This window comes from Falco biarmicus, chromosome 13, assembly GCF_023638135.1.
Source record: "Falco biarmicus isolate bFalBia1 chromosome 13, bFalBia1.pri, whole genome shotgun sequence".
Classification (NCBI taxonomy): domain Eukaryota; kingdom Metazoa; phylum Chordata; class Aves; order Falconiformes; family Falconidae; genus Falco; species Falco biarmicus.
This window is the reverse complement of record NC_079300.1, coordinates 29,613,808-29,855,761: the sequence shown is the minus strand read 5'-3', so window position 1 is coordinate 29,855,761 and position 241,954 is coordinate 29,613,808. Positions and strand designations below refer to the sequence as shown.

The window sequence follows — 241,954 nt, the reverse complement described above, 5'->3', positions numbered from 1 at the left end:
AAGGAGTTCTGTTGGCAGTTTTTACATTGGTCCGGTAGGCAGCTGCAAGGCACCACAAAAGTTGTTCTACCTGCTTTCTGGGCTGAGGTGGGGAATCGCTGAATTTTGGACTCGGCTGGTGACAAAATGTTCCAAACACACCCCATGCACAACTCCACCGGGGAAGGTGCCAGAAAGGAGTTCTCTTGGTAATTCTTACACTACCCCGGTAGGCATCTGCAAGGCCCCACAAAAGTTGTTCTACCTGCTTTCTGGGCTGAGGTGGGGAATCGCTGAATTTTGGACACGGCTGGTGACAAAATGTTCCAAACACACCCCATGCACAACTCCACCGGGGAAGGTGCCAGAAACGAGTTCTGTTGTTAGTTTTTACAATACCCCGGTAGGCATCTGAAAGGCACCATAAAATTTGTTCTACCTGCTTTCTGGGCTGAGATGGGGAAACGATGAATTTTAGAGTCGGCCGGTGACAAAATGCTCCAAACACACCCCATGCACAACTCCACCGGGGAAGGTGCCAGAAACGAGTTCTGTTGGCTGTTTTTACACTACCCCGGTAGGCATCTGAAAGGCACCATAAAATTTGTTCTACCTGCTTTCTGGGCTGAGATGGGAAACGATGAATTTTTGACTCGGCTGGTGACAAAATGCTCCAAACACACCCCATGCACACCTCCACCGGGGAAGGTGCCAGAAAGGAGTTCTCTTGGTAATTCTTCCACTACCCCGGTAGGCAGCTGCAAGGCACCACAAAAGTTTTTCTACCTGCTTTCTGGGCTGAGATGGGGAATGACTGAATTTTGGACTCGGCTGGTGACAAAATGTTCCAAACACACCCCATGCACAACTCCACCGGGGAAGGTGCCAGAAAGGAGTTCTGTTGGCAGTTTTTACATTGGTCCGGTAGGCAGCTGCAAGGCACCACAAAAGTTGTTCTACCTGCTTTCTGGGCTGAGATGGGAAACGATGAATTTTGGACTCGGCTGGTGACAAAATGCTCCAAACACACCCCATGCACCCCTCCACCGGGGAAGGTGCCAGAAAGGAGTTCTCTTGGTAATTCTTACACTACCCCGGTAGGCAGCTGCAAGGCACCACAAAAGTTGTTCTACCTGCTTTCTGGGCTGAGATGGGGAAACGATGAATTTTAGAGTCGGCCGGTGACAAAATGCTCCAAACACACCCCATGCGCAGCTCCACCAGGGAAGGTGCCAGAAAGGAGTTCTGTTGGCAGTTTTTACATTGGTCCGGTAGGCAGCTGCAAGGCACCACAAAAGTTGTTCTACCTGCTTTCTGGGCTGAGGTGGGGAATCGCTGAATTTTGGACTCGGCTGGTGACAAAATGTTCCAAACACACCCCATGCACAACTCCACCGGGGAAGGTGCCAGAAACGAGTTCTGTTGTTAGTTTTTACAATACCCCGGTAGGCATCTGAAAGGCACCATAAAATTTGTTCTACCTGCTTTCTGGGCTGAGATGGGGAAACGATGAATTTTAGAGTCGGCCGGTGACAAAATGCTCCAAACACACCCCATGCACAACTCCACCAGGGAAGGTGCCAGAAACGAGTTCTGTTGGCAGTTTTTACAATACCCCGGTAGGCATCTGAAAGGCACCATAAAATTTGTTCTACCTGCTTTCTGGGCTGAGATGGGAAACGATGAATTTTGGACTCGGCCGGTGACAAAATGCTCCAAACACACCCCATGCACACCTCCACCAGGGAAGGTGCCAGAAAGGAGTTCTCTTGGTAATTCTTCCACTACCCCGGTAGGCAGCTGCAAGGCACCACAAAAGTTGTTCTACCTGCTTTCTGGGCTGAGATGGGGAATGACTAAATTTTGGACTCGGCTGGTGACAAAATGTTCCAAACACACCCCATGCACAACTCCACCGGGGAAGGTGCCAGAAAGGAGTTCTGTTGGTAGTTTTTACACTACCCTGGTAGGCAGCTGAAAGGCACCATAAAAGTTGTTCTACCTGCTTTCTGGGCTGAGATGGGGAAACGATGAATTTTAGAGACGGCCGGTGACAAAATGCTCCAAACACACCCCATGCGCAGCTCCACCAGGGAAGGTGCCAGAAAGGAGTTCTTTTGGCAGTTTTTACATTGGTCCGGTAGGCAGCTGCAAGGCACCACAAAAGTTGTTCTACCTGCTTTCTGGGCTGAGGTGGGGAATCGCTGAATTTTGGACTCGGCTGATGACAAAATGTTCCAAACACACCCCATGCACAACTCCACCGGGGAAGGTGCCAGAAACGAGTTCTGTTGTTAGTTTTTACAATACCCCGGTAGGCATCTGAAAGGCACCATAAAATTTGTTCTACCTGCTTTCTGGGCTGAGATGGGGAAACGATGAATTTTAGAGTCGGCCGGTGACAAAATGCTCCAAACACACCCCATGCACAACTCCACCGGGGAAGGTGCCAGAAACGAGTTCTGTTGGCTGTTTTTACACTACCCCGGTAGGCATCTGAAAGGCACCATAAAATTTGTTCTACCTGCTTTCTGGGCTGAGATGGGAAACGATGAATTTTTGACTCGGCTGGTGACAAAATGCTCCAAACACACCCCATGCACACCTCCACCGGGGAAGGTGCCAGAAAGGAGTTCTCTTGGTAATTCTTCCACTACCCCGGTAGGCAGCTGCAAGGCACCACAAAAGTTTTTCTACCTGCTTTCTGGGCTGAGATGGGGAATGACTGAATTTTGGACTCGGCTGGTGACAAAATGTTCCAAACACACCCCATGCACAACTCCACCGGGGAAGGTGCCAGAAAGGAGTTCTGTTGGCAGTTTTTACATTGGTCCGGTAGGCAGCTGCAAGGCACCACAAAAGTTGTTCTACCTGCTTTCTGGGCTGAGATGGGAAACGATGAATTTTGGACTCGGCTGGTGACAAAATGCTCCAAACACACCCCATGCACCCCTCCACCGGGGAAGGTGCCAGAAAGGAGTTCTCTTGGTAATTCTTACACTACCCCGGTAGGCAGCTGCAAGGCACCACAAAAGTTGTTCTACCTGCTTTCTGGGCTGAGATGGGGAAACGATGAATTTTAGAGTCGGCCGGTGACAAAATGCTCCAAACACACCCCATGCGCAGCTCCACCAGGGAAGGTGCCAGAAAGGAGTTCTGTTGGCAGTTTTTACATTGGTCCGGTAGGCAGCTGCAAGGCACCACAAAAGTTGTTCTACCTGCTTTCTGGGCTGAGGTGGGGAATCGCTGAATTTTGGACTCGGCTGGTGACAAAATGTTCCAAACACACCCCATGCACAACTCCACCGGGGAAGGTGCCAGAAACGAGTTCTGTTGTTAGTTTTTACAATACCCCGGTAGGCATCTGAAAGGCACCATAAAATTTGTTCTACCTGCTTTCTGGGCTGAGATGGGGAAACGATGAATTTTAGAGTCGGCCGGTGACAAAATGCTCCAAACACACCCCATGCACAACTCCACCAGGGAAGGTGCCAGAAACGAGTTCTGTTGGCAGTTTTTACAATACCCCGGTAGGCATCTGAAAGGCACCATAAAATTTGTTCTACCTGCTTTCTGGGCTGAGATGGGAAACGATGAATTTTGGACTCGGCCGGTGACAAAATGCTCCAAACACACCCCATGCACACCTCCACCAGGGAAGGTGCCAGAAAGGAGTTCTCTTGGTAATTCTTCCACTACCCCGGTAGGCAGCTGCAAGGCACCACAAAAGTTGTTCTACCTGCTTTCTGGGCTGAGATGGGGAATGACTAAATTTTGGACTCGGCTGGTGACAAAATGTTCCAAACACACCCCATGCACAACTCCACCGGGGAAGGTGCCAGAAAGGAGTTCTGTTGGTAGTTTTTACACTACCCTGGTAGGCAGCTGAAAGGCACCATAAAAGTTGTTCTACCTGCTTTCTGGGCTGAGATGGGGAAACGATGAATTTTAGAGACGGCCGGTGACAAAATGCTCCAAACACACCCCATGCGCAGCTCCACCAGGGAAGGTGCCAGAAAGGAGTTCTGTTGGCAGTTTTTACATTGGTCCGGTAGGCAGCTGCAAGGCACCACAAAAGTTGTTCTACCTGCTTTCTGGGCTGAGGTGGGGAATCGCTGAATTTTGGACTCGGCTGATGACAAAATGTTCCAAACACACCCCATGCACAACTCCACCGGGGAAGGTGCCAGAAACGAGTTCTGTTGTTAGTTTCTACACTACCCCGGTAGGCATCTGAAAGGCACCACGAAAGTTGTTCTACCTGCTTTCTGGGCTGAGATGGGGAAACGATGAATTTTAGAGTCGGCCGGTGACAAAATGCTCCAAACACACCCCATGCACAACTCCACCGGGGAAGGTGCCAGAAACGAGTTCTGTTGTTAGTTTTTACATTGGTCCGGTAGGCAGCTGCAAGGCACCACAAAAGTTGTTCTACCTGCTTTCTGGGCTGAGGTGGGGAATCGCTGAATTTTGGACTCGGCTGGTGACAAAATGTTCCAAAAACACCCCATGCACAACTCCACCGGGGAACGCGCCAGAAACGAGTTCTGTTGTTAGTTCTTACAGTGCCCCGGTAGGCATCTGAAAGGCACCATAAAATTTGTTCTACCTGCTTTCTGGGCTGAGATGGGAAACGCTGAATTTTAGAGTCGGCCGGTGACAAAATGCTCCAAACACACCCCATGCGCAGCTCCACCAGGGAAGGTGCCAGAAAGGAGTTCTCTTGGTAATTCTTCCACTACCCCGGTAGGCAGCTGCAAGGCACCACAAAACTTGTTCTACCTGCTTTCTGGGCTGAGATGGGGAATGACTAAATTTTGGACTCGGCTGGTGACAAAATGTTCCAAACACACCCCATGCACAACTCCACCGGGGAAGGTGCCAGAAACGAGTTCTGTTGGCTGTTTTTACACTGGTCCGGTAGGCAGCTGCAAGGCACCACAAAAGTTGTTCTACCTGCTTTCTGGGCTGAGGTGGGGAATCGCTGAATTTTGGACTCGGCTGATGACAAAATGTTCCAAACACACCCCATGCACAACTCCACCGGGGAAGGTGCCAGAAACGAGTTCTGTTGTTAGTTTCTACACTACCCCGGTAGGCATCTGAAAGGCACCACGAAAGTTGTTCTACCTGCTTTCTGGGCTGAGATGGGGAAACGATGAATTTTAGAGTCAGCCGGTGACAAAATGCTCCAAACACACCCCATGCGCAGCTCCACCAGGGAGGGTGCCAGAAAGGAGTTCTGTTGGCAGTTTTTACATTGGTCCGGTAGGCAGCTGCAAGGCACCACAAAAGTTGTTCTACCTGCTTTCTGGGCTGAGGTGGGGAATCGCTGAATTTTGGACTCGGCTGGTGACAAAATGTTCCAAACACACCCCATGCACAACTCCACCGGGGAAGGTGCCAGAAACGAGTTCTCTTGGTAATTCTTACACTACCCCGGTAGGCATCTGCAAGGCACCACAAAAGTTGTTCTACCTGCTTTCTGGGCTGAGGTGGGGAATCGCTGAATTTTGGACTCGGCTGGTGACAAAATGTTCCAAACACACCCCATGCACAACTCCACCGGGGAACGCGCCAGAAACGAGTTCTGTTGTTAGTTCTTACAGTGCCCCGGTAGGCATCTGAAAGGTACCATAAAATTTGTTCTACCTGCTTTCTGGGCTGAGATGGGGAAACAATGAATTTTAGAGTCGGCCGGTGACAAAATGCTCCAAACACACCCCATGTGCAGCTCCACCAGGGAAGGTGCCAGAAAGGAGTTCTGTTGGCAGTTTTTACATTGGTCCGGTAGGCAGCTGCAAGGCACCACAAAAGTTGTTCTACCTGCTTTCTGGGCTGAGGTGGGGAATCGCTGAATTTTGGACTCGGCTGGTGACAAAATGTTCCAAACACACCTCATGCACAACTCCACCAGGGAAGGTGCCAGAAAGGAGTTCTTTTGGTAGTTTTTACACTACCCCGGTAGGCATCTGAAAGGCACCACAAAAGTTGTTCTACCTGCTTTCTGGGCTGAGATGGGGAATCGCTGAATTTTGGACTCGGCTGGTGACAAAATGTTCCAAACACACCCCATGCACAACTCCACCGGGGAAGGTGCCAAAAATAAGTACTGTTGGTAGTTTTTACACTACCCTGGTAGGCAGCTGAAAGGCACCACAAAAGTTGTTCTACCTGCTTTCTGGGCTGAGATGGGGAATGGCTGAATTTTGGTGTCGGCTGGTGACAAAATGTTCCAAACACACCCCATGCACAATTCCACCGGGGAAGGTGCCTGAAACGAGTTCTCTTGGTAGTTTTTACACTAACCCGTTAGGCAGCTGAAAGGCACCACAAAACTTGTTCTACCTGCTTTCTGGGCTGAGATGGGGAACAGCTGACTTTTGGAGTCGGCTGGTTACAAAGTGTTCCAAACACACCCATGCACAACTCCACTAGGGAAGTTGCCAGAAAGGAGTTCTGTTGGTGGTTTTTACAGTGCCCCAGTAGCCAGATGAAAGACACCACAAAAGTTGTTCTACCTGCTTTCTGAGCTGAGATGGGGAACCGCTAAATTTTGGAGTCGGCTGGTGACAAAATGTTCCAAACACACCCCATGCACAACTCCTCCGCGGAAGGTGCCAGAAACGAGTTCTGTTGGCAGTTTTTAAACTACCCCGGTAGCCAGATGAAAGACACCACAAAACTTGTTCTACCTGCCATGTGGGCTGAGATGGGGAACCACTGAATTTTGGACTCGGCTGGTGACAAAATGTTCCAAACACACCCCATGCACAACTCCACCGGGGAAGGTGCCAGAAAGGATTTCTGTTCGCTGCTTTATAGTGCCCTGGGAGCCTGATGAAAGGCACCACAAAAGTTGTTCTACCTGCTTTCTGGGCTGAGATGGGGAAACGCTGACTTTTGTAGTCGGCTGGTGACAAAATGTTCCAAACACACCCCATGCACAACTCCACCGGGGAAGGTGCCAGGCAGGAGTTCTGTTGGTAGTTTTTACATTGGTCCAGTAGGCAGCTGCAAGGCACCACAAAAGTTGTTCTACCTGCTTTCTGGGCTGAGATGGGGAACCACTGAATTTTGGACTCGGCTGGTGACAAAATGTTCCAAACACACCCCTTGCACAACTCCACCGGGGAAGGTGCCAGAAAGGAGTTCTCTTGGTAATTCTTACACTGCCACGGTAGGCAGCTGAAAGGCACCACAAAACTTGTTCTACCTGCTTTCTGGGCTGAGATGGGGAACTGAAGACTTTGGAGTCGGCTGGTGACAAAATGTTCCAAACACACCCCATGCACAACTCCACCGGGGAAGGTGCCAGAAACGAGTTCTGTTGTTAGTTTTTACACTACCCCGGTAGGCAGCTGAAAGGCACCACAAAACTTGTTCTACCTGCTTTCTGGGCTGAGATGGGGAACCGCTGACTTTTGGACACGGCTCGTGACAAAATGTTCCAAAAACAGCCCATGCACAACTCCACCGGGGAAGGTGCCAGAAAGGAGTTCTGTTGGCCGTTGTTACATTGGTCCAGTAGGCAGCTTCAAGGCACCACAAAAGTTGTTCTACCTGCTTTCTGGGCTGAGATGGGGAATCGCTGAATTTTGGACTCGGCTGGTGACAAAATGTTCCAAACACACCCCATGCACAACTCCACCGGGGAAGGTGCCAAGAAAGTATTCTGTTGGTAGTTCTCACAATGCCCCAGTAGCCAGTGTAAAGACACAACAACAGTTGGGCTACCTTCTCTCTCGGGTGAGATGAGGAACTGACGACTTTGGAGTCGGTTGGTTACAAAATGTTCCAAGGCACACCCCATGCAAAACTCCACCGGGGAAGGTGCCAGAAAGGAGTTCTGTTGGTAGTTCTTACACTGCCCCCGTAGCCAGTGGAACGATACCACAAAAGTTGGGCTACCTTCTCTCTGGGCTGAGATGGGGAAACGCTGAATTTTGGACTCGGCTGGTGACAAAATGTTCCAAACACACCCCATGCACAACTCCACCAGGGAAGGTGCCAGAAAGGAGTTCTGTTGGTAGTTTTTACACTACCCCAGCAGCCAGTGTAAAGACACCACAAAAGTTGTTCTACCTGCTGTCTGGGCTGAGATTGGGAACCGCTGAATTTTGGACTCGGCTGGAGACAAACTGTTCCTAACCCCTCCGACGGGCTCGGTGGCAGCCTTGCATGGTCCCCACCCCTGCCTTCACCCAGCAGGGCATCCACTGGACACCCCAACAGGCTCCATGCCTGCCTAGTAGGGCCCCCCTTAACCACCACGACCCGGCAGCACAGCCACCAAACTCCCCCTTCAGGCTCGGTGCCACCCTAGCAGGGACCCCCACCACCGCCCTGACCCGGCAAAGGCAGCCACCAAATCCCCCCAACAGGCTCAATGGCAGCCTAGCGTGGCCTCCACTTCCGCCCTTATCTGGCAGGACAGCCCCCAAACCCCCCCGACGGGCTCGGTGCCTGACAAGCCGGGCCCCCCACCGCCACCCTCACCCAGCAGGGCAGCCACCAAACCCCACGACGGGCTCAATGCCGGCCTAGCCAGGCCCCCCATCCCCACCATGACCCAGCAGGGCAGCCACCAAACGCCCCCGATGGGCTCAATGCCGGCCTAGCAAGGACCCGCACCCCTGCCCCGACCTGGCAGGGCAGCCACCAAACCCCCCCAACAGGCTCGATGCTGGCCTAGCAGGGCCCCCGACCGCTGCCCTCACCCGGCAGGTCAGCCACAGAACTCCCAGAGAGGCTCAATGCCGCCCTAGCAGGGACCCCCACCCCCAGCCTCACCCGGTAGGGCAGCCATAGAACCACCCCGACAAGCTCGATGCTGGCCTAGCAGGGCCCACCACCACCCTCACCCGGCAGGGCAGCCACCCAACCCCCTTGAGGAGCTCGATATAAGCCTAGCGGGGCCCCTGACCACTGACCTCACCTGGCAAGGCAGTTGCCAAACCACCCGGACGGGCTCAATGGCGGCCTAGCGGGGCCCTCCACCACTGCCCTGACCCGGCAGGGCAGCCCACATACCCCCCCGATGGACTCGATACCGTCCTAACGGGGCTCCCCACTGCTGCCCTCAACCCAAAGGGTAGCCCCCAAACCCCCCCGTCAGGCTCGGTGCCCGCCTACCCGGGCCCCCCACCGCTGCCCTGACCCAGCAAGACCGCCACTGAACCCCCCCGACATGCGGCAAATGAAGAGACGGGATGCAGCTTGATGCAAGCAAGTTGTCGGTTTATTAGTGATTTTCTTACAATTATATACGTTTCTACCTTCTACATATTACACACTGATTGGTTAAATCTTAAGCGTAAAAAACACTGATTGGTTAGTATTTAAGGCACACCGTTAAAACAATAGGAACTTATTAGTTTACCTTGACATAGCAACAATTTCTATTCCAAAATTAGGGGGTTTCTTTCTACGCGGCTTTCTTGATTAACGAAGTACCCCCGACAGCCTTGATGCCGCCCTCGCGAGGCTCCCCACTGCCACCCTCACCCTGCAGGGAAGCCACCGAGCCCCGCCGATGGCCTTGATGCCGGCCTAGTGGGGACCCCCACCCGCTGTCCTCACCCGGCAGGGCAACCACCGAACCCCCCTGACGGGCTCGAGGCCAGCCTAGCAAAGCACCACACCCCCGCTCTGACCTGGCAGGGCAGCCACCGAACCCCCGCAACAGGCTCAATGCCAGCCTAGCAAAACCCCCACCCCTGCCCTGACTTGGCACGGAACCCACCAAACCCCCCGACGTGCAGCGAATGAAGAGACGGAACCCACCAAACCCCCCGACGTGCGGCGAATGAAGAGACGGGACGCAGCTTGATGCAAGCAAATGTCAATTTATTGTACAGAAGCACGAGTTTATATACACTTTCAGAAGCTGCATGTTTTAAACAGATTGCTTCTTGAAGCTAAGAATTACATACTAGGCAATCCCTGATTGGTGGTTAACTACCAGCAATTAACAGCAAGGTGTTACCTTTCCTTGGCGCCATCCGTCCCCCACTCCCCTGTGCTCTGTAAACACGTCTCATCATGTTAATTGTTGTCTAGACAAGCTCGAGCACATTCCCCTCAGCTAACTGATTGCCATGCATGGTCCTAGTTTCCAGACCGCTCCTGCACCGACAGGCTCGATGCAGGCCGAGCAGGGCCCCCCACCCCCGCCCTCACCCAGCAGGGCAGCCACCGAACACCATGACGGGCTCGATGCCGGCCTAGCAGGGACTGCCACCCCCGACCTCACCCAGCAGGGCAGCCACCGAACCCCCCGACGGGCTCGATGCCAGCCTAGCAAGGCCCCACACTCCCAACCTCACCTGGTAAGGCAGCCATCAAACCCCCCGACGGGCTCAATGCCAGCCTAGCAAGGCTCCCCACCCCCACCCTCACCCGGCAGGTCAGCCACTGAAACTCCCGATGGGCTTGATGCAGGCCTAGCAAGGCCCCCCACCCCAGCCCACACCTGGCAGAGCAGCCACCGAACTCCCCAACGGGCTCGATGCTAGACTTGTGGGGCACCCCACCCCTGCCCTCACCCAGCAGGGCAGCCACCTAACCCCCCGACGGGCTCGATGCCAGCCAAGCATGGGCCACCCCCCCCTCCACCCTTCACCCAGCAGGGCAGCCACTCAGGAAGTGCCGCGGTGGCCCGGGGGATCTGGTGGCTCCACCAGTGGTGAGACTGTGGTGGGGTGGAAGGTAGACAGGTCACCGGGTGCCGGGTTCCCTTTTGCCCTCTTATGCGTCTCGGGATAGACTGGTGGTCCGGTGGCATGCGGAGGGCAGCGTCCCTCTTTCGAGGCACAGCTCCCTCCACGTGCCTTCCTGTCCTCTGCGGAGGTAGACCTGGCCTTCGCCTCTGCCACCTACCGCTGCCGAGTAGACCTGGCCTCTGCCTCTGGCCACGTGCCACCCCCCACCCCCACCCTTTACCGGTGGCACGGACAGGAGGGCATTGGTCTCAGCCGCCCCGCCCGGCATCCCGGGAGGCTCCCTGGCAAACGAAAGAGCCCAACGGGGCCTTACCGCCGCAGGGGCGAGGGGCGGGGTGGCAAATGGAGAGGTGGGCCGGGTGCCCGATCAGGAACGGCCTGGTCTTACCTACCTGCCGCGGGGGGGAGCGTATAGCCTCTGAGCCGCACGAGAGCGATGAGCAGGTAGCCGAGCTGAGCAGGGCAGAGGAGAGGGCATGCCGCCCAAGTCCCGTTCCACGGGGCGATTGCCATCGAGGACAGAAGGGACTGCGGCGGCAACAAAGGACCTCCAGTCATTCGTGCGCATTGGGAACGGGTGCCCCATTTGCTCCAGTTCGACTGCCCGAAGGCGGGGCTTTCTTGGACCCGTTTCTTGATGGCCAGCGAGGCTGACTGAGGCCCTCCTCGTCTACCGGCTCCGTCCGTCCCTCCGTCCGTCAGTTCCAGGCTCACCCAGCTTCCCCGGTGGAGTTGGGCATGGGGTGTGCAAAAGTCAGCGGTTCCCCATCTCAGCCTGGGAAGCACGTCGCCCAACTTTTGTGGTGCCTTTCAGCTGCCTACCGGGGCAGTGTGAGAACTACCAACAGAAATCCTTCCTGGCACCTCTCTGGTCGAGCTGTACATGGCATGTTCCCAACCCTTACCCTGACCATGACCCTAAACCTAACCCTGACCCTAACTCTAAACCTAACCCTAATGCTGACCCCGACCTTAACCCTAACCCTGATCTTAACCTTAAACCTAACTCTAACCCTAACATTAAAACCTAACCCAAAGAAACCCTAAACATAACCCTAACCCTAAAACATAACTTAAAGAAACCATAACCCTAGCCCCAACCCCAACCCTAAACCTAACCCTAACAAACTTAACACTAACCCTAATGCTAACCCTGACCCTTACCCTAACATTAACCCTAACCCTAAACCCCCTAACGCTAACCCTAAGAGGCTAACCCTAAGAGGCTAACCCGAACCCTCTAACATGAACCCTAACCCGAACCCTAACACCAAACTCAAACTCTAGCTCTACCCCGACCCTAAAACCCCGACCCTAACACCCCGACCCTAACCCTAAAACCCTAACCCTAACCCTGACTCTAACCCTAAAACCCTAACCCTAACCCTGACTCTAACCCTAAAACCCTAACCCTGACTCTAACCCTAAAACCCTAACCCTGACTCTAACCCTAAAACCCTAACCCTGACTCTAACCCTAAAACCCTAACCCTGACTCTAACCCTAAAACCCTAACCCTGACTCTAACCCTAAAACCCTAACCCTGACTCTAACCCTAAAACCCTAACCCTGACTCTAACCCTAAAACCCTAACCCTGACTCTAACCCTAAAACCCTAACCCTGACTCTAACCCTAACCCAAACCCTAAACCCGAACCTTGACTCTAACCCAAACCCTAACCCCCTCACCCCCAACCCAAGCCTAACCCTAACCCTGACTCTAACCCTAACCCTCACCCCCAAACCCTAACCCCTAGCCCTAACCCAAGCCTAACCCTAACAACCCTAACCCTAAGAGGCTAACCCTAACTAACAAACTCAAACTCTAGCTCTAGCTCTACCCCAACCCCAACCCTAACAGGCTAACACTAAAACCCTAACCCCGACCCGAACACTAAAACCCTGACCCCAAACCCCTGACCCCAACCAGCTAAAAATAACCCTAAACCCTATTCTGAACCCTAACCCTCTAACCCTCACCCTAACCCTGGCCCTAACCATGACCCTGACCCTAACAAGCATCTAACCCTAACCCCTAAAAACACAACCCCTAACCCTAACAGGCTAATCCTAAACCCTAACCCCTAAACCCAACCCTAAACCCTAATCCCAACCCCTAACCCCAACCCTGACCCCCAACCCTTAACCCCTAACCCCGACCCCCAGTCTAACCCCTGAGTCTAACCCCTAACCCCCAAACCCCGAGTGTAACCCCCAACCCGAGTCTGACCCCTAACCCTCAAGTCTCACCCCCAACCCCACCCCCTAACCCTCACCCTACCCCTACCACTAGGAAGAACCCTAACCCTAGGAACCCCCTAAACCCTAACCCTAACGCCCCTTCCTTCCTTCCCCCTACAGCCCCTAAAAGCCCCTTACTTAACCCTAAACCCCCTTACTTAACCCTAAAACCCTAAACCCCCTAAAAAACATAAACCCTAAATCCCCTAAATCCTAAAGACCCTTAAACTAGAAATCCTAAATAACCTAAACCCTAAAACCCGTAAACAACCTAAACCCTAAATACCCTAAACATCCTTAAACCTAAAAATCCTAAAACCTAAACACTAAAAAAACTGCACAACTGAAACCTTTAAAACACTAAGCCATAAATATAAACCCTACAACCCTAAACAACTTAAACCCTAATACCCTTAACCCTCTTTTAACCCTAAAAAAACCCAAACCCCTAAACCCTAAAACCTCTTAACACCCTTAAACTAAACTCTAAATCCTAAACAACTTAAACCTTAAAACCCCTAAACAACTTAAACCCTAAAAACCCTTAACATCGTTAAACCTATAACCCCTAATTCTAAAACAACCTAAACCCCTAAACCCTAAAATCCCTAAAAACTCTACCCCCCCTAAATCATAATAACCCTAAACAACCTAAACTCTGAAAACCCCTAACATATTAAAACCCTAAAAACTAAAAACCCTTAAACCCCTAAAACCCCTAAACATCCTTAACCCTAAAACCAATAAAAAACCCATAGCCATAAACCCCGTAAATCCTAGAGACCCTTAACCCTAAGAGCCCTAAACGGGCTAAACCCTAAACAACCTAAACCCTCAAAACCCTAAACAACCTCAACCCTCAAAACCCTAAACAACCTCAAACCCTTAAAAAAAACCCTCCCCCTGCCCCCCCAATCCCCCCTCCCCCCACCCTAACCCCCCACCAACCCCAAGACAGGATCTAACTCTAAAAAACCCTAACCCTAAGACAGGATCTAACCCTAACCCTAAAGCTAAGATAGGATCTAACCCTAACCGGACCCTAACCCTAAACCTAAGAAAGGATCTTAACACAGGACTCTACCCCCCAACCCTAACCTCTAACCCGAACCCCAACCCAAACCTCTAAACCCTAAACACCCCAAACCCACTGAAACCCAAACTCCCTATAACCCCTAGAAACCCAATCCCCCTAAGCCACCTAAAACCTAAAGTGCCCTAATAACCACAACGCTAACCCCAAACTTACCTGAGTTGGGGGCTTCTTTTACCCATTCACAGCCAACAATATAAATTACACAGACACAAAAGCGGAAAATAGCTTTTATTCACTTGGTTTTGCATTCATACAGATATTAATACAATACACATGTACAAAAGAATTCACCTACAAGACCCTCATTCAGGCAGAAGAACAGATAAGTGAGGCAACGCACCTCATCAGTCCTACCACAGGTCAGCTACAGCGATGAAGAATGATACCTATTCCAGTTGCCCCAATACGGTACCATCCACCAGATGCGCAGGTGCTGGGGAGCCCCTCTTGCAGCGAGGATTTGGAGAGCCTCTCCCGGCAACGGCCAAGTGCTGCGCAGGGCGTCCCCTCATAGCTGAGGTCTCCAAAGTCACTGCAAGAGGGTCCAGCTTTTGTGCTACGGAACAAACAAGCTTACCTCATTGCAAATGTGGAAACATCTGGTTTCGCTTGCCTCTCAGATCCCGCCAAAGCCTGGCCAGGGCTCACAGAAGACCTGAGGGAGTTTCCTTTATCTACTGCATTTTCACCACCCGGTTCCAAATGGGGCCAAACAGCTGGATCCACGGCCTTGGCCACCCGCCACAAAACAAGAAAGGATGTGCTACCTCTTTCCTCATGATTCTAGTTTAGCTAAACTACACACTTTGCGCTAAGGATCATTCATAGGACGCCAAGGACCATGCACATTTTGCTACAGATCCAATACTAAATAAATATACATACACACACCCCTCTGTGTTTTAGGGCCTTACCTTACCACAATTAGGGCCCGCACTGTGTTTCAGTACTTCAACTTCCCTCAGATAGGGCCTACACCAAGTTGTCGGGCCACTGCAGAGTTTTTGCCCAGAAAAACTTACCTTATTTATGGCCTTTGCTGCATTTAGGATTTAAACATACCTCATTTAAGGCCCTCGTCAAGATTTATGACCAAACCATGTTTCGGGACTTCAACTTCCCTGCGTTAGGGCCTGCGCTGAGTTTTCAGGCCTCCGCTGAGTCTTCGGCCAGAAACTTGAAATATTTATGGCTTTTGCAGCATTTTAGGGCCTAAACATACCTCATTTAAGACCCTCATTGAGTTTCAGGGCCTAAACTTACCACAATAAGGGCCACGGGGGGTTTCAGGACTTCAACTTCCCTCCGTTAGGGCCCGCATTGAGTTTTCAGGGCCTCCCCTGAGTTTTTGGTCAGAAAAACTTACCTTATTTATGGCCTTTGCTTCGTTTTAGGATTTAAAATTACCTCATTTAAGGCCCTTGTTGAGATAGACGGCCTAAACTAACCTCTGTTAGGGCCTGCGCATTGTTTCAGGACTTCCGACTCCCTCCGTTAGGGCCTGCACTGAGTTTTCAGCCTTCACTGAGGTTTTGGCCACAAAAAAACGTAACTCCAGCTCCCACAGACACCTCACTGCCCCCCTCCGCAACATCTCCATGCCCAGCCCAAGACCTTCCCAGCACCCACTCTTCCAGAACTCCCCTCATCTTACAAGAGTCCCCCAGACATCTTCCTGCCCATCCACCATCTCCCAGGGCCTACCCAGATGTAATGCTCACTGCCCCACTCCCCAGAACATCTTCTGCCTGCCCACCTTTCCCCCCTGCCAGACACTTCACCCAGATCCACCCCTGCTACACCCTCCAACACCCAAAAATGTCTTAGAAGAGACCCCCTGGACATCTCACCCCACCAAGGCCCTCCCAAGTCTCTCTCCAACATTTCCACAGCTTCCCCCCCGCCCCCAGTGCTTCCCTAGCACCCACCCCCTGCTTCCCGCTGCCTGGACTCCTACCCAGCCCCACGAGGAGAATTCACGTTTCCCAGCCCTACACCCCTCCATAAATACCCCTTGCAGCCCACCCAGATGTTTCCATGACCCCCACTCCTGCATACCTTCACAGCCCCCACACAACATCCACACATATGCCCACACACACAAAGGGCTTCCCAACACATCTCCCAACCAGACCCATATGAGGCAGGCTCACCCTCACTGCCATGTCCACCGCACCACTGGAACGAGCCTTTAGTCATCGACCGCCCCAGGGCTGCAAAAGACATCTGGTGCCCTGGCAGTACCACGTAGCAGCAGCAGCACCCACCTCCACAGCTGAAAGCAGGGCAAGAGGCAGCAAGACCCCAACCAGGACTGCCACACCACTCACCTACTCATCAGCCAAGGTCTGCAGCACCGACTTTTATTTGCCAGGTGGCTGCAGGGGCGGGGCTGCCAGGGCGGGGCCACTCAGGCCATGGGGTGTGGCTGGGCCAGGCCATTTCGGGCCACAGGCAAAGCTATACACAATACCAGATAGAATACCAGAGACACCGCTTTTTATATCAAAATCCTTTTCATTTTCTATCAATGGATACTAGTTTTCAGTATGCATAAAAGGAGAGGCTTTTTCTTTATTTCAACCCTTCACACCCATACCTACAGTTTTTAAAAATGCTTTAAAGCCACCCACAAACTGCTGCAGCTACTGCTGCAGCTACTGCCAAAATTTCCTACCAAGCACCTGATGAGTAACAAGACTAATAACACTCTCCACAGGCGCTGCACAGGCAGGACCCTCGGTCAGTCCTACATGACCGGTTGCTTCAGCAGCACTGCGCAACATGCTGGGAGGGATGCGAGGCCACTCCGTGAGCAGCACCGAGGGCCACCAGTGGCAGCGGGGGCTACGTAACTGCTTGCCACGCCGGGAACAGGGAAGTGAGACAGATGCCCACTTACCTCCTCTGCTCCCGAGGGGAGGGGCTCCACCTCCACAAACCGCATCCTTTCCTGGGTCCCCACTGGCCTCCGACCTTCCAGCTCCTCAGCAGTGGAAAGCAGCAGCTGGAAAATACGCACCATGGGCTACAGGAGGCAGCTGGCTGGGCTGAGGGGGATCACTGTGCTGCAGACTCCACCACCTCATTGAGCCAAGGGCAGCTAAGATGGGACACAGGCACACACCAAGTATGGGGACACCCGTGCCATTAGATGAGTGTGGGTCCAAGACCCCCTGCGGATGAGACACAAGGTGCAGGTGGAGCCCATGTCACACCAGCAGGTGGGCTCGGACCCACCAGCTTGAACAAGGAAGCTTTCATGTGTCAAGGGCTGTTTTTTCTGCACGAAGCCCCCCAGCTGGTCTCAAAGTGAGGTTGCCAAAAAGCAGGGATTGGGGCTTTGGGAACAACAGACTCACCCTTCAGACCCCATCAAAACTATCCAGATTCTGCAAAACCTCCCACATTTCACTCATGTCAAGTATTCCGGGCTCACAACTGCCCGTCTTGCCAGAAATCCCGCAGGTCCACAAAGCTCACTGCTGCCCCAGGAGCCATCAGGATCCACCCCAAGCCCGGAAAACCCCACTGCTCACCTCAGAGCTGTGGGCTGATCCAACAAAAACCTTCCTGATGTCCAGCTGGTCAAAGCTGAAGCGGAGCTGGGGCCCTGTGCCGCTCCCTTTGATGCGCAGGGGCAGCCTGGTCTCATGGCCTGGGGAGAGATTGCCATGTCAGTACCAGAATTCCTTCGGTTCGCCTGGATTTTCCAGGCAGCCTCAGAGCCAGTCCCTGACTCCGGGGGGCTGGGTGGCACCAGCACTAGATGCTCCGCGAGAAGATACAGGACCCCTCTCTTCCCTCAGGAGATATACTTTGGGGCTGGCTTCTCATTTCTAACTGAGCCCTTGGGCTGCTTTATAACTTAGCAATCACTTTGCACCCTGAAAAAGATATGCTGCGAATAAAACACGATTTCGGAATTCCTTCCCATGCACTTAGATGAGCTTTGAAATCCGTTCAGTGAAGGCACAAAGCTCACAAAACAGAACCGAAGATAAAAATCTGCTGTCTGTATCGCTGCCATCGGAGATGACCGCACAGGAGCTGAGAAGGAAGAGCCCAAGCAAGGCCCAGCAGCCGGCTGACAGCGGCACCCTAGCAGCCAGCTGAACCTTGAGCAGTTACCATGTCAATAAAAAGCTGTTTCGCGGCCTTTGTATCAGTCAGCTTGGAGCAGTAAGGAAGGAATCGAAGCAGCTGGGTTAGTGCTCTCAGCACCCTCCAGAACAGGAGCTTGGCTGCTGGGGACCACGGGCCTCGCACCTCCTTCCTCTTAGATGGGGAAAATCATTTCCCTGGATGGAAATCTGACAGGGACCTCCCGCTCTTGAAAACCACCTTAAGCAGCACCACACCGACGGAGAGGAAGGACAAGGTAACCTGAACCACGGAGCTTGCTGCAAGCATTCCCTGCCCCGTGCCAGCACAGCAAAGCCATCACGTCTCTAAAGGCAAAGGTGGCATAACTCGGTGGGTCAGTGATAACTGCTCCCAGCAAAAGACGTGACAGCACTTCTGTAAGCCAGGAGGAGCACAAAGCTTGTCTAGCAGACTGCTCGAACTGTGCTTCCTGGGGAGGGTGCTCACCCTGCTGAGTACAGCGAGCCCTGTACAACACTTCGCAGATGCAGCATAGACTTTGAGCCACAAAGTGACAGGTCCCACGCAGGGAGAGCAGCACACGCCTGGTACTTTCACAGACACTCTGCGCTCAGCAGGGCTCAGCCACCTACGGTCTGGCAGCGCCTGGAGAGCGGGAGGTGACCCAGGGGCAGGGAGCACGTTTCACTCAGCTCCTACTGCCTCAGGAGCCTGACAGTGCATCCATGGAATAAAGACTCATCTTGCAGGTCTACAGGGGCTTAGTGCTCATCCACCAAAGCTCTTCTGCGGTGTAGCTCTCTGGCCTTTACAAACACCTTGCAGCAGAGCAAATGCCTGGTATGAAAGCTTATCCCCTCACTGCTTTGGCTGCTCTGCGATCAGTGGTCAGAGCCAGGCATCCTAAGCCCTGGCTCTGCACAGACCAGCTGGAAGCCACAGGGAGAGCAGGAAGGTGCCGGCACTGCCCTGCTGACCACCGGCCCTTCCTAGCAAGTCCACGGGGACCAAGTGGGCTGGAAGAGTATTTGTGCCCTGCCTTTGCGGTGGGTGGCAGGAGGAGGAGAAAGGAGCCGTACCTGAGATGTCGCAGTAGACTGTTTGTTGGTAGACTCAGGCTTCTCGGGGTTTGAAGATCACATTAATTTCAATTGAAGAATTTGGCCACACATCTCCCTCCTAAAACAGAAGCAGACAACAAACCATTTATCCTCAAACATTATATTTCTTGTTTTCAACCACAGCCCTGTAAGCCTTTATTTAGAGCATCAATGAAGAGCAAGGAGCAAACAGAACTTATCCAAATTTGTAAGACTTTGGAAGCAGCTGCAAAAAAATGTCACTCCCTTACCTTTACTAGCACCTGGTAAAGGCTTTTTTTTTTTTTTTTCCCCCTTAATTAGGGTTCTAATAAAGGAACGAAACTGGCTGGCTTCAGCAAATCAAGCATTTCTTCAGAAGTACCAGCTGATCTAAGGACAAGGCACCTCCAACCTTTCCCTTACATCCCTGTGTCACTATGGTCATGGGAATGTTTTACCCAGATCAGAAGAGAGTCAGCAAGTCAAAGGGATTTTTCCACTCTTCGTTACAAACGTGCTGCCTCTTATACCCTCAACCTGTACGTGCATGTAACTCTTTAATGGACTCTGGTGAGTCAGGGCACTCGGCACCAAGCAGAACAAGCCCTCCTGCCTGGGGAGCAGTGAAGACCAGGCTCCTCCTGCCCTGTGCCACCAGCACTGAGCCAGCTCGCAGGCTCTTCCAGCTGATGGATGACCTGAGAAGGGAGCTGAGAGTCAGATGCAGCCCGGTTGTCTCTGCAAGGCAGAGGCTCAAACAAGAAGAGATGGCATTTGCTTACAGCTCCACACCTACTGCAACAAGCAAGCTCTTTTCCTTGCCAGGCTCTTGCTCCGGGATTTAAGTCCGGCCCATGCTACCAGTGTGTGTGCAACCGCTGCTTCCTCAGGGTCTTCGTTCTCTCCCCCTCTCTCAGAGTCCTGGCACTGGTGCTCAGTCCCAGGGAGCCTCGTCATGTGTTTTCAGAGACATCCCTGGCTTCTAAAGGCTCTTGCTTCTTGCGACTGGTTTCAACAAAGGCACCACTGACATCCCCTCAGTCCCCAGCACTACAAATGCTTCTTCATTCATTTGTTGGCATAAATATATGCATCTCTGACAACCATAATAATACTTTAAAGCAATGAAAAAATCAGCTTATAGAAGACCACAAAAAGAACAGTTATTTTTCTATGCACAAAGCGAGGCTTTGATTCTGCTTGCTGCTGGGTATTCTCCGTACTTTGTCCAGAAGAATCTTTAACTGACTGGAGCCTCCAGCGCTGCTGCAGCATAAATATTAAACAACTATAATACTTCCCATCAACTTAGCACATAGAGCTCAGAGGCCAGTCCCCACAAAAATTAAAGAACTATGACATGCTGAGTTACTGGGCTGCAGCTATAATAATTCCCTAATGCACAGCGTGCTCAGAGGGAAGAACAGGTAGAGAGAACTGTTTCCAACTCCAACAAACCAAGCGTAAGAACAGAGAAGAAAGAATAAAGTCACCTGGATTTTTCTCAAAACCTAGAGAAAACACTTCGCCAGATCAAACGGACTTTGTGTTTCTATCCAGCAAGCAACTGGAGGAAGATGAAGCATTACTATATGATAACACACTCACTTGAGGAAGCAAACTAGGGACACCAGCCTGCAACTCACAGTCAGCATACAAGATACCAGATCCCTCGGGTCCCACTGGGATGCTGCACGGACTCACAAGCATCCAGAGAGTAATCTTGAATTTACAGGAATAAAGCAGCCTTTGGGGTGCTGCTCCGAACAACATAAGCTCTGCTACGACACCTGGAGCTTGCCTAAGCCAAGCCACTGAGAAGAAACACTCAGATGACAGATGTCCCTGGCTTGGCTAATTAGAGTCTAATAACTCACGAGTGCTCCTCACCCAGCTGCTCGCTGTATGTTTAACAGACTGAATTCAGTGGTCTCACCCTGGGCAGACAGTCCCTGGGGATGGGGCGGGGGTACATTAGGCAGCTGCTTGCATTTGCTTCCAGCCTGACAGCTGTAGCTGAACACACACCTCAGCTCACCGGCATTCTGCGCTCCTTAAAGGGCGCTGCGTGGGCTGAGCTGCCCAGTGTGCCCTTAGCTGCTGGGGTCCTCTGCCCAGAGAGCTGCTGACAGCCCTCACTTGGCTCCTGCGTGGCAAACAGTGCCTTGCCAGGCTTACCAGCACCACTCGCCACATAAACCATCGCTGCTGCTGTGCTGAGGAAGGACGTTAATGAAATGCTGAGAGCGGTGACGATGCTTGAGGTCTTCATCTTAGAGGGGCACAAAGCGGGGAAGGAGAGCGCATCCTGAGTCTTCAAACCAAAACACTGGGGTGCAGTAAAAGGGAGAGAAGTTCAGCAATGAGTGGAAATGAGCTGAGCCCACTTTCAGAACAGCCACCCAGATCACTCCAAGGGAAAGTCTCCATTTGCTCTGTAGAGCCTCACAGGCCAAACTGGAGAGAAAGTATTTGAATGAGACAGGACAGGACCAGCGAGGCTGCGGGTGAAACCTATACCAGGATTCGATGTAGTTCTACCATCAGGCTTACGAGGGCTGAGCACAGGCAGATCACCGCAGCAGGCAGCTGACAGCTCGTGCTGGCTGTCAGACAGACGATGCCTGCCACAAACCCAGCATCCAGTTTGCTGGGACCACTGTTTCTTGCAAGACTTTGGGATCCACCTGAAAAAGCAGACTCGAACTTTGCACCACGTCATCTTGTAGCACAACACGTGCTGCTCTAAAGCAGAGTTTGTACAAACAAGAACGAGGTCTCATAGAGCCAAGTCATTCCTGGGAAACTCAGAAAGCATCCCTCCTTCCACTGAGGCCAGAAAACAAGCTTCTTGCAGCCTAAGGCAGCAATATCAGTCTTTCAGGTCAACTATCTAACAAAGTACTCTTTTGCTGCTTGTTTCTGCTGGATCACAAGCCAGTGGTACTCACTGGTCTACTTCATGTGCCGCCATCAGATCTATTGGCCCTGTGGACGCTTCGGTGCAGTTTGGTTATTACTCAGAGGCTGACAGAGGCAATACATCTCCCGTTAATGGAAGCAAGCTGTTCTGATCCGATATCAGAAGTTGATATCGGGGACGGTTCTTAAACAATCCCAAGAGCGAGATTAAGGCACAAACGAGGCCAGATGCCGTACAACCTTACAAGTTTTATTCTCTACAACAACTGATGCTTGCGATAGGACAGAGAGGAAGAGAAAGTCAGAATCCCTAAGCAAGAGAACGAGAGAGGCGCATCTATTCACCACCACCAACAGGACTCCAGCAATGTTTTGTCTCGGCGCAGTTGTCCAAGTCCCAGACTCTGTGGAGGTGAGCGAGCGGGTGGAGCAGGTGGAGTCGGTGAAGCCTGTGGAGTCCTCTGAGCCGCTGAGCACCGGAGTGAGCGGAGCCCCAGCAGTTATAGGTTTCAGTCCACACCATTTCCCTGAAAAACCGCCCAGTTCTCTGAAATAGTTTAGCTCGCACCATTTTCACCCGCACGCCCAGGTGTTACCGTGCTGGCTCCACAGCCCCAGTTCCGCTGGGCCACACATCTCCAGCAGCAGCTGTCCCATCTGAGGCTCTTTCTCACCAACAACAGGATGTTGTGGTCACAAAGTAGGTAAAAAAAGTCCCTTCTGCTCGGCAACAGGAAAATGGTGGTCGTGAAACAGTGATGTTGAGACAATTTTATTTTCTGTCCTTACACACAAGCGTAAAACAATTCATAAGCAAAAATGAAGCTAAGCAGGAAAGGAAGAAAATTAAAAAGAACCGTTGGCCTGATGAATATGTACCTGCCAACAACAGCGCACTTTTCCAGCTGAGTGAGTTTAGCTGACTTTGGGATTCGATGAACTCCAAGGCCAGCACATCTGTGACAGAAATACAGCCGACACTGTGATCTTACCCCCACTTTTTTGGAGCACAGTAACAGCAATACATCGTGGAGCAGGGATAGGGACAGACTTGACAGGGCAGCGAACCTTGGGAGGTGGGGCAGAGCCAGAAGGCAGGGACAAGAGCGGGAGATGACAAACAGCCCATGCCTGATGCTGGTGACAGCTCTGTCTTGCTACAAGCTGCACCCGCATCGCCTGCCCTGCTCTAGTCACTGCCAGTCGAGCTTTGGGTGAACAGGACTAGGACGGCAAATGCAGGAGCGGGCTGCAAACTAGGACCATGCATGGCAATCAGTTAGCTGAGGGGAATGTGCTCGAGCTTGTCTAGACAACAATTAACATGATGAGGCATGTTTACAGAGCACAGGGGAGTGGGAGACGGATGGCGCCAAGGAAAGGTAACACCTTGCTGTTAATTGATGGTAGTTAACCACCAATCAGGGATTGCCTAGTATGTAATTCTTAGCTTAAAGAACCAATCTGTTTAAAGCACGCAGCTTCTGAAAACATATATAAACTCATGATTGTGTACAATAAATCGACATTTGCTTGCATCAAGCTGCGTCCCGTCTCTTCATTCGCCACAGGCAAACTGCCCCATTCCCCCATGAAGCTCTGGCAGCCAGATAGACTGATACTCGGTGTGCCCGAGCCCCTAACGTGACTTGCAGAGCAACGATCCCGACTGCAGCAGTGAATACACCCGGTGAGACATTGCAATGACAGCAGGGAGGGGGGAATACAGAACTTCATAAAAATCAGTATTTCAGTAAATTCCAATTCCCTGTTTTACTGCATATAGTAACGGAGGCACAGCAAGGCTCTGACCCACTGCAGAGTCCACCTAGGCTCCTGCGGTACTTCCAGTGCTCCTCTCAGGGCAGCAAAAGCCTTCCAGGAGCTCCTCGGGGGCAGGGCAGCACTCTGGGGTCCAGTTTCTCCAAGGAGGTCCCAGCATACAGAAGGAATCTTCAAGGCCTCAATGCCCAAAGTGCCCAGGAGAGAGGCAGGAGGATTCACACTTACAAACTGGATACACCTAGCCTGGATCATCCACCAGGAACCTCAGGCTACAAAGCCTGCATTACCCTTGAATGCAGAAGCTGAACATCCCAGGTTCTCCACCAACCTGGGACATCCAACTCCTGCATCAAAGGCAGGCAACGAGGATACTCCTCCTCCCCAGAGGAACCTGAACACCTTTGGTAGCCCTCACACCACACCACTGGTATGCCAGCCCCGGCAGCGCATGGCTACGTGCTATCTCGTAGCCCAGAGAGCAGCCTCTGTCTAAGCCCTGGGCTCTCTGCAGACACTAAGCCTGAGACCCAGGGAGCAATCCCTTCCAGTCTTTGCAGCTTCATCCACCTGGTTGGGGACTGCAATGCCCAGACTTATCCTGTTCTCAGGTGACAACTCCTCTCCTGCTTCAGCAGCCTTTCTCTCCCCAAGCTGGGACCTGTCCACATGAAACCCCTGGTCCCCAGCAGTCCCTACGCATCTAATGGACACCATGAGATGGATCCTGGCAGAGCCAGCAGTGATGCCCTGCCTGCTGCTGGGTGCCAGGGCTTATGCCCAGCAGGACATCTCACGTCAGCTCCTGGAAAGAAAACCAAGCCTGCCTTCAGCTTTGCAGAAGACTACTGTAAACCAGCTCAAACGAAGGCAAGGTCCTGTCAGAGCTGGCTACCCCAGCCAGGGCTCACTCTCCAAGGCTCCCTCTGCTTGCAGGCAAGTGGGCACAACAGGGAGGAGAGCAACATCAGGGCTTTGCAATCTGCTCCGGCTGCCTGTGGGTCTCCACATGGGATATGAGACATCGCCTGTGACACAAAGCCCAAGTTGTCCTGGCCTCCTGTTCCTGCATCACCGCTGCTGTCAGAAGGAAAACTGGAGCTGGGTCAGCACCCACATGGCATTTGTCTGACACCAGAATGTAATCCTGACTCAAGATGAACCCAAACCAAACACCGAAATGTGAACTTCCACTGCATCAAAAAAATACAGCTTCAGCAAGAACCTGGAAGAACACTGCGAGTGTAAATCTTCAAACAGCGAGGGAGTGGCGATGGGTCCCTGCAGGTGTTATTCAGAGTGGCCGAGGCCCCGGCAGGATGATCTCCCCAACACCACCAAGACAAGACCACAGTGATTGCTGCAGCGTTGCTGGGATCTCTCTGTACACTGTATAATTAACCTGTCTGGGAGGGAGCCCAGAGCTCTGGGCCAATGTCATTTCGTACTTGTAAAGCCTCAACAAGACAAGGGTGCAGCACACAACCCTCCCTTGCCAGGGATGATGTCCTGCCCCGCTCCAGGAAGCCAGCCAGTGATGCAAGAAGATCCTAGCCAAGGTATCTGAGGAAACAAGCCTACGGACAAGCAACAAACCCGATCCTTTCACATGCATCAGCACAGCTCTCTGCAACAATCCTAATGCAGCGTTACTGCTGGAGCCTCGCATTCATATCCTCACTCCCAAGAAAACCTGCACCAGCAGTTAGTAGACTCAGATCTCTCGAGCTCCTGACATGAAATCACCATTCTGCAGGATTCAATGTATTTGGACAGAAACTCTGGGCAGGACATCCACAGTCAGCTTCCCTGTATTGTCAGTGAAGCTTTAAGCCAGACTGTTCAACTCCAAAAGGGGAGGGCAAGAAGAAATCATGTCACACATTATTCCACTATTCTGTGGCTACAATAAATTCTTTAAGTACGTAACTATTCCGGGAAACTTTTGTCCTTTCTCCCTTCATTACTGCTGTATGTCAGACTATAAAACTAGAAAATATTGTGAGTTTTTCTCCTGGGAAATTAAAATAGGCTGTAGAAAAGGTTCCTCACATTCCTGCTACCCCACAGAGAAGAAAGAACTGCTGACTAAAAAGGATACGCCTCATCAGCCACCCTTGCAGGCTACTGCTACCTGTGTGTGCCAGCCCTGGGACATGGCAGGAGCCAGCAGTCTGCCCAGGCTAGCATGTTCTCCGTAAGATGGCAGTTGAGTCAGAGCATGGAAAACCACCGTAGATGCTCACCAGGACAGAAATGCAACTATGCAGTGCTGTGAACATGATATTGCAACACTTTGGGCTTAATGTCGGCCTCAGACAGGCTGCAACTGGCAGGTGGCATAAAATACAGGTGGTGGATGTACGATGATCCAGCACAAAAACTCCTGCTGTTGTGCCCTGGCTTTGCTGCAGCATAAGGCAACGTGATACAGGAGGGGAGGGCACACCATGACTCACCGCTACAGAAGTGATCTCGATGCAAGAGCCCAACCATAAATAGATGCAGATCCTATTTCCCCTCCCTCAGCCCCTCAATAATGAGAATCTGTTCAATCTCCACCAGCCTGAACAGGAAAAAGCTGGTCTTGAAAAGTGGGGCACCACCAACTGTCGGCCTGCTTTGTTTTGTGGAGGGACGAAGGTCCATGGAAAGGAAATCACTGCTCAAAGCAGACCAAAAAACCCAAAGACAGAGCTGGCAACATGAGTACTGAAGTGACTCCCCAAAGTGCATCCCGTTAGTTCAGGGCACTTAGGGAAAAGGCTACGCCAAAGCCAACATCTGCCGCCTCCTATAAATAACCGAGCCCACCGCGAGCGGTGGGATGGACCACAGCTTCCACTGGAGAGGGCGCCTTCTGCCAAAACCCAAAGCATCTGCAGTCCCCTCTCATTTGGGTGGGGACCAGCTGGGCTCCCCAGCTGAGGTGGAGGTTTGCAGGAACAAACATCGCTGTTGCCTCCTGGCCCAATCCCTAGACCAACAGCAGTAGCAGTTTCATAACCTGGACATCCAGAAGACCACCTCCATCAGCTCAGAGCTGACACATGGCATGGAGGAGTCGCTACCAGGCGATGACAGGACAGTGACAACTTGTCAAGGTGAGAGCAATGGTAACAAATCCTTGTCCTCCCTTTCCTCTGGTTTCCATTTCCAAGGAGTCAGCTCCCATATGTCTGTACTGTGACTTACAGCTAAGCTGTGGTGGGGAAGGTGCAGCAAAAAGCAAGGACTTTGGCCTTTGGTAGCCACCTGGGCTTCTACCACAGCTGCTTCTGCTGATATACCATGTGTCTTTGCAAAAATAAATCAAATCGGAGAGGCGCTCAGAAAGCCAGACTTACAGAACAGCTTGTCTCCCACAGGCTTGGAGGACTGCTCAAAACGTTCATGGTCACATGCTAATTCCAAGATCACTGCCTCCTCTTTTTTGTTATTATTTTCATCCGCAAGTTAACCCCATACAGGCTGAAATAACCCGCTGCAGCTTCCACAGACAGCAACACCTGGCAGCTACCGGCCCACTTACACAGCAAAGCCGCTGCACAAACCCTGCAAAGCCACCTGCCCAAAGAGCCTTTCCAAGGCTATCATCCCTCCAGCGGCCTCCTAACCTCTGGGAACCTCCAGCCACTTGTTCCAAGGGTTTGATTCTTTCTATAGGGTGCTCCCAGGGTGATAGGTGAGAAGAGCAGCAGCCGCTTTTGGCCAGAAGGTCCGAAGCAGCAAGGTCCCAGCTCTGGCAGGGCCCCTCCAGCAGATTTACACGGCGCTGCCAGAAGGGGCCTGTCCAAGCTAAAAGTTACGGGGCTGTCACGGGGGAGAAGGTTGTGGAAGTCAGCGGCAGTGCATTTTTAGATTTTACACTTGATAAAGAGGAAAAAATACTAACATTTGATGTGAAGACACCCATGTGCCGGGGGGAAGACAGCAAAACTCTGAATGTGAAACTCATTGTTCCATAAATCATGGAATTAATGGAAATCAGAAGATTGATAATGCTGGACAGGACAGAAGGGGAGAGACTCCTGCAGTAGCCCACTTACACTCAGTCCTAGAGCAAACTATAACATCAACACAGCCATTTAGGAAAGGTTTCCACTCAAGGCATGAGGACAGGCTACACTCTGGGTCTATACAGCGCTACGTGGAGCACCAGGACTCAGTGGGCAGCCAGGCTGCTGGACCTCACCCTAATGCACTTCAGGAGCCCAAGAGCAGGTTAAGCTCGTTATGGAGGTATAGTTGGCTGTACTGGAGCAGGAGCCCTCGGACACGCTCCAAAACCAGCTGACACACTGCAGGATGCTCTTAATGTTCAGCTGATCAGCTCCCACTCCCTGCTACAGCCCTGCTGCTCTGACACAGGCTCTTGGTCACATCACACTGCTCTCAGCTGCGGCAATGTGAAACTGCAGCTGTGCTGACATGGGGGGCTCTCAGCCTTGTATGGGCTACAGGAGTAACCAAGAAGAGAACATGATCCCCTTCCTTAAAAATAAATAATACAAAAATAGTTTCACCTGTTTTACAAGAAAGAAGAGTCTAAGATTATTCTAGGGTTTGCTCCAAGATAAGAAGGGATTTTACACTGCTCAGACAGCAGGCATTCATCATCTCAGACCATGCAAATACTCAGAATCAGGGCTGTAGTTAATTGAAGGACATGAGGTTTTGTTTGCATAAATACAAAAGTAAAAAGTTTTCTCTAAGTGTGCAACAGAACTCAAAAAAGTCTGTTTAAACCCACCAGCCTTGCGTGCAGGCTCACAGACGACGCTGGGAGGGAGATTCAGACACAGTCTAAATCCAGATTATATGAAGGGATTGGTCTTGCCGCAATTAAACTTGGGCTGAACTTTGCCTCCTTTCCGTAGAGGACCTTATCATTCTTCAGTATGTGAACTAATACTCATGGCTAATCCCCATATGCTACGTGTAAGGCGTGCCCTTATATATAATCATCGATACCGCGGAACACTGTAAGGACACTTAGGAAGTGCCCTTAATTTATAGCCCTTGCAGCAGAGCTCAGCTTTAGGCAGGCTCTCAATGCCTGCCCAGAGCTCGCAGTTTAGAAATGCTTTTTGCAACAATCTCTCCCAGCCTCACTAGAAACCTCATGTCTTCCCTCTCAGCACATCAAGATGCTGATGCGGGGATCTGCCAAGTGACCTCATTCAGGGAGGAGGAGGAGGAGGAAGGGAGGTTCTCAGCTATCAGTTACCACCGGCTCAATGGCAAAAATATCGGAGAAAAGCATAGAGTCTTCTTGCACCTTTGCCCTCTGGTTTTGGAAGGCACGGGAGAGAAGGGCAAGGCGTTCTCGGAGCGTGGGGTCCACCGCGCACTGCTCAAGAAAAGAATTCCTCTCATTCTCCTCCTGCTTCTGCAGCCTGTGACAGCGCCTGCAGCCACAGGGAGACACAAACCAAGCAGATAATTTAATGAAGATATTTGCAGAGACTGTTATGTAAGCGCAGGAGCAGCAACGCACTGGGGGAGAAACAGCAGCAGCAGCTCAGCAAGGGGCTGACCCCAAGCCACGGGGTCCCAAGCAGATCAGGTTATCCTCCTGCGCTGGCACGGCAGGTACTTTTACACCACACTCACAAGCTAAGAAAAGGGTTTTGAAAGCTAGCAGCCCTCAGGAGAGCCTCCTGGCTCAAAGCTACTGCCACGACTAATGGACAACCCACCAACACCCCTCACATGGCTTTGCCGCCCGTAGAGGTGCTCGGGGGAAACGGATGAAGATGAAGGAGCACACACTGCAGTGCTTCACTGGGAAGCAGAGAAGCAGCCGGGCTTCAGCTGCAGGTTACCAGCATCACTTGTTTATCTTCCCTTTTGCACCGGCAGGGATAAGCAAACTCTGGCTGCTCCGTTGCCTACACTGCCATCCAGCAGAGGATCCCAGAGCACTTGCAAAGCAAACTAAGTGAAATTAATGGGTTTAGGTGCATGAAGACAGAGGCCCCGAGAGCTGAAGGGACTTTGCCTGGCATTGAAACAGAGCAAGGTCTTAAAAAGATTAGTCAGGATGAGTTTGGTACAGTGCTCTGGGTGATGCTCTCTTTGTGTTGAGATAAGATAGAGATGGCACCGCCTGTTCCCTCCCACTGACTAAAGTAAAGTACCCTGAATAATTTGAAAAGGTGAAGGAATGTACTCTGAATAATTAGAAAAGGTTCCACTGAGGATGTTAAAAGTAAACCGCGAGTCAGGAGATCACTGAACAAAGAAAGCTGAAAGGTTTACTTCACCTAGATCCCGCCTATTATGAATAGAATTATAGATGTTGAAATCAAATGAATATGTATGTAAAGATGTTGTAACCTCTCACAAAAACTGTATAAATTACCCAACTTTTCACTGAAAACTTCGGAGCTAGTTTGTCCAGTGCAAATCAGTAGCTCCCCAGCGTTGCACGAAATAAATACCTTTGCTGCCTAAAGACAAAATTAGTCTCTGAGCTGTTACTCTGTGCCGTTTTGGCATCAGCATCAGCCAATAAAGAAGTCAGCACCAGCACCTCTGAATCCAAACCCTTACATCCAGCCTTGAACCACTTCATCTTTTTCCTCTTTTTGGCCTTCTCCACAGAGCTTTGACACAGGTCATCTCTCCCTACTTGGTAGTTGTAGCAGCGATCATTGCAGCGTTGAAAGCTCACAACCAAGAGGTGAGAAGGGAACACTGCTGCAGAGCACTTGCTTCCCAGCTGGCACGTTGCTGTGCCCCCTTCACGCTCCAGTCCCCTGGCCACCAAGAACCAGCAGGAGATGAGGGGAAGGCTCCGTACACAGAAAATCGAGGCAACATGCTATAAACAGGACAGCAGTCACCACCCAGCTGAATTCCAATACAGTAAGAAAGGAAACACAGTCACAGACGTTACTAGCGGCACACAGACAGAGCCTCCGGCAGATGCTGTCACCGGTGCCAAAAATACTTTCTTTGGCTTGCTCCCCGTGGAGTGTCGTGGGAAATGTTTCTCCATGGCTGACCTACAGCGTTGTGCATGAGGAGGGCTTCCAGCCACCGACATGAGCAACCCTCAACTCAGCCTTCATCAACAGACAAGAATTCCACCACTACATTCCAGAAAGTCCTGCAGGAGGGAGACAGAACAAACCCCTGGGTAGACCTTGTGATGATCCACATCTTTCTGGGTGACAGTCAAGCACAGGCTGCTGCACTGCCTCCTCCCATTGTCAAAGTCCTCTCTGCTCTGAGACCTCAAACGCTTCTCCAACAGCAGCACAGTGGCCTCGGAGCTATGACCACCCCTAAGACTGCAAGTAAGGAAGAACAAAGTGCCCTGGGCACAGTAGAGAACACAAGCTGGCATGAGATCAAGCATCATTGCAAAAAAATTGGGGAAATACGTTAACTGTGGGGAAAGCTGGTTGCTTCTGAGGGGAGAGAGGATCACTCAGGGTCCCGTCTGAGACAGGCAGGTGCGGAGAGATGCGAAAAGAATGGTGCAGGGAAGTACCAAGAGAAGGTCATGAGATTTTTTCCTTTAGCACACTGAGCTTGCACCAAAGTCACACACTGTGTAATTAAAAACAGAGAACAGTGGAAAACTAGTTTTGGCCTTCAAGGCATTTCTGACCTAATTACATTGAACTTTATTTGCTCAGAAGCCCATAAAAAGTGCTCCAGTTTAAGGCAGTTTCCTGATCAGCTGTGGGTTCAGACTAACTCCTATACACCTACAGCCGTCCAACTCTGAAAAGTCACATAAGGACCCCCTACATCACCCCAGCTTTGAAGTGTCACTTCCAGTGCCTTCCCCTGGGCTAGAAGCATTTCCTTGCTGCCCCAAACGGAATTTCAAAGCTTCAGAGACACCCTTTGGAGAGCCTGCCCCACCTCTCAGCACCGTGAAGACACAGGTGCTGAAGCCCAAAGGCACTTCCAAGCCCTGTGCTGCCCTGCCTTCCCTGCAGAACCCTCCACCTCCAAACTCTCCCCAGCCCCGGAGCAGGGGCAGGGATACCTCATTGTGCTGGAAGCCGGGACAGCGCGAGGCAATTCAGCATCCTACAGCCGGATGGCCTCAACTTTCGAGGCCAGCAAAGCACCCTGCCCTGCGCATTACTGCAGAGGAAGGCTGAAGAAGGTTGCCATCCCACCAAAGCTGGAGGGGAAGAAACTGCAGTGAATATCACAACAGGTACGCTGCCTGCAGCTATTAGGTGCTACCGCTCAATGCCGTCCCAGGTAAGGAGTGCCGACACTTTCCTCAGCCTCACAGACCCCTGCGAGCCCAGGGACCTGGCCTCACTGATTTAGGGCTCCCACAGATGGGAATTTGCTCTCCGAGGAAATGCAGTCATTGCAATCAACCTTTCCTTCCCAAAACATCAGCTGGAATGTGGATGGAACTGGAATGGGAAGCACCGAGCTCCATTACCCTGAAACCCTGATACTGTGGATGCTTTATTTGTCCTATACCATCCCAAAAAGCACCAAAATCCCTCTGAGGCCGTACGGTAGTTTTACCCCTGGGCAGTGTGTCTTACTGAAAGGAATCTTCCCAACGAACTTCAGCTTCTCCTGATCCTCCTCTTCTTGAGTAACAAAAGCCTTCCACTGGAAGTGGGCTATGATTTTACTCTGGTTGTGGATGACCACGGATCTGTGGTTTGACAGCATGATGTAGGTCTTCCCAACTGCCAAGGAGTTCGTGTCTAGCCTGATGTTGACATCTTCAGCCGCCCCATGAAGGCTTGTGTGAGTATCTTCACCTAGAACAAAGCAAAAGGGAGATATTGCTCACCGCCCTTGCTGACGGGAGTACAAGGAACGGAGGAAGCCACAGGGAACAGAAGTGTCACAGCTTTTAGCTGTATGAGCAGTTCCACAGATCAATGCATTTATTGCATCCCGAGAGCTGCATGTGTACAGCATGGGGACGTCCTGGGCACCACCTTAAAGCACCTTAGTTCTGGGTGGGCTTGTAGAGATTTATCCCTAAGGCGACACTACCTAAAAAAACAGACTTTTTCAGATGTGCCCAGGTAGCCTTTGGGTCGCCATCCCACCCGGGTCACAGGGAATTCTGCATCCAAGTCATTCAGGTGACTCCGAGGAGGCCCACCTCAGTCACGGCTTGCCCAGAGTCTCCTGCAAGCATGCCATCAGGGTTGTGTCTCTCCTGATCCCTTGTTGCCAACATGCCAAGATGCCTGGGGCATGCAGGCAGAAAAGGGAGGTAAAAAGAAACAGGCAAAGTGACAGCCCACGACAGGATGGGATGCAGATGAGAACTTCACTGTCTTGGAGCAGCAGCATCCTCACTTGCTGTGGGTCTGCGAAGATGTCAGACTGAGACCGGTGGGACACAGCCCACACCAACCTGCCCATCACAGCCCTGCAAGCCCATTTCTTCTGCCTGGAGCCTGCTGGTGCCTATGCCTGAGCGTGCAAGTCTACACCGAGTATTCCCAAGCTGTCCCACAACCCGAGCGAGCACACCTTTGCTTTCCACCTCAGACCGAGCTGAAGAGGAGAGCGCCACTGGCTATGCATGGCAGTCAATTAACGCCTGGAGTCTTGCTGGAGCACCTGCCAGCACTTCACCCTCCAGAAGTAACCCCCACCAAAGCGCCCTCATTGCCAAGAGCTTCCAAACCTTCATTCTTCCCAACCAAGCAACTCCCGGGAGTCAACTAAGCTCAAACTTGAGCGCCGAGCCTACTCTGCCTGTTGCAGGTGAGGGTCTCCCAGGTGAGGAGCAAACCACAAACATGAGACATCCTCCATCGAAATGGCACTTCTGTGGAGCGTGTTTAAAGCCTCAGAGCCAGCCCCAGCTGAGAAGGGCAGCGACCTGGCCACCCCTGGAGAGCATCCCCCTGCCGAGGCAGAGGCTTCTCCTCGCTGCACGGGTTACAGCAAGGCAGCCAGGGGATGGACCTGCCTTTCCAAGGCTGCCATGCAACAGCACAGGGGGATAGCTGGCTGCCTACTGGATGGACTCCTTAAACCCTAAGCCAGACACAATCCAGCAGAATCACAGTCGTGCCGGCAAAAAGAGCCCCCCCTCTCTTGGAGGGAGGTTGGGGAACGACTCACCCTTCAAACAGATCTCTAGAGCCATTCCTTCATCTCCACACATGGAGAGTTCAGCCTTCGTGCCTGTATAACCTCAACTTCTCTGCTCTTAAGGGAGCAGAGGAGGAGTGGGAGGGATTTGTGGCCAGAGATGAGTTATGTTGCGAGAAACAGCAACGTTTCCAATGACTGGACAGCCTGCTTTCTATAACAGACAACTTAGCATACAAAAATAACCGAGGTTCAGAAGCGTTACAGAGGCAGGTGTGCTTTATAAGCACTGCCTTCCCCCTCCACTGAATCCTCGGTGTACGCTGGCAAGCAGAGGAAGCAGGACCCAAGAAATGGGAGACATGCACAGTGCTTCAAGCATGCACAGCTCCGGTTCATAAAAACATGACCTCATGCTCTACGAGACAACAAACTACTGCAAAATAAACTCCACAAAAACTATCATGATCTCACTGTCTAAACCCATGGCCACGTGGGTCTTGAAATAATGAGTATAGTTCTGATCTTAAAAACCAAGCCGAAGCCTTTGACATTTAATCATTCTTTCTGCCCTTCTCCAAAGTACAGAGCAGCTTCCATATGAAGACTGAACAGGATTCCTCAACCTAGAAATCACAGAAGAGATAGGTAGGTTTGTAAAAGCACGAATGGCCTGGGAAAATGTGAACAAGGGAAAATTTGTCACCATTTGTCATAAAACAGGAACCCAAGGGCCTGAAATAGTATTAGTCAGAAATTACAGAAGTGTAGTAGTAGCACTTTCCCAAGGAATGAATATTCCTTCCTTTGGAACGTACTGCCATAGGAGCCTACAGAAGCTCATAGCTACAAACCCACAAAGCAACTGGACAAAGGCTTGGAAGGTAAAACCATCAGAAGTGATTAAACAAAGATGAGAATAAAGCCTCTAGCACAGAAAAAATGCTAACTCCAGGGCCCACGAGGCAGAAAGCATATGCACTGCCTGTTCTACATGCTTTGCTAAGCATCCCCTACTGCTGCTCTCCTGGAGAGGAACCGGGGACACAGACACACTTATGCTCCCAGCTGACACCAGCGTCCCCCAGGGAGAGACCAGCACGAAGCCACACAGAACAAGGGCACACTCAGCCTTTGCCCCTTACCTGCTCACTTGAAGCACCAAAACATGCAGAGGTTTCAAAAGAAAAGGGTTTAGAAGGAGTCTGCAAAGCAAGTTTAATGTTCTGCTTTGAAGGATGCAGAGCGTGGGCACCATGCAGTGTCCAGCACTTACCTGTGTCGTAGTGAACTGTCAGGGGTCTGGAATAATCACCCGTCTTCTGTGGGTGGAAGTCCACTGTTACTTGCACGGCATCACCAATCCCAAGAGTCCCAGCAGAGGGATCGACAGAGAAAGGGCTGCAACACAGAGAGGCACATCAGGATTATTGTGGGAGATTTGGGGACTATGCTCCTTTGGCTGTCTCGTTCACTCCAGCTCACCTGCGCAAGCAAGAAGCAAACAAACCACAGTCAGCAGAAGAAAAAGAGAACAGACAGCATCAGAAACTGAGCCACCGACTCGACTCCTGAAGAGCTCCAGCCCTCAGAACATCCTATGCTATAAAATAACCTCGTCTCCCCCATACCCTGCATCGAGTTTTCTGCAGCAAGGCTCAAGAGTCTGACTGCTAGCGATACGATCAGAGGAGGGTTTTTGAAGAGCACGGAGATGGTGAGGGTTATTTGCATGCACAGCTTGACAGGGACTTCCTCAGGAATCTGTCTTTTCCTGCCACCTATACACCTCAAGAGATATAAATGTCAAGGCAATGCTTGTCCCAGTGAGATTGCAGCTCGGAAATCAGACAGGGAGAAGATAATTTCTTCTTGAAGACCAGAGAATAACTGGAGTTTAATTTGCAGAATTCATCTTTCTTTTTTTTTCTTTTTTTTTTTTTACCTTGAAAGCATCCTGGTTTTGCCTAAGAAAGAGCACATTTTATCAGCGTTTTAGTGAAAGCTGCTCTAAGCAAAGAAAAATCGAGTGCAAAGGCACATTAGAGTGATACAATAACAAGGAAACAAGACACAAAAGGAGTATCCCATTTACAGCCTGAACAATTAAATCTCTAGCTAAATGAAGCACCATCAACAGGAGCATATTGAGGCAAGTTTAACAGGAGGTTTTCGGTGTATTCACAGGCGATGCAATCTGGGGCTCCGGGTTGTAATCCAAGCTTGGTAACTGTTTGCTTGGCCCACTGGAGGAATTCTGTGCAATGTGTTGGAAATAATTATGAAAAGGTGTTGGTGTACTTTGGATTTAACACAAGCAATTATGATTTGTGGCCAGGTAAACAGCTCTCGGTTGACAGACATATAATTCAGTCTTTTAACGCTTAGGGAAAAGTCAGATGCAACATGCTTCTGCACAACAGCAGCTGAGCTTTGTGGCTCCTGTACAGCCCCACTTAGAAAACAAAAGTTACTGGCTTTAGTGCTTTGCTGGTGGTCAATTTGTCACCTCAGAAACACCTTCTGGAGAGTTTTACAGTGATTAGGGAATGCAGCACACAAAAATAATGAGAAAAACTGGAGCCATGCATGAGCTGAGCTTCATTCATGGAAGCAGTGACAGCTGATGAAATTGCTGGAGCTCCTGCTCATTAAGGAGATATTGCTGCAATTAGGGGCCTGACCTGCTCCCATGACAACAGCAAGAACATCGGCAGTGACTAATGGAGAAGCACTGGGCCTGCATTGTTTACATACTGGACCTGAGACACCTGGGAGGGAGGAGGAAAGCCAAGGCGCCGCCAGCCTCAGAACCGGACTGCTCTACATGGCCCTACACCTGCACTGGGGGTTGTGCCTGCTTATACTGGGCAAGGCTCTGATGGTGCTTGGCTGGCATCACCGCCTGCTGGGGGAAAGGCACAGAAAAATTCCCCCCACCCTTTTTTTTTTTTTTTTTTTTTTAAACCAGAAACATTGCCAAAACAGAAAAGCTGCTGGTTAAGGGCCACACTTCAGCACTACCTCCCATCCCGTCCCCTTCCTACTCTGTCCCCATGTCTGCATACCCCTGCCCTCAGATAGCTGGGATGGGAATAACACTCCCGAGGATGACTTCAGGGGATGCCTAAGAAAGAAGGTATTTTCCCATCTTCAAATTACCAGAGAAGAGGATCCCACCAAGGTCAGGACTCATTCTCAGGACTGAGAAACAGAGCACAAGTCAGACACTGCCACCTCCTGCCTCCCACCCCACGCTGTACCCATGGGACAACTTTGTTACTGCTGTCGCAGGAGCTTCATATCCATCACGTAAACCTGGTTCTCCAAGACCCAGAGGGATGTAAGCTCCATGCTTAAACTGAACTCTGAATTTCAGTCCACATCACTAAGCTGTTCCCTGCAGCCTACAGATAAGAGATGCTAAGGAAACGTCTCTGACAAATGAAAACCACTGCCAAGAGATGAAGCTGGCAGGCTAAACTCTGTCCTTCTCTCCATTAATTGTGAGCTGTTCTTTAAGATAATTCTTGTCCTGTTAGAGAATCACTACTGCTCCTGAAAAAACAGGAAAGATAAGGTTTGGAGGTTTTTTAACAGCTTCTTTTCTGACATCCTTTTTAACTATGTCCATTTGTATGTTTGCTTTGTTGTACAACATCTAAACTGTCACAGGTCCAGATCTCCCAATGGTGCCTTGCAATCCCCAGCTTGTATAAACTCATCTAGCCGCACCAGCCTGAGGGAGACCTTCCCACCAGAACCTGCTGAGATCTTGCCCGTTACTGCCCTGCAGAAAGGGAGCAACACCAGACTAGTAAGCAATTTCATACAGATCTGTTCTGACATTTACATCTTGCTTGCTTTCACCAGGCATCAGCTCCCCATCCTGACAGCTGGGCAAAAGTTAAGTCCCATGAGGACACCACCAGCAAAATACTCCTGACAAGTCAGAAACACAACTGACAAGTGAACAAAGCTGACAGTTCTGTGGCTCAGGCTCTCCAACCACCACTCTGCCTTCTCTCCTGCAACCATACATTTTAGTCAGTGCAGTGTGCACGGAGGCTGCAACATACTTCAAGTCCCGTGGTATGCTTCTCTTCTAAAACCCAAGAAATTTTTAGTCCACTGGTGTCTTAATTTGCATTACAAAATCATGCGAGTTTCTGAGAATTTATTTCATTACAAGTTGCCTCCAACCCCAAGACAGACAGTAAAATTACCAGTGATTGCATTGCCTCATCTGTCAGCTAAGGCCTATTGCAGGAAAAAAACTAAAGGTCATTTAATCTTGGCATACATTATTTTTTAGTAATGGTATAAAAGCCAAAGTCAAGCACCGTAACCATTCCAGTAAACACAGTCTGTTAGGTCAAAGCATCCAAGACTCCACCCCTGTACCAGAAACATCCTGCACAGAGTCAGCAGCATCTCACAAGCTCTCTCTTTCCCTCTTTCCCTGCACCTCGGCTCTGTTGTCCTGTCCTTGTACATCCTGTGGCAACTCTCCAATCCCACACCTCGATGTTGTATATGGGTACTACAGGGGGCTCCTAGCACTGCACCTTGTAGCATCATTTCCTGAGCTTTCAGAGCCTGATGGGACATTCCTTAATGTATCTTCTCAGACGGATTCTCTCTGACCCCATAGCACAGCATAGCACAGGGTCTGTAACGTCAGGAAAAGGCAGTGCTGTGCTGAATCTGGTTCCAGACACCATTTTCAACTGAAATTTACTGGAATGACATTTATCTCCCTGAATGCCATGGAGAAGAAACTCGTTATCCAGCCTTAACAATGAGAATGACAGGAAGAGACTTTCTATATTTATACTAGTACTATTTTTTATTACTAAGCTGTGCAGGGAAGAGCTGGGTATGGACATGCACAGGGAGGGCAGGCACAAAGCCAAGCTGCATAATGGGGAGTGCTTTGGTGTTGGGGGGGTTTTTCCCCCTTTATGAAACAGGGGTCAAAACAGGGCCATGTTTTCTGGTAGATACCACAGCAAGGGAGAGCTCTGAACAAGCAACAGTAGAACGATGCTGAATTGGCCCTGTGGATTCACTTGAGAGCTCTGCCTTGCAGCGAAACACACCACAGAAAAAGCCCTTAGATAAAGGAGTAAGAGGCAAGGAATGTCATCGTGAAGCGATTCCATGCAAGAGCAGAGCTCTCAGAACTGACCAAGAGGAAAGGTTAGCATTGGAGATGGGCTGGGAAATGCACTGAAGGTGGCAGGTAGGTTATGCTTGATTCCATAGTGAAGGGAATCTTGAGAAAGGAGGCAGAGAGAAGTGACAGGAGCAGCACACAGGACTAGGAAACAGTGGCACCTGCAGCTGGCTTGCAAAGGGGCAAGAGCCTGAATTTGCTCAGGCCATAAGACAGAAGTTTCAGTTGTGCCGAGGACACAGAGGTCAGCTGATGGTCTATAAACTTCGATCTCTGATTCCCTTCTACTCCGCTAAGCCTCCTGCCCCTCTCCCATGCATGCATGCTTATATGTAGCAACACACAAAGCTATTATGTGATATTAGTATTGGCTTTAACACAACGCTACATCCTTACTCAGCAAAACCTAAGCACACGTTCAAGCTGCTTAAGTTCTCTGCTAAATAAGAAGAGACTAAAACAGTCCTGAATTTAAGTCTGTAAGGCTGGCACTCCTTTCCCCTACCACCTATGCCATCACTCTTAAATACTGTGTCTCATATCCACACTTTAAGGTCTCCAGGACAGGGAGCATAACTCATTAATTTTTCCAAAGCACAGGTTTAAGTGTTTGTGACTATGATTAATCAGCAAGTTATTACGGGAGTCATTCCAAAGAATTCATGACGTTAAACTAAAAACTACCCCTCTTGTTGGTGATGATGCAGCCTTGGTTATAGCCTCGATCGCAGGGAAATCAATCCCCTGGCAGCAGGAGGAAAACAGTCTCTCCCATGAAAGCCTCTGTAAATAGAGTTGTTCAAAGACAACTGCTAGCTAATGATCTACTCGCCTGTGGAGCAGTGTACTGCTCTGACTCTCCAACCTACCTGTCATGCCAGCTGGGAGGCCACTTTTCTGCTGGGGTTGCTGGAGCCACTGAGCTCACCTGGGACCTTGGGGCAGGTACCTGAGCAACTTCTCACAGCACAAGGCAGCAGGGAACCCACTGTCACACAGTGCAGTCCCCAGCACTGGCTGGAAGAACCGCTCCTGGCACACCATGGCCTCATCGCACAGGGAGAAAGAACGTGGGGGTACTGCTCTCAGGCTGCAAGGGGACATGCTGACCTGGTCAAGAGGGGGGAACACTTGGATTCTGAGTGGGGGATACAAGCTTGGGGCACTACAGTCAAGATACTGGAGGGCTGGGCTGCCATTCACTGGGACACAGCAGAACTGCATGCAGCCGAGGGATGGGAAATGCAAACACCTGTATTTGGGGTGGAAGAATCCCCGGCAGTACGGGCTGGTGGGCACAAAAGCCTTTCTACAGAAAGGGAGCTTAGAGGCTGCAGCACAGGACATACAGGGGGATGCTGGGATAAAGGGCTTTGCACAGCCTGGAGGAGGACAGAGCAAGGCTGGTATTACCTGTTCTTACTTTTCGTGTTGTGTACACACCTGATTGAACTTTGACACTGGTCTTGCTTTCAGCGCCATGTTTGCTCAGATGATCTCCAGAGGTCCCTTCCGAAGTTATTCTGCGTTTATCTTCTCAATCAGCCCAATTCCATTTCACATAGTCCCCAAATTTCTCGTATTTCCTACACATTTGTGCATATATACAAGCAGATGGTAGACAGACAGGCATTGGAGGAACTCAACCTCTAAGAAAGTTCCTAATGAAGAATCCATTATGACATTTTGCTGAACACAAAGCAAAAAAATAAAAACAGCAGAAACACAGGAACTTCAGAGTATTTAAAAAGAAATCTGAATGAAAGTGGAGGCGACTTCATTAGAATAAAACGCTGCTTATATTCAAAGATTTAAATCATCAGTTTGAAATTTCAAACTGGCTTTCAAAAGTTCATAACGAAATGACTGATGCCTTCAGCTGACATGGGAAATCTTACCAGCTTTTGATCTCTGCACACACGCAATCCAGCTATTCAGAATTCTACTTTTTTGTGTCGTATGAAATAAAGCTTTTGTAACGCTTCTCATCTCTTTGTTGCAAATCAGGACTGAAAAATTTAATTGCTGAAGTTCAGCATAAAATCCGTATCAAGCAGGATTCAACACACGCTGTATCACTCAACAGAACAGCTGGCAAGGACGCTACCAAGAGATGCCAGACACGACTGGGTATCTGTTTTGGTGGTGACTACTTGATCTGGAAATCCCAGAGGGAAGCTGTACAGGGATTTACAAGGTCCTGCCTACATACTTCCACAGTGAAAATCAGCAGCCTGCTTGAATAGCATCCTGGAAGCCTGCCTCCATAGCCTTGCCAGGCTTTGGTAGGAACCTCTTGGACCCTCACGTTTCCCAGGAGACAGAGGAAAGAGCTTTCTCTTGACCCCTGTTTTCCTGGGGAAGAAACTGAAGCAACTCAGGTGCACTAAGGCAGACAGCAGGTCTTTGCTGCATTCTGGACCTCAGCTCCTACACCAAGACCTCTGGGACCAAATAACTCCAAGCTAACTACCAGCCAGCTGAACTGGATTCCTTGCAGGTGCAGTGTCAAAAACGCACTACCCTCTCCAGTTCAGCAAACTGGAAAACCAGTGACTGTCTTCTGAGACCAACAGGAACAGTACAGCCTGCCCACAACACCGCACACGTCAGGCACTTGACCAGGAGACTGCCAAAATACCACATGCTTGTGGCCTCCCAAGGAATGCGTATATTTGGCCAACAGGGCTACATACCCATTTCAGAAGGTGCTGAGGATCAAGGAGGTTGCTGGTAGCTACTACAAAGTGCTAGAGCACATTCCAGGAGATCTGAGAGAGAGAAAGCTCTACAAGAGGCTCCCAACCCATGCACCAGGTATTTGCTGCAACTTTGGCCTGTGCCCCCGCTGTAAGGCATTCCTCTTTGGGGCTGTAGTGCAGCTTTGAAGCCACTGCCAGCTCATCTCCGCTTACAAGCTCATTCTGCTGAAGAATATTGCATCCCAGGGACCAGATCAAACCTACTGGAAAACCAGGTTCTGGACCACACCCTGTTTTTCTCAGGGTCTCGATAACAATTGCTTTGATCTATGATCTCTGATTGCACTTGCTACTCTAGACAAAGCTACCGATAAATTCTTAAATGTCTCTTCCACCAGCTCAGAGCTTGCCCATTTCTTAACACTGCCCTTGGTCTGCAGGAACTAGAGCTGTCGTCTGCCACGCAGGATCTTATACAGCCCAAGGGCAGTCAAGCCACCTTCCTACATTTGCTCTTGCAATCTAACAGAATCAGTCTTGCACGACTCTGCACTGAAGACACTGTTGCGCTATAAAACTCCACTCTGCAACTTGCAGAGTTTTATCAGAGGTTGCATCATGCTTAACACACTATAACCAACAGCAAAACCCACGTGCCCTGCCCATCTCCAGCCACGGCAGCTCAGGTGCTCCAGTTCCTTTTTGTTGCTGTTTCCCAGCTATATTATCACACAACAGTGTTTTGCACAAAAGAAGATGAGCTCCCTACCTCTGCATGCTGATGCAGTAGCGGGCCTCCTGTACCAATGTTGTGAACCAGCAGTGTTTTCTGGGTGCTGTACTTCACGGGACAGGCTGAGAAGTTCAGTTGGTCAGGGAAGTCCAGGATAGCTCGGGCACCTATAGCTCAGATCGGCACAATAAGCTTGTCCCTTTCTGTGATGCAGATGAGCTCGTGGAAATAATCCTGCAGGGAAAGAAACAATCTCAGCACAATGCATTTAGCACCATCCTCATGGCAGAAGAAAAACTGCTGTTTTCTAGGACTGTGGCAGTAGCATTCAATAACGTAATAATAGTACATTTTACCTTCATGACCTTTCATTCCAGTAGCATGACTTGCACAGGGTTGTTAATTGCAAAGAAGAAACAACCCCACTAGATTCACCTGCTTTCGCAGCAAGCTGGCAACACCACAATTACCTGATGCTTTGATTCCGAGGCACCAAAACAGAGTCACTTCACACAAGGGATCAAAGCACTAATGGAACCTGCTTCAATCGCCACCGCAGACTATTGGAAGCGCCACTGAGAACCCAGCTGTGCCACAGCACTAACTCCAATGCCAGCAACACGGCGACCTTGTTGAAGCTTGGCAGGGGATGCTCAGGTACGTTTTCAAAAGGACTTCACCACATACGTGATCAACGGTCAGTCGCTGGGGAAATACTTCACAAGCTAGACACGGTAATTGCTGCGATGCCAGGTGAGTGTAGGGTACAGCTGTATTTCTCACCCCTTCCCACAGTGTTATAGGACCAAGGCTGGGGACACGCACCCTTCAAAAGCCACCTGATCCATCTCCCCACACCAGAACCGGCTCAGCTCTGCACCCAAAGTGTTCCTCAAGATGTTTCACAGGTACTTCAAAGCACTAACAATTCCACCCCTGCCCTCAGCAGCCTATGCAAGCTTTGCACTACAATTCAAGAGAGTTCTTCCTCTGCCTAATCTCAGTTTCCCTTTACATCTCACCCCAGCCCCAGCGGACACAGAGACAGCTCTGGCTGATGCCTTAATCGAACCCCTCTGTAAGGTCTGTTCTAGAGGAGTAAGTGACGGCGTGCCTGGTTAGCACACCCACCTGAGGCAGGCGGCATCGGGAGCTGCACACAGGAGACACTCAGACACCCCCCCAGAGCAAAGCCGGCTGTGCATTCCCAGCCACTGGCTTGTTCAGAAAAGAGCCAGGCAATCCCCCCCCATCCGGGCTGCCTGGCATTTAGCAGCAGGAAGGCAAATCAAATTACCAAAAGCATTTTACTGTAGGGATGAGCAGATCAGACTCCAGATGGATGGCGGGCATCGCTGCGCTGCAAGTACCACCTTGCCCCCACTGAAATCAGTGGGGAAACTGTTGCCCCAGGGCCAGGAGCCATTGCCCCCAGCAGGCTCTTATCGATGAGCTGATCAAAGCTCTGCTTCTCATCAGTCACTCGCTGCCCTGATTTTTGCCCCGGTGCTTTTAACTCATTTGATATTCTTGCAATTGTTGAAGCAGCAAGCTTCTGGGCACTACAAAGCATCTAACAGGGCTGCACTGAATTGTAAAGTACTTCATTTCACTAATGCAGTAACTCACCGTCCTGTCGTATTTCATATTAACCAATGAGCATTAATTCAGTCTCCACCGAGCACCAGTAATGAATTTCACAAACCTCACAGACTGAGCTGGCATTGCCTGAAAATAATGTATGGCTACAGTGAAAAGAGCAAGAGGGCAAAACAGAATAAGCTGTGCTGGTTTTATATGCTTCTTACTTCCTTATTCCTTCACAATAAACTATTAATAAGCCTGAAGGACACACAAATGGAAGTGTTTCTGTCTGTTGTTTATCTGCCAGTCAGTGCCACAATGGTTACCAGTTCAGCAGAGACTGTCAGACCATAATGCAAGGACACGCGGGAACACAGGCTGGCATGAGAACACCCACGCTGTACAACTGGAGCCACAAAACAGAAACGTGCAAATCAGAAGCAGCAAGAGTACCTAAGTGGAAACACTGCCCAGCAGAAAAATTAGCATTTCATTCATAATACAAGTACCAATAAACCAAGAGACACGTCAGCTATGTATATATTTTCTGACAGTCCAATCATGTGGCACATTCCCAAATGACTGCCAGACAGTAGGAAACTTCATTTTCCAAGAAAGGGCTATGTGGCACACAGCATTTCAGCCACCAACAGCTCACGTGGCCCTAGTACTTATGGCTTGGCCACAACTGTACTCCTTTGAATCAGGAGTGACTTCACTGAAGTCAGACTTACCCCAGGGAAGAACAGATTCAAAGCAAGAGAATTATACAAACCAACTCCTCATCAGAAAGACCCACATCCCAGTTCACTGGGTTACCCACAATCCCTGTGGATCCTGCAGCATCAGGGATGTAGAGGTTGTTCAAAGGCAGCACTCCTGAGCCTTCTACAACTAACACACAGATACTCTGCCGGCAAGCAACTGCAAGCCCAGCGCAGGTGGCTTTACGGAACATTTCCCAAAGCCTGCCTCTTGGCCAAGGGCTTTGCAAGGTGCTCTGTGCCTCCTGACCACGCTGTGGATGCATTTCTAGCTGAGCTACAGCACTCTGGCACTTCACTGACTCACGCTCCATCAAGTACGAGACAAAACGTTCCGTTTGTACAAAATTCTGGTTCTGCTGTATAATACCCATGTGCTCCTCACCGAGCAGCACGCATCCCTCCCCCGGTGCCCTGCAAGGAGCACAAAACACAGTTCGGCAGGAACTGCCGTGGTGTCGCTGAAGCTGTGCAGAGGACCTCGCTGGCACAGCTCCCTAATGCCACACACTCACCAGTTCAAGGGCAAGACAAGGGGCAAAGTACTGGACATTAGTGCTCCTGGGGGTTATCTCACCCTACTTCTATTTGTGGTGATGTTCATCTGTTGCTCTGCTGCTTCTCCCTAGTTGAAAAGCAGTAATTTGCCCTTCATGGGAACCAACTTACTGCCACACTCAAAATGAATGCTGATTAATACTAATAGATCTCATTTTAAAGGAAGCAGCGTCCTCTGCAAAGCCTACCTCGGTGAGATTAAGCTCTTATGTCACTTGGGCAGTATGAAGAACTGCCCTAGGCCAACATCATTTTTACCTTCCATACGAATGATGTAAAACCATTTCTCAGTCCCTCCCCAAAGGAGCAGATCCTTTCACAAGCTCGGGGAGCCAGGGACCGCAGGGCATTTCCTCTTTTAGTTTGCTACAGCCACGCTGTTTGAGGATAGGACAGGGCATTAAACTAAATCTAAGCAGCAAACAGAAGATGAGAGAACAGCTGTGCCCAAAGGGATCCTGCGCCTCTGGCCTGGCGCAGAAGCATCAGCTGGCTCAGAGCTAACCTTGCCTTGCCCACACAGCCACACAAAGAACCGTGCCAAGAGGCAGCAGAGTGCTGCTGGAAAGAGCCTGTCTGTATTCCCCTGCAATGCTTCCTCCCTTCCATGCCATGTGCTAAACCCTTCTGCATTAACAAGCCTCCAGACAACACTGTCACCCCTTCACATCACGGCACCGTGCCAGGCTTGCCAGAGCCACAGCACCGATGTTCCAACCTCCAAGCAAAAGCATGGCACATGGGGCAGGGAATAGGTGCCAGCTGACACAGCAACCACAGCCACATGCACGCAGGCACAGCCACACCAGCGTGACTGCCCAAAGGCTCCAGGGTATCTGCCTGCAGATTCTACCTGCCCCTTCAATGCCTGGGCGTGCTCCAGATGTCTCTGTCATCTGCAGCACACAGACCTCCTGCTGATTAAAGACATCTAGAGCTCAGTGCGGCTGTGCCAGGCTGGCTCCCCGCCACGAGCACAGCGCATCTTCTCCCCTAGAATCACAGCTGGAGCACAGGTGGGCAAGTATCTGCAGGGGTAGCACAGCGGCAAGGCTGGAACACAGAGGGTATGAAAAAGCATCACCTTTGCTCCAGCCCAGGGTGAGGCAGGGAACTGGTTGCCAAATGGGAAAGAGGAAAGCTCTCTGCGTCTATTCACTCCTCTAGTTTTTTCCATCATAATTAAGCCCCTAACACTGAGTAGAGAGGTGGGATGGCTAAACATCAACACCCCTCCCGGCCATTTCCCTACTGTACCACGTGCACCCTCCCCTGCAAACGCCCAGGAAAGCACAGGGAGGGAACACACAGCTCATCAGTCCCTGCTGCAGTGGCATCGCATGGTGCTGCCAGCCAGGATGTGACCAGCCGCAAGCTGCATGACCACAGCCTAGAGCAAACCTCGCAGCACGGCACGGACTATAACCGGTGCACAAGGAAAGTGCCGGCTTCAGACAGAACGTTCTGCTGTCTCACTGCTGTGTCCAACATGATACACATTCCAGTGACTCCAGTTTTCAAAGGTGGTGGTACTCACTCTGATCAGGCTCAGCTTCAGGTCATCCAAACAACAGGTCAATTTTAAATAGGCTCTTGTATTTATAATTATCAGAGCAAACCCATAATTATGCAGCAACAGACAGATATTAGAAACCAACACACCCCACCAAACAGTGGACTCTCATTGCTGAAGCCAACAGACATTACATCAAAGGTTCCAGCACTGAAGGATAATAACAGTCTGAGACATGGAAGAGCCTCCAGCCCATGTAAGCATGATCTTCACCACCGGGAAAGTTTCCCCCAGTTGTAGACCCAGCACAATGCCGCTGAAACCAGGACAGTGCTGCAAAACCCACAGCAGATGCCCTGTTCTGAACCCAGCCCCGCAGGTTCGCCTCCCGCTGAAGGCACCCATCTCTTGTCTCACCTTGTTCTCATCAGGGGTGAAAATGATGCAGAAAGTCGCAAGCATGCCAGGTGGTACTTTGCGGCACATGGCATCATGGCTGATCAACTTGAAATAAGGTGAGCTCTCCAAGATGACCTTCAGCAGCTGAGGAACCTGCAGAAAAGGTAAGAAAGTATGATTTTGCAGCTTGTGGAAACAGGAGGAGAAGAGACCTGCCAATAGCCTTCCTTAACCACCTTTCCAAAGCACTTTTAGCTCTGGAGGTATGTGCACATAATACACAAGAGTCAACATTCATCCCTTCTGCCTGGGCAAAACAGCTCACGGCCAGAGGCAGCAGGGCAATGAAGGAAGGGCCAAGCAGGGAAGACACCAGCAGCACCGAGATATAATATCTGAATCAAGTCACCCATGTATTCAACAGGCCCAAAGAACCTGCCGGCTTCTGCCCATACACATCCAGGCAGTCATGCCCCTAGAAGGGAACTGTGTTATCTGAAGGCAAAACAGTACGTGTTAATCCTGGGGAAAGGAAGAAATTCACTTTAACATGCTGGGTTTGAGCGGGGCAGTCAAGCTGCGGTGCTACAGTCATGTGGGTGGACCAGCAAGAGATGGAGACCACACATACTGTAGCCTCACTGGCAATAAAAGCAGGCCTGAAGAGCAAAAAGGAGGAACATGGGAAGACAAAGAGACAACCCCACAAACAGAGGATGGCTAGGAAAATTCACAGGGAGCTGTAAAGAAGCAAGGGAGAAGCACAATACGCTACAAGGAAAGGCTGATGCAGAGGATGAGAGCCGGCAACTTGCCAAAGTGATGGAAAGTCAGGCGACCCCCCAGGCTGTGGCTATCAACTATGGGCTCCAAAGGCATCTTCTGCCTCGAGATACATGACCGGCACTGACTGGCGCTGGAGTCTCAGTTTTAAAAGCCAACCGCTGCTCTCCGGAGGCTCCTGCTGCCTGTGACTGTAGCCAGGCAGCTGCCAGCGCAGGCAAGCCAGATCCCTGGGGATCCCTGACCACCCCCAGAAGTCCCTGCAGGCACCCTGCTGCACGGTTCTGCCCTCTGGGACACCACCAGCACACAGACAGCACACAGGCATTTCTCAACCCCTGAGCACCAAATCTCAAAGTCAAAGCAAGTGATTTGGACTGACGAGCAGCTTCACTGACAAACAACAAACCCACAGGAGGCTTGAAAAAAATGGAGGCTCATTCTGCACCACCCACCCGAGCCTGGTAACCCGTGGCCAAGGCAGTCCTGAACTCTCCAAACACCCTTGGAACCCAGCAGGGTCCTGGGGCAGCAGGTTCCAGGAGCCAGTTTCACAGTGCACACAAGCAGTTTGGTCACCAAGTCCCTTAGGAGAGGAGCACGTGTGGCTAAGACCTTCAGCAAAAGCCACCCAGAACACCTGAGGGTGCTGAGGAACAGCCTGAAGACAGAAAAGCAATTGTACAACACAGGTAAGAGCAGTAAGTATATAGCGAAGCACTACTGTAGTTGCACGATTACAGAGCCTCTATTTGGAATACATTTTGCTGTCAGCTGGATTTTTAGGGGGCGAACAACTTCAGGCTGCCATGCAGTATAAGATTCAGAAGAATCTGGGAAACCAGTGTGAAAACTCTGAGACAGAGCACAACACTGCTCTTCTCCAGGACATCGTCAAAAGCCAACAAAATTAGAATAGAACACCCTCTCAGGATTATCATCTCTACCTTTCTGTATTTAAAACATACCAAGGATTTTCCTTAGAGCTAATCTTACTTTTACACCCACGCTCTCCAATGGCTGAGGTCTTACCTGCTAGTTCGGTTTGGAAAAATCCCACATTCACACACTGCCTCCTCCTTTACAGGGCAGGTAAATCCCAAGGCGCAGCTGGACAAGTTTATTATTCCTTACTGGGAAGGGCAGAAATGTTATGCAGATGTTCTTTTCCACTTGAGGAAGCACAAATAGAGCAAATCAACTGTTTGCCCGTTGGCTGGTACTTGGCAAAGATAACCATTTTGAGGTGCTGCATGGATAATGGAACAGCTGAAGCCAAAAGACTCAGTGGGAACGAAGCAGAGAGTAGGAAGAGAGAAACTGAGGCACGTTTTAATTGGGAAGAAGATACCTACAGCAAAGGGTGACCAAAACCCAGTGTAGACCACACCAGTGGCATTCCCTGGGTGCAGGCACCCATGCCACATCTTATCCGTGTTCCCAAGTTAAACGCCAGACCAGGAATGGTGCAGTACTCTCCAGGAATAACTGAGGGACCACACCCACATCCTTCCTTGCCAAAGGGTCTTCCCTTTTCACCCACATCCCTGTCAAAACCTGTTCTCTCAGGAGATACTTGGACTTCTCCCACTGTCCTTCCACCCGCAATACAGCTTGGCAGCTTTTTTTTGTTGTCCACCTGTTCGTCCCCCCCAGCAGGTAAATCTGGAAATCTGGGGGGAATTCACCGGCTCTTGTGCACACTTCCATCTTCCCATCCCACCCTCCCCTCATGCATACCTCTTACTCTTCAATACAGGAGAGTATCCTTAATTACACCTCTCTTCCTGACCTTTCTCTACTGCCAGTGCACTTACTGCTACAGATCAAGAGTAACCCTTGCGTGTAGGAAAGCACGCAGGGAGAAAACACCAAGCTCAGCTCCTTTCCTTCCTCTGCCTTCTCCCACCAGCTTGCTCTTGGCACATGCCTCATTCCAGCAAATGTTTCCCCAACTGAAATTCAAAAGGTCTCAATTTCCCTCTTTACAGTGGAACAAAACTGCTGACATTTTCCAGCTTTTCCATTTGCAACTTTCTTGGGAAATCTCAAAATGATCAGGTTTTTCAAGCAAAGGTGGAGACCTCCGAGGGCACTTGACTTTGAACGTGCTGTGGCTCTCCAAAGGGGAAGCAGAGCATCACGTTGCCTCAGAAAAACCTGAGCAGAACCCAATTAAGCTTAGCAGGAGCCTGAAGCGGCACCTAAAGGTCTCCCACTGCTTCTGCTACATCAGCCTGTTTCCACTGCTGTTTCAAACCACCTTTCCTGAAGTGCTATTACCACTAATTATAACTTACTCCAGCATAAAGCGGAGAAGACTCAACCCCTGCGCTCTGACAGCCCGTTCAGCTGTCTGTGCAGCTCACCCAGAGGCAGAGGTGCCCTGTGGAAACCAAGATTAACCACGGAGCCACCAGGACGTGGTGCACACTCGAGGGAAAGCACGAGGTCAGGGAAGAACTGTACAGCCCTCAACATTCCCAGCCATCCAGGGCTTTCAGGGGGAAGGATGCTGACTAGAAAAGCTCCTTTCAGTTAGGTACTACCAACACATAGCCAAAATCACAGGGAGAAACCTCAGCATGGCAAGATTTCCACCATCTTGCAAAATAAAGGTGGTGAGACCTTTTATTTCGGATGCGCTGTGCTGCAGCAGGTGACTGGCTATGCTGTGCACCGCACGGACACTGCTCTCCAGTTCCAGCACAGGGTTAAACTTCCACATCCCAGCACTTACCTTGTCCACGTTCCTCAGAATCAGTGGCACTTCACAGACCTCATAGGGGACGTAGCTCTGGAATACCACCTCTGATGGGAAAGGCTGGAACGAGCGCTGTTTCGGGGAAGGTGCTGAGAACTGCAGATGCAAAACAGAGTTTCAGCCGTGGGGAGAAAGATTCATCAATCAGAGAATACTACATCGGTCCCCAGTGGAGTACAGTCTCTCGGTGAGTACGCCTGCCCAGCTCATGCCAGGGGAATGGCAGCTCACCCACCTGTGCTCTGAGCAGATCAAAAGTTTCTGGACCACACTGAGCAGGCTCAAGCGAGCAGCTCTTTTGCTGGCCGTTTCTCCAGGTTTCCTGCTCCAACAGGCAAGGCAGCGCTTACCTCCGGCAGAGCCCTGGGCTAACACGGTCACACCGCTCCAGAGCACTTACTGCGAGAGCCGTAAGCCCTCGTGCAGCAAGTGAAAGCCAAGAATTTAGAGGAAACTCCATGGGAAACAGTTTGGGGATCATCTTTACTCTGAGACAGAGAGACCAAGTCCAACACATCCTCAAATCTCTTTTTTGATACACAGCCTAGAAACCATGAGGAAGAGAAGACAGGCCAAAAAGGAACACCGTCGTTAAGAAAGCGACAGATGAGGTGGTAAGGTTCAGCTCCTTCCCCAGCACTACTGGGCAACTTGAGTAAGGCTGGACTTGGTATCTCCTTTTCCCATGAACTTTTCAACAGATGCTTCATTATAGTCCATTATTGCCGTGTTATTTAATATCACTACAGAAGCGTGTCTGACGACACACAGAAACAGCAAACGCTTACAGCGCAGAGGCATTACTTGGAGAAAATCCCTCCCTGCTTTGTCTCCCCCCTTCCAGCTGAACTCTTCGCACTCACAAGACACAGGCATGTCTCCTGCTTCTCCACAGGAGTCAAGGTCCTACTGAAGCCAGCAGCCACAGCACACAGCCAGTTCTGTGTGCGCTCGTTTGAGGCGTTCCCAACTTCACGTGCTGTCTAGGGCAATCCCCAACCAATATGTTACAGGTCTCTTGCTGGCAGTTTTCCGCTCAACAGCCTACCTCAGTCATCTACCCATTTGGAACGTCTGTTATACTAAGCAGATGTGTAAGAAGAGCAGCTTTCAACATACATGTAAGCAAACACTGATCCAGATAAAGCACACCCGCTCCCCTCTGCCCAGCGCCATTCCCCTGTGTACCTGGCAGCCTGCAAAATCTAACACCCTGCAAGGGTCCCACTCGTTGTTCCAACCCAAAGCATTCATGCAATTGCTTGAGCTACATCTTGAGCAGTTACCATAGGCCCTCAGCCCTCAAAGGCAAACGCTGCCACCATTGAGGGCATCCGATGACCCCAAGCATTTGACAGAGACTACACCAAACCAAGGGCTGCCTATTTCAGCGGGAGGGTGGAAAATTGCAAGCTTGTGTCCTTCTGCCCTGCCCTAGCCTTCCTCCAGTATCACACTTTAGCCATGGTAGCTTGTCTCCAGCAAAAGCCACCAACTTCAGCAGAGGTGATTTATACGGGCTTAGCGCAGGCCAGGACTTCAACAGCTCACTAGGGGAAAAATGTTTCACCTTTCCCCTAGCAGAAGGGACTCCACCACCACCAGCCGCAGCAGTTTAAAACAACAACAGGACTTAGCCACAAAGGTATTTAGATAAGCTGGAGGCAAGCCTGTCACAAGCACAGGCCCTCTTCAAATGTCACGTCAAACAGCAAGGAAAAGGGCAAGAAAAGGCTACCTTATGACAGGAGGCTTCGCTCACGTCGAGAAGCTGGGTAATCTGGGGCCGCCGCATCTCCCGAGTGCTGGACAGCCTCTGCTTGGTGCTAAGAGACATCTCCTTCAGGAAGGCAGATGGAGTCAGCTGAAATGCAAAACACCAGCAAGAGCTACAGAAACACCTTCATTCAGAAAGGCTTTTCTTGTGGAAAGAGCCACTGATGAATAATTTGTGATCACAGCCACTAGGATAGTCCTGGAAGTCCCATAATTACCCGCTGAAATATTTAACGTCAGTAAATTAATGATAGAGAGTGGAATACACATGCTCAAACCAAGTGGCTCTGTCCCATTAGCTTCTCCTTCGTGATTTGATGTGACATGTTGGGGGATTTTGCTCTTCGGGCATTTATTTCCTCTTTAGTTTTGCTGGATTGAGCCAGTGACCTTTGAAGAAGGTCGGGAGGAGTTACCAGCAACCCCCTAACTCCATCCTTGCACAATGCTCACAACCACCACATGTGTGGAGATGTCACTGCTGGGTGACTCAGAGGAAAGCAGAAAAGCAGCGTTGTGCCAAGACCGAGGTGGAGATGAATGGCTCCAAGTTTTAGTTATCTCTTTCGAATTAGCACTTGTTTTCTCTGTTCTGGCCTCCAAGACCCCTCCACAGAAGTATGCAGAGAGATCTCCTCGACAGAGCCTCAGCACCAGGTCGCCTTCAGTCAGGTGAGCTCTGGTCAGCAAAGGATGTCTGAGGATGGGAAGGAGGAATTGCCCTGACTCCGCTGCTGTCTGCAGCGCTGGGTCTGTGCTCCACACGGGATACGGGACAGAACAACTGTTTTGGAACCTGTTCCACCTGGGACCAGCCATACCTCTCAAAGCCTTTGGGCAGAGTTTGAGCAGCCCACCACATGCCCAGCTGCCTGGAGGGCAGGTATGGTCAGAGCAGCGCTGGCAAGCATCCCAACGTGACAAAACGTTACTGCCCACACAAAGGGGACAGAACGAAGCACACGCTCATGCTGCAGCTATTCCGGTGCAATGCCCGGTACATCCATTTAAATTGGCTCCGGTGGCACATCCAGACAGACTGTGGGCTTGCCCTGAAGCAGCACCCAGTTCATCCCCTACTGCACCATGATCGCCACCTCCGACAGAAGCACGGCAGCAGAGAGACGGGGAGGTGGTGTCCAGCTTCACAGTGCAGCCAGACAACAGGAGGGGCAGGTAGAAGAAGAACACGGGGGCAGTTTCCAGCCTTACACAGCTCCTACCTGGCCGCAGCAGGTACTTACAGTTGCAGGCTTCTCCGTCTCTCTGACTAGCTTCGGATTACGAGGCACTACCACTTGGCTCGGGAATCCACCAGCCACCCTGGAGGACCCCGTGAACCAGCGGGGCTTTCCAGTGGCCATGCCTCAGTTGACCTGGAAGGAACAGCAACGGGACTTGGAAAATCCAGAATGCCCTTCATGGCAGACCCAAAGGAGACAGCTGTGTCTCCAGGCTGTGGCATCCTTCATAACTGGACAGCAGGTGGCCTCCCCACCCTGTCTCATAATTAGACCATGTTTAAGCAGAAGAGTTAAGATTGATAGAAGTAAAACCCCACAACAAACATTCCCTGAGCCAAAACAGCCTTTTGCTGTGGGCGCAGTCCCACAAGTCACACACACACACATCACAGCCTGCTGGCATTTCTCACCTTCTCCCCCCAACTTCCATCTATTTTGGAACTACTTACTGGAATTATTATCCAAATCTCGAATAATACCCAAACTGTCCTTTATTGCTCTTCAAAAGTTTTTTGGTGGGAACAAAAGGGAAATGTCACTTCACTGCTTCATTTTGCAAAAGCAGCTGACCTGATGTGACTCTGCGCCTGACCCTACTAAGTGCTCAGAGTATTAGGAACAACCTTAAAGCCGGGGATCGCTGCTGCCCTGAGCATCAAAATCAGACTGCTCTCCTACTTTGCAAACCGAATGCCCACCCTTTGTGCAAGGAGGTTGGTGATGGTTTTAACTAATGGAGCACAGAGCTCAATACTCGGATTATCAACTATGATTTCTCAAAGCTAATTTGGTTAAGTTACAAAAATGATCCAGCAAATAGGACTCCTTCAAGGCATGAAATTGCCACAGTGACCAAGAGCCTTTCTCCATGGAGAACGAGGGCCCTATTTTTCACTTATTAACACCCAAACTCAAGGCTCCCTAGAGGCGTTTGAAGCTGTACAAAGAAAAGCGTGAAACCATTCAAGCTGCATGAGCAATTAGCTCAAATATAAACGCAACGTATGTGAAAGCAGGGCCACTTAAGGCTATCCTCACGGCAGCTCTGCTCCAGCATCCTCATCCTGCAGGCCGCATGGGTCAATGGGTCCACAGGCCATTCTTCTTCTACCACCAGCCTGCTGACAACCTGTCCATCTGCGTCTCAAAAAGTGCGGGTGCAAGAAAGGGAAAGAGGAGAAAACACCCCCAGAAAGCGGATCTCAAGCACTGACAAAAATCAAAGAGACGTATGTACAGCACTTACTAAGCACTGCTTTGGACTAGAAATCATTTCCCCTCCCTTTCTGGCTAACTGGACCAAGGGACAGATGGATTTGCCCGCTTCTTATTTTCTGGGACTTGAAAGACCCAGCTCTACCCTAAAATTTTTTGACATCCTGAAATTAAGCAAAAACTCACAGATCCCACTCCCTCCTGCTTCCTCCTCAACTGTCACAGCCTTGCCAGGCAGAGCAGGAAGATTTTACCAGCATCTCCAGGAAAGACAGACCTCAGAGCTTGACATTAGCTACAGTCTGCTCGTTTCTCTGCTGCCGAGTTCCTCCCGCTCCAGTGCAGGGGCAGAGCGCACTGCACAGGCTCTGGGTGCTGTGCCCAGAAGCGCCTGAGAACAGCAGCATCGCACCCTGCAAGCAGCATGTCGGGAAAGGTCCGCTGACCCCGTAAGGGGGGGGGGGGTGTGTGGGGTGTGGGGTGTTACCCCTTTAACCACCTCCGCACCAAGGGAGCTGACGCATGCTCAAGCGTTTGTGGCTTTGGGGGTTTTACAGCTCTCAAGTGGAGACTCTGCGTTCTGCCTTCAACTTCCACAGTATCGGAACTGGTCAGCTTGCTCGCTGCTCTGCCCAAATGCCTTGATAAAGTTACAGCCTTGCAAATCACTGCAGCCCATCTATTCCTTAAACATCTCGCCCCGCAGGGAAGGAGTGCGGCCATATTACAAAGTACCCCTTAGAGCAGCATTTGTTAATGTTCTACGAGCTTCAGGTAAATTCATCCAGACACTGCAGACAAGCTACTCATTTCTTTAAGGAGTACAGAAAAACCTCCACACTGACTTACAAAGCAAGAACTTAATTCCTATTTTGCTTGCCCAGGGAGGACCCCAGCACTTCAACGCAAAAGAGAACAGGCAAATCACCGTGTTGCCACAGCTCCAACAATGCCTTTGGGGTGTCCTCTGTTGTTGCACCTGGTGAGTAGCCACCTAATGAGCTTGTTCCAATTAACCATGCACACATCTACACACACGCCAGCCAAGGACATTCAACTTACAAGGCCATCTCGGCTGCCAGGGAGCTTCATGCATTTTCAGCGCAGCATACGGCATAAACGCTTCCCATAAGACTCACAGCCACAAGCAAACCAAATCAGCACATCTGCTTGGCAGGGAACCAGGAACCCTCCATTGGAAAACCAACATGTATTACCTGGGGCTTTACAGTCCGGTCAGGGAAGATAAAAACTGGCTCTCCAGCCAGGTAGCTTGTGGCAACTCACTCCAACACGTCTCCCACATGGTGTCCAGCCACAAATCTGAGCAGGAACTGCAGAGCTCAGGCAAAGCAGCCTCAGCTACGACACCCCAGTGCACTCCAGGCTCCAAGACAGAAGCACTCTAAAGAAAGGGAACCGGACGCTGGGTGATGCTTCCTGCCTCAGAAGGCAGAACTTCAAGACAGACATCAAGGTGAGACCCATCAGGACTCTCATGCTTGGCCTCAGATGCACTCACAGGGCTGCCACCACGTGCTCCTGCCCACCACTCCTGCACCTCAGAAGCAATGCCAGAGCCTCCCCTGCTCAGCACAGAAGTGACTCCTGCCTGCTGCAGGCAAGTAGCACAGCTGGAGCCAGGTTTCACACTCAGAGGACTTGACAAAGCAGCCGCAGGTGCTTAGCAAGGGAAACCACTAGCTGCAAAGTGCCTTCATGGAGCTGCATGGCAGAAGCCACATGGAACCTCTGCAAAGTCTGCAAGCACCTCAGCATCCAATGCTGGCATCTCAGCCTGCTCTCAAACCCAACCACCCTGCTCCCAGACTCAGCTGCGTCCCTGCTGTTGAACTCCTCCATTTTTCCAGCCCAAACCTTTCTGCCCTCCCAGGGAGATGGAGGGGGCCAAACCCATTCTTCAGCCCTGCTCGTCAGCCCAGACAAGGTCACTTCCACATCTCCTAGCAATGCTGTGTGCAGAAAGCAAGTGAGAAAAAGCTTGATCTGCAGGCTAGCAGCTAGGATGCTTGAGAGCTAAGGAAAACCCTTGGCTGGTGGGGCTCTGCTCCCTGGATTACATAGTCTTTTAGCTAATGACTCATGTGCAGCACATATGGAGCCTCTGGAGAAAAAATTAAAAAGATCAGGATAATCTTCAAGGTGACAGATAAGGATCTGTTTCATGATGTGGGCTCACAGCTACTACAGAGATTCCTTGCTTCAGGTTAGGCAGAAAAGAAGGGTCTGCACAGGATCATCCTGCTCCCAGGCAAGTGTTTTGGCCATGAGCTACATTAGGGATAAATAAAAGCACCTCTTCTCCTTAGGGCAGCAGTATTAACCTCTGAACACTGCCTGGCTCACGATATGGGCTAGGGCCATGCAGTCGAAGTATCTGCAGGCACAAGGCAGGGCTTCATGCCTTGAAAATTCAGAAAGCTCAACCAATGCAGGCACAGAGTGGCCCTTCAGCGCCCATGAGCTTGGCAAAAGCTGTGCTGAGGAACACTTTGATGACAGCACTTAGATATGGCCCTAAAGCATCCAAATCCCTTTGTGTGCAAGTCCAACAGCTTCCCTCTATAAATGAAACTGAACCGCTGTGCTCAAACAAGACAGGAAATTAAGAACAAACAGCAAAATCCTTAATGCCCATTAAGAAAAAAAGGGCAGTTTGACAGAAAGGCACAGCTCTGTCCATACAGATCCTGCAGCTGTCACCATGCCATGTGCCAGTGCTCCTGTTTCGAAGGACCCCACGTCACTCGTGCTGCAGCAACAGCACCAGCCTCTGAGCCGGTCTGACACCAACCGATTGCTCTCCAGGCAGAGGCTGGGGATGGATCTGCACACTCTGCACTACAACACACTACACCCAGCTTTTCTGGTAGGAGCACTGACTGGTGGCTCAATCTTGCTTTGGCATACACAATAAATCCTCTTCTTCTTTCCGCAAAGATAAACCATCTCTCTCTGGGCTAACTGCTTAATTTGCTTTTCTATTACACTTTGCTGGAAAAGCAAGACAAGGACATCCGTTAAAAGTGAGAATCAGGATGCTATTGAACAATTTTGTTCAGTTAAACCATCTTGCCCTGTTGAGGCTTAAGTAGCACCATCACATTTCTTGCTTAGAAATCACCTGCTTACCTATAATTACCATATAAACAGCATCTCAAGGAAGCCAGGAAAGGAGAAGCAGATTTTCCAAGACCACTCTTTTGCCCCTCCAGCCCACTGCTAAGTGGTTGAGTGCTTTCTAAATCAAGCCTTGCTATGCAGGAAGCCTCACCTGTCACCTTTATATTCCAGTCTCCCTCTATTTTATCACTTTGATTATGCCATCCTGCAATTTATTACAAAAGCTCTACCATAGCCGAGATAATTAATAGGAGCCTCATGTTATACCTTCCTGTTATTTCTTTCAATAAACTTCAGCTGCCAGCAAGAGCAACCAAGCTCACTTCCAAGAGTCCGCTGGAGATTCCCTAGCCTCACATACTATCATTTACAGTAACTCTGGTTCCTGCCTGAAGTATTTACAGTACTATTGTACCTTTCCAGGCTGCCTCACCCAGCATTTGATCTCTGCTACCCTAGCTTTGCAGATTTGTAGCTCCCTCTTTATTTCCTCTTTTTCTGGCATCTGGACCGCATTTCATAGAATCATTTAGGTTGGAAGAGACCCTTCGGATTGAGCCCAACCATAAACCTAACATTGCCAAGTCCACCACTAAACCATGTCCCTAAGCACCACGTCTATATGCCTTTTCAGTACTTCCAGGAACAGTGACTCAACCGCTTCCCTGGGCAGCATGAAAAAGCATAAGACCAGTAATCTCCATTCTGATGATCTGCAAGAATTTGTTAATCCACCCTTTAAGTGCACACCAAGATGGAACAAAGGAGACTGCCAGCAGCCCTAGACACCAGTCACTCCCCTTGTTTCTGCACCATCGACTTGCAGCGCACAGCACAGCACAGGCTGCACGGTGTTCACGTATACCCACCAGCTGCCTTCACCTGCCAGGGCCCTGAGAGGTCGGGCATCAGCCGAGTTGTCCAAAATGCTCCTACGAGCCTTAATCCAACCCAAAGCATTAGAATCTCAGTCTTCAAAACTTTCTCACTGAAAAGTTACGTGTATTCATGCCCACTTATTGCACGGGAGTTTCTACTTCTGGGAGAGCATAAACATTAACTTAGTTTGAAGACACCAGAGTGGAGGCAGGGAAACAACCAAAAGCAGAAACAGAACCCCCCAAGCTGGCCTGAGCCGGCTCCAGCCTTCTGCCTGCTTCTCCAGCACACACACACACATTACTGGCTGCCAGAAGAGTAAATATTCTGCATTTCCTGGATTGCTGCTGTAATACTACAGTACTGGCTGCAACCCCAAGGTGTTACATAGCAAGCTTTGGCTTCACCACCAAGTTATTGCTCATCCTTCAGTGAAGGGGTGAGACTGGACAGCCTGTTAAGAATCATCTGCTCCCTCCTGGAGCACTCTAGCCTCTGCATTTTCTGTAGATGTATACGCAAATTGCTTTTTCTCAGAAAGTCACCTATGGATTTAAAATGCAAGGAAAGGAATTAGCTTTGCAGTCACTTCTACCTGGGCCATCTGTGCAATTTTTCATCGCGAGCCTTCACAGCATTTTGCAGACAGAGCAAGAATAACTCATCTCACCCCTCATTTACAGACAGGGCAACACAGGGAAAAAGCAAGATGAGGAGGGCGAGAGCAGCAGCAGCTAAGCAGGCAGCTTCCATCCCCTCCATGGTTAACCCAGTCCGGATGCAGGCACATCGACACCCCGTGGGAATGGGAAGCAAGGAAGAACCAAGTTTTCTTTCGGGGAGCAAAGCTCGCTCCCTGTCCGGCTCGGGAGGGGAGGAGAAGGGGCTCCAACTGCCGGTGCCTGACAAGGGATGTCTGCAGCCTCCAGGTGCCTCAGGAGCCCCTGCCTTGCCTCCACAGGCAGCCACATCCCTAAAACCCTCCCCCCAACAAGCAGCTTCCTTGCAGGGACACAGACCCCGCCGGAAGATGGGCACAACCTCCTGCCGGGAGGCGTTTGGCAGGAGCGGTGTCACCCGGCCCAGGCACAGCCCTGCCTCTGCGTCCCCCGCTCCGAGCTGCCCCCAGCCCCGCTCCCAAGCCCTCCCACCCGCAGGTGGCCCCAGCAGCGAAAGCCACCCGCCACCTTACAGCTGGGCAGGGGCCACAGCCAGCACCCCTCACCGCGGGGCGCAGGGACACACGCGCACTCCGCTTGGCGGTGCCAGCCAGCCCCTTGTCCTGGCTGCCACAGCAACGGGGACAGTGGCCAATGCCACCGACACGGAGAGGCACAGCAGAGGGCTGCAGGGATGCTCAGCACCCAGCCGGCTCCCACCCAGCCTCTGCCAGCCCAGGGGGACCCACAAACAGGAGCCCAGCTACCACACAAGCTCACGGCTTCAGCAGGGAGCTCCCACTTACCCCTGCCCCAGGACAACTGGAACCAGCCGCGCTTCCCTGCACTTGCTGGGCACAGGCACTGCAGGTGCCTGGCTAGCACAGCCTGCTCTCCAAGCACTGACAGCAGCTCGGGGAACGCATGCAACACCCACAGCAAGCATGCAGCCACACTGCCTCCAACACACCCTCCCAGCTTCAGCACAGCCACAGCCCTGCCCGTCTCAGCCCAAAACACGGCAGCCCTTAGAGAAATTCATGACAGGACCCACAGGGTTTCCCCCAGGGCTAGGAAAGCAAGCCAGCACTCCAGACTTGTCATCAAAGAGCCACACGACATCTGGAAATACCCACTATGACAACAGAACCTAAAAATCAACCCACAGAGGTGCCAGCACTGCCCTCAGAAGGCACCAGCTGCTCTTCTGGCCTGCTCACTTTGGGATAACTTGGACCCCAGCTCAAGCAGCTCACCTGCTGCGCTGCCACCCCTCGCAGCCTGCCTGCGGCAGGGCTCTCGGCGCAGGCTCACACCCGGGCACAAACCAGCACAACTGACCTGTCCTTCTCAGGGAAGCACCGCAGCCAGCAAACCCTGCTAAGCACAGCATCATACACAGCTCTCAACTCTTGACAGAGCCCACAGGTGCCCGTACGCCCTCGCTGAGGAGCTCAGGCACCAGGCACACCGGTGGTCCATTCAGACAGATGCACTTCACCTGGGCGCCTCTGCCCTGCCCTTGTGCAGGGTCTGACACAGGGCTCGAGGGAGGTCACTGCTTGCTGAGTTTTGGTTGAATCCCTCTCGTTCCTTTCAAGGACACAGAGGCTCCTCCAGCTAGGAGAACAGAACTGCTTCTTTGGCTGGTGAGACCACAGTGGAAACATGAAGCCGCATAAGATGGCAAACGAGAACACTTCCAAATCAGACAGCTGGAGACTTATTCCCACTTCATAGTAAGCATCGCTGGTATTTCATTAAGAAGCCAAGCAGGACACCTCAAAGCCTGAGCCTTGGGCAAATGCCATGGGATCACAGAGTGTGAAATAATCATCTAAAAAGAATTTGTATTGTATATTAATCTTCCCCATACTTCCTTCTCAAAAACGCTTCTGCCTAAATAACTGGACCTCAGAAGGCCCACAGCCATTATCGCACTGCACCTGGGAACACGAGCATTGCAATCCTGGGTAACTGCAGCCCTTCAGGCAAGGCTCAGCCTGGCACAAGAAAGGGACACAGTGCCACGTCTGATCCTCAGCACAGTCTTTTCCAAGGACTGAGCAACAAAACACAAAGGCATGCAATCAAAAGGCACCCCAGTGTGCAGCACATCACCCTCCAGTGCCTTCAGCGCGAGCACAGCCAGGGCTCGTCCTCCTCCCTCCTCCGGACTTTGACCTTAGAGTTACATGCTACCTGTGGGCCACTTCACTTTTAGCCTGTGTTCCCTACACTGCCACGGAGACAAGCCAGTCATTACCTGGCAGAGGCAAACGCAGGGCAGGGAAGCAGGGAAGGCAGGACCCACCATTCTTCCCGGCTAGTGCTTTCCTTCGCCAGCCTCTGATCACAGGGCAGCTTGTTCACCCCCTTTTTACCACATGGACATTGCAATATGGTTAGTTCACTCTGTTTTCCCGTATAGTTAAAAACCCATCACGACCTTAGAGATTTTTGCACAAAGTTTAGCCAGTTTATTTTTCTTAGACAGGTTCAACCTAAAGTAAAGCAGAGTTCACAGTACAAGAGAAGCCTGGGACAGGGGAGTTCAAGCATGCTGGACAGAGAGAAACATGCTCAGTTTTGGGGGGCTTTTTTGGGTGGGTTTTTTTTTTGGGGGGGGGAGGTGTTATGGGGTTTTTTTAATGCACATACTTTGACTTCAAAGTCTTTTTCTCCTTTGCTCCTCTTCCCACATCCCAACTCTCACACGTAATGGAGGCAAATCTCCACCTGCTGTTGCCAGACCCTGGGCTGGACATACCCACACCCATTGACTGGAGGGCAACTACACCAGCGCACACACAGCAGCACAGCTTGTCGCTGTGGAAATTCCAAATTACAGCACTGAAGAGGTCATCACTCAGCAAGAGCATGCCAAGATGTTCTGCAGGAGCTACTTTCAGCCACCCAGGCTAGAGAAGCACAGCACCCAGAGGGCCCCAGCTCAGACAGGCTCTTCAGCCTCCCAGCAGTGCCTATCACTGGAGGGAGAGCGTGGGTCACCCTTGCACAACACGCCCCCAGCCCCATGGGAGCAAACTCACGTTTTGCACGCAAAGCCCTTGGGGTGCTCCAGCATTTTGCAAAACACACACGTTCTGCCAAAGCTGCTTCATTTCTGATGGCAGGGAAGGTGAACAGTGCAGACTATTCTTTTTTTTTAGCTCACGGGGACTTGGAGCAATAGGAATACACTGCATTCCCAGAGAACAGGCTGGGAAGATGGCACGGCTGGTGTGTGCTGTCAGCCAGCCTGCTGGCAGATGACAAAAGGGAGGCCACAGCCAGCTTGTCTTGCAGCTTTTTCACCAGAGCCATGGCTCCTGATGGCTACAGACACCAGACAGCCCTGCCAAGCTGCCATTTCCAAACAGCCACGGTCCTGAAGTTACAGTCGGTATGGCTGTACATACTTGGCAAGCCTACACACATGGTTCAGGATGCCCTGCAGGATGTAGAAGACTGCAGCCACCGCTTTCTGACTCAGTTCTGGGCTTCGCCATGCTTGGAGATGGAAATGTAAGGCAGACCACCCCTGTCACAGAGCTGGACACCCAGACACAGAGGTGGAGCTGAGACAGGGAAGGGGAAGGACAACCAAGTCTCTTCCAGGCTTCTTCCCCAGGACAGGGCTTAGCCACCTCCCCTGGGGGAGACGCACACTTTCAGAAAGAGCCCAGAGGCTGAAAATCACACCACCATCCATGCTCACGACCACGGACTTGGGGGTACAGGGTTTATATCACTGCCCCCTCTCCGTTCCTGGGGTCCTACACAGCCAGCTCTGCTCCCGCAGGGACCAAGCCCCTCCTCCCCTGCCAACACCCGCCCTGCCCCAGCAGCTCACCTCTGCTCTCCTTCACAGCATCCAGCTGCCACCATCCAGCTCAGCTGGGAGCCATCATTCCCGATTCACACTTGGCTCCCAGCTGGCTGCCTGCGCTCCTGACTCAGACACATGCCCAGCAGCACAGGCTGCAGCTAGTCCCAAGGAAGCAGACAGGGGATCACACTCACGCACAGCGCAGCACACAAGCGAGCCACCCTGCTCCATCCTAGCGGGGTCTGACCAAACCAGGCTGGTGGCCCTGCTCTCTTTTAGAGGCACAGATAACTTGGTTCATGCAGGGAGCTGCTCTACCCAGGCTGAAAATCCTTCCCCCCATCCCCGGGGAAACACTGTTTACATAGTTCTTCTCCTCCTGCAGAAACAAAGGAGCCTAAAGCCACATTGCATTATTAACCTCTTCTTTGCTGCAGCCTTAGAAGGACACAGAGCACCGTCAGCCAGCACCCCCCAGAAGCTCTGCTGCGGGCTCTGAGGTCAACCTTGACAGCACAGGCACTCTCCAGCTTCTGAACACCAAAAACAAAACCCCTGGGCATGGTCTGAAACAGGCACATCAGAAGCATCTTTCCTGTCATCATTGCTGCACTCACGCCATCAAACCCACAGAATAACTGGACACGCCTGGTGTCTTGCAGAGGACACAGAGCTGCAGCAAAGGCAAAGAGCTGCAGTGAGGATCCGGGGAGAGGGGGGAAGTGCTGCCACAGGCAGCTTATACAAGGGGGTGCAGAAGGAGCCTTCACTACCCCCATTTTAACCCATGGAGGAAGAACTCCAGCGCTCGGTTCAAGAAAGGACTGACTGCAACATTCAATCATTTTAGATGCTATCAAAACATCCTCTAACAAATAACTGCAGTCAGATCACTTACCCACTGACACCTGATGAAGTCCCAAATAGGCAGCTCAGTCTTCTTGAGCCAGAACAGGCTTTGTATTTGTCTCCTGATAAGAAAGAAGGAAAATCAAAGTGGCTCCTTTTGTCTGTGTTTCCCCTGCCTTCTTCTGAGCAATGCAGTCCCACGCTGTAGGGGAGATCAACGATTTCATTCTGGTTTTGGTAGCATAGACCTCAACACACAACCCTGGGTTTTCTGTCTCCCTTTTTATACCCATGCTGGGAACCCATTTCGTTTTCTCACTTTGTTTAGTTCACATCTCACTTCCAAACTCTGAACTGCTTCTCTACTTCTTTTCTAAATCAAGACAGAATTTCAAATGCCTGTGTTTTGGAGACCCTGACATTAACTGTGCAGTTATTTGAAGAGTAAATTTTTCTCCCCCCATTGCTTTTTAAAACAAAGCATAATCTTTGGCCCTAACAAGTGTGATGCCTCCTAGCTTTTCTTTTTCCTTAATACTATGATACCCTTTAATTCAGACAGCTGTCTTTGTGTACATGCAGAAGAAAATTTACAAGCCTCAAGAAGCTAATCACAATTCAAGGGGAATCTCTGACATGGAAGTCAACAAGGCAGTATCCAAGGCTGTGACTGCCAGGGGACAGTGCCACAGAAAGATGGATAGATTCTGGATAAGAGGTTCAGACCTGACTCTGCAAGGTGTTGGTACAACATCTCAACCTAGACAAGAAAGGGTACAGCTGTCAAGGACACCCATATCTATGCAGTTACAGGGTCGTTCAAGTAGTTGTTCCTGGGGCTGACGCTGCCTTAATCCCAGCTCTTTTGGCCTCCTGTTTCCTCTGGCAGCTAAGAGCCATCTAAGCCCCCACGATACCAAGGACAGAACCATGCTGCAGTACCACCACGCTGTAGGAGCAGGGCTTAGTGGTCTGTCACAGTTGCAGAGCAGGGGCAAGTCCCTCCTCCCTCACACCCAGCTCTTCTCCTCAGCTAGCAGGGTCCTGCCAGGGCATCTCCCATCCCGCCCCATACTGCGGGGCACCACAGGCTGGGGACTACCAGCCCCTCCTCTCCTCCACCCGACATACCCGACCTCCCTCAGAGCCTAAGCACATGGCAGCTCTCTACTGCTTGGCATCATGTGCATTTAAAACCATGGCAATACCCAAGCACCCACAGCCCAGCAAGATCCTCCCATGGTTGGCTCCAAAGACCACATTGAACGCCACAGACGGTCCTTCCTCCAACTTCTCCAGGCCAAGAAAAAACCCACACGGCCTTAACCCAGTCCACAATAGCTTGGTTGGCATTTGCAGCTTCTGGCACCACTTGGCAGTTCCATTTGCAGTAGGACTGCTCTCCTTGGATTCACAGCAAGCTGGTCATCCACAGTCCCAGCAGATCCTAACCTCTCCTGCAAGGCACTTTCAAACACCAGCATCTGCTTCTGTGATCTAAAGGAAGCGAGAAGGAAAATCAGACAACACAGTGGGACACAGGGAAGGGACAATTCCAGCCCATGACACGTGTTTCAGCCTGAGCCCACAGGAGCACCTGGCACCATCACAGAAGCTACAAAGCACCATAGGGTGTTCAGAAGTGGTGCTGTGAAAGGAGTAGCTTCTTTTATTTATCACTTGTGAAGCGCTGAAGGGACAAGTTCATCTCCTGGCTGCTGCCGGGCCAGCTGGTGCAGCTCCCTGCAGCACACACGGCTACACTAAGAGGTGCTGGGGCACTCGGCAGGCGCCACCGCTGCTGTGCAAGGAAGCCAACCTGAAGCAGGCACCAAGGAAATAAAAGCAAAGCTCAATGTGGCTTCACCTGCTCTGGGCAGTTGCCTTCACAGGCCCAACACAACCACAAATGCACACTTTGAACTCAAGCAAAATCCCAAAGCAATTGCCGGTTTGCTCAGGAAGGGACTGCTGGGTTACCTTTTGCTTAGACAAATATTTGACTGCATTTGTAGCCGAAAGTCTTTTGCCAAAAAGACACAAAGTTTTGTTAAAGAGCAGCCACGCAGAGGATGCCCTGTGCTGGAACCCGGGCCAGGGCTTTCTGATTTTTAAACAGGGCACCTAGTGCATCCCTTAAAAGGGCCTCTGGTCTCTGCCACGGAGGTGCTGTCAGACTCTACAGCTTTTAGGGGATCAAGGTCTCCATGCTGACTCCCAGCACATCACATTTTGGCAGTGGCAGCACAAGGGCAGGTTTTCATTTTCCACATAGAGACTGTAGAAGCTGAACTGCTGAAATGAGCTCCCCAGGTTCTTTCTTTGAACCTCTTCCCACCCTTCACACGTCCCAAGAGCTCTCATGAATCAAAGAGCCAGCAGCAAAAGCAGTCCCAAGCAGCCCCTGCAGATCCTCCTCGAGAAGAGCCTTCCTACTCAGAGACCAGCTCTGTAATAAACATATGGCCCCAAAAGCAGAGGGGAAACCCCTCCAAAACACAAAGGAGTGGAGCCACTCATTAGAGCAGGCGATCAGAAAAGCTGACAGGTCTGTGCAGGGAGCACCAGAGGCCTGAAGAAATGCACCTGTCAAGCCACTGCTATCATCTGAAACAGCTGGCATTTTAGAAGACAAGACAGTAGCCACATCACAAAAAAATAGAAGGACATCACAATCAAGAGACAGGCGCCCCAGTGGGTCCAGGAACAGGCAGGTTTGCATCTCTGCAGCCAACAGCACAAGCAGCTCCAAGTTTCAATTGAGGCTCAGAGTTGCAGGACAGACCCCCTCAAGCCGGAGCTGTAAGGCTCGCTGCAGAGCATGTTCCCCGTCACCACATGCGTTATAGGAGCAGCTCAAGATGGTGCAGGCTGGATGCGAGCAGCCTCTCTGCCAAGGACAAAAGCAAAGACCCCAGTACCCCCTGTGTGCCTTCCTCTCAAGCTGGAAAGTCTTCCTAGTGCACTCTGGCATCTGATCTCATGAAAAGGGAAGAGAAAGAATAGATGGAAATGCAAAAAGAAACTGTCAGCTGCCAACCACTGACCCCATCCTGACTCCATCCCTCTCCCCACTGCGGCAGGAACACAACTGACTGCTCTTGGAAGGACAGCAAGGACAGTAGGAGAGGAGGAGGATTTCAGGGGGCAACAAACAGCAGGAGCAGATGAAATTTTGGTAAATAAGGGTCCCTTCGGTCAGGAAGAAATTAAACTGCAATCAGGAAAGACAACACACAAGGACCGTGCCATGCCTGGGAACCCTCCAGTTCCTGCAAGCAGTGAGGAGTAGGGTGCTGGCTGAAACAGCCGTGATGCCCAAAGCCTTTCCAGCACGTCTCTGCCTCCAGGCACCAGCTGGGAGCCCCAGCGCACCAGCTGGGAGCCCCAGCGCAGCCTGCAGAAATCTCACAGCCTGTAGTTCAGGTATTCAAGTGTTCTAGGAAGCTTCAGCACACCCAGGTGACATTCTATAACCGTGAGCATAAGAGAAGGTATGTGTATCCACCATCCTGCCTTTCAAGGGGGAAGACGTCCTCACAACCTTCCCTTACAAAGCAGCACGTGGACTCCCAGGGCAACCAGGCCACAAAGAAGAAACCTTCCCAACTGCCTTAACCAAGCCACCACCCTTTCCTCTGTCCTATAGACAGAAAAAAATAATTCCCCCCCTGCCCCCGCCCATGCCAGAAGCAGCACATAAGACAGACCAAGGATGACACTGAAGGTCACAAATTTGCACTCATCTAATTACAGCTCTGCCAGGGTCCAGGCAGCAAGCTGTTTGATCTCACAGGGACTCAACTTTTCTACCCGCCAGCAATACTTCCTTGGGAAAAGGCAAAGTCACAAGGGCCAGCAAACAGCTCCCATTCAACAGTGCTCTGAATACTATGGCGAGGCTTCTCTCTCCTCTCTCTAATGCCTAAGCAGCCCAGTATTTTGAGCAGCACACAGAATAAGCTTTCTTAGTAGAAAATGATACCAAGTTAGTCTGGTAAAAGATAGGAACAAGAAGCATTACTGAGAAACCTTGTTACCTGTACCCTTACAGCACGCTGGCTAGACCAAATCTTGAGAACATGCACCTGTAGCAGTCCTGAAGGGCAGGGAAACCAGCACCTCAGCTTTGTGGATAGAACCCAGATGCAGATGATATTGCACAGGACAATTAAGGTAGAAGTTGATCATGCACCAGCTTTTCTCCAGCAACTGCTTACTTGTCCCATAGGAGACACAAGGTGTCAAACTCCACATTTGCTGTGGGCTTACGTGCCCAGCACATCTGCAGCTGGGTTACAGCTGCCTGCCTCTCTCACCCACCCAAAACCCTTGCAGAGGGAAATGGAAGGGCACTGAGCATCCAGCTGGTGCCTTCAGCCCTCGGCACCCTCTGTCACCAAAGAAAAAAAGAACAGGGCAAGGAAAATTATGCCCTGGCACCAGGACCTTCTTCCTAGAAGGCATCCATCAGCTGAATTGTTGAGAAACAAGTAGCTACAGCTTACCTTTAGCACAGCCTCAAGGCAGATGCCTTCCTGTAACCCTCCTCCCTGGCTGTCACTCCCACCTTTTTAATTAGGTGCTAATTTCTTCCAGACAAGCTCACAAGAACTTGCTGGGCTGCACACCAGAAGATGGCTTCAGTTTCATTTCCCTAGGATTAGAAGACAGAAATTTCCAACCCTCTTTGGAAACTTTTTCTTTCCTGGCTGCTCTCCCTGGCACTGAGAACTCCTTTTACAAACGATAGCTCATGAAAGATACATCTGGGATTAACAAAGCTAGCTACATCGAGCCTTCACAAGGAACAGCTGGGCGGCAAGGAGAACTGATGCATCTCCACAAGGAGCAGGTCTGGGTAACTAGCCCAGCAATGAGACTGGTCAGGCAGCCAGCTTGTGAGGAACACTTCTGCATCAGCAAAGGCAGTGGCAGATTTGCAGGCTGACTCTGAAAGGCTCCAGCTGCTGACAGAACACAGCTCCCTGCTTCGCAAGCCCTCCCTGACCAAGCACAGGCAGCAGCTTAGACAGCAAACTTCCCTTCAGACAGGACACTGGAGTCTGTAACGGCAGCTTTGGTCCCTGGGCTCAGCTTTGCTCCTCTCCACAGCTCAGAAAGCTTTTCTGCCTCAGTGGGTGCACTGGTCCCTCCCTGCCCTGAACTCGAGAGGGGACCCTGGGAGGTCAGACCAGCACCTCCACACTGTCAAGCTTGCTGGGCTGCATCTCCATGCTACTCACAGTCCCTGCACAGAAGGGCAGCCCTTGTTCTAGCCTTGCTGGCAAAGTCAGATGAAAAGCAGCTGGGGAGGAGCATTCACTTGGGAGAGCAGGATTCCTCCTTCCCAGTGAGCAGCAGTTTCTCCACCTTACAGGTGTCTCCATTGGGCTTCAGACTGAGTTTGCTGGTGGGGTTCAAGCAGAGAACCTGCCCAAAGAAACAAGGGGAGACTACTTCATCTGGCAAGCAAGCTGCGAAACCTCCATTGCTAAAGTCAGAGAATAATCTTCCGATTCCTGTTCCGTCCCCACCAACACTGCCCCAACCCCATTCACTCTCTCGTATGCATTCCCAGGTACCAAAGGGGTTTTCCTGTGGTGTGTCCACCTGGCCATGGTGAGCTGAACTATGTCTTCTAAAGTAATTTCTTGTAAGCTACAAGAAAGCTGTAATTCTTAAGTCTTCAAAGATTCATTTATCTCCCTTACCTTTCCAGATCTAAAGTACATGGCTGCATCCTGATGTCATTGTGTCTAAAACACGTTAGAGGAATTGTACCTTCTCACTTCTGGCTACTAGGGGAGCCCCAACACCTCGCTCAGATGAGGTGTTCACATTGCATCTGCTGGTGGAGCAGTCCCAGCAGGGAGGACAGGACAGTGTACAGGCAGCCAGGACAGCAGACAACTGTAATTAGCTACTAGCTCCTGCCCAGCACAGCTCACAGCTACCTGCAGGCACACTAAAGTGCTCTCCAATGAAGGAAGGGGCCTTACCCCAACTTCTTGCAGCTCTGGTGTGGTGGACATGATGCTGAGCTTAAAAGCGAGAGGGGCAGCACTGTTGTTTGCTATGGTGACAATCTTCTTCACTGTCTGTCCAATGGAGAGGGCTCCCAGCTTCCTTGCAGTTCCACATCAACCTGAAGCAGCAGCAATTAATATGAAGAGAAAGGAAAAGAGGAGAGAAGGCGTTTTCTGCCACAAAAGTGGCAGAAAACCAAAACACAGTAGGCTGGGGAAGAGATTTGGCTGGACTTTTAGGATTTGGATTTTATCTCACCTTCATTTCCACGCCCCTTCCTCAGACCTCAACGCTCTGCTGGCAAAGACCGTTGATTTCAAAAGGGATGAGCTCACAGTAAGACACAGCCTCTCTGGAATAGAAAGCGACGGGCACCTCCACTGTCATTCCTGGACATAGGATGTACCCTGGGAAGTCCACCTTCAGGTGCGTGGTGCCGGTGAACAAACAGTTCAAACTGGCAGAGAGCAGAGCAAAGAGGTGTCACAAGGCTGTGCGTGCTGAGACACCACCATCAGGGCTGCTTGGGGCTCTCCTGCCTCCTCTCCCTGCACCTTCAGGATTTCATCCACAGTGGCCATGAGGACGTGGATCAGGCATGTGCTAAGCAAGGGTCAAAGGAGCATGTGGAGGTGGCCTATCTCATGTCCTCGTCTGCCTTGTTTGTGATGACAAGGGTCTGCTGGGCAGGTGACACCCCAGCATGGTAGATGAAGCAGGCTCCAAAGTTGAGTCTGGTGGTGAAGTGGACAGCGGGCACTACCACGGTGGCCAGGAACACACAGGTAAACATGGGACCCTTGCTGATCTGGTGGGGTAAAAGGCAGCATAAGCCAGCTGAAGAGATGGGAGTTACAACCGCAAGCACCAGAGACGGCTGAGGAAGAGGATGGGGGACAGCTGGCTGCACTGACAATAAGAAAAAGCAAGTGCCAGAGGATGCTAGAATGAAAACAGAAGGTGGAAAGGCTCAGTCTGAGAGGGAAAGGTTTCTGCCACATGCTGTCAAGACCACTCCGAGCTGTGGGACCTGACTCAGGAGGGGCCTGGCAAGGAGGAACAGCTCCAACCCCATGCACATCAAGCCCTCCCTAGCCCCAAATTAGGGACAGAGAGGGCCTGGGGGCTATGTCCTGCCACAAAAGAGCTTCCCAAAGTGGTCCTAGATAAGCTCTTACTAAAACATGCCATTCAGAAGCTGTGAGGCTCTATTTCAGCAACAGGAGCCTCTTTGCCTCATTTAGACTCTTCAGTGACAGAGCTCAGCACTGGCTCTGGGCTCCTGCCGCCCAGGCGCTGTGCAGGGAAGGCAAAGGTCCTGCGCTAGACGCTGGTGCCTCACCTGCAGTGTCAGCTTTGTGTCCTTTAAAGAGCACATCTTCCGCAGGTGAAAAACCAGCTGGGTCTCTGCTTTCCCCTCCGCCTGCACAGTGCTCATCTGAGGGGCAATGGTAAGGACCTGCTTATTGGCTGCAGGGCCGCTCAGCTCCCACGAGAAGGTGAAGCTGAACTTGCCATTATTGTGGATGCTGAAGATGTGCTTGATGTTCTCGTTCAGCTGTACCTGTGGGGAGAAGGTGGTGCGGATTAGGGGCTAGAGCACACGCAAAGCGCTGGCCAGCCCAGCAAGTGTTCCTTCCTAACGTGCTCCTGCATCTTTCACATTCAGCTGATTTCCTGCGTGAAAGATCCATCTCCCTCCCTCTAAAGACGCGACTGTAACCAGAAATGAAGAAAAACATTCCCTCTTGCTCAAATCTATCTGCCAGGCTCCTGGTTAAGGGCCAGTCTTGGAGGGCTTTGTGGGGCAAAGGGTTCAGGGCACCAGCACTGCTCACCTCCTTGAAATCAATGACGTTGATCTCTTGTGCACAGAGCTCAGCGGCACAGCCGTCACTGTCCTTGCACCCGACAGACACGTTCAGGCCATAGCTGGTGGCTTTGATATTCAAGGAGAGGGGCTGGATCTTCCCCTCGACATTGCACTTGAGGTCGAAGACCACCTCTCCTTCTCTCCTTCTAGTGTTGGTACGAAGGTGACTCTAATGGGAAACCTGAGGACAGAAGACCCTTTTTATCCCGTTCACTGTCTCTTAGCTTTCCTGGCCCCATGTTGCCTGCTCTATGGGAGAGCAGCTGTGCAATGGCTGTGGTGAGACCTCAGGCCTGGGAGATACCGGGGAGAGCCCTCTGCCCTTCAGGGCCTTCCATTATGGAGCAAGCCCTAGCGAGAACTGTTGAGGGTATGACGATCCCATGCAATGAAACAGCAGCGGATACAACAATAAAGCAGCAATCCCTGAGCTATTGCTAGCCTTGCTGTCCTCTCCACATGCTACAGGGCTGCACTGGGTCAAGACCTCACTTCTGTCCCAAACACAGAGTAGGGCACTCACAGAGATGCCCAGCCTCTCCAATCTACATGACAAGGGTTAACATCCTCTTTGCAAAGAGGAATCATCCAGCTCCCGTGACAGCAGGACCACGTGGGTGCCACCAAAACAGCCTCTTTGTAATTTCTGTGGATAATTTCTGTCTACATGATCAAACACAACCAGACTACAGAGATTTAAGAAATTACCACTTCTCAGGCGAGTCACAGTAACTGATACAGGATGCTCTCTTATCTTGCACCCCGTGGCAAGCCAAAATTCAGCATCTTTGAAGCCACAGCAAAGCTGCCCGGAGCTAACATGGTCTCCTTACACCCAGGCAGGCTTTGAGTGGGCAGAGGGACGTTGTGGTGGGTCAGCAGATGAGCTAGTGGGCTGCTGTACTACCTCAACTCAGGATCATGTCTGATCCCAAGTCCTGCACTTTACAAGAAAAGCGCATGCATTTTCTGACAGGAGATCCTGCAAAACACAGCTAGCTGTGTAAGCCTGTTGCTGTCCTTCGTGATGGGCTTAAGTGCTGCCTGCAGTGCTGCTCACGTGCTTTGCTGCTCTTGGTGGCTTTGCACAGACCACACGCGGTGGACTCTGTCACTAAAAGAACACAGGGAACAGCCTTGCACACTTAAGGCTGTTGGCTCAGGGGATCATGGGGTTAAAACCCCCAAACATGCTTTTGTCGTCACAAACAGAAGATCCAAAGCCTGAATTTCTCCAGAAACAGGGTCTAGAAGACCAGGGTAACCCAGACGCAGCCACTTTATGGAGAAACCTGCAGTTTCGTGGTGTCCCCTTGGCTAGGAACAAGTGAAGGTACACTACTGCCGAGAGTCACCTGGTGACTGCCAGGGGACAAAAGCCTCAACAGCAAAATGACGGTGCAATATCTGGCATGCAGAGGAGGGAAGCTGGCCTGTGAGCCCCATTACCTTGACAGAGGAGCGATGGAGCCTGCCAGGGGCTCTACTTTCACAGAGGTGTTGCATCCCTCTGAAAAGAGAGAGCTTTCTCTGAAAGCAAAGCTGAACGCTTCCTTCTTGTTGTTGATCATATAGATGGTCTGACATACCTCATGCCCTGGGGGAGAGGAAAAAGCAGCCACTGAAAACCTTTTATTCCTCTGGCCACCAGGCCACCACTGCCTGCTGGCTGAGCCCAGCAGGCAACCTGCAGCAAGGCCCATTGCCTGCAGCATGGCACGCTCAGAATGCCAACACAGAAACATGCCCCTGACCCCCTGCACTCCCCTGCATCCCCCCCAGATCCCCTCCTGGAAGCAGCCTCAACCACATGCCGTGTCCCTCATGCCTTCCTCCCTTCCCCTTCCTCTCCCTCGTATGCTTGGGTGCCAGGAGCTGGGTGACTCACAGGTGCCTGTTTCCATTTCCAGCCTCCTTGTTGGAGCCTGCTGGAACAATGGGAGCACTGGACCGCTGGAGCAGTCCACATCTGAGGGTGCAAGGTACAACCACAGTGCTCACCAGTTAACAGCAACTGGAAGTTCAGGTGGGATCTGTCCAGAGTCACTAGTGGGTTGCTAGCATTGCCCACCAACAGGAACGGGACTGAAACGCTCTGCTCAGGGATCATAAAGACCCAGAATGATCATATTAATAGATGACCAACTTAGTAATATCATAAAATTCATAACCTATGATCAAAAGTAAATTATTAGGTATCTGCTACTTGAGCATGTAATGGAGCTGGTATGAAGTGTATATTCCCGTGTGTAGGATGTATACGAAACATGTATATAAAACTCCTTAGAGGAAACATTATTTTAGGTCTTTTGTGTATTTGTCTGTTTATCCTATAATATTTGCTTTTATTTCTCAGGGACCTGTGAATTTTAAATTTGGAGTCCTTTATGCTAAGGATGGGCAGATTACAGATGAGGAAATGTTCGGTGATGATGAGTTTTTCACCTCTTCCTTGGCTGAAGGTTGCATAAAATATATGAGCTTCACTGTGAGTACAAACGCTCTTAGAATTCACCTTGGGAGCCTTGAAGATTTGTATATAAATCAAATTGTTATACTGAATAAACCATTTCTAGTGGGCGTTCCCACAATTAAGTGGTGTGGAGCTGAAGGGAACTACGATGTAATGGTGATGGAGCCATTTGGACCAAGTCTTGAAGATCTCTTCAGTTTTTGTTCAAGGAAATTCAGTCTCAAGACAATCCTATTACTCGCTGACCAAATGGTAGGAAACTGCTTTGTTGATCTTGATGGTGCAGTATGTTAGAATATTAGGATTCCTCAAGAGATCAGAACCAAATACATTGTTTCTGTAATTTAGAGGTGAATAGGCCTGTATCACTAAAGGAAAGACTCAAAACTGGTTTTGTTTCTCTTAAATACAAAGTGCCCCATCTAAAGTGATCACAAAGTCTTAACTGATTTTTAAAAAGCAGACTTGCGCTGTCTGCAAACCATCTGTTGCACTGCTCAAAGACAAAAGAAGCTCGCCTGAGAAAGTTTTTGGAGACAAATGTAAAATAGACACGGGGAAAGAGCTGGAGAGGTTTATGTATTGTCTATCGAATTATGTTCTCTTCAATGCCCTTACATTTTACAATAAAAAGTTTCATTACCTCTTTTACCCTTAAGACAATGTTGCTAGTGTTTTTATAAGGAAAAAAGTGTATGCCTAGTCTCTCCTGAGTGATTTTTTTTCTTTTTTTTTTTATTTCTCTTTATCTAGACTAGTTGAATTGAATACATTCACTCTTAAGAACTTCATCCACCGAGATATGAAGCCAGACAACTTCTTTATGGGCCGTGGGAAGAATTCCCTTATTGATTCCATTCCTATAATAAACTGTGCAGTCTATGTTAGATAGACTGGCTGCAGTAGCCAATTTTTTTCGCAAGGCAACAGCTCCATCCAAACTAAGGGCAGCGCATGCGCAGAATCGGCTTGACGCCTAGGGGCGGGGCTCCCGGCTATGTACGCGTATGGGCTGCACATACGGCCCCGGAAGGTGGGTTCATTGCCGGCCCGTGCGGCGCGCCGGAGCGGCTGTGGCGGTCTGGGGCCTTCGCCGGGAGCTTGGAAGACTTGCGGGCCAGGACATGTGGCAGCGCACTGACTGGGTGAAATTCGCACCCCAAAGATCCACAAGCAAGATCAAGTGCCTCAATCAACAGAAATACCTGATTTATAGCACTTCTTCCTAACTCATGTTTCTACATGACTATCATTTTTGCCCATTTTTTTCCCTAGCATCGATTTCTGGAGCTGCACAGCATGCCACAGAGTGCCAAATGCAGTCTGAGGCACACTGAGCTGACACAGAGGTCACACCTGATGCACCTTTCCATCATTGCTTATGCTAGGCCACCATGTGGACAGAATTTCCCGTAGTACCCTTTGAAAGCAATTAAAATGCTAAAATTAATTTACAAAAAAGCAGGTTTATCGTGTAACTGAAATTCTTTGAGATAGTCTGTACCTAGACTCACGCTGGCTGTGAACAGAGTGAAATGGCAAAAGACTATCAACCAGGCCCAAGGGAAGGCTCAAAGGCTGTAAAAGCTAAAGAACAGTCAGGGAAGGGATTTTAGTCCAAGCCCAAGTGGGCAAAAGGAGGTGACATTAGTCCTGCTGCCTGCAGGTGTGTGGGAAAATCACCTTGGGGGGGGGGGGGTGCGGAATTTGAGAAAATTGCATCCTAACAGAAGCGTAGTATTACGGAAAGCTTTTCTAGGGTAAAGTACAGCTATGGCCTTCAAGATGGTCGGCATGCACACAATCTGTATCACCACAGTTCCCTAGAGCAGCAGCTCAGCACACACAGATAGTGGTGATGGAGGATGCGTGCTTAAGGCAAAAAGCCAAAAGCAAACCCTTCAAAGCCCAGAACCATTCTCAGGAACACAAGAGTTAAGCCTAAAATTGGTTGAAAGCTGCCTCCTACCTTTCCCCCTTCAACATCAGCACATTTCCTTGTGATCCCTTTTCACAAAAAAAAGATTGAGGCCTGTGGTATCAGCTTGGTACCAAAGCACCACAAGGCGCTTGCTGGCTAGATGCTCTCTCAAAAGGCTGACAGCTTCTCCGCACACAACAGCCAAGGCTTCCAGTCTCTCCTGCCTTCCCACGCCCTGTGAAACGTGAGGAAGACAAAGACCGCTAACATCTCGGGGGGTCAGGAGGAAGTCAAGAAGCACTACATTCAGAGCCCAACGCATTACCCAAAGGAATTACCACAACAGAACAAGAGGCAGGAACGATATCGGTAGACAGGCAGATAACATGCACGGCAGCAATATCCAGTCAGACTTGTAAGACTTCCAGTCACTTCATCCCGCAACTTTGTTTTGAATTTAGTTAAAAGGTAATCAGATTCTTAACACTCATTCTGCTTTTGTAACTTCTGGAGAAAGGCTAACATGTGGCGTTGGCATTACAGTCCAATTATTGCCCAAGCAGCAGCGCAGCACTCAGAAGCAGCGGGCACACAGAGCCTCGTGGGCCCTCCGCAAGTACAAGTTATCCCTCCGTAGTCAGCAGTCCGACTCACAAGCACAAGGCATATGTGGAAAACTAACATCTAGACTGACCTTCACTTTAGCTCCTCTTGATTTGTCAACGTACAATTCCGGATGAACCTAGGTACAAAGAAAAAAAACAAAAGAGCCCCATTTCACTGGGAAGCAAACCCAAAGGCCTCTTCCCCTCGGCTGCTCCGGCCCAGGAGCTGACTGTCACGACACAGGATCAGCGAGACACCTGAGCTGCTGCCTCCCAACCCTCCCCGGTAGTTAAACACTTGCCTTTTGCAATAGTTTTTAGAGAAATCAGCAGTCGGGGGCGAGAGGTGGGGATTCCACCGCCGGCTGTCTTTTCCTTCCCTTGCCCGCTCGCAGGGACGGGAAGAGGCTCCTGAGCCACCCCCCGCGACAGCGTTACCGCAGGCCCCAAGGCAGCCTCTGAGGGCCGCGGGGGCCGGCAGCCCCAGCCCGCTGCCACGGCCCCGGCCAGCGGCTGGGGGAAAGACAAAGCCCCGCGCAGAGCTGCGGCGGCTGCGGCGGCTGCAGCGGCTGCCCGGAGGCGGCGGGGGGGCGGCGGGGCGCCGCGGGCCGACCCCCCTCCAGGGCCCGGCCACCGCTCCTCGCCTCCTCGCTGAGGCAGCGACGCAGCTCCGAGAAAAAAAAAAGCAGCACCGTGAGCAGCCCGCTGACCACCGTCGCTGCCGAGGAGACGAGAACCGCCGGCAGCCCCGCCGGTCCCGGGCCGGGCCGCCCGCCGCAGCCCGCCCGCCGCGGGCACCAGACGCTCCCTGTCGCGGCCGAGCGCCGGCCCGCCACGTCCCCCCCAGTCGGCCGCTGCCCGACGGCCACGCCCGGGCTCACCCACCGGCCCCCGGCCGCCCCCAGCCCGACCGCTCACCCAGCAGCCGCCGAAAGTCTTCCAAGCTCCCGGCGAAGGCCCCAGACCGCCACAGCCGCTCCGGCGCGCCGCACGGGCCGGCAATGAACCCACCTTCCGGGGCCGTATGCGCAGCCCATACGCGTACATAGCCGGGAGCCCCGCCCCTAGGCGTCAAGCCGATTCTGCGCATGCGCTGCCCTTAGTCTGGATGGAGCTGTTGCCTTGCGAAAAAAATTGGCTACTGCAGCCAGTCTATCTAACATAGACTGCACAGTTTATTATAGGAATGGAATCAATAAGGGAATTCTTCCCACGGCCCATAAAGAAGTTGTCTGGCTTCATATCTCGGTGGATGAAGTTCTTAAGAGTGAATGTATTCAATTCAACTAGTCTAGATAAAGAGAAGAAAAAAAAAAGAAAAAAAATCACTCAGGAGAGACTAGGCATACACTTTTTTCCTTATAAAAACACTAGCAACATTGTCTTAAGGGTAAAAGAGGTAATGAAACTTTTTATTGTAAAATGTAAGGGCATTGAAGAGAACATAATTCGATAGACAATACATAAACCTCTCCAGCTCTTTCCCCGTGTCTATTTTACATTTGTCTCCAAAAACTTTCTCGGGCAAACTTCTTTTGTCTTTGAGCAGGGCAGACCCTGGAGTGCACTGCCTGCGCTTGCCCCCAGGGCGCAGAGCTTCCCGTCCTGTTGAGAATGTTACTCAGATGTTTCTGTAATGGTATATCAATAAAAAGCTTTTATTTTTATGGCTGTGTCCTTGGGCGTGATTGCAGAGTGATCTGTGTGTCCCTCTGCTCCGGCAGTGGTTACAGAGGGGCTTTTTGGTGCCTGTTCATTAGTAGGCGTTGAGTTGTAGGTCCAGCCTCCTGGACCCTTCTCTGCCACCTGAGTAACGCCGCAAGAAGCAGCAGGGTCAGGAACGGATTTGCATGGCAGGGACATACCCTGAGAACTGCAGCTCCTGCCTAATGAAACTCGGCTCAAATATTTGGAGGGAGCACCTACATCTTGCTGTGGGACTGGGAGAACTGTCGCAGGACCCAGTTCTGATGGTGCCATCCAGCTGACTTGAGAGGACTTGGGGCAGTCCTGGAGGTCAGGGCCAGCCCTTGCCTAGCTTCAGTGCAGAACGTCACAAGAGTTTGGGTGACAACTGTGAGCCAACGGACAGAAGAGAAACGGCCAACAGTGGGATTGACCTTGGCAGCTCTTTTTTTCTAGCACAGGAGTCATGGTGCTGCTTTGACCTTTGTGAAATCTGTCATCAAGGCCCTCATCGGTGAGGGAGGCAAAGGTCTAGCACTGCCTCTGGCCCATAGCAGAGGTGGGAGAGACAGTTCTGGCTGTGTCTCTCCTTCGATTGTCTCCAAAGGCTTTCTGTGGTGGTTTTCTGGCTCTAGGGAAGGCCTGGGCTGTGATATTTCTTTCTCACCAAGCTTTCTGATGCCAAACATTGTGCTGAAACTCTTGTGTGAGGGCACAAGGAGTCTCATTTGCACTTATGACTTCCTTAGGGGCCCAAGATCCATCTCGGCGAAGGGATATGAACTGTCATCGTTTTGGGAATGTCTGGTCTGGCAGCTCCCGGAGCTTCTCTGAGCTTTGTGGTGGCGTCCTCAGTGTTTCAGGCAGGGAGCCCAAAATGATTCAGAGAGGTGGTTTCAGCATGTAGTGCTACAATGGTATTTTTAAGAAAAGAGGAGGCGGCAAACAATTCAAATCCAGTGTTATATTCCATAGCTCCTGTATTTCGAGATGAAAATGTGAACTGGGGCCAGTAAACGATAGAACAGAAACTTCTCATGGTTTTGGAGACAGCAGGAGGCTTGTGGGAGGTGGAACTTTACAAATAGTCTCTGATCTGTGAAGAAGTGGTTTTTGAATGCTGATGCTCTAGGTCTGCGAATAGAGGATGTTACCAGTGGCGTGATGCACAGACGGAGGCCAGTCATGAGTGGTGTACCCCGGGGGCCAGCGCTGGGTCTGATATTCTTCCTCATCACTAGTGATCTGGATGATGGGGCACCCTGCACCCTTAGCAAGTCTGCTGGTGACTCAACACTGGGAGGAGTACCTGAGACACCAGAGGATCACGCTGCCACCCAGAGGGACCTCGACAAGCTGCAGAAATGGGCCAATGGAAATTTCCTGAAGTTCAATCAAGGGACATGCAAAGTCCTGCCCGTGGGGAGGAAGAGCCCCAGGCAGGAGGACATGCTGTGGTACCCGGCTAGAAGGCAGCTCTGCAGAAAAGGCCCTGGTGGGCACTATGTTGAAGTGGAGCCAGCAAAGGTGGCCACTGGCGTGCTGGGCTGCATGAGGAGGAGCAGTGCCCGCAGGCATAGGGAGTAGATCCTTCCCTTCTGCCCAGCACTGGTGAAGCCACCCCCAGAGCCCCGTATCCAGCACCGGGCTCCCCAGGGCATGAGAAACAGATACTGACTGGAGAGAGCCCAGTGAAGAGCCACCAAGGTGGGGAAGGGACCGGAGCATTTCTCCAGTGAGGACAGGCAGGGAGACATGGGACTCTTCAGCCTGCAGAAGAGAAGGCTCGGGGCACCGTCTCCATATAGGTCACTGTCTGAAGGGAGGGTGCAAAGATGGAGCCTGGCCCTTCCCAGTGGTGCCCAGCGTCCATCCGGCTCAGGGTGGCCCTCCTTCAGCAGGGGCTGGCACCAGGTGACCCCCGGAGGGCCCTGCAAGCCCCAACCGCTCCGCAAGCGTCTGATGCTGGCGCAAGAACCAACAGCAGCAGGGATGCCTGAAAGGGGCCTGAGCAGGCACGGAGGTGTGAAGCAACGCTGCCGGGGGGGCTTTGCACCGCAGGGCCTGTCTCTGAGGCTGGGCGAGCGCCTGGGTGCATCCGCACAGGCACCCCTCAGAACACTGTGATGTCACAATCACCCCATGACATCACTTGCGCTGGGAAGCAACACGTGCCAGCCAGCGTTGTGTGCTGCCAGCGTCAGATGGGACGTCGAGTCCTGTGGGCAGCACCCGAGCCATCGAGTTCTGCCACAGCACGCCAGACGTTGAGAGCTGCCAGCAGCCCAGGAGCCAGCGAGTCCTGCCGGAGGAACCTGAGCCTTCGAGTCCCACCAGCAGCACCCGAGACTTTGAGTCCTGCCGGTGGCACCTGAGCCTTCGAGTCTCACCAGTGGCATCCAACAAGTTCGGCCAGTGGCAAGTGAGACAGCAAGTGTCGCCAGCAGCTGACGGGACACCAACTGCCAGCAGCAGCAATGGAGGCATCCAGGCATGAGCTGGCAGTGCCAGGAGCCACCAGGATCTCCCTGCAGGAGGACGCCTGCCCCATCTGCTTGGGTCCCTTCAAAGGCCCCGCTGCCGTGGACCCGTGCTGGCATGCATTCTGCCATGATTGCATCCAGCGCTGGGCTGACACCAGCGTCACTGCCACCTGCCCGCTCTGCCGGGGGCACATCATGGCCATCCACTGCCTGCAGGGACAGGAGGAACACGATGGGGTGGCCTGCCATCATCACGGCCACCTCCATCCTGAAGTAGAGCCGGGGCGGCAGCAGAGGCGGAGGCGGCAGCAGCAGCGGAGGCGGCAGCAGCAGCAGCGGCAGCAGCAGCAGGGCCCCAGCGGTGCCCAACGCCAGAGACTCCCCGACGGCCCTGGGGAGCGCAGAGCCCCCATGCCCCGCCAGCGTGTCCACATACTGTCCGGCCAGCAGGACAGAGACCGCAGCCCTCTCCGCCAGTTGCGGGAGATCATGGAAGAGCTGCAATGGGTGCACAGGTTATTGGAGGAAGAGCTGGGCGTGGGGGATGACGCGCAACACCTCCCCTTGCCCTGCTACCGAGCGAGGCGGCCGGGCACCCCATGGCCCCGCTGAAATAGAAACACAGGGGATCCTGAGAGGGTCTGTGCCTGGTTTCTTCCGTGTCTGCTTGCTCATCACTGCACAACTGGGGGAGTGAGAGGGGTCCGGCCCTGGGAACTGGGGGAGAGGGAAGGAGATGGCCCTGGGAGCTGGGCGAGAGGCCGGGAAAAGCGTCAAGGACTGTTAGAGGGGGACAAATGTGGGAATTGGGTGAGAGGGGCCACTACTGGCTTCTTCTCTGACACTTTGCTCATCCCTGCAGAGATGGGATGCATCCCGGGAAGGGGAAGGGGGAGTGCCCTGGGACTCTTGCCAGCAGATCTCCGAAGGGGCCAGTGCCTGCTCTCCTGAAGGCCAGGGCGACAAAAGCAGCTGAGAGGGAGGTTTCAGGGAGACCCTCCTCTCCTCTCCTGGCCCCCACACCCCCGTGCTGCGGAGGGTTGTGGTCCCGCCGGGAGGCTCTCCGGGCTGGGGGAGGCAGCCCTGGCACAGCCGCCTGCCCAAGGGTAGCTGCCTGCGGGAGAAGCAGCCCCAGCTGGGATGTGCCTCACATTTTGGGAGTCTCTTCTTCAGGGAAACCCGTGGCCCTTCCCCGCAGCGGGGTGGCCCCAGCAGCTGTGCAGTGGCACTGTGCCCCCAGGGGTGCCAGCTCCTTGCTGCTGCTCCACACCATCTCCTCCCACACACCTGGTGGCTGGGGATCTCCCAGCATTGGTGCTCAGCCACTTCCCACCCTTGCCTGCCACCTTGGCAGACCTTGTTTCCCAGGAAGGGGACCCAAATGTTGGTGTTGAGAGTCCTGAGGGCTACATCTGCCCCAAGAAGGGTAGCTGAGCATGGTGTCAGACTGCTCAGGGCAACCATGGCCTCTCAGTACCTTCCGGGCCCTGGAGATGGATGCAAATATGGAGAGCTCACAGAAATTTGGATCGGAAAACACTGGCAAGCGGGAGGTGGCTCTTTGGTACTTCCCAAAGGCTCCCTCTAAGCTGCATCCTCTCGTAGGCAGTCCCAGGCCACGGCCAGGCATCAAGGTAGACCTGTCCATCCTTCCCCAGCACTCCAGGGGAGCAGGAGGCAGGACATTTGTGAGTGGCTTTCTGGTACCTAAAGGAAGATCCAGCTCTTGCAGGGCTTTTGGCAAAATCCCCCCTTGCCCCAACAGCTGACAAAGCTCTGGCCCTTGCTTGCCATGCTGGCAGCAAGACAGGAATGGGTTCATGCATGGCTCATGCCACAGCTTGCAACATCTGTCTGCTTAACCTGAGACACGTGGTACCTCCAGCACCGGGCCATGCTCCTGTGTTTCATACTACATCCCAATCAATATTGCAGAGCACTGCGTTGCCACTGGCACCGCATAACTGGCTCTGGCACTGTGGCTGTATTGCAGGGTAGCATCAGATCATCCACCCATGAGAGCCAGGCATCAGCCTGCACCAGTGCTGGAGAGGGATTAAGAGGCTGAACCTGTAATGGATTCTCACCAGGGGATCGGTGTTTACAGTCTTTGATCTGCTGCTTCTTGATTTTATTCCAGCCCCTTGATTGAATTTCTCATGTGTAACTGAGCCCCACTGATCCATCCTGGCCATATATAATGGATGGCAATGGAGTGAAAGAACACAAACGTGGCTGAATATCGGTAACAGATGTCTGGGCAGCAGTGCGACAGGTCCCTCAGCTGAAGATCGCTCACTGCTGGTACCTGCCCTCTGTGCCAGCCAGTGCAAAATCCTCCCTCTGTCCCCAGAATCTGGCCTGGCCATGTGTGGGAACAGATGCCATGACCAGTTTTGGCCATTGTCTGTTGGCGTGAGGCAAGGGACAAGGCTTGGAGCCAAGCTACAGAGCTGCTGTTTCCAGGACCAGCGCCGGTGCCACCCACTGAGCCCCAGCGTTGCCACTCGATGCCCCTGTCAAATATTAATGTGATGCTCAGTGTGCTCTCTGCCCTGCCCCAGCGCTGCAGCTGTGGCCCCTGCCTGCTCCAGGGCTGGCCGACCCCTCCAGCCGCCCTGCCCCCCCCTAGCACGTATTGTTCCTTGCACGGGGACTTTGTGGGTGCAGCTGCACCCACCTTTGGGTGCTGCCTGGGCAGGGCAGGGCAGGACCCGACCCCCTCCACTCGACGGGGCGGTCCCGGGTGCCTGCTGTCCCGGCGGCTGGCTCAGCCCTCTGTGGCAGGTAAGGCCCCCGCTGGGGCTGCGGTCGCCCCTGTCCCCTGAGGGAAGCCAGCCCACTGCCCCCCCGGGGAGCGGGGCGGGTGGGCCGGGGGCATGGGGCGCCCGGAGGAGAGCTGGCGGCAATGGGGCAGCCGCGGGCTCGGTCCTCGGCTGCAGGGCCGTCGCGGTGACCCCCAGGAGGGCGGGGGCAGCGGGGGCCCCGCAGCTCCATCCGTCTTCTGAAGGAAACGCCCCCGTGTGGGTCTTTCCCGGGAAGAGTTCCCCGCAAGGACCGAGGTGACATACTGGGAATCCTCGAGGGGCACCCCTCACCCGGTCACGCGTCGGGGGCCCTGGGGGTGTTGGGGTCCCATCTCCCCTTGCCTGCCCTCCTCCAGGAGGAGGCCCGCGCCGGCCGGGATGGAGCCCGGCAGGTCGGTGCCGGCAGAGCTCAAGCTCAGCAAGCCCTCGCAGCGGGCCAGGATCCCGGCGCCCTTCTTCACCCACCCGGTAGGTCGCTGTTTCCGCCCACGGCCCCCGGCTCGCCCGCTCGGCTGCCGCCCCCTCCCGAGCCCCTCGTGACTCTGCCCGTGCAGGGTGAGCCAGCCGAGCCGGCGGACCTCCCCGGGCTGGAACCCGCGGAGGCAGACGCGGACGCCCTGGTGCCCACGCACGACGAGCGGGGCCGCCTCATCCCCGAGTGGAAGCGGCAAGTGATGGTGCGGCGGCTGCGGGCCCGGCTGGCGGATGAGGAGGCGGTGGACGGCCAGGTACGGGGCGGCCCGGGGCGGCGGGCGCACGCCGGCGGCCCGGGGGGACGCTGACGGCCCCTCTCCGCAGGACGCGGGCTCCTGGCGCTTCTCGCCCTCCCGCCAGGCCGTGCTGGGCCCCTTCGGGGAGCTGCTGACGGAAGCGGACCTGCAGCAGCTGGAGCGGGCGGTGGAGAGCCTGAGGCTGCGGCGGCGGGGCGAGGCGTACCAGGGCGAGCTGCGGCGTCTGGCGCGGGAGCTGCGCGACCTCCTGCCCGCCCCGCTGCTCAGCATCACTGTGCGCAGCCCCCCGCCTGCCCCCGGGCAGCCCCTGCCCCTCTGGTGCGGTCGCCTGGCCGGCGCCGTCAGCAGCCTGGCCGCGCTGCTGGCGAACGCCGAGGGGGCGCGGGTCGCCTCCCCCCCCGCCGCCGCCGCTTCCCCCGCCCGCCGGCAGCCGTTGGAGCCGGCGGGCAGCCTGGTACAGCGGGAGATCCGTCAGTGCGGGGTCTGCGTTCGCAGCCTCCGCGGCGCCTTCGAGTCTGCCTGGGGGTCGGCGGGGGGGAAGGCACCCGCGGAGAGCCGTGCGGAGGCCGCCAGCGATTCGGGCATCAGCTGCGAGGAAGCGTTTTCCGACGGCGGCGGCTCCCCGGGGCCGGGGCCGGAGTGGGGCAGCTTGAGGAAGGAGAGGATCGTGATGCTCTTCCTGAGCCACTGGAGACGCTCCGCCTACGGGCCGTCCCCGCCGGCCGTGGGGGATCTCAGGGAGGCAGCGGGGACCGGGGCGGGGGGAGCGGCCCGCCTGGCGCGGCAGATGGCGGCGATCCAGCGGCTTCTGGGCGGCTGGCGGGACGCCGCCTCCCGCCGCCCCCCGCCCCCGCCGGCCCCTTGCGCCGGTCACACGCCGCTCTCCCCGGAGCAATTCGTGGCGGGGCCCGGGGGCGGACCGGCCGACTACGAGAGCCTGTCGCTGGAGCTCTTCATGCTGGGATATTTCCGCATCCTGGAGCAGGAGCTGCCCGCCGAGGAGCGCCGCGGCCGCCACCTCCTCTGCTTCGAGGTCTTCGAGCAGCTGGGCCGGCACGGCTGGCGGGCGGTGCGCACCTTCCACCGCGCCGTCACCGACGAGATTGCCGCCGGCCGGCGGGGCTGGCAGGACGGCTTCGACGACATCAAGGCGAGGTTTTTCGGATCCCCGCAGAGCTCGGGCCGACGGCCGGCGGAGCCCGGGGAAGAGGGGGAGGAGATCTGCCGCTACATCGACCGCAGCTTCGCCTTTTGGAAGGAGAAAGAAGCCGAGATCTTCAGCCTGGAGGAGTGATGCCCGCTGGTGGGGAGGGCAGAGGGCTGCGTGAAGCTGCAGGCTGGAATAAACACCTTTTCGGTTCTGTCCAAGCAGAGTGAGGCTTGCCGGGGCGTTGGAGAAAGCTTTTGGGCGGAGGGGACTGTCTCGGCACGCCGACCCGCCACCCCACCTGCCCCGCCGAGATCGTTGTCTTGGCGCCCGCTCCCCGCGGCGAGGCGGCTGCCGCCGTTTATTTGTGGACGCCGAGGAATGAGATAACGTGCTATGTTTAACAGTTGGCATCGGCAGCCACAGCCGGGTGGAGGAGGGACATCGCGGGCACCCCTGGCGACCGATGGGGTTGGGATGGGGGGAGGGGTGTGGTGTAGAGGGGAGGTGATGCTGGGTGAGCCTTTTCCCCCAAGCTTGCGATGCCTGGCTGGCCGCGGAGGGTTGCTTTCCGAAAAGCAGCAAAGCCGCGGGGCGACAGCGATGGGCCCCTACGGTGCCTTTAAGAGCGGGGAGCGGTGGCCGGGTGCCGCCTAAAAATAGTGTGTTCCCCGCCCCGTCCCGGCTGTATCCCGCGTCGCGCGGGGTCCCTCCCCAGTGCCCGGGGCGCGGCCACTTCCCTGCCTGGCAGGCTGGCCGGAGAGCTGCAGAACGCAGGTGAGAGCGGGAGGGGAGGGAGCCAGAGTGGGGCTCAACCCAGCCCCCAAAACATCCCCACTGTGGAAGAACCGGTGGCAGCCCTGGCAGGGCAGCTCGGAGCACGGGGAGGAGCAATCACGGCCATCGGTGGAAGCGGGAGTGGGGCACTCCGGGGAGCACTTCTCCTGCCCCTGCCCGGGCTTGTAACTCGGGCGCTGGGAATGCGGGGTTGTGCCGGGAGGGGGGAGAGAGGGAGGTGCCATTGCCTTTTCCTGGCAGGGACACCCTCTTCACGCTCCGCCAGCAAGGCCCTACGGCCATCCCCAGCACCATGGTGAGGAACGTGGATGACTTTGACTTCTGCCTGCCTTCACATGCCCAGGGCATCCTGGAGGGGCTGCAGCGGCTACGTGCCAACCCTAAACTGGCGGATGTGACACTGGTGGTGGGTGGGCGAGAGTTCCCCTGCCATCGTGGCATCCTGGCCCTCTGCAGCCACTACTTCCATGCCATGTTCTCTGGTGACTTTGCTGAGAGCATTGCAGCGCGTGTGGAGCTGAAGGAGGTGGACCCCAGTGCACTGGAGATGCTGCTTGACTTCACCTACACGGGGAAGGTCACCATCAACCAGGGCAATGTGGAGGGGCTGATGCGGACCTCCAGCCAGCTCCACTTCCCCACTATCCAGAAGGTCTGCAGCCGCTACCTCCGGCAGCAGATGGACGCCACCAACTGCCTAGGTATCTGCGAGTTTGGTGAGAGCCACGGCTGCCCTGAGGTCTCCTCCAAGGCCTGGTCTTTCTTGCAGGAGAACTTTGAAGCCGTCTCTCTGCAGGAGGAGTTCCTCCAGCTCTCCAAGGAGAGATTGGCCACGTATCTCTCCAATGACCAGCTGCAGGTGCAGGAGGAGCAGAGCTTGGCTGAAGCTGTGCTGCGCTGGGTACGCCATGACCCAGGGCCCCGAGCCCAGTTTCTGCCTGAGCTGCTGGAGCTGGCCCACCTTGTCTCACTGCCCGACCAGTACCTGCAGAACCTGCTTGCCACTGAGCCCCTCATCCGTGACTCAGATGCCAGCAAGGCCCTCGTTGCCCAATCCCGCACCACAGTGGGTACTCCCCTGCCCTAAATCCCACCCCCCAAGCTGGGGGGGAAGGCTCAGCTCAGAGCCTAATGGCCTTGTCCCGGCCTCTTCATCAGGGGCAGAGTGATGCCAGTGCCCAAAAGAACCCTCCAACTCCACCGCAGAAGCTGGAGGAGGTGTTGGTGGTGGTCGGCGGCCGTGTGCTGGAGGAGGGTGGGGATGAGGACAGGGGGCTGGAGGTGTCGGCTGCCCCCAGGAACTTTGCCTTCTACAACCCCAAAAGCAGTAAGTCCCCACGGCACACACTACCCCCTCCCTGCATGTTAATTAACCCTCCATCTACCCCAAAGCCACCTGTTGCCAAACGATCTGGTGTCAGGTGTACTAGGGGGGGAGGGGGGGAGGGGAGGGGGGAAGAGAAGAGCAAAATAGGGCTGGCTGAAAGGTGTCATTTGCTGGCTGGGGGCGGGTCATCATTTGGCTCCACTGGCTTTCAGGGCAATGGATGGTTCTGCCTGACTTCCCTGATTACAACAAATGGGGCTTTTCCCTGGTGGCTCTGAACAATGATGTATACGTCACAGGTAGGTGCCAGGGTTGCTGGGGTGGAGTGGGGGTCCCCAAGGAGGATGGGGGGCAAAGATGTGAGCACAGCATGCTGGCATGGGAGTGGGGGCTACCCACCTCTCCAAGACCAGCCCTCTCCTTGCTCCCCTCTTGGGTGGATATAGCTGCTGGCAAGGGGTGCCCAGAGACGACTGTGTTCTGAGTGGGTGGCCCGCCTGACCCATCCCTCACCAGGTGGCTCCCGAGGGTCCCAGAATGACACATGGTCAACAACTCAGGCCTGGTGCTTCTGCCGGATGGATGGTGCCTGGAAGCCCATCGCTTCCATGCTGAAAGCCCGGACAAACCACACCAGTGCAGTCCTCAATGGTGAGATCTACGTCATTGGGGGTAAGGCTGCGAAGACCCCACAGGTGCTGCCGGGGCAGGGGTCCATGGGTGCCCCAAAGCAACAAGGAGGCTGCAGTATCCTGCCACCCTGCAGGGACGACAGTGGATGTGGTGGAGGTGGAGCGCTATGACCCCTACAACAAGAGCTGGTGTGCCATCAGCCCAGCCCTGAAGTATGTGAGCAATTTTGCAGCTGCCAGCTGCTTGGGCAAGCTCTACCTGGTGGGCTCCTGTGCCATCAAGTACAACGCGCTCACCCTGCAGTGCTACAACCCTGTCCAAGGTGAGAGTTGGCCCCATTGCCATGCCCTACCGATGCCTTCCTGGGGAGCAGGACTGAGGGGGACCCCCAGGCAGGTGACGTTCTGTGCTGCCAGGCACGGTCCTGCAGGATGGGATCAGGTGTTAATGGGGTCTAGTGATGGCTGTAGCATGGGGCTGGGTCCAGCCAAGGAGCACGGCTGCTGGCAGCATGGACCTGAGTTGCAGACCTCCAGCCCAGCCCAGACCTGAGCTGCAGTGGAGCTGGATCTCTGGGGCAGAGAAGTGGGGGAGGCAGCCCACCTTAGGGAGAAATTAAACTCCTATGACAATGCCACCTCCTCAGGCAGGCTCCGTGCAGTCTGTGGTGGTCTCCCCCATCCCACACCACCACTACAAATAGTAACACCCCCACACTTTTTTTATGCATAACCCTTGTCTGAAATGGGGACCGTGGGTGCCACCCTGCCTGGCTGCTCTGTCCCTTCCCTTTCAAACTCACCCTTAAATAGCCATGCGCTCGGCAATGCTTTTTTCGGTCACTGGCAGCTGCATCGAGGGCCAAGGGTGGGACACACTGCTGATGGCTGCTCCTTGCAGATTTGTGGAGTGTTATCACATCCCCCTTCATCCCCAAGTACCTCTCAGCCCCACGCTGTGCCACGCTGCGCGGGCTCATCTACCTCATTGGGGACAACACCAAGAAGGTCTACATGTACAACCCAGAGGCCAACATCTGGCAGAAGGTAGTGGGCTGTGGGGGCAGGGTGCAATTGCCCTCCCAGGGAGGTAGGGCAGCTCTTCCTTCCCCACCAGCACCCCACAAACATACCCTCCACACCTCTTATCCCAGGTGCCAGCACCCCTTGTCCCTCCTGCCTGCTCAGCCCTTGGCTCTATTAACCCCTGCGGAGCTCAAGATGCCCCAGTCCTTCCTTCCCTCCTGCCCTGTCACACCCACACTAGGAGCACAGCCTTTGCACCAAGTTGCTGATTTTAAAAAGTGTTCACGCTGCAGAAGCCCACAGGACCCCCTTTTCCTAGCATCACCCTCCTACATGGTGTGCGGGGCTCCTGTCTGTGCAGTTCAGCAGAATCCTACCTGTCCCTTCTGTTCTTGAGACCCTCTGCTCCCTGCAGCATCCCCAACCTTTCTCCCATACAAGCACAACATGTGGATGCTGCTAAAAGCAAGATGTGTCTGCAGGGGCCCTCAGACCTTGCAGAGAGGATGGGGCAAGGGGACACACTCAGTGGCTTGATGTCCTCCACAGTGGGAGCAGGGGGTCCCCACACATCCCACCCTGCCCCTTGTGCAGGTGCAGCTCCTGCACACACTCCATGAGAACGGCGGGATGGTGCCACTGGGCGACCGGCTTTTTGTCACCGGTGGCCACTGGAAAGGCATGGACGGGGACTACCGGGTGGAGATGGAGGTGTATGACTGCACCAAGGACCTCTGGACACGGGAGGGCTCCCTGCCCTGCCTCTGGCTCTTCCACAGCTCCTCCTCCATCTTCATGGACACCTCCAAGTGGACGGAGGCTTTCTAGGGTGACCATGGGTGGCAGGAGAGCCCACAATATTGCCTGTCATCCTGTGCAGCTACTTTTCCCCCTCTTGCGTGTCTCGCTGCTGCCAGCTCAGCTCTGCAGGGTGGAGGATATAGAAACCCCATCACCAGGCTGGCTGGGGCATCTTGTTCCACCTTGCCACTGTGGGGAAAAGGCTTTTCCTTATAAATACGCTTTGGTTAATGCTCTCTCTTAGCTTGTGTGGTGTGTTTTGGGTTTTTTTAAGAATTGTCTTCTTCCCCCTCTAAAACTCCAAAGCTTTTAGGGTATTTTGAGTCCTCCCAAAGTGTAGTGCATCCCACTGAAGGCATGTTGCTGCCTGGTGGTCATGGCCTCTTTCGCCATCACGTTGATATCCAGCAAAGGGAAACGAGGGGGGCTGGGGGAATCTCTCTTTCCCAAAACCCAAAGCTCTCCAGCATGTCTCTGGCCCAGACTGAAGTGTCAGACCCACCCCAGCGTCCCGTGGAGCAGAACAACTGGCAATGAACCAGCTTTTGGATGCTCTGTGTCCTTGGGTGGCACAGGGGCCTGCAGTAGGATGCTTTCACCCTGGTTTCTCTCCCAGAATACGCAGCACACGCCCCTGGGAAGTGACCCAAGGCTCAAAGCAAAGTGGCCAGCTCCTCGGTGGCTCCTAGTGCCAGGACAGAGCCAGGTGGTGCCTCCTGCCGAATCCGCCGTGGCAGAGGGCACCTTGGGCCGGGGTGAGCACGAGGCAATGCTTCCCCAGCGCCCGGTCCCACCGCCAGCGCCGGGATGTCACAGCCCCGGCACCGCTCGATGGCTCACCTGGCACGCCTCGGAATTGTCACCGTCCCTGAGGCGCCGCACACGCGCGCCGAGGAGCCCTCGCGGGGAGCTCCCCGCACGCCGCGCGGTTTGGCACGCGAGGGTGCCCGCCCCGGCGGGGGGAGCGGGGCTCTCGGGGCCCCGGCAGCGGGCCGGGCCCGCGGCGCCCTCGCAAGCCCCGAGGCGGGGCCGGGACCACCCTCCCGGCAGCGGCGGCGGCGGGATGCGGCTGCCGGAGCTGTGCCTGGCTCTCTGCGCCGCCGTCCCCGGGACCGACTCCACGGGGGCGGGCCGGGAGCAGCCACCGGGCGCGGCAGCAGCTGCGGGGAGGGCGGCGTAGGCGGGACGCGGGGGGCCGGCGGCGTGGACCCCCGGCAGGCGTGGATGCTGCTGGCCGGGAGCCCCGGCCAGGCGAGCAGCAGCCGGGCCCGGGGCAGGACGGGCACAGTACGAGATGGGACGGGGGCTGGCACAGCAGCGGTACCGGCCAGTGGCCGGTCTCCAGGGGAATCACCCCCGGCTGCCTGGCAGGTCGGTGTGCCAGGTGCTGTCCCCGGCCCCCCCTCCGTGCCAGAAGAGCTGCGGAGGGAGCTGCAGCTCCTGCTGAAAGGTACCCACTGCTCCCGGGGACCGCTGGGGGGAGGGGGTGGGGGGTGGTGCGGTGGGACCCCAGGGCAGGAGATAGCAGGGACGAGGCACAGCAAGGCTGGGCAGCAGAGCCAGGCACAGCTGCATCCTGGGGCCAGGAAAAGTCGAGGTTCCTTCCTCACAAGCTAAGCCCTGGTCGCGTTTTCGGGTCAGGCATGGTGAAGGAGCAAGTGAAAACACGCAGGAAGGCCTGGGAAGGACGTGAGGAAGAGGAGGAAAGTGAAGGCAACCCACAGGCAGGGTCCCATCGTCGTGTGGAAGCAGCCTTCCGCTGCCAGACGTGTGAAAACATCTCCATCGAGCAGAGGGCTCGGCTGGAGCTGCAGCTCTACTACATTGTGAGTGCCCAACCTGTCCCCCACTTCCCACCTGCAGCATGTTCCTGCGCATGGGGCACCCACCCTGGCACAGGGGCTCACAGTCTAACCCATGCCCTTCTCTCTCCCCAGCCGGAGAAGGAGGGGATGTTCCACTGTGGCCCAGGGCTGAACCTGACCAGCGGGCGGTATACAGTCCCCATCACAGGCTACTACACCTTCACCGCCACACTGCACATAGGTGAGCCCTTGCACAGCCCCCACCACTCTGCCGGGGAGGTCGGGGGTGGCGCTCACCCTCCCCTCTGTCCCAGTGCGCAGGGAGCAGTGAGGAAGAGGCAGTCGTCCAGGGGAACCGTCTGCGGGTGCTGATCTGCGTGCAGTCCTGCTGCCAGCACAACAGGTACTGCAGGGCACAGCCAGGAAGGGAGAGAGTCCCCTGGGCCGAGCAGGGGGGAAGGAGTCTAGCATCTACCGGGGAAGGAGGGACATGCGACATGCTCTCCCCAGCACCACCCACCCTCCCTCCCTCCCCTGCAGCAATCTGGAGACCGTGTCCGGTCCGGGCTGGAGAGTGGTAGTGACCATTTCACCATCTCTGTCACTGGAGTCCTTTACCTACAGGTTAGTGGTGCCAGCTCCACTCGGGACTGTGGAAGGAAGGGAGCAGGAAGGCGCCTTCTGTGGCGTTGAGTCTGTTGCTCAGCACGGCTCTGAGGCCAAAGGATAATCAGGGCTGAGGTTGCCTTATTGGTCTTTATGTCATACTTTTCCCAAAAGGAAGCGCAGTGAGCAGCCCCTCCAGCTCTTAGTGACTGTACACAGGGGAGAGCTCTCTCCTTTGCTCTGCCAGGCCGTGCCCAGTGCCCAGAGGAGGTGGTTCCAGCCTTGTTAAGCACCCACCCCACCCACCCCTCTCCCCAGGCTGGACAGTACACCTGTTTTTGTGGACAACACTGCAGGCTCTCCCCTCACCATTCAAAGTGGCTCCGATTTCAGCGCCATTCTGCTGGGGGTGTGAAAAGGTGCTGGGCACCACGCAGGGAGCTGAACCCGTGCCAGGAGTGGCCAGACCTTTCCCTCTGAGCAGAGCAGGTGCGATGGTGGCTGGCAGCACCGAGCCCAGGGAAGACTTCACACTGCTGCAGAAGCTGCAGGCTGGCCTTATGCTGCTCATGCTGCAGAACCACCTGCAGCCAGACAAAAGATCTGGAAGGAAAGGATGATGATAATGATAATAGTAATAAAGCAGCCTGAAAAGGAGCTCAAAGAGTTCAGTTTTATCTAAAGGCTAAGGCTGGAAGTTTATCTTGGAAAATATTGCTGACAATGGCAGCAGCTGACTGTCTCTGCAGGGCTCAGCTCCCACAATGCCAGGCACCCATGCCTGGGACAAAGCCCCACATCTCCATTTTCTCTCTCAGCAGATTTCCCCACCCAGCTTCTCAGCAGCCCAAACCAAATTATTTGTATCATTTCAGCTTCCCTGTGAGGTGTTAGCAGCAAATGTTTGCTGGCAAACACCAATGTCCTTCACAGCTAACCTTCAAAGCAGAGCAGTGTCCTAATAACACCTCACATTTGATTAAAGCAAATTCTTGTCCTGTGGCTTCCCACACCAGGCGTTCCCTGCCCATGGCACAGGGCCCAGGCCATGGGCAGCACAGATAGGCTCCTTGCTTTGGCTCTGCTAGCTGTCTGAGCCAAGGATGGGCACAGGGCTGCATGCCTGGGCAAAGGCTGCAGGAGAGGTACCTGGGCAGGCTGGGCATGGGGCAAGGGAGCTGCACATTTTATTTCTTTGTAGCATGTGGCACTGGGCAAGCTGTGCCAGCAACACCATGAGACAGCCCAAACTGCACCCAGCCCTGCCTTCCCTAAGGGATCCACACACATAGGCAGGGAGGAGGCAGTCACCTCATGCTGGACCTCACTCATGAGGGCTTTCCTGGCCCTGTCTCACCTTCTCTGCAGGTTGCATCTCCTCAAGGAGTCTGGTGAAGTAGCTGTTGCTGCAGCTCTTTGTGGGCAGGGGTGTTTGGATCCGGGTGAGGGTACAGGACTCCAGCTGTGCAGTTTTAATGATCAATTCTTCCCTAAAAGAAAGTGAACTTGTCTCTGAAAGACATGCTTTTCCCCCAGCTGAGCTCCCAGTTACCACATGTGACCACAAGCCAAGCACTCTCACTCAGATCAGCCACCTTTTTTTCCTACCAAACACACCTCAGAAGATAGAAAAGGACTGTCAGAGAGTGGGACTTGCTGAGCTGGTAAGCTGTCCTCTGTGAGCGAGGTATAAAGAACCCAGTGCACTTGAACACAAAATTGAAAGAGTTTATTAAGTCAGAGCTACTGGGGGGCTAATTTAGGTGTTGGGAGGGGGCCAGAACCTCAAGTCACCACCAAGGAAGGGGAGCTGCATGTACAGCACTTCTCCATGGCCCACTCCCAGGGTGGTGGTCTCAGAGCTCCCCACAGTAGCAGGACGCTGCTAAGCAATGAGGCAAGGAGAGTTTATTTTCAGGAAACCTCTTGCAGACCCCACCCTACCAGCAAACACAGTTTTCTGATTTCCACTAAAGTTGGGGTTAAATCAGCCTTTCTAACCGGCTGGCTACTCACAAGCATGGTGACACCCTCTCCACAGTGCTTCCTTTTCCCCTTTGCCCTGAAAAATGGACAATACAATCCATTTAATGGAAATAGTTATTAACTGTACAACAGCACTGCGTATTACATTCCTAGTCGGAGTTGTGCTTTCAGTACTCTTTCTAAAGGGAAAGAAAGAAGAGTTGAAAGAGGAGGGAGAAAGAACAGAGTCAGTGGGAGCTCAGAGGTGCTAATTCCCTCACCAGTTCTTGCATTGGAATTAAGAGATGCCTCCTGGAGGAAGCATGAGAGAGATGGGTGCTTGGCTCAGCTCTCCCAGCACAAGAACCGTGGAAAGCAGGGAGGCAAGAACGGAGGGTGAGTCACCCTTCTGAGATCTGCAGTCAGGGTTTCTTTTGCATTAGACTGAAGAAACACCAAGCTACTCCATCTTGGCTCTCCAAAATTTGACTTTAAAGAGCAGAGGCAGCTGAGTGGGCAATTCCCTCTCAGTTCACATGGCAGAGTACGTCACAGTATGCAGGAATGGCTGGGAGCAGAACAAGCTGGCAGACACAAGCACTACCCAAAGTATGTGCCAGAGGCCCACCTCCTTCTCCAGTACTCTGCAGAAGATGCAGACAGTTAGCAGGAGCTAGGCCAGGTTAGCTTAAGTGTTAGCATAAGTCCATGAACTTTAACTGACTTCTGCTGTAGCAGAAATAGATTAAAGATGGTCAAGCCACCTGTCCCAAACAGGATGGTTTTTGTGTGCTCAAGAAAACAGCCCAGGATGTGGGACCAACCATCTCCCAAAGCTCCAGGGAACATAGGGAACAGGAAAGAACCCAGGTAGCCCCACAACCTTGTGCCAGACTATGCACAGAACAGCAGGCACCACCTGCACCAACCTGCCCAACCTCTCTCTAGGACTTCCTCATGCAGAGCAAGAAGCCTGTGCAAGAAACCACTGCACAGATCCACTGGCTCATCTCCCTCACTGCACCATCTCAACCACTGGACAGGAGAGTTGCATAATCCAGAATTTTAAGTGCTTTGGTAGTCCAATCTGTTTAGCTTTCACACTGTCCTTTGGTCTTAAGCCAAATTCTTTCTGGAAAACAGCACACTGACTCTGCAGCAACAGCTGGTAGAGGAATGGGGACGGGATGAGATACCAGACACCTAATAGCAACAAGTACTGAAAACACGAGATGCCTACTCCTCAGATAGCAACACAGACAAGCACAGAGCCTGCCCTGATCTCAGCTGCCTGGCAGGTCCCTTTGGTGAAAACATTTTCCCAATAAACATCAAGAGCAAACCACAGCCACTTTTGCTGCATCAACAACTGGGATAAGACCCCAATGTTTTCTGCAAGCAGAAGGACAGTACACAAGCACCTTCACTCAGCTGCATGCAACCTCACAAGCCAGCTTCAGAACCAAAAGATTTCCTTCCCAGCACTAAGAGGACAGTCCACACCATAGCCCTGGGGTACAGCACAGTCTGTACAGTGCAGCATGACCAGGAGATTCCATGGAGTTCTAAGAGCTTGGGACTGTCCCAGGGCCTCATACAAAGCTCAAAAAAATGAACAGCACAACTGCACCATTTGGAACAGCTGGCAGAGTTCATGCCCACAGACGCCTGCTCTTGCTAGCACCTCTGCCAAATGGATTTATTTGGTTTGCCAAGACATTCACGGGGGGTTGACAGGACACGAGATTTCCACATAGGCTGATCCATTGTGGCAGCCACTTAGAAAACACTGCTAGCCAAGTGACCTAAAACTACTAGAAAAAAACCAAACAAACAAACTTTATTTACACTGAAGGGCACACAGCAGGACCCTCCCTCCCCCGGCCACACATGCATGTGCACAAACTTCTTCCTTCCCTTACATCCGCTGCAAGCTGGGGATCCTGCTGCCACACCTCATCTTTTAGTGCTCTATCCGGACTACCATGACGGTGACGTTGTCTGCTGACCCTCGCTGTACTGCCTTGTTGGCCAGTCTGTTACACGCAGCTTCGTATCTAGCATCTGCTTCTAGCTTCCCTTCTCTTGTTTGGATGTTCTTATCCTGTTGGGATGAAGAAAGATGATGCTCATTGCTCCCACCAAAGTGTGTACGTGCAAGCACATAGTAATTTCCAAGCATCAGGAAGCAAAATGAATAAGGACAACTTCAGGTATAAGGGAGGTTACCCTGGTAGAAGTACATTTCTGCAAGTCAGAGTCATTCCATTTCACGTCCCCTGCACTGACAAACCCAGTCCCCATGCTGCCTTCTCCTCACCTCCAGACAGGACACAATGAAGTTCACAGCTTCTTCTGGTGTAAAGACTTTAAAGAGGCCATCACATGCTATCAGAATGAACCTGGAAATTAAGCAAAAGACAGGTTCCAAGGCTGAACCTTTGGCTCCCCAGTTACAGTAAAATCCCTCCAAGCTATTTTATGAGTACCCATGCTCCAATCCAAAGGGAAGATGCCACAGAGCTCATCTGAAAATCCCTCTGAAGCACCAGAAGGCCTTTGTTGCTCCAGAATCCACCATTCACAGGGCTGAGGCAATTCAAAGTACAGGCCAGGGAGCCAGGCAAACAATGTAAGACCTAGATCAGGACACCCTGACAGTCCTACCGACACCGCACTATTAGGCAAGACCACACCCTGATGGAAAGCTCTGTTATTTCTCTAGGAACTGCTACTTTCCTTTAAGTCCTTTTCATTCACGTATTTTTCCTGTGAAGCAGCCAATGTAAGGAAATAGATAAACACAGACAGCTTAATACCCTATGTGCATCCCTTTAAATCCTTTATGTTTCCATGGTTCCGAGGTGTGCAATAACTTAATTTAAACAGAAATATTTGGAAGGAAAGCAAGCAGCTTAACCCAGAAAGAGGCGTAACTGTGATCGGAAAACTCTGCCACAAGGTATTGCTGTGGGCTGCAGAAGGCTGAGGGGGTACAAAGCCCAAGGCAACGCGAGCTGCCTCCCAGCTCCCCACCAGAGGACAGGGGAGACAGCCTGCTGTACACTCCCTGCCTGCACAGGTTGTATTAACCAGGAGCCCTAAACACAGTCACTGGACAAGGAAAACTACAACCATCCCACAGAGGTGGCCAGCCTGCCAGAGCAGCACATGTCTCTGAAGACATCATTTCAGAGCCTGATGCTCAAAATATCTTTAGAAATATTCTAGTGGATCACTTGATACAGAACTCTAATCCCAGAAAAAGCAGCAGTACTGGGTTACACTCTCACCTCAGAGAGCCTGCAGGGCCATACTGACATGAAAGCTCACAGCACTTTGTCATTGCCAATCTCATGTTAGAAAAGTATCCCAATTCTCCAAACATCAGAGACAAATGCAATGGCATCTGCAGGCACAACGACTGCTAGAAACAACACTTGGACAGGACGGGGACCCAAGAATTCTAGCCTTAACCAACTGCCTGAACACTGGTGTGTGAACTTATTCAGAGCATGAAGGAAGTCTTAGGCTCGTGTATGTTATCACTGCTGCAAGGCCAGGTTCACCAACAGGAGCCTTCACAGTATCTTGGCAGAGTGAGACAGCAGCATTATCCCATTATACCAATTAGGAACAGGAGCAGAGAGATGTCAGCAGTGAGACCATCCTCTGATTCCCGGTGATCAGTCTGAAGTGCCTTGGCCCTAACAGCAGAGCATACAGGGTTGTGCAGCTTGTGTTACTTCCACTGAGCAGAGCTCAGATGCAGCCAAACCCCTTGTGCGTGGGGGGCATACTTTACCTGTCGTTGTGCGTGAGTTGGCAGCGTTTGATATCTGGCACAGAGATAACACCACAGCGTTTGTACTGGCCATCCCCAATGGAGCGGGAAACCTCCAGCACTCCTAGGACTCTTCCATCCCTGCACAAGGAAAGGAAACATTGAGAGCCCTCCCCACGCACAGATCTCACTGCACTGCCTGACAGGGACACTCTCCATGGTGCGTTTAGCTACCTCATACAAATTCTGACCCACTTCCCCAACAGGTCCAGATCCTCCCTTCAGTCTCCTTGCCTTTCTGCACGTGTGTGTGAAGCTCTGGGAAACAAGTGGAGAGGGGCCTACTCAAGGCCTACTTAGCTAGCAAGCCAGGGAAGTAAGAGTTACATGCTGAGCTGAACTCCTGGAGGTGGAAGTTTGAATTCACAGATATTTTTTTTGCAAGGTATCTAGCAAACTGCATTTCAACAGAAGCACAGAGTGGCAGCAGGCAAGACCAGGCCTGAGCCAGCAGCCCCTCCTGTGCTCTGCTTATCAGGACTCCAACACCTACAGAGTGGCTCAACTGGGGGCAGTTCCAGAGAGTGAAAACCATGACACTTTCTCCTGACCACTTGGTCTTTACTAACCACTGATCGCAGCAACCAGTTCTGTGAAACTCGAGTTACAGTCCTCCTTGGGAAGCAGTTTTGTTTACTAAATTTTTCTAAGTAACTGAGTGCTGTCCCAACAGTAGCAGCTTCCCACACTCTACCTTTCCAACAATCAAGCATCTTCTCCCCCAAAAGGTTCTTTATGCACCCTGGAAAGACACAAGCTCATTCATCTTGTATTCCAACCAGCCCCGCTTGAAGTAAAAGCAAGCGGCAAGGCACATCACAAAGACCTAATGCTCATACACTTTGAGACTTAACTCTTGAGTCCAACATACTGACCCACAAGCAGCGGGAGAGGCTCCCAGGCAGCCAGGGAGGTGTTCCCCCTGTTCTGAAGAGAGCTAACAGACACTGGCCCATCACATTCTTGTGTGCAAAGATAGATCAGTGCTAAGCATAAGCAGCAGCATGTGCTCCCCAGAGATAAAGGGAACAAGGCTCTCCAGACACAGTAGCAGGACAGAACTGAGCCACCCCTCCCTACCCTAAGGGGCATTCTGCCTCCACAGGCACTAAGACACTTCACCTGCACCAAGTCCTCTCTCATGAGGATGCCGTTAAACAAAGAAACAGCCTTCAAAGAAGGGAGAGAACCTAGCCAGGCACAGCTGCTGTGTTTAGCACCCGCTGCCCAAACCGCCATGCACACCTACATGCACAGGAACATTAACATAATTCTGCTCTGCCTCCATAAACCTCCCTCCAGTAGACTGCCTCAGTGCACCAGCTAACTCCTAGGGGAGCAATAGCAACTGACATAGAGGGCTCCTTGTGCCCTCTCAAACCGCCCCCCCCCCCTTACAGGGCCAGGAAGGAGAGTGCTGATGCTGCAAGCGAGTTTTGTCCAATGCCACAGAGTGCAGCAAGTGGTAACTTCCTAAACAATCAAGTCCAGCTCTGCAGGGCAAGCTTAAGCATGTCCATGCTTGCATCACACTGTCAGGCTTTCACATGGGTTCCTGCCTTTGCAGTATTGTAAGCCCCCAGGGAAACCAGCCCCCATCAACCAACTCAAGCCCCTGAATCCTAGATATCTCAGGCACCACTATGCCTCCCACAGGCAGCAACAGATTCTCTCTGGGCTCTCACTAGCGTGCACGCTGGTGTCAGAAAAACTCCAGAAACACAGTGCTCAGTCCCGAAGTTGGGCCCAGAGTTTAGATTTGCTTGCTTACACTCTTTAGACACTTACCTGACATTTCCTCCAGCTTTCTGTATCCGCATACGCTCCTCGTATTGGGTGGGATTGTGCTCCTTACTGAGGCTTAAGGCTGAGTGTTTCTGACTCTCTTCATTATAACGACACAGAATCGCCTGTGCTGACAAAAGACCCTCATGAGTCAACAACAACAAAATGGCAGCAAGAACTTCTTGAGAAGGAGCTGCAAGCTGTAGTGAATGGATTTACATCTGGCCAGTGACTGGTCACCAGCAGTATTCCTCATGGCTCAGTCCTAGGGCCAGGGCTGTTCAATATTTTTATCAGTGATCTGGATGCAGGAGTTGAATGCACCATTACTAATTTTACTCACAATACCAAACTGGGAGCTGCTGTTGTCTCTCTTGAGGGACAGGAAGCCTTGCAGAGGGATCTAGATAGATTGGAGCATTGGGCAACAATCAATGGCATAAAATTTATTAAGTGCAAGTGCAGATTCCATGCCCGAGATGGAATAACACCAGGCACAAGCATCAACTGGGAGAGGAGTGGCTGGTGAGCAGCCCTGCAGAAAGGGCTCTGGGGGTGCGGGTGGCAGCAGGCTCAACAGGAGCCAGCGGTGTGCCCTGGCAGCCAAGAGGGCGACCCGCAGCTGGGGGTGCATCAAACACAGCGTCACCGGCCAGTCAGGAGAGGGGACTGTCCCGCTGTGTTCAGCCTTGTGTGGGCTCACCATGTGCAGTTCTGGGGCCCACCATCTAAAAAGGATGTTAAGGCACTTTAATGCATGCAGGGGAGGGCAACAGAGCTGGTGACACGGCTGGAAGGCATGCCCTACAAGGAGCAGCTGCAGAATCTGCATTTGTCTAGTTTGGAGGAAAGGAGGCCAAGGGGCAACTTCATTGCACTCTATGGCTTCCTGAGAAGGGGTTACGGAGAGGTGTATTGATGTCTTTTCCCTGGGATCCAGTGACAGGATGCACGGGAATGGTTCAAAGCTGTGCCATGGGAGGTTCAGACCGGATATTAGGAAGCATTTCTTTACTGAGACGGTGGTCACACACTTGAATAGGCTTCCTTAGAGATGGTCGATGCCCCAGGCCTGTCAGTGTTTAACAGACATTTGGACAATGCCCTTAATAACACGCTTTAACTTTTGGTCAGCCCTGAATTGGTCAGGCAGTTGGACTAGATCATCATTGTAGGTCCCTTCCAACTGAAATATTCTATTCTAGATACTGCGAGATATTTAGTGCCACCAAGAGAGAGCTACCACACACAGCTGTTTTACACTATGAGAGACAACACAGAAGTACCCTGCACCCACCCAAAACAAGATGCTTTGTAGAAACAGCTGGGGAGCTCATGGCAACTGGAACATCCCACAAACACCTTGCCCTTCAGGGTGAATGAAGCTCTCTGAGGAGCTGAGATGCCAGCAGTGGGCTTCTCCATTCTGCTTACCCGGCTGTCCCCGAGGTTGGCTATGTAGAGAACATTGTCAACAGCCAGGACACAAGTAGCTGTGGAGCCATCCTTCCATGCTGGCTTCCTGAAGGGAATGATAATGAGATTACTAAGTAGGGAAAACTATGTTTAAAAAGTTAGGCACAGAGTGCTCCTGGGGACAGAAGGAAGTGTCATGTGCCACCATGGAGCAGTCAACTAGCACAAGCCCCCAGCAGCTGCCTGCAAGCAGCTAGGGAAACTGTTGGTGGTAAATAGTGAGCTGGATGAGGACAGAGGAGTCGCACAGAGTGCCACTTTCTAAATGCGTAGCAAATGCCCAACTGGTTCAAAAACTGCCAGCCAGTCTCCCCACACCACCCCTTCCTCACACTCAGCTCCCAGGAAAGCTCACCTGTGGCTGGACAGGCTCAGCCCCAGTGACTGCCCAGAAGCTACAGCATCATGAGCAAACAAGCACCCCAAACTCCTCAGGAGGCTCCTTTGCAGCAAAAGGAAGGCACAGCCAGGACTGCAGCAGAGCTGCCTTTCTTTTGGCTTTTATTTCCCTTCCTTTTTTCACAGTACCCCTGCCCACCCACCTCAGTCCTCACCACCCCACCTCAGCAGCGACACAACTCATTCAGCCACTCTCCTGATATTTCACTTGCTGTAGTTAAGCTTGTATCTCTAGAGCTCCAGGTAAAATGAGAAGTGTTTATTAGGTTACAGCTGTCAGGCTAGTCCTCCCCACAATGAAGCCCAGCTATGATGCCGCTATTTAGCGAAAGCAGCTTTCAGAGGCTGATTCCTAGACATATTTCATCCAGTTTCTCCTAACTTTGAAGGTGTGGCTGAATGAAAATCATTCATCTCATCATCAATACAGCTATAGCTAGTGATCCTTTGTAGCACCTTTGTCCCAAGTCACATTTCTGACCAAACAGAGACTGGTTTGGGAATGACACATGTGATGGACCCAGTGAAGCTTTTTTCTTTTGCCTGGTCAAAATTGTTGATCTGGTTAGGCTTAAGAGTCTGAAATTTTCTTGAAATGGAAAGTTTGCAGGGAATCTCAGAATCAGATGCATCAACAGTCTTCTCCATCTGTGTACAGATGTCACTATCAAATTGGAAAAAAACCCCACCAAACGAACAAAACCACACATGTGTAAAGGACCGGTAACAAAGTGACTGTATTTTAAATACAGTCCACACCTTCCCTAGTCCACATAGTTGGTGCATAAGTTCAGCAGAGACTTAGAGAAGGTGAGGGTGTTTGTACTCAAAACCCTGCTGGGAGGCAGGCTGGCATTTATTCCATGAAAAGTAGTTGCTGTGCTTTTCAGCTTCATTTTCAACCAACCTGTTAGAAACAAGCTTAAGGTGAGGGACATTCTTCATCAACATCTCTGTTTTCAAAAGAGGTGAAGAAATCAAGATTTAAAGTTAGATTGGGGGAGTGAAGTTCTTCAACACAGGGCATTAGAAACAACCTCAGAGATGTGCTCCAGCCTGGCAATCTCCTACTCACTAACAGGAATGCAGCCCTAAAGAAAGCTGCACACACCAACCAGAACAGTACCACTTTACAGATGCCCTCCTGCCACACTTTGATGCCAGCAACACAGAGATGCCATCTCAGGCAGTAAGTCACATCAACAACATGGTAAGTCTTTCAAAGGAAGGCAAACAATGCCCTGGTAAGGAGAGAGGTGCATTCTTGGTCATGTTTTGGTTCCTTCCTTTATCACAAACATGTATTTTAGTCTCAAGAGTGCTACAGATCACTCATCACAGAGTAAGACCAAAACATGCTGTGACCTTGCTCTAGCAGGCACTCAGCTGGCAGTTACAGCCTGGCACAGCCGCGCTTATGGGGTTTCGCCAAAGCATAGACACAACTCAAGGTTTCCCCTGCCCTGCTCAGAACCAAGGCCTGTGAGATGCAAGCTAAGAAATACAAACACATGGGAAACATTTACACTTACTGGCTGGATGCCTGCTTTAGAAACTCTTCATCTGTGTGTTTGAAGGTGTCCAGAAGGCATCTCTTCACAGTTTTCTCCACGCTGACTATCTCACCTGTCAGACAGGGAAAACAGCAACTAAGCTCCAGCTAAAACACATCTGAACTATTCCAGTCCCTCCCTTCACACATGCAACATTTAACCAGGCAGTGCACCTCTCACACCTTGAGCAGAGAAGCTAGGGCACATACTGCGCTCATGCTACCAAAAATCTGTGTGGTAGCATGCACAGAGAATTTATGACAAAACCCTCTCCCCCACAGGTGTATTTTCACTGGAAGTGGTACTGCCAAAACTGGCAACAATGCATCTGACATTTGCTTAGCAGTTCACAACTGGCTACTTGTACCCTTGTGCCAAAAAGGCTTCCATCCCTCTTCCCCAGGAGACAGCACAGTCTCACAAGCCCACTAGGAATAAGAGATGGGAACTGTAGAACTATGCCCAAACAAATCAGTTTCCCTGTCTACTGCCATAATGTCAAGGCAGAAAAGGCAATGGTTGTCCTCCAGCCCTTATTCCACTCCTCTCACCTTTAGGAAATTTCTTAATCAGGTTTTGGTGCAGATTCTGTGCCGCAAATTTTGAGGCTCGGACTCCCCCATGGCCATCAAAAACAGCAAAGTACGAGACTCGTGTGCTGTGAGGGAACAAAGAGTAGCAGAAAGGGGCTAAGAAAGGCCATTAGCCTGAGGATGGAGTCAAGTATATTGACATCCTGCCCTGTGTCACCCAGACTGAATAAATACTGCACTCCAAGGCACAAAGGTAGCAAGTCTCTACTCTAAGCTCACATGTTCAAGCATTTACACACCTTACATGTGTAAGCACTGAGCTGAGCACTTTCTTGTAATTTTCCACCCCTCAAAAAATGAAAGGCAGAAGAGAGGTTTATAGACCACAACTTGGCATAAAAGCAGCTACACATTTCACCTCAAGGGCACTGCAAATCCCCAGCGCTACACAGATATCAGTCCAACCAATCCAAATGTTTTTTCCATGCCTAAACATGTTGAAACTATGCTACAAGCAAGAAATTCATATCCCTCAGCACATGACGCTCTCAAGACAATACTAGTTCAGAAGGTAAATACAGTATCAGGATGATGCTTGAGCACTCTTTTAAATACACACCCTCCCCCTTACACACACTTATATGAGTTAATTTGTTAAAAGATTTAAAATTTTCAAACAAGACGGTTCCAATATATGTTTTCTCTTCTTTAAGTGTTCTCCACTGCCACAGTTTGGGTTTTACACACTATAAAATCCCCAAGGCAAGGTCTGTTTACTTATAATTAACCGAGGGTCTCTAAACATTCATGCTTACATTTGGGTAACAGAGGCTCAATATCCAGAGTTATTGGGCCCTCACAATGCTTGTGAAGTTAGTGACTGAATCCACTGAGCACCATGCAAGGAGCCATGTACGTAATAGATATTTGTACATAACAGTCCTGTGATTTGTCCAAGAACACAGTTAACGAGTCCACCAGGTCTCCAAATAACAAACCCAAACCACACACCACAATGCAGGTGTAATCAAGAGCATTAGCTGCTCATAGCTAAAGGATCATATCATGGGCTTAGCTGAAGTAAGCTGGAGCTCCTTCAACCCTGTGATGGCTGTCAACCACAGCTTTACTCTGGCAGTTGGGTCCCACTTACATTTGGGAGGGCAGAGGCTGGCATTCCTCGCTGATATCGTTTAAGATGACATGGGCATCCTGCATGTCTTCCCTTTCGCCCTTCCTCTCTGCAACGTAACCCTTCAATCCAAGAATGCCCACTGACCCTAAAGGGGAACAAAGCAGACACACGCATGCAAATCAAACTCCTGTCTCCTCAGCTCAAGGTAACAAACAGCACTTTTCAGCTTTCAGAACCCTATCTCGGCACTGCAGAGAAGTACAGCTGCCACCCTGCAACAAAACATCTGGCACCTTCTGCTGAACAGGATATATTTACTTTGTAACATGGGTTTTTAAGTGCCACCAAGGCCAGCAGCTATAAAAGCAGCTTGCCCCCATTTTGACAGGCAGCTGCAGCCAAGCAGGACTGCTAGGCATCAGACAGAGCTCTTAGCACCATGGCAGGGGTCAGGACAGGGCAAGTATGTGGCACTGAATCTGCAGATTAAACAAAGCACAGCTTTAAAGAAAGTGCTGAGGACAAGAAACCAGTCTGCTGTTTCCAGAACACATCTGTTTTTCCTTTGTACCCCTGAACACATCTTATTCCCAAAACATCAACATAACACATGGGCACATGCACTGAAGTCAAATGCCCGGTATGTAACAGCAAGTCTCTCTGGCTTTCTTAGCAGCTGCCCAGTGAAGATCTGTGGAAGTGGTGCGGCTCTAGCCTTCCAGAGGTTTCACAACCAATCCCCCTCTTGGCAGCACAGGAACTTAACCTGCAAACACAGAGCCACTTGCTGCTCAGCTTCTGCCACTTCTTACCAGCAGGGCTAGTAAGAAGGCCCAGGTGAGGGCGGCAGAGCGCTGGGGAGCTTGAGGAGCTTCCACAGACCACCATAGCAGTTTGCTCCCTGTGAGAGACTGAAAACGCAGGCCGACTGAAGAACCAAAGCTTAGCTTTGGTCTGGACTTACTCAGCCCAATGTCAAAAGTACAAATCGAGTACATTTGTTTTCAAACTGTCTGAAAACCTTTACAAACTTTCTTTTCCACAAGTTCTTCCCTGCCATTCTTCTCTTCTTCCTCTAAGGATTTTCTTTTCTCCCCTTTCCTGTGGCTCCCTGCTGAGACCTGCTCAGTAGCACTGGAGGCTGAAAGAAAGCAAAAACACAGGCAAATGAAGTCTTCCAGCTCTGGCTTACTGGCATAAATTCAGCAGCAAGTCTTATATTGAAGTACTTTCAGGAGCACAGGCTTGCACACTCACACAGTACAAAGTGGCCAGAGTCACTACTGAACAAGACATACTAACTGACCACAACATGCATACACCACTCAGCACGTACAACCTGTGGTACACATTGTTGTCTAACCCAGCAAGCACCAATTTGATCACTTCCCGTTGTGCAACCCTACCTCAGGCACAGTACATTTGTGTTTGGCTGGCAGGCTGATGATTCTTCCTACCAACTCACGGTTTGTTTCTTAGCTATCAGCCTTTTTTGCAAACATTTCAGGTTGGAACCCTTTCAGGTCTTTAATTTTATTATTGTTGTTATATGTGTCAATAAATTGTGCCCACAATAATGAAATAAATGTATTTTATTACTCTCAATGTGCATATTTGTTAGGAGTTTCAGAAGACAGGTTACAAATTAAAGCTAGCAAGCAAAGTATGACTCCCACAATGTCAGAATCCTAGATTTTTCCTTCTGGACAATTGTTCTCATACGGTATAGTGAATTATCTCACCTCCTCCCAGGTGTGGCTGCATGCAGAAAGCCTTGCCAGACCAGCAGTCTGGCTTTGAAGATATTTACAGCCAGGAACGAGAAGGCAGTCTGTGCCCACAGCAGAAAAGCAACAAAAGCCAGACACTGGCAGCACCAGGCCAGCACTGGCTTTGCTCTTTGCAATCACAAACTTTCACTCCCAAAGTAGGGAGCATTCAGGCACAGACAACAGCAAAAGACACCAAGGGACATACTTCTAGGAACAGACCTAAGCTTACTTCTGAAGAGTCAGAATCTCAATTTAAACAATCAGGGTGCAAACAGATTGCCATAACCAGTGTCAGCCAACCCGGACACCAGGTCAACTTGCCATGCATCCAAAACAACAGACTCTATCAGTGGGTTTTCCTGAAAAGAACAGGTCAGCAGAGGCTTGGTGAGCTGACACAGCTCCCTACCTGTGTCACCACTGCTGGCTGGTGGAAGATCATCGAAGAGTAAAGAGCCTCCTTTTCCTGGAGTACAAGAAAAAGGCAAGAATAACTAAATACCTTTGTTCCTTTGAGGGAATAATGCTCTCTGTACACCCCTCTTGGGGTGAGGAAATTATAAAATGCCAGTTTATCAAAGCAAGCCAAATTTCAACTTCTGTTACTGGATGGTGGAGGCAAACTCAGGTCTTATATTTGTTTCAGGAAACATTTATATGGAATGTATTATGGAATATATGTGGAACATCTATAACATTCTGGTTATCCTAAGAAAAAAAAAAAAAAAAAAGATGAGGAAAGTAGCTACTCTGCACGTCAGTGCTGATAACACCACTGTCTTTATCCTGTCTAACAAAGAAAAAGGTTTACACAAGTTTCATCTCAAGAGCTGCTGATGCAGAAAGCACAGGAAGCCAAAGTAAAGGCAGGCACAGAGCACCCATACCTGAGTCAGCACTGCTTGCTGGTGGGAGATCATCAAAGAGCAGAGGCCCTTTCTGGGCTTCCTTCCCTGTAAGACACCAGGGCAGAGTGAGGATCTGCTGCAGGCATTTGCTGGGTGGCTTCTGGAAGGGCTGCCCCACCAGGCGAGCACAGGTGAGGTAAACAAAGGACAGCCATGGACCTTTCTTCCATCTTTAATATAGGCACATCCTACATGAGCAAAACAACTGCCTGCCTGGGGATGATGTGAATTTTTATCTTGAAAACAACCATTTAAAATTTGTTTTTTTTAACTAGCAACCCATTCAACTTGCATTAACAGCCCTCCGCAGCCCGATTAAGATTAAGGATGGGAGGGTCCCAGAAAGCACCGTATTATTTCTGGTAACATCATTACAGCCCTCCACAAAGCCACGAGCTGCAGAGGGGAAAGGCTCCGGCATGGCCTAAGCCGCGCGGGCAGCGCTCTGCATCTGAGCGAGTCCCCTGGCAAGAAGAAAACCACAAAAAAACCCCAAACCCTGTAATTCCTCCCGCGATTGCTAACTGCCCCCCTCCCACCCCGCACCCCCTGCTCCACCCTTCAGGCGCTGGGAGCCCGCAGCCGCTGCTGGCTGCCGCCCCGGGCGCGCTCCCGGTACCGGCAGGTCAGCTGGTCGCGGGGCCGCCGCCTTCTCCCGGCGGGGCTGGGGGCCCACGGCCGCGCGGGGCAGGCCCGGCAGGGCCCCGCGACCAGTCAGGCCGTGCCTGGGCCAGGCCCCGCCCCGGGGCCGCGCGGGGCGGAGCAGGGATTGGGCGCCCGCCCTGGGGGTCGCGATCCCTCACCCGCCGCCGAGGAACCGGGCTCCGGGAGGTCCCCGAACAGATCCATGCCGCCGCCGTGCCGGCAGCACCGCCGCCAAGGCCGCTTCCTCCTGCCCGGAGGCCGCCCCGCCCCCCGAGCTGCCAATTTCCCCGGGAAGCCAACCAGCGGCCGCGGAAGGGCCGGAAGCGGCCGCACGCCTCGGCGGTGGTGGGGCGGCAGCGGAAGGCCGCTGTTGGGCGCGCTCCGCGAGGTGCGTATCCACCGCCTGCCGGGCGGTGGCGCGGCGCCTTTTCCGCCAATGGAAATTCGGAGCCACCCGGCCAGTCCGTCCCGTTGCCTCGCGCCAGACTGACCAATCCCACGGCGGGGCGGGGCGGTCGGAAGGGGGTGCGCGCACGCGCCCAGCCCCCGCCCCCCTGTGCTCACCAAAGGCTGGCAGGGGCGGGAAGGACGCTCAGCGCCACCTAGCGGCGCAGGCCGGTACCGGTGCGGCCCGGCGGCTCTGCGGGGCCGGTACCCGGCGCCCTGGCGGGCCCAACAGCGGCTCAGCATCCTCGCCCGCGGATCCGGCCCACCGCGGCCCCTCCCCCGCTGCCAGTAGCGCCAGTCCGGCGGCGCCCGCCCGCCGCAGGAAAGAGAGCTCGGTGCCGCAGGGTGTTTGCGTTAAATGCCACATTTATTTCAGAACCGAACAAGCCTCACGTGTGCACGGCCGGCCGGGCGCAGGACAGGCAGGGCCCGCGCGTTGCCACGGCTGGCAGGAGCTGGAGGGTGTGGAAGGCAGCCCCCCCTGCGCAGGGCCCCAGCGCCCCCGTGGAACTCCCTGCCTGATGGGGCTCAGTCACGCCTAAACTTCGGGTTTTGTGCCCCTCGCCCCAGGGGCTGCGGTGGGCGAGGGGCGGGTAGGCGGGGGCCTGAGCAGAGCCAGCAGGACGGCAAGGGCAGCTGTCCCCGGGGCTGCCCCGCAGGGATGCTGGGGGTTCCGGGGAGCAGCCGCCTCTCCCTTGGCCGCGGGTGCGGTGGCCCCCAGCGGAGCCGTCTGCTCTGCAGGTTTGCTGGCCTCAGGCACGCTTCGGCTGCAGCTGAGGGCCACCCCTTGCCCGTGGCCACTGAACCAGTGTCTGGTCCCTGGCAGACACAGGTCCTGTCTCCACCAGAAACCGCCTCCACCCTGGAAAAGCCTCTCCTCTCCCCTGGGACACCCGGTGTTCCCACCCCTGGCTCCCTACACTGAAATTCAGGATGGTACCAACTAGCCCTTGCACAGGCTGTGGGAGCTGGAAGGTCACAGCCCAGGCCCCCACTTCGTCCCGGCTGCTGCTCTGCCCCTCCGCGCGCCCGGGGTGCCTCTCCCTCCCTGAAGGGCACGAGTGGGCCTGCAGGTCTCTGGAATGGATCACTGCGGGGAAAATAATCCAGACTGATGGGGAAGCTTGTCCCGGGCAGGCTCGCTGCCACCTGCCTGGGGAGCAGGGCAGCTTCCTGCAGCTTCAGGCTGGAGCAGTGGGGTGAGACACCCAGGGAGCTGCGGTGAGGCTAGGCAAAACCAGCAGGGGCTCAGGATGGATCCCAAAACCTTTTCCACGACCTGAAACCCAAACTGAATGATGCTTGATGTGCAGTGAGGGGGTCCCTGCAAGCCTCTGCCTGCCTGTCCATGCCCCCACAACATGAGCGTAACGAGAAGACAGTACCATGTCCAACACACACACGCACGCGCACACACATACACACACACGCACCCCCCCCAACAGACTGCGTAGGGGGGTGCAGCAGAGCCAAGGCGCAGCCGTGCTGTGCAAGGGAAAGTCAGCTGTGAAGGTGTGACAGCAAAGCTGGGGATGCCCAGGAGATGCACAGAGGAAGATGCTTGCCTTCCTGCCCGGAGCTATGCCAGATGCCGCTGGCCACTCAGGAAGCCCCAAACCAAAGCATCCCCTGACAGGTGACAGACAAGAGAAGGAGAGGGATTGCTGCTGCTGGGGAAGGTGGGAAGTGGTGATGGCTGGAGGAGAAGGTCTTTTCAGTGAAGCCACCTCCACTGTGGGAAGCCCCCTGGATTAACGTGCTGACAGAGGCAGGGTGGGAATGAAGTGGGTGCCTGCATCTGCAGCAGGGGAAAAGGAGTGAGAGAACACCAGCTACAGTAGTAAAAAGAAGCCCTGTCCCCACCCTGACACCTCATGCCAGCCTCCCCCTGCCCCTCCAACCTGCTTCAAGCCTGTTGTCCTGCTGGGGGAAGGGATGTGACAGCCCTTTTGGGAAAGAGCAAGGATCCTGTGGATTGGGATGGTCATTCCTAGCCCTCGCTGCTGGGGAACTTTCCCATCCATCTTCAGAAGCAGCCACCTGAACCTCCACATGCCCCGCAGGGATGGGACCTTTGGTGTCCTGCCCTAAGAGGGAGGGAATACCTCCGGACAAGCACTCCCCTACCCCCCACCCCACCCCCACCCCCCGACTACGCTCCCAGGCTGGGATTAGTGGAGGTGGCGAAGGAGGGCCCCACACGACATGACAGGCAGAACCATGCCCCCCTGCCACTCCCTCTCCCTCCAGCAGGACCAGGCTCCAAAGTGAGGTGACCCATCCATGTGGACATGGGTGCCCTGGCCAGCTGAGACAGCAGGCTCCCACCTTCCAGAGGTAGATGGGGCAGGTAGGAATTGCCTCCTTTGGGAAGACATGGTGGGCTGTCCAGCCACCACTCAGGGGAGAAGTAGTTTAAGCTGCAAGGGGGGCAAAGCACAAGGTTGGGGAAAAGCAGGGAGTGAGGGCAGGCACTCTGCTGCTGCTGGGCACATGCCAGGGATGTCCTGGGGAAGGCATCTCCGGGACCCCGGCCCACCTCCAAGGCTCTCCCTTGCCCAGGGGAGGCATTGCCCAGGGGCCAGGACCCAACTTATGGGATTTTTGTGACGTAAATAAATACTTTATAAATAGCATCTTAAACTACTGACACCTGATCTTACACTGCCATCTCTTGCAGAAACATCAATAAACTAGGAAATTCCCTTACCTAAACTACCCTTTCCCTTCGGGTGGAGGCAATTCCTCCTGCTCTCCCACCTCCAAACTTTACTGCGCTCCCACCTCTGTAGATCCAAGACCAGCCTTTTAGCCAGAACCGCCCTCCTTGCTCCCTCCCCTCTGCCAGGGACCTTTCTGGAGCATTACAGATGGTGTGACATGAAGGTCTCCTACGGGGCAACAGGCAGTACATGGCACGTACACAAGAAATCCTGCCCAGGCAGGTCCAGGCTTTTGCAGCTACAAACAGAAGTGAGTTTCCCCCATGAAGGTGTGAATCGAGACAGATCCTTCCATGGAGCAGACAGCTAGGGCAGGAGATGGTGTGAGAGATCAGACATTAACATGGGGAGTCTTGAGACAGAATCAGCTATCTTGATCCTGTTGGCAGACGGATGAGGTGGAGGGTGTTTTTCAGGTTAGATTCTCATCTGGGCTGTTCTCCTTCTGGACAGCTTTGATCTGATTTGGAAAACAGGGGACAAAAAGTGTCAGAGATGTGGACAAGGAGAGGTGTGGTCCCCTGGGCTCAGTGTCCTGGCTCCAGGCTGGTGCTTGAATCCAGCCAGAGCTGGAGGGACATGGGATTAATGTCTCTTTAGCCAGATCACACAAATTTTTATGGATTTACTTCTGTTCCCCCAGTCCTGCCACTTGAGATGCTCTCAAGAACTTTGTGAGATGCTCTCAAGAACAGTGAAGGGCCACTGTCCCTGCCGCCAGGCATGGAAGTTGCTTTGATCTCAGCACAATGCCTCTGTACCAGCTGGAATCTGGCCCTAGATTGAAGCATTTATTTAAGCGGGGAGGAGCTGAAATCAAGATTAATGTGGTCCAAGTTTTGCTGGCTGAGAGCCTGTCCCAGCACAGCCCTGCGCAGGAGGTGCTCCCCATGCCTGGCCACAGGTCAGCAGCAGGGAGAGCACTGGGAGCAGGACAAGAGCATGCTTGGCTGCATGCAGACCCCCCACCACCAGCTTCCCCGCAACCCCTTTCCCCAGATGACCCTGGTACCTTATGGACCCAGCCAGGAGGGGGTTGAAGGCGTAGAGCCAGTCGTGCATGTCCTTGTCACTGCTTGCCTGCAGCAGGATGCCCCGGTGCTCTGTGCACACTGCGAACGTGTTCGGGGTCTGCCAGGGGAGAGCTGGGGCTGAGTCCCTTGCCCAAGGGGCTGCAGAGAGCGGGGCTGGCTCCCAGCACACTACCTTGAGCATGGCCTGCTGGTCCTCGCTGTACTCCACCTGGGCCTTGGAGAGATTTAGTATGGCCCTCTCAACTGCATCCTTGTCCGAGTTGTAGATGTAGACATACGGGCGTCGGACCACCACAAAGCGCTTCACCCACCCATTGGTGTGGGGCTCCAGGAAGTGCAAGTAGCCCTTTTTGGAGACGATGGGGCTGCAGAAGGGACCGAGGTCAGGGTAGGACATATACCATGTGGAGGTGGCAATGGAAGGGCACCATCCCCCCAAGCCCCACAGTGCTCCCCTCACTGGCTCCGCTAGCTGCTCCTACCTGACCCGAATCTCTTGGATGTCAGGCACCAGCAAACGCTGGGGCTCCTTCTCCTCCTCAGGCCGGCGGGCTGGGGACTTCTTCTGCTCTCCTTCTACTGCAGGCTCAAGGTCAGGGCTCTCTGCCCTGGAAGAGACCTGGGGGGGTCTGGGGAGGAATGAGAGGCCAGGGTGTAGGAGGAGTGACAGCTGGAGAACACCCATCAGCCAGGACCACTTGGTAAAGCTGCGTTAACCAGGGGCCGCTGGGGCATCACCCAAACCTCCCAGCTACCTTCTTACCTGACCTCCATGGCGTTGTAGTGTCCTTCCACCAGTGACGGGCAGGTTGAGGAGGGGGTGAGAGTGGTGACCCCAAGGGCTGGCATGGAGGGGTCTCTCATCAGGGTCACAGACATTTCGGACAGCTGTGGAGCAGCAAAGGTGTGGACTCAGGTTTCTGCCCCAAGCCAGGCACAGGCAAAAGACCAGGTGCCTGCTCATACAGGGAGAGGCAAGACCTCCAGCTGGTGGGGTCCTCTCCTGGCATGGTCCCAAGAGCCACCAGCTCTGGGAACAGCAGGGCAAGTGGAGGGATCAGGGACCCCAGAGCAGGGACCACTCGTACCATGGTGCCCATCTCGCCCCTGCCCAGCCAGGCCCCTCCAGCCATGCATTCCCCCCAGCCTCCGCCAGCCTGGCAGAGCCCAGGGCAGTGGCAGTACCTTGCTCTCACTGGCGCTAATGCAGACGTGGCTGTGGCTGTACTCCCTGTTGAAGGTGTGTGTGAGCAGGCGTAAGCACTGTGGAGAGAGGAGGATGGTGAGGCAGGAGCCATCTTCCCCCACCCTCTTCCCCCCACTCCTCCTGGGCTTTCTCCTGCTGCAACTCCCTACTGCCCCATGGGAGCCTCTTCCCAGCTTCATCCCCATGACCTGGGGATGCTGCAGGACGGTACCTTCACGGCCAGCTCCTTCTGTCTCTCGCTGGGGGTCTCAGCGGGAGAGGTGCGGCCCTCAGGGGCCCCGTCAACAGAAAGCGGGGTAGAGACGCAGGAGGTGCTTCGGGACTCGGAGTCCTCACTGGAGCAGGGGGACAGGGTCTCCAGGCCCAGGCGCTGGGTCGTCTCCAGCTTCTCACGCAGGAGCAGGTAGTGCCTTGTCTTCTCCACCTGGACACAGGCAGCCAGGCTCAGGGGTGGCTCCTTCCCCGCCAGCATCCTTTCGAGGACCATGCTCCCCAAGACCCATTAACCCCATCTGTTCATTTGCTCCAGGTCTGCTGGGACCTGGCTACCAGCAATGCACAGGAGAACATGGGCAGCACAGCCCCGCTCCAGTCTCTTCCTGCAGCCCGGGGTGGGGAATCCCACCAGGACCGGCAGGGTGAGGGGCTGAGCTGCGAGTTGCATTGTCTCAGCTGATTTCTAGCCCCAACTCTTACTTCTTGCAGGAGGCTGAGTTTCTCCAGCTCCCACTGATGGTCGAGGATGAGGCTGTCGCTGCGGGGCCGCCAGCCAGCCAGGTTCTCCTCTCCCCGCACATAGGCTACAGAGGTGTCCAGCACACGCCGGCGCCGTCTCTGCATACCTGCAGGGACAGACACACAGCTGGGGGGACAGATGCACGGCCTCGACCCCGACCGCCATGCTGTGCCCTCTGGCCCCACAGTGAACACCCAGGCAGAGGCACGGCACCCACCTGGGCTGCCAGCGTCAGCCACACAGCAGAGGCTGAGCTCATAGACTCCCGTCACACGGTTGCTGCGAGCAAAGGGAGACGAGGTGTTACCAGCTCTGCCCCATCCCTGTGCCCTGGTTATTTTGCCCAGGCTGCTGGGATGCCCCAGAAGGGCTCCAGTCCCTGGGTGATGACTCTTCTCCCTCAGAAAGACAGGCGCATCCCAGTACCTCTCAGAAGCCCGCAGGCTGCCACTGCCAAAAAGGTTGCGGATGGAGCGGGAGGCAGGAAGCTTGGCATCCCGGGAGTAGAAAACCATGCAGAAGTCTTTGGTGATGACGGCAGGCTGAGTGCAGTTCTCCATCTGCAGCAGGGCAAGGGAGAAGGCATCAGGGGGGCTGTGGTTTGGCAGCCCAGTGGATTTCTCCCACCCCTGGTACCCAGTGGTTTCCACTCCCAGGGCCCCACAGGGCCCCCAAGCTCCAGGCTGAATCCTGCACCCCGTAAGCAGCAGTGCCAGCTAAGGAGGGGTTCACACTGCAGTGGGGGAAATACCAGACTTTGCTGGCATTATAATGGCCCGAACTAAGGTCCTTGCCTCAATGTAGGCAGAAAGAGTGATGTAGATTTTCTCCCGGTACGGGGTGACACGGTTGAGCAGCAGCGAGTTGTGCATGGAGCTATCCCACGCTGTCTCAAACTGGTAGAAGCTCCTGCCGAAAAAAAAAGCAGAGCCGGTAAAACAACCCCCCCAGAACCCCAGGCAAGCGAGCAAGGAGATGCCATCGTCCCCCCTCCACAGCGCTGTGACAGACCTGCAAGGACACATGGACATGCACACGCAGCAGGGACAGATGGGGACAGCCACTCCAGAGGACACAGGCTCAAGGCAAAGGGGGACAAGGCATGGTGGGAGGGGGATGCGGCATCCTCAAAACAGCCGATGGACCAGTGTTTTGGGGAGGAGGGACCACGGGAGGAGTGGAGGCTCAGCTGGGATGCAGGCAAGGCAGGGCAGGCTGAGAAGGCAAAGGAGGGTGCATGCCCCACCCCCGTGCTCAGAGTGGCGGGGTGCCACCCCCAACATACCCGGGCCAGGTCCCCACTACCCAGCCTGGGACACGCAGCACCTCCTGGCCCCCACCAGAAGCAGCTGTCACCGTTCTGGTGACAATGGCCAGAAGGGAAGGGAGGTTGCACTAAGGGGTTGCTGCCACCCCGCCCCTGAGAGAGCAGCCCCCACGGCCAGCCACATCCCCTTCCCCAGGGCTGCCCCCGTCTGCCAGTCCTGCACCCCAGAGGGACCCAGGGACCACTAAATCAGTGGCTGGCCCCTGTTGGGCTGCATCCCCCTGCTCCTGCTCTGCCCTTGCCAGCCCCATTCCCACCAGGCTGCCTTGCTCCCCTCACTGTGTTCTCCATGGCTCCCAGGCTGGGGGAAGGGGTCAGGGACACCCGGCCCCATTCACCCTGTGCCTGTGGGGTCCCATAGAGGACGGTGCAGCCACCCAGAGCAAGAGTGGCAATTGCCCTTTTTGGGTCAAGCAATTGAGGGTGGAGGAAGCAGGAGGTAACTCCAGCTTGAGAGCATGGGGGATCCATGTTTCACCCCCTGCCCTACTCCTGGGCTCCCTGCTAGGCCAGCCCCCAAAGCCATCCAGAGCTGCCACAGCCCAGGCTCCCGCCTTGACCATCCTGAGGAAGCTGTGGCTCAGTGATATCTCAATGAGGATGCTTCGGCACATCCCTGAAGCAGCATCCAGGCAGCTGAGGGGCTCTTTTAGAAAGAGCCAGGGCAGCCAGGGGGAGTGGGAAGAGGCTGTCAGCTGTGACTGCCCCCAGTTGGAAGAAAAGGGAGAGCGACACTTTCAGGTGTATAAAATACATTAAAAAAAAACCCGCATGAGACAGAGCCAAGGTGAGGGATTGCTTTGCAGACACAGGTCGCTTGAGAAGAGAGTACTCCCCAGGGAGGAGGAGAAGAGGAGCCTCAGGAGGGTGGAAAGAGCAAAAAGCAAAGGGAGGAGGCGAAAGAGAAAGAGAGAAAAGCAGGAGGGACCAGACCAAGCGGGTGCGTGCGAAATACCTAGTGTCATTTCCGAACGAAATGCTATAAGTGGAAGGTGACCCAAGGACAAACACACACACGTACACACACAGAAAAACGAAAGGTCAGAAAGCATTGTCTGTACAGCGCTGGCACAGGAGCAGGGCTGTGAGGAAGGGGAGGCTTGGCCCCATATCAGCACCACTGGCTGAAGAAGCTCCTGCTTAGCTAGACCCCTAATTGGAGCCCAGAAGGAGCTCAGCGAGGGCAGACAGACCTGGGTGAAAACCCTCTGCCTTACTCATGGTCCAGCAGCTGGGAAGTGAACACATTCCTCCTCATCCCCTGTACTCTGCCTCCCCTTGCTGCTGTCCCAGGGCAAGGAGCTCCCACCCCGTGCAGCCCCTTAGGAAGGTGCCCACTGAGGGGGGACCAGCCATCCCACTGTCACCCATGCAGTGGAAGATGATTTCTTGGCCCATCCCCTGGTTCGCAAGGGAGACCATCACTGTGCCAAGAGCTCACAGGCAATGCCAACGCAAGCCATATCCTGCAGCTGGATCTGTGCTGGATCCATCCCCCTGCACCCCAGGGGTTACACCACAACAGTGCCAATGGAGGGACAGCTCTGACCTAGGGCATCTCCCAGCTGGACCAACTTCTAGCTGCTGTAGGGAGGACAATCTCCCAGGAACAAAGCTACAGAGCCCACCAGGACTTGGGACACCCCATCCCCTGTCTCCCAGATGCATCCTCCTCTTCTGCTGTGAGGCAGGGTGGTGGGACACCCCCTCCTCTGCGGCCTCAGCAAGGCTCCCATCCAGAGGTGGGTGGCAGTATTCAGGTCCGGCAGCTTGTGCCTACGCACCACACACCAGGCTCACCCTGCAGTCCCAGCTGAAGCCCCCCATCCCAAAACAGCCGCTCCCCTTGTTACACAGGGGTATAACAGTCCATGCCACATACGGGTGCATACACCCACCATTGTGCTTGTGTACAGACGCACACTGCCCATATGCCGCACCTATACCTGCGAGACTACTGTGCACGGGACAGGCAGCCATGGCGTGTGCCGCCACACCACCCAGTGTTACTGCCATCCTTGTCAGGTGCCCAGGCGAGGGCTGGAGGCGCTCTGAAGCCCCCACCATGGCTGCCACAAGCCTTGCGGCTACTCCCAAGTGGTGCCAGGGGCCAAGATAGGACTGGGGCAGGAGGCAACAGGGGGGCGGCACGCTCAGTGCTGGATGCCAGAGAGATGGGAGAGCAGCGAAGTCAAAAAGCAAGAAGAAAACCCAAATCAGGCGATGGGGGGCACAGGCGTGCGAGGGGGAGCAGCAGCCAGCGAGAGCGTGGCCCTAACAAATAGCAAAGGGGCCGAGTGAGCGAGAGGTGCCAGGGCAGGGGGAAGGAAGGATGGGGCATTTGGAGGGATGGGGGGCTGGATGTCCAAGTGCTGCCTCAGGCAGGAGTGAACGCACTGAGGAGAGGAGGGAGAAAGAAAGAAGGGAGAGAGAAAGGGGGGGGAGGGTGGAAAAAAAGCCAATGGAAACAAATAATACCTAGGCATATCCGAATCAAGAAACTGCCTGCAAAAACACAAAACAATCACATGGTTAGTGTGGGCTCAGATGGGCGGCAGCAGGGGAGAGAAGCGAGGGGGAACCCTGAGTGCTGCCCCCCATGCCTCCTCCCTGGGCACTCACTGCAGGGATGAATGAATGCTGGAGAGGGAGCTGTATTGGCTGCTCCCCCAGTCTCCTCATGAGTGGCTCTGGGGAACTGGGGAGGCTGGGGGCCGGGGGGAGCCAGGGCTGCTCTGGGCAGTGGAGGCTGCATGGTGTAAGGCAGCGAAGCAGGGAGCGCAAGCAGCCAAGGAGGAGAGTGAAGTGGGTCCTGGCTCTGCCCACTGCCCTCCCTCTGCCCATCCTTGCAGGCTGCTGGGGCCAAAGCATACACACCTGCATGCCAGATGGAAATAGGGGGGAAGTTGCATGCCCCTCAGCATCCTGCAGGAAGCTGGCCGCCCCCTCCTCCCCCTGCCTAGCCCTCAGCAGGCTCGACAGGATGGATATGGGACAGATACGACGTGCACACCAGCCCGCGGCCCCAGATCAGGGGTGGCCCTGAGACGCAGACCCTCTGAGTGTGCAGGTAAGTTGGGCTCTTGCCAAATCCAAGCCCCGAATCTGCCTGCTTCTCCCCACACCCTGAGCAACCCCCAGCCTAAGCTGTGTCCCCTTGTCCTGCAGGACCTGCAGGGGGAAGGCAGAGCAGGAAGCACATCCCCCCTGCCAGGCTACGCCAGAGATGCTTTAGATCCTATATGGCTGCACCTGGGACCAATCAGCCAGAGCAGGAGCTGAAAAACAGCACAGCCTCAGGAGCCTGTGGGCGCCTCAGCCACCCAGCTCTCAACAAAAACTGCCACAGTTTGGCCAGGCCAGGCCAGGCCCAACTTGCCCGACTGACCTCACTCTGTTGTCCCTGTAGCTGTGCCAAAGTGCCCAGTCTGACACTCATACACATACCCAACCCTGTGATTTGGCTCTGCTGCCCTGGTACTGCACGCTTGTCACTCCACCATGCCCAGGAGTTGCCCTGGGAGTGCTCCAGGGTGGCACCTCCCATCCAGACCCCCATCATTCCCCTCAAAAACACCCTGCCTTCGAACAGGCCACCTTGGGACAGCGCTGACCCTGAAGAAAACAAGGAGAAAAGCGATCCCCGCTCCCTGCTGGGATGCTCCTACACTGGCTACCACCATGTGCGCAGCCCAGGACCAGTTCCGCTGCTCCCAGTGCTGCCAACAACCATCCCCATCTTGTCGCGGCTGCCCGCAGGCACACATTCTGGCCAGGGACCCCTGCCAGCCCCCCAGGTTTCACCAGCAACCCTGGTGCAGAGGAGAGCTCTGCCCTCCACATGCACCACTCCCCCCTGCCCCCACAGGACCCAGCCAGGGAGATCTTGGAGATAAAAAACCTCCAGCCCTGCTGCTCCCACACCCCTGCCAAACCCATGGCAGGGGTGGGACAGCCCGCCCCACAACAGGCATCCCCACAGCAGTGGGGGATGGCTTTTCTGCAACACTCCCACAAAAATGGGGACCTGCCACGGGCACCAAGCAGCCTTTCCAGCACATTTTCTGGGATGCAGAGCAAACAGCCCTTTGTGGCAGGTCCCCTCCAACCACAGGGTCACTACATCCTTCCAGCACCAGCACCGGCACCAACCAGCTCTGCACCTGGCAGTCACAACCATCACGGGAGAGCAGGACACCCACCCAAATTCCCTGTAGTGCCAAAGCCCAGTGCGGAGATGGTTGGGTGAAGAGAAGGAAGAGGGCTGGTGGCTTTGAACCCCAAGACCCTCTGCAGCTCCAGAAACCACCTGCCCTGATGCAGCAATGGGTCAGCAGGACCCTGTGGAGGAACCAAAAGCCCCCCCCAGGGGAAGGAGGGGCTCCCCACATCTTCCCCCAGCCCTCACCGCAGCAGGGGAAGAGCAAGAGAAGCAGCAGCACGCACCGGTCATCCTGGGAGGGGTGGATGTACCCAGAGGAGAGGATGTTCAGAGACAAAATGTTGGGGTCAATGAGAGACTCATCTGCTTCTGGGGTGTTGCGGATCCGACCTGCAGGAGCAGCAGAGGGACATCTCTCAGGCAACAGCTGATGGCTCTGTGAGGGTCCACCATGAGGGGCAGAGGTAGCCGTCTGCCTACATCCCACAGCAGCCCCCTCATCACAGGCAACAGCTGCCTGGTGCTTGGCCACTCAGCGCTTGAGGTCCTGGTCCAGCTCCTGGATGCAGTGGCCAGGACAAAGGCATCCTGTCCATGCGGCATCCCAGTGTCACCTGCCAGGCAGCCACCACTTTGTGGGAGGGGAGACAAGGTATAAAGCCCCATGTGGGAATGTGGGTGAGAAACAGTTCGAGAGGATGCTTGGGAACTCAGTGGGCTGAGGGTTGCTCACAGCCCACCCAACCTGATTTGGCTTACCCACAACCAGCTCACGCACTTCCTTCCAGCGGATGAGGCTGCCCGTTTCATGCACCAAGGTGACGGTGATTCTCCTCTGGATGCCCTGAGACCCACAAGGCCAGAGAGAAGGGACAGTGGTTAACACAGCTGCCAGTAGGAGCCAGAGCCAAGACGGCACCTCAGGGAGAAAGTACCTGGTGGAGAAGGAAGGTCCCATGGCATGGCATGCCTCCACGGTGGTCCACAACAGCAGGAATGTAGCTGGAAGAGAGGATTGCGGCATGACATAGAGGCCTGTTGGCCTGCCTGGAGGTGCTGAGCACCAGGCAGATCACCACGCTGCCTCCCTCTCCCCTTTCTGGCAGGACTTACTCTCCGTTGGCCTCCAGCTCACAGATCTCAAAGAAGACCATCAGGTCATACTTGCACTGGCACGGACCAGCGCTGGGCCGAGTCATGGTGCTCAGCTTTGTCGCAGGCACTGTGGTGGGTCAGAAAGACAGCTTAAAGGGTGAGCTTGCCACCGATGTTTGGAATGAGGCATGTGATGGCAGGCAGGGTAAGGGGCAGAGCAGGTAGGGACCATGGGGAGACACATGGAGGCAGGTGGCAGCAAGGCAGGAGGGAATGCATAGAGGGGGACAGCGCCATCCCGGGGACCTTGCTGACCACTGGCATGCCTTCTGCCACGCCCAACACAGGGCAGCAAGGGTGTCAGGATGCAGCTAGCCTCACCCATCCCCAAGATGCACATTCTGAGCCCGCAGCCCTGGCACTAACACATCTCAAACCATACAGCACCTCTCCAAGGGTACCACTCAAGGACAGCCGTTTGGGGACAGCCACTTGGGAACAGCTGAAGGGAGGCTCCGCCAGTGCTGGTGCGGGGACTCCACAGCAAACCACAGTGCTCAGCCAGGCCCCCACAACACAGGTCTCAGCAGCCAGAGCACAGTGGAGACCCCATAGCCCCTGTGGGATGGCATGGCTGAGTGGCCACCTGAACTGTCCAGGGCGGGTAGCCTCCTCCCTGCCACTCCACAGGAAATTAGAAGGGGGCTTTGCATCAGCCAGGTACTACCAGAATGGGTGCCAAGGGCTTTAAGGGCTTTTGGGTGCTATGGTCCGCAGTACATTTTGTGGTGCCCTGGGGCCCTAACTGGTTGGTCCCGCTGGGCAAGGGGACCCTGCACCCAGCACAGGGACCACGGACAGGCAGAGGAACAGGCAGCCAGATCCCCTACCTGGTTTAGAGAGCGGCATCACACGGGGGAAGTGGCGCCGGGACGGCCTCAGTGGGCTGCAGAGAGAACCAGCTTGGTTAAAGCATCCACAGGGACTCTGAATCTGGCTAACCTCACCTACTCCCTGGGGCCACCCCATCCTATCACCTGGCCCCTGCTTCTCTGGGTCCCCAGGAGGGTGGCTGCACCAGGTGCCCCCAGTGGCACCCAGGGGCGGCTCAGGGTGCACCTACCTCAGGACGTCCTTGCAGAGGGGTGGGAACGGGTGCTGCTGGTAGTGCCCAAAGACTTCAAATACAATCGGCTGACTCTTGATGTATTCAATGAAGGACTTGGTCACCTCCACAGCGATCTAGAAGAGAAAGAGCCGTCGATGGCACAGTTTAGCTGGGAAAGGGATGCAGCTGGCAACAGCGCCAGGGAGGTGAGAGGGTGCAAGCCTGTCTGATCCCCTGCAGCCCTCACCCATCCCCTTCCCCATGGCCCAAGGATGGTCTCCCCACCAAGACCACCATGGAATCCCAGTCTTTTGGGGTAGAAGGAAGTGGCTTGTGGTCTTTCCCCCACACATCCACCTTGTCTAAGGTTGGCTTAGCTGAGCAGCTGTGACAGGCTGGGAAAGCCAGCAGGAAGATGCTCCCCCAGGGAGAAGATCCAGCCAATGGCCCGGCAAGGACACCAGCAGCCATGGGGGTGAGGGGTTGTGGACAGGGGAGGGGTACGCACATTTTGGACGTGATAGAAACCCAGTGGTGGCCCCCGTCCCGTGTTCTTCAAGGGTTCTGTTGAAAAGGCCTCGTCATGGCGATGGATGAAGCTGTGGAGGGAAGGAAGGTGGCTTGGGGGCTACAGGACAGGGACATGCTGGAGCACGGAGGGCAGAAAAACCAGGAACCAGGACAAGAATCTGCTCCCCCCAGGGCTGCTGCCCACACCCTGGCCTGGCATAGGACCCCCCTGAAGCCGGTGGGACCCTCTCCCTGCTGTTTTCCAGTGACTGAACAAGATACCAGAAAAACACATGGGCTCATCCTGCAGCTCTTGGTTTTGCCTCCCCATCCATAAAGGGCTCAGAGCTTGGAGAGCTGGGACTCCCCAACATTCACCACCAGCCCCGAGGCAATGACCAGAGCACAGTGGGAGATGTGGGGCCAGGAGCCATCGAGGGCTTACTTGAACTGGCAGAAGATGTCTGCATATTCTGCAGAGATGCTGGAGGCTTGCAGGACTGTCACACGGAAAGTAAAGATGCTGCCCAGTTTCAGGTGGTCCAGAGCTGTCTCCAATGGCCCATCCGGCACAGGCTTCTCTGGACTGTCCAGGAGAAGGTCCTCTGGGGTCACTGTGGGGAGGGGAGGGTCCTCAGCAGGGCAGGGGGTTCACCCCCTGTGTCTGCCAGCAGCCCCATGCCAGGGCAGCAGGCTTTTGACACTTGGGTGGGCAACAGGAGTCTGGATGCTGGGGCAGGGGACTGCTCCCCAACCACTTGTCAGCACCCCCTCACCTGCACAGGTGTTGTTGTTGACTTCGTCAGCAGAGGGACCCATGTCGCTGACCTGTCCCTGGCCTTCGACAATGCGCAGTTCCTCCTGGGAGGTCCCCGAGCGAGACATCCCCACCGCTGGGCAAGACTCTGACTGGAACTGTGCCAGGAGCAGTGCTCAGGGATGCCGGTGGTCTGTGAGGTGGTCCCGCTTGCAACCACACCCAGAGTCCCAGGGCACCTCCAGCTCTCCCACCCCACAGCAACCCATGCTGGGACAAGGGCAAGAGCACGGTACAGTGGTGGGTGCCAGAGGGCCAGGGGCTGCCAGGTGGACTGGGAGCACGGTCCCTTCAGCGCGATGCCTGCACCTGGGGGAGCACAGTGGTCCCCGTGGAGGAGCACCACTGTGGCAGGCAGGGCTCCATGGTCCCTAGGCACCCACCAAGAGCTGGCCGCCACCATACCTTCTCAAAGTGCTGGTCATCAAAAGAGATCTTGGCCGTCCCCGACTGCCGCACACCGGAGCCGTAGTCAGGGGCTTCCTCATCCGCTGGGGGATGGATGGTTGTGAGCCGGTGCAGGGGGATGTGGGGGATGCGAGGGGCGTATTCTGGGGGGGAGCCCCCCTCCTACCTGAGATGGCCTGGACGGCCACACGCAGGAAGCCCTTCACCTCGCCCTTCTCGCTGACGATGGCCACGCGATGCACCAGGGGCACAGGATAGAGGAGGTTGCTCAGGTAGACAAAGGCCCTGCCAGAGAGGGGGGGACACACACACACACAACATGGGGGGAGCGGTCACTGCCCCCACCCGCGGGTCCCCAGGCGCGGGTGGCACGGCCGCCGGCGGCCGGGATCCCAGGTCACCGCTCACGGCACTACCGCGGCGCTGCAAAGCAAAACTAAAGAGAAAGCAGCCAGGGCCAGCCGAGAGGGGAAGGGGGTGGGCAGCGGGTGGGCAGGTTCTGCAGGCAGGCAGGCGGACAGTGCGCCGCGGGCAGCACCACGAAGCAGACAGGGCTCGCATACCTCTCCGGCTGTCACCTCCGTGGCGGGCAGGGAGGGGAGGGGGGCTGTGCTGGTGCCACTGTGAAGCCGGGAGGGAAGAGGACCTTCTCTGTGGTGAAGAAGCTGGAGTACTAGGGCAGGCGGTGCTGCGACACGACTTGGGGGCAGCTGCGGAGTCACCGTGGCAGGGATGGGGTCAAGTCAGGACGGGAAGGAGGGTGATGAGGGAGGTAGAGGCCGGCAGGAACAAAGGAGGGGAGAGGAGGAGGCCCCGGCTGGAGGCCAGAAGCCTCCAGAGATGAACCTGCCAGGGGGTCCCGGCCCCAGCCCTGCCTGTGGTATCACAAGACTGCTGGTGGCTGCACGTGGGTTCTGCCCAGCTGGGAGGGATGCTGCATGGTGTGGCTGGCAGAATTGGTGGCATATGTCCCCCCCACCCCATCCCTTCACACGCATGTGGCTATGGAGTCCTGGGCTGCCCATCACAGGGATGGCATGGCTGGCTTCTCCCCGTGGGTGGGGAAGGAGCTGCCCGCTCCCCGTGCAGCCAGCCTGAACCTCCCCACTGTCCACGGTATCCAGATTGCCAGCACTACCATAGCAAGGTGCCACGCCAGGGTTCAACACGATGGCCACACCATGTCTCTGGCAGCACCTCCCACGAGGCCACAGCTCCCCATTTTGCCTCCTCTTGCCATCCTCCTCAGCCTTGCCACCAGCCAGCCTGCCTTCCAACAATCTTCCTGACACCCTGGTGACAGCGTGCTGTGCCCTCCATGGTGACAAGCCACTTCGGTGCTGAGCTTCCTGCCAAGAGGTATAAGCTACCCTTGCCTGCAGGGCAGCACCATTCCCAGTGAGAGGCTGTGTGGGGTGCCCAGCACCCCAACCCAGGGCAACCACAGGCATCTTGACATGCAGCATATTTGGGTGTCATGGGGAGGGATGGTGCTGGAGCTGGCCAAGACACTCCTGCTTCAGGAGGGTCCCATGAGGGTTGCATCTCCAGGAGGCTGGCAGTGCTGCTCGTGATGTCCCAGCCTTGCAGGTGCCTTTGCAGACATCCAGTAGTACCCAAAAATGCTTAGGGAGCTCCTGCAGCAGGACCCAGCCCTGCACTTGCAGCCCAAGCCCCAAAGTCCGGATATTCCCCTTGCTCTGGTGACTCCCATTGAACTCCAACTGCTGCTTGAGGCTTTTTCCACCCAAAGCATCTCCAGTGTCTCAAGTTGTGGAAGCAAAGGTGATGCCCCATCACTGTCTCCTGCTGGGCCCAGCTCACTCCATCTCTTCTCGGAGACCACCAGGGACAAGTGGCTGGACTGTGCCAGGGCTTCCTGGCAGGACCGCGTGCCTAGGGTAGAGCCCACAACTGCGGGGATGTCTCGAAAGTACGGGGATCTGGTTGTGCCTGCTCACTCAAGATCACAGGGCAGCTGGTGTTGAAGCCAAGGGGGTGAAGAGGGGAGGAAAGAGGGAGAGGGAGAGGGTAGGTGCGCAGGGAGGAGCGGGACAAGTGTGTCACTAGAGGAAGGAGGGCAGGGACACTAACCACAAGATTGGTGAGGTGCAAAGATGGCATGCTCAGACCAAAGAAAAGCCTTTCCAAAGGAAGACAAAAGTGAAATAACCCCAATTTTTGCTAAAGCTTTGGAGAGATAGAGCCAGCAGCTAAAAAAAAAACCACAAACAAAACCAAAAAACTAAAAAATTAAAAAAAAAAACCAAAAACCTAAAATAAAAAAAAGAAAGGAAAAAAAATCAAAGACAAGGATCCAATCATAAACCAATCCAAGCACACTTCACAAGAAATGTGGCCGGCGGAGCTGCTGCGCGGGGAGCCAAACCCAGGGCAGACTCAAAAGAAGTCCGAAGGCGCCGAGCTCTGGGGAACGTGCCCCCGGCACGGAGCAGGGCCGCTGCCGCAGGGCCTTGTTTGGTTTTTTGAGGTGCCCCTGAGAGTTTTGAGGGGGGGGGGGGTTATGTTTTGTTTTCTTGGTTTTTTCAATAAGGAAAAAAGAAAAAGAAAAAAAAAAAGGGGGAAGAACCCAGCTCTTTCGGTCTGAGGCTGCAGGACTCTTACCACACCTCTGCCCTCTCTGCCTGCACTGGTCCCCCTCTTCCCCACCTCACTGCCCACACCCTGCCCCTCAGGGATAAGCCTGGCTTTAGCACACCAAGGAAGAGGAGCTCCAGCTCCACCCCAGTGAGGGCAGCCCCAGTGGAGAGAGGTTCATCATCATGAGCCCCTCTGGCTCCTGTATGGGGCAGAGGCTCTGGGACCAGCTCCAAGCACATACCCCTCTGGGAAAGCCCTGGAGCAGAGCTAGCAGCACCGCATCCTGTTTTGGGGATGGGCAGAATGTGATCGGCTTTGGCAGCACAGCCAGTTTTGTGGCAGCTGGTGGGTTTCCTCAGGCCAAGACTGATGGAGCCCAGGGGGGTCACCTGGCCAACAGGTATGAGGCATCAAAGCTCTTGTCCTCAGCTGGAGCCGAGGAGGATTTGGAGCCTGTACCCGGGTTCCCACGACCTCCCTGAACAACTCCTGTGCCAAGCTGGCAGGGATGGCCCCAAGCCGAGCACCGGGTATGGGAGGCAAGAGAAAACGCCACTTTTCGAAGAGCCCTCCTGTCCCTCCTGTGCCCAGCTCTCCCCTCACTCCCCTCAGCTTTGTCCTCCGGACCACCTGAGGACATTCAAGCCTCCGCCTCAGAGGGGGCTCATGCTGACCGATGCAGCTGGGATGGCCAAGCCGGTGCCAGAGGCACATGCAGTTTTGAAGTGCCGGCGTGTCACCTGCCACCAGCACCACAAGGAGTCACCCCGAGTCGGGTGGGAGATGGCCCTCCCTGGGACAGAAATGCCCAGGACTAAGACCCCTGTGCAGCTCCCTCAGCTCCTTCAGTGCCAAAGATGCAGCAGAGCTCCCCTTCTCAGGGATCATCCCCAAGACCTGCCTAAAGGGTCTCCAGTGGAGCTGGCACTGTCTACTTTCCCCTGCTACCCCCTGGCGCCGCTGTGCTTGTCACAGCCCTACCTCGGTGGGCATCTCACCGCCCTGCCCGGCGCCCCAGGCTCAGCAGCAATCCCGGCCAGCTGGCCACCCCCTGCGCCTCTGGAACACCCCAGAGGTGGGAGTTGTGTCCGAAAGCAGTTCCCTCATGCGAAAGAGCTAGTTCCTTCCCGGCATGCTCTCCTAAAACCTCACCAACCTTCCTACTAAACTGAACAGGGGGGAGCGGTCGTAAAACGGATCCCGGCCATCACACAGTGGGCACTCCGGAAAGATGTCTTCCTCCAGGTCCTCCGCCTCCTCCTCCTCCTCCTCCTCCTCCTCCTGCCCCTGGTGCTGCTCGTCAGCAGGCTCGGTGATGTCGGAGTCGGGGTTCGAGAAGGTAGGGGAGGGGGTGAGATCAGCCATGCGCTCGCTCATGCATGTGTTGAAAAGAGGAGAGCTGTTGCAGCCAGAGATATCTGAACTAAGGTTAGTACAACAAGATAGAAGACAGGTTAACACCAGCTGTTCCAAACAGAGAGAGCAAGAATAGGAATTTTGCTTTTTTTGGGGGGTGGGCTTTTTTTTAATGAGTTGGGTTTTGGGGCAGGGCTTTTTCCTGCTTAAACCAAAGGACACTGGGAAATAAAGACCTGCCCGTCCGTCCGGTGTGTTTCTAAAGGAAGCTACCAACAGCCATCAGCTATAAAGGGTGGAGAAAAGAGCAACCCAAGGAGCCGGTGCAAATGGTGGGGATTCCCCTCGCTGGCTTTGTGGGCAACGTGGGGACAGAGCAGGCACTGCAGCCTCCACCACTGAAGGGAATCTCTCCACATGCCATGGCACGGGGGGACAACACTGTGGCAGGTGTGGTTGGTTGGGCCATGTGGCTCAGTCCCCTGCTCCCCCTGCCCACCGGGGCAGACCCCTTCTCCAGGGTGGCTCATCCTCGTTGCTGGCATTGCACTCTTCCAGCCAGCAAGTGGGAAGTGCACGGAGACAGGCGGCACATACTGTACAGACGGATGCTCAGACACCAACACATATACATGGACGCGTGACTGTCAGGGCAGAAGTTGCGATGGCACAGGCTCTCAGCCTGCTGGACAGCCATAGCCCCCTGCTTCCCACTGGTGTCAAGCCAAGAGCCCATGCCTCACAGGACTGTGTTAGGGCAGGCAGTGGGAGCATTGCCAGCGGCTCATGGGTCTCTCAGGGTCCCAGCAGTCCATGTGGAGGAAAGCCATCGCAGTAAAGATGGGCCCTGACCAGCACCAGGGGGTCAACACATCCTCCCATGGCACGGCCCCAGGGAGACAAACGCTCTGCACATGGCAGAGCTGGCGGCGCTTCCTCCCACAGGGCTGCCTGCGGGTCCCAGCCGTGCTTAGAAGGAGCCAAAGCGCTCACCTGCCAACCAGCCTGAACCAGGGGAAGCGGTCATAGAAAGGATCTCCACCGGTCACCACATTGTCGCAGTCCTCGATGACACTAGAAGGCACTTCTGCTGCACGGTCATACATTTCACGCATTAAGTCCAGGCGTTGCCTGCAGGCAGAGGGGGACACGATGGACAGCTGGGAGAAACCGGGCTGAGGCTGGCCAAGCCCTCCCTGTCATGGGCACCATCCTCCTACCTCAGCTTCTCCAGGGTCCAATAATGTGTCGCCCCATTCTTCTGGTCCTGCACCTCTACGGCCACGATGGTCCGAGGGAACGGCCGCTTTTCCCGGTCCTTGGCGGCATCAGGAGGCAGGAGGTCAGGGGGGAGAGGCGAGTACAGTGTGTCTGTGAGGAGCACGAACTGGAACTGGACCTGGAGAGGAGCAGAGGGAGACAAGTGAGCTGCCTCAGAGCATGGCAGGTGCCATGCGGTGCCTTTAGTGACCCCTTCCTCAGCATTTCCCTGGCTGCCTGTGCTTGTGGCCTCTGCCGTGGGTGCCACAGCATGCCAGAGAGGAGCCTGAGGCACCCACCTTTTTCTTCAGCTCCACACTGATGGCGTTGGCTTCCTTGAGGAAGATGGCATTGCCCCAGAGCAGGTCACGGAGGGAGGTGAACTGGTACCACTTCCACTTCCTAAAGGCCCAGAGGGCCAGCTCAAACTCCCGCTCCGTCCACTGCACTGTGGGGACATGGAGGGACAGTCACCCCACCGCTGGGAGAACAGGGGCACAGAGGTGCCCAGGGGACATGCAGTCCACTCTTCTTGCTCCCGCAGAAAGCATCAAAACCCTGTGGTGGACCTAGCCCTCACCTTCATCTTCAGGTTCTTCCTCTTCCTCATTTGCCTCAGGGTAATACCGAGAGTCCATCTGCTTCTGCAAAGCCTCCAACTTGCTCTCATAGTCCTGGGGGAAGCAGAGAGAGGGATGATGCAGCCCACAAAGTGTGACCTTCCTCCATGCTGCCATGGTGCTTCTCCCCATCTGACAAGCACCTGGCCTTCTCCCTCCTCTGGGTCGACTTATGGGGACAACCCCAAGAACAACAGGTTTGCCCTTGTTTTGGGGACACACAGAGCCACCCTATCCAAAGATCCGCCAGGACTTCAGTCATGCCTGGGAAGCCCAAGGAGGAGCCAGATCCTGGTCACCTACCAGCCTCTGCTGCTCAAGAAGGTAATTCGCCTCCTCCCGCTCCCTCCGGTACTGGTCCTCCAGTTCCTGGAGCCTGGGAGGAACAGGGAAGGAGAGGATGACCAACCTGAAGGTGGATACTCAACTCCCCAACTCTCCATTGCCCCATCCCCTGCACCCTCACCGCTGCTCCATCTCCTGCTTCATGTCGATGCCCTGCTTCTCCAGCAGCTCTCTTTGAGCAAAAGCCCAGTCCACAGGCTCAGCGGGTGTCTCGGCGCATGGGGTCCGCTCCCGCTCCTGCCGAGCCTGCTCGGGGTGGTTAAAGCGGAAGACGTGGCTCTTCCCCATGATGATGCGATTTCCTACAGGGTTACAGGCAGGGTGGAGGAAAAGGACATGGGTTTAATGCAGGACAGCCTACAGGGACCCTGTGGGATGGAGGGAAGTGGGTTAGAGCACCACTGGTGTACCAGCTCCAGGGACCCACCTGAACGCAGGATGCTGGGCTCTGTCACCTTTTTGCCATTCACATAGGTGTCAGCGCCTTCACAGGGCTCCAGGGTCACTATCACTGCAGAGACAGTGGGAGGGGGAGAGGAGGAGTGAAGGTAAGGTGGAAGCAGAGGGATAAATCCTGCACCTCCCACTCTGCTGCTCCTGCAGCCCCAGAAGGCGAGAGCTGCCCCAGTCGGCACCCCAGGTATGGAGTGTGGCACACTGGGGTACCCACCAGCAGCACCCACACCCTGGGTAACCAACAGGGCTCGGCCAACCTCATGTTAATCAGAGCAGTCCCAAGGACTAAAAGCAGCTGAAGACTGAACATGAGAGGAGATCAGAGCCTCCAGCATGCATCTCCAGCCTCCCCAGGCTCATCTCCCAAAACCCTTTCACCCCCAGATCCCATGCGGGGTGGGCTCGGCTCCGCATCTTGGGTGGGGGAGTCATCTATAGTCTGCTCTTCCATCCTGCCCCGACCTCCCCAGCTTGCCTCACCATGGCAGCTTCCACGTGCCTTGCTCAAGCTTCCCTCCCAGCTAGGTGAGGGCCATAGCTCACTCTGGAAGCACAGAGAAGCCACAGCCATGCAGGAGAGCCCCACTAGCCCAAGGAGGGCAGAACTCCCAGCTGGGGGTAGGTCCTGGGGACTGGGGTCCCTGGGGAGGTGGAGCCACTCCGGACAAGGAATACCTTCACCACCGGTTTTGGTGTCGCTGCGGAAAAGGCAGTGCTCTTCCTTAATGAAGTGCCCACTGAGAACGATGTCCTGTCTCTTCTCTGCATCTTCCCGGCCAACCCTGCCAGGGGGAAACCCAGCTTGATCCTTCCTCAAAGCAGCCCTTCCCTGGGCCTCCCCTCCCCAAATCATCCATCAAGCTGACAGGAGCAGCCCTTGGTGCACAGCAGCACCACCATCCCTAATGAGATTGCCAGGCACATACACTTTTCCCACATGGCTACGACACTTTGGGGATGCCCCAGAACGGTGTCCAGCCTGGAGACAGCTATCACCCTACTGCCCACCGAGGCAAGTCAGGCACTGAGATATGGGCTAGGCTCCCACCACTCCATGGGACCTGGCCCTCACCTTGTTATCCCATCCTTAATGTAGTAGAGAAGACACTCGGACATGAGCGGGTCCTCATTCAGGTTGACCAAGTGTGGCGTCTGGGAGAGACAAACAAGGAGTTACCCTGGTATGGCTCATCTACTGAGGGGTGCTCCCAAGGGAGCTGGGAACCCAGCAACACTTTGGGCTGGCCCCTGCACAGGCTCTCCTGCTCTCCATAGCTCTAGGACAACATGCCTAGGCAGGTACTTTTCAAGGGGACTGCAGAGAATGGGATGAGGATGACCTGCCTCCACATGCCCCCTTGCTTTCCTCCTCAAAGGTCTGAGCCCTGGGCGCCCTTCCCCTGGCTGCCTTTGAAAATTTGTGTTGCAAACAAGCCCAACAGGGAGATGAACACTTCCTACAAGGAGTCCTTGATATGGCTTAGTGTCTCCTGGGGCTGGACCTTGCTTACCTGTGCTGCATGCCCATGGGCCCTGGCCTCACCATAGCCCCCAGCTCCACCGCCGGCAGTGTAGCTGAGGCAGAGACATGTCCTGTGCAGCAGCCGGTTTAGGGTAAGGGAACTAAAGGTGCCCATTTTCTTCCACTGATGGTACAAGGACAGATGAAGCACCCAAAAGAGCAGTTCCCAAACTAGAGGTTCAATGAAAAGTAGTGGAGACCTGAAGCCACACCTGCAGGCTGAATTTGACTCCCTGGTCCTAACAGTCCCCTCCCATCACTTTCTTTCCCTGGGTCACAAACCACTTTGATCTTGACAGGAACAGGAAGCTTCTCTCCCGGGCACAGAACTCTCTGGCTGCAGCTAGCTTAGTTCACCCCACTGCAAACTGCTGTGGTTGCACCTTCAGGCAACAGGTCAAGTCCCAGGAGTATCAGTAAGTGAAGTTCTGAGTTTCCCAGAAATAAGAATAGAGACCATAAGAAATGTCTTGCCAGCCTGCTAACACCCAGCAAGCAGAAGTTTCCCCCTCACAACAGTGCTACAAGCCCTGACTGATAGGAGAGACTCACTTCAAATAGTGCAGGAGAGCTGGAGGTCAAGGGAAATGCAGGCTCTCCTCCTCCATGGTGGCTGGCAGGAATAAGCTGGCTATAACATTTAACCTCTGGCCTCTCTGGGCAGACATGTAGTCGTGGGCTCTGAGACTCCTTCAGTTTACAGTTTTTCTCCAGATTTGCAAGGCTGGCTAGTAGAAGGCATATGCTCTACCTTCCACTAAGCTCCTTGGAGAGGTAACCACCCCAGTGATGGCACACGGCAGGACAACAAAGTCCTGCCCTGCTTTGCCCTTAACAAAACAGAGTTTTGCACACTATCGACACTAACTTTCCTTGCCAGCCACTGGAGAAGTCAGAAGAGTTTCCACCCACCAGACAGCTGAAGAGCAAGGAGGAACTAAGACCACCACAGCAATACCCCACCTCCAAGACCAACCTGCTTCGGGGAATAAACCCCCACACTTTCTACACAAAGGTCTGGGGTCCTAACAGGCAGCAGCTGAGACAAGAATGAGAAACAAAGACAGAAGTATATAAATTTGTTCCAAGGCATGCAATGGGAAGGTCCCAAAGCCTTCAGCACTGAGTGCCACCACCCCAGCTGGGACACACATATCTACTAAGACATTTGGCCAAGCCAACGAGCATCAGCTCTCAGAGCATCCCTCAGTGCAGCAGGAAAGCCAAGCGAGCATGCCCTGGTCCTACCAGCTTCTGCCTGCACCTTAGGAGCCTGTGCTGCTCTGCAGGTTTTGCAGGCTTGGGACTGTAAACTGGTATCACCACCACAACAGTTACACAGATGAGTAAGGGGGCATAATGTCCTGTAACTGGTGCTTGGCAGGGTTCACTGGTGCACAAACTCTTTGGGGCATGGCTGGTATTTGCTAAGAAAATACTTTCCAGGATACTACAAGTAATGAAGAGTATGGAATATTTCCACACCCACATTTCTCAGTGAGGATTTCCCAATTTCAGTGGCAGCAATTTCAAATACCCCGAAGTATGGATTTTTAAAAGCTGACACTGAAGTCCAACACAGTGATCAAAAGCGAAGCCCCACCTGAATGGGGACAGCATCCAGGCAATGAGGGCTGGATGTTTAGCCATAAGTTTCCACCAATGTTCGTACCCAGCAGGGTCAACACCTACTTCCCCTGTAGGTTTCAGAGCCAGGAAAAGGCCGGTGAAATACTGGGGGCTGGCCAGCAGTGACAGGGTGGGTTGAAAGGGAGCTGTGGGGGTATAAACCAGCCCTTGTTTGCCAGAAAGAAGAAAGTAAGATGATCCTACCTTTTTAGGAGAGAAAACACCCAAGGTGCCTCCGTCCTCTCTCATGGCCACCCCCATTTCAGCCAGCAACGCTTCCCTGAAGAAGCAAGGGAAAGAGCCTGTCAAAGCCCCATGAGCTCCTGAAGCCAGCACTAGACAAGCCCAGGACAGGACCTGAGCCCGTGGGTTTGACCCACAGGTCATAGCCATAGGGCTTGCTTCAGCTCTCTCTGTGCCTCAAGAGGGTTTCTCAGAGCAGACCATGACCATGCAGGCTAACGTGGTAGGCACAAGGGTGCCTGGGGGGCAGCCAGGTTACAGCTGGACAGTCAAGATTGCCTGGCTGCTCCTAGGAGCTGAATTGCTGTAGGCAAAGTGCAGAGGAGTGAAGATGCCTGGGGAACCCCACCCCACCCCACCTCACCCCATCCCATCCCACCCCACCCACCTCTCCATCCGGATTGCTTCTGTTCTTCGCAGCTTCTCCTCCCATGTCTCATTCAGCTCTGCAATGATCTTCTCAGTTTCCTGGCAAGCACAGGGTTAGCAGGGGGTTAGGGCATCCTACAGGCAGCACACCTGCTCGCTCTGCCAAGCTCTGCCGAGCAGACCGCAGCAGGACACTGGTCCTAGTTCCAGCCTGGTTTAAACAAGCCATGACTGCATTTCACCCACAACTTTCCATCATCCCCATCTTTGAAGAGCGAGGCACGAAAACCAGCCTCTCCATCCCCTTGCTGCCAGTCCACTCCTGCACTATGCTGAGCTGGGAGCACCCGTCTCAAGCCAGGAGCACTTGTCCCACAGGGCAAAGGCGGCAGTCACCCTGCAGGGAGGATGGCAGCACCACATGGACCCTGCTGTGCCAAACCCTCTGCCATCAGCAGTCCAGAACACTGGGCACCTCTGGGTCTGTCCACTCTGCAAGAGTGCACCTGGGCATCACTTCCCATAAGCATCACCCCTAATGGGCTTCCAGAAAACACCAAGCCCCCTCCACAAGCCTCAGTGCAAGAGCGTTGAGCTCAGCCCTCCATCCTGCCTCTTACCTTGAGCCTTTCGATTGCCTCTTCACTGCCTGGAGCAAACATGATGCGCTCGTGGAGGCTGGCGACAGAGGCAGCACGGCTGGACAAGGCTGACAAGGAGGAAGAGGGGCTGATCCCGGCGATGGCATTGGTCACTGTGGAGAGATTGTCATGGCGGTGACTCAGCTCAGCCCTTCTAGCATCATTATTGTTCTCAAAGTCGGACACATCTACGGGTGGGGAAGGAGGGACGGGCCAGGGAAAGGCACATGGACAGGAAGAGAAAGAGAAAGAGAAAGACAGAGACAAGAAAAGCTGTTGGGGGGAAAAAAAAAGAGTGGCTGGGTGTGTTGAGAAGAAAGCCAGGAATTGCATGGAAAAGGCACAGGCAACTGCACAGCAGCACAAGCAGCAGCAGGGCAAGGGCACACACATCTCTCCCCCAGCCCAGGCAGCCCCCAGGAGCATGGGGCTGTCTTGGGAAGCAGCTGCTGGAACAGCCCTGGAGACCCGGGCTCCTGGGGCTGCTTTTTTGCAACACCACACCCTGCAGCCATCAGGTCTGGGATCAAACATTTTCCCCAAGAGCGTGCCGCTGCCCCTGTCATCCTCCCCCACTGACGCAGCCCAGGTGGTTTTCCCTGCCCAGGTGCCCCAGACTGCTGGATCTGGGGGCAGGGAATGAGAAGGGAAGGGGAGGAGAAGCAGTGGCCCTCCACCCTACAAGGGGGTCAAGGGAAGGGAGCAAAAGGAGCTGTGGGATCCCCTCGCTGGCAGAGCCCAAGCCCCTGGCCCGCTGATGCAGGGCCTTGGTGGGGCAACCAGAGAGAGTGCGAAGTGAAGGCAGGGTGGCAGCATGCCTATTACAGGCAGCGGCACTTGTCCACCAGCACCCCACACATCGGCTGCCACAGGACCCCACGACAAAGGGACCCAGGTATCAGAGATGCTCCTCCAGCCCTGAGAAGTTGCAGGGGCTCAGCACGCTGAGCCGGAGGCAGGCAGGGCACAGGTTAGCAGGTGCAGCGTTAGTCACCCATCTCCATCAGCCCACATCTGGGAAAGCTGAGCCAGGAAGGGACCAGCCAGGTCCCCGTCTCCTCCATGGGCTCACCATAGCCTGGCTGCACTGCCTGGCCCAGGGCACGAGGGGCAATAGTGCTTATCCACAGGCAAAAACCTCCTAGCCATCACCACAAACCCCTCCACTGGGAGAGCACCGTGCCAGTCCACCCAAGCGCCGTGCCAGGCTCCAGTCCCAACGAGCCCCAGCGCCAGCAGAGGAAGCAGCAGCAGCAGCAGCAGCAACAGAAAACATCATGACAGCATGGACCCCCCGTGGGGATCAAGCCCTCTGCACAGCAGTGGGGAGGACACTGGTCCCTCCAAGCGCTATCCTGAGCCCAGGCACTAACCATGACTCCACCACCATCTCCTTTGCCAGCTCCCCAGGGACAGCCAGCCTGTGGGCAAGTGCCTCTCCATCAGCTACAGGAGCCCTTCCCCATGCTGCACAGGTGCCCCTGGGCGCAGCCTACACCTCCCAAAAGCCATGAAGCAACAGAGAGTACCAGTGATGGGGAATACACACATTTGGATCCTCCTGCAGCAGGATGGGCTAAGAGAAAGAGAGAGAGGGCAGGGAGCGGGGGTAAGACAGAGAGAACAGAACAAGAGTGGGTTCATCTCAGCAGGATATCTGACACCACACAGAGAGGCTACGGACAGGCGCAGCCCCAGGAACATCTTCCTGGCACCTCTGCCGGGCACAGGATGCTGAAAACAGGAGGTGGAGGGTGAGAAGGGGAGGTCTGCTGTGTGTAAAGCAGCTCCTCCTGCTTACAGAAGTGGGCTGGGGGTTACGAACACACATGCAGGGGCTCGCTGGAGGTGTCCCGGCCACACTTCAGCAGTGTGATGCTGCCATGGGCTGGCAGAGCAGGATGCAGGGCAGCTGTGGGGATGCAGCCCTGCAGGCAGGGGGGACTCCAGCCTGCCTCTGCCTGGAACCACTGCCAGAGCACACCGGGTGGTACCTACTGTCAATGATGTCCCCGAGGCCCTGGGCATAGAGAAGGTCACGCAGGCGTGCCACCTCGTCTTTCAGCTCCCGGATCAGCTTGTTGTTGGGGTCCTCATTAATGACGGCGTTGCAGCGGATCTGCTTGGCACGGTCCGCGTACCTAGGGAAGGGCAAAGCCCTGAGTACTGGTGGAGGGGTCAAAGCCCCAGCTACTGGGCAAGCAGGAGTGCCACTGAGCCCCTTCAGCAAGTGATGATTTGGAGGATCCCAGCACCGGGACAACCCTTCAGACTCTTGTCTGAGGTTTCAGGGTCTGCTCACAGCACCCCCCCAGCCAGGGATACCACAGAGGTGAGGAGAGCATGTGGCAGTGCTTAGGTTTCAGAGACCCCCCTGCCCTTGCCTGCTGTGGGGGACAGGTGTACTTCTTCCTACCTGAGGGTGCTGAGGGTCTCATCATAGTTGATGTCAGCAGGACTCAGAGCAGCGACCATGGCTGTCCTGGAGTTTCCCCCTGTACCGAGAGATACACCTGTATCAGGGAGATGCTGGTCCCCATGCCAGCCATCACCCTCCACTCGGCAGCCATGCCCGCCACCAAACCCGTACCTCCCACCCACATCCTCACCCAGGTTCTCCCGCAGCAGCCAGGTCAGCACTGAGTCCCGGTAGGGGATGAAATCTGTCTTCTTCTTCTTTTTGTTCTGGGGGACGGAGAGTGGAGGGAAGAGCTGTCAGGCTCCCTGTTCTTTTCAAAGGGAAGGTGACAGCTGGTCCCCAGTCACGGGGACTCAGAGGATGGCTCTGCCCAGCAACTGCAACCTTGGGCAGCTCTGCTTAGCTCCACAAGTCCTGCCTGTGAAATGTCCTGCCTGGACCAAGGATGGTGTTTAACACCAGGTACTGAAAGCCACCAGGTGAGGAGGGTGAGAAGGATGCTGAGGGCTCTGCCAGCCCCCAGGAGAAGCATGGCTTGGGTCTGGGCAGAGCCTCAACCCCAAACCACTCTGGAACCCACTCCCACCCAACTCTGCTAAAAAACAACCCCCACTTCTGCAGCCTGACCAGGGCACCTACCTTGTTTGGCCCCGAATCCTGCAAAGAAAGCAGAAAGGTTGTTTAAGTGAGCTGCTCCCCTCCTCAGCACGCACCACAGCTGCCCATCCACAGAGAGCGGCAGGCACACCCCATGGAGATGGCAGCCTCACCAGGCCACCTTATCCCAGCCCCAGAGACTGCTTGGGATGGGTCTGCCCATCCCTCAGAGCCAGGATGCTCCATCCCTCAGAGTTGAGCCCATTCCCCTGTGGTGCCACTGCTTGTCTGCACTCTAGCTACCTACCATTTCAGCCAGGGCAGAGATGACTTTCCCCAGTGTGGTCAAGGACTTGTTGATGTTTGCACCTTCCTGGTGGAAAGAGGAAAAACCCGGATGCTCAGGCCCCATTTCATAGTAGCACTGAAGCCCAGTACACCAGGAGGATGAGGAATTCCCAGTATGGGGCGAGCACAGAGCAGCTGGTCTTACTGTGTAACCAGCATCTTCCAGCCGGGACTCATGGACCCCGGTGGAACTGGCACTGGGCGGCTTTCAAACAAAACCCAGTCAAGGATTTTGGCAGCATATTGGGCAAGGAACCAGGCAAGGAAAGATGGGGACAGGGGGGCAGGACATGGTGTCCCCACTGGCAGAAGGGGACCTCACGCCAGCTCTCACCTTTAGTCTTGTGCCCTTCGCACCAGTGGAGTCGGCTCGCTCACTCCCTGCCAGGTCCACCAAGCTAATCTTGCTGACCTGCAGGCAGAGACGAGGCTGTCAGCCCTGGCAGGCACAGCAAACCAGGCCCCAGCGCACAGCCAAGGATGGATGGAGCAAAGACTTGTTGCAAGGTGACACTGCTCTGAGGGCAGAGGTGGGCTCTGCGGGGTCACCCCAGCCAGGATTTGGCCAGCAGCAGAGCTAACAACCTTGTAGGCAGGGCTGGAGGGCACCAGCTGCCAAATACCCCATTCAGGGGCCGGTACTTCAAGGGACTGTGGGCTTAGTGTGTGCCTGGGACTCATCTCCATCCCGTTTCAACCCTCCATCAGGCCACACCATCTCATCCCAAGTGCTGTTGATAGCACACCAAGCCCTTGATGAGTCCGTGCGGGTACCTCTGAGTCCGCCAGGCTCTGCTCTCACCTTCTCAGTGGTGATGTCCGTCTCAGCATCATGCCGCTTCTGTGTGAAGATAATGTTGAACACAGCATGGGAGCGGCTGCTGGTCTCATTCATGTTGGTGGCAGCCACCGTGCTGTGGGAAAAGGACAGAGAGATATGACACTCTGCAGGGGACACTGGAGTGGCTGGTGATGGGGCCAGGGCTCATTTCAGGACAGGGTACATGATAGGAAGGCAATTCTGGAGGACAGAAGAGGACTCTGGAAGAAGATGTGCAGAAGTCCAGTTTTTTTCCTGCTGGCTCCAGGGCATTTTGAGAGCAGAAAGGAAGTAATATGAAAATAAGTGGTGGGTACTCAACGCTCGGATAGGAGGGGACTTCCACCTCCACACCAGCCAGACTGCCAAAGCAAGGAAGTTAATAAGCAGGACCTTCTGGACACATCTGCAAACTCTACGAATCCTGGCCATGTCCTGCTTCCCCAACTCACCGGGCCTTGTTCCCAGAGTCCATGAGGTCCTGGATGTCATTGTAAGAGGTCACAGCCAGCTTGGAAAGGTCCTCAACATACGGGCCCATAAGGGGATGCTCCCTCACCCGCAGGTTCCCCTTGTTCTTGGGGTTCAGGAGGTCCCTCACGCGCTCACAGTATATCTCCATGTAGCTCACCTACAGCAGAGGGCACAGGCAGGGCTAGTGGCCAGCAGGACATGGATGCTCAGCACACAGACAGAATCAGGCCACACCCACCCACATCACACGCAGGAATGGGACCCCCCAAAGAGGGGTCTGCACACCAGCATGGCTTGCAGAGATGGGTGGGAGGCTGGAACCGGACTAGGCAAGCAATAGGGTGCCTACCTCCACAGAGTAGGACATGTTGTCGTTTGTCGTGTCATTGATGCGGGAGAAGAGGTCTTCGCACAGCTGCGGAGAGAAGAGCCAGGCTGCTCAGCCCTCCATCAGAAGAATACTTCTGCCTGGGGTGCCCAAGCCACAGGGATTTCTACCTTCTCACCCCAAAAAACAGAGCTTCTGTGTGCTAGGACAGTTCCTGGGGAGCTGGCAGAACCATCCCTACTGATATGGTGGGCTCAGCATCCCCAGAACCCCCATGGCACTCTGCTGGAACATCTTGCGGCAGCTCAGCAAGCACAGCCGCCAGCAGCTCAGCACTTGGACTGCTGCTGCTCACAAACACCAGCCTCACGTGGCCAAACCGTAATTCATACGGCCTCAGAGGAGTCTGGTGTGACACTCACTGTCCCCCAACCCTCTGGAAGAGCCACCCTGGCTCACTGCCACGGCAGGACTGCAGTGGACCTTGCCAAAGCCTGGCCCAACTCCTGCCCTGCTCCCCTCTTCACTTCCTTTGGGCACCCTGCTGGGACCAGGGTAACAGGCAGCTTTTCACCAAGCAGTACCTGTGGGATGATTCCTTGCTGGTCTTTCTCCTGCTTCCCCATCATGGTGTAGGACTTTCCAGCACCTGTCTGCCCGTAGGCGAAGATGCAGACGTTATAGCCTTCAAAGGCGTGCTGCAACATCTCCTCACCAATGTCACGGTACACTTGCTTCTGAGATGCATAGTTGATGTCTGCGGGCTGCAGAGAGGAGGGGGGCAAGAAGAAATTTGGCAAGGGGCTCCTCCTGCCTCTCCCCAACCTAGCCCAGTGCTTCAGGCAGTCTCAGGCCTCCCACTGCTTACCGTGGTGTGGGACCAGTAGGAATAGTCAAAGCTGAAGCTTTTTGGTGTCTCTTTGGGCTGCTTCGGGTTCAGGATAGCTAGGGGCAAACAGAGGGGAACATGAAGCCACCCAGCCACCCATGGTACCCCTGCCACCCGGATCCTGCTCACAAGGGAAGAGTGATGGGGTTCAGTCTGAAATGGTCCTGGAAAGTGGGACTGGGACCCTCCAGCTGTGCAGGTGGGACCAGAGCCCCCAGACCCCAACAGTCCCAGCAGAAGATGTGGGTGCCGTGGTTGGCAGAGCCTGCACCAGCCCGGCGAGCAGGGCAGAGCCCTGCCCAAACACCCTGCTGGGCACAGTGTAGGGGAGATGGCTCCTTCCCTCGGGCTCCTTCCTGCTTCAGCATCTGCCCACAGCGCGTGGCACTAGGACCAGCATAGGAGGATCATACTCTTCCTTCATCCCACAGCTGGAGGGGCTGTGCACAAAGCCACACACATTGGTGCTGTGGGGCAGGAGCAGCCACAGGCCCATCGAGGCTCCCCCCGGCCCCTCTGGCTCCTGCCACCCCTCCCCTGTGCTTTCTTTTAGGTACCCAGCCCCAACAGGCTGGTTAATGCCAGCGGAAACAAGAGCCTGCTTTTTCCCATCCCCTGATGAAAAGGACGTTGCCATGGAAACTGGAGACTGCATCACTTCTCTTCCTCACTCACTGCTTTCCCACCCCACCCCCTGCAAAGCGTTTATGATGGGTTTTTTTCTGAAACAACAGATGTGTCAGAGGAAACCCAAACCAGCAGGGTAGTCATGAGATCCAGCCATCAGTCACATTAGGCGACATTGAAATGACCTTGCAGGCCAGCACAGCACAGCTCCTGTGCCCACAGCCCACAGCCGCTCCCTGCCACTGCCAGGGACAAGGAGGCCACACACCACTGAGGCTGATGGAGCTCACTCCACCACAGCCCCAACCTGCCCTGCCCCAGGGCTGCTGCTTGGCCAGCGCTCATGCCCGTTTGGGATTCAAGCTGGGACCTTCCCCAGCACCTCAGGCATGGCACAGTCTGCTCCCCGCAGGCTCAGATGCCCTGGTGAATGGTGTTACGGATACGGATGCTTTCTGCTCCGAATTCCTCCCCCATTGCCACAACGGATTCTCCCCCAGGAGAGATCCACCACTTCGGGCCTGAGACCGGTTCATTCCTGCCAGCAAAGGCAGCAAGGTGGGCAGGTGGAAGGTGGGAAGCTGGGTCAGGACCCTGTCTCGACCATGAAACCACAGTACAGTGCTGCTCGGATGCCCCTCACTGTGGGCAGGAGCCAAGCTCCAGCACCAAAGAGGGGCTGGGTGCTGGCTCCTTGCCTGCCTGCCCACTGTAGGCAGCGTGACTCAGATGCTCTGGATGCCTCCTGAATCCCAGGCAGACTAATTACCAGGAGAAAGGGCTGGGAAGTGACATCTCCATAGCAACTGCAAAAAGGGACTTGGAGGTCCCCACTGAGATCCAGACCAAAACGGCACCAAGCCTTCTCGTGAGTGTGGGCAGCCACAGGGGCTGCCCATCCCTGCCGGTGCCTGGTCGGTGTGTTGAGGGCATGTGAGTGGCTGTTGTAAAGCAAAGCAGGTGTGGAGGCCATGCAAGAAGCTAGGTGGAACACGTCCAATGGCTCCTGGGGTTCATCTGGCAGCTCTGCCATGCCACCTGGCTCCCCAAAGCTTGTGTCCAGTCCGTCTCCGCCCTGCAGAGGTGATCCTTGCTAGAGTGAACAGGAGCATTACCCCAAAAAAAATGAGTCCAGCATGGGCAAAAGCAGGAGTGGGCAGGATGGTGCTGCACAAGGCGGCTGTTCTGCATCCCAGTGCCAGCCCATGCTGGGCACGGGGCGGAGAAGCAGCCAGGGATGGCACCAAGCAGCTCTGGGCATCCCAGCTGCAGCTGCCCAGCTGCCGAGCTGCCCAGCAGGCCAGAGACTGGGACATGGGGGAGAAGGGAGCAAACTAAGAGCAGCAAGTCTCTCATCCTGAGCTGAAACACACTCCCCAAGCCCCTTTTATTCCCATTTATTTACCCCCATGTGGCTGGATGCTCTTGACTTTTTTTTTCCTCTCCTGTGATCAGGCACCCCAGGGCTTTTGCAAAGCTGCTGCAAAAGATTCAAAAGATTCATGCTTTGCCAAAGGGGATTAAAAAAGGGGGGGGGGGGGGGGGGGGGAAAGGCAGAAATACAGACAAGAGGGGGAGGAGGAAAACGTCTGGAGATGACTCCTGTCTTCACCCTGAAGAGCCAGCAGCATGGCAGAGTGCAGCAAGCAGGCAACCAAGCACTGAGCAGGATAAAACCCAGGACCCACAGGAGAGAATCGCTGTATTTTGAAGCTCAGGGAAGCATGGCTCTGGAAAGAGAATATTAATGGCCTCGTGGGATGAAATCTGGGGTCCCTTCCTCTCCATCTTGGTGGGAGCTGCCAGGAGAGGGGCCAGGGCTGTTGGTGCCCAGATCAGTCCCCACAGCCACACAGAGCAGGGGACACCACGGGAACAAAGCAGCAGTATCGGCAGGCAGGTGAGCAGCCATGGCGCAGCAAGCCAAGGGGGCGGCATTTGTAAGTTCAGGGGGAAAAGGATGGCAGAGGAGGGCTGACCCCTTCCTGCCCTGGTCCCCAGCCCCTGCTGCTCCCCACGGGGCTTAATGCATTAGCCAGAAGAACAACCTGCCCCACCTCAGTATGCACAGGGGTCTCCGTAAATAATCCTGGGAAGGATGAAACTTGTTCTCACCCCTCCAAACACGTTTATTTTTGGCTTCTCTGCAAGGAGCTGGGGGGCTGAGACAGTCCCGCTCTGGGGGCCAGGGGGAGCAGCCACTACTACAAGCATCCTTCTGCCTCCCCCAGCCAGCAGCACAAGCAGGCACCAGAGTCTGTGTTGTCGTCCCCCCACCATCACCTCCCCCCAGCCAAGGGGATTAGCCGATGGTTTGTCTACTCATGGAGAAAAACCTCACTGTCAGCAAAGGGCTGGCTGGGACACTGCCCCTGCCTGCAGCCTGGCCAGCCCTCCCCAGCAAGGGCAGGGGGACGAGGGGCCTGGGGCAGCCCTGGGGTGGGGCTGCAGACAGCGGGGCTGGGGGTGGCAGGATGGGCACAGCCAGATCACCCTGAGCAAACGTGGCCATGGCAGAGGTGGGGGATGCCTGAGGCTCTTGACCGGGCCTGGGGTGTGCCAGGTCCCCAGCACCCATCAGGGCCAGAAAGGATATCTCCCCTGCTGGCAGCCCGGCCCTGGGCACGCGTGCAGCTCCTGCTGGGCTAGAAAGGCTGCCCTGGCACAAGGGGACCAGCTCCGCACTGCAGGCAGGCAGGACATCCCTGCAGCAACCGGGCAGAAGAGCCCCCCTCAGGACGCCAGAGACCAGCAGATGCTGCCCCACTGACCCCCACATTCCTGCTCCCTGTCCCATGGTGCGTGGGAGACCTGGCAGGGTCACAAAGCTGCCCTGCACCCCCGGCGTGCCCTCCTCCCCCTCCCGCTGGGGTTGTCATAGCAGCCCATCAGCGCACCCGCCACGGGGGTGGCTGGTGCTGGTGTTTCACCCACGGATGACAGTGACGCAGGAAGTCCCGGGCAGGCAGGGAGGGAGTTATTTTAGATGCTGTCCCATCTGGAGGTTTCCAGAGCCAAAGAGAAGGGATTCAGCCACCTTTCCCACCCCATACTTTCATCAGCCATTATTTAAAGAGGGAAAATTCCAGATGGGCTTCTGATGGGACAGGCAACCCCCAAGCCCCCCGGGCCACATCCCCCCTCCTCATCCTTCAGCAAACCCTGCTCCCACCCCTCCATGCTGCTGGTGCTGTGGCTCAAAGCCCCGTGGAAGCAGGGATGGGTCCCAGCGCACTGCGGTGTGCAGGAGCCAACCAGGCAGTGCCGTCAGGAGCCACTCACTGGCTGGTGCACAGCTTCCACACCTGGGCAGGCAACCACAGGCTGGGCACCCTCAGCTCCACATCAATGCACCAGTGTTTTCAGGCTTTTCTGATTCCTCCCCATCACCTGTCAAGGGATGCTGCCCCACTCAGTACCACTGACACCCAAGGGCTCAGTGCCATGTAGATCTCACTGCTGCCATTTTAACAGCAGGACTGTATTTCGCTGTGGGAAAGGTGACCTCCCACCCCAGATTCCCTCCTCCAAACAACACCAAGTGCTATTGGCAACCACACCAAAGGTCCTGGCAGCTCAGCACTTGCTGCTGTGGCCACATCATGCGCACTCCTCCCCAGGTAGCACCCAAAGCCCTCCCGAGCCCCTCTTCCCCTGACGCCAGCACTTACTGGTGGTGCTTCCCGACATCTGGATAATGCATTTAGATTCCCGGCTCATCTCCCGGGAGTTGAAGGGCCGGACGCGCACCGCCACCTTCACAGATGCTCCCGCCATTGCACCAGCTGGAGGTGGGTCCTGCTAGCAGGGAGCAGCAGCTGTCCTGCAGGGAGGGAAGAAAAGAGGGGGTTAGGAAAGCTTGCATCCCAATCCCCATCTCACAGATGTGCCAGAAAAATGAACAGAAATCGTGTGCAATGAAACCTCCTGGGAACGCTAGTTTGTCTCTGTGTGGAAGATGACATTTTGCTTCATCCCTTGATCTGCCCACATTTTGCCTCTTCCCCCTTCCCCTTGTATCTCAGGTCAGGAATCCCTGCTCAGTCCTAGGGGACATCCCTGCCCTTACCCCAGGGCAGCATCCATCACCCTCCCTCACCCTGTGGCATTATTCAGTGGGCGCCCACAGCAGAGGACAGGGCACATAGGGACTGTCAGCATCAGTGTGACCCCCAGGGAGTGTTTTTTCCATCCCAGGGTGCCAACGGTGCTGAGCAGGTGGCCCCTCGCCTGCAAGCAAGTCCACAACCCCCTGCCCATCACCCAAGCCTCCTGCCTCTGCCCCAGCCCCCGAAGAGCAGGGACTGGCTGGTCAGCAGGACTGGGTGGAGGCAGGGGAGGAAAATGATGGCATTACATTCATGTCGAGAAAGGAGGTGGCTGTTGAACACAACCACTGGTATTTGCCTCTCATTCAGCTCCCAGCACAAGCAGATGTGCGGCGTCAGCAGGAGCAGCACCAGCCAGCAAGCCAGTGGCAATCGCACTCAGCTGAAGCTTCCAATTCACGATCATTTTTCCACTCCTTTTGCTAATAAATCACAAACCTCACAAGATGAAACAAACTGCTATCTAACATCTCCCACAGCAGCCTCTCATCCCAGCACGGGTGCCCAGGCTCTCTACAGCTTGTCCCACCCTCCCCAAGTCCCAGTTAAGCCTACCTGGCATTGGCCAGAAAATGACGCTGGGGTCCCTCCCTTGACCGCTGGGTCATTCAGGATCAGCCCTGACAAAAACCATTCCTGCCTTCTAACATCCATCCCCGCTTCTGCGCATCCCCTGCTCCCTGGCTCCTCATGCTGAGCTGACCAGTGGAAGAGGAGCTCAGCACCCCACAGCACAGGCAGGCACTGGCTCCTCTGGCATCCATGCCTACAGGACTCCTGCAAGGGTGTCTGCAAACGCCCTAGGGCTTTCTGAGCCTGGTCTTTGCCACTGGGATGCTCACTCTAGGAAGTAGATCAATGGCACAGCTCTGGTTATGTGGACCATGACCCAAAGGAAGTGGAGCTGAATTTGTGGAAAAGGAGGCAGAGGGGAGGGGGGGAAGAAGAGAAAAATAAATCCACAGAAAGTGTCCCAAGAGAAGGAGATGGCTTTAAAACTAACTGAGGTTTGACAGTTCCAGTTTTCATTTCCAAAGGGGGTGGGAGGAAAACCAATGTACGCTCTGCCCAAAGGCAGGTATATTCATGGTGCAATGGAAACATTTGCAGCCAGAAAGTATTACAAGCTCAGCTCTGTCTTTGAAAAATGCTTTGCCTGTTTTAAAATTGAGTCTGCATCCCTGACAGCAGGAGGAGGACAAATCTTCTCCTCTTAAGTGTTCCCAAATCCTCCCTCCCTCTCACTGCCCTGCTGGGATGGCTCCAGAGCTCCCACTGTCCTCAGCCAGCAATTGCACCCTTAAATCCCAACAGCTCCAGAGTTCAAGCATTTGAGACTCAGGCTTTCTTGAGCGTGGATTATTTTAAGCGGGCTTTTAACATCACCGTTGAGCCCCTCAGCCAGAGAGCAGGCTGCCACGTACCAACGGCCCTCTGCGTTCCCCACTTATCTGCTTTCTCATATGGAAGAGAAAGGAAAAATCAAACATGACTCCATGCCAAAGGGGAATGAAAAAGTTGGGTTTTCTCAACCAACATACCCAACGGGATACATTCCTGGGTGGAAGGGCTGCATTCACATGAGGCCATTGGCTCAAGCTGCTGCACCCTGTGGCACTACTGGTGCTTAGGGATGATGGATCTGTTGCTGGGCTAAACCCCACACAGCACCCAACAACTGCCCATGTCAAACATTTCCCTCTCCTCCTCCACAGCCAGGACAGCTTTCTTCCCCCCACTGAGCAGTCTCTCCAGCTCCCAGGTGGGTCAGGTCCCTAGGCTCCTGCCTTGTGGCATAGCCCTCAGCAAGAGCCACTGGTGCTGGAATGGCACACCCATCAGCCACCCCACCAGCCCTGGGACTGACAGCTGCCTGCCATGGGCAGCTTCAGACCCTGCCCCTCATTCCCTCCCACCCTCATGCCGTTCCCATCACAGTCCCCTCTAGCCCTGTCACTTCACCTCCCACGTAGAATCTCCAGTTTCTCTTTTGTCCCACTTTTCTGAGTGCCTCACCTTACTGCATGCCCTCATTGGTGGCTGCTTGCCTTCTTCCCTCTGCCGGGAAGGCCCACTCAGCCCCACACCAGTACCCCTGCCAGCTCACCCTCACTGGCCTTGAGAAGCCCCCTCCTTGCCAGCAGGACCCTTCCTCTCTCCCTCCCACCCCAGTGCACTCCCAGCAAGCCACCTGGCTCGCCTAGCCCCGTGGCAAGGGCCCCGTGGCACGGGCCCCGCTCCCTACCCATATACCATGCTGCAGAGCTGCAAGCTCGGCTCCATTTTCTGTCTCCATCCATTTCCTTCAGCTTCCTCAGCCAGCGACACGCCACTTCCCCCCTGCTCCTCTGCAGCTCCCTTAGCCCCATCTCTGCCACCGCAGCACAAGGACCCCTTAGGGAGCACTGGCAGACCCCACCCAGCTTCTTCCCGAGTCTCCTCTCCTCCTTCCAACTCTTATTTTCCTGGCTCAGCCACAGTGAGGAATTCAGCCTGCAGCACGCCTAACACGGCAGCACCACCGGCCAGCACCGGCACCGCCGGGCACAGGTGCCCAGCACCCTGCAGAGGGAGGGGACACCCTGCAGCGGGCAGGCTGTGGGCAGGCAGGGCAGGGGTCGGCAGCCTCCCCCAGGGCAAGCAGCTCGAGCCCAGCCAGCTCACTCTGCCTGGGGACAGTCAGCTGCAGCCTGCTTAATGCGCCATCGCGAGAAATTCAATAAGCTGCTATCAGCCTTCCACTGGGAGTGGGCCAGCCCAGCGGCCCTGCTCCCTCCCCACCTCCTCCCAGGGCCACCCCACACACACAGGAGACAGCAGAGGAGGATAGCACAGTCCCCAGGGCCATGGCGCTGGGGGGCATGTACGGACCTGCCCCCAACCCCGCAGGGCATCACTTCCCCCTTTCCTGCGCAGCCTGCTGCACTCTGCCCATCCCTACTGACACACCCGCCAGCCCTCGGTGACGAGCAAAAAGCCTAGAGAGCCATGATTAACTGGATCAGCTAAGATTAATTGGGCAGAGATGAGCTAACAAGAGCTCTCTTAAGTCCAAAGGCTACCAACCGGGAGCCCTTCTGCCACCACTAAGAGGTGACCAGTGGGATGGGAGCATTGTCCCCGAGTGCCACCCGCAGCAAACACTTCCCCTAAGGATGCTGCGGGGCATGCAGCAGCTGGTCCCCTGGGTGCTGCCCGACGCTGGGGCCTGAGTGATGCGAACACGGGTCAGCATGGCCAGGATGGCCCATCCCCTGTGACCAGCACAGGGCAGGGGTTGCCTCGCCAGGGCTGCAGGCAGCACTGGCAGACGAAGAGCTGCCTGTGTCCAGGGAAATCCAAGGTGAAATTCTCTTTTTGTCTGCATGCGTGCCCACGTCACCTTGGCGGCGAGGGTGGACACCCCATCTGGCTGTGCCTCCTAAGCCATGGTGTTCTCAGCCACCAACAGGCTTTGTTTTAATGAGCCCTTCCTCTGCCCCCCTCACTGGGGCCCACCAGGTCCATCTGGAACCACAGAACCCTGCCCCTCGCTCTGGGGACAATGAGGACAGTGGGAGACTGTGGGGGCAGCTGGCCCAGATGACAGTGCATCATCGGCACCTGTCAGCTGAGCCCAGCGGCTGCTCCCCACTCACCTCCCGCCCCACACAGGACAAGGGGCCATGACGGTGCAGTTTTCCCTGGAGCAGCACCCGTGGGCGGGGAAGCAGATCAGGGGACAGCCCAGGGCAGCAGCAAGTGCCCTGCAATGCCCAGCTGAAATCCAGGCCCCCGCTTCCCCAGTACCATCATGACCACCTTGCCCTGTGCCTCCTTGCCTCCCACCCACCCCAACAGGGGACACGGCTTCAGGGCTGCGTTTGCAGCTCCCTGAGAATTTCAATGCAGATTAAATTTGCAGGTGGCAAATTTAAGGCCGTAGATGAAGGGTTTTGCTTACCACCAGCCAGCTCCCTATCCCTGCTGCAAAGGCAAGTCACCTCACACGCCGTCACCTACTCTCTACATCCTCCCTCTCTTCCACACACTAAAGCCTGCAGCAGGGAAAAGCTGCATGGAAAAGGCAGCGACTTTCTGTGGATCACCAGCATGACTGGGCATGGAGACGGGTGGACAGCCAGGGGGGCAGGAAACACCAGGTTCTGACATCCCCAAGGGTTTGGGAGCTCTGGCCACACACAGGGAGGCAGCAGGGTGGTGGCAGCATCTGTGCCAGCGCCAGCTGTCACCTCCCAGACAAAATGGAGGTCAACAACAGCCTGCGGGGATGGCAGAGCCCACCACACCCCTAGCCATACCCCAGCGGAGGGTGTGTGGGGGTGTCTGCTACACCCCCACTCATCCCCATGCCACTGAGGCCACCTGCCAAGGGGCTGCTCTGGGCACTGGGGCATGGAAGGATGGCCATGGAGTGGCAGGGGAGATGTTTGGCTGGTTCCTTGTCCACACGGAACCCTGCAGCCAAGGCATGGGACCTGAGCAGGCAGGAGACCCCAGCACAGAGGGGGTCTGCTGGGTCTGGGGGAAGGGATGCTGCCCCAAGGGGGAGGAGGAGGAGGAGGCAGGCAGCGGCAGCAGAGGAAGACAATGTGGCAGGTGCAGGGCTGCTCGCTGGGAGCCAGGGTGGCCAAGCACAGGGCTCTGCACCAACCCCTCCTGCAGCCAGCAGCCATCAGTGCTGGCCTGCAGTGACATGGCGGCCCTCGCCCAGCTGCCCCAAGCGCATCGTCAGCGGCCGCGACTCGTCCTTGTGAAGCAAGAGCCTCGGCGTAGCAGCACTTGCCAGCCCCCACCCTGCAGCCAGAGACCCCCCCTTGGGCACCCCCTGCTCCTTCCTGCGCTGCCGTTGACTCTGAGGCGTAATAATGATGCCACAAGAGAGCTTAGCTTCATGGCTGCGCCACCTGCCCCCCAGGCGGGAGTGGGGGCGGCTCGGGGGTGAAAACGGGCACGTGTGCCCCCTCCCGCGGGCGACGGGGCCGCCAGCCTCCCCCTCCCCACCGCAGGATGGTGCCGAGGCCGCAAAGGCGTCGCCCCGTTCCCGGGAGGGGCCCCCGCGGCGGGATCCTTCTGGAAGTCGAGGAGGCACCCGCCGGGCGCCGCGCTGGGGACCCACGGGCAGCCCCCACCCGGCCCCCCCTCCCCCGCGCCTCGGGGGCCCCGCAAAATGGCCGCCGGCCGCAGCCCCTCGCCCTGCCGGGCCCCAGGGAGGGCGCGTCCCGGTTCCCCCCGCCACGCCTCGCCCCCCGCCGGTGCCGGGCGGGGCGGTCCCGCCATCCCGGGCAGCCCCGAGAGCCCCCCCTCTGACGGAGCCCGCGGACCGCGCCCGTACTGCCGCAGCCGCGGCCGGGCGTGCCGGGGCTGCCCCGTCCCGCACGGTGCCGCCCGCCCCTACCTGTGCCCGTGCCCGCGCTCGTGCCCGGTTCGGCGGGGCGCAGCGCTCAGCCGTGCGCGGGGGACGCCGGCATGGGGCCGAGCCGCGCGTGCGGTGCGGTGCGGCGCGGTGCGGTGCCGGTGCCGATGCCGGTGCCGGTGCCGGTGCCGGTGCGGGTGGCGGCAGACCCGCCCCTGCGGTCCCCGCCCGCGCCGCCCCACGCTCTGGTTGGCCGCCGCCGCCGGGGGGAAGTGGGGGGGGGGGGACCGGGAGGGCGCGAGCCCGGGATGGAGCGGTGACGTCAGCGCATCCCCCCCCACCCCCGGTCCGCGCTGCGGAACCGCCGCAAGGGCGCGGGGAGGGGCACGGGGCCCAGTGTCGCCCGGCAACCGTCGCCTGGCAACCGTCGCCCAGCAACCGCACCCCCCCACGTCTCCGGCGCCCCCCGGCGCGGTACCCTGGGAAGAGCTGCCCCCTCCAGGGCACCCCGCTGGCCCCAGCCCCCCTTCTCTGGCCCCGGCCCCCAGCCCCCGCCGGCCCCCAGCCCCCGCCGGCCCGCACCCACCTCTGGTGCAGGGCTGATTCACCCCTCGGGGCCGATGAGCCCCGTGCTCTGCAGCCCCAGGGCCCAGGGCGGCACGGCCAGCTCCTGGTCCATCTGCGCCAAGGAATTTAGAGCCAGCGCAGAAAGAAGATTAGGGCTTTGTCACCAGCTGTTTCCAGCAGCGCATCCTCCCTTGCACCACTACACCAACTGCGAGGCCTCACATCTCCTCCCTGCCCCAGACTTTCCCCAAATCTCCCTGGGGCCCAGGCTGTGGAGATGTCTTCATCCACCCACTGGCCACAGCAGTGGTGGGTCTCCAGCAAGTCTTTCCTTTTAGGGACTGAGCGTTTCAAAGACCCTGCAAGCATCCAGCATCAATCCTGGCAGCAGCAAGTGTCCTCAGCAGGAGGAACACATGGTTGGGGCACGGGATGAGGGGCTGGCTGGCTCAGGACACCACGACTTTTTGTATTCACTTTGGTAGATGATAACCTGGCAGCAGTCTCCAGGATAACTGGTTTCCATAATCCATGTGGTGATAGCCACACTGGCTCCCACTCAGAGGTGGCTGCCATCTGGCTGCCCAGGCAGAAGTGCATTCACCTGGCACTGTTGCCAGCACCACACATCTGTCCCAAACACCTTCAGCACCAGTTGCTGGTGCCAAGCCTTCCCACCCCACCCCATAGCTGTCACCCTCAGCCCAAAGCTTTGCTCACTCAGTGGCCCCTCCAGCCAGGGACCATCTCCTGGCAGGGCCAGGAGATGGAAGCAGGCAGCTCATTTGTGTTTCAGAGTATGGATGGCAGAGAACATGCCAGAGGAAAGGCATGATATGATGGACCATGGGTACACATGGCAGGTGACAAGCACAGCATACTGAGCGAGCACACGTGGTCAGTGGCATCATCATCAGGCTGTAATGCCTGCAGAGCACAACTCGCTGCAGCAGGGACTGTGGCCATGTCCCACCCCAAGGCTCTGCCCTTGTGCAAACCATCCCACTGGCCAGCCTCCTCCAGGAGCTGTCACTTAGCCAGGCGCCCTTTGGTCAGGGAAAGTCCTTTGTACTGCTGGAGGACTCGTGACTGTGGCAGCTGTGCTGGGACAGCTCTGGCACAACCATCCCATGGCACAGGACCTGTGTGCTCAGGAGCAGGGATCCCACCTGCTGAGATAGTGCTGGGAACAATCAGCCACAGTGTCCTGGGGCCCATGGGGACAGAGTCTGCGTGAGTCCTTGCAGTCCCAGAGGCTGGAGTGCCTGGGGAGCAAACCTCCAGCAGTAGCAAGGGGAGACCCCCCAAAATGAGGGGGCCGAGACAGCAGGGATGGCACTGGTGGCACATTAACCGGACAAGTAGGCGGCCAGGGGCAGAGTCCGGGCCTGTGGCGGGGAGCACTGAGCCTTGGGGTCAGGGTCCACAAGGACACTGGACACTGCTGGCGCAAGATGCACTGCACCGCTGTGCTGGGTGCTGCACAGGCAGCCTCCACTGCTGCTCTCCTCCAGGCTCGGCTCCTGGGAATGGCAAGGCGTGCCATGGCCACCAGCCTGCTCTGCGTCCCTCCGCCCCAGGTGCTGCTTCGGCCCCTGGCTGTGCCAGAGAGGCTGCTGCTTGGGCCAGGGCCCAGCAACGTGCCCCCCCCGCATCCTGGCTGCAGGCAGCCAGCAGCTCCTGGGCCACATGCACCCCGAGGTGCTGCAGGTAAGCTGCCCCAGCCCAGCCTTCCTCTCCTCCCCTCCCCTGCCCCCTGCAAGGGACTGGGCCAGCTCTGCCAGAGCAAGGGGTACAATAGCAGTGCTGGCTGTTCCCCTGCTGCCACAGGTGATGGATGAGATCAAGGCGGGCATCCAGTATGCCTTCCAGACGCGGAACCGGCTGACCCTGGCCATCAGTGGCACTGGCCACTGTGCTATGGAGGCTGCCCTCCTCAACCTGCTGGACCGTGATGACACTGCACTGGTGGCTGTCAACGGCATCTGGGGACAACGTGCTGCCGACATTGCCAGGAGGCTGGGTATGCCAGGGACAGCTGGATGGTACTGGCAGGGCTCAGGGAACCAGGCTTGTGGACAGGATGCCAGGATGTGACCTCTGGGTCTCTGTCTCCCCATCCCAGTGGCAGTGACTGTAGAGGAATGAAGCTGGGTTAATTAGCATTGATAATATACAACTGTGGGTTGGCTTCAGGGGCCACAGGTTGGCCGATGTAGATAAGGTGCAGCTGTGGCTGGTTCTGTTAAGTGGTTGAGAGCCAATGAAGAGAGCAGCCAAGGAAGAAACAAGAGAAGAGAGAGTGTGTCCTGGATGAGACAAAGGCAGCAGAACTGGCGTGAAGAGTGTGTTGGTATGTGATGGTAAAAGACCTTGTTGCAGCTTGATAGTTTGGAGAGTGCTGTGACAAGTGACCAGCAGCACATCTTCTGTAACTGGAGAGCACTGCAGGTTTTTTCTGAGGTGATGTCCCTCCTTTTATGGTGGTTTATGGCTTTTCCACGGGGCAAATCCATGGGAGGCAAGACTCTGGTGGGCAGCCATACTCCTGGTTCATGCATGACCAATTTTCCTGCAGAGCAGGTAGCTGCCCAGTGGGAAGCCTGACCAAGCCTCACTCTCCCTCTGCCCAAATCCCTTCCAGGAGCCAATGTCCATGAGCTGCTGAAGCCCCCAGGCGAGTACTTCACTCTGTGGGACATTGAGGAAGTGAGTGTCAGCCATGGTGCAGGGTGGTGGGCATGAGCTGGCAGCAAGGGTGGTCACCTTCCCCTCTGTTTCATGCAGGGCCTGGTGCAGCACAAGCCCTCGGTGCTCTTCATCACGCACGGCGAGTCCTCCACAGGGGTGCTGCAGCCACTGGAGGGGCTGGGCGAGCTTTGCCACCGGTCAGTGCATAGCAGGCACCCACAGGGTCTAGCGGCACCCCAAGGTTGCCGTTGGGGATCAGGGCATGGGGGTTTACATGGCCCAGCCTCTTCTCTTGTTCTGTGATGCTGGAAGTGGCTCGTATGAGACACGCGGCCTCGGGAGGACCAGGATGCCAGGCCTGCAGGCAGAGGGGTGGCAAGAGCAGGTGGCAGGGACACCTATCTGAGCTTTGTCCTCCCACAGCCATGGCTGCCTGCTGCTTGTGGATGCGGTGGCATCACTCGGGGGAGCCCCCATCTTCATGGACCAGCAGGGTAAGAGCCACAGTGCCACCGCAGGCACTCCCAGGACAAGGGGGCTCACACCTGGGACAGAGAGGGAGGGCAGTGGGATCAGTCCTACTGCCTGCATTTCAGGCTAGCAGCACTATAGACTGGTCCACCTGCTGTTCCCCTCGGGGACTGTCAGCAGTGCCAGAGTGTCCCCCGAAAGCAGGACAGACAAAAGCAGGATCTGCAGCGTGTGCCACTCTGTGCTTCCCACCCAACACTTGCAGCTGGACTGGGGAGGTTCAGCATGTGCCTGCTGGGAGCCCCCAGTCCCTAAGGAGCTGCCTCCCCTCCCAAGCAGAGGTTGACGTCCTGTACTCGGGGTCTCAGAAAGTCCTCAACGCCCCCCCTGGCAGTGCCCCCATCTCGTTCAGCGAGCGAGCCAGGTAAGGGCAGCCCTGCCCCACCCCGGGGGGAAGGCAGGGGGGCTGAGGGAGGCTGTCACCCACCTGCTTTGCCAGCCATCCACTACAGCCCAGCTCTGGAGAACATGCCCAGCAGCAGTTCTGCAGGGTCAGAGCCTGGCCCATCCTTGGGCAGCGATGGGTACCAGAGCCAACCTCTGCACTGGCTTTGAGGGCCTAGTGTTGCTTTAGGAGGGTCCTCCCGCAGGACTGACCCCCTCCCCCCCCTCGAGCTGGCGGGGTCAAGGTCCAGCTCCTCCCCATCACTCTGCTTTGCAGGGAGAAGATGCTGAGGAGGAAGACGAAGCCCCTGTCCTTCTATCTGGACATGAGCTGGTTGGCAAACTACTGGGGCTGCGATGGGGAGCTGCGAAGGTGAGGGCAGGCTGTCTGGGACAGATGGCTGCAGCCATCCTGGCCACAGACTTCACCCTACTCGGGGGCTGCCTGCCCTGCACGGCTCAGGCCCTGTCTCCCCATCACCCTGTCTAATGGTTGCAAAGCAGTCATGGGGGATTTGCATCCCCTCTGCGCTGGATGAAGAGGAGGGAGGATGCTGTGCCCTGGTTCCCCCCACTATGAGCTGGAGTACTGCTCTGCCATGGGCTGGGCTGAACCCACCTGGGTGCCCCTTGGGTTTTGCAGGTACCACCACACAGCACCGATCAACAGCTTCTTCAGCCTGCGGGAAGGCTTGGCCATGCTGGCAGAGCTGGTGAGCAGCGCCACACAGATGGAGGGCAGTGGCCGTGCCAGTGGGGCTTGGGGGAATGGTGGGTGCCAGGAGATGCCCACCAGTGGCGGGGACCTTCTCGCTCCTCTCTGCCCGCAGGGTCTAGAGAACTCTTGGGAACGCCACCGGGCCAACTGCACCCAGCTGTGCCAGGGGCTGTGCGACCTGGGGCTTGAGCTCTTCGTGAAGGAGGAGGTGAGTGCTGGGTGAGCCCACCATCATGGTGCAGGGGCAGTGTGAGGGCATGGCCCTACAAGGCTGGGCAGCTTTTGGTGGTGGAGAAAAACAATATGCCTCCCCACCCCCAGTAATACTCTCTCCTGGCAGGCGGCGGGGCTCACCGGGAGACAGGGCCATGGCCAGGAGATGCAGATTTAACCCACTTTCTCTCTTCCACAGAAGGCAAGGCTTCCCACTGTCACCACTGTCAGGGTGCCCGAGGGCTATGACTGGAAGGAGATCACAGCCTTTCTCATGGACAACTATTCCATTGAGATCGCTGGGGGCCTGGGGCCCTCGGTGGGCAAGGTGGGCTGCATCCTCCCCTCTCACTGGCCACATCTGGGCACGGAACCCAGCTGCAGCCACATCCATCAGCAGCACACCCCACGATTAACGGGTGCTCTCTGGCTGCAAACAGCAAACACACGGCTGGATGCATCCCATCGCCTGCAGCAATACATAGCGGCTCCTAATCACACACAATTGCCGGGCATAATTGGATAACTGCACACATAATTAGCGGGGTGACATGTCTTTAGAGGAACTGCATGTTAAATAGGAGCAAGCAGGGAGTTGTGCACGCACTCATACTGGGCTGCTTGCATGGCTGTTCCTCACATGCCCCCCTGCTTCATGTGGGAGCCTGTGCTTTGCTGCCAGGCCACAGGGAAACAGCACCGGGGCATGGCCGCAAAGGTGGGTGCTACAGGGAGACATTCACCCTTCTCCTCCCAGGTCCTGCGAATCGGCCTCATGGGCTGCAACTCGACCAGTGGCAATGTGGACCGTGTGCTGTGTGCCCTGAGAGACGCCCTCAGGCACTGCCGCCACAGCAGGCTGTGAGCACCCCTGCAAAGGGGTCTGGACAAGGAGGTGCAGCTCTCCCCCCATGCCTGGCTGCGAGCGGCTGGCAGGCAGAGGGGTTCCCCTGCCTCCCCAGGGTGCTGGCAGAAAACACTGCAACACCCAGCAGCCCAAGACAGAGCGAGGAGAAGGTAGAAGAGCAGGGGACATGGAGGTGAGAGCTACAGCTCAGCAGATGCAGGACAGGGCTCAAAACCCCTTCTCCTGTGCAGGGTCGCTCCTTACCCTGATGGCCTGGCCCCCATTTACTCCCCTTCCCCTGGCCCCAGTGCACGGCAGCCTTACTGCAAGATGACACAAGGGCTGGATGCAGGGTCTGACCACAGGTCCCTTCCCTCCCACTGCCATCAACTTTGGCCATCCCTGCACCAGAGCCCAGCAGCCCAGGACACCAGCCACCCCCCCAAGATTAGGTACCCTGGAATGACACACCCAGCTCTACCAGGGGAGCAGACATGCACTTGTTTCCTGGTACCATCTTTCCTCAATAAAGCAACATGGCAGTGTGCTGCTCCATGGCTCCATAGCTTGCCTTGCATCCCCCTGAGTTTCAAGACCCCCAGATGGGGTGGCAGTGGGGTCCCATTCAGCTCTGCTGGGGGATTTCTTCCTGGATCTTGGAGAGGAGCTGGGACATTGCTGAGTGGCGCATGCCGTCCTGGATCTGGTACACCTGGAACTAAGCAGAGGCAGGTGGGGAGTGAGGGGAGAGGACGCCCTGCTCTGCTTGAGCCCAGCATTGCCAGCCTCCTGCAGCCTCCGCAGCAGGGTTAGGCAGCGTGTGCCAGCCAGCTGCCAGCGGCTGGAGGGCTCCAGGGGGAAAATTCCAGCACATCCTATGCTGCCCGGCCCAGGTGGTTTCTGGTGCTGTTGCACGCTGCCTCGCAAGACCAGCCGAGGGTCTGGCATTACCTGGCTGAGCAAGATGTCAAAGTAGGCTGTGTCCCAGTAGGACCTGTTCTCAGTGGGGAGCTGCAGGAGGGCTTGTGTGCTGGGGTCTGCCTGCCAGCTCACAGTGCGTTCAGGGAGGCCAAAATGGAAGCGGAGGAAGCGCTGGGGCTCCCGGGCAAAGCTGTCCACCTTACAGTAGATGGAAGCAAAGTCCAGGGCCTCTCCTTGAAAGAGGTTCTCCTCTGGGTGCAGAAAGTGGGGCAGGTGCCGGGTGGCCAGACAGCGGAGGAGAATCACCAAGAGCCTGTAGACAGAGCCCTCCAGGTCCTGCCAGTCCTCTGGGGAGGGGAAGAACTCTGTGCTCCACAGCAGCACCATCTGTGAGGAGGGAGAGAAGGGTGCAGGATCAGGCACTCGCCACAAAGGCCGTGCCTTCAGACCCTGCAGGTCACCACACAACCACCCATGGGCCTGAGCTTTTAACACAGACATCACACCCTCTGCAGCCTAGGGCTGTGCAGGCTCTTGAAACTCTGCTTTGGCTGCTGCAGGCACAGCTGATGCCCCACTGCTCCTTACTTTTGAACCTTTGCTTCACTCCCTGAAGAGTCCCTGTCTCAGCTCCAAAGCAGCTCTCAAACAACACACCCAAGCTTTCCACAAGCACTAAGCAATAGTAAAAAGCCCTGCTTGTGATTTCTGTCAGCTGCTGGCAAAGCAGGTGAACCCCCTGCAGCTGCTATGCCAGATTCTTTGGTGTTGTGCTGGCAAATGGCTTGGCACAGGTGCTTTTTGGAGACATAGTGTTATGGGCAATGCATACAGTGGGCTGGAGCAGAAGATGCTTTTTTGAAGGGCAGATGCATACTGTGCCTTTTTTTTAAAAAAAATACCCCAAACATTGAAGAATGCAACATAAAGCAAAACCCACAAGATCTGGGTTACTTGGAGCTAGAGTTGTTCTCTTGGCAGAAGACAACTTTGCCACCTTCTCCACCCCTGACCCAGAGAGTCACCACAAGGCAAGGCACACCTGGATTGTGTCACCAGGTGCTATCCCCAGCACGGCCCCTTTCCTGACCAGCGTCACCAGCTGGCATGGGTCCAGAGTGCCAAAAACAGGTTGGATGGGGAGAGGAGGGCTTTGTCAGAAGAAACGCCACCCTCAGCCCTGTATGAGCACCCCCCAGCACACCAGGGCACAAGGTGGCCTGCGGCATGGCAGGCACAGCAATGCAATCCCCAGCATGGCCCCTGCAGACACAGGCAGCCTGTGCCAGGGGATGCCTGGCATATCAGCACAGAGCCCCAACTCTTAATGCTCAGGGCATTTCAGGCTGGAAGTTGCTGGCTCGATCCTGGAAGCATCTGCTACTTGCAAGGAAGAAGTATCAAACCCCTCTGACCATGGCCAGTGGCGTGCATCCATTCTAGATGCAGCCATAGGCTGGTACATCCCAAAGCACTGCAGGAACTCAGGCTTGTTGTTTGGGGTCTTCTTCCAGCAGTGACTAAGCTGCAGCAGGGTGCAGAGAAGCAGTCTTGGCTCTGCCTGCCCAGAGAGCCGTGGTCCCACTAGCAGAACCTACCTACCTTCAGGTGGTTGAAGGTGAGACCACCTTTCCCACCCTCCTCTCCCCAGTCCTGGCTGTGCAGCTGGTTGAGCAGGCGAAGGCTGTCCAGACGGGGTCCCTTCAGCGTGTCCACCGCCTGGAGCAGCTTCAGGATGGGGACGTGAGTAGAGGATCTGGCAAGAGAAAATGGGGTCAGATGAGAGGGAGGAAGGAGACCTGCACCCTCCCAGCTGGGGAGAGGCCTGCATCCTCCCAGCTGGGGAGAGGATACCTGCAGTGACCTGGCATGTGTGAGGAGACACACACCCCCAGCCACCCACATGGCCTCAGACATGCAGTATCCTGGATCCATCTCCTGCACCCACTTCTAACAAAAAGGAAAAAAAAGATTTGCAGCATGATGGAAATGCTGCTGAGCAGCTCCTGCCTTCCCAGGAGGGACAAGAGAGGAGACAAAGCAGGGTTGTGCTCCCCTAAGTGCAGCAGGGAGGGCTGCAGACTGCCCCGGAGGGGGGGCTGGATTGGGCCCCAAGAAAGGGCTGACCATCAAGCTAGACCACACGGTGCCCAAAATAGGCCTGGGCTGGTCCAGCCAGATGCTCAGCCCTTCCTGGGGGCTGGGTAGCTGTGCTGGCAGGCAGATGTGTCACCCCAGCCCTGCTCAGTCCTGCAGCTCGCCCTGGGAGGCACCTTATTACCCTGCTGCTGCCAGATGCTCAGGCTTGCTCCCGAAGCCTGAGCAGGGCTCCGCACAGCCAGGGTTCAGCTCCTGCAAACACATTTGGGGGGTTACCTTCAGTTGCATCCCCTCCCTCTTTCCTTGAGCTGCCTGAAATTTGGCTGAGGTTTTTTCCCCAAAACAGGACAGCAGGTTTGGGCATCATGAGGGGGTGAATTCACCCCCCTGTTGACATGTCCCTCCACTTTCCCATCTCCTTTTTCCCTACACCCGGCAGTGCTGCCGCCCGGGGGGGGATCCTCAGGGCAGCATCACCCCACAATGCACACAGCTGAGCTGCTCACCTCCAGCAATGGGGAGAGGCAGGGACGAAGTGGGCCTCTTCCGTGGCCTTCCTGAGGCTGCCTTCAGGGAAGCCCCTGTCACTCTGCCGCCCCTTGAGCTGGAGTGGCTCCTGCTGCCTCCTCACCACGGGGATGATGTCAAAGCGGATGGTCTTCCAGCTGCTACGGATCAGCAGGGAGAGCTCCATGGCATCTTCCTGCAGATGTTCGGCACTGAGGTCACCTAGACATGGAGCGTTTGGCTGCAGTTGGGAGATTACCACAGCTGGTCCCACAGGCTGAACCGGGTGTGTGCTGCAACACCCACGGGCACGTCCCGTCCTGCCCAACTCATCCCGTTCCAATGCTGTGGTTTGGCTGTGGCTCCCCAGCAAAAACCATTGTCCAACTCCCTCTGGGGTGATTCTGGGGAAGGAGCATCGCTCCAGCAGGGCTCAGGGCCAGACGAGTGGGTGTGGGCACAGCAGGAAGCCCCCCAAGCAGCCAAATGGGGCCATGCTGCTGGGTGGCTGAACAGTGCCAAGAAAAACAAGGTGATCCAAGAAATATGGACCAGGAAAGGTCTCAGGTTGTGGGGGTAGAGGAAGATGAAGGACTCTGGCTTGGCCGTGGAGGAAGGAGGGAACGGTGGGCTCGCTGGGGCTGGGTTAAGAGGTTTTCAGACCTGCTGGTCCTCTCACATCATCTTTCCATCAACACTGAGATTTACTTCAAGAACCACCTTTGGAGACAGAAATGCATGAAGAGCCTGATGGGACTTCTATGGCCATTCCTAGGGTACCTTCCCCACCGTGTCCTCCCTAGGGACACTGCTCTCAGCTGGAGCCTGTGTGCACACAGGATTAGACTCATGCCCCAAGGTCCCAGTCCAACCCTGACACTTTTCCATCTCACCCTCCAAACAGCCTCCTCCAGGGAACAGAGGGCACTCAAAGGCCAGAAGAGCCAGGAGGAATGTGGTTAGGGTGAGCCAAGCATGCCAAGTCCCTGAGCAAACCCTCCCTGGGGACTGATGGCAAGGGTGGGTGAACCCTGGCGTTCAGCTGCCACCTGCAAAGGAGGGTGCCAGCAGCCCAGGGTGAAGGTGCCTGAGGATGACTCTGCTGCCATGGGATGGCAGGGACTAGTTTGCATCTCCCCACCCTTAGCTGAGGGCAAAGCCTGTCCCAGCATACAGCAGGGTGCTCACTCCTGCACGCTTTGGGCCTCGTGCCCAGGGACTTGCATCCCAGCCCATCTGCGCAGGGACCACCACCATGCTGGGCTCCCCAGCTGTGCTGGAGGCAGCTCCTGGCCAGGGAAGCGCCCCACCTTGTACGCACCTGGCTGAAGCAGGAAGCAGCGCTGGCAGTGCACGATGGCTGAAACAAGGAGCTCTTTCAGGTGCTGGAGGACTTTGCCCGGAACCAAGCACCCTGCACCACCTCCATGCTCCATCACGCCCATGGCGCTGGTCCAGTCCTCCAAGTCAGTCCTTGAAGGGGACACTTGTAGATAGCAGGTGCCCGGCCCCGGGAGGTGCCCAACTGAGGTGTCCCCAGGTTGGCAGGCCAGCACCCTCAGGGCATCGCCATCAATCCGCAGAGGGACCTCCACAGTGACAGCATCCTCGGAGGCACAGAGAGCAAACTCGAAGGCTTCCAGGTTCCTGGCATAATCCACAAGGAAGCGGGGCTCCCTGGCATGGACAACCTCCAGTAGAGTCAGCAGGATGTTCTCGGCCTGCTGGAAATGCTCTAGCCGCTGCCTTTCACGGGACACAATCACCCCTAGGTAGCTGTGCCAGTGGGAAGTGCTGGCTGCCATGGCAGCTCCGCTGCTGTCCTGAGCCTGCTCTGAACAGGAGTAAAAATACATGGGTAGGAAGGGCAGGGCTGGGAGTCGGTGTGGTGTGGGTGGAGGGAAGCACCAGTCAGGCGTTGACAAGCACCACTGCTGGGCAAGTGCCAGAGAGAGCTGCTGGGAGCACCGTGTCCCCCAGAGCAGACCCAGGGCAGGGGGACCAATTAACACTGTGCCCCACCCCCGCCACTTCAGTCCAACAGGATAAGAAGGGATGCTCAGCTGATGGGTCATGCCAGGATGACACCGAGGTCTCCCATGCCTCTCCTGGCACTGGGGCTGCGTGCCAGCAGCATCCCCTCAAAGCCAGTGCTGAACAGAGGTGACCCACTGCCCTCCCGCCCTGGCCCAGCTCAGCTCGGCAGGACCAGCTGCCTGGGGCTGCCAGGGCAGGTCTGCTCCCAAGTTGTGTTATGCCCACAGGAGCTGGGAGCAGGCTCGTGCAGGAGCCGTGGCATGCTGTAGTGGCTCTGGGAGGGACAAGGGACCCTGTGCCCACCATGCAGGTGCCCAGCACACCCCTGCAGGCCCAGCCCTGTGCCCAGCCCCTGGCTCCATCAGGCTCAGGCTCAAGCCTGCAAGATGTGGGCAGCCCCTGGTGCCCCTCGGCGGTGCAGAGGCCCCTGCGTCCAGCTGTGCAACCAGCCCACAGCTTGCTCAGGCCCAGGTTAAGGCCAAATCCCAGTCGCAGGATCAGGATCAAGCCGAGGTCCAGGCCCAGGCCCAGAATCAGGATCAGGATCGAGCCCAGGCCAAGGATCAGGATCAGGTCCAGTTCCAGGATCAGGATCAGGCACAGACCTAGGCCCAGGATCAGGATCAGGATCAGGATGAGACCCAGGCCCCGGCCCACGCCCACAGCCGGTAGCTCCCGGCGCCCCTGGGCCGGACAGGAGCCTCGGGCTCGTCCTGCCTGCCTGCTTGGGCCCGCCCCGCCCCGCCCCAGCAGCACAGGCCCGCCCCCCCGGCCCCGCCCCAGCAGCACGGTCCCGCCCCCCGGCCCCGCCCCAGCAGCACAGCCCCGCCCAGCCCCAGCAACACGGCCCCGCCCCCCGGCCCCGCCCCAGCAGTACGGCCCCGCCCAGCCCCAGCAGCACGGCCCCGCACCGCACGAAGCGCGGCTGCTGCGGTCGTCATGGCGACGGCGGGGCCCGGCGGCGCGGTCGGCTGGCGACAGCGCTGTCCCGCGGGGAGCATCCCACGGGAGGCCACACAAACTGGCGCCTTCGGCCCCAGAACCGCCAGGCAGCGGGATGGGCGCGGGCCGCGGCGCCTGGGGTGGCGTTCCCCAGCCTGGCCGCCGCCAGGAGGAGCAGCGGCTGCAGAAGCAAGGGCCGCGCTGCTGGCAGCACTTCGGGCCACGCTCACATCTCAGCAGGGTCTCAGTCACTGCCTGCCTCCTGAGAGCTGCCTGGGACAGGCTTAGCCCGCAACGCACCTGGAGTCACGGCAGCTCCAGCCACAGCATGTTGTTTCCACACAGCCTTTCTGGCTGTACCTGCCCTCAGTTCCCCAGCATCTCCCACAAATCCTGGAGTGGGGGGTGCACACCATGCCCTTCCCCAGGCAGGTTCTCCAGCTTCATGGCCCCTGAGTGAGAGTTCTTAATAATTACAGCCTGTGAATGGAAGGCAGGGGTGTCCCAGCAGGACAGCATGGTTCAGTAATCCCAGGCTTCCCTGCAAACCATTCCTGCCCTTGGTCAGACCAGGGAAGGGAGTAAGGGGGGCTCTGTGGCAGTAGGAACCCATGTGGGAAGGGGGTCACAGCCAAGTGTGGAGCCATGGGACCTCTTCTGGGGAGGGGAGAGAGAGACATGGGGCTCACAGCTGGTCCTCCCACCTCCTGTGACTCAGGCTCTTTATGGCCCTTTTATATAGCCCAGACAAGGCTTCTGGATCTCCCCAGGGTTGTTTCCAGTTGTCTCTCCCACGTGGCTGGAGAGACACCCTCCAGGTAGGGTGCTGTCCCTCACGACTGTCTGTCCTTCCGCCCGCAGAGCTCCAGGGAGTCCTGGCTGCCTTCCCTGCCTTCCAAGAGGGAGCAGGGCCAGAGCTTCAACTCACAGAGCCTATTCATGTGCCTGTAGTATGAGCCACGGAGGGGAGCATGGTCTGGCCCCTGCCTGCACTTTGCCTGCCAGGGAGCGTGTCCGGCGCTGTTCTGTGCACAGGGGCCATGAAGCCAAAAGGCCACTGCATGCATCCCTCCCCATCTGAGCCGAGCACCGCGGGAGACCAACCCAGCAGCAGGGAGAGAAGTGGCGTGGGGAGGGCATGGCACAGGTCGGTGTGGTGGGGAGGCAGCAGAAGCTCCATCTTGTACAGACGAAACAACAAAACTGGGGGGCTGAGCCCTGGCCAAGGCCAAGCAGTGGTGGGGGGCAAGCTGCTCACAAGGTCCAGTGCAGGGCTGGGCACTCAGGGAAGCACCAGGACAGGTAACCCAGCAATGGGCCCAAACATCGCACATCTCCATGGGAGGTGAGGCACCAGGAAAAGTTTCCTAGCGAGAAGGTCAGTTTGGCCATGGAAGACATGGCTGGAGTGCGCAGTGCTAGGTCTGGACGAGTCACTGGGAGGCTGGCGGGGAGCGGCCTGGCATTGGCAGAGGGGCTGGGCTGAATGAGCTAATCGCTCGTTTTCCATCTCAGCGTTTTATGGTTCTATGAATTTTTGCTCTGTTAGAAACAGGAGAGAGAACACAACCCAAAAACAAGAGCAAGGGCAAGCAAGAGAGAGGAAAAAATCCTGGGGCAATGAGATCACTCAACATAGCAGGGATGGGCAAGGGGCTGCAGCAATTCCCCGGCATCCCTCACCCAACTTGCCCCTCTGTAGGATGCCATGTGCAGCATCACTGCTGAGCCCAGGACCCTGCAAGATGCTGTCACCACCACCCAGCAGAAAGACTTCAGGGGGTTGAGGAGCTGGCAAGGGGCAGGGAGACTGGGATGCAGGCGGTAGGTGAAGCTCTGCCCCAGCACCCCGACTGCGCCAGCCCCAGTGCTGGCACTCCTGCATCCCACGAGCCTCCCCCTGGAGTCACGAGTTCGCCTGGAGTGGTGTGGACCCCGGTAAAAAGGCCAGGATGGGGCGGGGGGACACAGGCAGGGGAGGCAGAGAGGAAGGGAGAGTAATTTAACATGACAGGCTGTTTATTTTGGCAAAAAGGCTCTCTTTTCAACAGATTTCAAAGCCCAGCCCTGAAGCTGGGGGGGGACCACACAGAGGAGTGGGAGAGCAGGGGTGTGAGGCGGGGGTTCAATGAGACACCCAGACTGAGAGGTGGAGAGGAACCCCCTGCTTGCTTGTCCCCAGGGAACTGCTGGGTTTTCACTGTCCTGGGTATGCTCTCATGCTCCGGTGGAGTCCCCCCCTCCAGGGTGCCCCCATGGGGGCCTGCGCGCTCCCGCACGCACGTGCTTGCCTGCACGCACCCGTGCACGTTCGCACACTCCCCCAGCCCCTGCTCCTTCCTCTGAGCCAGGGCTCAGCTGGATTCTTGGCTTCCCCAGTGACATTTCAAAAGAGACTGTTTATTAAAAAAAAAAAAAATCGCTAGGGAAGAAATTATTATTATAATCATATTAAGAGCTTTGGCTGTAAAAGCCCTGCGAGATTGCAGGGAAGGAGCCGAGGCTGCAAATGGCATGGAGCGTGGCGGGCGGTTTTCCTGCCTTGTGTTCTTTTTTTTTCAGTCCTGGTCCAACACCCCACCACCACCCCCACCCCCCTTTTCTTCCCCTTTATCCTGGGAAATGAAAACAATTTATTTAATGATGGATCGTCCCTTTCTCTGGTCACTGACCTTCTGGGTGAATTTCTGCTGAGCTTGGCGGAAAAAGCCAGGCTGGGTTGTGGATCCCATCTGTGGGTGGGGGAGGGGAGGAGGGGAGTTTACCCTCATCATTCCCAAAAAACACAGCAACAGTTCTGGGGAGCACGATGAGGCTGGTGGGGGAGTGTCCCCATGACACTGGGAGGCTTTTTTGCAGCCACTGTCCCTGCAGCTCCAGCTCTGGGGCTTTGGGAGTAGATATGGGGGATGCAGTGACCCCTGGACACCCCTGCCCCATCCCTTCCTCTCTCCAGGAGACCCACAGGGGTTTCTGGCACCCACTGCCTTCTCCCTGACCTGGCCCAAGGCTCAAGGGCTGGGCCGGGGTGCAGTGCTGGGGTGGGAGTAAGGGACAGAGGAACTGTGCCCAGGGTGGAAGTGGGGGCAGAGGATGGTCTCCATCCCACCTGCAACCATGTCATCCCTTGTTGCCTGGTGGTGGGTGGCAAAGGGGCTTTCTCAGCTTGTGGGGGCTGCACATGGTAGTTTGCAGACCTGGCTGGGCATGAGGCCAGGGACGAGGCTGAGAACACATGTAGGGCTGCATGAGGCTCCCAGCAGCAGGCAGCAATGTAACCTGCAGCAGGCGGTTTGGCCCCCACCGGCTCTGGTGCTTGGCTGGGCTCTGCTCCCTGAGGAGGGGAAAGCCAGGGGAGCGAGAGGAAGGGGCAGGATAAGACCAAACAGCCACCTTCCGTTGTGAGGGTGCTGTCAGCACATAGCATGTATTGCCCTGGGGTCCCGGGCATGGGTGCAGCCCAGCGTCCCCCGCCAGTCATGCTCAACCCCCAGCTGACCTGCTGAAGCAGGGATGGAGCAATCTAGCATCCAGCTCCCTCCCTTCTGGCCCTTCTTCTGCCATGGCCTGTTGCTCAAAGCATGGTTCTTGTAAAAACGTGTAAATATTTATACAAGAATGATTTAAAAAACATGGTCTGTCATAATCAAAGCAACAGAGCATCTGAGGAGCTTTCAGCTGGATTGGGAAATCCGGTATTGCTTTCCAACACCATGCTGCGATGCTGGAGGTGCCCATGGCCAGTCTCAGCCTCAAGTGCTGCCGAACTTGCTGGTGCGGGTTCACAGCAGGTTTGAGGTCTTCCATTAATGTGGTTTGGGAACCCCACGGCAATGGGTGTCTTTCTCTTGCATCAACTCGAGCTGCCTGCTGCCAGGAGCCCCAGCCGAGGATGGGACTTTGCCATGCACTGTTTTCAGCCTCACATACTGGTTTCAGCACTGCCCCTGCACTGGGATGGCACCAGGAGCTGGAGCCGCCCTTGGGTGAAGTGCTGCACCCCTGTCCTCCCCTGAGCTGCATGGTGGGGCTGGGAACTGGCACAGGGAGTGATAGAGTGGCAGCCGGGCCTTTTTAGGACTGGCAGCACCCTCAGCATTTCAAAAGCTCAGCTTTGCAGTGCTGAGGTGAGAGCCTTGTGCTAGGGCTTCCCCCAGGGAATGAGATTTGTGTCCATCTGAATGGTCCCACATCCCCATTTGCACTGGTGTTACCAATTGTCAGCACAGCCACAGCTGACCTCCTGTGTCCCAGTGACACTTTGTCCTGGTGGCACCACATCCCCCCCACCAGCACCACTGAGAAGCCCTGAGCTGCTGGTGTGCAGGGAGGTGGAGGAACAGGCAGCGCCTTGAGATCTCCCAGCCCCATCTCCTTCTGCTTGCTTCAGTTTCCCCTGGCTGGGGCAAGGCTGGGGACACAATTGCCACCTAGTGATGACCCCCGCTGCCATAGCTCAGCCAACCCACAGCCACTAAATGCCTTGGCCACACGCTTTGGGGATGTCCCAGGGGGGCAGGGGGAGATGAGAGGGTGGGAGAGGGGAAGGGGTCCCCCATGTTCCCATAGCCCCGTAGAGCCAGAGGGCAGAGGCAAGCACTACTGCATGCTTGGGCAGCGCGGGCAGAGTGGGAGCCATGTGTTGCAGTAACCTCAGTCCTCCTGGCTGCCCTCCAGCCCCTTCCCACCACCCGCATTTATGCATGTGATTTGTGTTCTTGCATTTTTTGAACCCAGGCCAGATAACGAGTTCAAACCCCTTCATTAAAACCTCCGCTCCCCCCCAGATGCCTGTGCACCTCCCTGGGCTACCTGGCTGCCTCACCCACCCCAGGGAGGGGGCTCCTGGGGCCGGCTCCCCCCTGCGGGAGGTGATGCTTGTGCTGTGCACATGTTCCGCATCCGCAGGGAACGCTCCCTGCGCTCAGCCTAATTAGCTGTAAGGGTGGGGGAGAGCAAAATCCAAACCATGTGCTGACCTGCAGGCCCCCCCACCCGAAAGCATCCATGCTGAATGCTCTCTGGATCATTAACAGCTCCCTGGGTCCTTTCCACACGTCCCCTCTGAAACGCATGGAGCCTTGAATGGGGTGGGGGTGGGGTGGGGGAGCATGGAAAGGGCTTTGTGCTCTTTCCCAACCATTTTCCATGGCTGCCTTTTGTGGGAGGCAGCAGGTGACCCTGGGGCTGTGAGCCAGGAGGAACTGTGGGCAGGCCACTGCCTGTAGATTTGGGGTAACCCCAGTGCTGTGATACCAGGGAGAGAGAGGCTTGGGGTCGGCCAAAGGATCTCCACCTCCATCCTTTGCTCCTGGAGGTGAGATCCACCTCTTCCACCAGTGCAGCTTTGCAGTAGGCGAGCCTGTGCCACAGTGTGCCTGATGCCTGCTGGCCTCCGTAACCTGCTCACTGGGTGCCTGCAGAGCCCAGGGGGAAGCACCCTGTCCGAACACTGCTGGCACCCATGCCGAGGTGTTTTGCTGAGGAGCATCACTGGGAGCGGGTGCCAGGAAGGGCAGGGGAAGACTGGGATGAGCACCTGGGGTGCCCCCAGGATCTGCTTGGTCCTCACCCCAGTGACAGCCCACCAAACCCATCACCCAGGGTGGGCATGGGGGGTCCCAGCCTCATTTCAGAGGCCACCAAGAAGTTGGACACCCTAAACACAGCTACAGGTGGAGGAAAGGGGCATTTGCTTCTGGAGAGGAAGTGGGCGGTGGCCAGAGCTTGGCCAAATGGTGCGGGGATGGAAAAGGACTGCTTCCCTCCGCGCTCCTCCCAGCCTTCCCAGCACAGAGCCCGGCTTCGCAACGGCTTCAGCTCCTGGCCCAGAGGAAATGGCTGCTGGCTGGGGCCCACAGCTGTTTTCCCTGCTCCATTTGCTGCTTTCAATTTAACGTCCCAGTGAGCTGGACTGGGACAATGCAGGGGGAGCATTGCAGTGCTTTCCCGTGCGAAGCCTGCCTGGAAGAAAATCCTTCCCTCACGCCTGGGATGGCTGCTGGCAGGGCTGCTCACTGCTGCCTGCCCTGCCTGGCTCTGGAGGAAAAACCCGCTGGCAGAAACCCAGGATAGCCCCTGTGGGGGATGCTGGCAGTGGGGGGCCAGGTGGGTGCCAGATGTCCCCATGTCTCTTGGGAGCTGTGCTGGCAGCGGGGCCTGGCGTGGCATGGCGTGGCATGGCATGGCATGGCATAGCATGGCATGGCAGCGCCAGGACACAGAGCTTTTGGGAGTGTGTGGCACAAGGTGGGTGCAACCCCCACCACAGGAGTGCAGGGCTCAGCCTCCTGGGTGCAAGGTGGTGGACTGCAACAGCCCAGAGGACCCCCACACCCAACATTGCTCCCCAGAAGAGAGGGGTCTCAGCTGACACCCCTAAGCTGTGAATGGGCTGCATGGAGGGGTGGCAGTGCCCCCGCTGTATCCCCCTGCCCCGGCATCCCTTGGGCCGGGGAAGGGGCGAGCAGCCTAATACCTTCCAGAAGATCAGCTGTAAATGGCTGGGGAGGGTAATTCATATCAAACTCATAAAGCCTTTATTAGTGTCTCGAGGGAGAAATCCGGATGTGGCCGCTTATTTATTTTGGATTTCGCTTCCCCCTCCCCCCCTCCCTTTCCTTTTAACACTTTCTTCCAGGAGATTTTTAAAGGGACAGGGACAACTCGCCGAGTTTGGCAGCAGGGCTGGGTGGGGGCTGGCAGTACGTAGGACCTTGGGTCCCGCCAAGGTGCTCTGGTGTCTCAAGGCATTGGGCAGACCTCGTGGTCCGGCTTCGGGGCCCCTCTGATGGGGGGGGGGGAGGGGCAGGTCCTGGTGTGGCCAGGGGTTTTGGAGCTTTGGAGCCCACCCAGCTCTGTCTCGGGTGCTGCATCCCTGCTGCCCGCAACGTCCCCCCGGTGCCCAGCCTCACTGCCGGCCCCTCCCCCGTGCCTCAGTTTCTCCTTTCTGCAGAGAGGTGGTGATCCCACTCGGGGTGGCCAGCGGCGTGGGGGCGAGGCTTTTGGGAGCACCCTCGCACCAATGACAGAGCTGGGCCCCTGGTGAGGCAGACTTTCCACGGCAGCATCTGCGGCTGGTCCTAACCCAGTCCCACTGTTGTTTGCTCCTCTGCTTCACTCTTTACATAATTTGTTCCTTGGCCCCTTTTCAAATGTGCCTTGCAATCGTTACAGCAGAGGATATTTATGCAGCGGGAGTGTGGAATAACACAGAAAACCTCTGGAGCCGGGGACCAGATTCCAGCGTCATCCCAGTGCCAGGAGCAGGCGACAGCCCTCCCTGGTTTGCAGGGACCCTGGATGGGGCCAGATGGGGTCCCCTCCCGGCCCCCCCAGCTGCGCCCAGGCCCCCCAGCCACTCCTGCCCGGAACAGGTTGGGCACTGGGAGGCGAAGGGGCACCGAGCCCTTGGGGCGGCCGGACACCCCACCTCAGCACCTGCCTGGCATGCTGCAGGCAGCGCCCCCCGCTCACTGTCAATGAACTACCAAAACCAGTGGTGCGTTTTAGTGGGGTCCCCTGGGGAGCAGCCCCCACAGTGCCCTGGGAAACTCGGGCTTTCTTGATAAAACCCTTTGCTGATGATAAATGCAGGGTGGGTGTGTTGTGGGTTGTTTTTTTTTTTCTCCAGCGGAGACAAAGAGGCCCTTGAGCCTAAAGCATAACTTAAAACATGGCATTCCTGAAAAGAATTTCCTGATAATATTTTTAGCACCTGAAAAAAAAAAAAGGGGAGGGGGGCAAAAAAAAGCAAATAACACCTTTTTTTTTCTCTTCCACTCTTTTTTCTTCTCCCCTCCAGCCCGCTGTTTTAAAGCAGCAGCGAAGAGCCGCTGCTGAACTGCAGCTGCGGGGAGCGGGGCAGCGGCTGGCCCCTGAGGGGCTCTGCACCCACGCCTGTATTGGGGCGGTGGCTGCTTCTCCCCCGTGGGCAGGGGGGAGGCGGCGGGTCCCTCCGCGGGGGCCGCCGGGGGACCCTGCGGGGGGCGTTGAGGGCGGTAGCAGGGGAGCCCTGCGGGGCGCTGGCGGGGGGGGCGGGGGGACATTACGGTGGGCGCTGCCGCCTCCGCTCCGCCCATCCCACCCCTGCCCCCGCGACATTTGCATGCCCCGCCCCTCTGCCCCCGCCCTCCCAGCGCGCGGGCCACCCATTGGCTGCCCGCCCGGGCTATGCAAATGTTCCGCGGCGGGGCGAGGCCAGCGGGGTGAAGGAGCGCGGCGGCGGCGCATCGAGCTGTAGCGGGCGCCTGGTTCGAGCCGTGGCCCCGCGCGCCCCGCCCCGCGCAGCCGCCGCCGCCGCCTCTCAGCTCCGCGCCCGCCGGCGGGTGCCTTTCCCCCGTCATGCTGTGGTGGCCGGTGCCGGCGTGAGAGGCGAGCGGCGGGTCCCGGCGGCCATGCGGGGCCTGGCGGGCTGGGTCGTGCTGGTGGCCCTGGGCGAGTGGCTGTGGGCGGGCGGCGTGGTGCCCCTGGCCGACTTCTACCCCTTCGGGCCGGCACAGGGCGACGCCGCCACGCGGAAGCAGGACGACGGCGGCTCCGAGCTGCGGCCCCTCTCTGTCCCCTTCCCCTTCTTCGGCGCGGGCCACACCGGCCTCTATGTGAGTACCGGGAGCTGGGGGGGCGGCCTCCCCCGGGGCCTCCCGTTTCATTTTATGTATTTTCATTGTTTTTAAAATACAGTCCTGCTTGGATGCGTCCAAGTGCATCGGAGTTTCCCCGGGGCTGTTGGGTGGTCCCCATGTAACTCGGAGCGTCAGCGGAATACCGGTGTGCTGACGGCGGAGGGGCGATGTGCCGGGGCTCGGAGGCACGCTGGCCATGCCGGAGCCCTGGCTTGGCGGCGCGGGGGCAGCCTCAGGGAGCGCAACAGGGGTCCCGGCCCTGGCGAGGGTCGCGGCCCCGCCGTGCTGGGGATGCCGGCTGAAGTGCTCGCCTGCAGCCGGGAGCCCCGAGCGCAGCCCTGGCTGGAGCCAGAAATTCCCTCGCCCGATGGGACTGGCCCAGCAGCGGGGTGCCGTGGGGGTCCCAGCGGCAGCGAGCAGGGCTGGGCGGGCGGGTGGGTGAGAGCTCGGAGCAGGCGTGTCGCGTCCCCCAGATGGCGGGTGTTCTGGGGAGGAGGTGGCGGGGCTCCGGGTGCCGTGCAGAATGAACACAGCTGCCCTTTGGGTTGTGTTGCAGCAGGCTCGGCTGGGCATTCAGCACATCCCGCTCCCTCTCCTCCCTGTGCCCGTCAGGATGGCTGGGCTTCTGGGGCCCCTGGCAGGGTGCTCCCTTGCAGCCCCCGAGCCACCTCAACTGCAGCCTGAGAACTCGAGTCACACCAGGACTGTCATGTCCCCCAAAAGTTAGAGAAGCAGCCTATCGTGTCCCCCATCAGGCAGAGGAGCAGCCCCGACTGCCTGGTTGTCCCCAGAGCATTTTGGGTGGTGCTGGCTCTGAACTCTTGCCTTTGCATCCTGGGGTGGAGTCCGTGCTCCCCCTGCCAGCTCCCACCTGGTGCAGTGAATCTTCCAGCATCCTTGTTCCTTCTCTTTTCCCTGGTTTGCTTGGGCTGACTGACAATCCAGACCTGGCTGGTGGAGGAGAGGGCTCAGTATCACCTCAATGCCGTCTCAGACTTGTGCGTCATCCCACCACCTGGGCTAAGCACAGGAGGTCCTTGGTCCTCTCCGGTGCCTTTCCCCTCCGCCCCCCAATAAAAGTTGCCATTGGGTGGGGGGGATGTGGGCTTGGGGCTTAAGCAACAGTGGGAAGATAGACGAGGCTGGGAGAAGCCAGGTGATGTGATGGCCATTCCATACTGGATCTGCAGCACAGTTCTGGGTCTTGGAGGGGCTGCAGGGGTCCAAAGGCAGTGCATCCCCCTGGCTCTGCAGCACCAGCTCGTGGGCTCCCAGCATGGAGGTCTGTGTGGCAGGGCTGCTCCTCCCTGGGGAGCCACTGTCCTGGGGGAGCTGGCACGGGGCTGTGCTCACCTGGAAACCTCTGTCCTCGAGGGCTGCCTTCAACCTCCCCCTCCTCCTTTGCAAAAACCAGCAACAATAAAAAAAGCCCTTCTTGGCTCCAGCTCTCTCCCATCTTGCTTTAATCAGGGGAAGAATGTTCCTCTGTGGACACTGTGGGGTTACGGAGGCTTTGGGAAACAGGAATCCTCTTCCCCTTAGTCACAGCAAGGACTGCCCTGTTGCATGGAGGGACTGGGGATCTTTCTCAGGGGCTGCATGGGACTTTCACAGTCCAATTGCCCCTGCCTGAGCATCCAGGCACCCTGGCTTCAGCGTGGCTCCTGGCAGGACACTGGCTCCTGGCTTCTTGTCAGCACGCAAGCGTGACACCACTGCCTGCCCCTGCCTGCTGTGTGCCAGGGCTGCGCTGTCTGCTTGAGAGCCTCTTGCCTGTACTGTGCCCTCCCTTTATCACCCTGCAGCCCAAGGGCTTGCCAGGCTGATGCTGCTGGTGCCAGGCGTTGCACGCCAGGGAGCTCAGCTGGGGGGCTGTATGCCTCTGCCTGTCCTGCTGTTGCTTGCAGGCAGCACTGTGGGCAGGGGACCGAAGCTGCTGGGAGCCTCCTGCCCCGCTGGGTTGCCACTGCAGCAGGGATCTCTTCCTGGGAACATGGGGCTGAAGGCGAGAGTGTTTCCCTTTGATCCCTGCCCCTTCGCTCCCTGCTCAGGCAGCAGTGCAGGCAGGGTTTTCCTCCCCTTCCTCGCTCCCACTGCATCCCTGAGCCAGGAGGCAGCACTACTGGCAGCAGCATCCATTGTGTCCAGCTTCCTTCCTTGGACTGAGGGCTGCCTCTGCTATGTGTCCCTGGGCTGGGCATCCCAGGACCTTAATTGCCCCAGTTAATTAGTGCTGGGGAGAGCTTGGAGCTTGCAGTATCTCACCCCGGGTGTCTGGCATCCCCCACTCTAATGAGAGCAGCCTGTCGAGGCCCAGACAGCACAGGGGGCTTTGGATGGGATGGTGGCACTTGGTTACCCGGGGACCTGTTAACTCGCTCAGACTGCTGCATACCGGTGGATGGCTTGCTGCCCAGCAAGACTCCCCCTGTCCTGGGCTGGCGGCTGTCTGGCATGGGTACGACCCCCTCTGCCAGGGGGATGGCAGCAATGCTCAGCCCTAGACCCCAGCCCTGCAGGCTGCATGTCAGCTGTAAGAGAGCAGGGAGCAAGCGAAACAGCCCCTTGTCCCTGCCAATAGAGCATCGGTGTGAGCTGGCCAAGTGTGCTGGGCGCTGTTTGTTTAAAGCACCGGGGCTGCTGCAGTTTTCTCAGCTGTTCCCCCTTTCCCTGGCCCGGCCGCGGCGGAGAACAGGGCTGGGTTTGTTCGTGTGGCTGCCTCCCCACAGCCGCACTCCAGCAAGCAAGTGGCTGAGGCAGGGGGCTGCGGGTGCCGGGGCACGTCTCCGCTTCCAAAGGCAGGAAGGGGAAGCGCTCCAATATTTGTGGAAAGCGGGGGGTGGTGGTGGGTGGTGGTGGTGGGAAGGAATGGTGAAATGGAAAGTGCCTTTAAAACATGGATTCCTGCCGGTGGCAGGAATCAGCTGTGGCAGCCCATTTCTTTCCCTCCCTCTCTGCAGGTGAACAACAATGGGATTATCTCATTCTTGAAGGAGGTCTCCCAGTTCACCCCGGTGGCCTTCCCCATCTCCAAGGACCGGCGTGTGGTGGCGGCTTTCTGGGCAGATGTGGATAACCGGCGGGCAGGCGATGTGTATTACCGGGAGAGCACTGAACAGCCCATCTTGGAGAGAGCAAGCAGGGACATCGCACAGTATTTCCCCGAGTTCCCGGGGTTTTCTGCGCAGTGGGTGTTCATTGCCACCTGGTACCGAGTGACCTTCTTTGGGGGCAGTTCATTTTCGCCGGTGAGTAGGTGGGGCAAAGCGGCCATTAGTTTAGGGGTAGGGTTTTTTTAAAAGGGGCATCCCACCAGAGCTTTGGTGCCTTTCATGGCAGTGGTGCTCCAGCTGCACATGGTATGGAGTTGTCAGTAGGGATAAGCCGACCCCAGTGGCTCTGTCACGACACCTTGCCGTGACAGAGCAGCGCTGAGCTGGCAAATCCAAACACTCCTCTTTGTGCCACGTGGAGGCTGCGTTCCCCTTCTTGGGCAGCAGCAGGACAGCATTTGCCTGCCTGCCTGTGCTGAGGAGTGGGTCGCATGTGGCGTTTGGTGACTTTTTTCCAGAGGCCAAATAACCATGTTTCCTCCCCATTTTTCCCATTCCCCTGGGAGGAGAATAGAGTTGTTCGGCTGGCTGGGGTGCTAGGCCAGGGGAATCGCAACACCTTAGGATTAAAAATAATTAAACCCAACTGCCTTTTCTAGCAGAGGAGGACTGGGGCTGAAAGAAACACTCCTTTGCTAAATGCTTTCGCCATTTTATTTTCTGACAAGTTCGCCTGCCTGCTCACTGCTTTCTTCCCCTCCCCGCTGCAGGTAAACACTTTCCAGATTGTCCTCATCACGGATGGCAAGCTGTCCTTCACCATCTTCAACTATGAGTCCATCACCTGGACCACGGGTATGCACGCCAGCAGTGGGGGGGACTTTGCCGGGCTCGGCGGCATCGCAGCACAGGTAAGCGGCAAACACAGCCCCTAGAGCGCCCAGGTAGCCTATTCGCCCTGCAAGTTTGCAGTTCCTGGTTTGGCTCCCTCTGCACTTTTTTTTTTTTTTTTTTTTTTTTAAAAAAAAGTTCTTAAATATCTGTGTGTGCTCTGGCTCCCAAAGCCGAGATCATACAGGGGGCTTTGTTGTCCTGAAACCACAGGTCTTTGCCTTGGCTGCTGCCTTGTAGTCCCTTTTCCTTCCTAACTTCAGCCTTTAAGAGCAGCTGCTATAGCCAGCATAGCTTTTGCTTGTATTTTTATTTAATCCTTGTGTGCGTTGTTGTGTTTAAGGGAAAAAAAGCCAACACCCACACCCGCAAAACCGCTAGTACCCGTTTGGATATGTGAATTTAGTGGCAGTTGATCTGTGCTTGGCCCCCTGCCTGCCAGCCTGCAGCAGGCAGGATGCTGCAGGTGGAGAGGAAGCAGATGGGTTTTGAATCCCAGGGGAGGGACCGTGCAGGCAGGGTGGCCACTTCACCCCCGTGCACCATCTGCTGTCCCAGCGTGTGGACAGGGCTGGGCGTTGGCTGGTGCTGTGTGGAATGGGACAGTTGGTCCGAGTGGTGCTGAGGGGCGAGAGACATGAGCCCTCAAGCTCCAGCCGCCTCCCTCTGTACACTAGTGATGTCTTGTTACCCTCTGCTGTTGTCCTCCCAGGCAGGTTTTAACGCTGGTGATGGAAAGCGCTACTTCAACATCCCTGGATCCCGCACCGATGACATCGCTGACGTGGAGATGACGACAAATGTGGGTATCCCCGGGCGCTGGGTGTTCAGAATCGATGATGCCCAGGTGCAAGTGGGGGGCTGCAGCAATACAAGTAAGAGGACAGCAGTTAGGTTTATTTAACTCCCAACCCAACCCCATACTGTTCTCCAGCCCCGTCTTTCCCTGCTTCAACCCCCACCTCCACGGGGTGGAGGAAACTGCTTGAAGGGCTTGGGGAGGGAGGGGAGGCAGCCATGGGGGGACTGTCCTCATTGCCTGCCGTGGTTGGGAATGGCACCCATGGGTGCCCTGGGGCTGGGAAGGGGCTGGGAGAGCAAATGGGGTGGGGAGGAAGACTTTTGAGATAAAAGAGCCTGCGGGGAGTGATTAGGGAGGCTGGGGAGGAGGTGATGGTGCCTAGGTGGGACCCCACTGGCAGGCAGGGCAGGGTGCAAGGGGCTGACACCCTTGGGGGATGCACATCTCCATAAGTCCTAGGAGGCTGGTGCCACCCTCCCCCACGGGGCCAGGGTGCCAGGGCTGAGCCACGCTCCCCACCCCAGGGGTCCTGACACCTTCCCCACGGAGCTGCTGGTCTCCCGTTCCTCGTCCCTGCTCCCCCCAGCCATCTTTTCCCACCTGTGATCTGCGCATGTCTCGCGTTACTGGTGGGTTTGCTGTACAGGGGCTCTGCCACCCCCTTTCCCTCTGTCTCGGGTGATAGGTGAAGGCACGTCATCTATGTCCCCTGGCTGGCAGGGCTGACCCTGTGCAGCCTCTCACCCTTGCACATGAGGAATAAAACTGCCCCCCTTGTCCCAGGGGAGCCTGTGAGGAGCAGACCCTGCCCCACCGTGAGGCAGGTGGCCCCCATGGGCTTCCCGAGCACCCCAGGGAGCTGGGCGGGCTCAGGGACAGACCCTGGCGCTGGTGTGGCTGGAAGGTGGTGGGTGAGCACTGCTGGGGCACAGGCTGACAGGGGGGCACTGCCTGTCCCCACAGCCTCTGTCTGCCTGACACTGCGGCCCTGCCTCAATGGGGGGAAGTGTATCGAGGACTGCATCACGGGGAACCCCTCCTACACCTGCTCCTGCCTGGCTGGCTTTACCGGGAAGAGGTGCCACGTCGGTGAGTGCCGGCCCCAAGCTCCCTCCCGGCGTTTTGCCATGGGGAGCAGGTCTCGCTGCTGGCATGACCGCTGTATGCTGGCAGTCTGTCTGTCCCTCAGGTTGTCCCTGTCCCTGCCCTGAGCGCTTGCCCCAACCTGGGGCTCTGTTTCAGATGTGGATGAGTGTCTCTCCCACCCATGTCAGAACGGAGCCACCTGCCTCAATGGTGCTGGCAGCTTCAGCTGCAGGTGCCCGCTGGGCTTCAGAGGTGCCAGCTGTGAGACTGGTGAGTGCAGGGCTGCCGGCACAGCAGGGCTGGCTCTCTGCCGCGCATGAAGAGCTGAGACCCCAGGCTCAGGGGGCACTGCTGCTCTTGGTGGGGGGCTCTTTGAGACCAGGGCTGCTGCGGCAGCTGCTGGGCTCGAGCAGTTTGCAACAGCCGTCTTGGATTTCAGCTTGCTGCAGGCAAAGGAAGCTTTGCTCTGGCCATGAGCCCTTCCTGCTGCTGGCAGCCCTCTCCGCTGAGGGCTCCGCTTAGCGCTGCTGCCAGCACTTCTTCCCACCACCACTCCCTCAGTGAGGAAAGCTGGCGATTAGTGCTTAAACAAGTCTCGGAGGCCCTGCTGTTGCAGGTGATGCTCTGGTCCCAAGCCCTTTGAAGCCAGTGGGGACTCTCCCAGTCCCTGGCAGAGGCCGTGGTGGCTGGTTTCCCCCTCCGCTGGCCTCCACCTGCTGGTGGAGGTGCCGCCAAAGCACTTGGCTCCCAGTGAGCCCCCGCGGTGGTGGAGATGGTGAGCAGGGAGTTGACTTTTGGGGAATGGAGGGAGGGAGAAACGCCCAGTGCAGCACGATGGCATCCAAGAGGCGCAGGGGGATCAAAGGGCTGAGCTGCCGAGGGAAGGGTTTTGGGAAGAGCCGTGCCTGGGGACATGGCTGTCTCCTGCTGGAGGGAGTGTTGATGGCTGTGAGCTGTGCTCTCTGCCCAGCCCTAGCATCACCCTGTGTGCAGACGATTCTGTGTGCTGGTCCTGTGCCTGAGTTGACACCCCCTCTTTTTTTTTTTTTTTTTTTTCTTGGTGTCCCGCTGTAGAAGAGTCTCCATGTGAGAGCAGGGTGTGCCAGAATGGCGGGAGGTGCCAGGTGGTGAATGGAACAGCAGAGTGCTTGTGCCAGCCAGGGTACACGGGTGCAGACTGCCAGACAGGTGGGTGGCAGGAGCAGCCATGGGTGGGGAGATGGTGGCGCTTCATGCCTTGACAAGCTGCCTTCCCACTGTGCTTCACTCCTGGCCAGAGTTTTGGGAGAGGAGCGCTCAATGTTGCCAGTGGTGCCGATTTTATTTATTTATTTTCTTCCCCTGCCTTCCCCGACTGTGGCTTTCTGCCTCCTGAGCATCGTTCAGGATGGGAGGCAGTGGGTGAACCGACAGCCCGGCAGTGCCTGCGTGTGGCCTGACAGCTTCTCCTGACCTCCCCTTGCAGAGGTGAATGAGTGTGAGTCCAGCCCGTGCCTGAACGGTGGGCACTGTGTTGACCTGGTCAATAACTACACTTGTATGTGCCTGGAGCCTTTCGTGGGACAGCGCTGTGAGACAGGTGCCTGCTTCTGCCTGCACCCCAGGACCACCCATGCCAGGGACTGTGTCCCCCATGCTCTGTTGGCTGTCACAGTCCCTCTCTCAGGGCCAGGCTGTGCTCATCACTTGCACGCTTGCTTTCCCTGCCCAGACTCGTCTTCCTGCGAGGACCGGAGCTGCCAGAACCGTCAGACATGCAACTACATCCGCCCCGGCCGCTACATCTGCACCTGCTCCCCAGGTTATTACGGCAACAACTGCCAGTACGGTGAGTGGAGACGCTCAGCTCAGCCCAGCCCAGGAGCTGGTTTTGGGGGAGCCAGGCAGCAAGAGGCAAATGGCTAAAAAGGTCAGCTGTAGGCACCGCCAAAAGCTGGCGGGCAGCTTATGCAGAGGGGTTGTGGTGCTGCTGAGATGGAGTTCATTCCAGTGGGTGCTCGGCAATGTCAGGGTCTCCAGCATGAAGCTAGGCTAGACTGGCTCTGCCCAGCCCCTGGGACAGGGGATGTTCCACCCTCAGGCCGGGATGGCTCTGGCTCAGCCTCCCCCTTCCCCACAGGTGGGCCCCGTGTGCCCGGTGCCTGCCTCTCCCACCCATGCCAGAATGCAGGCAGCTGCCTGGAGACGGAGCAGGGCTATGTCTGCGAATGCCAGCAGGGCTACACTGGGCAAGACTGTCGAGACAGTGAGTACTGGGGGGTGTCTCTGGGGGTGTGTGGCATCTCTAGGGGAGGCCTCGTGCTCCTGAGAAGGGGAAGCAGCAACCCCAGAGATCCTGTTCAGGGCTCCTGGACTAAACAGCGGGTCCATCCCACTGAAGGAGGCCATGCCTCGGGGGTTCATGGCTGCTGCCCACCTGAGCCCCTCCCATGGGTGGTATCTGGCAAGGCTGCTTGGCTGTCCCAGTCCCGCAAGCAGGAGGGTCCTGGGAAGCTCCCGTCTCCTGTCTTGCAGAGCTCTCAGAAGGCTGCGAGTGCCGCAACGGGGGCAGTTGTCTGGAAGGGAATGTTACCATCTGCCAGTGCCCACCTGGCTTTTTTGGTCTCCTCTGTGAATTCGGTAGGTGAAAGCTTCTTGTTCACTGTCGTTGCACCCTCTCTGGGATGCTTGAGCCAAGCAGGCTGCAGGCAAGCAAGGAGACTGTCTGTGCCTGAACCTACGACAGTACCGGGGGCACGCGCTAAATTTGAGCCTGGAAATACTGTCCCCTAGTGAGGAGGCAATGCTTCCATCTCCATCGCTCCCCCTTGAGACATGCATCTCCCAGCCCCTGGCCCCATCTTGGCTCCCCTGGGTAGGGAGGGAACCACAGTCTTTGTACACTTCCGCCCTGCAGCTTTGTGGGGCATCCAGGCTGGCCCTTGCCATTTGCACTGTCTGTGGTGTGGGGTACATAAGGTCCCTCCTGTCTCATCAGACCCTGCAAAGTTAGGAGACTCCTGTTTCTGGCCAGGCAGCTGGCTGGGTGTCTTCCTGCCACTGGCTGACGGAGGCTGGCGCTGGCCATGTGTTTGCAGAAGTCACCACCACACCGTGCAACATGAACACGCAGTGCCCGGATGGCGGGTATTGCATGGAGTATGGTGGGAGCTACCTCTGCGTCTGCCACACTGACTATGGCACCAACCACAGTAAGTTTCTCGTCCATGGGCATGCAGGACCATCCCCAGGGAAGGACACTTGGCAGGGGCTGGAAGGGCGAGCAGGGTTATAACCATCATCAGCCGGGGAACAGCCCTTGCACCCCTGGTTGTACGTGCTCGGTGATGCCCTGTGTGTTTGGCTTTGCAGCGATGCCATCCCCCTGCGACTCTGAGCCCTGCCTGAATGGGGGGTCCTGTGAGGTTCACGATGACTCGTACACCTGCGAATGTCCTCGAGGCTTCCTTGGCAAGCACTGTGAGAAAGGTATCCACATGGAGCTCCCTGCCAGCCCCAGGACCTGGCAGAGGGTGGGAGAAGAGCTTGGACCCTCGTGGGAGATGGGTGGCTGCTTGCTGAACTGCAGCTGGGAGTGTGTTATCCCATCCCATCCCATCCCATCCTGCAGGGTGGAGGGAGGATTGCATGGCTCCCTTCACAGTCCCTGACAGTCAGTCAGCCGATGTAGTTGTTGTGTTTCCTGCGCAACACCATCTGTGTTGGAGTTTTTACATGCCTGAGCTTCTGGCCTCAGGAGCAGCCACCTGTCCCGTGCCCCCTCCCCCGGCAGCCCTGGTGTGCATCTGCTGGGATGTTGTTTTGCAGTATTGCTGAGCCCAGGGCTGTGAGGCCCAGGTGTGCTCGGCTTTGCAACAGCAAGGGATTTGGCAGGCCGCTGGCAGGAGGAGGTGGCTCTCAGTGTGCCTGCAGCAGTGGGTGACCCCTGCTTTTGGCACTCTCTCTGCAGCCAAGCCACGGCTCTGCAGCACGGGGCCCTGTCGCAACGGGGGCACCTGCAGGGAGGCGGATGGCGAGTACCACTGCACCTGCCCTTACCGCTTCACCGGCAAGCACTGCGAGATTGGTACGGCCCCCTGGCCCCCACCCGGGGAGGAGAGGTGGCAGTTGTCCCACTCGCTTGTTCAGCTCCCGCCTACCCTCTGCCCCCAGGTAAGCCGGACCCCTGCGCTTCAGGGCCCTGCCAGAATGGGGGCACCTGCTTCCATTACATCGGCAAGTACAAGTGTGACTGTCCCCCAGGCTACGCCGGCCGGCACTGCGAGATTGGTGGGTGTAAGCAGGATGTGCCAGGGCTGGGGCTGCCTGGGGAGGGGATGGGACAGCTGGTAGAGCTGACAGCCATGGCAGCAGCAGGCGAGCCTCGCTGCTTGCTTTGAACCCCCCTCCCCGTAATTTGGAGTGCTTTGACTCTTCCTTGCTGGAGGGCAGGGCAGCACTGCTGGAGGGGGAAGAGGGGTGGCTCTGGTTCCTGGGCTCTGTCAGCTCTGCAGTTTGCTCCGCTTTCTTCTAGTGCCCTCCCCGTGCTTCCTTAGTCCCTGCGAGAATGGCGCTACTTGCGAGGACCTTGGCGGGAGCTATACTTGCACGTGCCCAGTGGGCTATGTAGGGAAGCACTGCCAGTCTGGTAAGGGCCTTGTGCTGCCCCTGCTAGCCAGGGGCTCGGGGTACTTCTGCAGGCCCCCCTCACCCCCCTGTCTCTCCCCAGAGGTTGACTGCGGTGTCCCCAGTGAGGTGAAGCATGCCCAGGCCTCTTTCAACTCCACCAGGGTGGGCTCGCTGGCTGAATACCAGTGTGAGCTGGGCTATGCCCTCAGCCAGCACAACCACCCACGCGTCTGCCACTTGCCAGGCATCTGGAGTGACCCCCCCGAATGTGATGGTGAGGAGTGGCCAAGCTCTGCGGTGATGTCCCAGTGGACTGTGGTCACAACCATGGCTTGGTGACCCCAGGACACATACTTTGGTCCTAACCCCACTGGGGACCCCTGCCCAGCATTCATAGCTCTCACCTTGTCTCTCCCCTGCCCAAATGCCTGCAGAGATTGATGAGTGCTGGTCCCAGCCCTGCCTGAATGGTGGCCAGTGCAAGGACCGCATCGCTGGCTTCCTGTGCCTGTGTGAGCCGGGTTACGTGGGCCACCGCTGCGAGTCAGGTGAGAGACTGTGCCAGGAATGCTTCGGGGCTGCCACAGGTGGCCATAGCAAACCCTGCTTCACCTGCCAGCCCCCGGGGAACAACCCCCACGGTCAGGAGCTGGGTTGCCTGCAGTTGCATGCACTGGCTTCGGTCCTCTGTCTGTGCTCAGATCAGTCTGTGGCAAGGGCTTCTCTCCAAGAGCTCCCAGCCAGCTGTGGGATGAGCCAGTGGGGAGATGCTGCTTCCGGTCGGGGCTGCAGGGGCAGGTGTGCTACTTGCGTCCTCCCACAAGCGGATGCTGTGTGGGCATCCCCCATCGCTGAGGGGGCAGTGGCTTCTGATGCATGCCAAGCCTGTGCAGACAAGCCCTTGATCTCGGGATCTGGGTAGGAAGTGCGCTGCATGGTTCCAAAGCTGTCAGCTAAGACCGGGGAGGAAATTCAACTTGAGGCTGCACATCTTTGGCTGCCCTGTGCTCCTGCTCCTGTGTATGCATGTGGTTGTGGTTGTGTGTGGGTGCTCATTGAAGGGGTAATGGGCAGCTTCAGGGCTGGTGGGACTCTGGCAGGCATCTCTAGCCCAGCTCCTCAGGGCCTGGCAGGGGACAGTGGTGACAGAAGGTGGGGTACCTGCCAGGGGTTAGAGGAGGGGACATGCTACAGGCACCCTATGGGACCTCTTGGCACAGTCCTACACTGCCAGGTGTCCCTGAGTGCATTTCCTCATGGCCAGCTCCCAACGCAGCCCCTGCGGAGGGGCAGGTGTGGGGCAGTGGGCTCCCAACGGCCCTAGGAGCAGGGCTGTTCCTGGCCAGCGGGCTTTGGGGTAGCAAGTGATGTGGGGAGGGTCTGCACCCTGTGGGAGAAGTGCTGCCTCTCTGAGCCCCCTGTCTCGGGCTGAGCTGGCACTCTTTCCTCCCATAACTCCCCAGATGTTGACGAATGCCATTCAGAACCCTGCAAGAATGGAGGGACCTGCCGGGACCTCCCTGGGTCTTTCGCTTGCTTCTGTCCTGAGGGCTTTGTGGGGACACAGTGTGAGACAGGTAGGGACCTGCCCTTACCAGGGTGGCAGGAGGCTGGGCTGTGGGCCGCAGCATGTGGCCAGGACTGGCACCGAACCAGGCAGCTGGTCAGCTCTTGGGGACCTTGAACCTGAGCCATTGCTCCATGTGCTTGGTGCCTCGTGCACCTCCTGGCCTCTGGTGCTGGGGGCAGAGCTGAAACCGATCCAGTGGGGAGGGAGCAAGGAACAAGGTGTCTGCTGGTGATGCCCTTTTGAAGGCATCCACCCCTTGCCAGGGGATGCGGTGACCGTGGCACTTGGGTGGGGTTCTGGGCCCAGATGGGCTGCACTGAGCCCCAGGCTGCATGTCTGTCCTGCTGCCCCCTCGGAGGGGCTGTTTCTGGCCTGCGGGGCTGGCTGCTGGCACGCTGGGGCCCCTGCTCACTGCTGGCCTCCCCCTGCCTCCAGAAGTGGACGCCTGTGAGTCGGGCCCTTGCCGAAATGGAGGGGAGTGTGAGAGCTATGGGGGCTCCTACCTCTGCGTATGCCCGGAGGGTTTCTTCGGCTACCACTGCGAGACAGGTGAGGCGGGCAGGGCAGCTCGGTGCTGGGCGGCCCCTGGGCCAGCCAGCACTGCTAACACCGCTGGGCCCGGCACCTCTCCCACAGCCAGCGACCCGTGCTTCTCCAGCCCCTGCGGGAGCAGAGGCTACTGCCTGCCCGGCAATGGCACCCACAGCTGCACCTGCAAAGTCAGCTACACAGGCAAGAGCTGCGAAAAAGGTAAAGGCCCTCATCAGCGGCACCAGGACATGGCATGGGGCTCGACACTGACCTGGCAGTGGCCACCACCTACATGGGGCTTGACGCCATCCGGGACCAGCAGCTCTCCTTGAGGCAGGCAGGGCTGGGGCCTTGTCTCCATGGGGGGCAGCCTGGGCCCCACCGATGCTGCAGGCAGGTGCTGGTGTGTTGAGCTGCTGCTGCAGGTGCCAGGCTTGGCATGAGGACACTGGGGACAGGTGTCCCTGGCCCCCAGCAGCGATGGCAATCCCTCGGATGCCCTCAGGAGGGGAGGCTGAGGCACCCGAGGGAAGCCTCTCATGGCCAGCACTGGCTTCTGTGTGGTCTTTGGCCTGTCTTGCTGGCGCCCCAATCCTGGCAGGTGGTGGCAAATGCCTGGCCACCGGTGCTGCTGGGTTGCAGTGGCGGGGAGCGCTGCTGGTGCCCTGACTCGTCCTGTGCCTGCCAGGCCTGTGGTAGCTGGTGCCTGCAGGGCTCCTGCTGGGCGCACTGAGGGAGAGAGAGCAAGGGCCCCATCTTCCATTGCTGCCGCTCTGCCTCTTGCTGCCGGGGTCTGTTCTCTAAAGATTCATGGCATTACCTCTCCCCTTTGCTTTTGCCCACACCCTGAAGAATTGCTGCCACCAACCTCATTAAAGGTGGAAAGGGTGGAGGACACTGGTGTATTGATTTCTTGGCACCCACCTGAGGACGCAGCTGCCAGGCAACTCATTGACGGCTACGCCGTGACGTACGTATCCCTCGACGGCTCTTACCGCAGGACAGATTTTGTGGACCGAAGTCGTTCTGCCCACCAATTGCGGGCACTAGCCTCCGGCAGAGCCTACAATATTTCTGTCTTTTCAGTCAAACGCAACGTGAACAACAAGAATGATATCAGCAGGCCCATCATGCTCACCACGCGCACTAGTGAGTAGTGTCCCAGGGGGACTCGCGGTTGTGAGCACATGCAGCCCCTGCAGTGCTGGGGCTTGTGCCTCTTCCTCCCCGCCGCCGGCTCCAGCCACAGCCCAGCCTGGTGTCAGACCCTGGTGGGTTTGGTGGCGCAGATCCTAAAATCCAGCTGGGAGTCTTTGGAAAGCGCTTGGCACAGAGGCTTGCTGTTCTCTCTGCTGTGAGTAAAAGGGGACCAAACCCCCCAAGGCTCACTGGGCCCCTGCCCAGGGGCTGGTAAGGGAGCCGGCAGCGGGGACCGCTCCCAGATCCTGTTCATCAAAGCCAGGCTGCGCCCACCACACCAGTTACTTCTTGACACTGGACCTGGGGTAGCACACATCCCTGGTGCTGTGGGGCTGAGCTGGAGGAAGCCCTGGTGCTGGGTAGCGGGGCCCCATGGGCAAGTCATCCCTGCATCCTGCCCAGCCTGGTGTGGGGGTGTGCCAGGGTGGGCAAGGGCTGGCAGGACCTCTGCTCCACAGGTGGAGGGCAGGAGGCTTGGTGAGGCCTCCGGGGGCAGGGCACGAGCAGGTGGCACAGCTGAGGTTCTGGTTCTGCGTTCTAGGGCAGGTGGATGTAGAAATGGAGCACAAACTGAGAATGGAGGGGATTAGACCTAGAAAAGTGCCCTCTGAAGAGAGAAGGGGGTGGTGGGAGAAGCCCCTGGGCCAGATCCCCCCCCCCCCCCAGCAGGCTGCGGCTGAGTGAGGGCTGGGGGAGAAGGCAATGGTGACACTGGGCAGGGCAAGGGCCTATGCCCCCAGCCACAGTCTTGGGAGGCCCTGAGCCGGGGCCAGAGGCAGTGAGATCTGGGCTCGGGATGGCAGCCTGGGCTGTGCGGTGGGCTCAGGGCCAGGGCCAGGCACTGCAGTCCCTTTGGAGCTGGTAGCAGGGGGCTGGAGCCAGTCCACTGAGGACGGTCCCAATGGTGCCGTGGGTGGCATGAGGCCTTGTAGGCAGGCAGACAGGTGTGCATCCCACCTGCCCGCACCCCTGCTCCCGGACAGTGGTATAGGGGGTGTGAGTTTGGTGGGGTAGGTGGTGCTGAGCTGTTCCCACTGGGGAAGCGAATGCAAAGGGACAGGCAGGACCCACCTTGCAGGGGCATGGGGAAGGGACAGGGTGACCCACAGTGACCAGTGGTTGACCACAGACTTCTGTACTTGCTCCGGCCAGGACCGCGTCCGGTGGAAGGCTTTGAGATCACAAACGTGACGGCCAGCGCCATCACGGTGCAGTGGGCTCTCCACCGGGTCAAGCACTCCACTGTCAGTAGGGTGCGTGTCTCCATCCACCAGCCAGGAGACCTGGCAGACCACACCGTGGAGCTGAACAGCAGCGTGGCCAAGTACACCTTCCTGTGAGTGGGGCAGCAGGCGGGTGCTGGGCCAGGTGGCCCTCTGAGGCTGCCCAGCCTCACCCCTTCCCACCCTGCCTTCCTCTCCTGCAGGGACCTGCAGCCAGGAGAGAGGTACATTGTCCATGTCACGACACTGAGCGGCCTGGGGACAGAAGACCACCCCTCAGAGAGCCTGGCCACAGCCCCCTTCCATGTGTGGACGAGTGAGTGGGGTTGCCTTCGCTGCCCCCGTGCCATGGCAGGGGCCCAGGGGTTTAGCAGGCGCAGGGCAGGTGCGGCTCAAGGCCAGCAGGAAAGCTGCAGGGAGGGGGAGCTGCAAGGGCAGGCAGCCCGTCTGGCCAGCACGGCGGGCAGGAGGCACGCAGGCAGGAAGGGCAGCGGCGTGTCCTCCCTTGCCAGATGCTGTTTGCTGCTGAAGACCGGCATGAGCTCAGCCCCACGTGGGGCGCACACGGGCCTGACTCATCCCTTGCTGTAAGGCAGGTGGAGGACAGGGACCGGAGCTGGGGGTTCGCCTGCCCGCCCAGCGCCGAGCATCCTCCGGGCACATCGCGTGGCTGGAGCCGAGCCGAGGGCTGGCTGGGGCGTGGCTAGGCAAGCTGGGGGCGTGGCTCGCTTGTAAAGCGGTGTGTGGGCGAGCCGGGCAGTCACCGTTCAAGGACACCAGTGCTGACCCTTTCTCTCCCCTCCTCCTGCCTGCCCCAGGGCCTCTCCCCCCGCAAAACCTCACTGCCTCCCGCGTCACTGCCACCTCCGTGTCCATGGCATGGGAGCAGCCGCCCGCCGGTGCCGTGGAGGGGTACATCATCAATGTTACCACTGCTCAGAGTGTGAAGAGCCGCTATGTGCCCAACGGGAAGCTTGTGTCCTACACAGTGCGGGACCTGCTCCCTGGGCAGCGGTACCGCCTGTCCGTGACAGCTGTGCAGAACACGGAGCAAGGCCAAGTGCACAGTGAGCCCATCCACCTCTACGTCGCCACCTGTGAGTGCCTAGCTTGCCAGGGCTGGGGTGGTGCCGGTTTGCTGCAGCATGAGAGATTGACTGGCTAGCAGAGAATCAGGGCAGGGCGTAGGAAACCAGTTGACCAACAGAATAATGAGTCCGCGGGGACCTGCTGCCCCAGAAGCAGGTGCCTGCAGCAGGCTGCGGGGGCAGGACACAAGTCCCCTGCAAAGGGAGGTGGGGGTGGCGGGGTTCCACCTCTGTTAGCAGAGGGCAGATGCAGAGTTACAGCTCAGTGGTGCTTCACGGGGACAGGCACTTGCAGCCCAGGTGTGTGGAGAGTGTGCATAGGTCCCCAGACAGCCCTAAAAGGCAGCCTGGGGATGAGGGGAGAGGCAGAGAGTTGCATTGCTGTGCTGACTTGGGGCCTGCTCCCTGCTAAGCCCAATAATTTGGTCTGCAGTGCAGAGGGATGGGGCTCCAGAGAGACGGTGGAGCCAAACTGGACACCCCCGGGTCCTGCGCAACAGGCTGCCCCCAGCTTTCCTACCTGAACTGCGCTTGCTAGCAGATCATGACACAGCTGAGGAGCCCTCATCAGCCCCCAGGTAGGCACTGCTCCATCACTCCTGGTTCTTCCACTAGCACTTGGCCCAGGCACTGGGCTGAGCACAGCCCCTTTTTCCAGCTCCCCTGTCTGGGCGCGCACAGGGTCAAGCCATGCTCCTGCTGGGTTGCAGCCTCTTGCCCACCTGCTGGGGTCCTGAGCCAGGCAGGCCCTTGCCCGGTGAGCAGGCCCCCTCATGTTGCCCACAGCTGAGCCTACAGTGCTTGCACCAAAGCCTGATGCCACCAGCGAGTGCTTTATCCAACTGCTTCCAGCCATAGCACATGGGGTGGCTGTGGCCTGGGGAACCTGCAGTGCCCTGTACCCTCATGGCTCTCCTATCCCAGGTTCACCGAGCTGGTGGATGGCAGAGGGAGGATCAGCGCCAGGTTCAGCACTACGCTGGGCAAATCCATCACTGTGAAGACGCGTAAGAGCTCTGCTGCCTTTCTGGCCCGTTCCTGTCACCCAGTGCCCTCTGTTAGGCCTCCCCCCAGGGACAGGGTGGCAGCTGGGCAGGCTGCTGTAGGGCTGGGGGAGCCATAGGGGAGGGCAGAGCCCTCCGATCTCTCCCTGGGCAAACAAACCTCTGCCCTGCTTCTAGACCCTCGCCCAGGGACAGGGGTAATGCACAGCTGGTTGGGGAGCCCAGCTCTTGCTGATGGGAGGCAGTGCTGGCTGCAGCAGGGGCTGGCCTTCTTCCCTGCCAGCAGCTGCAGGAGCCCAGGCAGTGACCCTGCAGCCCTCCAGTACAGCCCCTGCCTGCCCAGCAGCCTGACACCCCCATGCCCCCAGCCCCAAGCACAGCCTCGCAATCGAGGAGAGCACCTGGACAAGAAGCCCCTTGCTGGCACAGGCCCAGTCCCCTATTTGTCATCCCCAGAATACCAGGGATGCGAGTGCCGGCCCGAGATATATCCTACCAGGCCTGGGACCCCCACCTCCACCGTGGGGTGGGGAGGGGGCCAGCACACCTGATGGCAGCTTGCTGCACATCTCTCTTCTGCCCCTGCCTCCGCAGGGTTCCATGTCCCACAGATGCCCAGGAAGGGCAGGGTGGTCACCCTAATTCTATGGGGTGCCAACGGGGAAGGGCTAAACCACTGCCTGAGGCCTGACCAGCCCCCTTGTGCTGCGAGCAGGCTGAATCCCATCAGAGGGGCAGTCTTTGGATCTGGCCCCAGCTGGATGTGACATTTGACCCTCTTGTTTCCCAGAGCCGGAGGCTCCAGTGAAGCTGGAGAATGTGGAGGTGTCCAGCCAGGGCAGTCTGGCACTGCAGCTGCACAAGGCAAAGAGCAAGAGTAAGTCCAGAGGGAGCCACAGGAGCAGCAGGGACTCAGCTGAGGCCCCCACAAGCAGGCAGGGCGTTTGGCACCAGCCTGCCCTCTTTGTTGCTGCCCTTTTGGGACAAGGGTCACACAGTGTGGTCCCCAGGAGCACCCTCGTATGCCAGGGGGTGGGTAGGGCTGTGTCCTGGCCCCAGGGTCTGACAGCCATATGTGGTTTGCAGGTGAGGGGCAGAACTGCTCCACGAACCCCTGCAGGAACGGAGGCACCTGCAGCAGAAATGCTGAGTCCTACCACTGTGACTGCCGCACAGGATTCAAGGGCCGGCTCTGTGAGCTGGGTGAGTGCTGCACTGCTGCTGGAGGGCTGAGCTCCCTCCGGCAGGTGGATGGCATGTGCCCAGCCTGGCAGCAATCCCAGCCACAGATCCTGCAGGGTGCAGGTCAAGGAGTACACCCTGTCAGCACCCAGCTCATCCTGGCCGAGGGGCTCCCACCATGCCTAGGCTCCACTAGAGAGGGCTGGGCTCTGCCGGCTGCAGAGAGAGGGGCTGGGCTCTGCTCTTGCCAGTTGAGGCAGATCTGGGAGTGCAGGTCTGCTCCCCGCTCCTGGCCAAGCCCTCTGCCTCTGCCAGGCTCGTGTCCTGCCCACTATAGTGAGGCTGGGGGCTCTGCTGCTGCCAGCGGGTCTGCTCTGTTGAGCCTAGCCCTCCAGGAGAGCAGAGGGGAAGCTGGGGGGACTTACCAGCCCCTTGCCACAGGACACAGGCAGGCAGGGCCAGAGATGGGCTTGTTGATAGCTCCCCTCTCCTATTCCCCAAGCAGCTTGCAAGAACGTGCCACACTCGTGCACACGGCTGTACTCGGAAACCAAGTCATTCCCCGTGTGGGAAGGAGGCACCTGCCACTACTTGTGAGTACTGCCTGCGGGTTGTGCTCCCCCCTTCCTCTTGTGGTCAGAGCCAGGGATGTCTCCCTGCAGCTCGACTCTGGGGAGGGGAGAGCATGCGTGAGGCTGTCTCAGACTCTGGCTGGCAGCTGCCAGGTGGCTGCAGCTGCCCCCTCCCCAGCACAGGCTGAGCCACCTCATGTGCCCTCGAGCCCCCGGGGCTGCCCTGCCAGCTGCGTGTCAGGGCAGGGTGCTGCTGAAATGACAGCCCCGTAGCAGTGTTAGCCACCTACGTGACAGCAAGTTTGGATTTTGTGTGTGTGACCCCCAGGCAGCAGCAGATCCCCTGCCTGCTGCCTCCCCATCTGCAAGCAGAGGGCCAGGGCCAGCCCTCCTGCAGCATCAGAGCATGGGGGCCTCTGCTCTGAGCCCTGCCCCTCCCCAGCCTTCCCGTGATGGAGGCGCAGGGGCCTGGCTATGTGCTGCCAGCCCTCAAACACAGCAGGCTCAGCCCCATTCCTACTAAGGCTGGCTACCACAGTCTGGAAGGAAATGGAGGAGGCCCCCAGACTCCCACCTTGCACTTATAAAAGCAAATCTGTCCCCGTTATTCCCTAGAACTCACCTCTGTGTGTGTGTAGGTACAGGAGAGTCTACAAGGTACACCAGGACATCTGCTACAAGGAGAGCTGTGCGAGCACCAGTTCTGAGAAGACAACCAGCAGGTATGGCTGGCAGCGGCAGCGTACTGAGTGCACTGTCCTGTGGCCAGGGATGGGAGGATGCAGCTTGGCAGTGTCACCCCACACACGAAGGGGTGCTTAGGCTGGGGGCGGACTGCAAGCACCCTGTGCAGAGCAGAGCATGAGGAGCGCATGACCGTGGCTTAGATGTTGGCTCAGCATGCCCTCCCTCCCTGTGAGCACTGGCTGATGGTGCTCTCCTCCCTTCTCTTTCAGAAAACCAAGCAACAGTCACACACTGAAGAAGCCGTAGAGTAAGTACCTGCTCCAGGCTCTCCTCAGCTGCAGGCAGGGGCAGTTCCTGCCTGTGGCTGTGCGCATCTCTGTGCAGGGAGCTGGGGAGGAGGCTGGAGGCCAGAGCACAGCCCAGGCTCATGCTGCCACGTTGAGGGCGTGCAGGGGCTCTCCAGCTGCTGTGCTTGTCAGGCTTGGGCATGCAGCTGATGGCTCCTGGTCACAGCTGGGTTGGAGGAGTAGGGGCGATGCTATGCTTCCCTGCAGCTCTGCAGCCCCATGAACAAGTGATTTCTGCACAAAAAGGGCCCAAGCATTGCCTGCCTGAGCAAGGCAAAGGCTGGAACTCCGGAGGGGGCAGGTCCCCTTCTCCCAGCCTGAGACGGGTGCAGAGGGTGGGAAGAGGCAGCAGTGGGGAACTCTGCACATCAGCTCATTCTCCTCCTGCTCCTTCACAGGGTTCAAAGCAGTAGAAGCTTCATCTTTCCACATCTAAGGGCTTTTTAAAACACCAGGAAGATCAGATCTGCTCACTGGGTTGAACACAGCAGGGGAACCTTCTTGCCTGGCATCAGCCTCTCCCTCTCCTCCAGCCCGTTAGGCACATGCAGCTGGATCGGCACGCCAAGCAGCAGTCCCTTCCCTCCGCCGGACCAGCACTGCCTTTGCTCTGGCTTGCCTTACTCTGGCCGCCTCTCTGCCCCCGAGGAGCTGAGCACCAGTGTACTGCAGCAGCCCCCTGAGGGTCCAGCCCCACTTGGTCCCTCCCAGCCACTCTGCACAAGTGACAGGCTCCCAGCTCTGCTCAGGCATCAGCGGGGCTGACCCCAGCTCCCTGCCAACAGCATCTGTACCAACCTGTTTCTGTAATCCAAGGTTATAAATTACCTATAACCCCCAAATACAACAGATACAACAAATATAATGTAGACCAAAAAGCCTTAGCTATCACCTGGAAGGTGGCCCACAACAGTCTGGTTGGAGAAGACCTTCCCTATGTAGATGGACTTGGAAATGGTGAACAGCCCCCCTGAGCAGTGAAGTGTGGGCAGTGGGGGCACGTCCCTGTCTCCTCTGCTCTAGTGGGGCACGTTTGGGCAGCTTCTACTGCCTGCCTTTTCTTCTTTGCTTTGTAAACAATCCCTGGTTTTAACCAAACTTCCAGCTCGGAAAGCAATATAGCACCTAGAAAGAATTTTAAAAGCGATGTGTAGGGTGAAGTTCATCAGCTGAGGTGTAACACCATGCTTGTTCTGACACTAATCACCTCCAAGCCAGTGCAGGGCACATCATGGGCTCAGTGAGGAAGCGAGCTCTGTTGCCATCCTGTTTGCATTCCCTGTGGCACCATGTGGTGCTGAGGTGCCAGCACTGTTTGTGGAGGAGAGAATCGGCATGCACACGGTGGCTGTCCAACAGCTGTGGCAGGGCAGACAAGGAAAAAGTGTAGCTTAGAAACATTCCTAGTTTTTGTGAGTTTGTATGACAACACTAGTTAAGCATAGATTTGTGTATTAATGTACACAGTGTATATTATAAATTAATATCTACCAGAGATATATTGTAGTTATGGTATAGAGTGTTATTTCCCCAGCAGTGTGGGGGGCATCCTCACGGGGCAGCCTTCCCCTCCTGCGAGCATCGCAGAGCGCTTTGTTGTTCAGCCACGCATGTTGAGCTGCAGCTCAGAAGATGCTCTTGGAGCAGAACAGGTGCAGGAGCTTTGGGGAGCAGCCTGACAGTGCTTGTCCCAGAGAAGCAGCTGCCAAGGCATCTGGCAGCAGCCTGGGAGCGGCAGGGACAATGTGAAGCCACAACCAGCAGGCCGGTGCAATGCTCCCCTCCTGCGCAGGCTCTAGCTCTTCTCCCAGAGGAGAGCTAGAGTCCGAGATGGTGACACACGCCTCGTTTTCCTCCAAGGCTGCCTGACCCTGCTCCAGCCCCCTGCCGCAAGGGCACAGGAAGAAACTAGCCCTTGCCTGGAAGAGCAGGGTGAGGGGAAAGCCAGAACAGCCTCTGCTATCCACAGGGGAGGGGAGGTTTGGGGGCTGCAGGTTTGCACCCCTGCCTTGGCAGCCACAAGGCCAGCGCCAACGCGGGCTGTGAAGGTGGACGCAGCCCTGCCACAGGACAGCGCTGGGTCAGTGCCACCCCCAGACCAGTCAGTGCTGCTGGAGGGCCTGTCCCTGCAGCCATGGGATGCGTGGCTCTGCTGCGAGCCCGCACAGCAGCCTGCTGCCTCCCTCCCGGCCCACCACCAGCACAGCATGTAATGCAGCCAGAGGGTTTTAACCTAGCCTTGGAAATTAATTAGTTATTTTGGTTTGGTTTTGTTTGTTTGTTGGTTGTTTTTTTTTAAATAAAAACACTTCATGGAAACTGGATATTTTTTAAAGTACTTGGTCAATGAGGAGGAACGAGGGTTAATTGTTGAATTCTGGAATATGGAATTTATTGCTGCCCTGCACAGGGAGCCCGGCAGCCACCACAGCTGGTGCCTGCATGAGGTGGGGGCCTGGTGCACCCACGAGAGCAGTGGGGCTGGGCAGCAGCATGGGAGAGCTCGGGCACCTTGGAGCCTCACCTCCTCACTCCCAGGCTGCTTTACTTCCTTCCCTATCCAGGTCTTCATCTTCCTCTTTGTACAGTGCATCCCTGTCCTCCTCCTCCTCCTCTTCCTCCTCTCGAGTCAGCAGCTGCTTGAAGACCTCATACTCCTCTGGGGTGGAACGGGCCAGGCTGGCCAGGAAGGCTCCCTCCGGGAGCTCCAGGATGTCCTTCAGCTTTGGGTTGCTGGTTTGGGTCTGGCTTTTGTGTGGGGTCTGGTAGAGCCCCCGCCGCTCCAGGAAGATGTGCCGGTTCCTGAGCTCGGCGAAGGGCGTTCGGAAAAGCTGGGCCTTCACCATCTCCTTCTGCTGGACCCCCATCCTGAAGTAGGCATACTAGAGGCGGGACAGGGCGTTCCAGGGTCACCGCGGCCCCGCGCTCCCCCGGCCCCGCGCGCCCCCGGCCCCGCACCTGGAAGTGGAGGTGGAGGCGGGCGGGCTCCTCCAGCAGCACGGCGGGGCAGGTCCCCAGCACCTCCTGCAGCTGCTCCGCCGTGAACAGGCACCGCTCCCGCAGCAGCCGCACGACCGCCGCCATCCGCCTCCGGGGCAGCGTGAAGAGCTGGGGGCAGCGGCTCACCGCCCGCCGCAGCCGGCCTGCGGGCACCGGGCTGAGCGGGCGGGGGGGGCCGGTGTCCCCCCGCCCCCCACCCCCCAGGCCCCGCCGCCCTACCTCCCTGCAGCCCCAGGCGCCGCAGTTCCCCGGCGCGCTCCTGCAGCTGCTCCGGCGGCAGCCGCAGCAGCTCCGGGCTCCGCTCCAGCAGCCCCAGCGCGGCCTCGGCGCTGAGCCCCAGCAGCAGCAGCTGCGCCGCAGCCGCCTCCCGGCGCTCAGGCCCGAGCCGCGGCTGGAGCCCGCGGAGCCGCCGGGCCTGCTCCTCGCTGAAGCCCATGGCCCGCAGCCCCGCCGCCTCCCCGCAGCAGCCGCGGCCCAGCCCCGGCGCCAGGCCCGCCGCGGCCGCCCGCCCGCCGCCGCGCAGCAGCAGCCCCGCCATGTCTCGGCCGCCGCGGGGAGGAGCCGGGGGGCCCCGCCGAGGCCGCGCTCCGCCCTCGCCTCGGGGCCTGGGGCCGCGCTCGACGCCCCAGGAGCCCGCGGCCGGTCCCGCGGCGCCCTCCCGCCGCTGTCCGCGCACCGGGGGCGCGCTCGGGCCCAGCGGAGCCCGCAGTGGAACAGGCGGAGCCTCCTGCCCCGCCCCTCCCCCCCCGCCTCGGTCGGGCCCACCGGCCGCTGCCGCCGGAGCGGGGCGCGGCGACGGGCAGCGCTGGCGGGGCCGGAGGGCGGGCAGCCCCCTCGGTGCCGCCGCTGGGCTGCGGAGCGCGTCGTAGCCCGGGGTCACGCAGCTGCGAGCCGGGGCCGAGGTGCCGGGGCCAAGGGCTGGGCGCGGGGGCGCCGCTGCAGGACCCTGGGGGGCTGCAGGGGCCTGAGCGCCCGGCTGAGCCGCGCAGACCTGCGGCAGCAGCGGGACAGACCCACCGCACTTGCCCCACTGCCCTCCCAGAAGCCCAGTCCCGGCCGAGCCACTCACCACGCAGGCCTGTTGCCCACACCTCAGTATTGGGAACTGGTTAAAATCCTCTTTATTGAATCTATTTCTTTTTCCCCGCTGCCTTTGCCTCATCAAAACCAAGGGCTATAGAGAGGACGGTGAAACCGATATAAGGACGAGCAGCATCCTGACCTCCTGCCGCAGCGGGAGGCTGGGTAAGGAGCCCAGTGTAACAACACTCAGGAACAGCAGGCCTAGTAAGCCAAGCAGCCTTTATTGCAGCGTTGGGGGCAGCCCCAACATAAGTGCTCCAACAACCTGGCAAACTTTTAGAGACTATGTACCATGAAGTTATACATACTCATAAAATTTCTGTGAACTCATTTACATACACATGAGATTTCCTGGAACTCATTACTATATGCAAATGTCTGGTCTGCACGCACAATCATCTTCCCTGGTGGTCTTTGGGTGGTCATTGGAGTCTTCAGATGAAAGCTTCTAGTCTTGTTTACTGCGTCCCCTGACTGACCTTTACTTCTGCGCAAACTCAGTTCTGGGATCAGTAGACCACAGCCTGCCCGATTACTGTTCCCATCCTCTTGTAACTTTCTCATCTCTGTGGTCCTGTGCATCCCTTCTCAAGATCTGCGTTGTCTACAGGGAGATTATCACCCCTCATCTCACCCCCATCCCTTATCCTACAACCATCCCAGCCTCTAAGTACCTAAGGTATTTACAACTACAACATCTTCCTTGGGTTTGGGGCCTTAACACTTTCATTACAAAAAAAAAAAAAGGGGGGGGGCAGGCACCCCCCATCCTGCAGCTGCATCTGGTTCTGAGGCCTCTTTGTGCACACAAACTCCAGCCCACAAGGAGACAAAGGCATTTATTCATTTAATTTTCAGCAAGAGTGAAACTACACATAAAAAGTAAATCCAGCCCATAAAAATATAGTTACAAATAATTTAAAGATGACATTAAAATCTTTGCCTCACAACTTTAAAACAGATCCTACATAAGAACAATAATAAATGCTTATTAGCAACAAGCTTTCCTAGAGGAAATCATGCCCAGGCCAAGCAGCTCAGGGCTGCCCTGCCTACCGCTTGGTGCCAGCCACCAGATCTGTCTGCAAGAGAGAAGCAGTAGCAATCTTCCCATGAGATGGAAGCGCTTACAATTAATTCCTGTTGGTTCTTGAGTGACTGTCTGTGTCCTGCAGTAGGGGAGTTACCACTCCGTTAGTAGCGCTGCAGAGAAGGACTGCAGCGACTTCCCATGCCCGAGCCCTGGCACTCCGCAGCCGCTGCTCCTTCCCGGCGGGGAGCTGCACGCTCGCAGTCAGAAGTGTTCAAGCACGGCTCATTCTCCACGTGAGGAGCCAGGAGCCTGTCTTCGTGTATGCACCCACCAGAACTGTTTCTGAATCTGCTGCTTTCTAGGGAGAAAGACAGACAGCGAGGGGTGAGCCATAGGTCCAGCTGGCCGACAAGTGTGTCATCAAACTGAGCACATTTGGCTATTGGCGTGTGCCCGATGAGCGGTATCTCGCTAACCACAGCTCAGTCTTCTCTTATAAATCATTCCCGTGTGCTTGGTGGGACCCAGGTGAAGGAGAAAGCCTTCAGAACAACATCTCACCTGTCTCAGCAGACACGTATACCTCTTCCCAGGTATAATCACCCAGGTTCACAGGCTGCTTCAGCCAATGATCCTCTGCTAACACTGTGAGAGTTGTGCGCCGCTCCGGAACAGGATGCAGAAGCCCAGCCATGATGTTCATGAGACCTGGGCAGAGAGAGTATTAAGAGGAATGCCTCAGGCTGTATTTTAGGCATGCTGGGAATGCAAAACACACTTCATATTCCAAAAAAGTGAAGATTTTTAGTAACAAATCCTCCCTGCTAATCCCTTGTGCAGTACCTGTTCTACCAGAGTCTTAGTCACATGAGCTCTGCTCTGGAAATGATCTGACATTTCCAGGTTGTGAAAACAGAGAACGGGGCGCAGAGTTAGGACGCCCAGGAGGACAGAAGTAGAAACAAAGGCCAGCGCGGCAAGCCTGACTTGGTGCTTCCAAGCCCAGTTCTTGTCCTGCAGTCATCCTGTGTTTGATCTGCGATTAAAGGTGCACTCAGGGTTCAGGGAAAGCTTCAAGAATCTACCAGCCAATTGCAGCACCCTGCTTTACAACCATAGCGCTCCTAAGGACCCCAGAGAATTTGTTGATGAAAGTTTCTTTAGCCTAACATGCCATTAGTTTTCTATGCCTCCAACAGAAAACAGCCAGTGTATTTTTCCTGTAAGGTCAAGCCACACAATTCATTCAGAAATTATACATTAACACATTATCATCTGTCCCAAAAGTGACGTGGCATTCATTGGCAATAGTGAGATAAAACTTGCCTTAGTGTTACAAGACTGCCATGACTGATCTTAAAGTTCTTTACGAGAGTGAACCTTCCCGTCAGGCATTAGCTGTTCTGATTTTCTCAGATATAAACCTCACTGACGCTTGACAAGCTAGTAAATTGAGTCATCATAAAAAATGGGAGGCCTGGAATTTGAAACTAATGAAATATATGGCAGATAGCTGTATTCATTGCAGGCATGAAGAACTGCAGAACTTACCTGAAAAGGACACCTCGGCTAACTCTGCTTCAGTGAGCAGCTTTAAAAATCATTGCTGAGCACATTTGGAAGCATTTTTCCAGCCTTCCCCTCTATTTCTGGAGAATAAATACTGCTCATACTTTCCCAAGAGATCTGCATCTTTAGAAAAACAAATGGGAAAAATTTACCTTTTGACACAGGCCAAGGAGGATTCAGGACAGCTGCCATGGTCTCCTCCAGCTCACAGAAGGGATTCTCTCCAAATACCAGGGTATACAGCGTGACACCAAGTGACCACATCTCCAGCTCAGGGCCACAGTACCTATGCAGATATAAACCTGTGTAAACTCAGACTGCAAATACATAATTGTGTGCTAAATAAAGTAAAAAGAAAACAGGCAGTTGATAGCCCTTGTTTCCAATTTTTATTTTAACATAGGAAGCTTCAAGACTTCTAATAAGGTTCTCAGTGTTTTTGAGAAGTCTGTACTATCCTTCTCCCTGAAAGAAAAACAACCAAAGAATAAGAATGGCCAACCAGTTTTGGTTGATGAGTATGTATAGTATGCAACTAGACTTCCACATGGATAATCTGGTGACGAGAACTTAAGCCACCTCCTTCTTCACCGTAAGCCAAAACTATCAAGTAAAATATTAAGTGGAATCCTTATCTTTTCCCATCCATTTCAAAACAAAAGTTATGTGGAAATAAATACTATCTAGATTTCATCTAAGAAAAAGGGGAAGTTTCTCCACACAGTAACAGGCTGAATTCCCAGGGCAGTGCTGCTTCATCTTCCATCTCATTACCAGCAGGAACTTCCTCTCCATCTTGCATTGCTTCTGCCCCACCCCCGGTCCCTGTCCCCGTTTAAGAGGAGCTGCCTGAAGGAGCCATGAAAACAGCTGTGAAATGGGAGCAAGATAATATATTGCAAGTACAATTAATGTTTGCCACCCTGTGATGGCACGGCTTCCCTCCAGGAGCAGGTATGACACTGTCAGCCTCCAGGTGAAGAGCAGTCAGAGAAGGAGAAAATCGGGGAAAAGACAGCTAAGATTTGGGCAGCACATCCAAGATAGCAGGAAGACAAGCTGCAAAGGAAGAATCCTTGAGTCCAGAGGAGCACAAAAATCAATGGGGAGATGAACACTATCAAACTGCAAAAGTTCATACAGGGAAACACATAGGGAAGAAGGGAAGAGACGAGCTGAGAGTGGGAGCAATACAAAACACAGACATGGTAAGGGGCAGATGCTATACAGCAATACTTGCTCATACCATCTCTCTAAAAGAGCAGCTTTTGCTAGAGACCTATCAGCACGTTCATACACAGGTATGAAGAGAAGATTAGCAAGCTGATGTACATATTACATATTACAAAAGATTAAGGAAAAGGGACACATTCAAGTCACAATACAACTCATCTAGACTCTTCTATCAGGCTGGAAATTAAAATCATAGGCTTGTTCTTGAACTCAGCTCTGCAGCAGGACAGACAGGAGTTGCAAAACACCTGACCAGAACAAGAAAGCCAGTCAACAGACTCGGTCAGAAACACTCTGTACATATTCAAGCCTTTACAAGTAATTTCTGTCACTGCAGTGCCCAACTTTATACACATTCAAACCCTTACAAGGAATTTCTGTCAGTGTGGTGCCCTAAATCTTGCTGCAGTTTTCTGTGGTTAGATAACTCTAGCAAGAGTACCAATGGCAATGCAGCTTGGCTTCTCTGTTCCAGCCCTGCACATACGTTTTTGGTGCAATGGACACAAAAATTACTTTCCAGAGGGTTACATACGGTTTGCCAGACAGCACTTCTGGTGAGCAGTATTCAATTGTCCCACAGAAGGTATAAAACAGTTTGCCAGGTTCCAGGTAGGCAGCTGAACCAAAGTCTACTAATTTGATTGTGAAATCTTCAGCAATGACAATGTTTTCATCCTTGATGTCTCTGTGAAGGATGTTTCTACAGTGGAGGTACCCAACAGCTGACACAAGCTGATAAAGGAGGAAAGAATTAGGTGTTACTACACAGAGGTGTCCTTCTGGATAATCTGCGTGGCATCACAGAGACACATCTGACAGCCACACTTTGGCTTGTTTTGACACTATATAAACAAGATAGATCCCAATTTCGGTAACTGGAAATGAACTCAGGCATGCCTGTCAGCATTGCTGCAGTGGGTGTTGCAATGCTCTTGGGAGAGAGACTTAAAAAAGCCTTTGCTTTCTTTCCTCTCACAAATGTGCAGGAAAAGGGTATGCTGTAGTCACGATGCCCTTGTTTTTTTGGTTAGAAGCATAAGCGCTTACTGTTACAGTTCTGCAGGTTACTCTATTTTTATCCCAGCTTCATCTGGAGGATCATTACACTCATTTGGAAGATATTACTGTGTGCCTCTGATACTGCAGGATGACAAAGCATTTAAAAGTGAAGATTGGTATAAATAATACAGTCACTCCTAAATTCCATTCTTCTTTCTGCACGATTCATGCTTTAGTGTCATAATTAAGAATACCATCAAAATTATATCACCTTGGAGACAATCGTGATCCCTACCGCAATACATTCGAGCAAGAAAAACAGATGGCTGAGGGAGAAAAGTTTCTATTTATACTACAAAGCTCCCTCTGCAGAGAAATACTGTAGAGGTCTGAAGTAACAAAGCACCCCTACCAGCTCAGGGTTGGTTTAGGAAAAGGGCTTACCTGTCAGAAGTTTAAAGGGACCACTGACTGCAATTTGTGAATGCACACTGCACAGCAGACACAGAGAAGGTGCATCACTTTGGTTACCAGCTTCCCTCAGCACTCCAGTGAGAGGAGTGTGGACACAGTGGTGGGTTACCAGGTGCAAAGTAATTCTTGAATACCTTAGAGCAAGGAATTTACTCCAGAACATGTGAGGGGGAATTACTTGGGGACTACTGTTGCAGTTAACTCAATGAACAAAGGACAACTCAGCTCTCAGGCAAGCTCCTGACTCACAGTAAACTACTTTGAGTTATTTTGCATTATGCCACGTTAAAATCCAAGATAACTTCTTGATTTTAAATTCTTTAAAAAGAGGAAAGCCCTTTACTACCACAACAAATCTAAACCAAGCACTGACCTAAGTGGAAGTGTGGCTTTTAGTGAGGCTTGGGGCAATTTCCATGCACTTTCCTCCTCCCACAGCAGAAGCGTGACTGCTGCGAGATGAATGGGCGTCCTGGTGACAGGTAGTGTGTGCTGCCACAATCACAGGCAAAGAGGTGATGGCTCTATAGGAAATCCTCCTATGAAATAAGGTCCTCTAAAGGTTTCTTTGTTACAAGTCTCTAGGTAAACCTTAAGAAGGTTTCTACCGGTAGCATTTCAATTAGCTAGAAATGAGCTCTACAGAATAACGAGGAAAAGTTCTGCAGGTATTGAGCATGACTCTGATTCAGCACGCCTACTGATTAGCCAGGAATTCTTTTGAGTGTAAGAGGATCCTTGTTCTTAAATTAACCAAATCTTTCCTGCATGTAGCAGCTGTACATTCCCAGCTCTCACCTGTCTGAATATATAGCTCGCTAATGGCTCATCCAAGTTGGGCTGATTATCAATGAATGTAAAGAGATCCAGACCAGACCCATGCTTCTCCATCACCAGCTGGAAGAAGTGTTCATTTTCAAATACGTCCAGCACCTATAAATAACAGACTTTTTTATTCATGTGCTTCATCTTAAAATTGCCTTTTTTTTTTTTAAACAAACACTGCTCTCCTCTTGGAGATTTAATCAACATGTATTATAATCTTTGAAGTCTCATTTCACGGAGCACAAATCTTTCTTGAAAAAAAGAGCATAATTAAAAAGGAGAGCAGAATTGAAGCCAAGAGGAATTCTCTCTCTGGGGAAAAAAAATCCAAACCCCAAACCAAAAAGGAGGAATCAAGATACGTATCCAGATTACGTACAGAACTAGTACATGGTCAGATGTAACATCATACTTCCAAGATACGCATCCTATCATCTTGAAATAACATACAGGCTTTTTTTCTGTCAAGTTACACCTTCAGATCTATGTTTGGTGTAAAAGTGTCAAGGCAAACGACAGTCTGCTGTAATATACCCTCCAAAACAAAGCAGGATTCCTTTCTTTCCTGAAAACATAGATTTAATACAGGACAATTCCTCACTCCTGAAGAGGAACGTGAGACACCAAGTACTCAAACGAACCATACAATGCAGTTCAAACTACATTCCCTCTGAGTTCACTGTACCTTAATGATACTGGGGTGCCGCAGCTTCAACAGGATTGCAATTTCTTGCGTAACTCTCCCTCGATCAGGATCATCTACCCAGCAGTCCTCAAGCACCCTCTCCTTCCAGATGAACTTTACGACAACCTACACAGAAAACAGCATTCAGCATCACCTGCAAAAGCATGGTTTTAAGTGTCTGGTAAATTAATTTCCAGGGAAAATGTTAGTGATTCATATTACTAGAAGGACAGAAGCAACCCAATGTGCATTGCTTATAGTATATTTAAACATATTTAAATTAATTTAGTCCTAGAAGCCAAATGATGCACAGAAATGGAATGTATTTATTTTCTTTTTATTGATGCTCTGAATTCCAAAGGCTTTGCCAGGCCAGCTCTCTTATCAACCCAATTACAGCAGTGGTGACTTCTGGCATAGGGGTACAGAGGAGGGAAATTGGCACTTAACATCCATGCAGAGAAACACCACAGCTTGCCTCTCAACACCCAAAATACTTCTGCTGATAAAAAGGAGGGTTTCATAACCTCAACATGTCTAGTCCACATTCTTGAGTCATGGCACGATAAAGACTTTGAAGTTTGTAATTTTCTTTAGGAACAGAAGACTAAAACCTGTCACTCTGTTAAGCTTAATGTATACTTCTTTCAACACGTTAAATTAGCTTACATGGTCAGACTTACTCTGTGCCTGTTGTCTTGGGTAACGGTCATATACTACATCAATGCAAATATTTTCCTGTTCTGTTTCCATGAAGTCAGTGATTTCAGATTTTTGTTTAAACAAAGGAAACCCCCAAACTACCAAACAGCCACTTTTAATAGTGTAGTATTGACAGAATATGTACACACTAACTTTCCAGTTTTCATCCTAAATAGTTATTGCAAGGAGATCTAAAAGAAACATTTAACCTCCTGGTGATCTTTCTTGCTCCTGGCAGTCCACACAAAGCCAAAAGACCCTTTGCCAATTAGACTGAGAGTGTTGTAATTTTTTGCGTACTCTCCCTCACACGCCCTTAATCCTGCAAGATCTTCAGCTCTTCGAGAATTCTCAAACAATGAAGTTGATCTGATGGCCTAGGTATAGATAAAAAAGCAAAAAAAAATAAAGCAAGCCACAAAGTAACATTTATAAAATCAAGTAAATAATGACGAGAAAGTACACATCTGCAAGAATAGCTGAAAGGAGTGATCTTTGTTTCTGACAGCAAGAACTGCATGTTGATGTAACCGTCACAGTATGAGACAAATCAAGTCAACAGTCAGCATTCAGCAGCTATAAATACTGCTTAATTCAGAGAAAGGTAAAGAAAACAGAAGCATATGCACCTTAGATGTTCACACAAAATTCTCTGTGCCAGTAGGATAATGAATTCATTGTGGTCTATCACCAAATGGTAATTTTATTTGATGAATAAGAAGTAGGTTACTTTCAATGTTGTAATTTTTCCAAGTAAGTGTATTCTAGATGGACAGAATTTAAAAGGTGCTGCTTTAAGCCTTGTCTATAAATTTTGCAATTTCTGTTTGCCTCAGTAAATCTAAAAAGATTTCATTTATAAAAGATATTAAATTCCCAGTGTTTTCCAAACTTTCTGGTAAAACAGCATTTTACTTCTGTAGATTGGTCTCTCAGTAGACATGAAGAGCAAACAAGTTTGAAGTAAACCCTCCTAAATTTTAACACCCCAGTAAAATTCCTAATAAGCAAACAATACATGCCTTCCTACCAAGGCCTGCAACACTGCATGAGAAATTAAACATAACAGAAGTTTTTCTCGCTCTGAGGACAGGGTTGGGATTGTTCGTTTTGGGGATTATTAGGTTTCTCCACCAAAGATGGCATCTAAAATGCGTGATCACAGAACATCTTTATGACATACACAGTATGTCATACTGAGAGGAAACACAGCAAATCTCATGGGGACATTTGTTTTGAATAATGAAATTTGAAGTTATACATGAAACAATCAGAACTGCTTATATTTTGACATATGCATGGAAGATAATTTTTTGAAAGGAAAACAAGAGCCACCTTACTACTTAGCTCTCAAAAGTCTCATCAAAAAATACTCCAAATAGGAGGTTTTGCCAATAGCCAAGCTTTTCATTCAAATACCTACTTTATCTTCCAGCTCACTAATTAAAGGCAAGGCAGGGGAGGGAAACTACATGTCTAATTTGCAGCGCATTGCATTAAGCAACAGCTTCTTGCAGTGCCAGTTTGGAACTGTCACCACTATACACATTACACATGCGGTATCTAAATATCTAGGTAATTCTCTGTTAAGGTCATTATAAAATCCAGCTATGTAAAGATCTAAGAAATGCACAGATTTATTCAAGGGATCTAGATCATCACCATTACCTATTTCAATTGATCAAAAATACTATTTTCCTCTACAGCCTTGGTCAAAGTCCTGTCAGTTTTACATTCCACTACTAACCAAAAGCAGGCCTGAGCAGTTCTGTGTTCGGGTTTGACAGCACTGACATGTACCTACTGCTCAGCTGTGTGGTGTTAGCTTTCTATACACCATCCTGAATGCAGCCTCTCAGGAGGCAGCTAAAAACTGCAGGTTTCTTTTGTTGACACAAGTCAGTCAATGGAAGTTTTCAACCTAATATTTCCTTTCTAAATAACGTTGTGTCATTGGTGCCAGTGTGATTAGATTGCTGCAAACTTCTATTGTAGATGTACTTAAACCAGCCTAAGGACAAATTTAAAATTAGGTGCTTTCATTGTACTACACCAAGACAAACACACGCTACCAGAAATGTTACAAAACAGCAATCTGAAATATTTCTTTTGACATAAAACTGGTGAAACAAAGTAACAGCAATATCCATCCACCACCTCACAACATTATTTTAATCTGAAAATCTTTTCAACTTTAGCTTCAGCTTAACAGTCAAACAAGGAGAGAAATGCTCAATATTATACCATAGTAGGATTTCTTACTTCTCCAAGACTATTTGTGGAAAGATCGGCAATAGAGTCAGCAGAGCTTGCTAGACTGGAAAGCAAAAGCTGAGTCTTTGCTACCACTTCCTTCTGGCTCTGTAGAAGGTCTTTCACCACCCAGACACAGAAAAGTACGGTAGGGTCCTGCAGCTCTACCTGTTTCACTTCAAAGAGTATACCTGTAGAAACAGGTGAGGAAGTTAAAATGGTAGAATGAAACTTTAGTGTTGAACCACAGACAGTTTAGCTCAAAATTCCGAGTTCTTAAAGTGAATTACTCCATTATTTATTTGGGGAACACCTACTCAGCAAGGAATCATCTGATGGGCTGACAACAGCACAGCTATTACTTGGCAGCTACCCCCATAGTTCCCAACCCCCTGCAGAAACTTGTCAGTGCCCAATTGTGATTATTAATCTCACATTGTTATTCTAAATTACAAAAAATCAGGAATTTTATACAACAAGCCACTGAATCCAGCTGAAGGAGTGAATGAAATACATTCCATTACACAATTTTCATACAAGTCTGTTCAGGAAAAGTTATCAGGTTCAAATTTTTTAATTGTGCTTTAAAAATATTTCTGACTATTCAGTCTGGATTAATTTCTTAGTAATTTTGTATTTTATACCACCTGCTTTTCTAATACCCCCTGAGTAGACTTAAATACAATTTTATCTTCTAGATGCTAGAGAGCTTCTTCCTTCCTCTCCACTGTGAGCTTCTAACCAGAACTGTCTGCCTCCTGCAAAAATGTAGGTGAAAAAGAGCACCCCTCATTAATTTTGGGAAGGGGAGAAACAGGTTTAACTTACTTAATTGTGAACCATCTCTGTGACGGCAATTCCCAGTGTAGCTGCCTTCCAGAATCTCCAAGGTCAAAGGATCTGCTGGATTCAGCCTTCCTTCTTGTCTCACCGGGGTCGATGTTACTTTTATCGCCATATTTTGCTGGCCATGCAACTGACAGTCTTCTTGAGGACTACCTTTGCCCTTCAGTATGTTTCTGTTGATGTTGTCACCCATGGGCTCTTGTACAAGAGTTTCTGGCTTCTCAAGAAACACTTTTGAGGATTCTTCAGAGTTTTCTAAATGCCTTTGGGAGGCCAGCAACCCAGAACCATCTTCTACAGCAACACCATTCAACAGATCCTTTTCTTGCCCTGTTGAAAAGGCACTGTTACTTGGAGTTCGCATACAGTCCACAGCTGAGTCTGCTGCATTAGAGAAAGATGTTCTTACAGGAGCTGCAGTAATACCTGAACGATTGTCGGAGTTCCCCTTGACATCAGCATTCAGATTCAGTACCTCAAGACCACAGCAAACACAGTTCAGCTCAGTGTCTGATTCTTTAACATCTTCAGAGGTTGTGGCAACTCCTGGTGCAGAAGCACTGCAACCCATTTTATTTCCTGAGCAAACATTATGGATAGTGTGTGTTCCGTTTGCAAAGAAGGATGAAGCATCATTTAGCAGGCAGTTTTCAACAACAACGTGCTCAAGGCTGGCATGTTTTGCATCATACAAGTTTGGTTTTGACAACTGCCCTTTAACCATGTGGCTTTGGAAGTCTTGTCTGCAGTCCACTGTGGTCCCAGACCACGGCTCATCTATTGTCGGTGTTCCAGGTGAGTTACAAGTAACATCAGAAGGCAGCTTAACCAGGCCATAGGATGCAGTACCTAGATTGTCTTCTAGCCTAGAACAGACAACAAGGCAACATTTACTGAAGAAGCCTGTCCCCAGGCATCAGTGTGGTGCTGATGCTTCAGCATTTCATATGGTAACCTACAGATATGCTGACAATTTACTTCCTTGAGTTCTTGACGATGAACTTGTAACTGGTTAGACAAGACACTAGTGTCACTGGCATTTCAATCTTAGATGCACCACATACTGCACTGTCACTGCTTCTTACTAGAATCTTCATGTTCTGACTTAAACCCAACTGTTCTGAATCAAATGACATGGGAGAGTGCCTCGCAGAGGGTTTGAGAATTATTTGATCCTGCAGTTTCCACTGTTCTACGCTGTTCCACTGCTCTGATTCTGTCAAGCCAAGTGTCAGGGTAAGACTCTCTATGGTGGGCTGACAGTCCATTGGTGGCAATGCTGTCTTCACTGCAAGGATTCAAAGTTATTAGTAATATAATGATGACAAAAGGATGAGAAAACCATCATACTGCATACCACCCGTTCTTCTGTTACTATGGTCACTATTTAAAACATGCACTAATTGTTTTATTCTAAAGTTTAAAAGAAAAAGGCAGAAAGCTGTTGGCACAGGCATCCAAAATCCTAATAAATTCCATCTTGACCAAAGAAGAGCAGGTACACTCAAATGGCACTCTTTCCCTATGGATTACTTCCTTCTCTAGCTTAATTTCTAAATATAGATCATTTACCACAACAAAAAAAACCATACATGCGGCAGGATACTTACAACCCTGAGAACAGAAGATCCCTTGTCTGTCCAACAGAAGATGGATGTCCCCATCCATCAATGTAAACATGGTTCAACGAAGCCCATACCACAAGGTATTTTACAAACATTTCTATTAGTGCAAATGCAGAGTAGAAAAAACAATCCATGCAGCAGAGCACTTACAATCCAAGTATGATGTGAGAGACATATCCAGGAGAGGACAAGGAAACAATGAGACTGTCAGTCTCCTTAAAAAGCAACAACAACTGTGCGGTAATAGTTTATATATTAAAATGGGCAGTAAATATTTTCTGAGGGTTAGAATTGTTAACGTGGAAGGCTTCAAATTTGACTTAAGATAAACTATATGCATCATATAGGTACCTGTGCAGAATTTCTGACCTTGTAACAGGAAAAAGACCTGGAAATGTACAGTAAAAATGGCTGAAGTAACACAGTACCCTGTTTTAATGGATGACCTGCCAGTTACACCAAGCACTGGAAGGAATAACATTTAGAATTCATTCCAGGTAACCTGGCTTCAGCATAACACCAGCTGGCAGATATCACAGGAGATAAACATCCACTGTTTCTGATCTAGCAAGCATAGAGCCTAATTACTTTCCCTAATCTGGGTGAAGTATTTAGTCCCTTTAGAGATGGAACCTCTGTAACTTTACAATTGTAGGTTGTACAGATCTAAACAAAAAATCTGAAAGTAGGCAAAACACAATCTGTCTTGCAAATGGTGCTCAGATTCTGAAGAGAGCAAAATGTGGAAGGCTCTTGTTACACCTTCCCACAGACATCACAGAGGTGAAAAAACAGTTTTTGCTGGCGATTACCACCACGGCTCTTCATTTTTCAAAGTGAATATGCAGTCTGTGAAATGCCTACCTGTTAGAAGGTGTGGATACCATTTCAGGAGGTGAGGGAGTAGAAAAGAAGTTAGTCCCATTCTTTTGTTTAGTCTCGTCATGTATTAATTTGTTATCTTTGTGTCTATGTTTCAATTTCTGCTCTTCATCTCTTGAGGGTAGGCTTGCCAAAGATGCAGCCAAGAAGCTGCTGTCTGTACCAAACAAGAAATAAAACGATACCAATTTCATCTTTTATGTTTAGGCTTCAGAGACTACAGTGATTAAAAACGATCTTGGAACTGCCTTGGTCTATCTCAACCCTATGGAACTGAGTATAAAAGATGTGGTTAAGGCAAAGTGGTCCAAATATGAGCACTCCACTCTACTGGAGAAATCCACTCCATTCACCTGAGAAATCATCACATGCAGGAATCTAATTTGCTAAAATTTGCATTCCTATCAAAGCTCTTGGACATGTATTAGCCTTCTGGGTTAGCTACTGGGATTGAAGTTAAGAGACCTAAAAAAAAGGCCAATGACTGGAATTAAAGTGATCATACAAATTGCAGCAGGAAAAAAAAAAAAAAAAAAGCCCAAAACACACATACATTCCCCATTTCAAACACTTAAAATGAAAAGGTTTAGACTGCACTTACATAACTCACTGAAACTGCAAGACAAAGAAGTATACAGTCTAAACATTTAAGAGAAAGATTAAGACAAAAACTACTTTCCTTCCCCAGTGGCAACAGATCAAAAGTGAAAAACACAGGTTTGCAAAGTGAAGTAACCCAAGTATTGTTGCTGCAGAAGGTGGCAACGAGTGAACAAATCTAGATTCAGGTCTAGAGCAATCCTTCCACTTAGTAAAGGCTGAATGCCAACAATGCTTCCTCACTAAAGAACTGAATTAGATTCACTCTTGGATTAGAGGCATCACTTCACCAAAAAATTACCTAAGAAACTGCACACTGTCTACTAACTCTTCTTTGTTCCAGTAGTGTGCATTGGTTTCAATGCAGCTGTGCATTTCTTAGCAAAGAGAAAAAGAAAATTGGAAAAAAAACCAACAACAAAGGAGACAAAACCAGCACAAAAGATCTCTTGCAATACAGATGGAAGTATGGACTTGTGTTCTCTGCTATGGGCAGCGCTAGCTGGAAAAACAGATTTGGAGACATGAAGCTTTCTTGCTTCTGCTTATTCCTGTTACGTTCAGCGAAATATAATTTTGATAAATTATTTGTAAATGCGGCAATCTGCATCAGAAGACTATGTGATGCCTCCTAACTGAAACATCACAGCAACATGACATTGAATATTAACCAGCAACATGAGACAATTCAGAAGAATATTAGTATTTTCCCTTAAAAGAGTAGTCCTAAGTACAGCTCTGCAGCAATACTGTCACAAATGCTATATTTTACATGCCTTAAAATACTCAGAGATCCTAACAGGGGAGGGAGGGACAGGGAAGTGCTTGTTAAGTACAAAGCATTCTCTATTAACAGCGTAGTTTCCAACTTGGGCATTCAGTTTCATCTTCTTAGCAACAAAGAGAGAAACACAACCTTAAGTGAACAATTCTGTTTACCTTGGGTTATAGTGGAAATCCAATTTAAAACCTGCATGGAGGTGCATTACATTTACAAAGCATGCTCCCGTGTTCATAGGCAAATCTCTCGCCTCTCATTATTTTACCTTTGTCACAGCAGCCAGAGCCATTTGTATGGCAGGCAGTAACACCTTCAAAGATGCACTCACTCTCTGTCCCTCTGGAGTCGTCAAGAGGAGGTAACAGCAAAGAACAACCGCTGCTTCTCTCCATGTTGTTATAGAAACCAGGGATCAGGAACATAATGTTCTAAAACACAGAACAAAACCTTATAAAGCTGAGCTGGCTCTCAAAGGTTGGGGGCAAATGCTAAGAGTCCATGTTTGTGAACCTGATCCTCATGGATAGCCAGGCAAAAGTGATCAACATGACTATGGAGAACATGTATGTGTGCAGCTTGCTTTAGGCTACTTGAAATCCACACCAGCTCCTCAGCAGTGCAAGACTTCGCAATTACAACAAGGGAATCTGCATATCTTACAGCTTACTCGCTGAATACGCAGAACACAGAGGTTTTGTGACAGACAGGAAGGAGTGTAAAAGATGACTTTACAATTCCAATGGATATGCTGGCAGACACAGCAGTCTTCTGGGAGGAATTAAAACTCATATCTTACCTTTCCCAACAGTTCTTTCTTCTCATAGCCAAACAGCATTAAAGCAAAACTATCCTTGATGCCACAGATGGTTCCATCTGACTGGACAGTAATAAGACCACTGATGGTGGAGAAAACCACAGCTGTAGCAGAGTAATGACCGCCTGTGAAAGTGCCAACTTCTTCCGTCTGCAGAACACCATCTTTCTGTTCTGCTACTTGGCTCTCCTCCAGAAGGCTTACTTGCAGCTTTAAACTGAGAGGAAACATGTTACCCTCTCTGGACTGGCCTACAGCTTGCTGGATCCTGAGGTTCTAAATTAAAGCAAAAAACAAAAACCAGATAGAAAACCTCTAACTAACCAAATGTTTTTGTTTTATTTCAGTATTCACATAAAATTACACAGGAACATCCTCTGGAAAAAGGAGCAGAAAAAGAAAAATGAACCAGTCCTGTGAGTATCAAAGTGAACAAAGTCTGGTCTTCTAAGGATTTGGAATCCAGTGTTGAATATCCTGATGACGAAACCAGGCAAGTCCATGCTGCCGCTTTTCAGCAAACAAGGCTTTAGTAAGGCCTCTTTCAACTACCTAGCTGCCTGTTTTCATTTGCAAGATTTGGGTATTCTTTAGTTTCACTCCTCAGACAGACATGACTGAAACAGACTAAAGAATTCAAAATAATTTTAGGGAGCTGACATAGACAGCATGTTTTCTTAAAAAGCCAGGACTGGAGAAAAATGTCTTTCACCAGGACAGATTCCACAGTGAGAGGTCAGGGTTTGGTTTCATTTTTAGTTAGGAAATACTCAGACAGCAGCTCCACAAGTAAGCAGCACACCCTTTTTCAGGAGACTTACACTTCTCTCTGAAAAGGCTTTCTTCTGTTATGTAAGGAGGGAAAACAGTGTGCACGTGTTCCAAATGGGAAGGGAATGGAAGAACCTGGCTGGTGCTTATACTATACCTTTGGGATTTTTTTGCCTAGAGGAGGTATCTGCACAGAAGGAATCAAGTCCTTTATGTGTAGCCCAACTACTTCTTCCAATGTTGGGTAGCCATGGAGATGTGCAAAAAGAAGGTCACATGATGTAATCTTTCCCTTGGGAAGAAAATTTACAGGACTATTTTAATTTTATCATTTTAGCCACAGTCCACTCAATCCTTTAACAACAATTTCTGCAAATATCTAAGCAAATGGCAAGAATGAAACTGCAAGTTTCATTCTGCAGTCTCTCTGTGGATACAACTAATTCAGTAAAAGCAGACATAGCATAATGCAATACTTCTCCAACATTGCCATGTAGAGCCTGCCCCTTGCCACAGGGGAGAGGCAGGGGAGTCCAACGAACTTCCCAGAACTTTTCCTCAGCAAGCTGATCCCTTCACAAGGGCACCCCTGCCATGAATAACCAACCCCCTGTAGAACTGTCACTGTTCAAGACTAAGATTTCCCCAGAAGACAGACAATGTATTTTAATGTGACTTGTCGAATATGTCAACATGAGCTTCATGGGAGATATATGCACAGGTCCTACACTGTGCAGTCCCAGTCTCAGTCAGTGCTATGTACACCTTCGTGTTCACAAACAGTACTGTGCCTACTGGCTTTTAGACATGTTCCATTCCCACAAACTCTCACAAACTGTCGTCTCATTTGATCATTAGGAAAACACTCACATCAACCCTGAAGGAAACAGAAGCTGAAAGTCTTTCAACTGGTTCCAGTACAACCACACAACACGGGTTCTCCTTGCTTCTTATTTTCCTCAGCCAGACGGAGACAGGGATCTTCTCGTTGAGACGGCCTACAATATCTACCTTTCCAGAGGATTCAGAGTTGTAGTCATAATTTACTAAGACTGTGGTTACTTCGCAAGAATTTCAAACAAGAATAAAATATTAAACCAAGATATCTCCCTGTCATTGTTAGAAAAATACTGTTTCTTGACTACTTACTAGTTTTTTATTGGAAGAAACATAGTGTTAAGATAGCGGTGAAAAAGTTTGCAAATAATTCATTGCTCATACACAAAATGTCATTGCTTTTGTATCTTCTCCCCCTGGTCACGAAGACTAAAGGCATTTCCTTCAGCATAATAAATGTGCCAATCCAATACCTTGTGCCAGAGAGAAATGCCTTTCAGAGATGCCTTATTTTTAAGGGCTGCCCCACGGTGCTAATGAATACTCCACGTTAGTAACATAGTTCTTACTTTCAGCTGCAAGAATAGCAGTTTAATTTCTTATGGGAGGAGATTCTTCTCAAATCAGAAAATGTTTATTCATCTTATAACCTGCCATGTTTCATATCAAGCTTTTTATCATTTTTACATGATCTTGATAGAATGGGTTTAAGAATTACGCAGTGACTCCTATAAAGTACTTGGAATAGCTGCAGCTTAGAATTTGTGCCTTTGTCAGACATTTAACTTTAATCCTGGATTACACAGAATCAAACTTAGATATTGCACCCCCCACCCCCCCATCCAATTGAGTAATAGGAAGATCAAGCTCTGAGATGCTGACACTTTCAGTATAAAAATAAAACACCAGGAAGAATATGAGCTCATTTTCCAAGTATCTGCTAGTGACAGCTCACAACAGCAGCAAAAGAAAATAATTTTGTGACGTTTCTCATGCAGTTCTCTTATAAACAACCCCACTACAGGCAAAGTATCAATTCTACTCTTTCGCACCAATTAGGGTGTTTTGGCACAGACATTTCACAGTATTTGACTGACTTGTAACTTCTTAATATTCACAATCCAGTTTAAGATAAATTTTCAAATAATTTTTAAAAGACCAGACAATCGGGAACTTTTCCTTAACAGGTTTTTCCATGTTAAGCAATTACAAATAAATGTATTTATTCTTTTTTATTATCTTTTTTTTTCCCAATCTGATGTCCTTTAGGTTCTGATTTGGTCAAGTCACCATGACTATAGAAGTTGGCAGCTGCAAGGCTCTCACAGCTGTCTCCCAAGCCATCTTTTGCCCTCTAAATTCTCAAATCTGCAAACTTTTAATTTAATTAGTTCTACAAATGAAATAATTGCCAAATGCCCACGAAGTTAAATATATCAGGAAATGATACTGAAAATGTCAAAACCAACCCAACCCCAAAACTCCAAACCAAAGCCTACAATAACTCCTTCAACATTTCACATACCACAGTTCCTGAAACCACCGGTGAACTTTCTTCTGTTTCTATGTACTCCTCACCCACTGCTTCCCATACCTCTTGACTGGATTTGGATATCAAGTGGGACAGCTTTTTACCAATGAGTTCCTGGCTGCTACACCCAAGCAGCTTGCAGGCTTTGTCATTAGCCACTAGGATCTAGAAAAGGAGAAAAAACCCCAACCAAAACAAAAGAATAAAAGCCCTAGGTTTTGTTAATAGATCATCATCTCATAGTGTTGCTTTAATGTCATTATAATATCCCTTCCTCTTGGTGGAAATGGGGTGGTTCTTTAAAATTTTGATTTTTTCAAAAACAGTTCACTAAAGCTTTATTCTAGGACATCCCTTTCCTACGCATCTTCTTGGTTAAGAGGGTTTGAGACATTGCTTTCCTTGTAGGTTTCCTGCTTTCTTTTAACTGTAAATGATTACACCCATGAAGGCAAAATCACCAAGTTGTATTTGCAAGCAAGGCCTGGGCAAGCCACAAAATTTTGCCCACAGCTGAAGGCAGGCAGTAATTCCACCAGCTATTGACATATTAAGCCTGTGTTACAGAGCAAGTCAGGATTATTTAATGCCTTTAAGGTGGGTAAGCCTGAGCTGTCAGTTCTAGCTAAAAGTGGCACAGCTCTTTCAAGTTTTCAGTACTCAGTTTTATATTAATTTACTCTCATGGCAGAAACAGAGAAATTCTCTCCCTCCCAGTGCAAAAAGGCATATTTACTGGGGCAGACTGAGACTTAGTGCCATCACAAACCCATCCCAGGGCTGGCACTTAACAGACAGAAGACCTGAAGCACATTCTGCTTTTCCTTTCTTCCCTCATGCCACTTCACAGCTCATTCTTCTTTATTCCTTTTTTCTGTTTGAAAAAAGATTCAAGACATCTGTGCTTCTGCTACTGTCTTGTATATTTTGCTAAGTACAACCTGCAATGGAAATAAATGTGTTGTCATTCTCCAGAAGACTACTGAGCTTGAGCAGACTATAAAATGCCTTCATGACGCTCTGATTGCCTGCAGATACACATAAGAATAACAGGCATTTTAGCCTGTCTGATGTCACACAACCTATACCAGTCATGGCCTGCTTAGTTTAGCAGTTACTACTGCAAATACCTCTGTTGTGTTGACATCCACAGTGAAGATGGCTTTGTTTGGATTGCGTGCAGCAGTTGAGAGGTGCTGGCTGGATTCCTCCACAGTGAGGGCATGCAAAAAGGAGCAAGAAGCAGAACTTCCAACAAAAGTGGAGCGAGAGGCAGAATCCCACCGAGCCCATGAGTTACCACTTTTGCTGGTACAAATGTTACGAGCTGCCAGTGAAGACAAACAGTAAGAGTTCCACTTCTCCCCTGTGAGAAGATAAAAGATCAGCTATGTAGCTGTAACAGTCTATGACAGGAGTATTAAGAGGAATGGATAAAAAAATTAGTTGTCAGCTGAAGCAACTTTCAAGTAGTCCCAGAATATACGCTTCTAGATTTGTAAAAAAATTACAAGAAAATACAAATCAATGAAACCGAAGAAAACAGAAACAATTCTAATAAACATATCTTGAATGACAGCCACTGGAACAATTAAACTCTGTCCATAGCCTAGAAAAACATTGCCAATATCCGTAAGATTCAAGCAGACTAGTTAACTTCTATTTTTCTTTAACTTTTCACTTAACAGATTTTAAAAGGGTTTAAAATCTTTCAAGTTAAAATTGAAACTGTTATTAAATATAATTTAGTAAGTGTTCAAGCTCTTGTTAAATACTGTATTAGTCGGAAGCCAGTTAATTAACTGCTCACAAGATAAGACACTAAAACACCTGAGCCCACACCTATGTTTTATGTCACACAATGCCAAGCGATTGTACTAAAATTTTCAAAGGTTCTGTTTGTAAAAAATGTTTCTTTGGCAAGTGGCATCAGCAGCCAAATGCCATCACTCCACTCCCAAAACACGAAGCAGCTTTGAAGGTTTAGCAGTACTCGAAGAAGCATCACGAACAACTCCTCACAAGGACATCTCTGCATTTATGCATCGCATACAGTATGAATATGCTCACCACAATAAAACAGGGAGACCAGTATCTGGACGCATTGTAAACTGCAAGGTTCTTCCCCTCCTAACAGAATCCAGCATAACAATATCTTTCTCCTCATTTGGGGATTTTTCATGGTTCAGATAATAATACAAGATGGAGGGCAGTCCAGTGGAAGCCAATAAAGGTTGCCCAGGGACAAATACAAGTGCAGAGCACCTATTCAGCAACACATCCCCTGTAAACTCTCCCAGCTTGCAGTAATCTATGGCTCAGAGGCTTACTGAACAAGCACTTTCTGACAGCTATTTATTGCTATTACCCCTAGGTTTGAGGGAGGGGAAGAGGAAGATCTGAAACACATCACCTTCACTGATGACACATGAGCTCAATCTCAAAATACGGTGCTCACCACACAGAGATGCTTTAAGCCGGCAGAGTTCAGAAAGCTGACTTTTCCTGCTTTTGCGGGCCCAGGGGTAGGATCTACTTAGCTTATCGGAGCTATTCAAGTGAGTAAGGACTAGGCCTACTGATGGAGGCAGAAGGCCCCCTTCAGAAGGGCTGTAAGCCTTGGCTGCCATGATCACGCTCTGGTTGCCTAGGGAGCCACCACCTGTAAGAGAAGCACAACAAATTCAGTCAGCCTTACAGCCAGGCACTACCGCTCAGGACGCTGGCAGGTAGCGATGTGTTCGAAGGCAAAGCATAGCCCTGTAAGTTATGGCAAGACTGCCGCTTGCTCTTGCGCGTCCTGATCAATGATCAACATTTGGCCTGTGGCGTTAAAGCAAAGCTGGCTCACGCTGGCCACCGTCCTGCCCGCGGGCACGGGATGCCCGTGACTGGCAGGACGTGTCCACCGTATTTCCGTAAGACCTACCAAGCACCCAGTCAGCACGTTCCTGCTCGCTTTAAAAGTGAAAGCTCTCGTGAGGAAGCAAGTGTAGCACAGCCTCCTGCCCACCCAGGGTGCCGCCCGCACCGCCCAGCCTCCCGGGGCTGCAGCCCCAGCCCGCCTGCCCGGCCCCGGCCCCGGCCCCACCAGGACAGCCACAGCCACCCCGCCGCTGCTCCAGGCGGCCGCCGCACCACCGGCGGGCGCGAGGAAGTAAGGGGCGGGACTCGGCAACAAGCGCCACCCAATAAGCGAAGGCAGCAAGAGAGCGGCACGGGGAAGAGCCAATGGAGTGCCGGCGCGGGAGGAGGCAAAACTGATCCGGAGTCAGCCCCGCGGCGCCCTCCGGCCTCCCCTTGCCCCACTGCCGCCAGCAGTGCCCTGCTTCGGGCCGCCGGCCCCAGGCCGCCCCGGCCGGTCTCCCCGCTCCAGCGGTGGAAGGCTACATCTCCTCCGCCTGATGGCAGCTATCCCCCCCATCCTCCGAAGAATCTGCAGGCGGAACGGCGAGGTCGAAAGCGGCTCGTAACGTCTCAGGCCCGCGGCGCTAGCGAGGAGTGAGCGCCTGGCGCTCTGGCCGCTTCCCGCCTCCCCGCCAAGAACTACAGCTCCCGGCGGGCCGCGCAGGAGGCTGCGGCCGGGGCGCTGCCCCGCCCCCGGGCACATCACCTGCAGAGGTGATTGGCTGTGGCGCGCCGCCAGGGCTGCCTTCTGATTGGTGGCGGCGGCTGAGGAGGTTTCCGGAAGGGGGCGGTGGGAGGAGAAGCAATATGGCGGCGGAGAGCGGAGAGGGACCACAGGAGATGATGGAGGGTGAGAGCCCGGTGGGGGCCGGCACGGCCGCGGCCGCTGAGGGGGTCGGGACGGCTCGCCTCTTGGGCAATGCTACTCTGCGGGGTGGCTGCCAGCTGCGCGCAGTAGGGCTTGTGGGCCTTCCGCGGCCAGGCGGCCCCCAGATGCCCACCCCGAGGACGTCTGCCCGGGGAGCCGGGGCCTGGCTGCCGCCGGGCCGGGCCGCGCCGCCCGAGCCCTGGGGCGACGTGCGCGTTACCTGGGGTGTGGCGTGGTGCCTGCCCCCCCTCCCCGGGGGCTCCACGCGCGAGAGGTGGAAGAAGGGGGTTTCTGAACATGGTTGTGATGTAAAGCCAAAGGCACTGAGAAAGAAGCCCCCAGCATGGCGGTGCTTTTTCTCAGTCGCCCCGTGAAACGAAAGCAAATACTGGGGGGGGGGGGGGGTGAGGAGGAGTGAGGCGCTTCAGGTCCCCAGGGTCAGGGTGGCAATCATGGCAATCATAGTTGTGGCTGGGTAAATAGTGAAGGGATCTTGCAGGTTGTGCTGGGAGACTGTTGCTTTTATCTGCAGGGATTTTTTTCTTTTTTATGCCTTCACTTCTTTGTGTCGTTGGTACTATTCTGCATTATACTGATTTTTTTTTTTTCTAAAAGCTTTTAAAATGTAATAGTTCTAATTCCATCTCCGTAGTCTTTGGAATTGCACTTCATTGATCTAAGAAATTTCCTTTTTCCTCCAGTCTTCTTCCCAGATTGTTGGTTTTAGGAAGATGTGAGGGGAGGAAAAAGTGCATCCAAAATCAAAGTAGAAACAAGGGGTAAGAGGCCTTTTATTTAAGACTAAACCTTTCATTTAGCTAATTTAGGATTTCTACTAACTGCATAGTGGTTTATGTGAATCCTGGTTATTATATCTACTTGCTGCTTCTTCCCCCTACCTCATTGCTGAAAATCACCTAATTCTGCTATTATGTATCTTACACAGTTGATAAGCGGATTGAATCGGAGGAGTCGGGAGACGAAGAAGGGAAGAAGCAAGCAGTTCGCTTAGTAACGGACCTCAGTCAGCAGAGCCTGAGAGATGAGCAGAACGGCGAGAACTCCGCAGGTAGCTTGCCAACCTAAATGTTTGCATTGGGAAGTGTTGTCTTACTGGTGTGTACAGTAATGTATATGTATCAGCCCTTTGTGTTTCTTGTGGCTACGTGGTAGTTGTATCAATATTAGTTAACAATGTGAATCTGCCCTAGAGTAATCTTCTTTAAAAATGAATAAATGGTAGTGTTGTTATTGCTAAAATAAAGCTGCCGCCTTTTTATGGAACCACTGATATTAGACCTTTAGGCTTTTTCTTATTTATTTATCCATCTACATTTCTCTTTGAAATATTTAATGCAGAGTATCTTTATTCATACTTTTTCAGCAGAAACATAGTAACTTTCTGTGGCAAGGTGCTGGAAATGTTCATTAGAAATAAACAAAAGCAGCTTTTCATCATTCTGCTTTAGCATATGTAGTTTTTCAGCTAAAGGGTTGGCAGATTCCTGTGGAAGGCGAAGACAACTATTTCTAGATAGACTGAAAAAAGCTCTCAATTTTATTTTTTTAATTTTAAAATTCTTAGATGCGTCAAAATTGTATCTGTCTGAATCCTCTTGACTTTAAACTTTTGCTACTCTTTTTACTATTTGTATTAGAACATTGAGTAGAAGGGCTGACAGATTCTTTTAAGCCTGTGCATGTTTGGAAGGGTTTGCTTTTCAGTAGCTTGTATAGAATTTGTCAGAGCAAATCCATTTCTGAAGACCCAGTATGGCAGTATGATCTGGGCTTTTGTTGCCAGCTAACAACCTGAGATATAACAGCATCCTTCTGATAGAGATGTTCATGTGATGATTATTCGTCTGAAATGGAAGTGAAATACTGCAGCAAACTTTCTGCAGCAAATTTTAATCCTTTTTGACTGTGCATCTGCTGCAGATCCCTCCTAATCTTAGCCTGGCCCTTCAGAATTTGCAAAAGTGTCTTCCAAACTAGTAAATTAGAAGAATTTAAAATCTCATCTCTTAACTAAATGAACTCTATCTAGGTCTAGTTCATTGTTGATTGCAAAAAACCCCTATAAATTAATTTAAAAAAAAATATGCTGTGGTGATGTCTGTAGAAGTATAAGAGAACACCTCGTAAACTACATCCTGAGCACTCTATGATTAATATAACCATGCAGGTCAGTCAGTCACAGTTTTCCTATGCATATGTGTAACATTAAATGTTCATTCAACTTATGTAATTTAGTTATGTGTTTAAGGTTATATTTTGTATGTTGTTCCCCTGGGAATTATAATATTAGAGAAAATGCCTTCACTGGAATAAAGGTACATCAATTGAAGCAAGAAATACATATTCAGATTTGGTTGATGGATTACACTGGATAATGTAATGACTGTATTGCTACTTCTTCCGTCCTGTTAGGATTCAGGAAACTCCTACTAGGGCAGAAACCAAGCGGAGGACTGATTTTTGGAACGTTTGAGTTTCCACAGCCAGCTTTGAGTTTCTCAGCTGAAAGGAAAATGGAGTTTTCCACATTCTTCATAGGAGATCATAAATAGAAAAAGCTCAAGCAGTTGAAATTTCAAATTCATCATTTAGCTAATTCTCTGAGGAATAGCGCCTCTGTTTAGAAAGCTTATAACTTAGCTATTTATAATATTTTTCATGCAAATGCAGTTAAAAAGTGTCGTTAGGCTTTTAGTTGCTTTAAATGCTTGTGGTACTGTGAACTTATGTAACGCAGTAACTACTGTTTCATATTGTGGAATTTGTGGTTCCTGAATGTTGTATTTTTTCCCTACATCTGCGAAGCTGTGTAGCTTGCAGGCATGGGTTACACAGAAATTCACTTAAGTAACTTCGCTGCCAGAGTAGTGTTTTTTTCCCCTTGAGAAACCTGCTGCTCTAAAAATTGTGGACTGAAGTGCTGTTTGCATACTTAATGTATGCAAGTAAAATTGCAGTTCTGTTTGTAAAGTGATTGTAGAAGGGTCAGGTAACGGTGTTTATGTACACTTGGTTAAAAAATAAAATGTTGGTTGACAATAGGACTGTAAATTTTCTAGAACTATTTTAGTTTCTCTTCTTTGAGAGAAAATGTACTTTAATGTTCTTGTACCAATACTTACCAGTGTTGTTGGTATACACCTCACTCAGGCTGCTATATGGACAGTGTTTTATACACAGTTACATAAACTTCATGAGAGTTGGCCTTATTACATAAATGCTAGTGCCTCTGTACAGTTTTAAATTGCTTCTGTTTCAGTGAATTCCATATACATATCCTACGTGATTTGGTTTTGCACCTTCAGACTTGAGCACTTCTTTCCCATGCTGACTCTACCAGGACTGGTCACTCGAAGCCGTATTGCAAAGATATGAGGGGTTACCCTTTGACAGATCCCAAAACAGAGTACTTAACACATTGCCAAAACCAAATGTGTATGAATGGTCTGTAATGGGTGCTGTGATTAAATGCATCATTTTATAGAGAAACCTGCTAGCCAAACAAAGTTGAAGAATTTTTTGTTGAAGAGTGTTTTCTTTACTGAGTGCATGACTGGCTTTACTTGTTGCTGGACAACTTTAAAGTCTCAAAAGGAGAAGTTCCTTCACTATAAGCACTAAGTTACTGCAAGTACAGCTTGGGGGTTTGGAGGTTTTATGCGATATCTCAAATAACTGTTGTTCCAAACCTGGGCTGTGTTCCTGTCGGCTGTAAATTCAGCTAGGGTGCTTGTTTGGCTTGGAGCGCTTTGTACTGGCAGCCTTTGCACCCTAGAAATAGGTCCAAGGAGGTACAGCCTCGGTAGCAGCAGAGTAGGGTATTCTTCTCCCCTACTGAAGTGCATAGCTTCTTATCTGGAAGAAAAATAAGACAATTCAAGCATTGCCCACTGCTAAAATGCTGACAGGCATATGTATGCGTGTTCCGGTGGCATTTCTGTACCGCCATTCAGTGTCACCAAGCCTACCAGCTCATTTTGCATCCCCAAAATGTAATTTATGCTCCCTGCTACTTTATGCTATAAAAAAATATTAAAAGATGAGGGACAGAGGATTACTTCTCAGTCTTGACTTCCGTAAGTCAGTTCAGTTAGTGCTCTTTCCTGTTTGAATGCCCAGGCAAGAGCAGTAGCCCAAATACAGCAAGGTAAATGGTGGTGTGTGGAGTTTTTGAAACCTTGGAGTTTGGCAATATGAAAAATGGTAATGCTTGTGTTGTTCATCCTGGCAATACTACTTACAATGCCAAGCATGAGTAGGAGAAATACTCGTTAAGTATAGGGGGCATTTGGCATTTACAAGGATGTTGTAACCGTGCTGGGCTATAAAAATAGCTATTACTTCTCAGTTAATGGAATGAGCTTGCATACAGTAATGCAGGAGTTAATGCAAAGCCTTTGGGACTTGACTGTAATTAAAGTTCCTTGGTTTTTTGGTAGTACAGAAGCTACACAGATGAAGTAGAAAGGGTTTGCATGTTGTATGTCTTTTTGCAAAGTCAAATTAGACTTTCTTTTGAAATTGATGCAACCAGCCCACAGTCTTCAACAAATGGGAGTTGGGTTTGAATTATTCAGCATGAATTTATCCAGTAAACTTCACTCCCTCTTGTGCTGTGATAGAAGCACAGCAAATGTTGGGCAGTCTTCCAGAGCCATGAAGGCATTTCCCAGGAAAATGTACGCAGTGTGATAAACAACATTTTCTAGCATATTAGTGAGTTCATTCAAACAAAAGAAGGGAGGTCCACGCAAAAAGGTACACGACTGACATAAACTGGCAGAATTTATGGAAGAAATGCCGAAGGGTGGGGTTACTGAGATTGCTTGGCCATTCCTGGCACTATTTCTAGACAGTTTAGATTCCTTCTTGGTAGTGTTGTATTAGGTTCAGAGGAGCACAGACACTCTGAATGGTGCATCTTTGGAGGGAAGATGGCCCTAAGTCTTAAAAAAAAAAAAAAGGAATCCTGCCCAGATCAGTCCTAAGCTAGTGTTACTCAGCAGCCACAGAGGCAGGCTGGGGAAGATGCTGTTCTTTCCATCTTTTGCATCTAAACGTGAAATTCTGTCATTAAAAAAACTTTTTTTCACAACTGCCTGTCACAATGAAAGCCAAATAGGTGAGGTATATTTTTAATGCAGTCGAATATCTGTGTATCTCATGTGCTGCTGCTTCCAAGCAGCATTTGCCCTCTTTGTAGCAAAAGTTTATAATGTATTTGCTTCTCCTGCAGGGGAAGCAGAGACACCAGTGGACATGGAGACAATTAGCCTGGACCCAGAAGCCGAGGTAAAGGCAGATTTTTGTCATTACGGGCTTTATACAGCAGGAAGAACAGGTAGGCAAAGGCAAGTATTGAGACCTGATTAAAAGACTGAATTCTTCTGAAGGTGCTGGCTACCATGGTTTTCCTCAGAATTGATTGAGAGCCTTTAGAAGTGTTTTATTCATGATCCGTAGCTGAAACATTGTTAGTAATTTAGAATTTTAAATTAAACGTGGAGGCACTGAAAGTAGGGCTATGCTGCAAGCATTATTGACACGCTACAAGCTTTTGTGAGAATATATTTAATGAACAGGTTGCTCCTGTTGGACCCATGATTTGTAATAGGCACAGCTACTTAACCAGCCTTGGTGGCGTCATCAGCCTGTTAGCTGGAGAGTTTTTGAGCTTGGGTGAAGTGCTGTCTTTCTCTTTGACCTGCAAAATTGGAACATCTGGGGCTAGACAGCACAGATGTGAAGTGTATCAGCTGATTGCCAGTGCAAAGTTAACGTTCACAGAACCACCAGATTATTTGAATTATCAGTGGTTCCTGTTCATCTGAGGCCTGGAACTGGAAATAGCAAGGTGTGTTCCAGGTAAGCCCGAGAAAAGTGAGTGAGAGAATTTTATGCAACACTTCATTTGCGCTTAGCAACAGAATTTGTCTTAGAAAATTCAGAATTTACTGCAAAAGATTTCTAATTTTGGCAAAACAATGCTCAGACTCAGGAAAGGGCTGTTGCCTTTTGGCACACACTGTATTTGCAGTTAGTTAACAAGCTTAGGCCACGTGCTTCACCTGTGGTGGTAAAATCATGTACCAAACCCAATTTTCAGAAGCTCTTTGAAGGAAAGTTTTAATGAGCTACACATTTTGTAAGAGTAATTTTCCTTAGAACACAGTACCAGGTTGGTCTTTGAAGAGTGTTTTGAAACAATTGCCGAGTCCCTCCATTTGTCTTTCAGGATGTTGACTTGAATCATTTCCGAATTGGGAAGATTGAAGGATTTGAGGTGCTCAAGAAAGTGAAGGTAACAGTTCTAAGGAATAGAGAATGCCTCTTGGATGGAGATTTTGCATATCTAACCTGTAAGAGGAAAGATACATGAGTCCCTTTTTGGCTGAGATACAAATGAGTTCACTTCATGTTTAATGGAAGCAGGTAGTGTTTACACATTTGTCAAGTAGTAATAAATCCTGGGGTTTTGCAAGCTGGTTTTGGAAATGGATGAGTGACAACTCATCAGGGCTCATTCTAAGAGATACATTCTGACTTGTGCAGCAGGCTTAATGTAGAATAACGTAAGTCGGAAAGGACCTCTGGAGGTCTCTAGTAAACTCCTGCTCAAAGCAGGTCCAGCTAAAGCATGTTGCTTTGGACCTTCTCCAGTCAAGCTCTTGAGTATTTCCAAGAATTACATAGCTTCTTTGAGTTGCTGTCTGACCATGTTTGTGGTAAAAAGATTTCCTTATGTAGAGTTGAAATAAAAGATTCTATTAAAAAAAATACCCCAATCCACAAACAAACAAAACCCCATAAAACTCACTGGTGGGGGGGGAAAGCCCAACATTATTGTCAGTATGCCAGAAGGCATTGCATGCTCTCATTCGTATCTATTTTCCTGTTTGTTTTCAAACTTTTCCCCAACCGTTAGACTCTATGCCTCCGTCAGAATTTGATTAAGTGCATTGAGAACCTGGAGCAATTGCACACCTTGCGGGAACTAGATCTCTATGACAATCAAATTCGGAAGATCGAGAACTTGGAGTCCCTGGTGGAACTTGAGTGAGTCCAGGGGAATCACCAGGCTTAGGTTGAGGGTGGTTTACCACTCACTGAGTTTATCACACTGTACTTATTACTGTATTTATCACCTAGGCCTTTCTTATGATTCGTTTGGGTGCTCTGTGAGAGGGTAGTGTCAGTTCTCCATTGATATTTAACCTGTGCAGTAAACTAGTTTCATTATCCCAAAGCTCACCAGGGGCAGTCAGCTGGAAATGGTACATGTGCTGTATAAGGCAGCGAGAATGATAGCTGCAGATTCTGTGCAGGTGTGGAAGCGCTCAGGCACCCCTTGCTCTTGGCAGTGAGAGCTCCGTATAAGAGATTTTTATTCCTGCAAAAAATGCCAAGAGATTTCAGGTGACATTAGGACTTTTTTTGGAGGGTGTTAGGAAAGGAGTAGTGCTCTTCCCAGTTTCTGGCACTTGTCTGATCACTCTGGAGGTATGTTACAGAACTCTTCCCGCTGGGGCCAGGAGGACTGACCTGCTTCCCACAGTCGTCCTTATGGGAGGCCTTGACATTGTCCTGTCAGAGGTAGATCTTGTAGGCTTGTATCTTTCCCAAAGAACATGCAATATTGAAGATTGGCTTCCTCTCACAGTGGCAGTTCTATGACTGGGCAAAATGATGGCTATCTTCTGCCTGTGATAGTTGTTATTTTTTTACTGCCTCGCTCCCCTGGCCCAGACACACTATAAAGGTATTTTGGAAGTTATATTTGTTGTAATTTCTGATCAAAAAAACCCCACTTGTGACTAGCTTCAAGGCCTAGCAAAGTGCTTGATCTGCAGATAGTGAAGTCCACTAATTTACAAGTGCCTGTTCCAGAATCATCCGTGCCTGATGGACTGAAGAGACCTTTGTTTTGCTTTACCTCAGGATCCTGGACATCTCCTTTAATGTTCTGCGACACATTGAGGGACTAGATCGGCTTACTCAACTTAAAAAACTATTCCTTGTCAACAACAAAATCAGCAAAATTGAGAATCTGAGCAACTTGCAGATGCTACAGATGTTAGAGTTGGGATCCAATCGAATTCGGGTAGGTTTGATGTACAGAATGTTAGCTGGAGAATTTTAAGCTCTTTGGCTTGTGATTAGCCTTCTCTGACAGTGCACTTTGTTGACATTTACCTTCAATGTTATTCTAAAAAGAACTGTTCCAGTTATTTAATGTGTAATTGCTTATTGCTGTGCATGCTGGATCCTTTAATTAATGTATGCATGTGGTGCCTGGCTACTGAATTGCTATTTATGCATTTCTCTCTTTAATGAACTCATGCATCCCCTGTGTGCTGCCTTTTGCAGATGACTCTTTGCTCCTGCTAGAGAGCCAAGCCTATCAAATCCAGCAATTACTGTTTTCTCTTACCTTCCTAGAGGCTGGCATTGTGTTGATAGAATTAAGTTTGCATTCAGCAGGTTTTAGTTTGATTTGTATGTGTAATGGATAGCCTGCTACAACAATCAGTCTCACTCAGAAAAAATTTTTTCTTGAGGCTGTGCTCTGAAATGCCTCAAAAACCTGGTAGTGTACTGCAGATTACTTTTTCTTTATTGTGCAGTTTGTGACTTTTTCTATTTAGGTGATAAATCTGCCACTTAAAGGGAAGCAATTCTGAGTAGCGCCTCCTACCGTTAAAGTACGCTTTTCTGCGTTTTGCCCAGTTTAAGAGAACTGGTGAAACAGATGACACAAAAGACCTGCAGCATAAAAAGTAAACTACTGATTTTTTTAGAAGCTTTTTAAATTATGTGTACTTTAGAAAATACTTGTAATGGGTGAGTGCATTTCAATCTAAAAATTGTCGAAGCTGTCACTCCCCATTTACAGTCTCTGAAAAATTACTTGTTATGCTGAAAGAGCAAATTAGAAAAATAGCTGTCTGTATTTCAAGCCTTGTGGAAGCACACTGCTTTTTCTAGAAAAGAAGGAAACTTCAGTTATTGTAAACCTTTTAAGGCAGAAATGTGTGCTGCTTTTATGAACTGGAAAAACTTTATTTTGCTCCTAAAGCTAAACTAGACTGAATTTTTTTTCCATCCAGAGGATTTTTTACTTTGGAAACAAAATTACATAGGAGGAATAAATCTAAAGTGTGAGAACGTCAGCCAGATCAGATGAGTGATTAGGAATCTTATGAGTTTGCATATGTCGGGGCAACAGGAGTTAGAGATGCACTTTGCTTTTTTCAGAAACATAACAGGCTAAGCACACTGATCCTTACCTTTCAAAAGCTGGGTGAAGCAAAACTACTGTATTCCATATCTAAGCATCGTTACCTTCTGGGGAAAAAAAAAAAAAAAGCAGCTAGATTTCCGAGTTGGTGCATACTGGTGGTACGTTGCCACCAATGTTGTCAAGCCAAAGAATATATTTTAAACAGTTGGGTTAGATTTACTTTATGTATGTTTTCTTGTTGAGCCTGAGCATGTTAACAAAACAAAATAACCAAAAATCCTGAAGTTATCAGTGTATGGGTAACACAAGCTTTTTAAATTATTTTTAGCATTTTTTCTGTTTATTTGTTAATTCTGTTCTGGCTTCTTCAAACAGCACTGCTCTAAGCTTCTAATTGCTTTATTTGAGTGAGTAACCTGTGCCTAGGCTAGGCATGAAGAAATACATCTCATGTTATTTGGGGGCATCTAGACTCTTTTAGTAGTTCTCTGTTGGTAGGGTGACCTGGCCATGTGCTTTACAGGTGGGCATATCCTTAATTCTTTAGGGTAGAAGCCTATGGGCAGCGTTCTTGGCCCTGAGATGCCTGATACACTCCACTCATATGTATTAAAGCTTCTGCAGTAATGCTGTCTTAGTCATTTTGTTGCAGACTCTAACCTTTCAGAGTGCACTTGCCCTGAAGTCCATCATGACTTACTAAGCATTTATAGTTCTGTTCCTCTCATCTGAATAATGGGGAAGCAGAACTTCATGCTTGAGCTGATACATTTCATGCTTTTTTTTCCAAAGTTGGACTGAGGTTACTATAAGGCAAGCACTTTTTTATTTGTTCCTTAGGTTTTTTCCCCCTCATGTCCATCTGTTTGATACTCTTAACTTAAATGTGGCTTTTTTTATAGCTTTAAGCAGTCTTTTTTTTTTTTTTTTCTTTTTTTTTTTTCCCCTGACTGTTTCTTCTCAGTATCCTCAGAGTCACAAGTATTTCCTCCTCAGGGCTGGGAGAGCTACCAATGAGCAGCAAATCTATCATTTTCTTGCAAGGTCAAAACAGGGGTAAGTCCACAGGCTGGAAGGAGGGTGAATCCAGATCTGATAAACACCTTATGCTGAATCTATTGGCAATTGTGGGATAGAGTAATGTGTGTGTTTTGTGTCCATCTTCCTTGTCCTTCCTTTATACGTGCACAGGTAAATGTGTGTGCACACACACTGAGTAATGTCATCAGTGCTAGGACTCCGTGGCCTGTCTCACCAGTACTATTAGTCTCTGAAACTCTGCCAGGCAAGAAGGGTGTGGAAAAGCAGAGGTGTCACAAGCTCTGTGTGTATTAAGATGCACAGTTATGTGTGTATCTATATCCATATTACTGCTCTTCTGTGAGCTGAAGTCTATTTTTAAAATTCTTTTAACAGCACTTTTTTTTTTTTAATTAAGAGGCTTTCCCCTGAAAAAAAAATGGTTTTCTTTCCTTCTGAAAAGCCCAATACTCTTTCCCCCTTTTGTTCTCCTTTCTGGTGTCCCTTCTCCTCATGCCTCACAGAGATCCTAATTTTCTCCCACTGAAGGGTGACCTTAGGACTTAAACTGGTATAGTGTAGTATATGTTCTGCCAGTAGGATGTAAATTTAAGATAGTAGCATGTATATTTGAAACATGTATATCACTTAAATTGGTGTGTGTATGTTCTGACAGTAGCATGAATGTGTAGCTGGTAGTTAAATATACTATCACATACACCCATGAGACAGTTAGCCGTGCTTATGATAGAAGCTGTTGTGCAGAGAATCTGAAGACCTTGCCTCTGACTGTATTATGCAGTCACTGATGGTCAGGACTAAATTTGCAAATTGTATTTTCTTCTCCCAGGCTTTCTTTCCGTTCACTAGTGACAGATTGCTCTTGCTTCACAAAAGGGTATTTCCTGCCCCTCGTGGCCCAGGGAACGTTACTTGCGGTGCTTTTTGAGCCTTTTCATTCTCTGCTTTTGCTGCCCAGACAGTGGAGGCAACAGCTGGGACAAAGCAGTATGACCCTTGCTGAAAATCAGTGAATAGTAGTGCCACAAGCCAGCTGTCACACGGACTGAGGTTCACTGTCACTGCACAAAGTCCTGCACTTTCTCTGCTCTAGGGTCATGAGGGAGGCCCTGCCTTGTGTGCGCTTTGTGCTGTGGAACTGGCAGGCTTTTGTTTCTCAGGAGTGCAGCTCCCTGGGCCAAGGCTATGAAATGCCAACCACATGTACAGGCTGGAGTTCCAAATCACAGTAATAACACTGTCTCCTTTGGTCTTTTTCCAGGCAATTGAAAACATAGATGCCTTGGCTAATCTTGACAGTCTGTTCCTTGGAAAGAATAAAATCACCAAGCTCCAGAACTTGGATGCGCTGACAAACTTGACTGTGCTCAGTATACAGGTATTGATTCTACTTGTACTGTAACATTTTGAACAGCCTTGGTTACATGAACAGTCTTGTAATTTATGATAAGCTTTTCTGAATCAGCAGGTCTGGTGTTTGAGTTGAACTCTTGTACTGGAAGAAAGTGTAATAACTTTGTGTTACTTTTCTCATCCTTTCATATTAAATGAGACTGACAGTGATAAAATGATAATACAAATGTTTGATTTTTATGGAAGAACAGGAAAAGAATGTTATCTCCCATTTCCTTCGTCAAATACTGTTTGCTAATATATTGCAATAACACCAAATGAATTATGCCAGGGAAGTCATAATGGCAGTGGGCTCAACGTCACTGCCTTCTTCCTGAGGAGGGAAGAACTGTAAACAAGCCTGTGCTAAATGAAATCTGTCCTTAATGACCTTATGGAAACGTTCTGCCTTTTTGAAAGGTGAAGTAAAACATACTCAACTCATTCCTTTCGTTGAGTCTTCTCATCCCTGTGACAGTGCTAGTATGTCGTAGTACCTCTTGCAGCCGTTGGCTGGAAGGGTGAACTTGCTATGTGTTGTAGTATCTCTATGCATCATTATGCTACAGGACATAAAGAATTACATACATCAGAGTGTATTGGGATTGAAGTGTTATAACTTCCCTTTTGAACATACCGTTAAAAAGACCTACAAAATGAATGCTATTAATGTGTGGGCCTGTTGTTTCTGAAGACACCAAACGTAAAACTTTCAGGCTACAACTTTTGATGGGAAGGTCAGTCCATTCCTTCTAAACTTAGTTTTAGGCTCTCGTGGAACTTCCTTGTGCATCAGTGGTACAGAGATTAAATGAGCTGAGCTTGTGAGATCAATGGAGACCCAAGCAGACTGGTTCCTCTTCCCATCCATACTTCAGAGAAATGCTTTTTTTCCACTGACTCACTTGTGTTTTGGCTTGTTTAGTGTGGACTTAAATTGCTCTTACACTTTCAGAATAACCGTCTGACCAAGATTGAGGGGCTGCAGAGCTTGGTGAATTTGCGTGAGTTGTACCTTAGCCACAATGGCATCGAAGTCATCGAGGGACTGGAGAACAATGTGAGCAGGCTTTTGCAAACTGTGTGACAGAACTGTGGCAGTAAACTGCTCCTGTTAGCGGCTGTGCTTTTCTGGAAGTTTTTGTTCTTTAGCTTCCCCAGCTACATATGAGGTCCTGAATCTCTTGAAAAGACCACAAAGATTTTAAGTGTTTCTTAGGCTAAAGTATCTTGCATGAGTGAAGCTTCTCCAGATCTTCTGGAGCAGAACTGTTCATGACCTGGGAAAGGGGAAGCACAAGATGTGGTTAATACAGCATCCTTGGGTGATCAGCAATGGAAAGACTGATGGCGGCAGCTGGCTGCCTCTGCTGCAGCCTTTTGGGCAGCAGTTTGTAGATAATCGTGAGTTCTTTTCAATAGGACAACTGGACGTGGGAGAATAAGAGAAACAAGCTGTGTCATGTGGCTTGCCTGTGTCAGTATGCATTTCTAGATTACTGGTTAGGATTGATTTCACAGAAGCTTGTAGTGTTTTCACTCTCACCCAGCAGTAGATGGCATTGTTAGAGAGCAGAGACAATCTGGAACTTAGTTGGCTGTGTGCAAGGCAGAAAAAAACCCCCTTTCTCTAAAATTGTTGAGTTTCCTGCTGCAAAAAGTTTCTTCCAACTCTGCTGCTAAAGAAGATGCTTGTGATCTGATTTCTAATGGATTTCTCTTCTTAATGTACTGTGAGCAAAGCTGCTGTTCAGGACTCCTTGGCTGGCAGTTGCCATCTGGCCAGTAACTGCTTTCACTTTCGTCACATGGCTGCTGGGAGATCAGTAACCCAGCTTAATTTAAAAGTCTTCCTTGCTATATTTAGACAGTGAGAGTTCTTGTGCTGCCTGTAAGCAGCTGGCAATAGTGTGTCTTTGCTTCTGACAGTTTCAAACTCTAGACCTGAAAAAAGTGGGACAGAGAAGATGAAAAGAAATCCGGTCTAATGTTTTTGTGTTTGCTTGTCTAGAACAAACTCACAATGCTGGATATTGCATCCAACAGAATCAAGAAGATTGAAAATATCGGTCATCTAACGGAGCTGCAGGAATTCTGGGTAAGTGCAGGATGGAGCTGTTCCCTGAGATGTCCGTACAATGGTGAAAGAAACCCTTCTGATGGGGAGCAGTGTGGGGGGCCGTGGGTGGGTGTACGTGTATGTCGTAGAGTATCTCTTCTACTGGTGACCAACTTGAAGATCTTGACAGCCTACATGGATAGAGTATATGATGGTTTCCCTTAAGGAAAGAGTTGAGCTTAAAAAATTCTTTGCAGGGCTTTGCTTGGAGGTAATGAGCCTGTCTCCGTCTAGGAAAGAGGCCCTGCCTTCGTGTGTGATGGCTATGAAACAGCCTGACTGTGTCCTATTTTTGCAGATCTCCTCTTTCTCTAAGTGAGCGTAACGATGTAACGGGGGAAGCTGATATTGTCTCCCCACTGCACAGCACCTGCTCAGAGCAGAGTAAATACATTCACGTCATCATAAATATGAAGAAAATGAAACCATCAAAATGGTTTACTTCCATTCCTGTGAGGGAGATAACTGTTCAGGGTTGCTTGGGTTTCTTTCTGGCACCCTAAACAGTTAAGCCCTTTGTCATTCATAAGTCTTGTCAGGAAATAAGCAGAGACACCCCTCCTAAAACATCAGTACCCTGCCACGTTTGGGAGCTGTTTACAAATCTGCTCATTTGGGGGAAGAAGCAGCAGATGTTCTTGAGCTGGTGTGTGCTTTAGCTCTTGTAGAGTTTCTGCATGTCAAGGCTGAGAATAAGAGTTGTGCTGCTTCATGTCGGTCACTTGGAGTTCTGTTATTTGAACTCTGGGGCAGAGGCTGAGATAAAAGTAGTGAAAGGCAACGGCAAATGATGCTAAGCTAGAGCCTGTATTTGAGGCTGTTTGGACAATTTTCCTCATCTTGCAGTGTGACTTAGACAGCTAGTGCTGATCTGGCCGTGCCTGTTCCATAAGGGTGTCTTTAAATAGCAGGAGCAGAGAAGCCCATTTAACGTGACATCTTTTGGGGGGTAAGAATGAGACAGTGCAATGTGGCTGGCATGGGACCTTTTGTGATCCTTTGCAATTTCCTCCAGTCGTCCTCTTTACTGTTGCTCTGCTTATGGAAGGCGGCATTGCACAGCTGGTTTCGCTTGTTTTACAGAAAGTAAAGGGAAGATCCTAACCTCATTGGACTTAAATGTGCTACTGTTTTTGCAAACTAAAAGAGTCCTTTCTCAAGGCAGAGCATTGGCCAAGATCCATTAGCAGAACGCAGAAAATGCCCTCCTAGCTCTTTTTGCGCTGTGTTGAGAAAAAAAAAAAAAAAGTTATGTGCTTTTTGATGAGAGCAAGGCAGAATTTTCTTTGAGAAAAAGTGTTGCATCTACTAATCTATATTTTTTTCACTGACTGTGGAGATGAAGTCACATGACAAAGTCCTTTGACACCTTAAGGAAGCAGAATTTCAAATCCTGTATACCATGGAAATCTAACTTTCCCAGTACCACCTCCCCTGTGGAGGGACTGGGACTTCTTAGGGTCAAGTGACTTTGCTGAAGCAGTGTTGTGATGAGCTGTAGCAGAATGAAAAGGCTAGCAGGTGTTCTTCAGAATCTTAGTCCAGGGTCTTAACTACAAAGCAGTCTTCAGCTGGAACACTGGTCCCAATGATGAAGCAGTTTTCTTTGACTGAACTAGCTGGAAGGAGGCAGCAGGAAAAAATAGAGCCACTTACCTGCCACACAGCAAACAGGGTGCACAGTTTTCAGTTTACTGTGGGTGCCTGATGTGAGGAAGAACAGTTGTTGAGGCGGGGCAGAGAAAACCTGTTGTGGGAAGTGAAGATGGATTAGCAAGGCCTGGAGTGTGAGACAGGAAAGCACATTCTGAGGCTCCAGGGGGAGAAGGATCATATAGCCAGGGTTGTCTTGCATGCGCGTGAAGCATTGCTGCCCCTGGGTAGGAGTAATCCTCCTGAGCAGTATCGGCGTGGCTAGGTTCCTGCTAACCAGGCTTGGCTTGGAAGTATCTGTTTGTGTGAGCGTGCCTGTATGTGCTCTGCAGATGAACGATAATCTTGTCGAGAGCTGGAGTGACCTGGATGAGCTGAAAGGAGCGAAAAACTTGGAAACCGTATATCTGGAACGCAACCCCTTGCAGAAGGATCCCCAGTACCGGCGCAAAATAATGCTGGCCCTCCCCACTGTCCGGCAGATCGATGCCACGTTTGTTCGATTCTGAACCTCCTGCTGCCCTCCCTCTCTCCCGCTCCTTGAAGAAATGTCCCAGCTGGGTTTTTTATCCACTTACCACTCCCCAGGTCTTCAGTACACTGACACTCGCAGGGCAAATAGTCAATAAAAAGCACTGAATACCAGATCTTGTGTACAATGCACTCATTGTTTTTGAAATGTTGTTGTTGTTATTATTATTAAATCTTAACACAAGAGACTTCCTTGTGCTTGCATCTGTTATTTATGGGCAAGGTTTTCCCAGAAAGTGTTAGCAACAGGCTGAAGCCACTTGGAGGCATTTGCTGACTTTTATTGACTCTCGGACACACCTTTAAGTTAGTAATGTCCTTGCAAACATTGCTGCTGAATCCAGGCTTAACAGTAGTCTGTTAAAATGTGAAAGGACAGTGACAGTGTTTCTGTGGGAAGAATCCAACAAAGATGCCCATCCAGGTTATCACGTGTAGGTCAGTGCTAAATACCTGCTTTGTGCAACCCCTGGCAGGGGAAGGGGGGGGCGGCAGGAAGGTTAGCTTTTCCATAGCAAGTGTTTAGTTGATTTTTTTTAAACACAGCAACAGGCTCATTAGAGGAATGAGGACAAATACCTCGAGGTACGAAAGCAGTGTGGGGATGTATGTACCTGGGTAAGCTAATGGCCTTCACGGAGCCACTGGTGGTTGGGCTTCCGTGTGTAAATGTGGTGCTGCAGACCGAGGTGGGAGCTAGAAAAGGGGTTAAAAGGGGTAAGGTCTGAGGGGCTGTGGGCTCCAGCTGAAGAGGTGAGGGGTCTAGTTTATGCTTACAGTTCTCTATGGGTAGGTTGTAGCTTCCTTTGCCTCCTGATTTCCCAGGATTTGTCAGACTAAAGTACCTCCTTCCTGGGCTGAAGCTGAGGCCACTTCTGGAGCAGGGGAGTGCTGGCTGGATATGCCTGAGCTCCTCCGTGGTCATAATAATATCACTGCCCGAGGTGAAGCTGAAAGGCTCAGTGGATGTTCTGATTTTTATGTGAAAATGTTGGGCCTACTCTAGAGGGAGCCGTTGATTTAGGATGACTTCGAACGTGTCCATGTTCATCTGACAAATGCCATTGAGGTTCCCTTGGTGGAAGCTCCCTATAAAGCCCACCTGCGTGCGGGGCCGCGTGCGAGGACTGCGGTTTGGCAGCGTGATCCGGAGGGGAGGGAGGCTCTGCCCTCTGTAAGGGGCCTGGAAGGGCTTTGCACTGGTGGGGGAGGAGACGGCGAACTGCTGTGGTGTAGTGAAAGCTGCTGCTTGTTCCCCTGCTCTACGTATGTCTCATTGGATATTTGATCTCTGCGGAGTGATAGCCGTGTCTTCCAGCTGTCAGTGCCTGCCCGAGGGGGGCTGTTTGCGGTGGGACTCCTCAGGCACTCTTGTGAATCCAGCCTCTTGCGGTATTGAGGAATTGGTCAGGACTCTTCTGCGGCCAATGCGTTCAGCATTGTCTTAGCATAGTTGTTTGCTTGTTATGTATGTATAACACTAAATTAATACAACTGCTATTAATACATTAAATGCATTAATGCAACTGGTCAGCAAGGTCAGGTTCTGGTGGCGCTTTGTTACAGACGGTGTTTGCCCTCAGGAAACAATGTGAATCGTGTCCTGCTTCCCCTAAACACCGTGATGCAGCGTTGCTGTCCCTCTGTACTCGTGGTTGACCCAGGCGATTGAAGGTCGCACCTGCAGCAGCTGGAAAACCTCCCTGGGAGCATCAGCCCTCTGCCGCCGTGCTGGTCTGACAGCCGTGCCATCAGCCCGGGCACAGAGGGGCTGCCCTGGCCACACTGGTGTGGCTGGTGTGTCTGCTGGCAGGGAGAAGAGTTAAGAGGGCGTGTCGCCAGCAGACAGGGGGAGATTTCTATGCATGCCAGCCTTTAGGAATTTTCTGTTCAGTGAACCTGTGAGGTAGCTGGGAGACATTTCCGACGTGGTCCATAGCGCTTGCAGAGGAATGTGGTGATGAAACATATATTTTAATTATGAAAGCTGCTCAAGGCATGTGCAAGTTTCAACTTCTCAGGCAAAAAAATGCAAATTCTGGTTGTTTTTTAAGGTAGCAGATCCCTTCCCTCTGTCAGGGATTGGACCGGAGCCAATAGTGACAGGGCCTTGGTGTTAGCAGACATGCTGGTCATGTCAACCTCAAAGGTTTCACTGGGCCACGGCCCATGGGAGCTGTGTTCTGTGTTGCTGCCCTGTCAAACGATAGAGACCTAAAACAAGAAAAAAATGGGAGGGGTGTTTGAAAATTTGCTTTTGGTGGTATTTTGATTCATTCTGATCTGACGTGGATTTGAACCTTTGAAAGAGTGGGGTGAATCCCTTCTTCAGCAAGAGACTGGTAGTGTTAAGCAGGACAGCGTGGCCCTGTGAAAGCTTCTGGAGGTTCCCTTCGTGGTCTGCGTTCCTCTTGCTCACCTGGCGTGGTTCTGCCACACATGGTGATGCCACAGGAGCTGCTGGAAGGGGTGGGGTGATGCCAGGCTTGGCTGGGAGGAGCTGCACCCCTGCCGTGCCCCTAAACCAGGGTGATTCCCCTCATCCTGCCACAGGGGTGTGTGCCTGGTGGGATGAGTTGCCCTGATTCCCCCCAGGGCTCCATGAGCTCTCCCAGGGGAGAGGAGCATCCCAGCCGCCAAGGGGCCATCAACTGCTGCGTGCCCACCCTGTTCCCTGGGCTGCTGGAGGGCCAAACAGAGTTGGGGTTTCCCTCTTCCCTCCCCAAAGCTGCAGAAACCAGCAGAAACGTTTCCCTTGCAAGTGAAGTGAGCAGGTGAGCATGGCGCTTAAAGCTTCCCTGGCTCTCGTGCCTCGGCCAGGCACCAGACCCTCTGGGGTGCAGGGGGGACCCACTGCCCCGTGCTGCCTCTCTGTGGTTTGTTCCGCGTGTGGCCCTGAGCTCCGCTGAACCCTGTCTGGTCAGGGCCACTCAGGTGTCCATCTGCAGCTGAAACAAAGGCAGGGCCTCCCCCAGGCTGCTCTGAGGAAGGTGCTCGCGTGCAAACCTGTTTTCCATCCCTCTTCCTCCTCCCCGCCCAGGCTATACCCGTCCGACACAAGCCGGCTGTTCCCCAGGGCAGGTTGGGTCGGGTCCCCAAGGCTGGTGGGTTGGAGCAGTGGGGTGGCGCTTCCCACTCTCTGCCCAGCCCGGGAGAAGCAGGTGGTGGATGTGCGGTCTGCCCCAATTCCCCAGCACAATTCTGGTTTCCCAGGCCCCCAGCACCTCCTCCCAGCAGGACTAACTTTGCCTTTGTTGCAATCCCAGGTGCCATTTCATCTTGTCATGCGGGTCTCTTGCTGGCTGCCTCATGTGGTTCATCAGATCCCTGGTGGGATTCACAGCATGGGCACAGGGCCACCTCCTCAGGAAGGACTTGGCCTTCTCAAGGAGCTCAGATGGGCATATTTTGAGTGGTGCAACATTCAGAAGCTCAAGCTCTTCATGGCAGCTTTACACCTCTTCATGGTCCAAGCACATTTAGCTCCTTGGCCTTGGCCCCTGATGCTCTGGGACTTCCTCTCCCACCCATCTTCCCACCCCTCCCTCCCTAGTGAAGGATCCCAGCGGCCCCTTCCACCTTCCCTCTCCACCTGCCCCATGGTTCAGGGACGCTGAGGACTTGGCATTCATCACAGCAGCTGTGCAAAGCCCCTGTTGCCCTGCCTGGTCTCCCGCCAGTCCCTCAGCCCCACTCTGCCCACAGGTGGGACAGCTCTTTGATCACCTTCTTCAGCTTCTTCATGTCCCTGTGGGCAGTGCTGCTCTGGAAGTGGAGCAATACGTCTCTGACTCACCACTGGGACTGCTCCAAGTTTGAGGACATCGAGGTGGGATTTGGCTCTCTGCAGCACCTCCCCAAACAGCATGGACCAAAGCTACCAGGTGCCCCTGACACCTTTTCCCCTCTTCCCCAGGAGTGGCCGCAGTCCCAGTTCATGGCCATGGCTCTTGTGACAATATAAAACCTGGAATGGGGGCAGAGGAGCTGTATTTCCCCAAATGCAGCTGGCTCCACCAGATTACGGCTGTTCAATGGTCATCGTAACGATGGCGAGATTGTGGGAGCTGGAGCAGCATCTGCCCAGCGTCTGTCCTGGGGCAGCAGGACATGGTGGGATGGGATCAGTGTGGGGTAAGAGAGCATGGGTTAAGCTGAGGATGAAGACGGGTACCCCTGGCCTCTGGTGGCACCGGTGGCTCTCTGCCAGCTCAGCCTGCAACCTGCTGCACCCAGGCTCGGTAGCCTGCCCTGGCGTTTTCCTGGCACTTGTAGTGCCCTGGGTTAAGGGTGGAGTTTTCCTGCCCGGCACCAGCTGCTCATACCCCACATGCTGTGTTTGCAGATTGCCACGGTGGTGACGTTCATGGTCTCTGTTATCTTCTGCCAGGCAGCGGTCATTGTCCTCCTCTCCGGCTCAGGGTACTTTCAGTTTGTGGCTTTGGTAAGAGGTGGCTGGAGGTCCTCCGGGACCTGCTTTGCTTGCTGGGCCTGCTCACCACCCTCCATCCTCTGTGCTCAGTAACAGGGTGGACATCCGCCTGGGTGCCCACCAGTTCATCTGTGATTACTGGTGGCCTGTGGCCAAGTGGGTGCAGGGCATCAGTATCTGGTTCTCCATCCTGGAGACCATCACGCACCTGGCCATCACCAGCAACACGCTGGGACGGCAGGCAGGTAGTCAGAGGGCTGCAAGCAGAGTAGGGGAATTAGGGGAGAAAAATGTGTTTGGCCAATGTAGGACACTGGGTGAGGAGGGGAGCTGCGTGCCTGGGGTGGGCCCACCAGAGCTCTGCCACGGGAGGTGGGAAGCCATCACCCCTCCCAGCGTGTGTGGCCCTGCTTGGGTTTAATGGAGGCGTGAGGGCAGGACACAATGCCATCAGCAGGAAGCTGCTGTCTAAGACCAAGTGGCGCACGTGTCCGGTTTCTCAGACTGAGGGCATGAGAGGCGGAAAGCCACCTCAGGAGCACAGGACACGGAGCAGGTCCAGCCAGCGGGGATGAGGCATCCCCTGCCTGCAGGATCTGCTGCAGCACATCTCCCTGCTCCCAGGCCTTCCTCATCTCCTTCATCTCTGATTTCCTGCCCCACGTGTACTACAAGTACACCCATGACAGCAGCCTGCGTGGCTGTGTGAACTTCACCTTGGCACATGTGCCATGGGACTTTGTCCTGCAGAGCAACACCATGTGCAGGTGGGAGCCCCCTTCTGCCTCATCTGGCTCCTCTCCTTGCTTGCTTAGGCTTGTGTTTGCTTTTTTCTGCCACAGCAACTGTTTTCAGCACAGCAGCATTTAGCCACGTCCAGGATGCCCACCTGCCCTTGGGGTCCTCACTCGTCCCAGGGCTGAGCACCTGCTGAATGTGCCTGTGTGCAGGGTAGCACGGGGAGGGGGGGCTGCTGACCCGGCCTGACCCAGGGCTGGAGCAAAAGCTCGCTGGCGCTGGAGGAAGGCACTTCTGCAAAGGAGAAAGCCCCCCTGGGCCAGGCTGCCTGCAGCGCCCTGGTCCCGGCTGAGGCTGGTCAAGGTCTGGTTTTGCTGCGTTCCAGCATGCTGGGCTGGCAGCTGTGACCGGAGCTCCCACCGCTGTGACACCCACCCCGGGGCAGGCAGAGGCAGCAACAGCTGCATTTGCTCCCCCAGATACAGTGTTTAGGGACTGGGATGACAACTTGACCTTGATTTATTGGCAGCTGCTGGCCATACGCTTGGGTTTCATCGTCATGTTCATGTCTGAGGTACCCACTGCCCACCCCCGCAGGGCGGCCCAGGACACAGCGCTGGGGTGGGGGGGCGAGGACCTGCCACCTCGGCCAAGCTGCACGTTCCCGCTCACTTCCCGCATGTGGCTTTCTCTACTGGACGTGTGGTTGCACGGCTGGTACCTGACATTCCTGAGTGCATGGAGGTCAAGGTGAAGCATGAACAGCACCTGGCCAAGGACACCATGGCTTGACAACAACGTGGGCTGCAGCAGCTCCTCAGCTGCCTCCTTTAATGCCTTTTTTGCTTTAAACTTGTGCAGAGGCACAGGTGAGCCAGCAGGCCGTCCTGTAAGGAGATGCAACAGCTTGCACTAGTGCAAACACTGGCTCCCTTTTCCTGTGGTTCAGGTCCTTTTGGAGAGATGGGAGACAAGCAGCAAAGCCAGCGTCACAGATCTGGTAGCAGGCAGAGACTGGGAAACTGAGCAGTTTGCCGGCGGCTGAGCACCACACGCGCCCTGCGGCCCATGGCGCGGTGACCGGCCCCTCCTCGGGCCAGCCTGGAGCCACGGGCCAGCAGGCGAGCCGTGCCAGCCGGGCTGGCACATGGGCTGGGGGGGCGGCTCTTGCTAAAGGCAGGGAAGGACGCAGCGGGTGCCGGGTGTTTGTTCGCAAGGGAACCCCAGCGCTGCACAGGCGCCCTGGCGGGCAGCGCATTAGAGGCCGAGCGTCCCTGAGCTGTGCCCAGCGGCTGCAGGGCAGTGCCCCCAAGCGCAGCCGCAGCCCTGCTCGCCTCTTGGGGCAAGCAAAGGTACAGCCGCACCCGCCCGCGCTGGATGGAACCACAGCTGGAGCTCCGGCGGCAGGGAGGGAGGGGAAGAGCTACGGTGACCCGCCAGTGTGGCAGCCCCTGAGCCAAGCTTTGCCTGCTGGAGAGCAGCAGCTTGGCCCCAGCTGGTGGGCACCAGGCACAGAGAGCAGGCGAGAGGCCCTGGTTGTGGAGGAGGTGAGCAAGAGGAACCACAGCTGGTGCCTCCCGCTCCTCCCCTACGGGCAGCATCCCCAGCACCACCTCCCT

General features: G+C 53.7%; 11 protein-coding genes, 1 long non-coding RNA gene and 1 pseudogene across 51 annotated transcripts; 6 read left to right on the top strand and 7 right to left on the bottom strand.

Annotated features, from left to right (window-relative positions):
• Positions 1-14,250: 14,250 nt before the first annotated feature.
• LOC130158280 (hydrocephalus-inducing protein homolog) lies at positions 14,251-66,717 on the bottom strand (annotated as a pseudogene).
• Positions 66,718-71,164: 4,447 nt separating this feature from the next.
• On the bottom strand, positions 71,165-74,067 carry LOC130158380 (uncharacterized). The gene is made up of 4 exons (XR_008825267.1): positions 73,924-74,067; positions 72,440-72,655; positions 71,944-72,165; positions 71,165-71,409 (listed from the first exon to the last, which is right to left on the bottom strand). It is a non-coding gene; the product is annotated as an uncharacterized LOC130158380 (long non-coding RNA).
• Positions 74,068-80,323: 6,256 nt separating this feature from the next.
• Positions 80,324-86,553, top strand: ESPNL (espin like). The gene is made up of 4 exons (XM_056358889.1): positions 80,324-80,616; positions 81,389-81,581; positions 84,806-85,177; positions 85,248-86,553. The coding sequence occupies exons 1-4, from the start codon at positions 80,324-80,326 to the stop codon at positions 86,472-86,474; spliced, it is 2,085 nt and encodes a 694-aa protein (XP_056214864.1). The 3' UTR covers positions 86,475-86,553.
• Positions 86,554-86,940: 387 nt separating this feature from the next.
• KLHL30 (kelch like family member 30) lies at positions 86,941-91,154 on the top strand. 3 transcript variants are annotated; one of them, XM_056359139.1, is made up of 7 exons: positions 86,941-88,191; positions 88,284-88,452; positions 88,665-88,751; positions 88,969-89,124; positions 89,219-89,407; positions 89,986-90,131; positions 90,705-91,154. In XM_056359139.1, the coding sequence occupies exons 1-7, from the start codon at positions 87,418-87,420 to the stop codon at positions 90,936-90,938; spliced, it is 1,755 nt and encodes a 584-aa protein (XP_056215114.1). In that variant the 5' UTR covers positions 86,941-87,417; the 3' UTR covers positions 90,939-91,154. The 3 variants fall into 3 exon arrangements, with proteins under 3 accessions (XP_056215114.1, XP_056215113.1, XP_056215115.1); XM_056359138.1 differs by having other exon boundaries at positions 86,941-87,104; positions 87,366-88,191; positions 89,986-90,847; XM_056359140.1 differs by lacking the exon at positions 90,705-91,154 and having other exon boundaries at positions 89,935-90,124.
• Positions 91,155-91,974: 820 nt separating this feature from the next.
• LOC130158278 (erythroferrone-like) lies at positions 91,975-93,409 on the top strand. The gene is given in 7 exon segments (XM_056358888.1): positions 91,975-92,097; positions 92,100-92,361; positions 92,553-92,737; positions 92,849-92,957; positions 93,038-93,119; positions 93,257-93,287; positions 93,290-93,409. Coding segments are annotated over 7 exon segments (912 nt in total).
• A 3,550-nt stretch (positions 93,410-96,959) lies between these two features.
• On the bottom strand, positions 96,960-109,649 carry ILKAP (ILK associated serine/threonine phosphatase). Its single transcript, XM_056358782.1, has 12 exons — positions 109,496-109,649; positions 108,672-108,737; positions 108,194-108,250; positions 107,034-107,153; positions 106,031-106,157; positions 104,896-105,002; positions 104,324-104,417; positions 102,351-102,438; positions 100,920-101,041; positions 99,093-99,212; positions 97,608-97,689; positions 96,960-97,391 (listed from the first exon to the last, which is right to left on the bottom strand). The coding sequence occupies exons 1-12, from the start codon at positions 109,539-109,541 to the stop codon at positions 97,251-97,253; spliced, it is 1,170 nt and encodes a 389-aa protein (XP_056214757.1). The 5' UTR covers positions 109,542-109,649; the 3' UTR covers positions 96,960-97,250.
• Positions 109,650-110,132: 483 nt separating this feature from the next.
• On the bottom strand, positions 110,133-152,586 carry KIF1A (kinesin family member 1A). Of its 27 annotated transcripts, none has more exons than XM_056358917.1 (51): positions 152,507-152,586; positions 146,127-146,278; positions 141,808-141,884; positions 141,524-141,703; positions 140,961-141,026; positions 140,590-140,768; positions 140,120-140,231; positions 139,652-139,729; positions 139,277-139,342; positions 139,012-139,029; positions 138,563-138,638; positions 138,370-138,448; positions 137,952-138,094; positions 137,503-137,529; positions 135,933-136,141; positions 135,332-135,411; positions 134,905-134,980; positions 132,622-132,701; positions 132,225-132,331; positions 131,521-131,604; positions 131,215-131,395; positions 131,052-131,124; positions 130,709-130,802; positions 130,428-130,576; positions 130,089-130,267; positions 129,862-129,999; positions 128,669-128,935; positions 125,078-125,196; positions 124,909-124,994; positions 124,463-124,601; positions 124,132-124,300; positions 123,685-123,775; positions 123,192-123,310; positions 122,959-123,014; positions 122,087-122,195; positions 121,909-121,975; positions 121,733-121,817; positions 121,258-121,363; positions 119,290-119,316; positions 117,767-117,790; positions 116,279-116,393; positions 115,911-116,044; positions 115,702-115,763; positions 115,445-115,590; positions 114,960-115,172; positions 114,727-114,804; positions 114,305-114,429; positions 114,024-114,170; positions 113,714-113,906; positions 113,520-113,638; positions 110,133-112,967 (listed from the first exon to the last, which is right to left on the bottom strand). In XM_056358917.1, exons 2-51 carry the CDS (start codon positions 146,230-146,232, stop codon positions 112,925-112,927), a joined length of 5,496 nt encoding a protein of 1,831 aa, XP_056214892.1. In that variant the 5' UTR covers positions 146,233-146,278; positions 152,507-152,586; the 3' UTR covers positions 110,133-112,924. The 27 variants fall into 27 exon arrangements, with proteins under 27 accessions (XP_056214892.1, XP_056214894.1, XP_056214891.1 ...); XM_056358919.1 differs by lacking the exon at positions 152,507-152,586 and adding an exon at positions 151,963-152,148 and having other exon boundaries at positions 128,669-128,911; XM_056358916.1 differs by lacking the exon at positions 152,507-152,586 and adding an exon at positions 151,963-152,147.
• Positions 152,587-153,907: 1,321 nt separating this feature from the next.
• Positions 153,908-158,424, top strand: AGXT (alanine--glyoxylate aminotransferase). The gene is given in 12 exon segments (XM_056359121.1): positions 153,908-154,130; positions 154,132-154,197; positions 154,318-154,510; positions 155,132-155,196; positions 155,275-155,375; positions 155,602-155,672; positions 155,989-156,073; positions 156,371-156,466; positions 156,737-156,806; positions 156,924-157,019; positions 157,224-157,352; positions 157,782-158,424. Coding segments are annotated over 12 exon segments (1,269 nt in total). The 5' UTR covers positions 153,908-153,941; the 3' UTR covers positions 157,890-158,424.
• Positions 158,425-158,483: 59 nt separating this feature from the next.
• On the bottom strand, positions 158,484-163,443 carry MAB21L4 (mab-21 like 4). The gene is made up of 5 exons (XM_056359120.1): positions 162,721-163,443; positions 161,399-161,621; positions 160,395-160,548; positions 158,823-159,179; positions 158,484-158,589 (listed from the first exon to the last, which is right to left on the bottom strand). The coding sequence occupies exons 1-5, from the start codon at positions 163,253-163,255 to the stop codon at positions 158,497-158,499; spliced, it is 1,362 nt and encodes a 453-aa protein (XP_056215095.1). The 5' UTR covers positions 163,256-163,443; the 3' UTR covers positions 158,484-158,496.
• Positions 163,444-172,651: 9,208 nt separating this feature from the next.
• SNED1 (sushi, nidogen and EGF like domains 1) lies at positions 172,652-195,170 on the top strand. 7 transcript variants are annotated; one of them, XM_056358760.1, is made up of 33 exons: positions 172,652-172,978; positions 175,963-176,250; positions 176,826-176,966; positions 177,659-177,821; positions 178,712-178,837; positions 178,991-179,104; positions 179,909-180,022; positions 180,300-180,413; positions 180,546-180,662; positions 180,954-181,079; positions 181,349-181,453; positions 181,912-182,025; positions 182,186-182,302; positions 182,784-182,900; positions 182,987-183,103; positions 183,348-183,461; positions 183,543-183,716; positions 183,877-183,990; positions 184,906-185,019; positions 185,448-185,561; positions 185,649-185,762; positions 186,630-186,692; positions 187,896-188,079; positions 188,170-188,282; positions 188,785-189,063; positions 189,488-189,632; positions 189,979-190,061; positions 190,849-190,935; positions 191,145-191,261; positions 191,743-191,833; positions 192,451-192,534; positions 192,769-192,806; positions 193,245-195,170. In XM_056358760.1, the coding sequence occupies exons 1-32, from the start codon at positions 172,775-172,777 to the stop codon at positions 192,803-192,805; spliced, it is 4,104 nt and encodes a 1,367-aa protein (XP_056214735.1). In that variant the 5' UTR covers positions 172,652-172,774; the 3' UTR covers position 192,806; positions 193,245-195,170. The 7 variants fall into 7 exon arrangements, with proteins under 7 accessions (XP_056214735.1, XP_056214730.1, XP_056214734.1 ...); XM_056358755.1 differs by having other exon boundaries at positions 186,396-186,692; positions 191,746-191,833; XM_056358759.1 differs by lacking the exon at positions 181,912-182,025 and having other exon boundaries at positions 186,396-186,692.
• Positions 195,171-195,257: 87 nt separating this feature from the next.
• Positions 195,258-196,547, bottom strand: MTERF4 (mitochondrial transcription termination factor 4). Its single transcript, XM_056358762.1, has 3 exons — positions 196,066-196,547; positions 195,805-195,989; positions 195,258-195,728 (listed from the first exon to the last, which is right to left on the bottom strand). The coding sequence occupies exons 1-3, from the start codon at positions 196,382-196,384 to the stop codon at positions 195,375-195,377; spliced, it is 858 nt and encodes a 285-aa protein (XP_056214737.1). The 5' UTR covers positions 196,385-196,547; the 3' UTR covers positions 195,258-195,374.
• A 1,204-nt stretch (positions 196,548-197,751) lies between these two features.
• Positions 197,752-218,601, bottom strand: PASK (PAS domain containing serine/threonine kinase). 3 transcript variants are annotated; one of them, XM_056358037.1, is made up of 18 exons: positions 218,484-218,601; positions 217,851-218,054; positions 216,523-216,758; positions 215,387-215,557; positions 213,895-214,035; positions 213,182-213,316; positions 212,236-212,529; positions 211,705-211,867; positions 210,041-210,215; positions 207,534-208,417; positions 206,697-206,896; positions 204,662-204,829; positions 203,751-203,876; positions 203,039-203,173; positions 201,300-201,499; positions 199,684-199,817; positions 198,524-198,670; positions 197,752-198,320 (listed from the first exon to the last, which is right to left on the bottom strand). In XM_056358037.1, the coding sequence occupies exons 2-18, from the start codon at positions 218,020-218,022 to the stop codon at positions 198,124-198,126; spliced, it is 3,678 nt and encodes a 1,225-aa protein (XP_056214012.1). In that variant the 5' UTR covers positions 218,023-218,054; positions 218,484-218,601; the 3' UTR covers positions 197,752-198,123. The 3 variants fall into 3 exon arrangements, with proteins under 3 accessions (XP_056214012.1, XP_056214014.1, XP_056214013.1); XM_056358039.1 differs by lacking the exon at positions 218,484-218,601 and having other exon boundaries at positions 207,534-207,881; positions 207,978-208,417; positions 217,851-218,389; XM_056358038.1 differs by lacking the exon at positions 218,484-218,601 and having other exon boundaries at positions 206,715-206,896; positions 217,851-218,389.
• A 270-nt stretch (positions 218,602-218,871) lies between these two features.
• PPP1R7 (protein phosphatase 1 regulatory subunit 7) lies at positions 218,872-235,353 on the top strand. 4 transcript variants are annotated; one of them, XM_056358043.1, is made up of 11 exons: positions 218,872-219,013; positions 219,869-219,946; positions 220,114-220,236; positions 224,425-224,480; positions 225,424-225,489; positions 226,114-226,244; positions 227,127-227,289; positions 230,732-230,848; positions 231,818-231,922; positions 232,874-232,960; positions 234,967-235,353. In XM_056358043.1, exons 4-11 carry the CDS (start codon positions 224,448-224,450, stop codon positions 235,141-235,143), a joined length of 879 nt encoding a protein of 292 aa, XP_056214018.1. In that variant the 5' UTR covers positions 218,872-219,013; positions 219,869-219,946; positions 220,114-220,236; positions 224,425-224,447; the 3' UTR covers positions 235,144-235,353. The 4 variants fall into 4 exon arrangements, with proteins under 4 accessions (XP_056214018.1, XP_056214015.1, XP_056214017.1 ...); XM_056358042.1 differs by lacking the exon at positions 218,872-219,013 and adding an exon at positions 219,020-219,149; XM_056358040.1 differs by lacking the exons at positions 218,872-219,013; positions 219,869-219,946 and adding an exon at positions 219,015-219,149.
• The last annotated feature ends 6,601 nt before the right edge of the window (positions 235,354-241,954 follow it).

Bases quoted from the DNA above. Each gene is read 5' to 3' on its own strand.
- PASK (XM_056358037.1), bottom strand. From the start codon at position 218,022: ATGGCAGCCAAGGCTTACAGCCCTTCTGAAGGGGGCCTTCTGCCTCCA. The intron at 214,036-215,386 runs GTATGTGAAATG...TCCTCTGGAAAG, and splicing joins CGGTGGTTTCAGGAACTGTG to GTAGATATTGTAGGCCGTCT. The intron at 211,868-212,235 runs GTAAGATATGAG...TCTGTGTTTTAG, and splicing joins AGAAAGAACTGTTGGGAAAG to AACATTATGTTCCTGATCCC.
- MTERF4 (XM_056358762.1), bottom strand. From the start codon at position 196,384: ATGGCGGGGCTGCTGCTGCGCGGCGGCGGGCGGGCGGCCGCGGCGGGC. The intron at 195,990-196,065 runs GTAGGGCGGCGG...CGGTGCCCGCAG, and splicing joins GCGCCTGGGGCTGCAGGGAG to GCCGGCTGCGGCGGGCGGTG. The intron at 195,729-195,804 runs GTGCGGGGCCGG...TCCCGCCTCTAG, and splicing joins GCCTCCACCTCCACTTCCAG to TATGCCTACTTCAGGATGGG.
- MAB21L4 (XM_056359120.1), bottom strand. From the start codon at position 163,255: ATGTATTTTTACTCCTGTTCAGAGCAGGCTCAGGACAGCAGCGGAGCT. The intron at 161,622-162,720 runs GTGCGTACAAGG...CTCCATGTCTAG, and splicing joins CTGCTTCCTGCTTCAGCCAG to GTGACCTCAGTGCCGAACAT. The intron at 158,590-158,822 runs GTAATGCCAGAC...GCCTCTGCTTAG, and splicing joins TTGACATCTTGCTCAGCCAG to TTCCAGGTGTACCAGATCCA.
- ILKAP (XM_056358782.1), bottom strand. From the start codon at position 109,541: ATGGATCTGTTCGGGGACCTCCCGGAGCCCGGTTCCTCGGCGGCGG. The intron at 102,439-104,323 runs GTAAGTGTAAAT...CATTCCCTTCAG, and splicing joins CTAAAGCAGGCATCCAGCCA to GAAGCCAGCATGGAAGGATG. The intron at 99,213-100,919 runs GTAAGTGTCTAA...TTCCTTGTGCAG, and splicing joins AAAGCTGGAGGAAATGTCAG to GGATGGAAGAGTCCTAGGAG.
- ESPNL (XM_056358889.1), top strand. From the start codon at position 80,324: ATGCACAGACGGAGGCCAGTCATGAGTGGTGTACCCCGGGGGCCAGCG. The intron at 80,617-81,388 runs GTACCCGGCTAG...TCCTGTGGGCAG, and splicing joins AGGCAGGAGGACATGCTGTG to CACCCGAGCCATCGAGTTCT. The intron at 81,582-84,805 runs GTGAGACAGCAA...GCCCTCCTCCAG, and splicing joins ACAAGTTCGGCCAGTGGCAA to GAGGAGGCCCGCGCCGGCCG.
- PPP1R7 (XM_056358040.1), top strand. From the start codon at position 219,107: ATGGCGGCGGAGAGCGGAGAGGGACCACAGGAGATGATGGAGG. The intron at 231,923-232,873 runs GTGAGCAGGCTT...TTGCTTGTCTAG, and splicing joins TCGAGGGACTGGAGAACAAT to AACAAACTCACAATGCTGGA. The intron at 232,961-234,966 runs GTAAGTGCAGGA...TGTGCTCTGCAG, and splicing joins CGGAGCTGCAGGAATTCTGG to ATGAACGATAATCTTGTCGA.
- SNED1 (XM_056358755.1), top strand. From the start codon at position 172,775: ATGCGGGGCCTGGCGGGCTGGGTCGTGCTGGTGGCCCTGGGCGAGTGG. The intron at 172,979-175,962 runs GTGAGTACCGGG...CCCTCTCTGCAG, and splicing joins CGGGCCACACCGGCCTCTAT to GTGAACAACAATGGGATTAT. The intron at 176,967-177,658 runs GTAAGCGGCAAA...TTGTCCTCCCAG, and splicing joins TCGGCGGCATCGCAGCACAG to GCAGGTTTTAACGCTGGTGA.
- KLHL30 (XM_056359138.1), top strand. From the start codon at position 87,418: ATGGTGAGGAACGTGGATGACTTTGACTTCTGCCTGCCTTCACATGCC. The intron at 88,752-88,968 runs GTAGGTGCCAGG...ATCCCTCACCAG, and splicing joins CAATGATGTATACGTCACAG to GTGGCTCCCGAGGGTCCCAG. The intron at 89,408-89,985 runs GTGAGAGTTGGC...TGCTCCTTGCAG, and splicing joins GTGCTACAACCCTGTCCAAG to ATTTGTGGAGTGTTATCACA.
- KIF1A (XM_056358917.1), bottom strand. From the start codon at position 146,232: ATGGCGGGAGCATCTGTGAAGGTGGCGGTGCGCGTCCGGCCCTTCAAC. The intron at 130,268-130,427 runs GTGGGTGCCTCA...GCTCCTCTCCAG, and splicing joins GTGTGGAGCTGAAGAAAAAG to GTCCAGTTCCAGTTCGTGCT. The intron at 114,805-114,959 runs GTACCGTCCTGC...CTCTCTCCACAG, and splicing joins AGAAGGAGCTGGCCGTGAAG to TGCTTACGCCTGCTCACACA.